Genomic DNA, 288,358 nt, shown 5'->3' on the forward strand with positions numbered 1-288,358 from the left:
TGATGACCCGAATATAGGACGAGACCCCCATTTTTGGGCCTTTTTTTTTGGCCCAAAAATCTCATCCTATATTCGAGTATATACAGTACTATTTGATGTACAGCATGTTTATTCACCTCTGTAGTTCGTTGGGATTTACAAGATTGGTCCTCCCCGTAACTCTTTCTCTGAGACTTGAAAAGGGAAAGTTCATGTATACGGCACTTCTCTCTGAAAACTGAATCAAAGACCATGCTTAAAAAATACCTTTGAAATATGAAAGGTGTTTGAAAATTACCCCATTAATCTAAAAATGTCATGGAAATCGGACCAGCAATCCATGGTGTAATGCTTGAATTTCAGGTAGAAAGAATGGTCTTGGATTGCTTCCATGCCTTAAATTCCTGTCTGAGTTTCTGTGTACAGGCAGTCCGAGAATTACAGACGCCCGACTTAAGTACGATTGGTACTTAAGAATGTGGTTGTGGCATAAATTTATTTTATCTAGAGAATAGGTGATGTGGAGCGCTTGCGGCAGCCACGTGAGAGCCTGTCTACAGGGTGCTGTCAGTGCGCCTGTCCTGGAGGGACCAAGTACCGGAGGTAGTTCAGTTTCCATGAAGGTTCAGTCTTTGATCTCTCTGCAGTGCTTGCCAGCAGATGTGCCATGTGAGATGGTGGTTTCAGTAACGTGAGTTTTTAGTCATAACTGAACTGAAGCCATTACATCATTTTATAATAGCTTTCACGATAGCAATGATTTTTCATTCATCAGTTACCTGAGAGCATTCAAGAGATGAAAGAGAAAATAGCTTTCATGATTACAGCAAAGGAGGGCGGGATAAATTCTGGTCCTGAGTGTCATAAACATATTTGGTTGTCAGGATATCCACCGTGAATTAATCAACTACAGCTGCATATAGTTTGTATAGGAGCCTGCTAATAATGGTCCAAGAAAACAGAACTCCTTGTGAGTTTCAAAGTCTTTTTTCCCCAAAATGTTCTCCCAGAAAAAATAAAATCTTTTCCAAAGAAGGTCTAAAATTGTTGGTTAATTATAATTCTCTAGCAATAGCAGGCATGTCAAGTCTCGTGTTTCAAGTGGAAGAACCGCACACTCATTCAGACTTCTTTTGACATATGCACACACGCTTGCATGAACTGCCAAACGTGGATCTAATTTCAGTTGCATCCACATAAAAAATCCTCACTGCTGAGTAGTTGACATAGTCCATTCAGCTGGTTGATGTGGAAAAGAGCCTTTGTGATGCGGGTTGCCCTGCTATAGCTTTCAGAACTCACTGGAGGGGCCGTGGGATTGGGGGGGGGCCCTGCTGGCAGGAGAGACAACCCTCCTGCCTATTGCAGTTTTTTTTTTGGGGGGGTTTGGGGGTTCCAGAAGACAGGAGTGGGCATCCCTTATGCTGGGGGACTTTGAGGAGGGGTTTAGGGATGGTGGCAGGAGGGAGTGGGCATCCCTCCTGCCACAGATATTCTCGGGGGGAGGGGGAGGGGGGGTCACTGCTGCTGATCGCGGCAGGAAGATTCCCTCGCTGTGATCAGCTCAGCGGCTGCATCTATTTGTAATTCATGCCAGCATTTTGCCAATTAATAAGCAGTTATTGGCAGTAATTAGAATTTACACAGACAACTTTCTAAGCATATTCCATAAAGTGGTGCATATAAAATTCTACGGCGTGGATCTCAAAATGGATCTGGCAAGGGGGAGGGTCAATGGCGGGCCTAAAAGTTAGATACACTATTGTAGAATATGCCTTATCCGCACACAATTTAGATAGTGACATTTATGTCTGCTTTTCATTGGCATAAATGGATGTGCATAAATATTAGTCACGCAGATGGGCGCTATGGTGTATTCTATAAATTGTGCCTAACTCTGGAGGTGCTTTCTAGAATAGTGCTAAGTGAAGATTTTTTTCAGAGCAGATTTTTTAGGCAACGTATAGAATTTGGTCTTTTATTTTTTTAAAGCACAGTTACTTACCGTAACAGGTGTTATCCAGGGACAGCAGGCAGATATTCTTTACGCATGGGTGACGTCACCGACGGAGCCCACGGTACGGACCTTTTTACTAGAAAGTTCTAGTTGGCCGCACCGCGCGTGCGCGAGTGCCTTCCCGCCCGACGGAGGAGTGCGTGGTCCCCAGTTAGTATAAGCCAGCTAAGAAGCCAACCCGGGGAGGAGGGTGGGACGTAAGAATATCTGCCTGCTGTCCCTGGATAACACCTGTTACGGTAAGTAACTGTGCTTTATCCCAGGACAAGCAGGCAGCATATTCTTTACGCATGGGTGACCTCCAAGCTAACAAAGAGGGAGGAGGGATGGTTGGCCATTAGGAAAATAAATTCTGAAGTACAGATTGGCCGAAGTGCCCATCCCGTCTGGAGAAAGCATCCAGACAGTAGTGAGTAGTGAATGTGTGAACTGAGGACCAGGTGGCCGCCTTGCAGATTTCCTCAATGGGTGTGGAACGGAGGAAAGCAACAGAAGCGGCCATAGCTCTTACCCTGTGGGCCGTGACAGCACCGTCTAGTGACAGACCGGCCCGAGCGTAACAGAACGCGATGCAAGCTGCAAGCCAGTTGGATAGCGTCCGTTTAGAGACCGGTCGACCCAAACGATTCGGGTCGAAGGTCAGGAAGAGCTGAGGGGACAAGCGGTGAGCCCTTGTACGATCGAGATAGTAAGCCAGGGCACGCTTGCAGTCAAGACTGTGCAATGCCTGTTCTCCGGGATGTGAATGAGGTTTCGGGAAGAACACAGGCAAAACAATGGACTGGTTGAGGTGAAAAGCTGAGACCACCTTTGGAAGGAATTTTGGATGGGTGCGCAGAACCACCTTGTCATGGTGAAAAATAGTGAACGGTGGATCGGCAACCAGTGCATGAAGCTCACTAACCCTCCTGGCAGAGGTGATGGCAATGAGGAAAAGAACCTTCCATGTCAGAAATTTGAGCGAAGTTGTGGCAAGTGGCTCAAAGGGAGGTTTCATGAGGGCAGACAAAACCACATTCAGGTCCCAGACGACCGGAGGAGGCTTCAGAGGTGGTTTGATGTTGAAGAGGCCCCTCATGAATCGGGAAACCAGAGGGTGAGCCGTGAGAGGTTTTCCTAGGACAGGCTCATGAAATGCCGTGATGGCACTGAGATGGACTCTGATTGAGGTAGACTTGAGGCCTGCGTTGGACAGGGAGAGTAAGTAGTCCAGAACAGTTTCCACCGCTAAGGAGGTGGGATTGTGATGATGGCGGAGGCACCAAGAGGAGAACCTGGTCCACTTCTGATGGTAACATTGGAGGGTGGCCGGTTTCCTGGAGGCGTCCAAAATGAGGCGGACAGGCTGAGACAGATTTCCTGAAGAGGTCAGCCCGAGAGAAACCAAGCTGTCAGGTGGAGGGAAGACAGATTGGGATGTAGTAGAGACTGATGTTGCTGTGTAAGTAGAGTAGGAAACACAGGCAGAGGAATGGGCTCCCTGGAGCTGAGTTGAAGTAGAAGGGAGAACCAGTGTTGACGAGGCCACCGGGGAGCTATGAGGATCATGGTGGCTCCGTCCCTGCGGAGTTTGGATAAAGTCCGCAACATCAGAGGTAGAGGAGGAAAAGCATAGAGGAACCGATCCGTCCAGTCGAGAAGGAATGCATCCGGGGCCAGACGATGAGGAGAGAAGAGTCTGGAGCAGAACTGGGGCAGCTGATGGTTGTGAGGAGCTGCGAATAGGTCCATCTGCGGAGTGCCCCAGCGAGCAAAGATGGAGTGGAGCGTGGGAGGATCCAAAGTCCACTCGTGAGGTTGAAGGACGCGGCTGAGATTGTCGGCCAGGGAGTTCTGTTCGCCCTGGATGTAGACCGCCTTGAGGAAGAGACTGCGGGCCGTGGCCCAGGTCCAGATACGAAGAGCCTCCTGACAAAGGAGGCGAGATCCTGTGCCGCCCTGTTTGTTTATGTAGTACATGGCGACTTGGTTGTCCGTGCACAGGAGCAGAACCTGAGGACAAAGAAGGTGCTGGAAGGCCTTGAGAGCATAGAACATGGCTCGTAGTTCTAGAAAATTGATGTGATGTCGACGCTCCTGTGGGGTCCAAAGACCCTGGGTGCGTAGGTCTCCCAGGTGAGCTCCCCATGCATAAGGGGAGGCATCCGTGGTGATGATCATGGAATGTGGGGGCAGATGCAACAGAAGGCCCCTGGAAAGGTTTGAGGAGTTCAACCACCATTGTAGAGATCGCTGAAGAGATGATGTCACAGAGATGGGATGAGAAAGAAGATTCGAGGTCTGTGACCACTGGTCGGCCAGAGTCCATTGAGGTGTCCTGAGGTGGAGTCGTGCTAAGGGAAGCACATGCACCGTTGATGCCATGTGTCCCAGGAGGACCATCATCTGTCGAGCTGGGATGGTGTGATGAAGAAGCACCTGATGACAGAGGTGGAGCAGAGTCCGTCGACGATCGGAGGGGAGGAATGCCCTCATTAGTGTGGTATCGAGAACTGCTCCGATGAACTGAAGGCGCTGTGTGGGAAGCAGATGCGACTTGGGGTAGTTGATCTCGAACCCCAGTAGATGGAGAAGAGAGATGGTATGTTGAGTGGCTTGTAGCACAAGAGGAGACGTAGGAGCTGTCACTAACCAATCGTCCAAGTAGGGAAACACTTGGAGGTTGTGAGACCTGAGGAAGGCCGCCGCCACAATGAGGCATTTGGTGAACACCCTGGGTGATGAAGCGAGGCCAAAAGGTAGCACCTTGTACTGATAATGGCGATGGTGCACCTGGAATCGCAGGTAGCGACGTGAAGTTGGATTGATTGGTATGTGAGTGTAGGCCTCTTTGAGGTCCAGGGAACATAGCCAGTCGTTGTGAGAGAGATGAGGGTAAAGCGTGGCAAGGGAGAGCATTCTGAACTTCTCCTTGACTAGACACTTGTTGAGGTCCCTGAGATCGAGAATGGGACGAAGGTCTCCTGTCTTTTTGGGTACCAGGAAGTAGCGGGAGTAGAATCCCTGACCCCTTTGATCTGGAGGTACTTCTTCGATGGCATTGAGAAGGAGGAGGGATTGAACCTCCCTCAGGAGGAGGGGGGTTTGAGTTGAGAGAGAAGCAGACTCGACGGGAGGATTGTCTGGCGGAAGAGTCTGGAAGTTGAGGGAGTAGCCGTGGCGGATGATGTTGAGGACCCACTGGTCCGATGTGATGACCTCCCAACGGCTGAAGAAAATGTGGAGCCTGCCTCCGATTGGCTGAGGAAGAGGCAATGAGGGTGGAAGACTGGCTAAGCCCTGGAGAGAGGAGTCAAAAGGGCTGAGAAGGTTTGGCAGGAGGAAGAGGCTTTGCAGGTTGATTAGGCTGGGCACGAGCCTGGGTGTGTTGGTGCTGGCGGGCCCGCCTAGGTTGCTGTGCAGGTGGGTTGAGCGGTCTGGCAGAGAACCGGCGTTGATATGATGTCTGCGGCCTATAAGGACGAGCAGGAGGAGTCTTTTTCTTTGGTTTAATGAGAGTATCCCATCTGGTCTCATGGGCGGAGAGCTTCTGAGTGGTGGTATCCAGGGACTCTCCGAATAGTTCATCTCCCAGACATGGGGCGTTGGCTAGACGGTCCTGATGGTTGACGTCTAGATCAGAGACCCTGAGCCAGGCCAGGCGGCGCATAGCCACAGCGATGGCAGATGCACGGGAGGAGAGCTCAAAGGAGTCATAGACAGAGCGCACCATGAACTTCCTCAGTTGAAGCAGGCTGGAGATGTGCTGCTGGAAAAGAGGGACCTTGTGCTCCGGCATGTATTTTTGCATGGAGGAGAGTTGCATTACCAGATGTTTCAGGTAGAAGGAAAAATGGAAGGAGTAGTTGTTTGCCCTATTGGCAAGCATGGCATTTTGGTAGAGCCGTTTGCCAAATTTGTCCATAGTTTTTCCTTCTCTGCCAGGAGGGGTGGAGGCATACACACTGGTGCCCTGAGTCTTTTTCAAGGTGGATTCTACCAGGAGAGACTCGTGGGGCAGTTGGGGTTTATCAAAACCTGGGATTGGTATGACCCTATAGAGACTGTCCAATTTACGGGGGGCCCCAGGGACAGTTAGCGGGTTCTCCCAATTTTTATAAAAAGTTTCCCGTAGGATATCGTGAACAGGTAACTTTAGGAACTCCTTGGGAGGTTGATCGAAATCCAGAGCCTCCAGGAAAGCTTGTGACTTTTTGGAGTCAGATTCCAATGGCAAAGACAAAGCCCCTGACAACTCCCTGAGAAATTTAGAGAAGGAAGATTGTTCAGGTTTGGAAGTGGTCTCGGGTGCGGAAGGCTCTTCGTCCGACGACGATGCATCCTCCTCGGTACCGGGGGGGGATTCTTCCCATAGGTCCGGGTCTCTGACATCGGTGGTTGCGTGTCGAGAGACCGGAGTGGACGGGTCGGCGTGGTGAGTCTTAGACAAAGACTTGCCTGAGCGTACCGAGACATTCCCTGGCGATGTAGACCTGTGTCTGTCCCGATCCCGGGAAGAACGGTGCCGGTCTGGGTCTTGGGAAGACCGGTGCCGGTCCGGGTCATGGGAAGACCGGTGTCCTGCTCGGTCCCGAGGAGGATCCGTCGTCGTTAAGGCGACTGGCTCGTGCGGTGCCGAGAGAATGGGCATGGAAGAGTCCATAGGTACCAATGGAGTGGATACCGGTTGGACGGTGCGGGGCTCGGGCCGGTCTGGTACCGAGAGCAGCGGTGCCAAGATAGATGGTAAGAGCTGCTGAAGTTGCTGGTGGAGTTGCTCTTGCAACTTGTCCTGGAGGATGGCCGCAATGCGGTCATCCAGGGGAGGCACCGGAACCACTTTTTTCTTTTTTGGTTCCTTGGGTGCCGCTCTACACTCCGGCGATGAGGGAGCCGATGACGAGGCACTCACCGATATCGGAGTGGAGCGTTTCTTGGCCCGGCGTGGAGCCGAGAGGACTGGTGCCGTCCCCGAGGTGGGAGGGCGCTCAAGGGTGGAAGGCTTCTTAGCCGGCTTACCTGGCGCCGGAGGCGCCGACGTCGTCTCAGGCGGCGTCGAAGTGGTCGGTGTCGATTTCGACGGTGCCGCAGATGAAGATGTCGAATCCATAGACGGGCCGGTGCCGAAAAGTAAATTCTGTTGGATTTGACGATTCTTCAACGTGCGCTTTTTAAGAGTGGCACAGCGGGTGCAGGAGTCCGCCCGATGCTCTGGTCCCAGACACTGCAAGCACCAATTGTGTGGGTCAGTGAGGGAGATCGGGCGTGCACACCGCTGGCACTTCTTAAAGCCTGGTTGCGGGGGCATGAATGGAAACACGGCCTCCGCAAAATCAAACCCCGAGGCCTGGATCGTGGCAATAGGCCCCGCCGGGGTAGGAACGAAAAAATAAAACAAAAGAAAGGTTTTTTTTTTTTTTTTTTTTGGAATTGGGAAGAAAAAAGTACCCGAAGGTGAAAAACCGAAAAAAATAACGCGAGCGGGAAGGCAAAAGGAGGATTTCAACTCTGTTGAAAAAACACACGTCTTCTTCGCTCCGCGGAAATGAAGAAACTGGGGACCACGCACTCCTCCGTCGGGCGGGAAGGCACTCGCGCACGCGCGGTGCGGCCAACTAGAACTTTCTAGTAAAAAGGTCCGTACCGTGGGCTCCGTCGGTGACGTCACCCATGCGTAAAGAATATGCTGCCTGCTTGTCCTGGGATAAAGAACCTATAGCCCAGTGCAATTTTAGAAGTGCCTATCTGAGCATGTAAAACATTTTGTCTACAAGGGTTTGCAAAGGAGATCAGACACCTTGTATGGACATTTGTGGTGGTGAATTAAACTTATTTGGACCTTGTTCTTGTGTCTGATCTGCTCCATGGCATGCCTATCAAGCAGATCGATTGCCTATCAAGTTTCAAGTTTTATTAAAATTTTGATGTATCGAAATATCATTAATTTAAAGTGATTTACAATTAAAACAGGGTCTTAATTATTAACTAAAACCAACACACACAGACATGTCATACCAATACATAAGGGAAGTATGGAGAATTACAATTAGGGCTCCTTTTACAAAGGCGTGCTAGCAGGGTTAACGCGCACGACTTTTCATCACGCGCTAACCCCCGCGCTGGCCAAAAACTACTGCCTGCTCAAGAGAAGCCGTTGGCTAGTGCGTCTGGCGGTTTAGCGCGCGTAAGCGCGTCTTTGTAAAAAGAGCCCTAAGTATAGTAAAGGACACACGAAAGGAAAATACAAAAGGAGGGTAAGAAATTTTAAAAGTATTGATAAAAATATAATAGAAAATTAAGGGTTTTAAAAAAAATTTTGAATTCAATTTCTCAGAGCCTAAGACAGAGGACATGTGAGTTTAAGCAATGAATGGGATCAAAATAGACTCTGATGATTAGGTCTCAAAAGCATCCTATCTGTTTTCTTGGACCATATTTAAACACTGTTTGTCCTATATGATCAATAGCTTATAAAATTACTCCCAAATTGTCAAAAAGGAATAGAATTGTATGGATTTTACGTCTGTATTATATCAGTGATTTTAAAACCACTGATCTCCAGTCAAATGTGGTTTTCTTATATAAGCGCAGTAAATAGAGACAATTGTAATTTTTGAATTTCCAAGGAAATCTCTCTCCATTAGAGCAAACGATTGCCTCTGTTCTTTATGCAGTAGAATTTAATTTGCTTTAAAAATGGTTATTTTATCTAGATATTAGAGGCTGTATCATAAAAGTTCACATATGCATTGTATAATCAAACCGATGTGGTGCAGGTACAGAAACTCCTCAAATGTGTTGTATACAATGAAACTGCTTAGAATAAGCTTTTGCTTCACTATCAACACATAGCCATCTTTTTTTTAAAAAAAAGCTAAAAGGCTAAGGGCTCCTTTTACAAAGGTGCATTAGGGCCTTAACGCGTGGAATGGCGCGCGCTAAAATGCCGCGCATGCTAGCCGCTACTGTCTCTTGAGCAGGCGGTAGTTTTTCAGGTAGTGTGCGCTATGGCTAGCGCTAATCAGGTACGTGCACTAAAAACGCTAGCGCACCTTTGTATAAGGAGCCCTAAGTCTTATCCTGGTGTTCCTTAATAACTAAGTCAAAACAAAATGATTCTAGACAAGTGTGACATGTCACTCAACATTCTGAGAGGTAATTCAGTTATCTGGTCGGTAAACATTTTCTAACTAGTAGGATGTTTATGTAACCAAAGCTGCATGCAAAGAGCTACACAAAATACTTCTATCTAATATAATAAAACGGTAAGCCACGCATGCGCAGTTCATATGCGTGCGTCCATTTTCTGTGAGCTGTAGCACACATAGGAAGTGCGCATGCGCGGCTTACGGTCTGGCCTCACGCGAGGCAAGACAAGTGGCATGCGCGCTCTTCCCTGCTCTCCACCGCTGCCGGCCGCTAGCACCCTCTGCCCTCTCCAAGCCGGGACCACAGCCAGCCAATGATCGCCTCCACAGCGCGCGAGGGGAGGAGGGAGAGGGCTGGGGGCTGTCCCACTGGCAGCATGGCCCCGATCCCCTTGTGCCGCAGCAGTGTCGACGATTCCCCCCTCCCGCACCAACCGCTGCCGCTCCTGTTTAAAGCGGCCTGATGAGGTTCGCGGCCGGCTGTAGCGAACCTCGCAAGCCGCTCTCCACATGAAGCACGTTCCCTCTGACGCGATCGCATCAGAAGGAACATGCTACCATATGGAGAGCGGCCTGCGAGGTTCGCTACAGCCGGCCGCGAACCTCATCAGGCCGCTTCAAACAGGAGCGGCAGCGGCGACAGGAACCACTTCACTGCTGAGCTACAGCTGATGCCAAAAACCCCATCACAGAAGAGGAGGCGAAAAAAAGTGATCTCCATCCCAAATGACGCCCTACCTCCCCCCTACCCTTCCCACGCGCTCTCTACCTCCCACTCCCTATCCCCCGGCTCCGCATTGACGGCTCGCACCAGGCTCCCATGCAAACCGACGCCGGCTCTCCCATTCGGAGCCTTCTCTTCCCCCCCCACTCCGCCCTTATGACTTCCGCGTTCCCCGCTGCCTCCCACAAGGAGGATCGAGCGCGGGTGTGGCGGGTGGGGAGCGGTACCACCGGCTTCTGGGAAGGATATTTCAGAGGAAAAGTCCCAAACTGACGACTGTGGGCTAGGGAGAGGAAGAAGGAGGTAGAGAGAGATGCCGGATCTGCAAGGTAGAAGGAAGGGAATAGGTGAAGGGAAGAAAATAGAGACTAGACTGGACAGACAGGGGAGGGCTGCAGGGAATGAGAAATCAAGTTTCAAGTATTTACAATGCATCCATCACATGAAGATGTACCATTCAGTGTCCCAGTGCTCCAAAGCAGGGGAGAAAAGGAAGGGAGGCCTACTGCAGGACAGGGTAGGTAAAAGGAAGGGAGAATAGACAGGGGGAGCAGGCAAGGGGTGGTGGTGGACAGCCATGGAAAAATAAAGACAGAAAGCGCAAAGGAGAGACAGAGAGAGAGAAAAAATTAAAGACAGACACACACACATATATTCTAGCACCCGTTAATGTAACGGGCTATAAGACTAGTGATATATAAACCCTGACTTTGAATTTGTACTGCAGTGTTAGTGTTACAATATCTTTTTAGGAAAAAAAAAAAAGTGTACCCAACAGGGCACTATGCATGCCAGTTTCCGTTCACATTGTTGTGTTAAATCTAATGTATACCTTTTATTTATCTTCTCAACAGTGTAATAAAATAATACAGTACTTGTAAACAAAGGTAAACGAGAGAAAAGAAGAAAAGGTCTTAGATGTCCATTTTCAAAGGATCTTCTTGACATGGTCCAGAGAGCAATGAAACATTATCTAGACCAATTTCGCCAACTCTGCTCTTTCCACGTTCTGCCTCAAAGACAAACTGCCACAAAAACAAAACACAAAAAGACCATTAGTTTTCACATTTAAAACTGAGCAAGGAAAACATGTACTGTATTTTATTGTCAATTTTGAGATCACATGGTAATTTGAAGACCTATATGAGTGAAAAAAGTAGGAGAGATTTCCATGAATATTCATTGTGGATATCCTGAAAATCTGGCTGACGGGGTGTGTCCCAAGGACTGGGTAGAGAATCCCTACTTTAGGGCCATGTATGTGTGATGCTTCAAAGTGTACAGTTGTAGCGCTATGGCATCCATTGTTCCTCTTCTGGTTCTCCAATATTTGGAATCCCTGAAGACACTTTTCCCTTCACCTCAACTCTTTGGGTTCTACTGTCTGATCATGCCAATAGGCATCAAAATTGTAATCGGCCATGAATTTCAGGCAGTTATAATATTTTGAGGAGCACACATGATTTGTTTTGAATGGCATCATTTATTTTTTCTAGATCCTTCAAATGTGTTTCCAAACTCAGTAAAAAAAATACTCACCTATTTGAAGCATTATTTGAAGCAGTATTTGAAGCATTGTAACTAAGATGCATGAACTTCCCACAGTACCCAGTGCTCTTCCAGCATCCATCTGTGTCTAACAACCCTGAATGCAAACAAGCTCCTAAAGGCACTGGATATTGTCATGAAGACACATAATGATTTATAGCTCCAGTGAGTACTTAATGTTTTTTCCCTCTGTTTCCACGAAATGGGTGATACATTTATTAGTGGTTGGTGATGAATTCACAATAAGAAGCACTGTTGAAAAGGCACAAGAGTTAAACTGAACTACCTACATAAAGAACATAAGAATTGCTATCTCTGGATCAGACCCTGGGTCCATCAAGTCTGGTGATCCGCACACGCGGAGGCCCCGCCATATGTACCCTGGCATAGTTTTAGTCCCCATATCACTTTATGCCACTCTTAAGGAGATGTGCATCTAGTTTACCCTTAAATCCTAGAACGGTGGATTCTGCAATTACCGTATTTTCACGCAAATAACGCGCACCCGTATAAAACGCGCACACGGGTATAGCGCGCAGAAATCACGATGATATGTACAAAAACTTTGGTATACCGCGCTCACGGGTATACCGCGCATGCTGCCCGACGCTCCTTTCGCCCGCCCTGACTTTCTGTGCGCTGTCCCGACTCTCCGTTTACCCCCCCTGACTTCCGTGCACTGTCCCCCCTTGAAGGTCTGTCCCCATCCTGAAAGCCTGATGCCCCCCCCCGACGTCCGATACATCCCTCCCCCCGAAGGACCGCCGACTCCCCAACAATATCGGGCCAGGAGGGAGCCCAAATCCTCCTGGCCACGGCGACCCCCTAACCCCACCCCGCACTACATTACGGGCAGGAGGGATCCCAGGCCCTCCTGCCCTCGACGCAAACCCCCCTCCCCCCACCGACCGCCCCCCCCAAGAACCTCCGACCGCCCCCCCAGCCGACCCATGACCCCCCTGGCGACCCCCACGACCCCCCCACCCCCCTTCCCCGTACCTTTGGTAGTTGGGCCAGAAGGGAGCCCAAACCCTCCTGGCCACGGTGACCCCCTAACCCCACCCCGCACTACATTACGGGCAGGAGGGATCCCAGGCCCTCCTGCCCTCGACGCAAACCCCCCTCCCCCCCAACGACCGCCCCCCCCAAGAACCTCCGACCGCCCCCCCAGCCGACCCGCGACCCCCCTGGCGACCCCCACGACCCCCCCACCCCCCTTCCCCGTACCTTTGGTAGTTGGCCGGACAGACGGGAGCCAAACCCGCCTGTCCGGCAGGCAGCCAACGAAGGAATGAGGCCGGATTGGCCCATCCATCCTAAAGCTCCGCCTACTGGTGGGGCCTAAGGCGCGTGGGCCAATCAGAATAGGCCCTGGAGCCTTAGGTCCCACCTGGGGGCGCGGCCTGAGGCACATGGTCGGGTTGGGCCCATGTGCCTCAGGCCGCGCCCCCAGGTGGGACCTAAGGCTCCAGGGCCTATTCTGATTGGCCCACGCGCCTTAGGCCCCACCAGTAGGCGGAGCTTTAGGATGGATGGGCCAATCCGGCCTCATTCCTTCGTTGGCTGCCTGCCGGACAGGCGGGTTTGGCTCCCGTCTGTCCGGCCAACTACCAAAGGTACGGGGAAGGGGGGTGGGGGGGTCGTGGGGGTCGCCAGGGGGATCGCGGGTCGGCTGGGGGGCGGTTGGAGGTTCTTGGGGGGGGCGGTCGTTGGGGGGAGGGGGGTTTGCGTCGAGGGCAGGAGGGCCTGGGATCCCTCCTGCCCGTAATGTAGTGCGGGGTGGGGTTAGGGGGTCGCCGTGGCCAGGAGGGTTTGGGCTCCCTTCTGGCCCGATATTGTCGGGAAGTCGGCGGTCCTTCGGGGTGGGGGTGCGAGTGGTCCTGCCGGGGGGGGGGGATGTATCGGACGTCGGGGAGTCGGCCGGGCAAGAGGGCTTGGGCTCCCTCTTGCTCCGATCGTGGATGCGGGTGCGGGTGGGAGCGCGTGCGAGCGGTCGTTCGGGGTGGGGGTGCGAGCGGTCCTGCTGGGGGGGTGAATCGGGCGTCGGGCGGGGTGGGAACTATGTTTTAAAACTTTTGTATACCGCGCTCACGCATATAACGCGCGAGGGGTATGCGCGGTAGGTAAAAACGCGTATAACGCGCGCGTTATATGCGTGAAAATACGGTACTTCCTCTGGGAGAGCATTCCAGGTGTCCACCACTCGCTGCGTGAAACAGAACTTCCTGATATTCGTCCTGGACCTGTCCCCCCTCAGCTTCAGTCTATGTCCTCTTGTCCGTGTCACATTGGACATTGTAAATAACTGCTTTCCCTGCTCTATTTTATCAAATCCTTTCAGTATTTTGAAAGTCTCGATCAGATCCCCTCGCAGTCTCCTCTTCTCAAGGGAGAACAACCCCAGTCTCCTAAGTCGTTCCTGGTAGTCCAGGTTCTCCATACCTTTCACTAGCTTCGTTGCTCGTCTCTGCGCCCTCTCTAGCAGTTTTATATCCTTCTTAGGTATGGAAACCAAATGCTGGACACAGTATTCCAGGTGCAGTCTGACCATGGCTCTGTAGAGCGGTATTATAACTTTCTCTGATTTACTCGTAATTCCCTTCTTTATCATGCCTAGCATTCTATTTGCTTTCTTCGCCACCGCCGCACATTGTGCCAACGGTTTCAGGGTCCTATCTATCAGTACACCCAGTTCTTTTTCCTGTTCGGTCTTTCCCAGAGTTACACCTGACATACTATACTTGTGATCTTTATTTTTCTGCCTAAATGCATCACTTAGCATTTTTCCACATTAAAATTCATCTGCCATTTATCTGCCCACTTCTCCAATTGATTCAAGTCGCTCTGGAGTTCCTCGCTGTCCTTCTGCGATCTGATTGCCCGGCATAGCTTTGTGTCGTCTGCAAACTTGATGATTTCACTGGATGTTCCTTCTTCCAGGTCATTTATGAAACTATTAAATAAGATGGGTCCAAGTACTGAGCCCTGGGGTACACCGCTAGTCACTTTTTCCCATTCTGAGAACTTCCCATTTATGCCCACCCTCTGTTTTCTGTTCTCTAGCCATTTGCCTATCCATCTTAGTATTTATCCCTCTATTCTCTCTAACTGTTTTAGGGAAATCTGTCTGTTTCTTTAATCAGTGAAATGAGGCAGAGTTTAATAAAACAATTCAGCATAACACACTGATCATTTCTGTCACAAATTGGTTTCACCAGGGAGCCAACTATATGAAATGCAGTCAGGGCCGGATTAAAGGATAGGCCCAGTAAGCACGTGCCTAGGGCCCGAAATTGTGAGGGGGTCCGCTGAAGGAGGGCAAACACTCACCGTAACCTTTCTAATTTTTTTTTTCCAAACGGCGACTGAGGGAGGGCCGGCTGGCCGACAGCAAGATCGGCCCCCCCCCCTACATAGACAGCAAGATTGGGCCCCCCACTGGCGTAGGCAGCAAGATTGGCAACGGCAACTGCAAGCGGTGCTCAGCCCAAAGCTTCCCTCTGATGCAAGGCGGAAACAGGAAGCTGTGTCAGAGGGAAGCTTTGGGCTGAGCACCGCCTGCAGTTGCCGTTGCCAATCTTGCTGTCTATGCCAGGGTCCTCCGATCTTGCTGGAAGGGAGGAAGGGAGCAGAGAGAGAGATGCCAGAGCAGTGGGGAAGGGGAGGAGACAGATACCAGACCTGGGAGGAGGCGGAAGGAGACAGATACCAGATCTGAGGGGAGGAAAGGAGGAGAGAGAGTGAGATGTTTGGGGCTTGCATAGAACTAAAACTGTACACTGGCACTGGTATGGTAATCTTTGTTGTTTGTTTTGAATTTTATAAGAAAAGAAAAAAATACAAGTGGAAATAAAGAAGTACATAAGAAAACAGGTAAATAGGGGCAGGGCTAGGGGGCCCAGTGTACTTGTGTGCCTAGGGGTCCTTGAAAAATTAATCCTGTCCTGAATGCAGTTATTGCTCTAAACAAGACAAAACAAAACTTGAATTCACTTGAAGGAGTAACAAATCTAAGGGTGTCCTTGTCATAACATGCTGAATAGTGAGGAAAGAGCAGAGGTATGAAATTTTAAATTATGAACATCATAGGGAGAGTAAATTTATAACAAGACAGCTAAGCCATTAACACACCTGGAGAAGGGTCATTTTCTGAAGGTTATTCCATGTATAAGCTGTTTTACATGCAAGCAAAGCCTTGTATAGAATTGAACATTGGTTTATGCATGTATCTATGTGGGAATTCCATTTTGGTTTTATTACTGACGGTGCGAATTTGTCTCCTGACTTTGTCATCATGTGCCAATTTGTCCATACCAATTTCTCCCATGATAAGAACTTAAGAATTGCCATACTGGGACAGACTGAAGGTCCATCAAGCCCAGCATCCTGTTTCCAACAGTGGCCAAGCCAGGTCCCAAATACCTAGCTAGGTCCCAAGTAGTAAAACAGATTTTATGTTGCTTACCCTAGGAATAAGCCTCTAAATCTTTAATGTGATGGGGCCCTTCCCTTTGGAATCATCTGCCAAATTATCTCTGTCTGGAGCTGTCCTACCAGATGTTTAAGAGGGAGCTTAAGATCTTCTTATTTAAAGATGCTTTTGAAACTTAATTCTGGCTTGGCAGAAGAAGGAGCTGGCGGGACAGATCACATGGCTTGGAACACATGGTAAAGATTTTGCTTTCTTTTCTGTACTACATATGAATTATACCTTTTATTATTTTATTCATGCATTTTTTAGTTATCTTCTTTTTTTTTTGACAAAACAGTTTATTAAATGATAAAGACCAAACAGATCAAGTACAATAACATTTTTCCAGCTACAGAAAACAGGAACAAAACAACAACAGCACACCACCCAACGGGCAGAGCTCAGTAGAGTCCAGGTTGGGTTCTTAAACCCAGACTCGGCCAAGTCCCACCCAACAAGAGAAGCCACCCCACCCCTCCCCCCTACCACTCCCCATCCCAAAACCCCCCACCCCATTAACCCACTGGCAATACAGGCACCACTGGCTTCCGCAACCGATTGAGAACTTGGCTTTTAATCAGAGGGGAAAGAGTGTCCAAATAAGGCGCCCAAACGGACAAAAAAAGCTTACTCCGAGGACGAGAAAACCGAGCTGACAAGGACTCCCAGACCATGAGCAGATGGAATTTATTGCGCCAATACCAAAAGGTGGAGCCAATGATTGAGAATACATTTCCTACCCACTATATAGCTCTTGCGAATAAGTAAAGAATCTCCAGCAGAGAGCCCACCCAGAAAACCCGAAGCCTAAAAGAGTACCCCCTCCACCTGAGAGGGAAGTGCATAGCCTACCAGGGACTGCAAATAACAACGAATCTCCAGCCAAAAGGCAGCAATAACCGCACAAGACCAAAGACCATGTGCCAAAGAGTTCTCAACCCGGCGGCACTTCAAACAGATAGAAGTAGAGACACACCCAAAGTGAAAGGCTTGCTTCTGAGAAACATAACCCCTATAAAGGACCCAAAATTGACATTCCTGGAGCTCAGCACTCTGCACCACCCGCGGTATCTGCTGCACCAACGGAGACAAGGATGCAACCCGAGGGTGGCAACCCAAGTCCCGAGTCCACAGAGACAAACCACCATGCTACTATGTCAAATGATATATCAAATTTAGAATGGAGCTTTTGAGGATGGGGGTAGAGACCTGGGGTACAAATCCAGCAACAGACACTACCTAGCGCCCAAGAAAAGGATCTGGGTGTCATTGTAGACAATATGATGAAACCTTCCGCCCAATGTGTGGTGGCGGCCAAAAAAGCAAACAGGATGCTGGGAATTATTAAAAAAGGGTATGGTTAACAAGTCTAAGAATATCATAATGCTCCTATATTGCTCCATAGTGTGACCTCACCTGGAGTATTGCATTCAATTCTGGTCTCCTTATCTCAAGAAAGATATAGTGGCGCTAGAAAAGGTTCAAAGAAGAGCGACCAAGATGATAAAGGGGATGGAACTCTTGTACAAAGAAAGACTAAAACGTTTCGGGCTCTTCAGCTTGGAAAAAAGATGGCTGAGGGGAGATATGATTGAAGTCTACAAAATCCTGAGTGGAGTAGAACGGGTACAAGTGGATTAATTTTTCACTCTGTCAAAAATTACAAAGACTAGGGGACATTCGATGAAACTACAGGGAAATGCTTTTAAAGCCAATAGGAAATATTTTTCCACTCAGAAAATAGTTAAGCTCTGGAGCGCATTGCCAGAGGATGTGGTGAGAGCGGATAATGTAGCTGGTTTTAAGAAAGGTTTAGACAAGTTCCTGGAGGAAAAGTCCATAGTCTGTTATTGAGAGAGACATGGGGGAAGCCACTACTTGGCCCTGTATTGGTAGCATGGAATATAGCTTCACTTTGGGTTTTGGCCAGGTACTAGTGATCTGGATTGGCCACCGTGAGAATGGGCTACTGGGCGTGATGGACCATTGATCTGACCCAGTAAGGCTATTCTTATGTTCTTATGTAATGTAGATAAAAGCATGCAATTTGGCATTTTCATGAGAAACCCAACTACACTTAGATGACGTTTAGTTAAGGTTTTTATTTTCTTGCATTAGAGTAAGGATTCTCAACCCATTCCTGAGGACACACCCAGCCCTCCAATGATTATGCATGAGACAGGTTTGCATATAATGAAGACAGTGCATAAAAATCTAGCTCATGCATATTCATTTGGAATATCCTGAAAACAAGACTGGCCTGGTACATCCTGAGGACTGGGTTGAGAACCCCCATATTAAAGTCTACAACTCTGATGCAAAAGGGGGAGGGAGTAATATTGAGCCATATAGGCCACTATTATTTTTAAAACTAGCTGCCATGGGTATAAAAAAAAATCTGGATATTCAATGGCAGTATTTGGATAGTGGCTGCTACTGAAGTCCCAGAGTCTGGGGTTGGTGCTTTGACTATCAGGACCCTGGTGATAATCACCTCCATCTGCATACCTTATTCCAGGGCCGCCATCAGGGCAGTACCACCAGTCCTGCATTCAGGGGCCCGGAGCTGACAGGGGGCCCGGGCTCCCCCAGAATCCTATGCCACAGTCTAGGAGGAGGGGCGGTCCGCCCCACGTGGACAGGAGAGAGCTGGACAGGGGACCCGCAGAGTTCAATACATCTCGAGCCGCGAGGCCCGTCTTCTGTTCCTGCCTGCCCTGCCGCTCACATATAGCCGATCGCAAGTGTTCCCCGATGTCAGTGCTGACGTCAGAGGGAGGGCTTAAGCAAAGCCTGCCCTCCAACGTCAGCGAATACTTCCGGTCGGCTATTTGTGCGCGGCAGGGCAGGCAGGAACAGAAGACGAGCCTCGCGGCTCGAGATGTATTGAACTCCGCGGGTCCCCCGTCCAGCTCTCTCCTGTCCATGTGGGGCAGACCGCCCCTCCCCCTAGACTGTGGCCTAGGACCCTGGGGGAGCCCGGGCCCCCTGTCAGCTCCGGGCAGGAAACAGAAGACAAGCCTCGCGGCTTGAGCTTCGTTTTGCTGAGAAAGTTGCAAAGATGGGCTGGGAGGCAAACGCGGAACACAAAAGGGGGGAGCGAGTGCGTTTTAGACACAAGGCATGAACTTGGGAGAGAGGAAGGGAGGGAAAGAGATGCTGAGGTGGGGGAGAGAATGGGTTTTTGGACACAGAAGGCATGAACTTGGGAGAGAGGAAGGGAGGGAAAGAGATGCTGAGGTGGGGGAGAGAATGGGTTTTTGGACACAGAAGGCATGGACTTGGGAGAGAGAAAGGGAGGGAAAGAGATGCTGAGGTGGGGGAGGGAATGGGTTTTTGGACACAGAAGGCATGGACTTGGGAGAGAGGAAGGGAGGGAAAGAGATACTGAGGTGGGGGTAGGAATGAGTTTTTGGACACAGAAGGCATGGACTTGGGAGAGAGGAAGGGAGGGAAAGAGATGGTTGTGTACACGGGGAATAGAAGAAAGGAGAATTTTTGGTCATAGGGAGGGAGTGAGGTACAGAAAGTGGCATACCAGGATGGGGGGGGCGGTCCGCCCTGCCCCGGGTTTACGTCCCAAGGGGGTGCACAGCTGGCCACCCTCCAGTGTTCTCCCTAGTCCGGCAAACTGCGGCTCTTTAGTCACTTGAGTGCCACCGCCGCCATCGGGAACAGGCCGGCGCCAAGTTCTCCCTGCTTTTCCCTGTGGGGCCGGCCAACTCTCGCCACTCGCGTCAATTCTGACGTCGGAGAGGACGTTCTGGGCCAGCCAATCGCTGCCTGGCTGGCCTAGAACGTCCTCTCCGACGTTAGAATTGACGTCGGGTGGCGAGAGTTGGTCGGCCCCGCGGGGAAGAGAAGCAGGGCGAACTCGGCGCTGGCCTGTTCCCGATGGCGGCAGTGGCAGCCTATTCCCCAGTGGCTGTGGCAGCATTTTCCCAATGGTGGTGGCATAGGGGAGGGCAGGGAGAAAGAAAGAAAGGGGGGACAGGAAGCCAGAAAGAAAGAAAGGGGGCAGGGTGAAACAAAGAAAAATGGGGCACGGAAAGAGAGAGAGAGAAAGACAGACATACAGAACGAAAGAGGGTGTGGAGAGAGAAAGAAGGGGACAGGGTGAGAGAGAAAAACAGACATACAGAAAGAAAGGGGGTATGGAGAGAGAAAAAGAAAGAAGGGGCAGGGTGAAACAAAGAAAAAGTTTGGGGAGGGAATGAGGTCTGGAGGAGAGGAAGCATACAGGAGGCTGAAAGAAGGGATGCACAGTCAGAAGAATAAAGTGCAACCAGAGACTGATGAAATTACCAAAGGTAGGAAAAATGGTTTTATTTTCAATTTAGTGATCAAAATGTGTCTGCTTTGAGAATTTATATATGCTGTCTATATTTTGCAGTATGGCCCCCTTTTACTAAACTGCAATAGCGTTTTTTAGCGCAGGGAGCCTATGAGCGTTGAGAGCAGCGTGGGGCATTCAACGCAGCTCCCTGCGCTAAAAAACGCTATCGCGTTGTAGTAAAAAGGGAGGAGGAATATTTGTCTATTTTTGTATAGTTGTTACTGAGGTGACATTGCATAAAGTCATCTGCCTTGACCTCTTTGAAAACCCGCGGAATATAAATGATAATTAACATTTTCTCTGCGTACAGCATGCTTTGTGTTTTTAAAATTTTATTGTTGGTAGATCATTTTGACTTGGCCACAAAGGTGAGGGGAACTGCTGAAAGACATCTAGTAATCCTTGAAGGCTTGACTGTGCAGGGAATTTAATCATGTTTTGTTATGTGACTGGCATTATTTAGACTTTAATTTCTATGAATGAATAGAATGAAAATGATATAAATTACATGCTTGTTTTTATGTGCTTGTGCTGAAGGAAAGTGGAGAGAGAGTGGGCTGAGGACGCTGAAGGGAAATGGGGAAGAGAGAATGGGGAGAAGACGCTGATTTATAAATTGACAATTGCACAGAATATTGTTTCTTTTTTATATTCATCCATAGCTGCATGTTAATGATGTGCTCATATGCACTTATTTATCATCATAACATATACATCATCATTAACATGCAGCTGTGGATGTGTAAGGACAGGCTGAGGAGGATTGATGGGAAGGAAGGAAGGTGCACATATCAACATATCGTAAATTTTTAACATGCATGATGCAGCTATAGGCAAGCAGAGGAGGATGGGATCATACAGATGTGTATGTTCAGATATGCGCTCAGATGTGTAGTTTTTTCTGATATATTTATTAAGCTTACAGTATTTATAAAAACACATTTAATACTTGTTACAAAAAATATTATGCAATTGTGATCTACTTCTGGCCTACAAAGGTCAAAAGAAATCCTTAACTGAGATTTTACATTCAAAAGTGAATTATAGCTACTAGCACTATTATTTATTAGTTATTTATTTTGCAGATGTTTGTTAGTTTGTTATTAGTTCAGTATTAGACATATGTTAGTTTAGAATAGATAGGTATAGATTAGTTTAGTTTAGGTTAGGTTAGGGCCCTGCTGAAAGAGTCTACCTTGACGTGGTTGCAGGCTTACAAATCTTTTGGTCAAAGAGTGCGGCGACAGAGAAAAGTATGTGTGTATTCGGCCCATGGAAGAAGGGGGGGTCGGGGGGGGAAGGGGTGCGTGGGGTGCCCAATAGGATTGCTCAGTAAGGGGCCCAGAAATTTCTGATGGCGGCCCTGCCTTATTCACATACACTTAGCAAAGTCTTTTTTCTGTCCTACGTTTATGTGGATACGTATCTGGATAGTGATGCTGAAAGTTGCTGTTATCAGAATAAGTACTTGTTCCTCCCCAGCTCTGACCACAGAGCTGGGGAAGCACTATTTAGTACAGTTTTACTATTTGGATAGTGCCGTGGGGGCCAGAGGAAATATTCAGCTGTACTATAGTACTGTTGCCTATTGAACACACCAGGCCTTATCCAGTCAGCAGGTCTTGCTAACCAGATGAGTCCTTTCAAATATGGGTCCTTTTGCTGTGCAAATAATTTGCATACCTACAATAATGTGAGAAAAAATTGCACATGGTCAACCTATTCTCTTAGCTATCCATGATTAGTGTATTGGCATTTTAAGGTTAAACTTCACAACTCACCAACCTTTCTCCTATGATAACAAAAGCACACGGGATCTCAAGAATGGATGTGCAAAACAAACTTTTATTGGAGACCTGACATGGGCTGTGCTTTAGTGTTATGTCTACATCAAGGGTTGTGGCTGTTGATGGTTCAACATGAATTGATTCCTCCATTCATAGCAAATGGAAAAGTCTACATATTGCAATAATGAGGGCCAGGCCAATCAGAGTCTTAGGCCCCTCCTCAATGCATTCCAGGATGCACTGGGAAGGTAGCCTAAGGCCCTATTTGTCCCAGATACCTAAGGCCCCTCCCATAGCAGCACCGGGAAAGGGAAGGCCCAGCCATTTTGAAGAGGCGGGCCTGCTGTCAAGAGGGAGTGGGCAACCCTTCTGTCGGCTTCTACAACAAGGTATGGGGGAGGGGCAGGGCTGTTCTGAGCTGATCCCCCCCCAGCCCACCAGGGCTGTTAATTGGGGTCTTGTTGTAGGATGGTGAGAGGGGGATTTTTATGTAGGGTGGGGGGAGTGTGGGGAAATGCCATGGGGAAAGTGTCGAAGGGGGGGGTTCAGGTGGCCCGAATGCACAACCAGGTTGTTGAGGCAGGAAGGAGTGGGCATCCCTCCTATCTCTCGGGGTGCATTGCTATCATGGGGGGCGGTCGTCATTGTCGGGTTTATATAACATAACATAACTTTATTTTTCTATACTGCCTTAATCCTGTGGTTGTTGTTGGGGTGGGGGTGGGGTGCGACAACTGTGGTCAGGAGGGGGGCCAACGCAACTTTTTAAAAAAATGGGAACAAATATTATGCGTGAGTAACATGCACAATATCTGTGTTTATAAAAAAAAATAAAAAGTTTCTTGTCCTGAACAGCGGAGTGGCTGGAGACTGCTTTGGAGCTTCCTCTGTCTCTATGCTGTTCGGGTTTCACCTGCTGACTCTGCGCTTGTGTTAGTCACTCTCACAGTGGGATTGGACGGGAATTACGATAAACCTCCACTGAAATCATTTGCAAGCAACTTGTTTGAGCATCAGTAGCTCTTTTGGAATCAGCCAAAAATCGGACTGCAGCGGACCCACGCGGTCTTACTGACCTTGTTTAGTGCATCTAGTGCACACTGTTTTATATGCACAATTGATTTGGATGTAATTTTTTCATTATTATAATGTATGAACTTTTCCATTTATACTGAGGAATCTATTAACTTTGAAGCACTGACAACCACAACCCCTGACACAGGCATAATGTCGAAACATGGCCTATGCCAGGTCTCCAATAACTTTGCTTTGCACATCCATTCTTAAGGTCCACTGCACTTTCATTGTGATGTTGTTTCCCTCTCTTGTTGTTCCTCTATCAACCTTACTCCTAACAACCTTCCCTATCCTCGTATCGCTTTCATTTTCCCTGCGCAAGCAGCATTAGGAACTTGCTGCCCGCCGCAGTGTTGCCTGTCTCTGACATTACTTCTGGGCCCTGTGCCCAGGAAGTGACTTCAGAGGGATAGCCGATACGACACGGGCAACAAGTTCATGAGGTTGCTTGCACCTAGAAAATTAAAAAGGTACTGGGGAAGGGCAAGGGGCTTTGGGAAGGTAGAGAAGAGGGCGGGGGAGGGGCACCACCGACCTCACTACGCCACTGAACATGTATAAAGGGATGCCACTTTTCTTGGTTCAGTATGCTATTTCTTCATTAATTTTTTCTTTATAAAGTCCATTATTATTTCTGTTGCAGAAGAAACTAGTTTATAACTAATAGACAACTGCTAGTCGTGCAAGAATGTGGCATGTCAGCACTGCCATGGCAGTGGCAGCTTGTGTTTGCACTTACATTCTTGGTTTCCTTAGAACTGGAAGCTGGCACTTTGATCTTTGCAGTCTCCCACTCTGCCTTGTTGCCTCTGTGTTCCCAGACAGGAATGCTGCTTTTGTCTATAAACACTCGGAGTCTCCCTACTCTCTCTCCAGCAAGCCGGTGAGAGAATATCAGACAGAAGTTGCTTGCTGGTCTGAGGTCAGTGAGGGAAAGCTTCAGGCGACCAACATCTCGCTTGTGTCCCACAAATGCAGGAACTGCCATGTAATATCCGACACCTGTTGAAAAGAAAAGAAAATGTTTGTTGAAGTTTACTATCAATATTTCACTGTTATGATTTTGATTTCTGGGTTCCTTTTCTTTATTGTCTTCATTTTTTTATTATGATTTATTTTTTGCCTTTTTGAAGAAATATATAGAAATAATAAACCTCGCATCAGCAATAGACAATTACAGCAGTAAACATATTCAAATAATACAGAACGTAAGTAACAGTGTCGGCACATTCAAACATCTTGATAGAACAGGGCCAGTCTGCTGAACAGGATATTCAGCTGGAGATTGTTGGCTATCTCCCACTGAATATAAGTTAGTTGGCTTAGAGGTACTTAGTCAGCCAGGAGCCATTCCCAGCTAGCTACTGTAAATACTACTACTTCTTATTTATCACTTCTATAGTGACTTCAGAGGGATAGCCGCATCCCTTTCCTGCTCCCCCTGTCCAGCAGCAGCCCTTCTCCCTTTGTTTTACCTCCCACGTGTCCAGCAGCACCCCTTCCTGCTTTTTTAGAGACCTGGTATTAACCCCGACCCTGATGAAAGTTTGAAACGCATCAGCAGGGACCGGAAAAGCACATAAAGCAGTAACAGTGCATAAAGCTAAGTCTATCAGTTTGTGCAAAAAAAGTCATAAAAAAAATAATGCAAGTAATAAGTATTAATATTTAACTTAAATACTATTAGTCACTGACAGTAAATGGATCAATGAGGAGTGCTGCCACTCCGTGCTAAGCTTCTCGGATGGAGTTCTGATGATCCTTAGTCTGGAGTGACTGTTTCAAGTGGTAATACAGCGCTGAGATAGGTTATTTATTTTGAATGTTATACTGTGCCTAAGATCTATGGTTGTGATATCTTTACTCTTATGGCACCCCAGCAATTGAACAAAACTCCCTATAGTGCTCCCATTAGAGAGCTAGTTTGAATTTCTATTTTTTTTAAGCTGGCCAGTGGACGACCGATTAGGCTAATATTCAGACTTAGCCGGCCATGAGTTAATGCATAAGTTAAAAGTTTTTATTAAAATTTGATTCTGTTGCTTATCCAACTTCTAAGCGAGATACAGATAAAATATAATGGGGAAAACAAATAAGAAATAGGACAGCTGTTTATGCAGTCCTATTTATGTGCTAAACCTGGCCAGTTTGGTCTGTATATTGGGACCTAACCCTTGACATAATTGGCTTTAAGTTCAGGACTTAACTGGTCAACCTTGTTGAAAATGACCGGAGAGCCGTGACCAAGGGCTCTTTTTACAAAGCTGTAGTAGTGTCTCTGGTGCGGCAAATGAGACAAAACCCATAGGAACTGAATGGGATTCACCGCATTTGCCACACAAGAATTGCTATCATTGCTGAAAAACGGAAAATTCCTCACCAACAAAGGCCACATAATAATAACCCCTATCCTAAAAAATAGCAAACAATCGTCAGCCCTAGTTTCCAACTACAGACCAATTGCTTCCATACCACTCTTTGTAAAGATCATGGAGGGGCTGGTACACTCCCAATTAATGGAATATCTAGACCAGTTCTCACTTCTTCATGAGACTCAATCCAGCTTTAGACCGCTTTTCAGCACAGAAACGGTAATTGCGGCCATCTTAGATTACTTGCACCTATTTTTAAGCAAAGGCCTCAGTGCCCTGATCATGCAATTCGACATGAGCTCTGCCTTTGACCTTGTAGACCATGCGAATTTGCTACAGTGTCAAGACGCTATTGGCATCAGAGACGAAGTGCTAAACTGGTTTCATGGTTTCCTTTCGTCCCGAACCTATCGGGTTCGCTTCAACAATGATCTCTCCAACACCTGGAGCAACCCATCCGGCGTTCTGCAAGGGTCCCCACTATCCCCTCTGCTTTTCAATATTTACATGACCTCACTGAGCGTTCAATTAACCCAGCTGGGGATAAAATTATTCAGTTACGCTGATGACTTCACAATTATTATCCCATTTGCCAACTCCATCTCGGAAACAATTCCAAAAGCATCAGAAGCCATAAACTTGATGGAACATTGGATGACAGACTTCAAACTCAAGCTCAATACTGAGAAGACAAAATTCTTTGTCGCTTCACCGCGCCCTCTTGACACCAAAACCCCACTAGACATCAACAAACATAACTACCCCATACAGCCCACCATTAAAATACTGGGTGTAACTCTGGACCAATGCCTCACCATGAAAGATCAGGTGGACTCCCTAATCAAAACGAGTTTTTTCACCCTCTGGAAACTTAAATCCATTAAAGCATACTTTGATAACTCTGCCTTCAGAATCTTGGTACAATCCCTCGTATTAAGTCAACTCGACTACTGTAACATCGCCTACTTAGCAATCCCCCAAAAGAATATGCGACGATTACAACTAATGCAAAACACTGCGGTCAGACTAATCTTCGGTCTAAAGAAGTTCGATCACGTGACACCATACTTCAAACAGCTACACTGGCTGCCGATGGAAGCTCATGTAAAGTTTAAGTTCGCCTGCCTCTGTTTTAAAGTTTTCTACGGTCTAACCCCTAAATACATCACTGACCTATTCTCCTTCTCAGCCAACAAACACAAGAGAAGCTCCCACTCGCACTTCGTTTCTCCCCCGGTTAGAGGATGCAAACTAAAAAAACACCATGAGCATCTTCTCTCACATCAGGCTGCTCTATGGGGTAAAAACCTAGAACAACTCCTATTGCCCACCACTTATGAGGTATTCAGGAAACGCCTCAAAACTCACCTATTCCTGAAATACCTAGACAGCTGACCCACTTCCCTCCTTCCCTTCTCTTGCCCTTTCTCCCCATTGTTCCCACATCCCTTAAGTTAACTCAACTTGTACGTCAACTCAACTTGTACCCCATTAATCTTCTGTAAACCGCATAGAACTTAACGGTATTGCGGTATATAAACTGTTATTATTATTATTATCATGACTTTGTAAAAGGAGCCATAAGTGAGTTAACTAATTGGCAGCTGTTTCAGGCCAGTTTTGACTATCAGCCAGATAGTGTTTAAGCTTGCTTTTTTGTAGTTCTATTTTTATTAATTGAAGGGAATGAAGGGTTTCAGATAAAAATCACCTTACAGGTCATGGACCTGATGGGCTGCCGCGGGAGCGGGCTGCTGGGCGCGATGGACCTCTGGTCTGACCCAGTGGAGGCAACTTCTTATGTTCTTATGAAGAGTTCTATTTTTTGGCTAACACTGAATATTTAGTAAAAGGGGCTTGTGTTTGCACTCACATGTTAGTAAGGCTATTTATGTGGACCCCCCCTAAATAGTTTAATTTGATAGCAGTTGAAATTGCTGCTATATGAATGCAAATAGATTCAAAGCAAAGTACTGTATAATGTCCGTTTTGTGCAGGATTATTCTGGGAAGGGTGATGATGGGGTGATCATGATTGTTTGAGTTTAATTTTCAAAATCTCTTGGTGGGGAAGAGGGATTATGGACGACAGTTAATTTTTTTTGTGTGTAGGAGCTGAAGCTTTGTCTAAAATGTCTGATATCCTTCCACCAGTCCTGGTCTTGATACAGTCACTAGGTTCAACTGGGGCATACTATACATAGTAGATCTCAAGGTCTTATCTCTCCCCCAAATATTATTTATAAGCTTAACAAAAGAAGGTGATTCAAAACTGGAACATCTTTTTCTATAGAAAGCTTTGTAGATTGTTTCTAGCCAAGCATCTGGCAACTTTGAGCTTGAGAGGTGGTATCAAAGTGGATTCTCAGCTGCCTAACTTACGAACATTATTAGGACCACTCAATCAGTAGACTATTCTTCTAGTATAATGCATTATTTCTCGCCTCCAGTGAATACCCACACCAATGCTGGCAAATAGAGTAGAATGGAATGTTTATGTTAAGAGCTACCATTATCTCGATTAGCAGAATTCCAGTCAAAATCATCTTCGGTATCCTGTTTCCAGTCACATGCCCCTTGGTCAAAACTGCAGTCAATGAGACCATCTGAGAAAAAAAAATGTTGTAAGCTTTATTGTCTAATATATATATATTTTTTTAAAATATACCTTAACCCTGTAGAACTGTCTCTGGAACAACAACAACAATTAAAAAAAAAAAAAAAAAGGATCATTACATATTCAAGAAATGTACATATTTTTTAGTAGTGTAAACAAACTCCACTTAAATGTAGCTGAGAGTCTGCTCAAATGGAAGAAAAAGCCTCATGTTTTATTGGCAGAGCTCAAGCTCAAACCAACACCTCCACAACATTGGCTAAAAAACTTCCATAGAGGGACAACTCGCTGTTGAGGTTTAAAATAATTGAGGACTGAGATATTTTGCAACTGCAACCACTGTGAGTGTTTAAAGCAGTCTGTTAAAATGCCAACGTTTCACAGCACTAAGCCGTTTCCTCAGGGCTAATATGACCTTGCTTGAATCTTCACAGAGTGACATTGTTGTGCTCACGATCTCACCAGTGTCTTCCACAGAGTGACAGTGTTGTGCTCACGATCTCACCAGTTGAGCAGACTCTCAGCTATCTTTAAGTGGAGTTTTTTTGCACTACTTTATTTATATTTTCCCATTTCACCTTTTGCAATATTGTAGTTATCTCATCATTTTTTTTAGTGACATTCTGCTATCTAGGTGCATATTGATGATGTCACAATGACATCAAGATAGTGCTTTAGACATGCCTACTTGCTCTGAACCATAGCTGTTGTGAGTAGGGATTCTCTTCTTATTTTCTTAAACTTTGGGAATGAGATTTAATATACTTTGCTTGAATAATGCATTATTAAACATATTTTTCTATTATTATTAAAGAGGAGTCCTCTTTACCCCCCAAAATAGAAGGTTTAGTATGCAATATATTTTTTTTCATGTGCTGTGCTTAAGTAATGCATTATTAAACATCTTTTGAACTTAATATCAAACTGGAGTCCTCTATACCCCCAAAAATAGAAGCCCCATTCACCTATATGCGGACGCCTCCAGCACTCCTAAGTGATGCCTAAGTCACGTCCACCTAACTCAAGCCTATCTAGCACTCAACTCATGGTCAAATGTAAACCTGCTTTTGCAAGGAGTCCTCTCCCACCAAAAAATAGAAGATTTATTATGTTATATATATATATATATATTTTTTTTTTTTTCATGTGCTTTGATTGAGAAACATAGAAGCCAAAAGCGGAACTGGACAAGTGTTGAAGGTACATGTTTGCTATTTATCCTAGAGAAATGACTGCTTGTAAATCAAGAGGATATAAGCTTGGTTTTGGAATTGACATGTGGTTTACTATCTGTGTGTGGTGCAGTGTTTAGAGCCACAGCCTTAGCACCCTGACGTTGTTGGTTCAAATACCCCACTGCTCCTTGTGACCCTGGGCAGAAGAGAAATATGATAAAGGAGCCAAATTTAAATACCTCATAAGATATAAGTGCTATATAAATAATTAAAAAATAAATAAAATATAATAGTGGTGCCAGCATTTTACTGCATACAATTTTAATGTAAAAGAACAGCATATAATCGGTGTTCTAATGATGACATAATGATAACATTATAGACGTTATTAGGTGCTTAGATTCACTCAGCATGATTTTCTATAGTGCATCTATGCATTATAGAATTGCACTCAGCAATCTGCCCCTGGACGTCTAAACAACGCCTAATATTTAAACGTCCTTTACAGAATCTGCCCCTTAGGGCTCCTTTTAAAAAGGTGCACTAGCTTTTTTAGCGCATGCACCAGATTGGCACGTGTTATAGTGCGCTCTACCCGAAAAACTACCGCCTGCTCAAGAGGAGGCGGTAGCGGCTAGCGCACGCTATTCCGTGCGTTAAGGCCCTAACGCACCTTCGTAAAAGGAGCCCTTAGTGTCCATTTATTTGGTGTCCAGCATTTAGTGACATGTATAGAATTGCCCCCTGTTTAGTGGAAAGGCAGGTGGAGTGAGGGCAGAGAAGCATTGTTTCAAAATTAATAGGTACTCTTATTTGAAAATATCTTTATTAATATCAAGCTTATGTAGCTAAAATGCCAATGTCAACAAGAATAACATCAGTGCCACCAGAATTTCTATACAAAAACTTGCAATGTAATCAGCACAAAATGCAAACTTTAAAAATTACCTAAGAAAACAATAGCCACAGAACTTTTATTTTCTGTGAGTAATTCATGCATAGCTTAGAAAATACAAATCTTCATCACTCCCACAGATTTCTAAAGCATATTATGTTTCTTCTTCTGTAAAGGATATTTCAGGAAGAGGGGTGGAGGAAATAGAGAATGACACGGGGGAACTCATGTTCCTGTCCCATCTCGGTGAGTTCTTTTCCTGTCCCTGCCTCATTGCTGCAGCTCTGTCCTCATCTGCACAAGCCTCAAACACTTTTAAATCATAAGTGTTCAAGGTTTGTGTGGTTAAGGCAGAGCTTACAGGAATGGGGCAGGGACAGAGACAAAATTCACGGGTATGGGACGGGAAAATTGAGTTCCTGTGAGGACGGGGAAAAATTTGTCCCCGGGTCATTCCCTAGGAGGAAGTAGTAGAGGTGGATCTAACTACTATGCTAGAAACATCTATTTTAGAGACTGAATTAAGATGTACTTTGATGACTTTTTTTATGTAGTGAAGATAGAGAGAAAGTTTTGATTAATTTTTTTAGGAAAAGAATGGTTCACTTTCATGGTTCTCCTATATATGTTTTTTCCTGATGTTTCTTGGAGAATGCAGGTGATCCATAGAGAGTTTCTTAGATTGAGACCCAAGGCTTTATCCTTGGGTATGACTTTTGTACTGAAATTTCCCAGAGTGTTTGGTGAACTTTCAGGGAAAAAATTATATTTTTCATGATCCTAAACATTTAAAATGTTAATTCAAACTCAGGAATCGGCAAAGTCTGCATCTTCTGGTGAGCTGAAGTAATGATTATACATTGGTGAATATCCTCCCCCTTTTAAGAAACCTTAGTGCGGTCTTTAGCGATGGCTGCGACAGGAACAGCTCCAATGCTCATATGAATTCTGTGAGCGTCAGAGCTGTTGCCACCGCGGTTGGTGCTAAAAACTGTGCTATGGTTTTGTAAAAGGAAGGGTATATAAGGCAAATTGTATATGTACACAGAGTTTTAGTTAGATGAGACCAATAATAGGGCCTTCTGTTATGATTTCTTAAGGTTTCCTTAGTGTGACAGACTTGGTTCTCCTCTCAATCACTTTAATGCTCCAATTATGGAGAGAGTCTGAGTTTGATATTCTTTAAAAATTATTTTTGGTTTTTCTTTGATTCAATCTGTGGAGATTATGTTTTGTATTATGATGATTGTAAACTTAACATTTCAATTTAAAAAAACTCCCAAACAAATCTATGATCATTGTTGGCAGTCCCTACCCTTGGCCTGCCCCAGGAACATCTCTGTTGAATGTGGGCAAAAGTGCATGTGTTCACATTCAGCCTCAAACACTGGACAGTTTTCAAACAGTCCTTTTAAACAGGTGTAATTGTCTTCCAAATGTGTACAGAGAAATGATATATTACCTTCATTCGGCTTTGATGCTGAAATGCTTTTTTGTGTCCCAAGAGGATGAGAGGCAACTTGTTCGTTCACCTGCAGAGCTAATTAAATATTTCTCAGTAATACTGCCAGAGAAATGGGAAAAAGCTTTTCTGTTCTACAGAAATAGGGGGGGGGGAGGGGGGGAGAGGACAACATCTGGAAAGCTATGTATTCTAATGATAAAGTCTAATGGAGGAACTTGACTTGGATTTAGTGGTGATCATGGAGATGTGGTTCACACAGAGCCATGACTGGGATATAGTTTTACCAGAATGTAATCTATTCTGGAAAACAGAGTAGAAAGAAAGAGAGGAGTAGTGCTATATGTTAAATATAATATTATAGCAGCAGAACTGCAGGACTTACGAGGTTAGGAGGAACCATTGTGGGTTAATCTGGAAAAGGGGACTGGAACATCTATTTACAGTGATATGAAGTACAGACTTCCTTCAAAGGCAGAATACAGTGACATAACAATACAGTAATACAATACAAGATGGCAGATAAAGGCCAAATGGCCCATCTAGTCTGCCCATCCGCAGCAACCATTATCTCTTTCTGCCTCCGAGAGATCCCACGTGCCTATCCCAGGCCCTTTTGAATTCAGACACAGTCTCTGTTTCCACCACCTCTTCTGGGAGACTGTTCCATGCATCAACAACTCTTTCTGTAAAAAAGTATTTCCTCAAATTACTCCGGAGCCTATCACCTCTTAACTTCATCCTGTGCCCTCTCATTGCAGAGTTTCCTTTCAAATTAAAGAGACTCGACTCATGCACATTTACATTATATAGGTATTTAAACATCTCTATCATATCTTCCCTCTCCCGCCTTTCCTCCAAAGTACACAGATTGAGGTCTTTATGTCTGTCCCCCATACACTTTATCATGAAGCCCTTCCTATGGACAGACTCCAACCTTTTTTATATCTTTTTGAAGGTGTGGCCTCCAGAATTGTACACAATGTTCTAAATGAGGTCTCACCAAAGTCTTATACAGGGCCATCAATACCTCCTTTTTCCTACTGGCCATACCTCTCCCTTTGCAACCTAGTGAAACCTGCTACTTCCTCAAAGTGTAATTCTCAACAATGTAGTCGTTTTGGTCAAGGGTTCAATTATGTTTTCTTTAAGGAAATAAAAGATTTACATTTTAAAATAAACTTCACCCAAATATACAAAAACACAGGTGAAATAAAATAAATATTAAAATAACAGTTTATCATCAATACTTGTTCCAAAGTTTTCCTCATTAATTTCCACAGACAGGATTTCTTCTAGAGCAAAACGGGTAAGTATCCAGCCCTTTTATTTCTCTGTTGGGATCCATTGGGTAACTTTCTTCCTTTTCTGGCCCGGAACAGCTTCTTCCACGATATCTACTCCCTAGCTAAAAAACCCCAAAGGAAGCAAAACCCTATGGGGGTAATAATAAAAAAAACAACAACATCTAAAAAGTGTCCTAAATGGCTACTTGGACGATCAAAAAGCCTGATCGTCCAAGTACCCATAACCAAAGCTGGTTTTTAGACGTATCTAAAACCAAATTAGGCCTTTCCCCTGCCTCTAAACGCACAGAGAGAAAAGAGGTGTGTTTAGAGGAGGGGAAAGGGCGGGCAGTGGGCGGGAGGTGGGCCGACCTACATCTAGCCGTACAACAGGTATAACCAATACAGTTTAGTCGGCACTTAGACCTTTTTCACTTAGACGAAATAAAACCAGGTTTAAGTGCCGAAAAACGGGCTGCTGAGCTGATGGCCGTTGGCGCCATCAGTTCAGCGGCCCGGCAACCTAACCATCGCGGCAGGAGAGATGCCTCGACCTGCGGCAGTTCTGGTAGAGGAGTGATGGCATCGCGGTAGGGGAGATGAGGTATCTCTCCTGCCGTGATGGATCATTCCCCCCCCCCACAAACATTGGGGCAAGAGGGAGGTCAAGTCCTCTTGCCCCGTTGAAGCTGCGACCCCCCCCCGACTCGATTGGGCCAGGAGGGAGCCCAACCCCTCCTGGCCCAGGCGACCCCCCTACACGTTCGGGCCAGGAGGGAGCCCAAGCCCTCCTGGCCCAGGCGACCCCCTTACCCCAACCCCCCACTACATTACAGGCAGGAGGGATCCCAGGCCCTCCTGCCCTCGATGAACCCCCCTCCCCCCAATGTCCGCCCCCCCAGAACCCCCGATCGGCCCCCCCAGCCAACCCACGACCCCCCCGGATGACCCCACAACCCCCCCACCCACACCCCCCTTCCCCGTACCTTTTCGTCGTTGGCCGGACAGATGGGTGCCAAACCCATCCGTCCGGCATGCAGGCCACCGAAGAATGGGGCCGTATTGGCCCAGCGGTACCAAAGCCCCGCCTACTGGTGGGGCCTAAGGCTCCTGGGCCTATTCTGATTGGGAGGGGGGTGTCGCGGTTTGCCATGGCAGGAGGGCTTGGCACCCTCCTGCCTGGATGGTTGTGGGGAGGGTGAGGATTCTGTAACCGGTGCTGTTTTTGACAGACACCGGTTACAGAATCCAGCTTTTAGGTGAAGGAGTGGCTCCTCCTTCGCCTAAAAGCCCTTCTGTTGGACATTTTTGGCTTAGGCGTTTTTTTGTTTCATTATGGCTTAAAAGTGTAGACGTGCTGTGGGGGTACTTTTGGTTTTTAAGTATACAGACTTCAAAATCACTGAAACTCACTTAAATCAGCATAACACAAATCCTTTATAAAAAAAACTTTGCTGATATATCTAATAAAATTTATTTTACTACAAATAAATTAATTTTACTACAAATAATTTATTCCACTAACAAAAACGCCAAATCACTACACTCGAGCTAACCTAAAGTAAATACCTCAGCTCTAATACCAATTTCCTAAACCAAATCAATTATTAAAATGAACCACCAGTTAATTCAAAAATTCCCGAGCATATAAAAGGAAGTCTAGAGGCACCTATATCACTAAAAGATTTACAAGCAGCATTGAAGTCCCTTAGAGTTGGATCCGCTCCAGGAGGGATGGTTTCATTGTAGAGTTTTATAAATCATTTCAAATTACCCTATTACCTCTTCTATTAAATTTATATCAGGCTCAACTGACTAAAGGTTGTATTACAGGTACTATGGCAGAATTAACTATTGTTTTACCAAAGCCAAATAAAGATTCCATATTGGTTTCAAACTACAATGTAGATGAGAAATTGTTGGCTAAGATATTGGCTTTAAAATTGGCAAAGGCTCTCCCTTATATTATTGGGATGCACCAAACGGGGTTTGTTGCTCAAAGACATTCTTCAAATAACACCAGATTGGCTTTTCACATGTTAAATTTAACATAAGCCATGGAAGATCCGGCCTTCTCTGTATCCTTTGATCGTGTAGAATGGACTTTTATGTATCAAACAATGGATTGGTTCAGTATTGGTTCTGGATTTATACAAATGATTCAAACCTTGTGTAGCTTCCCTTCTGCCAGATTGTATGTTAATAATAATTTTTCTTAACGTTTTTGTCTGGGGAGAGGAGTTAGACAAGGGTGTCCATTATCTCCTTTGCTTTTTGATATTGTATTGGAACTCTTGTTATTAGCTATTCAGCAAACAGAGGAGATTCAGGGTATTCCTTATACAGGTCGGGAATATAAAGTCTCTGCATATGCAAATTATATTTTGCTTAATTTGAGGAATCTTGAAACTACCATTCCATATTTAATGGAGTTGATTGATAAATTTGGGAAGTTTTCAGGGTATATAATAAATTAGAATAAATCTGAGATTCTTCTGATAAATGTCCATTGTCAAAAAGGTTTATTTTATTCATTTCCCTTTCTATGGGAGGGAGAGGGTATTAAATATTTAGGCATTTGGATTCATAAAACGTTGGAAAAGACAATGACGATAAATGAAAAGTATTTACTGACAAAGGTCACGGAATTGTGTGAGCAATGGAACCCTTAAGTCTATCTTGGTGAGGGAGAGTTCACACTGTTAAAATGATGATTTTGCTTGTGGTTTGCTACCAAATGGGTATGATACCAGTTTATTTTCTGGGGTCCTTTTACAAGAAATTAAATAGTATTCTTATAAAATTTATTTGGTTGGGGAAAACAGCAAGAATTGCTTTAGTAGCTTTACAAAAACCAATTGAGGCGAGTGGGGTAAATTTTCCAAATTTCTATAGGTATCATCAATCCTATATTATGCGTCAAGGTATGTATTGGATCTTCCCGGAGCTCATGGAAAGTCTTCCAGACTGGCTATGGTTAGAATGGCAACTCATGTTTCCTCTGAGATTATGGGCTCATTTTACAAAGCCGCACAAGGGCCTTAATGTGCGGAATAGAGCGCAGGCAGTAGATTTCCGGCTAGCGCACGCTAATCCGGTGCGTGCGATAAAACCACTAGCGCGGCTTTGTAAAAGGATCCCTATGTCACATTCTGAGTATCAAGCTACCTAGATTGTATAAGGAAAATAGAATTTTTGTAGATACTTGGCAGACACTAAAATGTGTGAATAATTTAACACCTATTTCAATTCATAAATCAACCTGTCAGTCCCTTTGGCTGAACTCCAAGATTCAAATTGCTTCCCATGTACTGACTAAACGTATCTTTATTGTAAACCATTTCTATCCCATGTACTGTCAAATGTATCTTTATTGTAAACTGCTTCGAACTTCACAGTATAGCGGTATATAAGAAATAAATTATTATTATTTGGAAGCAATGGCTGCAGGCAGGTATACGTACCTTGGATGATGTTATTTCAGGTAATCAGCTGCTTGATTTTTCACAATTGCAACACAAATGTGGTCTTAATAAGTCACAAAATTATAGATGGTTGCAATTGAAGCAGGCCATTCAGAAGGGGTTCCCTGAATGGAAAAATCTTGAAAATCAATATAGCCTGCTGGTCTTATGTTTTCAGGAGGACTTCCTGGGACATCAGGCCGCTCAGTAGTATAAATTATTATCTGGATTTTTGAATAGGAAACCAAAGAATGGTCTGTGTGACATTTGGAGCATTGAGATAAAGCATCAAATTACTGCATCTCAATGGCCACGTATTTGGGCTTGGAGGATGAGATGTACAGCGCCGGCATCTATGAGACAAACTTGTTTTTTCTTGTTACATAGAGCATATTGGACCCCAGTTCGTCTACAGAAGTTAGATAGCTCTAAGTCTAATAGATGCTGGCACTTTCATCTTGCAGCTGGGACACTAGATCATTTGCTATACTATTGTCCGTTGATACTCAGTTTTTGGAAATCCATTTGGGGCCAAGTAAATAATTTATTGGAAAACCCAGTGGCATTATCATATGACACTGTGTTATTTGGTACTTCAATGAGAGCTAAGAGTCAAATTTCTTCTAATAATAATAAACTTTTACTCAATATGACAGGGGTTGCCATACAGCATATCACAAAAAACTGGAAAAATTGGGACAGGCTGAGTTACAATTTTTGGTGGAATTCTTTGTCATATCTTTAAAATGGAGCGTGTAATAGCTCTTCAGCAAGGACACTTTAAGAAATTTAAGGATGTTTGGGAACCATTAGAAAAATACTGTAAAGAATGAATATTGTTTTTCCCTTTGATTATGCACGTCCAAGGTGGGGGAGGGGGAGGGGAGGGATATTTCTTGTTTGGGGTTTTTTAGATTGCAGATAATTGTGGGGTAGGATGGGGGAGGGGTATTGATCTGTTTGTATCTCCTCCTGGAGAGGAGAATATTAAGTGATGTTTAAAGTGTAAAATGTTTGTATCCTGTATTGCACTTATTGAAAGTTTTAAAAATGAATAAAGATTAAAAAAAACAATGAAAAAAAATTATTAAAATGAAAATGTATCTTTACAAACAAAATCTACAGAGACATCAATTAACCTGCACCTGTCTCTGCCAACAAAACCAACCTAACTGCCCACCTTGGCAGTTTTCGAACTCTCCCAAACACTGCTGACTTCTGCATGAGGTCATCAGACCTGTTGCAGACATGAGCAGTCTGGAATTCCAACAACCACTCATGCAAAAACAGCATTAAAGTAGCCAAAAATCAAAATAAAATAAAATCCAATAAACCATACTTGTAGATGTCTTCATAACTTTCTGAAACCTTAACTTTCTTTCTTTTCCTTCAGCCATGGCAACCTCTACGAGCTCCTGAGCATGAACCTGCTCGGGATCTGTTGCCATGGCTCCCCTCTGACGCTTTCCCTTGAGCCAGTGCCACCTAATACAGGTATGTGCTGGATTAAAAAAATAAAAAATGACCCGCAAAGAACTGCGATTCCCAATCTTCAGGAGAGGTCCTCCGGAGCCTCTCCACGGTCCGTCCGATTCTCTGACACCTCTTTGGTGCTTTCAGCACCTTAAAAATCTTCTTTGGGCCATTTAGACCCAAAGCTGGACTGGGGAGCAACCGTGCATCCACATCTGCTCACTGATGACATCACCACGCATACGTGGTAACATCACCAATGCACTCCGCCACTGCGAGTAATCCCTGATGGCAATGAGCAGTGCTGGCTGACTCCTGTGGCTCTCTGGGAGCTCTGACTTCAAGCAGGCCTGCTCCCTGCTCCCTGCCGACGCTCTGGGGGTCTCCGGGAGATGCGTACTTCAGGCAGGCTGACTCACGACTTGTCAGCACTGCCAGACAGTGGCTCCACCACGGCAACGAATATGGCCCTGAAAACAAAATTTGGGACTGACACAATCCTGCCCAGCCAATTGGGCCAAAATGCTCTGGACCCGGGTATTTAAATTTTATCTTTTATTTTAAACCTTGGTTACACTAGCATCCTTCTAGCTTTCGCTGTCACCTTCTCAACCTGTTTGGCCACCTTAAGATCATCACATACAATCGCACCCAAGTCCCGCTCTTCTGTCGTGCACATAAGTTCTTCACCCCCTAAACCAGTGGTCTCAAACTCAAAGCCTTTGCAGGGCCACATTTTGGATTTGTCGGTACTTGGAGGGCCTCAGAAAAAATAGTTAATGTTTTATTAAAGAAATAACAATTTTGCATAAGGTAAAACTCTTTATAGTTTATAAATCTTTCCTTTTGGCTAAGTCTTAATAATAATATTGTCATTTATAGCTAAAGAGACATATGATCAAGAAACTATTATTTTACTTTCGTGATTATGATAAACATACTGAGGGCCTCAAAATAGAGCCCGACGGGCCGCGAGTTTGAGACCACTGCCCTAAGCTATATCATTCCCTCGGATTTTTGAAGCCCAAATGCATGACCTTGCATTTCTTAGCATTAAATTTTAGCTGCCAAATTTCAGATCATTTTTCAGGTTATGCCAGGTCTTTCTTCATGTTATTCACACCGTGCTTCCTAATCCTTATATTTTTGGAAAGGATAAACAATCAAACCATTCCACTCCACTCAGTATGTTATAGACCTCTATCATATCTCCCCTCAGCTATCTTTTCTCCAAGCTGAAGAGTTCTAGCCTCTTTAGCCTTTGCTCATAAAGAAGTTGTCCCATCCCGTTTATCATTTTTGTTGTCCTTTTCTGTACTTTTTCTAATTCCGCTATATCTTTTTATTTATTTCTTCCATTTGTGCATTGCACATACCTATACAAGCTCTTGGCGACATTAAAGAGGAAGGAGTTAGAAGAGGGTAGGGAGGACAATGGAGGGCAGGAAGATACAGGAGGAGACGAGGATACAAGGGATTAGGTGTCAAATAGATGAGTTTTCATTTTCTTACGGGATTGATGTGGTTAGGTTCCGTCCTGGTCATTTCAGTAAGGTCATTCCAAGTTTTTACGCCTAGAAAGGTGAACATGGAGTGGAAAACACACTTGTATTGTAGATTTTTTGTGGAAAGGAGATTTAGAATTATTTTTAAGCCCTTATAGGTCCACCTGGCTTACTTCAACAAAATCAGATTACTATTCTATCATGTAAACAGGATCAGAAAGAATGGAATTCTAGATATAAGGTGAAACAGCAGGCAAATAAGATTGTAGGCTGAGAGCATTCTTTCCATTTCATCTAGGAACTGCAAAGGGCAGCATTTTAAGTGCTGTAAAACAACACCTGCATGCTTCTCTTCCAAAAGACACGTAATTCCATAAATCATTGAGGTAACGGCTGTCTCCATGCAAGTCCCTCTGCACCTTCCAGCCTGTCTCATTCTTGAGTAGAATGACATTTGGTCGATGTTCTCTAAGCCAGAGTTCAGTGGTGAGCCCAGACATTCGAAGAGTGAATAGGTTTTACAGAACTTTTACCCATCTGTATGCACTTGTTCTTAAGTTAAGAAACAGACCGCATGATATATAAAACAAGTTATTGCTTACTCTGGAGCAAGTTCATCATAGTAGATGTCTTTTTTTTCTGCTAAAAAAAAAAAAACAACCCACACTCTGTCATATGAGGAAAGACTAGAGGAGGTTAGGGCTCTTCAGCTAGGAAAGGAGATGACTAAGGGGAGATATGATAGAAGTCTACAAAATCCTCAGTGGTGGTGAACGGGTACAAGTGAATCGATTTTTTTTACTGCATCAAGATTTACAAAAACTAGGGAACACTTGATAAAGTTACAGAGTAATACTCTTAAAACCAATAAAAGGAAATATTTTTTCAGTCAAAGAATAGGTAATTTCTGGAACGCATTGCCAGAGGGTGTGGTAAGAGCAGCTAATGTAGCTGGTTTAAAAAAAAGGTTTGGACAAGTTCCCGGAGGAAACGTTTATAGTCTGCTGTTGAGACAAGCATGGGGGAAGCCACTGGATCAGTGGCATGGAATGCTGCTACTATTTGGGTTTTTGCCAGATACTTTTAACTTGGATTGGCCTCCATGAAGATGAGATACTAAGCTAGAAGGACCATTGGTCTGACCCAGTAATGCTATTCTTATGTTCTTAAAGTATTTATACAATGTTTTGGATGAAAATCAGTTAAGCACCAAGTTACTCTGAATGATGGTAAAGACTTCCTGTCCCTTGAAAATTTACCCAAGGTCATGCATAATGTACCAGAGAATTCTATGTGCTTCAAACTATAGTTCTCTACAGTTGCATTCAGGGTACACTTTTGATGTGCATAAGCTTGAAGGTTGGATCGTAGACTTTAACAGATCTCACATATGTAACAGAAGTATCTATAAGATGGAGCATTTAGAATTCTAATTATAGGAAGACTGAGACCTGCACAGGCTTTCATAGCCATAGTACATGTTGTCTGCCTAAAGACTAAGATCAACCATGATCTCTAAGGACAGTAAAAGGTTATGAAGAGAAAAAGGCCTCAAGATATTAGTATGACATATGTTTTGAGAACAAACATCAATGCTTAAAATGAATTTTAAGCTCCATACTTTTAGGACTCTCTTGAAATGCTTTCCACTGCCTTTCAGAAAACTGCAGGAATATGTTCAGGAAATTTACTGGATATCTGCTGATTTAACTATATATTAAGCCTTGGTTGGAAAGTTTGCAGTTTCCCTGGTATTTTACAAAAGGCTCTGCCAAACACAAAACGTTTTGTAAAATATGTATAAGGGCACCAGCAAATTCATGTGGTGCCAATTAAGCACCAGAACGTGATTTTATTATATTTTTCAGTGCTAAATAACCACAGGAGGCTATGCACAGTTACCCCCTCAATCATTGCTTCAAACCCTGGCCAAAAGGAGCACTTTGAAGAAATATATGCATGACTCGGAGATGGTGCAAAAGCTAAGAAGGAAATTCTTTTAAATATATGATTCCTGCTGTAAAATAGGACCTGCTTGTATATTATTTCAAGCTTCCTTATAAATCCTGGAATGCAGACATTTCATGTGGAAATGCCATCTTTCTGAAATTGCCATTTATATTTTGTATACAATCTGCACATGTAAATGCTGTTACTTCAACATGTGGATTTTCCTAAAATGACCTCCATTATAGATTTAATGGATCCTCGAGGACATAAAATGCTTGAAATGCTGACACACACACAAAGAATGCAAAGGCGATTACAGCACAATGAAGAACTGAACGATATACACCTATGTGCATCATCTGATGCGAGGAGACCCTCCAGCCACGACCCCGAGTTCAGTGTGTCGTGGCTTGGAAAAATTTGCGAGACACTCCCCTAAGGTGTCCCACTGCTCTGCTGGCATGTCTGTGTGGCTAGTGTAGTTTAAATGGTGGCTTCGCCTATGTCAAAAAGGCTTGGTTTTGGACGTTTTTAACTTGGATGTTTTTCTTTTTGAAAATGGCCAAAATGTTGGATATCCTAATGATTTAAACATCTAAATATATGATTTAAAAAAAAAAAAAATAAAAATAAACGTCTAGCGGTTTCAGAAATGGATGTATTCACCTCCTGATTTTTGGACCTATTTCTTAAGACATCCAAATCAGACATAGACACATTTTAAAAAATGACACTTCATGTATTTGTCCCATGCTTTCTTGAATTCAGAGATAATCCCCATCTCTACCGAGAGACCATGCCAAGAATCTACTTCACTTTCTATACAGAAATATTTCCTTAGATTAGTTCTGTCTACTATTCTTTCACCTTCATGCTATGCCCCCTCATTCTAGAGCTTCCTTTCACTTTAAAGAGGCCTGCTTCCTATATATTTGTACCATAGAAATATTTAAATGTCCTTTATTATATTTTCTCTCTCTCTTCTTTGTTCTCAAGTATACATGAAGGAGCATTTTTGATAGGACGTCTAAGTCATACTTATGACATTTCCCGCAAGATGTCCAAAGTTGAAGTTGGAGAAATGGCCATTTTTGAAACCAGCAACACAGCAAGCTGTCTCAATTTTTTTTTTTGAGGGGGAGGAGAAATCACCTATTTAGATGTTTTGGCTTCCAAAATCTGCAATAGAGTAGACATGAAGAAAGATCTGGCGAAGCATGTAGAATGGTTGTAAAAGTGACAGCAAAAGCTAGAAGGATGCTAGGTTGCATACGGAGAGGTATGGCTAGTAAGAAAAAGGAGGTATTGATGTCCCTGTATAAGACTTTGGTGAGCCCTCATTTAGAATATTGTGTACAATTTTGGAGGCCGCACCTTCAAAAAGATATAAAAAGGATGGAGTCGGTCCAGAGGAAGGCTACTAAATGGTATGTTGTCTTTATCATAACTCATATGGGGACAGACTTAAAGATCTCAATCTGTATACTTTGGAAGAAAGGCGGGAGAGGGGAGATATGATAGAGACATTTAAATACCTACGTAATGTAAATGCGCATGAGTCGAGTCTCTTTAATTTGAAAGGAAACTCTGCAATGAGAGGGCATAGGATGAAGTTAAGAGGTGATAGGCTCCGGAGTAATCAAAGGAAATAGTTTTTTTACAGAAAGGGTGGTAGATGCATGGAACAGTCTCCTAGAAGAGGTGGTGGAGACAGAGACTATGGGGTTCATAATCGAAAGAGAAATACGTCCAAAAACCGGCCTAAGTCGGCACTTGGACGAACATTTCGCAAAAACGTCCAAGTGCTGATAATAAAAACGGGTTTTGGACGTATTTCTAAATAACCTAGGCCTTCATAGTGCCGCTGAACGACCAAAGCTAAACGGGGAGTTTCAGGAGGAGTGTCAAGGGTGGGAGTTGGGCGGGACTTGGGCCAGCTTAGACTTAGTCGTACAGCATGTATAACCGAAAGTTATACAGCCCACGATCGACGAAACTTGAACGTTGTGACTTAGACCATGTAAAACATGGTCTAAGTCACAAAAAACCACCTAAAGTGACCAGATAAGCACTGCAAACACATAAAACACACTACCCCAGTGATCACCGACCCCTCCCACCCCATAAAAATATTAATCAGACCTTTAAAATTCAGCCTCTAGACCAGGGGTGCCCAATACGTCGATCGCGATCGACCAGTAGCTCAGGAAGGCAACGTGAGTCGATTGCGGAGCCCATCCCAGGCTCCGTGATAGACTCGTGTTGCCATCCTGATCTACGGGCCTATCAGCCTTCCTCTCCAGTGTTCTCCCTAGGGCCTTTTAGCTGGGCGATCCGCCCAGCTGTCATCTGCCGCTGCTGAACATTAAAAAACCCCCAAAAAACCGGCTTGGAGATTTCAGCCCGTAGCGAACTTATGCTCCGGGCTCTAACATGTGCGTGCCGGCTTCTCTTCTCTTCCCTCCGAAACCGGAAGTTATGTCCGGGGGGGGGGGGGGGAGGAGAAGGGAAGCCGGCACGCACATGTTGAGAGCCCTGAAGCAAGCGTTCACTACGGGCTAATGCGGGTCCTGCCTACTGTCAGCCTACTTTCTGTTTCCGCGAAGGCAGGACCCGGCAGCATTTCCCCCAATAGGTTGATCACAATCTTGGGCTGATCAGCCTTCCTCTTCCCGACGGCAGAATTGACGTCGGGGAGAGGAATGCTGGTTGGCCGAAGCAGGGAGAGCTTGGGGCCTGTTATTGGTGGCGTTTGGGTCCTGGTCCCCGATGGCAATGGCAGTGGCAGTGGCTTGGGGGAGGGCAGGGAGAAAGAAAGAAAAAGGGCAGGCAGGGAGACAGAAGGAAAGAAGAGAAACAGAAAAAAAGAAAGGGAGGCAGAGAGAAAGAAAGGGCAGGGAAGAGGAAGGAAAAGTTGGGGGGAAGGAATGAGGTCTGGAGGAGAGGAAGCATACAGGCTAAAAGAAGGAAAGAAAGATTGTATGCACAGTCAGAAGAAGAAAGTGCAACCAGAGACTCATGAAATCACCAGATAAGGTAGGAAAAATGATTTTATTTTAAATTTAGTGATCAAAATGTGTCTGAATTTATGTCTGCTGTCTATATTTTACACTAAGGTCCCCTTTTACTAAACTGCAATAGAGGTTTTTAGCGCAGGGAGCCTATGAGTGTCGAGAGCAGCGTTGGGCATTCAGCGCAGCTCCCTGCGCTAAAAATTGCTATCGTGGTTTAGTAAAAAGGGAGGGGGGTATATTTGTCTATTTTTGTATGGTTGTTACTGAGATGATAGTGCATAGAGTCATCTGCTTTGACCTCTTTGAAAAACCCTGGAATAGGAATGATAATTAACATTTTCTATGCGTACAGTGTGCTTTGTGTTTTTTTTTTAATTTTATTGTTGGTAGATCATTTTGACTTGGTCATTTAAAAAGTAGCTCGCAAGCCCAAAAAGTGTGGGCACCCCTGCTCTAGACCATCATCACCTGGCAGCCGGGCATAGGAAAGCCTAGTCGTCCAGCACAGAGGCAGCTTAAGTCATCTTGGGGGTGGGTTAGGGACCCATAGAGAGGAGGACCCATGCCCATAAGCCCCTGTAATCACTGCATTGATACTTAAACATCTGCACTCCCGTATATACTCCCAAAACCCTTTTTTACTGGCATTTAAGTGGCTCCTGCAGCTATAAGGGCTATTGGGATGGTAGATAAGTGGGTCTAGGGGATTCTGGAGGTGGTTTGGGGGCTCACCATAACCTATAAGGGAGCTGTAGTGAGAATAAGACATGGCGCCCTTTTTGTGAAATTCACAGCAGTGCCCTGTAAGGTACCCCACTATTTAGGTGGCATGGCTGGGTTTGCAGTCCATCACTTTGCAGACCCCTCCCACGTCCAACGGGGCTTGTTCTAAGCGTTTTGGACTTGGACGAAAATGTGGTATAAAGATGGACGATATAGCGGCTTGGACGATCAGATCGGCAGGACGTATAATTAGACGATTTTCAAAATGAAAAAAAAGTTGGCCGTATTTTTCGAAAATGTGTCTTAAGCTGTTTTTTTACTTTGGACGACTTGCGAGACGGACGTAAATGGACTTAGACGTCGCTTTCGATTATACCCCTCCACGTCTGAATTCAAAAGGGCCTGGGATAGGTACGTGGGATCTCTCAGAGAGAAAAAGAGATAATGGTTGCTGCGGACGGACAGACTACCGTAGATGGGCCATTTGGCCTTTATCTGCCATCATGTTTCTATGTTTCTAATTGCAGTTAAAATTTATGCCACTTTAGGCGCTACATGCAAAACACTCCCAAGATCTACCCACAATCCATCCATAACCTTATCCACTTTCAGGCAGGCGCCTCAGACTGGGCACCTACCAACCAATTAATTTTATTTAAAGCCAATTAAGCTTGCTGTCAATGCCGATTAAGCTTTTTAAATAATTAACTTCCCCCCCTCCCCCCGTTTTTACAAAACCATAGTGTGGTTTTTAGTGCTGGCTGCGGCGGTAACATCTCTGACACTCATAGTAATTCTATGAACATCAGAACTGTTACCGGCATGGCCGGCGCTAAAAAAACACGCTACGGTTTTGTAAAGGGGGGGGGGGAGTTAGGCATCTAGACTGACTAGGAACGCTACGGTTTTGTAAAGGGGGGAAGTTAGGCATCTAGACTGACTAGGTACGCTGATCTAAGCACCTAACTTTAGGCATCTTTTATAGAATCTGGGCCTAAAAGTCCATTCCTAATTAACATCAATTATTGATAGTGTCAATTATGGCCTAATTAATGGCATCATTTATATGAAACTGCTATTATTCTACAGTACAACCTCTGTGTGCAAAATCTTACACAGGATATGCAAATTAGCACAAAATATTACACAAGTGAGGCCTAGATTTCAAGATTGATTGTAATCTGATTTAGCACTGAAGCTAAATTTTATTACTGTAAGGCTCAGATTTGCTAGGTTGGTGTTGATGGGAAAGGATTTTTTTTCATTCTCCGTCATTATCAGTACTTTGCGTTTGATGTGCCATGCCTTATGCTGGATGTATATATCTCATTATATGACCCTCCTGACTAACACTAATTCCTTCAAGTCAACAGACTATGAGCTCCCAAGTCCCACAGAAAGGCGTTTCCTGTAGACAATGCTATCAATAATAATTTCTTTGCCAAAGCATAAACAATTGGAGATGCTGAAATCTGATGAAAATAATATTTTAGTACCAGTTTCTCATTCTCTCCAATACTGTACATTTTTCATTGTTGTTTCCATTAAAACCAGAGGAAGTAGCAATACATGCTACATGTTTTTGCTTATGATACTCTAGCTTTCTATCCAGTGCATATGAAACCTTTTTATTAACTTCTTATTTATGTGTATTGTCAGTCTTAACTAGGTTAGAACGGGTTAATCCTTAAAGAATCCACCTAGACTAAAGCAGCATGAACACATGTAATTGTCAGTATTCAATTCATTTACTACTACTACCCTGTTCCCCTGAAAATAAGATCTATCCTGAAAATAAGCCTTAGCATGATTTTTAAAGATGCTCCTAATATAAGCCCTACCCCAAAAATAAGCCCTAGTTAAGATCAACCTCTGAAGCTCTCCTCCCCAAATCTCCCTGACTCTATCCCTGACACTAGTGCTGCCTGAATCGGACTCGTCGATTCAGTAACTCCCACCCCTGCTGCTATAATAATAATAATAATAATAATAATAATTTATTTTTATAGGCGGTTCACATTAATCAATCATTATACATACAGTACAAATAGATATTTAAGAGACCTCAGAGTGGAGGTATGTCAGTCTCACGGTGGGAGGGTTGGTGGGGTTCTACTGCACAAGGGGATGGGTGAAAGGAATGATTCTGCACATGGTGGGGTGGGGAGAAAGGAAAAAGGAAGAATTGGGGTAGAGGAGAGGAAGAGAGAGATGATTGCTGTACATGAAAAAAATAAGACACCCCCAAAAATAAGCCTTAGCGCATTTTTTGGACCCAAAATTAATATATGTCACTGTCTTATTTTCAGGGAAACACGGTACTACTACTACTAATTATTTCTATAGCGCTGCATAGAGTATTCCAAACACATAGATGCATAAATGACCATAATTGGCTAATACTATTGTGTACTTCTGATGGTGTGACCAAAATAAGACAGTCATAACTTCATCTTTTGGGCTTCAAGTTAGAGAATGACACGGTGGCGGGTTACCTGCGGCTAGCCGCATTTAGCCGCGGGTATCCCGCCGAAACGGGGAAGAAAAAATAGTGGCCTCTGCGGGACGGGGACAAGGCCATTCACCGCCCCGTGGAGCAGTGAATGGACTTGTCCCCGCAGTGAGGCAATCAAGGATCGCGCGGTACCCGCCATCTCCCTCCCTCCTTACCGCCGGTTGAATTTCTGCCAGTCCGCGCAAAAAAAAAAAGCCTCCTTCCTTTTCCCCTGCTCTTACCGTCATGCTCATGCTGCAGCTACTAAAGCCGACAGGAAATCTTTCTGACGTCAATTCTGACATCGGAGAGGACGTTCTGGGCTAGCCAATCGCTGCCTGGCTGGCCCAGAACGTCCTCTCCAACTTCAGAATTGATTCGGAAAGACTTCCTGTCGGCTTTAGTAGCTGCAGCATGAGCATGGCGGTAAGAGCAGGGGAAAAGGAAGGAGGTTTATTTTTTGTTTGTTTTTTTTTGAGCGGCAGGGAGGCAGCAGGCTGGCTTTGGCTAGGGAGGGAAAAAGGTAGGCAGGCAGGATTCGGGGGGTGGGGGTGGGACAAAGTGTGGAAGGCAGTGAGAGGAACATAGGAAGGAGGCACTAGGGGCACTAAAGACAGGAAGGGGCACTAAGGACATGGGAAGGAGGCACTGGGGCACTAAAGACAGGAAGGGGCACTAAGGACATGGGAAGGAGGCACTGGAGCACTAAAGACATGGGAAGGAGGCACTGGGGCATTAAAGACAGGAAGGGGCACTAAGGACATGGGAATGAGGCACTGGGGCACTAAAGACAGAAAGGGGCACTAAAGACATGGGAAGGAGGCACTGGGGGCACTAAAGACAGGAAGGGGCACTAAGGACATGGGAAGGAGGCACTGGGGGCACTAAATACATGGGAAGGAGGCACTGGGGGCACTAAATGCAGAAAGGGGCACTAAAGACATGGGAAGGAGGCACTGGGGGCACTAAAGACAGGAAGGGGCACTAAGGACATGGGGAGGAGGCACTGGGGGCACTAAAGACATGGGGAGGAGGCACTGGGGGCACTAAAGACAGGAAGGAGGCACTAAGGACATAGGAAGGAGTCACTGGGGCACTAAAGACATGTGAAGGAGGCACTAGGGGCACTAAAGACAGGAAGGGGCACTAAGGACATGGGAAGGAGGCACTGGGGGCACTAAAGACAGGAAGGGGCACTAAGGACATGGGAAGGAGGCACCGGGGGCACTAAGGACATAGGAAGGAAAGAGGGAGGGAATAGAAAGGGACAATTCTTGGGCCTGAGTGCAGAAAGAAAGAAAGGATACACAGACAGAAGGAAACGCAACCAGAGACTCATGAAATCAATCACCAGACAGCAAAGGTAGGAAAAATGATTTTATTTTCAATGTAGTGATCAAAATGTGTCGGTTTTGAGAAGTTATATCTGCTGTCTATATTTTGCACTATATTTGTCTATTTTTCTATAGTTACTGAGGTGACCGAGCTTGCGGAGATGGGACGGAAACAGGGTTTAAAAATTTTAGTCCTAGTAGTTTGCCAGTCCACAAAATAATTCTTTTATTTCTGCCGGTTCACGGGTGTAAAAATGTTGAAAAACACTGATGTAGAGTATGTCGGCTTTCTTTTTCGCCCAGCCGCATGCGTTCAAAAAGCCACGCTTGTGCGGCTGCTTGAGTTGATCAATCTTCTCCTCTCTTACAACTTCCTGTTTCCGGTTGCGTCAGAGGAGAATATTGAACAAATGAGCACCCGCACGTGCGGCTGGGCGAAAAAGAAAGCCAGCATACTCTACATCTAAGGTGAGATGGAGGGAGAGAGATGGCAGAACACTGCATTCGGTCGGGTGTCTGCTGTTTTTGTATCACTGCCTGCCTGTGCTCATGTTCCAGATCCTCCTGCATTTTTAGTGTGTACAATTGACCTGATTCGAGCTATAGGTGAACATGGGGGACACATCATTGCAAGGGAGGACAAGTCAAATGATTTATTTTATGTTCTATTTTTACTACAGGGCAGAGGCACTGAAACAGATTCTCAGTGCAGTAGTAGTAGTGGCAGGACTCTCTTCTGTCTTCATGATGTTTCGCAGTATTGAGGCTTACATGGATGCTGCGGGGGCGGTGAATGGGATGGCAGTGGCGGTGACGGGGCGGTGAAAGGGATGGCGATGGCGGTGACGGGGCGGTGCAGAGGATGGTGGACCGGGGACGGTGCAGTGACGGGGACAGATTTTTTCCCTGTGTCATTCTCTACTTCAAGGGTCATACCGGGTCTGATCTCTTCCAGAATCAATTTGTTAGTTTTTCTAGTGGTCCACCGCATGCCTAAAATCCTTCTCCAGTAACAAAGCTCAAACGAGTCAATCTTCTTTCTGTAGTGTCCATCTTTCACATCTGTAACTGACCACTGAGAAAATAAGTACGTGGACAAGTCTGATCTTCGTTTGGAGCGTTACCTCCTTGCCATTGAATACTTTGTTCAGAGCCTTCATTGAAGAGTGACCAAGTGCTATTCTGCAGAGTATTTACTCCCTGCTAGTTGCTTCTTTGTTTACAAAAGAGCCCAGGAGATTAAAATCATTTACAACTTTTATTCTATTGCCTCTAGATTCAAATTCTTCATAATTTTCCATGTTCATGATCTTCGTCTTATGTTCAGTTTTAATCCCACATCATCAGAAGAGAGAGATCACTGGAGAAGGACAACGTGTTTGGGAAGATCGAAGGAACCAGGCGAAGAGGGAGACTTACAATCAGAAGGCTGGTCATGTTGAAATCAACCATGGGGATGATGCTTGAGGACCTTTCCGAACTAGAACAAAACCGATTTCTTTTTAGATCCTTAATTCATCAAGTTGTTAGAACTCGAACAAGAGTTGATGGTACCTAACAACAACAACAACATTGTATACTATTGGCATATACTTTTCAAGTGGACATTCATGTGAGTGGAATTTGGGTAGACCATGGATGGGGCACATACATACACATGTATGTAGGGCAGCTGGCAATCTAGCAGTATGGGTGCTTGCTTAGATTCTTAGAGCCTCTACTAAAACCAGTGTAATTGAATCCTTTGTCTGATATCAGTGGTTGCCAGGCAGAGCAATACTCTACACTTGGGTATTCTGATTTCTTTCAGTAAGAAGAATGAACCAGGAGTTAGAATATTGTTTGAAGTGGGAGTGTGTGGCGCAGGAGTTAGAGCTACAGCCTCAGCACCCTGAGGCTGTGGGTTCAAATCTGTCGCTGCTCCTTGTGGCCCTGGGCAAATCACTTAATCCCCTCATTGCCCCAGGTACACTAGATAGTTTGAGCCCACCGGGATGTAAACCACTTAGGATATAAGAGGTATATAAATAATAAAATAAATAAATAAGTGTCAGTATACAAATGCTAGAAGCCTAAAAAAATAAGATGGGAGAGTTGGAATATATAGCACTAAATGAAAAAGTAGATATAATAGCCATCCTTCCTGGTGGAAGGAAGATAACCAATTGGACACTGCCATATCAGGATATAATAATAATAATAATAATAACTTTATTTTTGTATACCGCATTACCATGGAAGTTCTGTGCGGTTAACAGATGAAGAGACTGTACATTTACAGTGAAGTTACATTTTTTTTTTTTTGGCATAGCAACATTTACATTTTCAGGGACGCTACATTTTCGGTGAAGTTATTTTTCAGCTAGGTTACAAATTGCAGAGAAGTTACATTTGCTGTAAGTTACATATATATAGCGGAGTTCATACAGTAGTGTTACATACGGTGGTGATACATACTGCGGTGTTCGATAAGGCAGAACAGAGGCATTTAGTATGGGAGGTAACGAAGAAGGGGTGATTAGTTGGATAGGGTGATCCATTTTGTTTAACCATTTGGTGGCTGCCAAGATTGGAGGATTCGAGAGTCTGAGGTAAGTCAAGGTCCGAGGAGGAGGCAAGGAAGAGGGGGGGGGAGAAGTTAGAGGAATTTATCAAAAAGGTAGGTTTTGATTGACTTCCTGAACATTTGGTAAGGGGGGGGGAATTGGAGATGAGTGCAGTGAGGCATTTGTTCCATTTGCCCGCTTGGAATGCTAGGGATCTGTCGAGGAATTCATATTCAGTGATAGGGTGGATTAAATTGGGGGAGGGGGGAATGGTAATATATGTTAAAGAAGGCCTTGAATCATAGACTAAGTGGCTGATATTCAACCAGCAGCGGACAGCTTGGTGATCGCCTGCCAGCAGCACTGATTCTGGATATTTAGTGGCAGTCTGTTTCTAGTGAACAGCATTGAATATCTTGTTTTTTTGAAAGGCGGCCAGCCAATAATCAGTGAGCTGATATTCAGCACTAACCAACCATTGACGAGCGCATAAAGAAAGTTCTGCTATTTATGCAGTCTTATTTATGTGCTAACCTTGCCTGGTCAGTGCTGAAAATCGGGGCATAACCTGGATCCGCCCCAAAATGCCTCTGGAACACCTCTGAGATAGCCGGCTTGTGGTTACATGCTAACCATGAATATTCAGTGGAACTCTGCAATATAATCGGTCAGCGGCCATCACCAACTGGTTAGATCATTTTGAATATCGGGGTGGGGGTAGGGGTAAAGGTTTTGCAAGAAACAAAATACACCTTGGAATCTTTATGGATAGAAACTCTGTTTGTAAAGGGAAAAAGATAATGATCCACCTGGCCAGAATGAACAGACAGATGCTGAAATGGTAATATAAATTAGGGAAGCCAACAAACTGGATAACACAATAATAATGATTTCATATTGCCCCAATATTGACTGAATAAATGTGACAGCCAGTGTGATAGGGAGGGAAGCTCTTAGATGAAATCAAGGACTGCTTTATGGAGCAGCTGGTTCAGAAACCAACAAGAGTGGGAGCAATTCTTAATCTAGTCAGGCAGGGCGTACCTAGGGTTCGGTTTTATATGTTTTTTGAATAGAAGGGTTTTTATTTCTTTTTTGAAGGTTTTGTAGTTTGTGGTCGAGGTCAATAGGTTGTAGAGTTGGGGGTCGAGTGTTAGGAGGTTGTCGAACAGTTTTTTTCTTTTGACGATTTTGGTTGGAGGGTGTGTGAATGGTGCGTGAGTTCTCCTATGTCTGGTTGAAGTGGATTTAATTATTTAGCTGAAGAAATTAGTAAACCCCCCCCCCCCCCAATCCACACACATTAATTCTCTTCCATTTTTGTTCCCATTCTAAAAAACACTGATAAGTTCCCAGAAAAAAAATACATTAAAATAAGAAGTGAAAACAAAGGCCCCTACAGATGAGAACATAACATAAGAATAGCCTAACTGGGTCAGACCAATGGTCCATCATGCCTAGTAGCCCATTCTCATAGTAACCAATCCAGGTCACTAGTACCTGGTCAAAACCCAAAGAGTAGCAACATTCCATGCCACCGATCCAGGGCAAGCAGACACTTCCCCCATGTCTTAATAACAGACTATGGACTTTTCCTCCAGGAATTTGTCCAAACCTTTCTTAAAATCAGCAATGCTATCTGCTTTTACCATAATTTCTGGCCACTTCATTGTTAAGCTTAGATCTTTCCTTCCAAACAGAGACCTTGCTAGATGTCAAATATAGAAAGAACAAGGTAACTTCACAAGGACTTAGCTGTGCAGGAAATGTGAATCTCCTCATACACCCAACATATAGTGCAAAAATGTACAAAGGTCTGGTTTTTTCTTTAGATCACTACATAGCCTAATGCCACACAAGCAGCGCTGTTACAAACATATTCTGAAGGTCAATGCTAAGGTTAACAAAGTTTCCTTCCTTGGACCACAAGGAGATACTGACAAACCACTGGAAGAGATCCCAAAACAACTACCCAGGCACAACACCCAAAGACCCACTCAGTGTGTGAACCAGTTGAGTGGAGTGGACTAACTGGGGGGTGGAAATGGGCCTGGAGTTTGCTCAGCAGAATTTCCCAGACCACCTCTTCCTCTCAACACATTGACACGCTGCCGCCACCACCACCACCACCATTAGGAACACCTCACCGGGTAGGCCAACAATGCTTATAAACTTTATAAAACACATTATTATATTTTCTTATAAAGCACATATTTTAACTGAACTCTCTGACATCCTCAGCCTTGCCATTAACAAAAATAGAAGGAAGAAAAGTTCCCGTTTCATGTCCTCGGCCTATACAATATTTTTCTTCTGCAGACCCTTCAAAAATCTGACCAAATCCTCGTTTCACTTGCATTATAAAGTACTGAGGATGCCATCTCTCTCCAATCCCAGGTCCTAAAGTCTAAGACAGTAGCGCAAACTAGTGCTGCCCAATTCAAGAAAAAAAAAATTTTTCGATTTGATTCAGCCTATTGAATTGGTTTTTCGATTCAACTTTCCTGCCCAATTGGGTGTTTGGGGTTTTTTTTTTTTTTTCAAACATCCTGGTGGGTTTATTTTATAGCTTTTTCACCCCCCTTTGGCTTCTCCTAACCACACTGGCGCTGTGGTGTAAATAAAATAAAGAAACAAAAAGGACTTTTCCTCTCTGTTAAATCCTAGCTCACGTTTGCGGTCTAACACCAGCTCTGGCAGGATACACATTTCAAATCTGACATATTGTAATCACAAAACAGAAAATAAAATTAGTTTTTCTACCTTTTGTTGTCTGGTTATTTTTCAAATCTTGTTGGTCCAAGGCTCTGGTTGTCTTCTGATAACTTGCTTGCCAGGGTCTCCTTCTTCCTTCTTTCTGCATGCTAACCATCCATCTGTCATCTCTGTCCTCCCCATTTCCCTTCCCTCCCCAGGAGGTCTGGCATCTATCCTTTTTTCGTCTCCCTCTACAGATCCATCTTTCTTAACTACCTTTTCATCCAGCATCTCTCCCTCCTTCCCCACCACCCCAGGGTCCACCATCTCTCCCTTTCTTTTCCCAACTATCCTCCTATCCAGTATCTCTATCCCCCCCCTCCACACCATTCCTTGTGTCCAACTTCTCTCCCTTTCTGTTCCTTCCCTCTTTAAAAACCATGGTCCATCATCTCTCTCCCTCTTCTCTATTTTCAGACCCATTATTTCTTTCCACCCAAAGTCCGGCATATGCGCGTCTCTTTGAACCCCCCCCGCCATTCCCTCCGTGTATTTCTACACCGGGGCCCCCCTCCCTGAAGGCCTGCATCCCACCCCTGAAGGCCTGCACTCCCCCCCGAAGGCCTGCACCCCCGAAGGCCTGCACCCCCCCTTGAAGGCCTGCCTGCCTGCCTGTCCCCCCCTTGAAGGCCTGCCTGTCTGATCCCCTTGAAGGCCTCTCTCCCCTTGAAGGCCTGTCCCCCCTTGAAAGCCTGCACCCCCCGAAGGCCTGTCCCCCCCTTGAAGGCCTGCCTGTCCCCCCCTTGAAAGCCTGTCCCTCCCTTTGAAGGCCTGCCTGCCTGTCTCCCCTTTGAAGGCCTGCCTGTCCCCCCCCCTTGAAGGCCTGCCTGCCTGCCTGTCACCCCCCTCCCCCTTGAAGGCCTGTCTGCCTGCCCGCCCCACCCCGAAGGACTGCTCGCCCCCCTGGCCTCCCTGCACCACCTATGAAGCAGCCCGCAGCGGGATCGCGATGTCAGCGATCCCTGAGCTGCTTCGGCGCTGTTTCCTGCGCCACGGTCCCTCCCCTCCTCTAACATCAGAGGAGGGGCGGGACCACGGCGCAGGACGCAGCGCCGAAGCAGCTCAGGGATCGCTGACATCGCGATCCCTCTGCGGGCTGCTTCATAGGTGGTCCAGGGAGGCCAGGGGGGCGAGCGGTCCTTCGGGGGTCGGGGGGACTGAACGGCAAGGTCGGGAGCACCCCCTCAGGGCTTGCACCCGGGGTGGACCGCCCCCCGCCGCCCCCTTAGTACGCTACTGTAGTCAGGAATCATCAAGAGTGGGAGCAATTCTGAATCTAGTCCTTAGTGGATCAAGTGATCTGATGCAAAAGGTAATGATGCTGAGGTCACTTGACAACAGTGATCATAACATGATCAAATTTAATTTAATAAAGAGTAAGTACAAACAGGAAATCCATAATAAATATTTATAAAAAAACAAAACCAACTCTGATTAAAATGTGAATAACAATCTTTGGCTTTCTGCCTTCCCAGACTTTGACTTTATAACTTAGGACAGCCCTAGGAGCACATTCAAATACTCAGGTTTTCAGGATATTCTCAATAAAAATATATGACATAGATTTGCATATGTCTTTTTCATATTCACTATGGATGTTCTGAAAATCTCACTGGCTGGGTGTACTTGAGGAATGAACATAAGAACTGCCAAACTGGGACAGACCAAAGGTTCATCAAGCCCATTATCCTGTTTCCAACAGTGGCTAACCCAGGCCCAAGAACCTGGGTTGAGAACCATTGTCTTAGGGCCTTCAAGCTTAAGGCTAGGAATTATGCAGACTGTATACCAGGGGTGCCCACACTTTTTGGGCTTGCGAGCTACTTTTAAAATAACCAAGTCAAAATGATCTAAAAATAATAAAATTTTTTAAAAAACACAAAGCTCACTGAAAGGCAGAGAAAATGTTAATTATCATTCATATTCTGGGTTTTTTTCAAAGAGTCAAGGCAGATGACTCAATGCAATGGTACCTCAGTAACAAGCATACAAAAATAGACAAATATACCCCCTCCCTTTTAACTAAACTGTGATAGCAGTTTTTAGCGCAGGGAGCTGCACTGAATGCCCCACGCTGCTCTCGACGCTCAGGCTCCCTGCACTAAAAACTGCTATTGCGGTTTAGTAAAAGGGAGCCATAGTACAAAATATAGACAGCAGATATAAATTCTCAAAACGGACACATTTTGATCATTAAATTGAAAATAAAATCATTTTTCCTATCTTTGTTGTCTGGTGATTTCATGAGTCTCTGGTTGCACTTTTTTCTTCTGACTGTGCATCCAATATTTCTTCCCTTCTTTCAGCGTCCTGTATGCTTCCTCTCCTCCAGGCCTCATTCTCTACCCCAACTTTTTCTTTCTTTCTCCCTGGCCTTTCTTTCTTTCTGTCTCCCTGCCTCCCTTTTTTCTTTCTCTCTCTCTCCATGCCCCCTTTCTTTCTATCTCCTTGTTCCCCCTTTCTTTCTGTTTTCCTTCTTTCTTTGTCTCCCTGCCCCCCTTCTTTCTGTCTCCCTGCCTGCCCCCTTTCTTTCTCCCTGCCCTTCCCCAAGCCACTAGGTTTACCGCTGTCATCATCGGGGGACAGGCCCCCAAGCAACTGCCGCCCCAAGCTCTCCCTGCAGAAGCGTCGCACTGACCAGCATTCAAGTTTCAAGTTTATTAGATGGCTTGATTAACCGCTTAAACCAAGTTTCTAAGCGGTGTACATTTTAAAAACTACATATGTTGGGTAACAAAACAGTCAATACAATTAATAAATAAGCTTAATGTGCTAAAAATTAACATTGTTAAACACAAGGTAAGAAGGGATGAAATTCTGACATCGGAGAGGAAGTTCCAGGCCAGCCAGGCAGCGATTGGCTGACCTGGAACTTCATCTCTGCAGGGAGAGCTTGGGGCGGCGGTGGGGGACATCGGGGAGAGGAAGGCTGATCGGCCTGGTAGATCGGGACGGCAACACGAGTCTATCACGGAGCACACTGAATTTACATACCACTTTGTGTGGAAATCTGATCTGTTTGAAGTTATACTGAGAGGACCATGATGAAAATTTGCCTTTAGACCAGGGATGTCAAACTCAATCACATTAAGGGGCCGAAATCCAAAACACAGGTTAAGTCGCAGGCCAGACCCCACCCAATCTCCTCCCCAGTCTCCACCCCATAATAATACTAATTATAACACCATTTTTCCATTCATTTTTCATATATACACACACAATATAATCTTATTAACACATAATGGTAATGGTTAACCACAAAATTAAACTACACAAAACACACTGTATGCTTCTCAACATTCATTCCTACCAGAACACAGATAACCCCTATGCAAATACGGGACCAAAAACTAAAAGAACTAATATATTTTTTAAAACACCCTAAGATTCAAGATTCTGCATGCAGTACAACCCCCAGAGAAAAAGAAACAAATGTATTTCTTCCTGAGCAGTGCAAAAGATAGACAGTAGATTAAAATGCTCAAAAGCCAATTCAAACACTAACTTGAAAATAAAACCATTCCCCCTACCTTTGTTGTCTCCCTCCCTCCATGCTGTGCCTCCCTCTGGCGGGTGTCTAATCTTCTGGCTGGCTCCTACTTGGCCGTTTTATGCGGCCCGCAGTCTGATGCCCCCTGGTGTCATCTTGTGGCCGGCTCCCTCCTCACAGCTGTAGTGTGCACGGAGCCGCGTGCAGCGGCTCCTCATGCGTCCTGCATCTGAACCGGAAGCCTTCTCTCTGATGTCACAACGTCAGAGGGAATACTTCTGGATGAGGTGTGGGATACGCGAGGAGCCTCAGCATGCGGCTCCATGCACACTACAGCTATAAGGAGGAGGGAGCCGGCCACTAGATAACACTGGAGGCATCGGACTGCGGGCCACATAAAACAACCAGGCGGGTCAGATTTGCCCCACAGGCCTTGAGTTTGACACTTGTGCCCTAGACCTTTTAACTCTGTAGACAGATTCACAAAGATAATCTAATGTCTAATCTACTGTAAATCACTTTTTTTTCCTTCCTTCCAATGAATTTCTAAAGTATACAACAGTGAAACCTGTTCTATTTGTGCTGCTGAATTCAGAGGCCTCTTTCCTTTACTTTATTTCCTAAAATTTGAGAAACATTTGAGAAGTGGTTAACTTTGGCTATTTTCCGTTAAGGCCTTTGGCAAATATTTATAGGAATATAAACATTTTGCATGGCATTTGCAATACTGTTGGTGAAATGGAAAATTGTATTTTTATTTCTTATCCATATCCAACAGGCACTACAAAATAGGTCAGAATTAATACTGGATACCCAAATAATGAGGGAAGTGTAAGGGATAATAATTGCCAACTTCAAAGGGTTAACAATTACTGAAATAATAACGAACTTCTTTGGCTGCTTATCATGAGTAAATAGGGTGCCACTTCGTTGTTGTTTCAGAATTAATATTGTACGTTGCTATATTCACTCATAACACAACTTTTTGGACAAATGTAAACTTATGCTTACCAAAAACGTCTCCTCTTAGTCTTTTCTCCTGATCAGTCTGGTTGTCCAGCAGGTCTATGTCCTTCACTTCTTCTTCTGCCTCTTTACCTTCATTCGCATCTTCTGTTTCTTTGTCCCCTTTGCCAACATAAACCCTATCTTTGTAGTCAAAAGGCTGTAAGTGAGCCCTGGGGGATGGCGTCACAGCAGGCTCTGGGATGAAGTTTCTTATGTCTTCATTTTTGCGTATACTGTTCTTATGCACAAGCAGTTTCTTGATTGTGTCTCTGGCAGTTCCAAACATCTTGGGGGTTTCTTTGACAGACTTATCAGGAACAGCTAAAGAAACACTTAATCACTTAATCACTTAATCACTTAATGGCTCAGATTTCAAAGCACAGATAAACATCATGAAAGTCTGCAAACCAACAATGAAGCCTGTTTTGTATATGTTTCTGGAAGCTTGAACTGATAAAATTTTCAAGCATTTGTTGGCAGGAGGAAGTTTTCATTACTCTCCTTAGTACAAAGTTGGTTGTACTGACTTTTCCAAAACTCTAGCTGGAAGACCCTCAATCAAGGTTGGTTTTCAAATATTCAATATTCAAATGTCTTCTAAGAGCAATTTTTGAAATGATGCAGGCAGGTACAAAATATTTGAGCGCTTTTCCCCATGGATTTGCACCATTTCAGCTCACAGCAGTCAGCAGTCTGCATTAGACCTAGTTATTCAATGCTAGGCCATGACCTCAGCAGACTTAGAGATTATGCACATGCTGGTTGATATTTAGTACTCATACTTGCATACATAATTGGGCAAAATTAGAATTGCTTTATGCGTGGTCCTATCTGGTGAGGTATGTGGACTTCGGCACTGAATATCATGGGGGCACACATATCTTCCAGGTCCATGCTGGCTCCACTCATGAGCTAGATCAGGGATCTCAAAGTCCCTCCTTGAGGGCCGCAATCCAGTCGGATTTTCAGGATTTCCCCAATGAATATGCATTGAAAGCAGTGCATGCACATAGATCTCATGCATATTCATTGGGGAAATCCTAAAAACCCGACTGGATTGCGGCCCTCAAGGAGGGACTTTGAGACCCCTGAGCTAGATAGTGTCACTGTGGTCACAGAGGATATTCAGCAGCACTGAATTAAGTACCGCTGCCAAAAATGGTAAGGGGTTTGCGCCAAAAGAAGTGTGAGAAAAGGCTAGAAGACCTCAACATGTATACTCTGGAGGAGAGGAGGGACAGGGATGATGTGATACAGACATATAAATATTTGAAAGGTATTAATATAGGACCAAATTTTTCCCAGATAAGGGAAATTGATAAAACTAGAGGACTTAAACTGAGGTTGAGGGGTGGTAGACTTAAGAATAATGTTCAGAAAATTTTTTTCATGGAGAGGGTGGTGGATGCCTGTAATGCCCTCTTGAGGGAGGTGGTAGAGAGGAAAATTGTGATGGACTTCAAAACAGTGTGGGATGAACACAGAGGATCGCTAATTAGAATAAAAATGGACTAACTTTCATGGTCTGAATTCCGCAAATGAGATGGTTTGGATAGGTTGGAGTGAGATTCAATGGCAACTCCAGTAGTTGGAAACTAAGGTCAATACCTGGTAGACTTCAAAGGTCAATGGCCCAGAAATAACAAAGAAAGAAGATAATTTTAATTTAATCATGAAATTGTGATTACAGGGCAGACTGGATGGACCATTCAGGTCTTTATCTGCCATCATTTACTAAGTTACTATGATCCCTTCCTGGCCCACCAATCAGAATTGAAGAGGGTAAAAGCCTCTCCTGCCTTCTTAAACCTTTTGTGAATGTCTTCCACTTGGTAAATATGTAGGTAGTGAAAAAAAAAAGAGTATTGAAATCTGAGACAAAAAATGGGAGATGAAGGCGTACGACTATTAAAGGGGGAGAGTACAGGCCAATTACAAAATGTAGAAAAGGGCTGAGGAGGGATAAATAAAATATTGTAATGGGACAGCATGAGAGTGGGCGACTGGAGAAGATGGGAAAATGAAAGAGGGAAAGGAAATAGTTGGAGGACGTGAGGAATAGTTAGAAAGAGTCAGAGGGAGAATGCTTTGGGTATGCTTAGACTTGGACGTCCTGCACCTATAATCGAACCTTTCCCAAGACGTCCTGGACAGAATTTAGACGTTCTGAGCTAGACCTGTTTTAAAAGCGTCTAAGTGCCAAAAAGGTACCTAAACTGACCAGATGACCACTGGAGGGATTATGTAATGACCCCTACACACTCCTTCAGTGATTACTAACCCCCTCCCACCCCTATCCCCAAATATGAATTAAACAGTACATACCTGTCTCTAGGACAGTTGCGTTTGCTATAGGAAAGGTTAGTAGAACAGTAGCCCGGTGGATGGGCTAATGAGCCATAGAGAAGAGGACCCAGGCTCATAAGCCCTTCTAACCAGTACATTTATAGTGGAAAGTGTGAGCCCACCAAAATCCTACTATACTGCCATATAGGTGCCATCAAAATCCTACTATACTGGCATATAGGTGCCACCTGAAGCCTTAAGGTAGACAGGTGGGTATAGTAGGCTTTGGGAGAGTTTTGGAGGGCTCACCATAAATTATAAGGGGGTTATGGTGAGATGTACCCGACATCCTTTATGTAAAGTTTACAGAAGTGCCCTCTAAGGTGCCCCACTGCTCTATTAGCATGTCTATGTGGCCAGTCTATTACAGTGCTGGCCCTTCCCCACGTCCAAATGATCTAGATTTGGATTTTTCAACTTGGACATTTCTGTGTTCAAAAATGGGGAATACAGTTAGGTGTCCTAAGATTGGATGTTTTGGCGGCCAAAACATCAAGTAGAAGATTAAAAAAAAATAAAAAAATTGTACGGCCAGTGGTTTCATAAATGGATGTTTCTCCACCCCCGACTTTAGATGGCCTGTCCAAGTCAGACTTAGATGTCCTTTTCGAAAATGGCCCTCCTGTGCTTTCTAGAACTCCACTTACATGCAGTAAACTACTTTTCTTTGTGGTAAGTCATGGGAACATACTGAGACTCCCTCCCCACTCTCCCCCCCCCCTCCACACATCAATAATGCATAGACTTTGCAGTTATTGTGTATTGTACCTCTGTGCTAAGGTACAGTGAGGCTATGGCAGTGTATCTCAAACTGTGTACCGAGACACACTAGTGTGCCTTCTGAGATTCCAAGTGTGCCATGGCACACTGAGGAGGAAGAGAGGTGCCTGCTAGCTGACTTCCCTATGCGGTACAGTGGCAGCACTGCCCAATTCACCGGAAGCCTACATGTTTCCCCCCTGGCCTCCCGGTCTCACTTTTAAAGCTAATTACAGCAGCCTGCAAAGGATCGCCAGTAGGTAAAATGATTTTATTTTCAATAAATGATTGGAATGTGCCAGTTTTGAGAATTTATATCTGCTATGTATATTATGTGTATATGAAAAATAAATGGAAAAAATTGCATTACAATTAGTAAAGGGGATGGAATCTGGGGCAGAGCTTGGGTGAGCGGTGGGCCTAGGGAGGTCTGTGGTTGGGGTACTCGGTTGATATTTGTTAGACTTAGGGGGTACTTAGCTTGAAGTGGATGAGAAACACTGCTGTAGGCAATCAGCTGGCGCCAGTGCCTCTCCTTCTCTCTGGCCCTCTTCCTGCTGGCACCCCCTACTGGCATCTCAGGGGCCATCTGGAGGGCCTCTGCACATGCACGGACGTCGATGTAATGATGTCACACATATGTGTGATGTCATCACGGCAACGTCCATGCACGTTTGGGTGCCTCAAGCCATGGCCATTACCTTTAGTATGCCCCAGCTTGAGAAAGTTTGAGAGAAATTGGGCTATGGAGTTCTTCCCACTTCCTGAGTGATAGTGTCATATTCCCTTTATCCATCTCAAAGTTTTTAGGAATCTGGATATGGATCATACTACTACTACTACTACTTATCACTTATATAGTGCTGAAAGGCATACACTTGACATTTATAGACGGTCCCTGCTCAGAAGAGCTTACAGTCAGGGAGGAAGTTCCGGGCCAGCCAATCGCTGCCTGGCTGGCTTGGAACTTCCTCTCCGACGTTAGAATTGACGTCGGGTGGCGAGAATTGGTTGGCCCCGCACTGGGGAAGATAAGCAGGGAGAGTTAAGACCTTGGCGCTGGCCTGTTCCCCGATTGCGGCGGTGGCGGCCTGTTCCCCAATGGTGATGGCTTGGGGGAGGGCAGGGAGAAATAAAGAAAGAAAGGGGGGGGGACAGGGAGACAGAAAGAAAGAAGGGAGATGGGACACAGACAGAAAGGGGCATGGAGAAAGAAAGACAGAAAGAAAGGGGCATGGAGAAAGAAGAAAAGAAAAAAGGGGGCACGGAGAGAGAGAGAAAGACAGACATATAGAAAGAAAGGGGGCATGGAGAGAGAGAGAAAGAAAGAAGGGGGCAGGGTGAAAGAAATAAAAAGTTGGGGGAGGGAAGGAGACAGATGCCAGACCAGGGGAAAGGAAGGAGGGAGGGAGAGAAAGGAAAGAAAGAGATGTCAAACCATGGAAAAGGGACTGAAGAAGAGAGAGATAGAAGGGAAGGTAAGACATGGAAATGTAGATTTTGAAAAGAAAGCAGAAAAATTTAATATTAAGCTAATGCCAAAGATGGATGCAACTCCGTGTCTAACAAAAAACAGGGATAATATGCTTTTATAGAACGACAGTAAAGTCTAATTATGATAGAAACAAACTGACTATAATGAACACCAATTCCAAGAGAGTGAAATTACTTTGAAGTACGCTCAGAGAAGTGAAACTCTGAAGAGAGAGACAATCCCCTCTTGGGACAAGAGTTTACCATCCAGTCATTGCATATTTGATAAATCACTCTCTGAGAAATGGTAAACGCTGGTTTATATCTATTTTTCAAAATTTTAAGTTCAAAAAACGTTTCTTTTCTTGTTTTGCACCTTTGTTTGAAACATGTGTCACTGGAGTACTGTTACAATCTCACTTATCTTATGAGGAAAAAGTCCTGTAGGACGCAAGGCAGAAAGTGAAGGCGGAGAGATGGATGCAAGGCAGAAAGTGAAGACAGAGAGAAAAACAGTCAAAGGACAAGAAGGCCCTGGAAACATAGTTAAAAGCACAGAAAAATAAAGTCACCAGCCAACAAAGGTAGGGAAAATTATTTTATTTTCAATATAGTGATTGAAATGTGTCAGTTTTGAGAAAGGAAAGATATTAAACTTTAAATGTGAGGGCTGCATAAAAAATAGGGTACTTGGAGGGCTGCAGAAAAAATAGTTAATGACAATTTTGCATAAGGTAAAACTCTTTATAGTTTATAAATCTTTCCTTTAACTGTTAAAGGAAAGATTTATAAACTATAAAGAGTTTTACCTCATGCAAAGTTGTCATTTCTTTAATAAGACATTAACACAAGAAGCATCAAAAAGAATGTCACCGTGAGGTTCGGAAAGCCAAAAGAGAGTATGAAGAGAGGCTAGCCAGGGAAGCAAGAAATTTCAAACCATTCTTCAGATATGTTAAAGGGAAGCAGCCGGCTAGAGAGGAAGTGGGACCGCTGGATGACGGAGACAGGAAGGGAGTGGTGAAGGAGGAGAAGGTAGTGGCAGAAAGGCTTAACATGTTCTTCTCGTCTGTATTTACAAACGAAAACACGTCCAACATACCGGAACCTGAGCAATTCTTCAACGGAAGTCAGGCAGAAAAATTAACATCCATAGAAGTGAGCCTTGAGGACGTTCGTAGGCAGATAGAAAAACTAAAAACTGACAAATCCCCGGGTCCAGATGGCATACATCCAAGGGTTCTGAAGGAATTAAAGGAGGAGATAGCGGAACTACTGCAGCAAATTTGCAACTTATCCCTGAAAACAGGCGAGATCCCGGAAGATTGGAAGATAGCCAACGTTACGCCCATCTTTAAAAAGGGATCAAGAGGTGACCTGGGAAACTACAGGCCGGTGAGCCTGACTTCGGTTCCGGGGAAAATGGCAGAAGCACTGATAAAAGAAAACATCGATCAACATTTTGAAAAAAATGAACTTCTGATAACCAGCCAGCATGGTTTCTGCAAGGGAAGATCGTGCCTAACGAACTTATTGCACTTCTTCGAAGGGATCAACAAACGGATGGACAAAGGAGACCCCATAGACATCATATATCTAGATTTCCAAAAAGCCTTTGACAAGGTGCCCCATGAACGTCTACTCCGGAAACTGAAGAACCATGGGGTGGAAGGAGACGTACATAGATGGATCAGAAACTGGTTGGAGGGTAGAAAACAAAGGGTAGGAGTGAAGGGTCACTACTCCGACTGGAGGAGGGTCACGAGTGGTGTCCCGCAGGGCTCGGTGCTCGGGCCGCTGCTATTTAATATCTTCATAAATGATCTAGAAACAGGAATGAAGTGCGAGATAATAAAATTTGCGGACGACACCAAACTATTTAATGGAGCTCGGACTACAGAGGACTGCGAAAAGTTGCAAAGGGACTTGAACAAATTAGAAGAATGGGCGGCGAAATGGCAGATGAAGTTCAACATTGAAAAATGTAAAGTATTACATGTGGGGAGCAGAAACTCAAGGTACAACTATACAATGGGAGGGATGTTATTGAATAAGAGTACCCAGGAAAGGGACTTGGGGGTAATGGTGGACATGACAATGAAGCCGTCGGCACAGTGTGCAGCGGCCGCTAAGAGAGCGAATAGAATGCTTGGTATAATCAAAAAGGGTATTACAGCCAGAACGAAAGAAGTTATCCTGCCGTTGTATCGGGCGATGGTGCGCCCGCATTTGGAGTACTGCGTCCAATATTGGTCGCCGTATCTTAAGAAGGATATGGCATTAGTCGAGAGGGTTCAAAGGAGAGCAACACGTCTGATAATAGGTATGGAAAACCTGTCATATTCTGAGAGATTGGAGAAGCTGGGTCTCTTTTCCCTGGAGAAGAGGAGACTTAGAGGGGATATGATAGCGACTTACAAGATCATGAAGGGCATAGAGAGAGTAGAGAGGGACAGATTCTTTGAACTTTCGAAAAATAAGAGAACAAGAGGGCATTCGGAAAAGTTGAAAGGGGACAGATTCAAAACAAATGCTAGGAAGTTCTTCTTTACCCAACGTGTGGTGGACACCTGGAATGCGCTTCCAGAGGACGTTATAAGGCAGAGTACGGTACTGGGGTTCAAGAAAGGATTGGACAAATTCCTACTGGAAATGGGGATAGAGGGGTATAGATAGAAGATTACTGCACAGGTCCTGGACCTGTTGGGCCGCCGTGTGAGCGGACTGCTGGGCACGATGGACCTCGGGTCTGACCCAGCAGAGGCATTTCTTATGTTCTTATGTTCTTATAACTATTTTTTCTGCAGCCCTCCAAGTACCTACAAATCCAAAATGTGGCCCCACTAAGGATTTGAGTTTGAGACCACTGCAATAGTCTAAGTGCGAGGTGATGTGGATAGGTGTTTTGGTAGTATGCTCAGAGAGGAAGGGTCAGATTTTGGTAATATTATAGAGGAAGAAGTGGCAGCTTTTAACGATATGTTGTATCTGGGTGGTGAAGGAGAGAGAGGAGTCAAAAATGACCCCAAGATTACAAACAGACAAAACAGGAAGGATGAGAGTGTTGTCCACAGAGATGGAGAACAAGGGAAATGGAGAGGTGGGTTTAGGCGAGAAAATGAGCAGCTCTGTTATAGCCATATTCAATTTTAGATGGCAGTGAAACATTCAGGTGGCAATGTAGGACAGGTAGGCTGATAATCTGGTCTGGGTTTCAGTAGAGATATTTGGTGCAGAGAGGTAGATCTGGGAGTCGTCAGCATAGAGGTGATATTGGAAGCCGTGGGAAATCAGTGTTCCAAGTAAGCAAGTGTAGATTGAGAAAAGGAGTGGTCCTAGTTCAGAGCCTTGAGGTACACCAATCGATAGTGGGAAGGCTGTGGAGGAGGAACCACCATTGTATACACTAAAGGTACGATGGGAGAGAGGAAGAAAGCTAGGAGAGGGCAGAATCCTGGAATCCCAACAAGGACAGCATATCAAGGAATAGGAGATGATCAACAGTATGAAAGGCGGCAGTTACGAGAAGGATGAGGATAGAGGCCTTTGGATCTGGCCAAGAACAGGTCACTAGAAACTTTAGTAAGAGCAGTTTCCATGGAATGCAGCTGGGGAAAGCCTGACTGAAATGAATCCAGAATATCATGGGATGAGAGGAAGTCCAGGCAACGGTGGTGAACAGCACTTTCACTTGGATAAAAAGGTGATGAGGGAAATGGGGCGATAGTTGGAGGGACATGTGGGGTCCAGTGAGGGTTTCTTGAGGAGGGGTGTGACAACTTTCCTTTAATATACTATTTGGAAGAAGCAAAGTATATGATAATCTAATTTTACAAACACACCATATGCTAACTTTCTAGTCTCTAAGAAGATCTCTAAAATAAAGTTATTCAAGAAATTGTTGTACAATTAGTCATGAAAGACTTTAATAATATTGTGACCTTTTTTTTTTTTTTTCTAATGTGGCATTCTGCCTTGTACAACCCATAAGTTGAAAAGGGGGAATGTAAATATTTAAATTAAAAACAACTTCATAAGCTTGGATTGCTCAGACGCACCCTGGAAAAAGTGACTGTGATGGTGTCTTCCTACAGCGTAGAAGTCAACATTATATTGTGTATCTCTCCAGGAATTCTGGTGGTACTCCTGTTGGTGAGAGTGTTGCGCAGTGGTTAAAGCTACAGCTTCAGCACCCTGAGGTTGTGAGTTCAAACCCATGCTGCTCCTTTTGACCCTGGGCAAGTCACTTAATCCCCCATTGCCCCAGGTACATTAGATAGATTGTGAGCCCACCAGGAAAGACAGGGAAAAATGCTTGAGCAGCCGAACTGTTTGTGGTATTGCGGTATATAAAAATAAAGTTATTATTATTAAATTCATGTAAACCATTCTGAGCTCCCTTGGGAGAACTGTATAGAAAATTGAATAAATAAACAAATGTTAGGATGGAAAAACACGGTGAGGACTCAAACCAAAAGCAGTATTAGCTACTTGAAGCAATATTTTAAGAGGAAGTGAGTCTGGGCCGAGGGCTTTTAGTGGCATTCTATAGCATCAACCATTTTTGGTTCTTGAGTGGCATCTTGGGTGTGTAGTACTTTTAAAGGAAAGACATTAAGGCCCCATTCAAATAAACTGAATTATAAATTCCTTCTAGGGCTGACTCAAGGGAGTTGGCACCCCAAGCCATCTTTTGCATTAGTGTCCCCCCACCCATGATCCAATAGCTCTCCCTCTATCTCATGTCTTTCCTCCAATGCTGATGATAAAGTGGAAGGAAGAGAGAGGGAGAGATGTTGGACTGCGATTTTGGTGCCCTTTATCACCTGCGTCCTGGGCCAGGACCTCACCTGGTCCATAGGTTGAGTTGGTCCTGATTCCTTCTTTTCCCTGCAGAAAATATTTTTGGGACGCTTTGCCAGAAATCTATATGTCTAAATTGTGTATCCTACTCTTTAAACTGTTTTCATCCTGGAATGGGTGCTCTGTCTGACTTAACTGCTGCGGTTCATTGAATCTCTTCTCCCCAGATGGTAAGAAAAAAAATGACAGGAAAAGCTCTTTCCAAGACAATTTCCTTTCTATCAGTAACGCAAAACCTCAGGCATTAAACAAATAGGTGGCGGAGGTTTAAAAGCCGAGATCATGAACACAGCAAAGCTTGAGCATCTGTTTTCAGTTTCAGTTTTGAAATTTTCCTACTGTAATGTCAATTTTTACCACATATCATTATGAACTTATGTGAAGATCTGGAATAACCTCTACTAGACCTATGGAAGGCAGTTTTCAAAGGGATTAACCGGAGTAACTTGGAAGTTATCCAGATAAAACCTTGGGATGGTTCTTTTTTTTTTTTTTTTGAAATATCTTTTTTATTGAGGTTAACCAAAGGGCATACAACTTCTATAGAAGGTAATTTTATGACAAGGCACCTATGTGAATAAACAGGAATGCAGCTATTTCAAGCCAATTTTATACAGATATATAGGTGTCTACATGTTTATAAAATACTAGCACAATTCTGCAGAAACTGTGCTTAGATTGAGAATGTGGATATTGTGCTTGTGAATGCGAGATAAAGAATATACATAGTAACATAGTAGATGACGGAAGATAAAGACCCGAATGGTCCATCCAGTCTGCCCAATATAGCTGGACTTTGCTTTTTTTCAACTGTTGTGGTTATGAGTTGTGAATGATATGGCATTGTGTCTATCAAAACTATGCTTAAAGACACATTTTTGCAATTTTTATGAAGACTGTGATAGAGTGGTATATTTAAAGTATAATTTTTTGACCAATGACTGGAGGAGCTCCTATATATAAAATATATTCAGTCTCATGAAGTTGGGACTTGTTGGAGCAAGATATCTGAGGTCTTTTTTCTCCACTATTTGAAACTTGTCAGCCTGTATTGATATAATTGCTAATGTGCTTAGCCTGCTTACTCTCGATATTTTTTAGGCTTTGCTAGTAAGATTGCATAGTTTATTCCTCTTTATAACTTTAGTGGTACTATAAAATGTGCCAGTTTGCACTGAGTATTTTTAGGTATGATCTATGACAGAATGCTGAAAAGTTCTCAGCCCAGCCAACCAATATTCTAAATTCTGAGCCTTATTTTGCCACTATAGCTGAAAAGAGTGTTATCTTATTTCATTAAGTGCCAATTTGCAGAAACAAAATTCTGTCTTTTGACATTGTTTCAGATCATTGATTGAACCTTATCCACGTCACTCTCTTCTTGGTTGGGCCTGAGAACTTTTTAGCACCCCCCTCGTAATTGTGACCCGGTGAGTTAAAAGGTACCAAAAGTTGGCTATGTGACTTATACCACAAGACAGAGAGATACCAACTACACAATCTTGCCAAATATCAGCCTCAGGTATGGATTAATTATGTCTTTAAAAATGACAAAACGTTTATCAGTTAACCTCAGAAATCACATACCCCACTTTAGGTAACTGCAGTTTTTAGGCTGTAAGAACATGAAAAATATCAAAAGTTGTGGAAAAAAATTGCATAGCCCCTTTCTACTGACCCTATAGTACACAAAAATGTAAAAAAATTTTATAACCTTTAACTCTGTTATTTGTAATCCCATTTTTGATACTTTTATGGGTGCAGCAGGTCACAATTTAATAAGAGCCTATTTACGGTACAATTCAATAAGTGAGCACCTCCTTTTATGTTTATATCTAATAGGTACTTAATATACCACCTTTCAATAAACATATAGGGCCCGATTCTTGAAAAATGCACATCTCAATGGCAGACGTCCTACCGTCATTGGGCAGCCAATAAGGATGCATGTTTGTTTGTTTTTTTTAATCTCCCCAAGGCAGGACACCCACATTAGAGAATGACACGGGGAAAAAATTTGTCCCCGTCAATGCCCCGTCCCCGGCCCACCGTCCCCTTCACCGCCCCGTCACCATCACTGCCATCCCATTCACCGCCCTGTCACCGTCCCCGCAGCATCCATATAAGCCTTAGTACTGCAATATTTAGCTTATTCTTTCCTTATAAATCAAAGTTCTGGTTGTTGAACTAGAGAAAGAGATGTTCAGCTGGCAGGGCTTTGTTTATAAATTTTTATCAACTCAACTAATATACTACTTTATCCTAAAGCAAAAAATAAATAAATAAATAAATAGAATTTTTTTTTTTACCTTTGTTGCCTGGTTTCTGCTTTCCACATCTTCTCATTCAATTCCTTCCATCCACTGTGTGTCTTCTCACTGCGATCCTTGATTGCCTCACTGCTCCACGGGGCAGTGAATGGCCTTGTCCCCGTCCCCGCAGCGACTACTATTTTTCTTTTCCCGTTTCGGCAGGTTACCTGCGGCTACTCGCGGCTAGCTGCGGGTAACAACCACCGTGTCATTCTCTAACCCACATATTAGGCCTCTGGAGCGAGTCTACTGAGATGCATATCAACGCTTAAGCCTGCCCAAGGTGGGGTGTGGAAGTAGCTTTGCCTGGAAATGTCTGGGAGTGAAGGCACGATTCTGCATAGGATGCCAGTGTGTGATTTACACGTGATTGGTGGCCACTTCTTAAGTGGCTGCCGATACCGGCATCCTATACAGAATCATGCCCAAAGGGCCTAATTCTCTAAATGGTGCCTAAGTTAGGTGCCCCTAGGTGTATAGATTGCGGACACCTAGCCGAGTTCCATGAGGAAGTCAAAATGGATTAATAAGCTTAATTGGCATGGTAATTGACCACGCTATTAAAAACTCATTGGAAAAAAAACAAAAACAATTAAGAGTTACGTCAGGAACTTGGAGTGGTGCCTAGTGACATCTATGTTGAAGCGCCTAGCAGTACCTACCGGCGCTTATCTACAAAGTAGATTTGGTTAGGGGGCAGAGAATAGGTGTGGTTTGACTTAGGCGTTACTAGGCATTTGTGTTAGGCGCTGGTAAATTAGGCCAGGGAAACCCTGGTCTAATATACTGGCACCTAATATTAGGATGCCTAGTGAGGCCTAGGTTGAGTTAGACGCGACTGTATAAACGATGCCTAGCGATTGATTGACAACTGACTCCAAATGGTGTCTAGGAGTTAAGTGCCACTAGGTGTTGTTTATAGAATCTGACCCAAAAGGCCCGATTCTATATACAGTATAGCATCCAAATTGACACAGACTAGAATGGCACTTGGTACACTTCTCCAAGGTGTGTGTACTTTTTACAGAATTGTGCTGTGGCAGTGCATCACATAACTTTTAGGTGCACCCACTTAGGCCAATTAAAACCAAGCTTAAGGTCTGGATTCTGAAAGTGGTGCAGGCACCTGGAAAAAACGACACCAGTCGCATGTCATTCTGATTACAGCGCAGTTTTCAAAATTGCTGCCTGCGTTGAATGTAGACACCAGAAATGTAGACCAGGGTTTTACAGGCCTATATTTCTGGCTCCTACCTTCAACACAGATCACGCTTAGTGGCACCGAATGTCAACCCCGCCCATAACCATATATCTTTTGACATTTGGAGCTGTGAAGCATCTGTGTAGATGTGATTCCAGTGCCGTGTTATGTAGGCACCTTGTGGCGTCTACTTTTTTTCTTTAAATTGGTTTTTAACAGCACATTCAATTACCACATCATTAATAGCTGGCCTTCCACATTGCTAGGTACCCATAGGCGCCAGGGAGCAAGGCACCGGTTAAATAGGCTGCATAGCAGGGACTTAAACCCAATTAAACCAATTAAGTTAGGTGGCAGTAGGGCGAGTACCGTCACCTATCTTACAGCACCACATTGAGAATCTGGTCCCTTGTCTAGGTCAGGGATTTTCAGCTCATTAGTTGGGACATACTTTGTCAGTCAGTTTTCAAGTTATGCATAACAAAATTATTTATTTAGTTATTGGGCTTTATGAAGAAATTTACCCAAGGTGGTATAGAGCAAGTATGCATATTTGCATATAAAGAAAGCAGTGCAGAAAATCTATCCCATAAATATCCATTGTGGATATTCAGAAAACCTGAATGGCTGGATAAGACCCAGGAATTGAGTTGAGAAATGGTCTAGTTGAAAGATTTTAATGGGCCTATAAAGATTTTCTCTTATTGTGTTTCTGTGTTTGTGTTTTGCAATGTTGAGTTTGCAGGCATTTTATTGGCCTCCTGTTAAAAATAAACCATACTTGTGCCTCTGGTTTCTGTTTGCAATTACAACTTGGATTATAAATTTCAATGAAATACTTTTTAAATTGGAAACAGACCTATTGGAGAAGCTCAAATCACTCCCACTCGGGTAACACAGTTCTTGTTATTAATTGCTACTTACTGGAGCATTCGAATCCACTGCCTCTGTAACCCTGTTTACATTTGCATTTAAAGGAGCCTTGAGTATTGAGGCATTCTGCATGGAGGCTGCATTTGTGGGTGTTCACAGCACATTCATTTGTATCTGAAACGATAAAGAGACATTTAACCAAGACTCATACTTTCACTTGGTTCATAGACAGTAACGCGGAAGACAAAGGCACACGCCGACAACTGAGCGCAAGATGGAGGCGCACGCCGAAGAAAAAGACTGTTTTTAGGGGCTGCGACGGGGTTTTTGTTGGGGAGGCCCCCCCACTTTACTTAATACATATCGCGGCGGCGTTGTGGGGGTTTGGGGGGTTGTAACCCCCCACATTTTAGTGAAAACGTAACTTTTTCCCTAAAAACATTACACAACGCCACAACGTGGCGCAATCTGTATTAAGTAAAGTGGATGGGTTCCCCCCCACACACCCCCGTCGTAGCCCCTAAAAACAGTCTTTTTCTTCGGCGCGCACCTCCACGCTGTGCTCAGTTGTCTGCTTGCGCCTTTGTCCCGGCGCGCTTTTGACCTGACACCCTTTCACTTTGTCCATTATTTTCCTCTGGGTGTCTTAGGTCAGAAAAACCCATCCATTGTTCTCCTCCCACCAATCTATAACAGGGAAGTTATGGCACCTATGTTACAGCTATTCTGTGCTTAAAAGTAGGTGTCTACTTTTCTTTACAGAATACTTGTACAGGTGGCAGAGAAAGTAGACACCAGAGTTATCTGGTGGAGGATAACATTAGCTGAGCCGGTCACCAGAAATAGTTGGTAGGAGTGGTAGGGTAAGGGAAGTAAAAATATATATAGGGGGTGGAAGGTGGTTGCAGCTATAAAAAAAAAATGAATGGACGTCAAAAGTGTTTTGGTCCAGTTGTGATTTGGAATTATGCAGTTAATAAATAAGGAAATGTAAACCTCATAGGTGACACCACTGCTAGGGGAAGCATCGCTTGGCATTACCGTGGGTCATGTTTGGAGCCTGTTATTGTGGTTAAGAAACTAATGGGGAGCTAGTTTGATCACTGAATAGCTCTTCTGGGGTAGGAAATGGCACTGTTGGATTTGATGGAATGTGATATGGATTTGCACTGAGATTTTGAGAAGTTGTGTAGTAATAAAGCTGTGGTCAAACTGATTGTTCCACAAATATTGTCGGTGTGTTTATTTGGTTTAGGTGAGTCATGATGTGGTGAAGGTGATGGAGAATAGTTAAGCTTGGAATGCATTGCCAGAAGTTGTGGTAAGAGCGGATAGCGTAGCTGGTTTTAAGAAAGGTTTGGACAATTTCCTGGAGGAAAAGTCCATAGTATGTTATTAAGAAAGACATGGGGATAGCCACTGCTTACCTTGGATCGGTAGCATGAAATACTGCTACTCCTTGGGTTTTGGCCAGGTACTAGTGACCTGGATTGGCCACCGTGAGAATAGGCTACTGGGCGTGATGGACCATTGGTCTGACCCAGTAAGGCTATTCTTATGGTCTTATCACTGTGAATGCTAATGTTATGTACATATGAGGTTGGTTTGAAAAGTTTGGTAACATAAAAGCAAGTTAAAAGTAGTCTCCATTGAGGGATATACACTAAGTAGTCCTTTTACTAAGGTGTGGAGGCCGATTTAGCTAACGTGCATGAACACGTCCATAGGATATAATGGATGCGTTTGCATGTGTTAGCATTTAGTGCACGCTAAAATGGCTAGCGCGCCTTAGTAAAAGGACCCCTTAGTCCAGCGGGATCCCAGGTTTTTTTCGTATTGTAGGAAAAATAGTTTGCAAAAAAACTTGAAACTCGCTGAACTAAGTGTAAAGCCCTCAATGGAGACTACATTGTTTTTATACCAACCTTTTCAAACCACCCTCGTACATCTAAGTGTGACCACTTACATAGTCCTATAAATGGTGTAAATACCCATGCTTAGATCAGCATGCATAAATAATGTATGCATGTAAATTATAGCATGCTATATACATTCTGTCCATGACCATCATTTAGGTACGTGCAGTCAAAGCATGGTGCCTATTTTTTGCTTGTCAGAATTCTACAAGAGGTGATTTAAGTGTGTAAATGATTAGAATACCACCATTTGCACAATAACCCAAAATTGCATGCCGAAATTTGTCACGTATTCCCATAATTGAGCATGCAGCTTAACTGACAAATGAGCAATTAATTGGCAACAATTTGGATTTGCACGCAAATCGTACTAAGCGCTATTCTATAAAGATGCAGGTGTAAATCTTATGGTGTGCAAATGAAAAGAAGGTGTGGCCACGGGAGGAGGATGCACTATTATAGAATTTGGGGGATCTGCACCTAATTTACATATGAGGATTTATGCCAGGTTTCAGATGGTATAAACCCTTGTGCATAAAATTAGGTGCGGATCCTGCGCTAAAGAGTATTCATAAATGGCACCCAAACGTGGGTGCCATTTAGCCCTCCTTTTATCAAACTGTGGTAGAGTATTTTAGCGCAGGCTGGCAAGGTAAACGCTCCGCCGTCCCACGCTAAAACGCTCTACCACAGCTTGATAAAAGGGGGCCTTATAAAATTTAGTCCATGGTGGCTCCTTATAGAATTATCCACTTCATTTTGCTTTCAGAATGTCTCCTGAAATTACAGGTAAAAGTGGTCATGTTGAAAAACAATGCACCTATTCTTACTGACATTTACTGTTCTCTCTTTCTGAAAATACTAGGACTAGGGGTCATGCGATGAAGCTACTAAGTAGTAGATTTAAAGCAAACTGAAGAAAATTTTTCTTCAAACAATGTGTAATTAAACTCTGGAATTCATTGCTGGAGAATGGGTGACATCAGTTAGCTTAGCAGAGTTTAAAAAAAGGTTTGGATCATTTCCTAAAAGAGAAGTCCATAGGCCATTATTGAGATGACTTGGGGAAATCCACTGCTTATTCCTAGGATAAACAGCAAAACATCTGTTTTACTACTTGGGATCTAGCTAGGTACTTGGGACCTGAGTTGACCACTGTTGGAAGCAGGATTGTGGGCTTGATGGACCTTCGGTCTGTCCCAGTAGGGCAATTCTTATGTTCTTATGTTCTAACAGTTTTCCTTCTAAGGAATGAGTTGATGTGAGCAAAATATTTTCTCTGCAAGCAAAGGACTGAGTTCAAGTGAACAAAACTTTTTTTTGCTACATTACTCTGTGAGCTCTTATAGATACAAACAAACACATAAATACTTGCACGAAGGTTGGAAAGAATTCCATGAGCCATACTTTGCATGCTTCCCCTAGTTGCTTGCCTGTAGTTTAACTATGTTTATAACTACTGTGAATTTTACTCAATGTTGCTCCCTCCCTCCTGTGCAAGCACCACAGTAGGGAACAGTAGGGCCACTGTTGAATACAGCAGGGAAGGACCCCTTCACTGTCTACAAGCTGCCTTCCCCGATACCTCTGTAACTGATGTGATTGGGCATACCGTATATACTCCAGGGGATTTAACAAACAAACAAAAAAAATCAAAATAATAAATTGCATAATAATACAACAGAATAGCATTTGTAGTATTCTGGAAATATATGCAGGTACTTTAACACTTTGTTCTCAGTCAGCCCTAGCTCCCCTAGCTCTTTCTCTTGGCCAAATAAACAGTGATGTTCAGCAGCATTGTTAAGTGTGCCCATGCAATGGATTTAAATTGTTTTGCCGCCACTGCTGCTGGTGGCAGGAAGGAGGTAGGAAAAGTTTTAGTGGCACTGCTGCATGGCAGCTTAGGGGAAACATTGGAGGACAAGTAATTTACAAAAGATCAATTTATCAGGGTAAAAAGCATTTTGTCTGCAGAAACTGAATTTCAAAATTGTCCCCCTGAATAATAATAATCCCCCCTCATGGATCACCACCTTGATCTGATGAGGGGCCTTGTGAGTAATGCTAGCATAGCTCACTGAGACCAAGAGCTATGCTGGTATTATTGTTGCTAGCATGAGGGTTTCCCATATCGACTGGGCTTGAGCAAGGGGCCAAACTAAGAAACTGTCCAAGCCTAACCCATTCTCGATGGTGAATATGAGGCAAACAAAATCCATACTGGATTGGTTATCACCAGGGGCAACAAGGGCTGTGTTTCATGCTACGGCTTCTGGGTATCAACTGATAAGTGGGCTATGGGGCTGAGCTGTGTCTTCTAGGCCAGTGGTTCCCAACCCTGTCCTGGAGGACCACCAGGCCAATCAGGTTTTCAGGATTGCCCTAATGAATATGCATGGAGCAGATTTGCATATTTGTCACTTCCATTATATGCAAATCTCTCTCATGCATATTCATTAGGGCTAGCCTGAAAACCCAATTGGCCTGGTGGTCCTCCAGGACAGGGTTGGGAACCACTGTTCTAGGCAATCAGGGTGGTTAGTGTTGAAACAACTGAAAGAACCAGCAAAGCAGGAGAAATGGACAATCGAAGAAATTGTACAATTATGAAATGCTACTTTGAGTCAAACCTTAAGGTCAAGGGTTTTGAAAGGCAAATATATGGAATCTGGAAAAACAAATTTCTGAACTCAGAATCAGTGAGCTATGGCTAATGGATTAATGACAATTTATCTCATGAGCCATGATTTCACTGCTGTTCAACTTCAAGAAATGGAACTGCAATCAACACCTGCCACTATATCCATTACCCAAGCAGAAAGACCTCAATGGAATTTAGCTAAGGATGCCGTTTGATTTGGAAAGCAATGAAGATGTGATGAGTGCCAGCTCACTGAAAGACAAGTAAAATTAAAAGGAAAGATTACAAAATTCATAGAAAACTGCCACCCATGAAAAACATAAATAGAAAAGAACCATTGAAGATCTTAAGAACATAAGAATAGCCTCCAGCAAGCCCAGTAGCCTGTTTACACGGTAGCCAATCCAGGTCCCTAGTACCTGGCCAAAACCCAAGGAGTAGCAACATTTCGTGCTACTGATCCAGGGCAAGCAGTGGCTTCCCCCCATGTCGTTCTCAATAACAGACTAAGGATTTTTCCTCCAGGAAATTGACCAAACCTTTCTTACAACCAGCTATGTTAACTGCTCTTACCACAGCCACTGGCAATGCGTTCCAGAGCTTTTTTTCTGAGTGAAAAAAAAATTTCCTCCTATTGGTTTTAAATGTATTTCCCTGTATCTTCATTGAGTGTTCCCTAGTCTTTTTAATTTGTGACGGAGTGAAAATGCCAACATGACAATAGCAATAATTGTAACGACAACAGCAATTGAAATAACCCAGTTAATTTGCAGAATTGAGGCTTTTCTTGCAAAACTAAATTGGTGAAATCAAGCCCCCGAATGGAAAGTTTGACTTGTAAGAAAGGAGACCATAAATTGGCCATTGAAAGAACATATCTTTAGTATTTGTAGCTGATGTTACAAAAATTTTTTTGAGTCAGTCCTGTATAACTGTACATATCCCCGGAAGAAGTCGATACAAGTTTGGCAAAACGGGCACCGTCGGGAATGAACTGATGTAAAACTCTGAGATAAGTTTGGAGGCTCTTCATTCTTTTGTCAGTTGTTATTAGTCAATATGCATCTGATCATATTCCAGAAAAACTTAATTCACTAGATTTAAAAGGGTTTAATGAATGCACAGTTGTATCTGAAGATAGTTATGTTGGAAATTATTTATTTAAAAATCATTGGAAATTTTGAACACAAATTATTTATACACAAAAAAGAGGGTCTTTGAGAATATGAGAGGGTTTTTTTTACAGGATCAGTGATTGAACTGAAAAGTCTCAGACTCAAATCCTTTAGTATATCATCAGCTTCTGAGCAGGTTTCTCAGATCCTTTTTCCTCTCATATATAACTAAACATATTTTATTTGTTAATAGAAGCCATATTTTTATTTCAGCTTGACCAAGTGTAGTACCACAGCTTCCCTTGCACCTTTTTTGACCACATTGGCAGCACAAAGCTAGTTACCACCCTGGGAATGACGAGCTGATTATCAACTAAATAATATGGAAACATTTCAGGAGATGATGAGCAATTCTACAAATAGCCTAGATAGACTACTCACTCCCTCATACCCCGATACTTCAGTACTTGAGAATGTTTGCAATTACATAACATAACATCCAGAATATGCTGCAAAAAGCCATGAAACAATGGACAACTTTGTTCATAACTGGACAAGAATTGGGAAATGTGAACACCAGAAAGGGGATATTCCAAGGGAATTCACTATCACTTTTGCAATTCAGCATTGCATTGACCCCCCTTAACTTGTATCTTGAATAAAACAAAACTAGGTTATGAAGCATTGAAATAGAGTGGAAAGAAATCTCTCACTTATTGTATATGGATGATCTAAAGCTTAATGGAAATTCAAGAGCTGAAATTTAATGACTGCTATGCACAATAAGAGTTTATAGTAAAAACGTAAGGAAGGATTTTGGGTTTGGCAAATGTGCAACGATCAGTATAAAGAAGTGCAAAATTGAGGAAACAGAAGGGGTACAATTTGAAAACAGGACAGTTACAGACAACAGTTACAAATACCTATGAATTTTAGAATTGCATAGTATCTTACATAAATCAGTTAAAAATAAAACAAAATTGGAATACATATTACTATTCAATGTATTGTAAACTGCTTTGAAGTCCATGGAGGAAAGGCAGCATATCAAAAAAATAACCATAACCATAAACGACTCGCTGAATGAAAAGTTACCTTAATAGGGGTTACAAATAATAAAGGCTACAGAAGTTTGGATGAGTACATTTGGGCAACTTTCATTTGTGGAAGTTTTGTGTATTATAGGGTCAGTAGAATGGGACTATGCATTTTTTTCATGACTTTGATGTTTATCATGGGCCCTAACAATTATCAGTGCTAATTGGCAACAGCTAGATTTTATGTGCGTATCTTGCAAGATGTATTCTTCAAAGATGCACTTGTAAATTCTAGTTTAGTCAATCATAGAATTCCTGAAATGCTATTAAGGCCATAAATATCTAGGTTATTCCAGTAGTCAGATACACAGCTGAAATTGTAGACTAGACCCAGCTTGAAAGTTGATGACAATGCACCATGTTTTGTACCTCAAAGTGACCTCAACTGGCTATATTAATCACAAAAATATTGAAGAGTTAAAATGAGGACTGAATAATTACTTCATGATCAGCGATGAGAAAATATTAATCAAAGTGTGCAGGGAGAACATCATCAATGTGACAGAGAAGAAAAATGAGTACAGAACTTAACAACTGGAAATCTAATAGGCTAGCTAGAAATACGAGAGTTTACACTGATAATAACAAAAACAAAAACTGTGGATACAAATGTTCTGGAGATAATTTATTAAACACTGACATATAAAACCATGAAAATTCAATTAGAAAAGTACAATGCTAAAAATGCTACTTCAGCTTGTCTGCGGTGTTCTTTGCTCACACGTTTAAAGACAATAGACTATTTTCAGTCCAATTCTTTATATGTGAGTTTGCAAACCATTGGACCCCTGAGGAAGGCGTGTTCGCCAAAACACGGACCGTGTAGGGTCCGGGTAGATTTTTATCACCATATTTTTTAGCATTGTACTTTTTAAATTGAATTTTCATGCTTTTATATGTCAGTGTTTAATAAATTATCTCCAGAACATTTGTATCCACAGTTTTTGTTTTCATCAGTGGATTGTTTTCACTGTGGATCATCGGGTCTCCCCATTTTTCTTTGTTGTGTTTACACTGATAATACCTTAGAGAAACTGAGAATAACATGGACAGCACCAGAAATTGGCAATGGCTGGGGCTGGATATCCTCCAGAAGGAGATGGAAGATTAATTTTTGGAACTCAGGAGCAAGCTTTACAGACTAAGGGCTCCTTTTATCAAGCAGTGGTAGAGCCTTTTACCACGGGTTGGTGAGGAATTGGATGAGCTTCGGAGCAAACAGTATACCTCTCTGGCTCACAGTAAAACACTCTACCGCTGCTTTATAAAAGGATCCCTAACTGCATGAATGCAAATGTTCAACATATTATCACTTATAGCAAATGGAGATTATGTAATGAAAAATATTAAACCACTGATCACTTGCTTAGGGATATAGTAAAATTACTCAGAGTGACTTTAAACAATGTCATGACAGGAGTCATGATGATTCACTAGAGCTTGTGCAAGAAATATGAGAGTTCAGAATACTGGTATATTAGGGTGGTCCATGGTAGTATACAAAAAAAAAAAATCGACCTTGTCTCCAAAAGGCTTATTTTTGTCCACTTGGTGTCTTACTCATGTGTCAAATTTCAGCTTGATTAGAAATATTTAGAGGCCACCCCAGCATGCACTGTTTTCTTGTTTGTTGTGTATATAGGTGATTGCACATAGTTTGTGTGGCATCATCTAGTTTGCAATCTGCGCCCCAAAACTGAGTCCTTGGGAAGTCAGTCTGTCAACTGTCAATTGCTAGACTGCCTTGTGGAACAGATGTTCTTCGACTGGTCAATTTTCATCACTATGACGAGTGGACTGATGATTCAATTTTCAAGGCATCCAAACTGACTGTTGTTAATGATGCAGCAGAATGAGGGATAAGCCTCATTGAAAAATACAACAATACATTGGCAAAAGATAAAGAATGGAAACAATTTGGCTAGTGGCCAGCCACTGAAAGAAGTTTCTTCTGCATCAAAGGCAGCTCTTATGTCATAGACCATTGATTATTTGTCGAGTGCACAAGAATGACAATCCACTGTTAACCTTAGCAGTAGTTTTTAAAAACAGTGAGGTGGGGTGACCCCTTACCTTTGTTTGTTTTAAGTCAAATTTTGTGTGTTTTTTTATTTTTATATAGGAATAATATTAGCCTTGTGCAACTAGAAAATGAAAAAAAAAAATAAATTCTGGATTTTATGAGATTTTCAAATTTGAATGGACTGACTTTTGGAATATAACATACCTGATGTCACAGGTAATTGAAAATAATATTGTGGTTTTCAACAACATTATCGTACCAAGAGACAGAAGAATTAAAGACAAAGACTTGGAAAAATTAATGAAGTATTGAGACATGACAACAGAAATGGCAAGGCTCTGGAACAAGCCACGCTGGGCTATCCCTATTGTTGTAGGGTGACTCTTTACAGTGTTGCATACGTCTGGTAGTGTTCTAGAAATAATTAATAGTAGTAATAGTAGCCTTAGCAGTATTACGCCAAGGTTAGACACATTTCTACAAAACCCTAAAATTTCAGATTTGACAGCAGTAAACTTACAAAACAGCAATCTTGCTGGATACTTGGATAATTCCTAAGCTTCTGAATGAAGCTTGAATTCTCCAGTGATAATATTCCTATTACTTCTATTTATAAATTCTATAGCGCTGAAAGATGTACGCAGTGCTGTACATTTAACATGCAATAGACCTCCCTCCATTCTCTATTTTTGTGGACAACACTGCCCTCCTACCTGTCTTGTCAGCTTGCTCTGACTCCTCTCTCTCGCTCTCTGCTCAGATCCAACATTCCGCTATAATATTACCAAATCTGACCTCTCCTTTCTGAACACACTACCAAAAAACCTTATCCACACTCTCATCACCTCTTGCTTAGATTACTTCAGCTTGCTTCTCTCAGGTTTTCAACTCAACTATCTCTCTCCCCTTCATAATTCTGCCGCTGTACTCATATTATCTACTCAAGTAACTTCATTGGCTCCCAATCCATTTCCAAATACAGTTCAAACTCCTCTGATTGACTTACAAGTACATTCACTCTGCAGCCCCTCAATATCTCTCCTCACTTATCTCCCCCCCCTATGCTCCCCTCAGTGAACTCTGTTCATCAGGTAAGTCCCTTCTATCCATACCCTTCTCCTCCACTGCCAACTCCAGACTCCATTCCTTCTGTCTTGCTGCACCATATGTCTGGAACAGATTGCCTGAGTCATTATGTCAGGCTCCATCTCTAACAGTATTCAAATCCAAGCTAAAAGCCCACTTTTTCGAGGCTGCTTTCAACTCCTAACTCATACTCACCATAAGATACCTATGTCCATCTTACCATTCTCTCTGCAAGAAACTCCCCAATCCCTTTATGTCCTGTCTGTCTGTCCAAGTTAGACTCTAAACTCTTCTGAGCGCCCTCCCACCATTCTTTACTTCTGTGGACAACACTGTCCCCCTTCCATTCTTGTCAGCTCTTGTCGGCTCACTTTGACTCCTCCTCTCAAATCTTTGCCTATAAATAATAATACAGTCAAACCTTGGTTTGCGAGCATAATTCGTGCCAGAAGCATGCTTGTAATCCAAAGCACTCGTATATCAAAGCGAATTTCCCCATAGGAAATAATGGAAACTCAGACAACTCTTTCCACAACCCCAAAACTTTAATACAAAATACTATATGTACTCATATTGCAAGACCTCGCTCATTTAGAACAGTCACTACACTCTTGCAGCGTCAGAGAGAAAAGAACCATCGGCTCAGTTGTGATGAACGTGCATACTGTGTGTATTTGAATTGCAAGACATTGCTTGTATATCAAGTAAAATTTAATAAAATGTTTTGCTTGTCTTGCAAAACACTTGCAAACCCACAATCCAAGGTTTTACTGTACTTACATTAGTGCATATTCACAAATCAATCTCAATAAACTATAGTGGAAGAGTACTGGCTGCAAACTGGGCTTCATATATCTGCCCACATTAACCAGTTTATAATTGTCTAAAGTTTTGACCTCTCTATTGATGCTCAATAAGCAAATATTTAGGGAGGAACAGCACTGCAATAAATAAGCTTACCTATGCAGTCATATCTTCCATTAACATATTTTAGTTCATAGCCAATCTGACACTTGCAGTAGTAGCTCCCAAATGTATTAACACATCGGCGGTTGAAAGGACAAATGGCTTTTCCAACAGAGCATTCATCAATATCTGGATCAAAACACATAAGGTTAGCAATGTTACAATTACAGGGGTAACCTTTTTTTAAACACTGCAGTTTCTGGGTGCATTATAAGGTTCTGGTTTGAAACAATGGTACAAATTCCTTATAATTCAGATAAACTTTCTGCAACACCTGGCTGAGAAAAATCTACTTTCCTCACAAGCAAAATCTTGTACATAAAGAACAGTGTGACTTTGTCCAAAAGGTTATATTTAGAGGATGAGAGAAAATCCAATAATTTTTTCATGCACAATTTTTTTTTTCAGAATTCTGTAGAAATGGATCAGACCACAGCAACACCTTCTTTTAATTTCATTTCCAACAAGTATTGAAGTTTGAAGTTTGGCACGATGATTGTATGCTGATGCTAATATTAGAAATGGCCATAAAAAATATAGGAGAAAAATTGTCTCTTTTATGGCTGCACTAGAAAAGGGCATGGAGGGGCATAATAATAATAAAAAAAATCTAAGTCCTCTTTTGGCCTAAGGCCCTAAGTGCTCAGGGTAGCCAGCAGGGAAATGTCCATTCTTGAAAAAAACGTCCAAAATATGTTTGTTTGTTTTTTATAATGGCCTACCTGTATGTTAGGAGTTTAATCACCCAGACCACCATTTCATCTACCTTTAAGCACTATTCTCTAAAAAAAGATTGCCCAAGTCCCAAACGCCCAAAACAAGACCTTTTAGGCGTGAAAGGGACCAGTCCTTCATCTAAAACCATGAATCTCTAACCGGCGTTTGTCATACGCGCCAGTTAGAGAATTGTGGAACCGTCCCTCCCACCCCCCGCGCAATGATTGTGGCAGAAGGGATGCCCAGTCCCTCCTGCCCAGCACTTGCCATGACCATCCCCCTGGCAATGACCTTGGCAGGAGAGATGCCCAATATCTCATGTCGCAATCCCCCAAACCCTCCTGCAATCTTCCCCAGCAGGAGGGATTGCGGCAGGCGGGATTGGGCATCCCTCTTGCCGCTGATGCTTGTGGGAGTGTTCGAGGGATCACAGCAGGAGGGATGCCCAATACCTCCTGCCGCAATCTCTCACACCCTCCAACAATCTTCCCCGGCAGGAGGGATACCCAATCCTTCCTGCTGCGATCCCCTGAACCCTCTTGCAAGCAACGGCGGCAGGAGGGATACCCAATCCCTCCTGCAGTGATCCCCTGAACCATTCCACAATTCAGATGTTCTAATGCGTGCTTTCCCCTGAACCCTTCTGCAATCTTTCCCAGCATTCTGGGAGTGGCCTAAGATTTCAATTGGCCAGATCTCTTAGGCCACCCCCATAGGACATATTTTTGATTATGTACCGCATAGTGTATGGGAAAGATCCATATAAGGATGTGCTAAGCCCACTTACTAGCACAGTTTAGCAAAAGGGCCTCTTAGGTACCTTAATTTCTGACTAAAAATCTGCAAAAATCTAGGTTTCCAAAACTTGGAATCCTAAATTTTAACCTGCAATTCAAATTTCCAGATTTGATCAATAATAATTAGATGCCTTGTGCTGAAAATAAACCTATTTCCCCCATCCACTCAGTACATCAGTTTTCAAAGATGCCAATCTAGGCACCTGACTACCTAATCCCCCTCCTTTTACAAAACTGTGTATGTTTTGAGATTTGACCTTGAAGTCTAGAGGCAGTAGAACAGTGTTACCTAGTGAACAGCTGAATTTAAAGCACTTTTGCACTGCTTTAGGAAAACTCTTTAAAAATGTCTGGTAATGTCAGATGTCACACTGCAGAAGGTGGTGAAGGCAACATGGGCACCGCCTGATGAAATCATGTTTTATTTACTTATTTATTGGGATTTACTAATTGCTAGGTGGTGTACAGCTGGTACAGTTTAACATAAAACTTAGAATTTTGTTAACAGTTGCCCTGCAGTTCTCTAGAACTACCCCTAAACCTGATCCTAGAAGCAGGTAGGTTAGGGAAACTGCAGAATTTATCCCAAGTGAAAGGCAGCCCAGAATTGACCTAATTATACTTGCCTAGTTCTAGTGTAGGGAATGCTAAAAACAAAGAACTACAAGTACCAGAAGGCACCAGGCTGGGGATAGCAAAACCCACAATGGGATTAGCTCTGCTATCTAGACTCATTAGCAAAGAAACAGGAAAACACAGGTGAAGCTAGAGACAATCAGCACAGGATTAGAGAAAAGGGTAAGGTCTCTAGGCAATGGAGGGAGCCACAAACCTTTAACCTGCCTGAACCCTTGGAAAGAGGCATACCAGTGCAATCCAGGGGACAGAAGCCAGAAACCAGCATTTTCCACAGGAAACAGGGAGAAAATTTCAGGACTGAAACTTGTAAGCGCTCTTCTGAAGGTAATACTTTTAATGTAGAAATGTATACAATTAATTATGAAATGGAACCTGAGAACTTCTGTTTGCCTGAAGACATGCTTATAGAGTAAAGGCTTGGGGAAAACAATATGCTGTTTTGATAAGGTGGAATTGCCTCACTACTTCTGATTAAATTAGAGAGACAGAAGACTGGGAAGCACTACTTCTGATATTGTACAAACCACAGGAGTACTGTGAGAGATCTTCAAGTCCATGCATAGCAATTAGGTGCCCTGATTACGTGTTGTTAGCGAAAACTAGTATAATCCTATATCAGCCCTCCTAACATTTACGAGATGCCAACATTTACATCAGCCATAGTCCCAGTTCCTGGACTTTGATATTGAAAGTTTGGTTTTTGTTTTGTGAAATAAAGACTGGCAGAGCAGAACTTGCTGAAAGCACATGTTTTTGTGGAAAATTGCCAGATTGTGGAACTTTAAAACTGTTGAAGCCTTTTTGGGCTAACAGGCTGTTTAGCCACCAGAGCAAGTTTGTGTTTTATTTTTCATTTCTGGTAGTTGCAGCTGTAATTAAGTATAATAGTTTAGTATTTAGGTCATTATATTATTTTGATAAAAAGTTTTTGAATAAGATAGTTAGAGAAAGATTAGTAATGATTACTATGTGTGATTATTGTTTTGTAGTATCCCTTCCTGATGAAGGCCATGAAACTCGAGTCGTGGGGTTGACTATATATTTGGCTTTAGGAGCTTTTTTACTTCACAATTGTGTTAACAATTGCAATTGCTGCCTGTATATGAGACCAGCTGACCGCCAAGGAATTGCAGATAAGTCTTGCTTTAGATGTCTTTTTTTCAGCTATTTCTGATCAATGTTATGGCGGTCAGGACAGTAAATGCTATGATGGTCCCAGCAGCAACTTTGGTTTGTTTTTTTACACTGAATCTATAAGGTTGCGGGTCTGAGCACTTCACAAAAATTTTTTTGTATATTTATTATTTAGTGTTGTACACTGTGATTTAAGAAACATTAACTTATGTTTTAGAACCACAGTTAGAGGCAATTGGCTTCTTACATACCTACACAAGTCCTTCCATTTGGTCCCAGATGAAGTCCTGGTGAAGGACATAAGCATCGCACCTCACCCATCACCTCTTCACAACCATACTGGCAGTTCACCATGGCACATGTCCTGGAATCTTAAAGCCAACAATAGAACAGGACTGTAATCACATTAGCAATTTCAATATATCACTGCTCTCTCAGCAAAGCAGGAGAAAAGCTCCGAGTGTGTCTTTACTCCATTGTGTGGTACTATTACAGGGAAAATATTTGTTTTTACAAAATTCAAACCATTCACCTTTAATTCACCAGGTCTTTCATCACAAAGATTACCCATTGCTGGGTTTGTGATTTGATTCATTCTTTTTGGCCTCAGTTCTCCAAAATATCTCAGCCAGGTACAAGGCTGAATTGGTAGAGGTATTCTGTCTGCAGTTTATTTATCTAGCATTGTATTCTCTGTCTTAATTCTTACAAATGGGCCAGATTTTCAGTTAGCAGTGACCATATTAATCTATGTGTCAGCACTTAAATCAATGCATATATACAGAAAGTGTAATATTCAGTCGCAATCTAGATGACTTCTAAGTAAAATGCACCTCTGGCCATATCTAAACATGTGGAGGGGCATAATCGAAAGGGACGTCTAAGTTCGTTTGTGTCCAACTCGCAAGTTGTCCAAAGTAAAAAAACAGCCTAAGACACATTTTCGAAAAATACGTACAAAATTTTTTTTTTGTTTCGAAAATCGTCTAATTATATGTCCTGCCGATCTGATCGTCCAAGTCGCTAAAGCATCCATCTTTATACCACATTTCCATCAAACTTTTCATCCAAGTCAAAAATGCCTAGAACAAGCCCTGTTGGACATGGGAGGGGTCTGTAAAATGATGGACTGAACACCCAGACATGGCACCTGAATAGTGGGGTACCTTTACAGGGCACTGCTGTGAACTTCACAAAAAGGGTGCCATGTCTTCATCTCACTACAGCTCCCTTATAGATAATGGTGAGCCCCCAAACCACCTCTAAAATCCCCTATAACCACCTATCTATCACCCCAATAGCCCTTATGGCTGCTGGAGCCACTTTTATGCCAGTAAAAAAGGGTTTGGGGGGTATATAGGGGAGTGCACATGTTTAAGTATCAATGCAGTGATTAAAGGGGCTTATGGGCATGGGTCCTCCTCTCTGAGTCCCTAACCCACCCCCAAGATGACTTAAGTTGCCTCTGTGCTGGACGACTAGGCTTTCCTATGCCAGGTGGCCAAGTTATGATGGTCTGGAGGATGAATTTTAAAGGTGTGATTAATATTTTTATGGGGGGTCAGTGATCAATGGGGTAGTGTGTGGGGGTATGTTTTATGTGTTTGCTTATCTGGTGACTTTAGGTGGGTTTTTGTGACTTAGACCATGTTTTACATGGTCTAAGTCACAACGTCCACGTTCTGTCGATCGTGGGCTGTATAACTTTTGGTTATACATGCTGTATGACTAAATCTAAGCCGGCCCACGTCCCGCCCTCGACACTCCTCCCGAAATGCCCCGTTTAGCTTTGGTCGTTCAGCGGCACTATGAAGACCTAGGTCGTTTAGAAATATGTCCAAAACCCATTTTTATTATCGGCACTTGGACGTATTTGGGAAATGTTCGTCCAAGTGCCGACTTAGGCCAGTTTTTGGACGTTTTTCTCTTTCGATTATGAGCCCCATGGGTTCTCCAGATAGTTGCTGAATATTATCACTATCTACATAATTTTGCATCTCACTCTAAGTCCATCCTTAATCCAACCCCATAATGTATGAAAAGTATGGGCCAATGAGTCTGATTTTCAGCCTGATAATATTTGTACAAGGCTTTGAAGTACATGTTTAGAAAAGTTATACATTCACCTGCCAGCAATTATCCATAGTAAAGTTCCTTTAGCAGTGGCAAAGGAATAGGATAAAGAAAAGCAGACAAAACACAAAGTTATCAATGGCATTTGATCTACAGTAGTTATACTCAGAGGACTCCAGATTATTAGGGACAAGCTGGTCCAGGTGGAGACTTTTTTTTTTTAAATTCTGATTTTCTCATTGATTTTCCTGTGAAAAGTAGAACTACAAGTCCATGCATGCAAGGAGCATAGCAATTAGGTGCCCTGATTAGTCGTTAGAGAAAACTAGTGTAACCCTATATCAGCCCTCCTAACATTTACAAGACGCCAACATTTACATTAGCCATAGTCCCAGTCACCTAATGCAGGTGGGCACACATAACTAAAATTGTCACTCCACAGAGGTTTTTTTTTTGTTTGTTTTCTCTGGATTTTCTTCTCTGTGGATATCTTGGGGTCAATTCCTTTTGGTTTTCACACATAACTTACAGCATTTTGTAAGTTATGCATATTACTGGGAGCCCCACCCATGCTACAAGCATATTTTCTCTGGCTTCCCTAAGGTTTTACTTAAAGCTCCAGGCTGTTCAGAATAACTCCATCTGGCTGCTCACCCACGCACACTGGTATGATCATATTTCTCCTCTTCTGACTAAACATCAGAGGCTGCCTATCTCTTTTCGCATTCACCTTTAAGATCCTTACCTTAGCACATAAAGTTATCCACATTGTCCCCCTTTCTATCTAGAGTGGAAAGGGTAGATGTGAATCGCTTGATTACTCTTTCCAAAAATACTAGGATTAGTTACTAAGTAGTAAATTTAAAACAAAACAGAGAAAATATTTCTTCACATAGCATGTAATTAAACTCTGGAATTTGTTGCTGGAGAATATGATGAAATCGGTTAGCTTAGCAGGATTTTAAAAAGTTTTGGATCATTTTCTAAAAGAAAAGTCCATAGGCTATTATTGAGATGGCTTGGGGAAATCCACTGCTTATTCCTAGGATAAGCAGCATATAATCTGTTTTACTATTTAGGATCAAGCTAGGTATTTGGGACCTGGGTTGGCCACTGTTGGAAACAGGATACTGGGCTTGATGGACCTTCCCAGTATGGCAATTCTTATGTTCTTTTATTCTTAATGAATAAATTCAGGTCAAATATTTATATCCCTTGAACTCTTGTGTTTGTTTTTTTTTTTTTAAATCTGACCTCGCTTCACTTTTCCTTATGTGTGTAAATGTGACATTTATGTGTTTTTTCAAACAAAAAGGGCATATAACAACAAGAATTGTTCTTTCAATGGGGCTCAGCTTGTTCCTACTGACCTGGAGTTATCTGGTAATCTTATCTAAAGTACAAAAGAGTTTGTGCATTTGCTGTAACTTGGACCAGTTGTAATGTCAGTAACTGTTGTAATGTCAGTAACTTACTTGCACATGTGCCGTCTGGCATCAGCACGTACCCATTGAGGCAGTAGCACTTGTAACTGCCATGTGTGTTCATGCATCTGTGTTCACAGGGACGTGGTTTCAGCCCACATTCATTCAGATCTGCAGAAAACGGTTCAAGGAAACGTGATATCATTTAAGTAGCTATTCCCAAGAAGAAAGAACTTGAGCCACTGACTTGTAAATCAGCTCAGTGGCAGTGCACCTGGCTCAGCAACTCCTGTGGAATCCAGTGTGCCAAAGGGCTTGTAACTGTACAGTACATGCAATACAATTACAAGCCAAAGGGAGAGGGGATTCTGAGCCTGCTAAATTCAGCAAGAATTCCAGATTGGTATTGAACCTTGTTACAGAGGAGATATTTATTTATTTGGATTTAGATCCCACTTTTTTCAGTGGTAGTTCAAGGTGAATTATATTTGGGTACAGTAGATATTTCCCTATCCAGGAATTACAATCTAAGGGGCCCTTTTTCTAAAATGTGTTAAAATCTGATTTTTCCACAAGCTAAACCCAGATTTAATGCCAGTTTTTTAAAGGGTTTTAATATATTTCCATTTCCAGGTTGTTATGCCCCCAGGTTATGTGGGCATTTGCTCAGTTAATGTTTGTTTAAATGTGTAATAGTTATGGGTACTCTATGGACTCAACTTCCCAGAGAGCTTTGCTTCCAGTAGTCTAGGCCAGTGTTCTTCAACCTTTTTACGGGAAAACATGTTGTGATTGATATGATTCGTACATTGTTTTACACTGAACTTCATTTATGTAAGCTCTAAGAAGTCTACTACTGTGGCCATCATCCAGATGTTTTCTAAAACCTACAAGTAACAGGCATTATTGGTACTGGTTTCAAGAGGGGCAACATATCTTTGTGCTTTGATTTGGTCTATTGTTCAATGGCAAGGTGCCAGACCACCATCAGTAAGCAGCTTCATGGTGAGATATCGGGACAATTAAATCATGTTTTTCTAATAGCGCACAAGAGAATACTTTGGAACAAATATGTCTTAATTTTCCAGTCTGTGTTTAATAACTTTACTGGTATGATTGGCTGCTAAAAATTAAAACCATCAACTGATGCAGAAAAGGATGTGAACTGGAAAGGTCTAACAAACTACAAAACATTTGATTTTGCCTTCTCTGTGGACTCTCTGAGATACAGAACCACTCCAGATACTAGGCTTCTCTTTCGACGCTCCTACCTTCAAGCTTTGAAGTAACACAACTCCATGGTGTCTGGCAGTGTCATAGTAAGGGTGAGTGGCACTCCTCCCCTGCCCTCTTCCCCGAACTCATGCCCTGCGTGCACCCCCTTCCCTTTCCCCGTACCTTTTTTTTTTTTTAACTTCTCCGGCATGAGCAGCATGCCCACGTCGGTGTCGGCTCACCCTTTGGCGTCACTTCTTATGCAAGGGTTCTGAAAGTGACGTCAGAGAGAGAGAGAGCCAATGCTGACGCAGGCAGCAACCTTGTGCCGGGGAAGTAAAAAAAGGTAACGTAAGAACATAAGAATTGCCACTGCTGAGTCAGACCGGTGGCCCTCTGGTCTAAGACCAGCACCCTAACTGAGACTAGCCCTACCAGCGCACGTTCTTGTCAGCAGGAACTTGTCTAACTTTGTCTTGAATCCTTGGAGGGTGTTTTCCCCTATAACAGCCTCTGGAAGAGCGTTCCAGCTTTCTACCACTCTCTGGGTGAAGAAGAACCTCCTTATGTTTGTACAGAATCTATCCCCTTTCAACTTTAGAGAGTGCCCTCTTGTTCGGGGGAAGGCAAGGGGTGCACGCGTATGACAAAGGGAGGAGGAGAGCTGTCAAGCCCTTAGCAAGACAGTACCCATAGCGGGCTGCCTCACCCCCCCCCCATTATTATGCCACTGCCTCAAGCATAGCCCTCCCTTCTAAGAACCCCAGTAAGAAAGGTATGGGGAAGGCAAGGGGTGTGTGGCAAGGAGAGGAGCAGGCAGAGAGGAGGAGGATGTAAAGATAGCGACTGGGGCAGTCCGGCCCTCCCTTTTACTACACCACTGGTCTCTGGGCTTGTTTGATATTGGAAGTTTGCATTTGTAATGTGCAGAATATGTGAAGTTCCATTTTTGTCTGGGATATCTAGGTAGGAACTTGGGTATCCAAGTCAGGACATTCACACATCCCTGAGTATTTTACAAGAGTCTTTGCAGAATGCTAAGCCTTTTGTAAAATATGTATAAGGATGCTGGCAAATACCTGAATTTATGGCAGCACATAAAGCAACAGCATGAATTTCACAAATATAAATTACTAAAAATAAGAGTGGTATCTTTAATAACTCTGACATGAATTCATATTTTAAGTGAAAGTACTCAGCATCAGGGAAACATTGCAAAATCTACTAAAACCCGCTGCCTTTATAAAAAAACATCAGCAATTGATAAAGCCAAGTGGAGAAGAGCAGAGGCGTAGGCTAGTGTTTAAAGCAGTAGGCTGATGAAGCTAGGGCTCAAATCTCATTGATATTCCTTGTGGCCTTGAGCAAGTCACTTAGGGCCAGATTCACTAACCTACCCGATCGGGCCCGATCCGGGCAGGTCCGACAAATTCAGTAAACTCCAATATGCAGATGGGGCGATCGGAGGAACGCCCCCATCTGCCGGCACAGAAAGCTCAGTCTATAGCGATCCCCGCGCATGCGCTGGACCTCCAGCCCCGGCACTTTTTAAATTTATTTTTTCTTTTTTTACAGCCTGTGGTTTTAACCCACAGGCTTACACTGTGGGGAAGGGTGAGAGAGTCAGGGCAGGCAGGTGATCAGGGCAGCGTTGGGGCTGACAGGGCTGAGAGCAGGGTGGCAGAAGGCAGTCGGAAAAGGCTTCAGCGACTGGTCCTCAGCAGTCGCTTTTTGGGTTGATCGGCTAGCACAGTCGAATCGACAAATTTATTTAGTGAATTGTGTCCCTGCCTACTTTGCATGCTTTTCCCCTCATTTGCATGCGCGAATCGGAATCGGATTGCAAAACATGTCAGTGAACACTGCAGGAGGGAAATCGGGTTGCACAGGGCTCGCAAACCGATTGGTACATGATCGGTTTGCTTAGTGAATCTAGCCCTTAAACCTTCTTTGTCTTAGGTATAAACTTAGGGGCCCTTTTTACTTACCTGCAATAAAATTGCTGATTTTCCATTATTTGAATTAATGGCCATGTGTTAATATTGCCATTAAAAAATATTAGCATGTAGGCAGTAAGGGCTCATATGCTAAGTAGTTAGTGTGTGGTAATGTAGATGTACCCATTTTCTGCCTCTCCAGACACATCCCTTCTACGTGTGGTTTCTGCACACAGATTGGGATCTTACCACAGGACAACTGAGTGCATCCTGCAGTAAGTGCTTTTAACCTGGAGGAAGTACACAGAAGCCATTACCACAACTTAATAAAAGGGCATTAGTATAGCAGGCCATGGCAGCCATTTTGAGGAGCTGGTGCTAGGGGTAGGAGTGAGGGGCCTGTACTCTTGCCCCCATCGACTTCCACTGAGCCACCAGGCACAAAGGGGTTTGGGGGAGTTGGGTTAGAGTTACCAAGACATCCAGATTTTCCCAGGCATAACCTCCAGACATGGTCCCGAAGAGACAGGGTTTGTGTGAGACTGGGGTTGGGGGAGGAATGGGGCAGGGCTTTGGGCCGAATGGGGTGGGGCCACACATCCTCTTTTTTTTTTTTTTTTTTTTTTTAAGTACAAAATCTCTGGCAAATCTAAGTTGGGGGGCCATCTAGGGGGGGATCACAGCATGGAGTGGAGGGTAGAGGGGCATGTTTGTGGGGTCAGGAGAGGAGAGAATGAGGGTATCATTTAAAAAAAAAAAAAAAATTTTTATTTAAAAAGAAATGTTACGTAGGTGTTGGCCCGATATTCAATGCCAGCACCTGTAGAGCAAAGCGGCTAGATTTAGATCTGCTTTTGAGTTGTCCTAAATCTGGTCACTTTGCTATGTGGGTACTGACACTGAATATGTTGGTGCCTACATAACCTGGGGCTCCTCCCCAGTGCCGCCCCTGACCGGCCCACTTTCTGCTGGGACAGTCTGAGGGTAATCCAGTGGCACTCTCCAGTTAAGTACAACTGAATATCTCCTCTTAGATGGTGGCAAGCTATTTAAGCAGGCAGGAGAGCATTCTGCCTGTTTAAATCGCTCTGAATATCGACCCCCAACTGTACCCATCTGTGAATCACCCTAATAGCTCTTATGCCTGCAGGTGTCACCTATATGTTGGTACAGTGGGTTTTGGAGGGCTCGTACTTTCCACCACAAGTGTACTAATTAGAGTGGGATATGGGCCTGGGTCCCCTTCTCTGCAGTCCACTGCACTGACTGCTAAGCTACTCCAGAGGCCTTCTTGCTGCTCTAATAGGACTGACCATAACATCTGCAGTTGTCAGACACATCTTTGGAGGGTGGGATGGGGGCCAGTGACCATTGGGAGTGTAAGGGTGCCATGCCTTTATGCCTCCAGCGGTTATCTGGTCAGTTTAGTCAGCTTTTTTGCACATACTGTACATAGTAACATAGTAAATGACAGCAGATAAAGACCTGAACGGTCTACTCAGTAGTCACACTCATTATATATACATGGTTAAATAGTTTTCTTTAATAATTCTAGGCAATAGACCATAGAAATCCACCTGGTACTGTCCTTAGGTTTCCACTACTGGAGTTGCCGTTGAAGCCCACTCCAGTCTATTCTAACCATTGAAATGGGTCTAGCCTCAAACATCCAAGTTTTGCCCTCCATGTTTTCTGCGATGTCCCATTATTACAGAAAAGCCTCCAAATTGTAAGTCCACCTTAATCCTGCCTAAAACAAGCTCCCAACATGCCTCCTTGAGATATAGACAAACAGCGTAGAAAACCACCTTAAAATGTGTTTCAAAACTGTCAATTTGGACATTTTAGCAAACAACATGTCCAAATGCCACTTTTTGCCATTATTTAGACTTTTTCCTCTTGTGAAAATCAGCCGCATGGTGAACTAGGTTCGGTACCTATTAGTGAGCACAGACTTATTTCATGGGAGAGGACCGTGCCAGCTATCAGACAGGCAAGTGTGTCCGATGACGGTAATCAGGGCAGAACATTAGAAACAAACACTGATTTATAGCAGAAGGCTGATGTTCACGAACCTTGGTTGCAGATTTTTCCAGTAAATCCAGGGAAGCACTTGCATTTGTTTGGCCCAACGCATTCACCATATTTGCATCCGTGCGCACAGATGGCTGAAAATTAGGAAAGGAAATACAATTAGTTTGCTGTGAACTGTCCACTTAGCATATATTCGAATCGGCTGATGTATACATTATAGAGCAGGGATTCCCAAAGTCCCTGCTTAAGGGCCGAATCCAGTCGGGTTTTCAGGATTTCCCCAATGAATATGCATTGAAAGCAGTGCATGCACATAGATCTCATGCATATTCATTGGGGAAATCCTGAAAACCTGACTGGATTTGGCCCTCAAGGAGGGACTTTGGGGACCCCTGTAATATAGAGTTTAACACCAGCGTGTTCCCATTATCAGAACGGGGCATTACCAGGCTGACTGTTCCCAGTACTACCCAAAACAGAATACACTGGAGATCAGAGAATTAAGTACAATCTCATTCTTTATGCTCCTTATAGAAACTACTGTATTTGGACAAGAATATAATACATTATTATATTCTTTGGAGCTATTTCATAGGAGCCACTGTTTTCCAGAAAATGATTTATCAGTCTGCCTGTATAAAGCTAGGGGTCCTCTCGTAAGACAGATTCAAATACATTACTAATTCTTTCTATAAATACCATATACCTGTCCTGGGAAGCCCCCAGCCAGTTGGGTTTTCATGATATCCCTAATGAATATGCATGAGGCAAATTTGAATATAAGAGAGGTAACAGGCATGCAAATCTGCCTCATGCATATTCATTAGGGATATTTTGAAAACCTGACTAGCTGGGGACAGGTTTAAGAAACACTGCCATACATAATATGTACATGGAAGAAAAGTGGGGTTGTAATACTAAAGATGACAGATATAGATGGGCATTTTTGATATGACGTCCAAATTCAAGTTTAGATGTTTTGTGGAAGACACACAAAAATCCAGTGGTGAACATGACCTATTTCAAAACTACAAAATATCTATCTTGTTTTTTTTAAAAATGGCCGTTTTTCAGATGTGTATCTCTTTTTTGAACATCACAATAAATATAGAAAGCAGCACAGCTATAAAGAAAGAACAGCTGCTAAAGATTTATATAAAATTAGTGGAGAAAAAGAGACCTCATGACATTTAATCCCATTAACGCAGTTCAACAGTCCCGTCAAGAGATACAGCACAATCACAAGTCTCTCAAAAAAACTCCACACAAAAATAAACTGAACAGTTTCAGTATATAACAAATGCAGCAATGTACTTATTTTAGTATCTGTGACCTGGGATTCCTTAAAATTGTAATCAAAAACTAGTCACACACATCAAAGAGGCACAAAACACAGTTCCATTTCTTAAACTCTGATATTCACTCAGTCTTCTCCCAAGCCCGACAACGGCCCTGTTTCGCAAAATGCTATCTCAAGGGCTAGGAAGAAAGGCTGAAGGCAGGCCTTTTTAAGTTGCTGACAGCTGCGGGCAGAACTCAGTCTGAATATCAGTCTCAGCTCTGAATATGTAGTCACCTGGAAGGCAACCAGACACTGGCTGAAATTCAGAGTGGTGCCTAGTTAACCTGGTTGATAGGACATAAGAACATAAGAATTGCCATACTTGGACAGACCAAAGGTCCATAAAGTCTAGTATCATGTTTCCAACAGTGGCCAACCCAGGTCCTGAGTACCTAGCTAGATCCCAAGTAATAAAACAGATTTTATGCTGCCTATCCTAGGAATAAGCAGTGGATTTCCCCAAGCCACCTCAATAATGGCCTATGGACTTCTCTGGTGGATATAACAATGAAGTCAATGGCACAGTGCGCAGCAGCCTCAAAGAAAGCAAACAGAATGTTGGGCATTATTAAGAAGGGTATTACAACTAGAACAAAGGAAGTCATCATGCCGCTGTATCGTGCGATGATTCGCCCGCATCTGGAGTACTGTGTCCAATATTGGTCACCATACCTTAAGAAGGACATGGCGATACTTGAGAGGGTTCAGAGAAGAGCAACGAAAATGATAAAGATATGGAAAACCTTTCATACGCAGACAGGTTAGAAAGGCTGGGGCTCTTCTCCCTGGAAAAGCGGAGACTCAGAGGAGACATGATAGAGACTTACAAGATCATAAAGGGCATAGAGAAGGTGGAGAGGGGCAGATTCTTCAACCTATCGGGAACCACAAGAACAAGGGGGCACTCAGAGAAATTGAAAGGGGACAGGTTTAGAACCAATGCTAGGAAATTCTTTTTCACTCGGAGGGTGGTGGGCACCTGGAATGCGCTTCCGGAGGCTGTGATAGGACAGAGTAGATTACGAGGTTTCAAAGGATTGGATACATTCCTGATGGATGTGGGGATTGAGGGATACAGACAGAGGTATAGATAGGATTATGTAAGGGTATAGACAGAGGGATAAAGGGGATTGAAGGTTTTTAGGCAAAGGATCACCTTACAGGTCATGGACCTGATGGGCCGCCGCGGGAGCAGACTGCTGGGCACGATGGACCTATGGTCTGACCCAGCAGAGGCAACTTCTTATGTTATCCAAACCTTTTCTAAACTCAGCTAAGCTAACTGATTTCACCACATTCTTCAGCAACGAATTCCAGAATTTTCCATGACTCCCTGAAATATAGTGCTGCTCTGCTCTGAAAGTATAACAAAATGTTGAACATTGCAATGGAACAATCCAAACTTTGGAAAAGCCGTGTGTGATCGGGCCGGGCAGTCATCACCGTCACTCCATCACCTCCAGGCACTTTTGGTCTTCTTTCTTCTCTTTCAACTCCTAACTCTATCCTCTTACTTAGCCAGTTAGTAGACTCAATATTGCAGGTAACTGGTTAAGTAGTACCAGCTCTGCCCAAACTTTGCCAATGGACCACCCCTGGAGATGATTGGTGCTGATATCCAGTGGCATTGCCCAGTTAAATAACTTTGAATATTGACTCCATAATTATGTTATAAAGTTAACCCCCCCTTCTCCCCATGTCAGTGGTTCCCAACCAGCCAATCAGGTTTTTAGGATAGCCCTAATGCAGGGGTGCCCAACGCGTCGATCGCGATCGACCAGTAGCTCAGGAAGGCAACTCGAGTCGATCGCACTCGTGTTGCCGTCCTGATCTACGGGCCGATCAGCCTTCCTCTCCAGTGTTCTCCCTAGGGCCTTTTAGCTGGGCGGTCCACCCAGCTGTCATCTGCCGCTGCTGAACATTAAACCCCCCCCCCCCAAAAAAAAAAAACCGGCTTGGAGATTTCAGCCCCTAGCGAACTTATGCTCCGGGCTCTAACGTGTGCGTGCCGGCTTCTCTTCTCTTCCCTCCGAAACCGGAAGTTATGTCCGGGGGGGGGGGGGAGAGAAGGGAAGCCGGCACGCACATGTTGAGAGCCCTGAAGCAAGCGTTCGCTACGGGCTAATGCGGGAGACAGGTTAGTGAAGCATTTGTTCTTGTTCCTGCCGGGTCCTGCCTACTTTCTGTTTCCGCGAAGGCAGGACCCGGCAGCATTTCCCCCAATAGGTTGATCACGATCTTGGGCTGATCAGCCTTCCTCTTCCCGACGGCAGAATTGACGTCGGGGAGATGAATGCTAGTTGGCCGAAGCAGGGAGAGCTTGGGGCCTGTTATTGGTGGTGTTTGGGTCCTGGTCCCCGATGGTAATGGCAGTGGCAGTGGCTTGGGGGAGGGCAGGGAGAAAGAAAGAAAAAGGGCAGGCAGGGATACAGAAGGAAAGAAGAGAAACAGAAAAAAATGAAAGGGAGGCAGAGAGAAAGAAAGGGCAGGGAAGAGGAAGGAAAAGTGGGGGGGGGGGGAAGGAATGAGGTCTGGAGGAGAAGAAGCATACAGGCTAAAAGAAGGGAAGAAAGATTGTATGCACAGTCAGAAGAAGAAAGTGCAACCAGAGACTCATGAAATCACCAGACAAGGTAGGGAAAATGATTTTATTTTAAATTTAGTGATCAAAATGTGTCTGAATTTATATCTGCTGTCTATATTTTACACTAAGGTCCCCTTTTACTAAACCGCAATAGAGGTTTTTAGCGCAGGGAGCCTATGAGTGTCGAGAGCAGCGCTGGGCATTCAGCGCAGCTCCCTGCACTAAAAACTGCTATCGTGGTTTAGTAAAAAGGGAGGGGGTATATTTGTCTATTTTTGTATGGTTGTTACTGAGGTGATAGTGCTTAGTCATCTGCTTTGACCTCTTTGAAAAACCCTGGAATAGGAATGATGATTAACATTTTCTATGCATACAGTGTGCTTTGTGTTTTTTTTAAAATTTTATTGTTGGTAGATCATTTTGACTTGGTCATTTAAAAAGTAGCTCGCAAGCCCAAAAAGTGTGGGCACCCCTGCCCTAATGAATATGCATGGAGCAGAGATGCACACCTGTCACCTCCATTATATGCAAATCTCTCTCATGCATATTCATTAGGGTTATCCCAAAAACCCGACTGGCTGGTGGTCCTCCAAGATAGGGTTGGGAACCACTGCCCTATATTATTGCTGTCAACTCTGCATAAATGTAGTATATGACAGTACCTACCTCTAAGTGTAAAACTTTCTCTTTCCAGGAAATGGCATTTGTCCTGCTGTGACTCCCATATGGCATGTCTTCTTAAAGCCCATGTCAGCCCCACCAGGACAGCGCATTGTAAAACCTGAGAACATAACCTGTGAAAATATGGAACTTGAAGCTGGCTCTTTGGTTACCTTCGCAGTTGCCTTTGTTGTTCCTTCTCCATCCATAGCAACATTCCAGGTTAGATCCGTAGTGGCAAACTCCGTGATGGTTTGTTGGTATTAATTGCTTGAAACTTCTGGAACTACAAAGACAAGTACATGACATGATGGACTGCAGTAACAGCATGTAATATACCTCATTGTACTGACAGGTTCCCTAAAAGGCATTAATGAAACATGATCCTCCTTATATGTGTGTTCTTAATACTCTTTCTCTAAGATAATGTTTTGTGATCAACTTCTGCAATGCCTGGCTCAGACACCAAAACAGACGCTTTTTATCACTGTTTCTAAAATCTATGGGCATAGTCCATACCTGCCTGCCAGATGGGTGCACACAGATGTTTAAACTTGAGGTCATTCCCATTTGGAGCTATTTCATCTTTCTTTTTCCATACCAGGTTATTAGGGATCACAACAAATAGTGTAAACCAATTCCATCTGCATTCAAGTTTGAACTTTGGGATGTATTTCTGCATAAAGTAGTTAAAACTCTATTCCTTAGGGTTTAAACTTGGCCCTTAATTCCATAATCTCGCACTCGGAGAATAGTTAAGCTCTGGAATGCATTGCCAGAGGTTGTGGTAAAAGCAGATAGCGTAACTGATTTTAAGAAAGGTTTGGACAAATTCCTGGTGGAAAAGTCCATAGTCTGCTATTAAGACATGGGGGGAAGCCTCTGCTTGCCCTGGATCGGTAGCACAGAATGTTGCTACTCTTTGGGTTTTGGCCAGGTATTAGTGACCTGGATTGGCCACAGTGAGAACGGGCTGCTGGGCTTGATGGACCATTGGTCTGACACAGTAACGATGTTCTTATGTTACACTTAGGGCTCCTTTTACTAAGCTGCGCTAGCGGTTTTAGCTTGCGCTTAGCGCTTGCTGCATCACTTTGTGCGCTAGATGCTAACGCCGTCATTGAGCTGGCGCTTAGTGTGGGGTTAGTGCATGCAGCAATATAGCACGCACTAAAAACCTTAGTAAAAGGAGCTCTTATAGTGGAACGCTGTGCACACAAGTTATAGAATTGTGTCATTAGTGTGTAACATACTGTAAATGCTTAATAAGCTGCTCATTAGCATTAACAACCAATAATAGCCTATTATCAGTGTTAATTGGCCCTAATTTGCTCTTGGTTGGAATTTTGCTAATTGTATTTACATAAAATCACAAAACATGTAACTGCAAGGGGGTGTGGCCCAGGGAGGTCCACCTGGGTGGTTCTTGGGCATGCCTAGCACTTATGTGTGTGGGTTACAAAATCCTAGAAGTTATGCATTTAACTAACAATATTTAGGTGGAAGGGAATGGGAGCTTGTATTTAGGCACAGACATTTACACCAGCTTTTTAACTTACGCCTAAAGTTAGGTGTGTAACTGCAATCGTAAACTAGTATTCTATAATGGCGATTATATATGTATCTGCAGATATAGAATTCACGCTTAGAGGACAGCATCTTGGTGCCTAACTTCAGGCTACCTATAGAGAATTGCCCTCACAAAGTATATATTGTTGCATTCCTTAAAGGTTAACTAAATGGTAAATGTGAAAGGCTTACAAATGAGCCCATAAACACTGCATATAAAAAAAATACCCAACTTATAAAGATCATTATTACTGGTGAATAGATTTTGCTGGTTGATAAAATGAACAGTTAAATAAACAGCTGTTCATGAAAGGACTCGCGGGTCAGATATTTGTACTTTTCACAGCCTTATTTGTCAACTCATCCTTAGTTTAGAGCAGGAGTGTCCAACCTCGGCCCTCGAAAGGTCGGGTTTTCAGGATTTCCCCAATGAATATGCATGAGATCTATTTGCATACAATGGAAGCAGTGCATGCAAATAGATATCATGCAAATACACTGGGGGCCATTTTCAATCCCGACTTTTCACCTTCTGGCTGGTTACTTGAGAGCACTTCTATTCACAGCTGGTTCCTGAGGAAGGGGGGTTTTCCCTCGAAATGGAGCCCCGTTGGACAGGTTCATTTCAAGCTGGTTATCCTGTACTCTGGATCTTCACGGAGGAGCTAAGTACTTTCTATCATTTTTGTCTTGCTCGTGATTGAGCCAGCCCGGCTGATTTTGGACGCCACTCGACCCCTGGTTGGGAGACAGAGACAGCTGAACCAATTCACTATATATTTTGTGTGATATTATTGATATATATTTATCTCACTTTTCACTTTTAGCACATTTGTGCACTAGTTCAATTTTAATTGGGCAGCCCAGGGATATTTTGGGTGTATGACTGTGACAGCTGGTGCATTAGGGACGTGTTCCCACTGCAAGCTGTGAGACTGAGGGCTTCCCATTCACATTTAATAATTTGTGGTAGGTTGGCATTGGTTCAGCGGCCTCTGCCCTTCACCCGATTTTTTTGGGTCAGGGGAGACTTCTTGTTTCTGCCTTTTGTAGTACTCCCCTTTTGGGTTTTTTGCATTGTTCATCGGAACAGTGTTGGAGCATTTAGCGTTCTGGGCCATGGTAAAAACCTCTATCGTGGCTAAAAGCGTGTGTATGTGTGGGGGGAGTTAGGAAAGACTTTTTGCTGTCTTAACATTATCTACTTACTTAACTGATAAGAGGACTGAATATTGCTGCTGACAAGTTAATCAGTGACTCTGCTCAAATTCCGCCCAGGGACTACCCCTTGGCTATCCTGGCTTGTAAATGGCTGGTTAGAGCCAATATTTAGCAGCAGTATCTGGCTAAGAACTTCTGAATATCAGCAGCGACCAGCCCAGCAGGGATAACCCCCATTCAAAATTAGGTCCATAAATTTTTTAATGGAGACCTAAATAGAGAGAAACATAGAAACACGAAGGCAGATAAAGGCCAAATGGCTCCTCCAGTCTGGCCATCCGCAGCAACCATTATCTCTTCCTCTCTCTAAGAGATCCCATGTGCCTATCCCACATTTTCTTGAATTCAGACCACCACCTCTTCTGGGAAACTGTTCCACGCATCTACCACCCTTTCTGTAAAAAAAGTATTTCCTTAGATTACTCCTGAGCCTATCACCTTTTAATTTCATCCTATATCTTCTCATTCCAGAGCATCCTTTCAAATGAAAGACTCGACTCATGCGTATTTACGCCACATAGGTATTTAAACATCTCTATCGTATCTCCCCTCTCCTGCCTTTTCTCTAAGGTATACATATTGAGATCTTTAAGTCTGTCCCCATATGCAGCTGTTTCTAGCATCTCACTCTGGCAGGGTGTTCTTGTGATGCTACAATTGATCAAAAGAAAGCTTCATAATCCCATAGTCCCCTTGAAAATCGAAGAACACTTCCACAAAGAGCCTATTGTGACAGAGTGAAATATGGTAAGTAATGAATTGCATGTTTTACTTAAAACAGTGTACAGGTAACAGGCTTGACTGAGCAGATGCTTGTGGGTAAAGTTTCCCTAATGGCATTAAGCCCTCTAATATGGTAAAGTAGTCTCTTTCATGGGATAATTATAGCAGCAACAACAAGTTGGTGTTATATGAAATGGAGCCAAGATCACCTTGAATGTGAAAGCCACAGCCCTCACAGGAAGGAAATGGTAACCTAACCCATCTTGTAAAAGGTGGTATAGCTTTTGAATCTGGGGCTATTTTGCAAACAATAAGCTGTACTGTATGAAATGCCAAAAAAACACAAGTGTGTGAAACTATACCATATGCTTAAAAAATGTTAATGTATATCACTTTGCTCACAGTATACACAGGGAAAGATTATGCAAAAAGTCAGCCAAAGTGTGTATAATAGCCAAAATAAGAACTGACTGTACTGAAAACTAGTGGGTCTCCTGAAGCAGACCACGAAACGGGGCCACGTTGAGACCTGAGACCCCTATAATAAGTGTATCTTTATAAGATAAGTACATCATCAAAAATCCAATGAGATTTATTATATTTCATATCTCAAAAATTTTTTGAACCTGGACTGTGTTTAGAAATTACAAGATTTAAAATTAGCTTTTATTACCTTTACTAGTTCTCAGAGAGTGATTTTTTGAATCAATTATGCAATGACTGGATGGTAAACTCTTACCCCAAGAGAGGGTTGTCACTCTCTCTTCAGAGTTTCACTTTTCTGAGCATATTCTTTATAAATCCTTTCCACTCTCTGTGCACTAGTTTTCAGTACAGTCAGTTCTTATTTTGGCTATAATGTATATCACTTGGCAAATCAGTCACTTTATTAAAACTAGAAAACTCAGTGGACAGCAAATCTGGCAAGTGACCATCCACATCATGAATAAGAATGAGAGAAAATGTTAAACCTTATGCAGTAAGCAAACTTAAAAGTCCCACCAGTTTCTCACTCTTAAAAATGGTTCACTTCAGATATTATTTAACTAGATCCCATTCACGCTGGGTAAACCTGGTTTCGGTTGGTCTTGCAATATTGAAGTAGGAACACTTTCACATGTGATCTATTTATGCATACAATTAAAAAAATTATCGGGACAAGGTATGGAAAACAATATCTTTAATTTTAGAAATTCAAGAGTCTACAATTTAAGATACTCATTTTGGGGCATTTGGGCCTTAACAACCCTATATCAAATCACAAATCAGATTATTTAGTATTCTTCTATTTTTAGCTATCAAGAACGTTCTATACTGTTGAAAAGATTTACCAAACACTGAGTTTAATACTTGGTGGAACACTATGGGGCTCAGGGGAATGTGTAGCGCAGTGGTTAAAAGCTTCAGTCTCAGCACCCTGAGGTTGTGGGTTTAAACCCATTCTGCTCGTTGTGACCCAGGGCAAGTCACTTAGAGCTCCTTTTACAAAGCCGCGCTAGATTAGCGTGCGCTAGCCGGAAATCTACCGCCTGCTCCAACGGAGGCGGTAGTGGCTAGCGCGTGCAGCAACTTAGCGTGCGCTATTCCGCGTGTTAAGGCCCTAGCGCGGCTTTGTAAAAGGAGCCCTTAATCCCCCCCATTGCCCAACATACATTAGATAGATTGTGAGCCCGCCGGGACAGACAGGGAAAAACGCTTGAGTACCTGAATAAACTCATGTAAACCGTTTTGAGCTCTCTTGGGAGAACAGTATAGAAAAATTGAATAAATAAATAATCCAAAAATTAAAAACATCCAAAAACCATCATAAGTTGGCACTTGAATGTCCTAATCGCTGGGACATACGAGTGCCGATTTTCAAAGCTATTTTTCTGGATGTCTAGTGTTGCGTTTTGCCTCCTGTGTGTCGAGAGTTCCAGGGGGCTTGTTGGGAGGTATGTTAGGGGGGCATGATTGTGGTGGACTTAACTTGGACATCTCGCGGTGATAATCGAACCTTTCCCAAGATGTCCTGAATGGAACTTAGATGTTCGGAGTTAGAACAGTTTTAGAAGCATCTAAGTGCCACAAAGTACCCAAACTGACTAGATGACCACTGGATACATGAAGGTACCAGCCCCCCAGCCCTCCTCCATTGGTCACTGACCCCCTCCCACCTCCAAAAATCTCAATGAAAGAGTACATAGAAACATTTAAATACATCACGGGCCGCATTGAGGTGGAGGAAGAAATCTCTTTTTTCTTACGGATCCCATGGCGACAAGAGGGCATCCGCTAAAACTCGGGGGGGGGGGGGGGGAGATTTCATGGGGACACCAGGAAATATTTCTTCACCGAAAGGGTAATTGATCGATGGAATGGTCTTCCGTGTCAGGTAGTCGAGGCCAGTAACACGCTTGACTTCAAGGGACGATGGGATAGACAGGTGGGGTCGCTCCAGAGGGATTCTCAAGGGAGGGAGGGTTCTTGAGTAGGCAGACTTGTTGGGCCGTCTGCCCTTTTCTGCCGTCATACTCTGTTTCTCTGTTTCTATACCTATCTCTAGAAGAGCAGCACTTGGTATGGGAAAGCTTAGTAGAGCATCACACAGATGTCATAAGCAACCTGGACCTCTAACCACTACATTTCTGGTGGAAAGTGTGAGGCCACCAAAACCCTACTATACTGCTATATAGGTGCCAACTAGGTGATTAAAAAAAATTGGATGTCTAGCAGTTTGGCTTTGAAAAACGGGAAACATCCAAGTCGGACTTTTACATCCTTTTTGAAAATGGCTCTCCACACGTTTATCTGTTAAATATGAGTCATTTCCGAAAAGTATAAAACTGTTGGGTCTGATATTAATATCTGGAGCCCTTTGAAAAGCTTTTGAGTTTCACATCCTTAATAATCCAAAGTCATTAGATTATATACATGTAATCTAGCATTATACAATTGATTGACTATTTTATGTTATAATCAATCCAATATCATATTACTGTTTGTAAAGTAAATACATACTGTCATATCTGGCTACTTTCTCTCTGTATCGATACTTTGCCTGTGTAGATAATTCCTCATGGTTATTATTATTCTCAAAATGGTTTTATTGTACTGTATGTTATACACATAAAATCTTAATAAAGATTCCTCTGAAAAATCACCCCCAAAATACAGGATATGTACACATTAAAACATAAAGGTCCTTTTACGAAGGTGCATTAGGGCCTTAACACGCGAAATAGCGTACGCTAAATTGCCGTATGCTAGCTGCTACCGCCTCTTTTTAAGCAGGTGGTAGATTTTTGGCTAGCGCGCTCTAATCTGATGCATGCGTTAAAACCGCTAGCGTACCTTCGTAAAAGGAGCCCAAAGATTGCTTAGGACTCAATTCTATAAATGGCGCTAAAAAATCAGTGCTGCTAAAATTTCACGCTAAGTGCTCTTCTATAAATGGTGTTCAGAGATGGCCGCCGTTTATAGACTAACATTTGGCACTAGGATCTGCGCCCAATTTTAGGCAACAGGATTTACAACAAGTAAAACCTGGTGCAAATTCATGCACCTAAATTACATAATTCTATAAAACTAAGTGTGATTTCTAGGGACCCCTGATCTGCCGATGCCCCACCTATGGCTGCACCCCCTTTTTAGAACCATGTGTAAATTTTATGAGTGGATCCCAGTACCTGAAAATGTGCATATAAATTTTAATTAATGCCAATAAGTGCCTATAATTATTAGCACCCAATTTATTATTTATTTATTTTTAGTATTTATATACCACTTATAGCCTATTAACTAAGGGCTCCTTTTACTAAGCTGGATTAGCGGTTTTAGCGCGCGCTGAATTGCCCTGCACGCTAGACCTTAATGCCAGCATTGAGCTGGTGTTAGTACCAGCTGCCTAGCGCAGGTTTAGCGCACGCTAAAATCCTGCGTGCGCTACATACTCTATCGCAGCTTAGTAAAAGGAGCCCTAAGTGGTTTTATATTCGGATACTCGAGCATTTTTCCCTATCTGTCCCGGTGGGCTCACACTCTACCTAATGTACCTGGGGCAATGGGGCGATTAAGTGACTGGCTCAGGGTCACAAGGAGCAGCGTGGAATTTGAACCCACAATCTCAGGGGGCTGAAGCTGTAGCTCTAACCACTGTGCCACTGGGTCATTATGCAATTAAATTGTAGGTGGAAATTGGGCATATGCCCAAATTTCTGCATGCAATTTTTAGTGCCATATATAGAATTAGAGAATATTACGGACAGAATTAAAGTAGCCACATGCTAATCCTATAATAGTGATCATAATTAACAGCATCTGTTATGTGGAATGTGGCAGAGCTGCCTATTTGTGTTCTTGCTCCTTAGTATTGAACTTCTGCTTAAGAAAATAATTGAGTGCCCTGGAATTACACAGGTCAACGTACAACTGAGATGGCCAGTGTTTATTTAAGTACTGGCTGCCACGGCTGAATACAATTTGGTTATTCAGCACTAATGTTTGGATAACTTCTGTCACTAAATATTCAGATTCCACACTGACTGCTGCTGCTATCTGGTTAGTGGTGATAGTCATCGGCTAGTATAGTGTCTCTAAAACTTTTTTTAGCTCTGGCACACTATCGGCCTCTTTTACAAAGCTACGCTCGCAGCTGCGCTGCGTTAACGGCCCCGAAGTCCATAGAGATTTAAAGGGGTTCCGGGCTGTTGCTGCGTGGCTGTGTAAAAGAGGCCGTAAATGGAGCAAATGGTTTTTTTTTACGGCATATTAACTGAAATTATAAGATTGCAAAATCAACAAAAAATTAAATTTGAGAGTTATTTATTGAAATTTCTTTAAGCTATGTATGGGTAATTGTAACAAAGGTAAAACTAAAGTAGATAGAATAGATTTGCTAATCAACGCGATAGATGTGCTTGTTTTTGAATGCAAATTAACTCAAAATGTGACTTGATAGTCGACAAGCAGACTTGTATTTCATCATCCGCCATCTGCAGTCATTCTCTTTTTTTTCCCCCCGATTTTAATCTGTCTGAGCTGAAAATCCAAAATTGCAAAGATAAGAAGATCCAAACGGTAACACAGCCTTGATTGCTTTGTTTCTCAATAAACAAAAAAGAACTAGTTAGTTTTCAAGGACCAATCATGTCAAAGAATGATGCTTGTCTGGGCAGTCGTATCCTTACTCACACAGACGCTCATAACACTGACAGACTCTTACATATACGACGTACATGTCATCTAGTCTAGTGTATACTTATGAAGGCAATTTAAAAAAATAAAATTCTTTAATCTCTCTTGGCATACCTGGAAATCTCTTTGAGGCATACCACTGTGCTGTGGCACACAGTTCGAGAGACACTGGGCTAGTAGAACAGTTCTAAATTTATTCAAACAGTTTTCCAATAGCATTCTATCAACTCCTACCCAGATCCAGCCCCAGACAACCCTGGTGCTATTAAAATAGTACCACTGAATATCGGCAGATAGGCCTGGCTAAGGCTTTTATTTGGATAATGGTCTTCTGGTGGTCCCTTATTTGCTGCAGCTGGTGGTGCTGTCCACATGCTGCTAACATGATGGCTTTTTCCCTGTCGCACATGCTTGGTTTCCACGCATCTATGAAAACTGAGTACACATAGGGGAGAGGGGGTTATGAAGGTCAGCATGGCAGCAATGAATGAACAGTGCCGCCAGCTTCAGAAAGAAGGGGATTAACCTGTTCTAGTCACTAGAGGACCTCTTCGGCTGGCAGGGCTTGGGGATTCTGGTCAACCCTAACAAGTGTGCTAGAATTTTGGGTAGGCCCAGGCCTACCTGTGGCTACATTATTGGCTGGGATTTTGGAGGATGTATCCTGATGATGTAATTTTGAATATATAGTCTTGTTAGAGGAGGGGTAAATGTACATTGTCTGCATCTTTTCTGAGCTCTTGGGCTCGATGAGCAACTCCTTTGACTAGTAGCTTGGGTCATATAAGACAGTGTGTCCACTGTGAAGAAAGCGATACTCCTAAAGTGAAAGAGAATGAAGTAAAACTGGTTATGCACAACGGCAGCCCTTTTTTAAGGCTAAAGGGAGAGTGCCTATTAACTAAGTGTTTTACATTTGAGTATTCAAGCATTTTTCCCTATCTGTCCCGGTGGGCTCACACTCTACCTAATGTACCTGGGGCAATGGGAGGATTAAGTGACTTGCCCAGGGTCACAAGGAGCAGCATGGGATTTGAACCCACAACCTCAGGGTGCTGAGGCTGTAACTCTAACCACTGTGCCACCGGGTCATTATTCAAGTAAATTGCAGGTGGAAATTGGGCACATGCTCGTGGTCTATGAAGGAACACGTATCCTGTCTGTGCCAATCTGATATCAACTGGAACCTGCTACCATAATTATTATTTTTTTTATTCTTATGGAATGAATCTGCATCATATTTTTATTTTACTAAGTGCACTGTTGTTTACACAGCTAAGCTCTCTTTTAATTTAGTGGGCTAGAGAGTGCTGGAAACTGTAAGAGAGACAAGAAATTCTCAGTAGAAAGGCCTTGAAGCTTGTCTCCCCCCCCCCCCCCCCCCATACACACACACACACACACACTTTGCCCAACTCATGGAGAATGGAGTGCAAGCCCTTACTCAGTGAAACAGAAAGACACTAGGGTTGCATGTATTTAGGGGTCAGCATCCCAGGAGCGCTAGCCAAACAATATCATCTATTATCATTAAATATATTTTATTGAGCAAATACAATCAAAATCTAGAACAAAGAACAATAAAATAGCTCAAAATTGTATACAAAAACCATCAAACCCATCCCTACCAACCCCACCCATCCCCCCACCCCACCACCCCCACCCATCCTCCCCCTTTCACTGATGCTAAACATAATGAGGTAAATAAAAAATTAACACCCTAACAGTTCAAAAGGCGGCTACGAGCCACCGGAGATAATGTAGACCAAAAAGGTTCCCAAATCCGTTGAAAAGCCCGTCCAGGCAAGGAAGAAATATCTTGAACACCTCTCCGCTCCCAAGAAAGCAATGTAATCATTTGACTACGCCAAAGGAAATAATCAGGAGCCTCCGCTTCCATCCACTTAACCCTTTCAGGACCATAAGGACCGTAGGCCAATTTTTGTGGTTTTGATGACATTTTTATGGTAAAAAGGGCTTGCAGATGCCAAAAAATTGATTTTTTTTTGTGAAATATCATTATTTTTTTTTTTTTAAATCACACTTCTGGCTTATGGACAGTGTGGCAAGTGAATCTTCTTGTCAATCTGGCAACGACGCTAATGAATGAATGTTGGAACCAGTTTGTTTACATAAAGGCAGTATCATATGGAATCCGTACATATCAAATTTAGAACTGTAGACTATCCCAATCAACATTTATAGGATTTTAAAGTTATGGGACAAATATGTCCCTTGGTCCTGAAAGGGTTAATCAAGATGCACTTAATAGCCACCACAGCCATCCAGCGAAGAAATGCAGAGGCCCCAAATATCATCTATTATACGTACCATAAGAACATAAGAAGTTGCCTCTGCTGGGTCAGACCAGGGGTCCATTGCGCCCATCAGTCCGCTCCCGCGGCGGTCCCTCAGGTCCATGACCTGTAAGTGATCCTTTGTCTAAAACCCTTTAATCCCCATTTTTCTTCTATCTATACCCTTTCATGGTCATATCTCTACCTCTATCTATATCCCTCAATCCCCCGTATCTTTCAGGAACTTGTCCAATCCCTCTTTGAATCCCCTTAATGTACCAGATCCCTTGAAGGACTCCTCAACTTTAGGAAAGCAATGAAAACATACCTCTTCACTTAACTCCATCGCTCATGACTGATGGATCACAAAGAAATATATATTGGTTCTAGATCCTCAGTATGTATTGCGTTAGGATAAAAACTTGTATCAAAAGAAACTATGGCAAATTGTAACCTGTTAACTGTATATTAAGTATGTTAACCTGTAACCCGTTCTGAGCTCTTTGGGGATAGAAAATGAATGAAATGAATAAATAAACCAGAAGTCCATAAAAAGGTGGCCCCATTTTCCAATATCCCTGATGAGGAGAATCCACCTAGCATGGTCATCCTGTCCTTTTTGCTCTACATCCTGCAGATGTTGCATTGGTAAATGGTGAGAGAGTTATGGGGGAGTCAAAAGTGCCATCCTGAACTTCATTTGGAAAGGATAAACTTCAGATTGATTTAAAAGGCAGATGCTACATAGAGAGGAAGGTGACTTTGCAGGCTCTGATTTTAGGAAGTATAACATAGCTTGTCTCTTAGACATTCAAAAGAATGGTTAGCAAATACAAATGTACCGTATTCATGTTCTTAGATGTGGAAAAGATTATGATGAGACATCTGTTAATTTAAACTATGTGCTCCCAAGTCATATCTTCAGAATGAAATAAAGAGAACGGTTCTATTTGGTTCTGTCATCTACACATGTATAGCAACATGAAGTGTTTTAGGACCGTCCCCATATAACTCTGGGTTTTTGTCACACCACATGGAAGTGCTGACTTTTTGTTAGGTTTTCAATATAAAATCCTTTTTTTTTTTTTGTGTAAATCTTTATTAATTTTAAAATATAAATAGTGCAATATAATGAATTTAAACATAAACAAATCAAGAAACACACTTTAAATATGCATATAATTTGAAAAACATTCATTTTCTCCCCCCTTAACTAATAAAAGTAGATATACATTTATAATTTCCATACAATAAATAAAATAGGAATAACAAACAATAATACATTTCCCACCACCCTCCCTCCCACCCTGGATGTGTAAGGAGGTCAGATAAAAAGAAAAGGTACATGACATCTATTGTGACTCAATAAACGATGCCAGTGGGCTCCACACCATATTAAATACTTTACTATAACCTAAAATTTCAGCATTCATTCTTTCATATTTATAACTAGAACACAAGTTTGCCCACCAGAAAGTATAATTAAGACGATCATAACATTTCCAATTGCGTGTTATCATTAAATATTTGACAAGTGAAAAGAATGTACTCCAATTACATTTCAGTGGCTGAAATCTAATTTCCAGTTTGGACAATAATTTTATGTTTTTCTAAAAGTAAACAAAGAAATATGTGATCTCGGTCAGAGCTAGAGCTCAATGACCTATCCCAGTTCCTGAAAGTAAGGCATTGATTTTGCTATTGAACAAAATAAAGATATTCTTCTGAATACCCTTTCTGATGAGATAGACGGATCTGATGAACTGAGCTTATCCGTATCTGCTTCTACAGAAATGCTGCAGGCATGAAATCATTAAAAGCATTGTCTACTCTCTTGGCTAAAGGGCGCCCCATATGGGATTATGAGGTTTCAACAGTGCACCTGTAAAGATTTGTCCCCTTCAAAGAGCTACAGTTTAAGATTCTTTGTAGAATCTCTATTCATCCGGCACAGACATAAAAAGCAGACATCGCATACTAATATGTGCGCCTGAAAGGTACTACTGTACCCTGCAAAGTTTGTTTTATTCATTGCAAATAATTCTGCTAGGTGAAGGTTTAAATTATGGGAGCTATAAACAATGGGATTGGGGTGAGGGCCAGATATCACTAGAGAGGCTTCCCCTCCAATTACCCTGTTCAGTATTCCTCATGTCAGGCACGACAGCAGGTTGGGGGTTGCCGCTCGCGCCAGAAACATTACAGATGATAAAAAGATCATCTACATAGGAAAAAGTGTGGACTTGGTGGAAAGGAGAATCACCTGCTCAAGGCATTCATGTATAATGAAGGTGAAAAGAGGGGAGCCTTGTGGAACCCCAAAGAAGGCTTTCCAGGTTTAGGACTTTCTGTGGTCCTTCCTCACTTAATATATTCTCTTCCCCAAGAATTCTGTGAACCACATAAAATCCCTTTTAAATCTTAGAGGTCCTTTTACTAAGGTATGCTAACAGATTTAGTGTGTGCACTGAAGATTAATATGTGCTAAATGCTGTGCAGCCCATTGTATACCTATGGGTTGCATAACACTTAAGATACACTAAGGGGCTCATAATCGAAACAGAAAACGTCTAAACACTGGCCTAAATCGGCACTTGGATGATCAGTAACAAGTCGTCCAAGTGCCGATAATTGGACCCAGTTTTAGATGTATTTTTTTTTTTTTTTTTTTTTTAATATAATAATATTTCTTTATTGAGCAAAATCAGCAATAGACAGAACAAGAAAAAGCAAACATACAGCCGCATCTCCCATTAAGGTGCCAAAATAAATCAACCGTGGAACTTAGTAACAATACAACAGGAGAGCGCCCAGGCAAGAATGCCAGAGAGTGCCCAATACAGGATGTTACCATAATAATAATAATGATGCCCGACCCCCCCCAACAGCATCAACCCCCCAACCCCCCCCTTCCCCAAACCCAGACCCGTGTGAGTAGATGGGAAAAACAAAAGAAAACGGAGCAGAAAGAAAGAAAGAAAGAGAGAGGGAAGGGTGGCACAAAACAACGAGAAAAGAAGGAGTAGAGCAGACAACAGAGTAAGGAAAGCAGCACCCAACTTCTGCCAAAGATACCACCGCTGACAAGGCTAGCAGTTCAGCAACAAACTCCGCTCCCGGTGTGAAAGAGACAACCAATACCCCTCCCACACTTCCTGAAATTTGGTCCAACTGCCCTCATTCTGTCTCCCCACCATCCTACGCTCCAGCAGCGCTAAGTCATATAGGGATAAATACCACTGGGAAAAAGAAGGAGCATGGGGAGTCCGCCACGAGATTAGAATGGCCTTCTTGGCCAAAAGGAGAGCCTTAAACACTAACATCCGCTGTCCAGCCGAGCAGTGAGAGAGAGTCGCTCCATCATAAAAAAGAACTATAGGAGGGGTGCATGCGGGCAACGATGGAGAGATAGAGGACAAAAAGGTCCACACTTGCAGCCAGAAAGCCCGTATCCTGGGACAATCCCAGAACATATGTCCCAGGGTAGCAGAGCGCACATGGCACTTGGGACAACAGGCGTGAGTGGCGAAGCCGGCTCGATAGGCCCTCTGTGGAGAGACATACGCTCTGTGAAGGAATTTATATTCCTGCTCCCTATGGAGCATATTGCAGGACAGAGCACGCAGGAAGACAAAACAATAAGAAATCAAGGAGGGCAAAATAGCGCATCCCAGTTCAGCACTCCACGCCCCAGCCAACAGATCCGCTCTCTCGGTCGACAACGGGGACTGCAATGCGGCGACAAAGTAGCGCAGACGCGGAGCCGGATCCTCCCACAAACCCAAACTCAAACCAAGACTCCGCGCCACCGAGGGACGCCTGGACGACTCCCTGAGACTACGGACATAATGTCCAAGCTGTAGATAACCAAATGTGTCCACTCGATCCAAACCATAGAGGGACGCCAACTCTGCATGAGAAAGGAGAGTCCCCCTCTCCGTGAGCACATCCCCCACTCTACATATCCCATGTGTATGCCAAAGCCGGAAGACTCGACTGTCACTACCGGGACAAAATTGCACGTTGCCCACTAAGGGCAACATGGGGGTTTCGCTAAAATTAACCCCCAAGCGTTTGCAAAGCTGTTTCCAGATACATCTCATATAGGACCACACCACATGGCCCCTCTGGAAGGAGTCCAACCGTGCCGAAGGAGCATGCAACAAGAACAATCCCGAGACAGGAGACAGGAAGTCCCTGTCCACAGAAAAGGTCAGAGAGGAGGAACTCTCCAGGCACCAATCCCGAATCTGGCGCAATCCACAAGCCAAGTTGTAAGCTCGAAGATCTAGAAGACCGAACCCCCCCTGCCCCTCCGGCAGCATCAATACGCGAAGGGGTACGCGAGGGCGCCGTCCCCGCCACAGAAAAAACCGCAGAGCACGGTACAGCTCCTCCAAATCCCCATGCCTCAACCAAATCGGTAAAGTCTGCAACAAGTAGAGCCACCGCGGCACAATCATCATATTATATAAAAAGACGCGACCCGCAAGGGACACCGGCAGAGCACCCCACAAGCGCAGACTCTCAACAGAAGACCGAAGCAGGGGTCGAACATTAATCTCATAAAGGCGCTTCAAAGTGGAGGGAATAAGAACCCCCAAGTATTTCACCTGAGCCGGGGCCTCCTTCAGAGGAAAGTCCGACCACAGGTGAGAAATACGCAGATGGAGAGGGAGCGCTTCTGACTTAGATACATTGAGTTTGAGGCCCGAAAGCTCCCCAAACTGCCGAAACAACTCCAGCAGTAAGGAAAGGTGCGAAACAGGGTCGGTCAAAAGAATCATGATATCATCTGCAAAGGCCAAACTACGCAGGGAGGAATCTCCCACCTCCACCCCCTCAAGCAACGGATGCGTGCGGATACAAAGCAATAACGGTTCCAAGAATAAAATATAAAGCAAAGGAGACAGGGGGCAACCCTGCCGAGTACCCCGCCGCAGAGAGAAAACCGGGGACGCTATCCCATTGACAAGCACAGCAGCCTCGGGATTAGAGTATAGAGCACGGAGAGCGTTCAGATAAAAGCCATTCACCCCATAACGAAGGAGCAACGGAAAAAGGAAGGCCCACTCAACCCGGTCAAAGGCCTTCTCAGAGTCAAAGCTAATGGCCAATGTGGGCTGTCGCCGAGAGTCACAACGGGCCAAAGCCAGTAAAAGCTTCCGAACATTATGGCCTGCCTGACGACCCTTCACAAAGCCCACCTGGTCCAGTCCCACCAGGGAAGGGACAAGGGGAGCCAACCGATTAGCCAATACCGGGCTAGAATTTTAAGGTCTACGTTGATAAGCGAAATGGGCCTATAAGACCCCACCAAGAGAGGGTCCTTACCCGGTTTGGGCAGTACCGTTATCAGCGCCCGATTCGAGCCAGGCGGAAATGAACCTCCCTCCACCGCCCGCTCATAATACCGCCTCAGCGGATCGGCCACAAACCCCTTCGAGAGACGATAAAATTCCCCGCCAAAGCCATCCGGACCCGGGGATTTACAGAGAGGCAAGGTTTTAATAACCCCCAAGACCTCCTCCCCAGATATGGGGGAGACCAAGCTCGCACTATCAGCCTCCGAAAGCCGAGGCAAGGGCAGCGAGTCCAAGTACGCCTGAATCGAAGAGTCCCGGTCCACCACCTCCGCTGAGTAAAGAGAGCTGTAAAAAGAGACAAAGAGCTGTTCAAGTTGAGGCTGGGCTGTAACCAGCTGCCCCCCAGCTCCTGTAAGTGAGGTGATGGAGGAGGACCCCCTCCGCGCTCTAGTCAGCCGTGCCAGCATTCTACCCGGGCGATTACCAAACCTATGGAGGCGATATTTAAAATAAAATAGCGACTTGTAGGCTCGTTCATGTAAGAGGGCATGGAGCGCTGTCTGGGCCGCCCGAAACTCATGTTTGTGGGATAGAGTAGGGGAATGTAACACTAAGAGCCTGCTCTGCCGTACTTTACGCTCGAGAGCCAAAATCTTGGTCGCCAACAGTTTCTTCCGTCGGGCACAGTATGCTATTACCGCCCCACGGAGCACCACCTTGGCTGCTTCCCAAAAAAGAGCTCCGTTATCCGCATGCACCCCATTGAACTCAACATACTCCTTCCACTGCATCTCCAAATACTGTTTAAAATCAGGATCAGAATAGAGCGCTACCGGAAAACGCCAGCGCCCACCCCCAACGGGGGGCCCATCAGCAAAGCTAATATCCATCCAAACCATAGTATGATCAGAAATAGCCAGTACCCCAATCTCAGCCTGATGTACTGCATAGAAGGAGGAACGGGAGAGAAAAACATAGTCAATTCTAGAGGAGGAATCATGCACTTGGGAAGTATGAGTAAAATCCCTCTCATCAGGATGAAGGGTTCTCCACACATCCACCACATCCAAAGCCTGCATCCAAGCACACAGCCCATTATCCGATCTCCCCGAGGACCCAGAAATCCCCCTAGAAGAGTCCAGAACAGGATCCAGAATAGAGTTGAAATCCCCCAGGAAAATCATATGGGTCCCAGGCAACAAGGTCACCGACAGAATTACCCCCAAAAGTTTCTTATAAAAGGACCGTTGAGCAGTATTGGGAGCATACACTGACATCAAGAGAACCGGACGCTGGCACAGCGCACCCTGTACCAGTACATAGTGACCCTCCGGATCGGAAAGGACCCGAGATTGAACAAAAGGAATGGATTTATGCAGCAGGAGAGCCACCCCAGCCTTGGCCTTAGAAGAAGAAGCTGAGTAACACTGTCCCACCCAGGACTGCCTCAGCTTTCCATGCTCGTTCTCGGAAAGCTTAGTCTCCTGCAGGCCCACTATATCTGCCCTATGTCTGGCCAAATGCTGCAAAATCTTGGTTCTCTTTATCGGAGAGTTGATACCCGATACATTCCATGTCACACAACGCACTCCCCGCTTAGGCGGCATTTAGAGGGAAACTAGCAGAATCTACCAAACAAAGGAGAAGAGAACTCCTGCCGAGAGTCCCAGCCCTCCTCCCGGCAGCCACCCGTCCATCACACACACACAAACCACCCACCAATAACCACACAGGTCCTATCCCCCCACCCCACCAGCCACTATCCCTCTTCAACCCCAACTCCCCCCTCCCAGACCCCCCCCGCCCTCCTCCCCAATCCCCACCCCCAAACCCAACAACCCCCTCCCAGTCCCCCTCTGAAACCCCATTCCACCACTCCAGGAGAGGGTATGCCAAGGGCCCAAAGACCCTCCCCCCCCTCAGCCTCCCATACAAAAACCAAGCAATAACAAAGCAAGATGGAAGAAAGGCAAGAGCCCGGAGTCCAGTACCATCAGCAAGAGCAGGACCCCAAAGGGAGAGGACAGCGAAGAAAGGTAGAAAACACATAGTCCCGCCTCGGCAGGACTCAACAACAACAATCCGGCTCACAAGGCCAGAAACCAGTATCCAATACTAACAAAAGTGACCCCCGCTCAGGGGCCACAAAACGAAGGTAGCCAGCATAATATGCTGCATCATATCTCAAGGGGAACACCTCCGGTGTCTCAAGGGTGTCCCCCCCCACATAGCAGAAAGGAACCTCAAGTCACTGTCAGGGTCCATCAAGTGCTCAGCTCCAGGTCAGGATACCACAGAAGAACCTGAGCCCGGGCGGCCTCGCTGGTGTCAAAGAGAAAGGGTTGGCCCCCATGAAGCACTCGAAGCTTGTTTTAGATGTATTTAAAAACGACTTAGGCCTTCACAGTGCTGCGGAACGACCAGAGCTAAAAGAGGCATTTTAGGAGGAGTGGTAAGAGCAGGATTTGGGTGGGACGTGAGCCATCCTAGACTTAGTCGTACTGCATGTATAACCAAAAGTTTTACAACACTGCCTAGACGGAACTTGGACGTTATGATTTAGGCCATCTAAAACCAGGTCTAAGTCCACAAAAGGTATCCAAAGTGACCAGATAAGCACTGCAGACACAAAGTACAGACCCACACACACTGCCCCAGTGATCACTGACACCCCCCCCCCATAAAAATCTGCACAGAGGTGGCTTGAAGTGGTCTTAGGGGTGGGTTAGTGAACCATGGAGAAAATGACCCAGGCCCATAAGCCACTCTAATCACTGCATTCATGGTGAAAAATGTGCACCCCCCTAAAACTCCCAAAACCCTTTTGTACTGCCATTTAAGTGGCTCCTGCAGCCATAAAGGCTATTGGGGTGGTAGATAGGTGGGTGTAGTAGGTTCTGGGGGGTGTTTTGGGGGGGGGCTCACCATAAGGGAACTGTAGTGAGATGTTTCTGTGGCACCCTTTTTGTGAAGTTCACAGGAATGCCCTGTAAGGTATTCCACCACTCTGGTGCCATGTCTGGGTGCCCAGTCCATCACTGTTCTGGCCCCTCCTGTGCCCAAAAGGTCTTTTTCTAGGCGTTTATGTCTTGGACAAATTTTTGGAAGAAAATGGGGTATAAAGATGGATGACTTAGCAGTCTGGACGATCCGACGGCTGGACGTACAGTTGAACGATTTAAAAAAACAAAAATGCTGAACGTATTTTTCGAAAATGGACCTTTTCCCGTGTCTGACTTTGGGCGACTTGCGACTTAGGCCAAAATGGACTTAGACGTTTCTTTTGATTATGCCCCTCTACATTGTTAGCGTGCATTAAATCCATTAGCGCACCTTAGTAAAAAGAACTCCTAGGTCATTGACAATCTAGTGAAAATAGACATCCAATTTGATATTATTAGGGAAATTTGGAATGGAAAGCTCATTTTCAGAGAGAAACTCTGGATGGGGTTTGCCTTGGGAGAGTGTGGCATAGTGGTTAGAGCTACAGCCTCAGCCCCCTCAGGTTGTGGGCTCAAACCTTGCACTGTTCCCTGTGACCCTGGACAATTCACTTATACATGTTTTGACATTGTACATTGCCTAGAATTGTAGAACAGTGTGGTTTATACATTTTTTTAAAATAAATAAGTCCTAAGAATGTTTCACTGGCATGATCCCTTAGATTCTATATAGGTTACTCAAAAGTTCAGCATCCTATTTGGGTGCCCAGAGCAAATGCATACACTAATTAGTTAACAAGATGCCAGCAATCAATAATTATTATAATTGGAGTTAATTGGATTTGCCCTACTTACTATTTGATAACATCCATGCCATAGTGCAGCCAGAGGCACAAGTGTGACCCTGAACAAAGGGACAGAGAGCAGCAGCCAGGTGAAGGGGTGCAAAAGAGAGCCCAATAGGAAAAGAGCTTAGCACCAGGTAGCAGAAGAAAGGTCATACCTTACTGACCTTGTCAGGGTCAAAGGTATAAAAATGACCAGGAAGGGAGAAGTGAGACAAAGGATTCAAGTTTAGATGAGAAAAGAAAGAGAGGTGGTCTTAGGAGGAAAACCACTGGCAGAGAAGCTTTTACAAGCAAACAGGAGTGGTTGCAGCAAGTGTAAGACTACATTGCCCACAATGCAATGCTTAGCCACATATCCTGGAAAGAAGTAGCTACAGCAATAATGTTCTGTGAAGTTACTGAATCACATGAAGCATAACTTGAGTCCTGTGATAACCAGGGTAAGGCTGCTGGGGGCATAACACCTAAGAATGTTTCACTGACACAATCCCTTAGATTCTATATAGGTTATTCCTATTTGGGTGCCCAGAGCAAATGCGCACACTAATTAGTTAACAAGATGCCAGCAATCAATAATTGGAGTCCATTTGATAACATCCATGCAATAGTGTGTAACTCAAGAGGCATGGCTGTTGGAGGAGCATAGGTGGATTGGGGGCATTCCCAGAAGTTAGGTAAGATGTTATAGAATAACGTCATTGTCATACCTAAATTGGGTGCTGGCATTACATCAGCTTTTAGCAGATGTGAAATCACTATTCCCTCTAAGCCAGGGGTGTCAAAGTCCCTCCTTGAGGGCCGCAATCCAGTCGGGTTTTCAGGATTTCCCCAATGAATATGTATAAGAGCTATTAGCATACAATGAAAGTAGTGCATGCAAATAGATCTCATGCATATTCATTGGGGAAATCCTGAAAACCTGACTGGATTGCGGCCTTCGAGGTGGGACTTTGACACCCCTGCTCTAAGCTGAGCAGGATCCTCCACCTATAGTCCTGCCAGTGGGTGGTGATGTTTCCCTATCACATTTTTAATAGTGAGGGACAGGCAAGCCCTGCATGACTCCAGGGAACTTGCCTGTCTCTAGCCATTGAAAATACAATATTGAAGCACCACCTCCCATCGGCAGCAATGCATTTGGAGGACTCCTGCTGAGATCAACAGTGTAAATCAAGTGCCAATGTTAGTTGTAAGATCAACACTATGTGGATAGAATAGCTGGTTTTAAGAAAGGTTTGGACAATTTCCTGGAGAAAAAGTCCATAGTCTGTTTTTGAGACAGACATGGGGGAAGCCACTGCTTGCCCTGGATCGGTAGCATGGAATGTTGCTACTCTTTCGTTTTGACCAGGTACTAGTGACCTGGATTGGCCACCGTGAGAACGGGCTACTGGGCTTGATGGACCATTGGTCTGACCCAGTAAGGCTATTCTTATGTTATGTTATAAAGCGCAGAATACTAGTTTAGTACACCATTTACTGAACCCAGCCCCCTTTGTATACTGCCTTTGAAAACTGGCAGCTGGAGGAATTGTATATACCAGCTGCCTGTAAATGTATAACTCCTTGTGAATACTGATCCCCATAACTTTTACCTAATGTGGGACCATTTTCTATTTTCATGTTGGCTGATTTAGCTAGTCCTTTATGAACAACTAACTGGATAACTTTTTCCTTTTGGCTCAGTGACAGACTTTCACATTATGAGACCCAAGCAGAAACACTGGTCACAACACATCTGATGCTTGTATATTTCAGCATGTCTTTGCTGTAGCTCTGTGTTAGTACTGCATCAGTTCACAGTTAATTGTATATCCATATGTCAGGGGTGTCCAATGTCGGTCCTCGAGGGCCGCAGTCCAGTCGGATTTTCAGGATTTCCCCAATGAATATACATGAGGTCTATTTGCATGCACTGCTTTCATTGTATGCTAATAGATCTCATGCATATTCATTGGGGAAATCCTGGAAACCCGACTGGATTGCGGCCCTCGAGGACTGACATTGGACACCCCTGCCATATGTAATGATAAGCCTAGGGCAGGGGTAGGCAATTCCGGTCCTCGAGAGCCGGAGCCAGGTCAGGTTTTCAGGAAATCCACAATGAATATGTACGAGATGGATTTGCATGCACTGCCTCCTTGAGATGCAAATCTATCTCGTGCATATTTATTGTGGTTATCCTGAAAACCTGACCTGGCTCCGGCTCTCGTGGACCGGAATTGCCTACCCCTGGCCTAGGGCAATTAGGGTAACCAGGTTACCCATTCCAGAAGGGAGACTTTTTGGCCAGTCCTTGTTTAAAAATTACATCCCAAAGCAGTGTAGTACAGTATTTGTAGCCCATGATTCTATCCATTGAAATCAAGGCACCAGGATGAGGTTGGAAGAAATCTAGTACTGGCCAAAAAGTCTCTCTTCTGGAATGGGTAACCTGGTCATCCTGAAGGCAATCCCTAAGGAATATAGAAGCATAGAAACATGACAGCAGATAAAGGTCAAATGGCCCATCTAGTCTGCCCATCTGCAGTAACCATTATCTCTTTCTCTCTCTCTGAGAGATCCCACTTGCCTATCCCAGACCCTCTTGAATTCAGACACAGTCTTTGTTTCCACTACCTCTTCCGGGAGACTTTTCCATGCATCTACCACACTTTCTGTAAAAAAGTATTTCCTCAGATTACTCTGGAGCCTATCACCTCTTAACTTCATCCCATGCCCTCTCATTGCAGAGTTTCCTTTCAAATTAAAGAGACTCGACTGATGTGCATTTACATTACATAGGTATTTAAACGTCTCTATCATATCTCCCCTCTCCCGCCTTTCCTCCAAAGTACACAGATTGAGATCTTCAAGTCTGTCCCCATAAGCCTTATGATGAAGACCACCCACCATTTAGTAACCTCCTTCTGGACTGACTCCATCCTTTTTATATCTGTTTGAAGGTGCGGCCTCCAGAATTGTACACAATATTCTAAATGAGGTCTCACCAGAGTCTTCTATATGGGCATCAATACCTCTTTTTTCCTACTGGTCATACCTCTCTTCCTATGCAACTTAGCAACCTTCTAGCTTTTGCCGTCACCTTTTCAACCTGTTTGGCCACTTTAAGATCATGAGATACATTTGCATACACTAGAGGCCCCTTGAATACAAATCCATCTCAAGTATTAATTTGTGAAGGATCTGAAAACCTAATTGTCAGGGTCAGCAGTAGGGGTCTGGGAACCATTGTTTATTACAATTACATTCCAGCACATACAGGCCTGGTTTTCTGAGTAACCAAGCTATGCAGATGCACTTATCTCTTAAATTAAATATCTCTCAAGACAATTCATGGTGATTCCCATTAATACCAGATCTGCTTGCGGATCAGAGTTGCGCATACCTATTTTAACTTAATTAAAATTAATTCAGCTATGCTACAATTCCTGCTTTATTATTGTACTCTCAAAATATTATAAATATGGTTGTGGAGATACATAGAACTTCCTAAAAGTAAACATTGATAAATGCCGGTATTAAAGGAAGTGGTTAGTTCTGACCATATTATAAATCTCTTTTTGGTATGAGCTGGTGACTACTTCCGCAGGAGCAGCACCCTATCTTACTTTTAACCTGACCACTGCACTGCTGATAAGAGAGATATGATGCTGAGACCTTTCAGTGCAGATTGGTAAACCGGGAGCACGCCTCAGCGTGGAAAACTGTCAAGCCACAGCATCTCGGATTCCTCTCCACTTTTAGCAAACATGACATTTTTTCTGTCCTCGCATTCCATCTGTTTGCACTCTGCAGCCAAAAGTAAACCGAATTCCAATTTAAATGCAAATGAACAGTGCCAATATTCCCAGAAGGCAATAATCATACTGGAGATAATATTTTCTTCCTATGCACTGAAGGCTCTGATCTGAACATAGGCATTTCAAAAGGTAAAAATAAGATTATAGGGCTCGTGCTCCTAAAAGTTCATCCCATTCTATGCCTTTGGCAAAATTCTTTTGGAAAATAATCCCTACGAGTGTAAAGGGTTTGCATTCCTTTGCTCACAATTATTGTTTTCTCATCTGTGACATTTACCCCTCTCAGAACTTCTGCCCCGGAGTCCTGAAGATTAAGAAGAACGAGTAGGAGAGAAATCGCTTTAAATCTCACTACTCACTAGTGTTTCCTGCCCCTGGTACAGTAGTGCATGGAAGGCAAGTCTGGAACTAAAACATTTTTTGCTATAGAATTAGCTTTTAGGTGTAAAATGTTTAAAATTGTGGACATTTTCAGTGCCATTCAAGTGTATCACCTTCTGCCCAGTTCTCTCAAATGGAAAAAAAAAAATGCAGTCACAAAGACAGATGTTAGTGCTAAAGCAAAGGAGAGCTTTAGGATACAAAACTAATAGTATGATTAATGTTTCTGTCATTAGCTTGTGTAGTCAACATTGACCAAACCATAGTTTTAGTGCTGAGGCACCTAATGAAAGAAAAACATGAGGTAACCGAGTTTAATATTACCAACATTTCACTACAAAGAAAAACAACTCAAAGCATATCATAAAAATATTTTTATAGCAAATATTTAGAATGTCACAGCTATTGTGCAGGCTGTTTGCTTTTAATAAAAAAAATCAGACTTTCAAAAACCCAGAAAATACTGTTTTCCCCATCCTAAAACAACACAGAATGCCAATCATAATATCAAATACAACTAGAGCACTTCCAAGTCAGTTACTGTCTTTCAGAGAACAAATGTTTCCAATTAGGCACTAACCTGAGTGCATCAGATAATTTACCTGCAGCAAACTGCAGGAAGACGCCCAGTAAAGTCGAAATGACCAGCACCATTTCTCTCCTCTGAACAACCAACTTTCTGCACCAGGGAACCCCTGAATGTGGATTTGTTTTAGCTAGGTTTGGAATGTCAGCAATGATTTCCCCCCCTCTTCTTGGGGCAGCCAGGGGAGGGGGGATCTGTCAGGATTTCAATCCATTTGTCTTGCAGCTTTGCCTGCAAACTGTGGAATTGGTCTTTCAGATTGTTTTAGCAGGTCTCTGCTCTCTGGTTTGCCTTTGTTTCTTCCCCTCCCTTCTTTCCTGCCTGCTGGCAGCTGCTGCCTGAACTGGGCTGGAATTCTTCACTGAGGCTGGCCATGTAGTCATTCATAGTGTTGGTGGGGAGGGGGGGGGGGGGAGGAGGTCTGCGGCTCGGGGCTGACTTTGAGAGAGGGGATATGTTGCATGGGAAGCTGTAGGAAGTTTGATAGTTCAAGCTACAATTTATGCTTAAAAGCATGTCAGGGTCGAACAGCTTACCTTGTTCAAGAGACCCGGTGTCATCTGCAGGTTCCTTAGTCACTTATTTCAAAGTGAAATACCTTTCTGTTCTAGTTTACCTGAATTTTTACAGATACATATAACCGAGGTTTAAGAAAAGAAATGAAATAAGGAAAGTACAAGCATCCCACATTCAGGTATTGATTTTTAGATGAATGCTATGGAGAGAGCGGTAAAATGCATCACAGCTACAGCATCTGCAAGCACTTCCTGGAATGCATAATCTAAGAGTTGTGAACAAAATTATTCACTTAGGGCTGTGATAGCGTTTTTAGCGTGCGCAGAATAGCCGCACGCGCTAAACCCGCGCTACATGGCTAGAACTAACGCCAGCTCAATGCTGGCATTAGCATCTAGCGTGTACGGAAATTTAGCACGCACTAAGCACGTGCTAAAACCGCTATCGCAGCTTAGTAAAAGGAGCCCTTAGAAGCAGAGAATGTGGGCTTGTAGTAAGTTTTTTGGACTGAAATTTAGTTACAAAAAGCCACAAAGCAATTAATGATTACCATACATTTTACAATTTTTTTTAAAGGTCGCGTCAGGATAAAAACTTGTATTAAAAAAATTATGCACTGTTAACTATAGCAAATTGTAACCTGTATATTATGGGGCTTATAATCGAAAGAGAAAAACATCCAAAAACCTGCCTAAGTCGGCACTTGGACGATCATAAACGAAAGACGTCCAATCAATCCGGGTTTTGGACGTTTTTCTAAATGATCTAGGCCTTCATAGTGCCACTGAATGACAATAGCTAAACAGGGCGTTTCAGGAGGAGTGTCGAAGGCGGGATTTGTGCGGGATGTGGGCAGGCTTAGACTTAGTCGTACAGCATGTATAACCGAAGGTTTTACAACAGAGCCTAGACGGAACTTGGACGTTGTGACTTAGACCATTTAAAACATGGTCTAAGTCACAAAAACCCACCTAAAGTCACCAGATAAGCACTGCAAACACATAAAACAGACCCGCAAACACTATCCCAGTGATCACCGACCCCCCCCCAACCCCATGAAAATCTTAATCACACCTGTAAAATTCGGTTCATAGTCAAAAGCATGCGCCGACAAAGGCATGCAGACAACTGAGTGCAAGGCAGAAGCACGCTGAAGAAAAACAGTATTTTAAGGGGCTCCGTGGGGCTGTGTTGGTGTGGAACCCCCCCTTTACTTAATAGAGATTGTGCCAGAGTTGTGGGGGGTTGTAACCCCCCTCATTTACTGGAAACTTAACTTTTTACCTCTTTTTTAGGGAAAAAGTGAAGTTTTCAGTATAATGTGGGGGTTTACAACCCCCCACAACGCCGGCGCAATCTCTGTTAAGTAAAGTGGGGGGTCACACACCCCTGTCAGAGCCCTTTAAAATACTGTTTTTCTTAAGCGCGCTTCCGCCTTGTGCTGGGTTGTCGCGCCTTTGTCGTCGCGTGCTTTTGACCTGTCACCGTAAAATTCAGCCTCCAGAACATCATCACCTGGCAGCCGGGCTTAGGAAACCCTAGTCGTCCTGCACAGAGGCAGCTTAAGTCATCTTGGGGGTGGGTTAGGGACCCATAGAGAGGAAGCCCCCATGCCCATAAGCCCCTATAAACATTGCATTGATACTGAAACATGTGCACTCCCCTATACACCCCAAAACGCTTTTGTACTGGCATATAAGTGGCTCCTGCAGCCATAAGGGCTATTAGGGCAGTAGATAAGTGGGTCTAGGGCAGGGGTGCCCACACTCTTTGGGCTTGTGAGCTATTTTTAAAATGACCAAGTCAAAATGATCCACCAACAATAAAATTTTAAAAAAACACAAAGCACACTGTACACTGGGAAAATGCTAATTATTATTCCTTTTCCGGGTTTTTTTTCAAAGAGGTCAAGGCAGATGACTCTATGCACTGTCACCTCAGTAACAAGCATACAAAAATAGACAAATATACCCTCCTCCCTTTTTTACTAAACCACAATAGCAGTTTTTAGCGCAGGGAGCTATGCTGAATGCCCAGCGCTGCTCTCGACGCTCATAGGCTCCCTGCGCTAAAAACCGCTATTGTGTAGTAAAAGGGGAGCCATAGTGCAAAATATAGACAGCAGATATAAATTCAGACACATTTTGATCACTAAATTGAAAATAAAATCATTTTTCCTACCTTTTGTTGTCTGGTGATTTCATGAGTCTCTGGTTGCACTTTCTTCTTCTGATTGTGCATCCAATCTTTTTTCCCTTCTTTCAGCCTGTATGCTTTCTCTCCTCCAGACCTTATTCCCTCCCCCAACTATTTCTTCCTCTCTCCCTGCCCTTTCTTTCTTCCTGCTTCCCTTTCTTTTTTTCTCTCTTCATGCCCCCTTTCTTTTTTTCTGTTACCCTTCTTTCCTTCTGTCTCCCTGCCTGCCCCCTTTCTTTCTTTCTCCCTGCCCTCCACCAAGCCACTGCTACCACCATCGGGGAACAGGCCCCAAAGCCGCCGCCAACGCCCCAAGCTCTCTCTGCTTCCCTGGGTCGGGCCGACCAGCATTCCTCTCCTCGACATCAATTCTGCCGTCGGAGAGGAAGTTCTGCCCAGCCAGGCAGTGATTGGCTGGCCCGAACTTCCTCTCCGACAACAGAATTGATGTCGGGGAGAGGAAGGCTGATCGGCCCGGTAGATCGCCAAGGCAAAGTGAGTCGATCACGAAGCCCGGGATGGGCTCCGCAACTCACTTTGCCCTGGTGATCTACCGGCTGATCGCGATCGACCTGTTGGTCACCCCTGGTCTAGGGGATTCTGGAGGTGGTTTGGGGGGCTCACCATGACCTATAAGGGAGCTGTAGTGAGATGATGACTTGGCACCCTTTTTGTGAAGTTCACAGCAGTGCCCTGTAAGGTACCCCACTATTCAGGTGGCATGTCTGGGTGTTCAGTCCATCACTTTGCAGACCCCCTCCCATGTCCAACAGGGCTTGTTCTAGGCGTTTTGGATTTGGACGGAAAGTTGGACGAAAATGTGGTATAAAGATGGACGATTTAGCAACTTGGACGATCAGATCGGCAGGACGTATAATTAGACGGTTTTCGAAATGGAAAAAATTTGGATGTATTTTTAAAAAATGTGTCCTAAGCTTAGACGTTCCTTTCAATTATGCCTCTCTCTCTCTCTCTATCTATCTATCTCTCTATCTCTCTATCTCTCTCTCTATCTCTCTATCTCTCTCTCTCTCTATCTATCTATCTCTCTATCTCTCTCTCTATCTCTCTATCTCTCTATCTCTCTATCTATATTGGTATTAGACCCCCTAGAACCTGTCGAGTTAGGATAGAAACTTGTATTGAAATAACTTGTACTGTAACTATGGCAAATTTTAACTGTATATTATGTTGCTGCTCTTGACAATCCAAAATAAAGTGAGTTTTTAAAAATACGAGTATCGTACAAGTGTTGTATAATCACTATTAGTATTAATTTTTAATGCTTAGTACCAGGTCTGAACAAGCAGGTCAAGGCAGTTTATAAAATTACTGTATTAGTATGTATAAGGTTGAAATCTTTTGGCAGCTTTCAGCTTTTTCGTATTCACATTGTGGTCCTTTACATGAAAAAGGTTGGAGACCACAGGTTTATTGTACAGTATATGAATTTAGTTATTACTATATTACTTTGGGGTCCTTTTATTAAGGTGCGCTAAACCAGTGTTCTTCAACCACCGGTCCATGGACCAGTGCCGGTCCACAAAAATTTCCTGCTGGTCCACGGGCCAGCACGTGCATCAGGCCCAAAAACAGTGTTCTTCGACCACCGGTCCACGGTGCGATCGATGCGGCGTTATCTTCCTAACTGATTCAGTGCACAAAGCCACGGACAGTGGCTCCTACGGGCATTCTGCGCCTGAACCAGAAGCCATGCAATGTCAGAGGGAAGGCTTCCAGATGAGGCACGGGACGTGCAAGGTGCAATTAGTACTATTATAGGGGTGGGGTCTGGGGTGGAGATTGGGTAGAGATGGGCGGGGTATGGCCTACGACTTAGCCCCATGTTCTTCAACCGCCAGTCCACGGACCAATGCCAGTCCACAAAATAATTCTTTTATTTCTGCCGGTCCATAGGTGTAAAAAGGTTGAAAAACACTGCGCTAAACGATTTAGCATGTGCTAAATGCTAAGGCGCCCATAGAGTATAATGGATGCCTTAGCATTTAGCAAGCACTAATCTTTAGAGCGCATTAAGGGCTCCTTTTACTAAGGTGTGTTAGGGTCTTAACGTGCAGAATAGCGTGCGCTAGACCTTAATGCCAGCCAGCATCGAGCTGGCGTTATTCTAGAAGCGTACTGTGCGGTTTAGCGCATGCTAATTTTGTGCGTGCGCTAAAAACTAGCTAGCGAACCTTAGTAAAAGGAGCCCTAAATCAGCACGCTTTAATAAAATGATCCCTTTGTTATGTCATTTTTTTATGTTTCATTTTGAACTAATTATGTTATTGTTACTTTTATTGCAAATCACTTTGACTATTTTGTGTAATAAAAGCAGTATAGCAAATTTTAATAAGAAACAAACATTCCACAGCTCAGAATTGGGCATGTAGGAGATCCTTCTTCATTCTAGATATATTTGTATCCAATTCTAATCAGTCATCTGAACAGCTTCTGGTCCAGTCTTACTGAATAGTTGTTGGGGTTTTTTTTGTTGTTTTTTACCTCAGCCTCAGTTGACTGAAGGAAACTTTCAAATGGAATCTGACCAGCTAAATCAGAAGGTGAAAGGCTACATCAGGGATGCAAGAGTTCAAGCCTCAAGTGCTGCAAACAGGTCAGGTTTTCAGGATATCTCTAATGAATATGTATTCCATATATCCACAACCAAAACAGAACTGCAGGACAATGTACAAGATGCAGGAATTTATTATACAAAAAAATCTAAAAAACATATACAGTACAACATTGATAAAAATATCAAAAACTGGTCCTGATGTACAAATGGACCAGACCCAACACGGTCTGTGTTTTGAAGAAACACTCCTTCCTCAGGGGTCCCTGCTGATGGCACGTGGTGTATCAGAGAACCAGATTGGATAAAATAAACACAAGAAAAAACAGGCTTAAGGTATCCTATCTAAATTGCTGTGGCTTAACAACAAGGCAAATTTTGCACAAAAAGGTTTTTGAACAATGAATGAATGAACTTTTTCTGAGGGGATTGAAAGGGAAAGGAGAGTTTCATTGATAAATGTTGGATGATTGATACAATGTATTTGTATTGTGTTAATATTATAAAAAAAAGGATATATTAAATTAACAAATGTTTGAAAATTAATTTATTGGCGTTTTAGTAAAAGCGGGTGTTGAATGGGTATATGGTATATATAGATAACGCTATTTATATATTATAATTAGCTCCATTCTCAGGTGATTGGTGTATAATGAATATGTATGAGATAGATTTGCATACAATGGAGGCAGTATCCATGAAGATCTAACAACTTATGCATATCAAATTCTGCTATTACAAGCTTTTATGTAGCACTACAAGACAGATGCAGCACTGTATAGACCCTATACAGACACCGTAGAGTCGACATACTAGGATGTTGAGAACAGGGACAAATAGAACAAAGATCTCCAAACTTTTGATGACTGGGAGCCACATAGAGTTTTTCAAATCACTGAGAGATCTGATGGATGGACCCATCTTCAGAGAGAAAACGGAGATGGGAAGTACTGCCTTGGTGATCTGCAATAGTGGGAAAGGGGGGGGGGGAAGCTAGAGGTCACCCTCAGTCTACACCCAACCCCCTTAAATCCCACCTCTACCCTTCTTTCTCCATTCTAATCTTCTGCCTAAATTTCTGTATAGTCTACTCTCAACCTATATTCAAATAACTTGTATCTAAACTAAACTACTTATATTTAAACTTAATTTGCTGTATACTCCCTATATTTAAACCGCTGCACAGTCTCATATGTCTAAGTATTTAAATCTACTGTATAATCTTGTATGTCCAATTCACTCCATTGTGAATGTTTTCTTGTAAACCAAGAAAACATTCACAATGGAATGAATTGGACATACAAGATTGGACATACAGACATTCTGAGCTACTGGGAGGACGGGATAAAAATCTAAATAAATAAAAATTCTCTGAGGCTGACCAGAAAAAAAAAAACAACCTTTATGGGACAAACCCAATACTTTAAATTGTATGCAAAAGTAACAGGGTAGCCAGTGTGCTTCTTTTAGGAGAGAAAAGATCCTATCTAACCCTCCCCCTCCCTTTTACTAAATCGCGATAATGGTTTTTAGCGCCGGTTGGCACGTTGAATGCTCCATGCTGCTCCGATGCTCATAGAGTTCCCAAGTGCTCGTCTCCCATAACAATCCTGATAGCTGCAATTTGTATGGATTGAAGCCTTTTGATGATGTACTGTAGTAGGCAGTTATAAAAGGAATTGCCTAATGTTTAGTGTAGCAGACTGCAATCGTGGAGAATTGGATTCAAGTCCCACCGTAGTTCCTTGTAATCCTGGGCAAGTCATTTAACCCTCCATTGTCCCAGGTACAAAAAAAATGTAGATTGCGAGCCTACTAGAGATAGAAAAATGAGTTGTCCTGCAGGGATAATTGAATGTTTTACTAGACTTCCTGGATGGAACTTATACATTGTGAGTTAGACGATGTAAAAAAAGGTATAAGTGCCCAAAAAGGTATCCAAAGTGACCAGATAATTTCTACAGAGACAAAGTAAAGACCCACACACACTCCCCCAGTGTTCACTGACCCCCTTCACCCCCCCCCACAAAGATCAGAATAAAAACGTACATACCTGTCTCCAGAACATCAGTACCTAGTATAGGAAAGCCTAGTAGAGCTGCACACATAAGAACATAAGAACATAAGACTTGCCTCTGTCGGGTCAGACCGGAGGTCCATCGTGCCCGGCAGTCCGCTCACGCGGCGGCCCCTCAGGTCCAGGACCTGATAGTGCTCCTACCCTAAAACTCACATATGCTTTTCGCTTTTGTCCTGTAGTGTAACCTTCTATCTATACCCTGTAATCCCCTTCTCTTTCAGGAAGTCATCCAGTCCCTTTTTGAAACCCAGTATTGTACTCTGTCCTATTACCTCCTTTGGAAGCGTGTTCCAGGTGTCCACCACCCTCTGAGTGAAGAAAAACTTCCTTGCATTCGTTTTGAATCTGTCCCCTCTCAGTTTTTCTGAGTGACCTCTTGTTTTTGTTGTCCCCGCTAGTCTGAAGAATCTGTCCCTATCCACCCTCTCTATGCCTTTCATGATTTTATATGTCTCTTAAATAGCCTGGGGGGAGGGGGTTAGTGAACCATAAAGAGGAGGACCCAGGCCCATAAGCCACTCTAACCACTACATGTGGGTGGAACATGTGCACCCACCAAAGCCCCCTCAAAACCCTACTGTACTGCCATATAGGTGGCACCTGCAACAATAAGGGCTACTGGGGTTGTAGACAGGTGGGTATAGTGGGTTTTGGGGGGCTCACCACAACCTATAAGTGAGTTCTGGTGAGATGTTTATGTGGCACCCTTGTTGTGAAGTTCATAGCAGTGCCCTGTAAGGTACCCCACTGCTCTGTTGCCATGTTTGGGTGGTCATTCAGTCACAATGCTAGCCCCTCCCATGCCCAAAAGGTCTTGTTCTGGGTGTTTGGGATGTGGACAAAATTTTGGTTGGGAATGTGGCATAAAGATAGATGACCTGGCAGTCTGGACAAACAATAGCCTAGAAGTCCACATAGACGATTTAAAAAAAAAAATTTAGACGTATTTTTCGAGAATTTTCCCACTGCCAACTTTGGGCGTCTAGTGCCATACATTTGAATCAGACTTAGACATATCTTTTGATTATGTCCCTCTATATATTCAATGCACAAATCATCTTTATTCAAAGCCTTTACAAATTGTTTCATCAGGCCTAGTTTTATAGGAAAGGAAGTAGATCAATAGTTGTGAAACAAAGGTCATTATAAACATCAAAAAAGTGGGTAATTTAAATACATAAATTTCCTATTCAAAAAATAAAGTTTATTATGACATCCCGATTCTGCAGAAGAGATCTTTTTAAATAGAAGTAAAAAAAATAATTAATAAATTGAACTTTATCTAAGAAACTAGAGCTGATGTGGTCTATCCAATGCAATTTTCTGAATCAGCATCCCAAAAAACCTCAGGAACAGGTCAAAAATCCCAAGACACTAAGAAAATTTTTTTGGGGGGGTTGGCCGGTGTTATCAAAACATGTACTAATTTATGCGTAGACACTATCCAAAATACTGTAGATCTATAGGATATGATTGATTATAATGCCCCAAAACAGCTATAAGATATTGAAAAAAAATTGTCTCAAAGTTAAATGGATTTTTATAATAATATTTGTTTTCTATCCCGTTCTCCCCAATGAGCTCAGATATTACTCAAAACAAAAGTTTTTGTTTTGAGTAATATCAAAGGCTGGTATATTGAGCTGATAAACAGCGCAAACTTTTTTTTTCTTTTTTGACTTGTTTTAAGATCAATAGCAATAAGGCTAGATATGTAGGTGGCATTATTTAACTTTATAATAACAGGACTCAGACTCCTGAAGAAGGCCATTTTGGCCGAAACACGTGTCTTAATCGACATAATAAAGAAATTGAGTACCTTAATTTGCCTTTGCTGTTTTTTCTTTCCTCTCTACCTTGGAAAGGTAGTATCTCCTGTTCTGACTTGGTATGGTGGGATATGGGCCTGGGTACCCTTCTCTGCAGTCTACTCTACTGACCACCGGGCTACTTGAGACACCTGCTTACTCTTCTCTAAGACTAAAAAGGTTAGGGCTCTTCAGCTTGGCAAAGAGTTGGCTGAGGGGAGATATGATTGAAGTCTACAAAATCCTGAGTGGTATTCTCTGGCTGTTGTATTTTTCTACGCTTTTCTTACTCCTGGTTGTATGTTCCCTTTGCAATTGCTAATAAAGATAATAAAAAAAAAAAAAAAAAAAAAAGAACAGGTACAAGCAGATCAATTTTTTTACTCCATCAAAAATTACAAAGACTAGGGGGACACACTATGAAGTTACAGGGAAATACTTTTAAAACTAGTAGGAGGAAATATTTTTTTACTCAGAAAATAATTAAGATATGGAATGTGTTGTCAGAGATTGTGGTAAGAGCTGTTAATGTAGCTGGTTTTAAGAAAGGTTTGGACAAGTTTCTGGAGGAAAAGTCCATAGTTATTGAGATAGACATGGGGGAAGAAATTGCTTGCCCTGGATCGGTGGCATGGAATGCTGCTACTATTTGGGTTTTTGCCATACTAGTGACCTGGATTGGCCACTGTGAGGATGGGCTAATAGGCCGCTAGATGGACCATTGGTCTGAACCAGTAAGGCTATTCTTATGTTCTTATTACATTTGTTGCTGTCATAGAGACAGAAATGTACTGTTTTGTTCATATCTTTGGAGGTTGGAGAGGGTCATGTCTTTGTGTTTCCAGTGGTCATCTGATCAATTTGGGCACCTTTTTAGCCTTTATTAATTTCTAAAACAGGTCTAGCCCCAAATAACAAAATTGAACTCTGAATGTTTTGTGAAACATCCAAGTCCTAAGCCCATCATATTCCTGTCATAAACATGCCTCTAACATGCCCCCTTGAAATTTAGAAGCACTGGAGATGAACAGCCTAGAATAGGGGTGGGCAACTCCGGTCCTCGAGGGCCGGAATCCAGTTGGGTTTTCAGGATTTCTTGTTTGTGTTTTAAAAATGAACCATATAGACAAAAAAGCAAATTAAAATGTTTTTAATGCTTCTTTAAACTTAGCAAAATATGTCTCTTCATGTATGGGATGCATTAATTGCCTCATTTCCCTATACATGAGTTTCTTCTCTTTTTTTGATATGCAAAGATAGGCTGGTGTGTTTTTCAATAGAAAGTAAAGAAACCCGCCCCCCCCCAAAAAACAAACAAACAAACAAACAATTTTTCCTCTTGTAAGGAAGAATGAGAACTATACAAGGAAAAGGAGCAGCAGCAAATCTATACAGAGAAGATCCCTTGGGGGAGGCAAATGAAAGATCCATATTCATCTGTGTGTTGAGGGAGGGGAGGGAAGAACTGATTCACCATTACTCGTCCCAAATATGAAGTGCAGCCAAAGAACAGAGAGTATAGACAAACTCTGCCTGTAGTGCTATCTTTATTATTGCTTGAAAATTGCCTGAGGAATAGATAGTTGGAAAAATCTGCTATTTGCCAAAAGAAGCCCAGACCTCCAGAAGCGAACTGCCCTCAGAACAATTGTTATGAGTTATAAAATGTGGTGTTCGAACTTTAAAGAGAAGACAGTATGTTTGTTAAGATTTGGGATCACAAAATGAAGTTACGAGGAATCTCACAACACAATATAACACCTATTGAATATTATCCTTTGCATGTTATACCACAACCAGGCTTCTCTCAGGGGGAATGTGCATCGGTCAAAGTTGCCCTATCCATCACAAAAGTTCACTCCTGACCCCGATTGTTGCTTTATGATCTCATCACGAAACAATTAGAGGGCTGGGACCAACTCCCATTCACAGGGCGGAAATAAAACTTCATTGAGTATGTGTTAGCTCCTCCACCCATTTCCTCTTCATGTCTCGCTCATTCCATATTCCATGTGGTTGCTGCTCAGGTCAGTGTACTATTGCCAATCACCCTTCACACAGAGCCAGATTCACGAACCTGCCCGATCCGGGCAGTTCCGATGATTTGTCCAACCCTCAGTATGCAGATGGGGGTGATCGGAGGAGCGCCCCCATCTGCCGGCAAGGATCGCAGGTCTGCAATCCTGACGCATGTGCAGACCATCTGTAGATGATGTGCGCAGGCGTGTAGACCCGTCCAGCCGCAACTTTTTTAAAAATTGTTTAACTTTACTTCATGCGCGCTGACTCTCCTGCTTTCCCCTTCCAGCTCTTGTCGCCCAGACTCTCCTGCTCTCTGCCACCTTCCCTGCAGGGTGAGCTCGAGGGTGTAAAGCGGGGTTGTACTGCGGCGTGCAGCCCCGCAATAAACCTGTGGGCTTGCACTGCAGGGAAGGTGGCAGAGATCCAGGGCTCCAAGCAGACATGGGGGAGAAAGCAGGGCAGGGAAAAAACCTCTGGGGGCAGAGTGCAGGGCGGCAGTGGAAGATCGGGGCAGAGTGCAGGGTGGCAATGGAGCAGGAGAGTCGACAGAGATGTGTGCGACTGGTCCACAGCAGTCGCTTCTATTCTTGATCAGCCAGCCCAATCGGTGTCCCAAATAAGTTTGGTGAATCGCGTTCCTGCCTACTTTGCATGCGTTTCCCCTCATTTGCATGCACGATTCGAAGTGGATCACAGGAGAGGTTAGTGAATAGTGCAGGAGGGAAATCTGGTCGCAAAGGGGTTGCACACCAATCGGTACACGATCGGTTTGCTTTGTGAATCTATCCCATAGTCTTTGAGCAGAAATTGCACCTTTAATGATGGGAAGACAATTACATGTGCTCAAGAGTGGGCTCCAGCAATGTTCCCTCTAAGGATTGATGAGGTGTGTGCAAAAAAAAATATGCATGAGCGACAAGTTACATACTCCACAAATTTATGAGCATGCGCGGAGGACGAGTGCCCATGAGACTGTGGGAGGGTTAAATACTCAAAACTTAGAAGAATAACAATTTACTTAAAGTTTTTGCTTCGCCAGCTTTCTAGTATCTTTACATACAGTGGCGTACCTAGCATATGTAACACCCGGGGCCCATCATTTTTTGGCACCCCCCCCATCTGTACGAAAAACATGAATTTTAGTAACAAGCCACACGTCACACATGAGTATCTAGGAAAAGGCAGCATCTTACATATTGCAGTGAGCAGTACATCAATACACCCATTGTAAAACTAAACAAGCCAGACCAGCACAGATCAATCCTACACCGTCAATCCTAACAGAAAACAACACACAGAACATAGAAAACACCTTCGCCTAGTATGGAATAAGTCAGCACAAACTAACCCCTCCCCCTTTTACAAAACTGTAGTGTGGATTTTAACTACGGTGGTAACAGCTCTGACGCTCATAGAATTCTGAGCATCAGAGCTGCTACCACCACAGCTGGCACTAAAAAACGCTCCACAGTTTTGTAAAAGGGGGGATAAAATAGAAATACACAACTTCAACGCTCTAGCTCAGGGGTGCCCAAACTTTTTGGGCTTGCGAGCTACTTTAAAATGACTAAGTCAAAATGATCTACCAACAATAAAATTAAAAAACACAAAGCACACTATACGCTGAGAAAATATTAATTATCACTCCTATTCTGGGTTTTTTTCAAAGAGGTCAAGGCAGATGACTCTGCATTGTCACCTCAGTAACAACCATACAAAAATAGACAAATATACCCCCTTCCTTTTATTAAACCACAATAGCAGTTTTTAGCGCATAGGCTCATAGGCTCCCTGTACTAAAAAACACTATTGCGGTTTAGTAAAAGGGGGCCATAGTGCAAAATATAGACAGCATATATAAATTCAGACACATTTTGATCACTAAACTTAAAATAAAATCATTTTTCCTACCTTGTTTGATGATTTCATGAGTCTCTGGTTGCACTTTCATCTTCTGACTGTGCATCCAATCTTTCTTCCCTTCTTTTAGCCTGTATGCTTCCTCTCCTCCAGACCTCATTCCCTCCCCTAACTTTTTCTTCCTCTCTCCCTGCCCTTTCTTTCTTTTTTCTCTCTTGATGCCCCCTTTCTTTTTTTCTGTTTCCCTTCTGTCTCCCTGCCTGCCCCCTTTCTTTCTTTCTTTCTTTCTTTCTTTCTTTCTTTCTTTCTTTCTTTCTTTCTTTCTTTCTTTCTTTCTTTCTTTCTTTCTTTCTTTCTTTCTTTCTTTCTTTCTTTCTTTCTCCCTCCCTCCCTCCCTACCCTCCACAAAGCCACTGCTGCCACCATCGGAGGAAACAGGCCCCAAAGCCACCGCCGCGGCTGCCCCAAGCTCTCTCTGCTTCCAACCAGCATTCCCCCGATGTCAATTCTGCCGTCGGAGAGGAAGTTCCGCCCAGCCCGACGGCAGCCTTAGGGGGGGTGTACAGCCGGCCAGATCCAGACCTGGCCGGCTGTGCACCCCCCCTAAGGCTGCACCCGGTGCGGATCTCCCCCCCCCTTGGTATGCCACTGAAGACGTGGCAGCGGCTCCTCTCACGATCCCCACCTGCGTCGGAAGTGCGTCAGGGATCTTACTATGCAGTCCTCAGTTTCCCACTGTGTATTTTAGTGAGCGACACGAGAAAAATTATGAGCGACGCGAATGAAAATAGTGAGCGATCGCTTATGCGCTCAGCTTAGAGGGAACAGGTATAAATGCACCAAAGCCCATATGAATGGAATGGGCTTTGGCACATTTACTGCTGCAGCATCGCTACTGCAGCTTTGTAAAAAGAGACCTAAAGGGGCTAAGGCTAGGATCTCGACGACTCTTTGGCAATTCTTATGTAACTCTTATAACATCTCTTATGCTATTCCTGTAAACCTTTATGTAATCTCTGAAAACTTTTATGCAATCCGCCTTGAACCGCAAGGTATTGGCGGAATAGAAATCACTAATGTAATGTAATATGATTGAAGTCTACAAAATCCTGAATGGTATAGATCAGGTACAAAGAAGGGCTGTGTCTCACTGGTTGAGCTGCTGCCTCTGCACCCAGAGGTTGTGAGATCAAATGCTGGTGCTGCTCCTTGTGACCCTGGGCAAGTTGCTTAATCTTCTAGTGCCCACTGCTTTGAATTCCAGCTTTCAAATGCCAAAGTCCCCCATACCTTCCATCAAAAACTACAAAGACTAAGGGCTCCTTTTACTAAGCTGTGATAACGGCTTTAGCATGCGCTCAGCGCATGCAGAATTGCTGCGCACACTAGATGCTAATACCAGCATTGAGCTGGCGTTAGTTCTAGCCGTGTAGCATGGGTTTAGCGCGTGCGGCAATTCTGTGCGTGCTAAAAATGCTATTGCAGCTTAGTAAAAGGAACCCTAAGGGACACTCAAGGGTCGTGTTTCGGCACTTAGAAGCCTCCATCAGAGGTGTTGATAACACACCCACAAAAGTTTGTGACTGTTTGGTGTTTCCAAGGTTGTGTGCTCTTACTTAATATTTACATGACTGTGCATTTACCATAGGATTACAACTCCTGATGCAGGCTTCTAAGTGCTGAAACACAGCATCGTGTTGAGTCATAGGTTTGTGATGGCCATTGAGAGCTCTTCTATTTAATAAAATTGTTGTTTGGACCTCTTTAGGCTTCTTTCCCATTTTTTAGAAGACTATTTATCTGGACCTACTTTTCTTGACTTATTTACCACTGTGGGATCTGTTGCTTTCCCTTTATTTGTTTTGGATTTCTTATACAATTATCCTCATGAATGATAAGACGACATGATCAAATCTGAGCTGATAACTGGAGTGACATCGCTAAAGAAATCTAATTTAGCGGCATTTAATTTTCGCAAAGGCAACTACGATAAAATGAGGAAAATGGTTAAAAAGAAGCTAAAAGGGTCGTGGCAAAGGCCAGAAGAGTAAACCAGGCAAAATGTATTCCAAGTATTAACAAAGGTTGCAAGAACAGAAAATGAGAGCCGGCGTAGTTTAAAGGCGAAGTGAAAGAGGCTATTACATCCAAGAAAACATCCTTTAAAGCAGGGCTGCCCATGTCCAGTCCTTGTGATCTACTGGCAGGCTAGGTTTTCAGGATATCCACAATGAACATAAAGAAGGCTGCCCAAGTCCAGTCCTTGTGATCTACTGGCAGGCTAGGTTTTCAGGATATCCACAATGAACATGCATGCGAGATATTTGCATACCAAGAAGGCAGTGCAGGCAAATCTCTCACATGCATATTCATTGTGGATAGCCTGAAAACCTGGCCTGCCAGTAGATCTCGAGGACCGGACTTGGGCAGCCCTGCTTTAAAGAATGGAAAAAGGATCCTGATGAAGAGATATAAGCACTGGCAAGTTATATGCAAAGCACTGATAAAGAGGCAAAAACTCATAGTAAATTTTTTTAGGTACATCAAAAGCAGAAAACCTTTGGGGAATCTGTGAGACCTTTGGATGATCCATGAGTAAAAGGTGTGCTCAGAGAAGATAAATCAATAGTGGAGAAATTGAATGAATTCTTTGCTTCGGTCTTTATGGAAGAAGTTGTAAGAAATCTACCTGAACCAGAAATGGTTTTCAAGGGTGATGAGGCAGAGGAATTGAAAGAAATCTCTGTGAAACTGGAAGACGTACTAAGCCAAATTGACAAGTTAAAGAGTTATAAATCACCTGGACCGGATGGTATATATCCCAGAGCACTAAAAGAAATCAAAGATGAAATTGATGATCTGTTGTTAGTGATCTGTAACCTGTTAAAATCGTCTGTAGTACCTGAAGATTGGAGGGTGGCCAATCTTTCGCCGATTTTTAGAAAGGGTTCCAGGGGAGATTTGGGAAATTATAGACCGGTAAGCCTGACCTCAGTGCCAGGCAAAATAGTGGAAACAATTATAAAAAATAAAATTGTGGAACATGTAGTCAAACATGATTTAATGAGACAGAGTCAGCATGGGTTCAGCCTAGGGAGGTCTTGCCTCACCAATTTGCTTGACTTCTTTGAAGGTGTGAATAAACATGTGGATAAAGGTGAGCTGGTTGATGTAGTGTATCTAGATTTCCAGAAGTCTTTTGACAAAGTTCCTCATGAGAGGCTCCTGAGAAAATTAAAGTGTCATGGATAATTGTGGATTAAGAACTGGTTATCGGATAGAAAACAGATGGTAGGGGTAAATGGTCATTTTTGTCAATTGAGGAGAGTAAACAGTGGAGTGCCGCAGGGGTCTGTACTAGGACCGGTGCTATTTGACTTATTTATAAATGGTCTAGAAATTGGAACTACAATGAGCGAGATGATTAAATTTGCAGATGACACTAAACTTTTCAAAGTTGTTAAAATGCATATGGACTGTGAAAAACTGCAGGAAGACTGTAGAAAATTGGAAGACTGGGTGTCCAAATGGCAGCTGAAATTTAATATGGCCAAATGCAAAGTGATGCACATTGGGAAGAATAATACAAATCGTAGTTAAAGGAGGCTAGGGACCACCTTGGGGGTCAGCGCTCAAGAAAAGGATCTGGGTGTCATCGTAGCTAATACGCTGAAGCCTTGTGCCCAATGTGCAGCGGCAGCCAAGAAGGCAAACAGGATGCTAGGAATTATTAGAAAAGGGATGGTTAACAAGACTAAGAATGTTATAATGCCTCTATACAGCTCAATGGTGTGACCTCACCTTGAGTATTGCGTTCAGTTCTGGTCTCCTTATCTCAAAAAAGATATAGTGGCACTGGAAAAAGTTCGAAGAAGAATGACCAAGATGATAAAGAAAATGGAACACCTCTTGTATGAGGAAAGATTAGAGAGGTTAGGGCTCTTCAGCTTAGGAAAAAAAGACAGCTGAGGGGAGATATGATTGAAGTCTACAAAATCCTGAGTGGTGTAGAATGGGTACAAGTGGATCATTTTTTTACTGCATCAAGATTTACAAAGACTAGGGTTCACTCAATGAAGTTACAGAGTAATTATTTTAAAACCAATTTTTGGCCCTTCATTCTGTAATTGGTGAGAGATTTCTGTGGTCCATGTGTGAGGGATTCTGCTATCATATATGTAGTTTCTATGTGGGGATATATAGCAGTCTGATTTGCTTGGCTTTTCCAGGAGGAGGTGTATTAATGTTCTATATCTGAAGTACTGCCTTTTTAAAGGTATGCTTCTTGCTGTTTCTGTCCTAAGAGTTGGTGCTTTTATGGTACAGGAGATTCACTACACAAGATCTAGAATTTATTTGCAGAGTTTTGTATTACTTCACAAAGGATCCCTTTTACAAAGCTGCAGTAAGCGCTAATATGTGCTAACTCCAGAAAAAAAAGGTGTCTCACAGGGTTTGCTGAGGCTTCCTGAGGTAATTTTGTCATATGTGTGTGCTACTCATGCATACTGGGCCTATTGGTTAATCCTGCCCTGCTGAGAACCACTGGTGCCCAATGCTATAATGGCATTATTCCCTAATCACACTGAAGATTACCTTAACAAAACAATGACTGGAAGAATTTTTTAATAACTCCTAAGAGGCCAATATTTTTCTGTTTTGTGGTTAAAGGCAGCAGTGTGTGTTTGCTCTATAAAACTTTCCTCTATCCTGAACTTCTGTAAGTTGCACTCACAGTCTTTAGTAAGCTAATGTTCTAATCTCTTTGGCTCTTCTCCTTAAAAAGGAAATTGAGTATCCAATACATAAAGCTGAAAGATTTGAGAAGGAAATTTTATAATGAGTTTTCCAAACATAAAGCTGGTCTTACTGGCATAAAATGCCTTTTATACAATTGTGCAGCTATTTATACTTGTACCAATGGTGTAGTAAGGGGTGAAGGGATGGGCATCTTTCCTCCCTTCTAGTATGGGGGGAAGTCTCTTAAATGCATTCTCCCCTCCCTTGGTCTTTTTCTAGTTGTCACAGGCAGAGAGCAGGATCTCCCCCCTCACCGTTCTTGTCAGCCTTAGCCTTAGCACTCCCTCTGATGTCACTTCCTGTTCACAGGACCAGGAAGTGACATCTGAGGACAGACAGCTGGCAGAGCTAGAAGAGATATGGGATGGGGTGAGTGGGGAGGAGAATGAATTTAAGAGAGCTTCTACTGCTTGGGGGGGGGGGGGGGAAGGAGGATTATGGGGTCCCTCTGCATCACCACCCCTCTCTACACAACTGACATGTGTGTGTATATATATATATATATATATATATATATATACACACACATGTGAATATACAGTGGTATATATATATATGGTATATATATATATATATATATACACACACATGTGAATATACAGTGGTATATACAGTGGTATGTGTGATCTTATATACATATATATATACAGTGGTATATATATATATATATATATATATACACACACATGTGAATATACAGTGGTATATACAGTGGTATATACAGTGGTATGTGTGATCTTATATATGTATATGTATATAAGATCACACATACCACTGTATATTCACTTTGAGCCATATTCTGTAAACAGCAAGTTAGGAAGCGGTAGGTGCTCCACCACCCACTATCTTAATTGATATAATTGACTTTAATCAGCACAGTAATTGACAGCACCATTAATAGCCAAATAAAAAGTCATTAAAAAAACAACAAACCAAGGTAGGTGTTGCAAGTGTATCTACAGCAAACTGCCAAATGGTGCCTAAGGTCAAAGTAGGCGTGGTTAGGGGCAGAGTTGGCCTTAGGCACCGCTAGGCATGATTCTCGAAAGAACTTAGGCATCTACAATGTAGGCTAGTAAAACTGTGGCCTCCATTGCAGATGCCTAAGTTTTATGACGGGCATTGTTAGCTGAGATTCTTTAAATGGCAACTAAGCGTGATAGACATGCGGTTGACACCGTTTTTGTAGACGGCTGCCAGATTTGGCGCCGTTTACAGAATCTGGCCCTTTATGCCTATGTTCCCTTTATGAAATATTCTTTGAAAAGATCTTTTCAGATTTCTTACATTAACCCCTGAATTCTATAAATGTGGTTTGACTCAATTCCCTTTAACTCCTCCCTCCTCCAATTCGATCCACTCTTATCATTGCAATATCATTTATTTCCTGTTAACACTGTCCCAATGATTGTCTTCCTTATGCCAGGTCTCTGAGATGCCTATTATTCCAATGAGTCCTCATTGGACACTAGCTGCCAGATAAGTTTTGAAATCACTAGACGCATAACACAAGCACTGTGCATTTTCAAATTGAAATTAAAGTCTTTAACAGTTATGTTTCAAATGGGCGCAATATAAAACAGAACTTTTTATGGACAGACACTGAGAGAGCAGATAAATTTGAACACTTTAAGAGTAGTAAGCTGGTGTTAGATTAACAAGAGAGAGTACTTGTGATGTAACCGGAGCATTAGCGACGGGGGGATTTCTCCCGCATGCAGCTATTTTGAGCAGTATAAACAGCCAAAGTTACCGAAGCTTCTCTCTTTTATTAAATATTTCCATTACTTTTTATTTTATTCAGTGCCCATTATATATATATATTTTTTAGAAAGATAGGAGTTTAGAGTGTGATTTAGTTTTTTACTCCTATAAGGAATTTTTTTTTTGGGGGGGTTTGATGTGATAAATCTAAGCCTGTCACGATAAGCTGAGCAGTTTGAGGCAGGCTAGAAATGTTGACAAACACGCACAGCTCTTACTCCACTGACCACCCTCCCACCCAGAAACAGAAAACATGTCATCGAATGAACCTTTCATTCCAAACTTTCAAAGACTTGAAATAATTAGTTGCTGGTGAGTGATATTTGCTTGAACATGCTGACACCGTGATGATGTTTGATTAGTAGATCCCAATACATATAGTACATGTGGTCCAGAAACATAACAGTGAGAAGCACCAGGGTATTTTAATAAAATCTGTAATAGCATCCAGTGTTAAAACCCAGCATGGACATGCTTCTCTCACAGGCTGCTTCAGGGGTTGTAAATGAAAAAAACGCAAACAAATGTATTGATCGGTTTCAATTCAAGAAACAGCTAAAAACCCAATTGTTTGTCACTGCATTCGTATGACTTAACAGTTCTTTGGAAAAGAAAAGATAGTTCTCCCCTGTTGAATTTAAGATTTTAGCTTGTCATAATTATCATGTTTGGTTCTTACGCGGTATAGAAAAATTTTAAATTAAAAAAAAAAAATGAATACGTATCTCAATGGCTAAACATTTTAGACCCTATGAAATCTAAAATCTTCCAAATGACCAACTTCATATCTAAAAGGTTACTCCATCGCACAATCTTATCAATGATTAAAATGTATAAAAAGATATACTTCTGCTGAAAGGAGGAATGAGTGGCCTAGTGGTTACAGCTACAGTCTTAGGACCCTGAGGTTATGGGTTCAAACCCCAAGTCACTCAATCCTCCATTGCCCACCGGAACAGATAGGGAAAATGCTTGAGTATCTGATTATAAACCACTTAAGGCCTCTTCTATTAAACTATGGTAGCAGTTTTTTAGCGCAATGAGCCCGCTGAATGGCCCGCGCTGCTCCCGATGCTCATAGAGTTCCTATGAGGGTTGGGCCGGACATCCATTCAGCGCGTCCCTCTGCGCTACAAATTGCTAGCGCAGTTTAGTAGAAGAGGGGGTTAGTTAACCTTGATAGGCAGTGTATAAATACTTGAAAGAAAAAAAGAAAAAGAAATATGTAATGTGAAAGCTCCCATCTAGATTACTTAAACTTACTATATATTAGGACAAATTGGCATCTACTGCTCATTCAAAATAATCAAGCCAAAAAATGATGCACTGCTTCAAAGCAATGAAGATCCTGCATGCAAAAATCCATCGTTTTGTGGCTCAGTTGGAGTGTTTTGATTCATTGGTCCTCTATTGATAAAGACAATATTACAGCCACATTCCAGTATATGTGAACTGTTAACATGTCCCTGAAGCAGACTGATGAAACAACAGGCTCAAAGTAATTGGAACATTGCTAGATTAGCTGTGTGTGGCTGTTATCCCGCTGGGCTGTACGTAGGACTTTTAATTATTTATTTGTTAATATTATTTTAAAAATTTGTTAATCTTCACTAGGCAGAAATTCCTCCATTCCTTTCCGCCGGCATTTGGTCATGTGATTGATCTTCACCTTTTGGTTTGTGTCAACCGCAGAAAAAAAGCAGTGGGACTACTGTGGATGCTTTTTCCCCTTGGGACCTGACGCAAAGTCTGAAGGTAGAAGCCCCTGCAGATTTTTCATTTACCTGTGAATATTTGAAATCTGTTCCCACCAAGCGTTACATTAGTGATGCTTCTCTTTTCCTCTGTTAAAGACAACAATGAGAAGCACTATAAAATCCATGCCTACGTGTGATTTTTGAGTCCCTTGTTCATACATCTTTCATTTTTGATGGCTCAAGTAGAAGTTCTTGGCTCACCTCCATATTGGTCAGGGTACCTAGGCATTTTGTTAATGAATTATTATTTTTGGCTGCCTTGCCTGTGTTCCCTTTCTTATCGTTGCCATCTGCATTTAAGCACAGGAAAGAGAAACGATTAACTCATAAAGGTTTAAAACAGGGCTGATGGAGATAAGATGCCAAACAAAATAGGTGACAAGAGGAGAGGGGAAATATGATTGAGATGTTTAAATACCTCCATGGCATAAATGCACGGGAGCAAGTCTCTTTCAATGGAAAGGAAACTCTGGAATAAAGGGGCATAAGATGAAGGTGAACGAGACCAGACTTAGGAGTAACCTGAGGAAAGACTTTTTTTATAGAAATGTTTGTGAAATCATGACATGGTCTCCTGATGGAAGGGAGTGGAGACGAAAACTGTATCCAAATTAAAGAAAACTTGGAACTAGTACATAGGATCTCTAAGGAAGAGGAAGCGATAGTAGGTGGCATGGTTGGGTAGACTTGGATAGGCCATATGGTCTTTATCTGCCTTCATTTTTTCTATTTCTATTACAAGAGGCAGTCCACTCAGGGAGAGATTTTGAGCCCTGCAGCATCTGGTGAAATGAATCTCTTCATTCAGCTTGTAGTGAGGCAGGCACACAGTTGTTGAAACACCATTGACATAGGTTTGTGAATCCATTGTCTAAGGCACATTTACATACATATTGATTTTTAAAATATTTAGGGCCTAATAATTTACAGCACTTATCTAGATGGTATCATCTGCTATTTGGATAAGTGCTGCCAGCCACATCTATCCAGCAATTTTCAGTGGCGCTATCCGAATGGTGCTGCTGAAATCATTATGGACTGCTCCAGCACTATCTGGATTGTACCACTGAAAATTGCTGGATAGATGTGGCTGGCAGCCCTTATCAAAACAGCAGATGCTGCCATCTAGATACTTATCCAAATCTCACCTCTGAAAATTGCTGTTATCCAGATAAGAGCCAGCTCATTCCCACCTCTGCTCATGGACCACCCAACACTAGTACCACCGCAGTCAGAGGAGATATTCATCGATATTATCCAGATACTGCTAAATATTGAGTTCACCAAGTTTATCCAGTTAGCAGGACCTGCTAACAAGATCGGCCATTTTGAATATCAACCCTACTGTGCTTGTGCATGAGGCACAATGGGCCTCATTCTATATATGTAGGGCTACCAGACGTCAGGATTTTCCCCAACATTTCCTCCTTTTGAGGACATGTCCGGGGGTCCAGATGGCTTTTCAAAACCCGGCACTTTGTCCGGGTTTGAAAAGCTTTTCTTTGGGCAGGAAGGAATCCGTGCATGCATGGATATAACGCAATGACATCACACATGCGTGCAGGTGACATCATTGCGTCGCATCCGTGCATGCGTGGATGTCTTGCCCGATGAGAGCAGGCAGTGGGAGGAGGGATTGGAGTCAGGGCTGGGGCATGCATGGGGGCAAGATCGAGGGCGTGATGGGGGCAGGGATGGGTGGCACTGGGCGGGCCTGGGGCGGGTCTAGGGGTCCAGATTTCCAGACGGATAATCTTCTCTCTATCTCTCTATATATAACACCTAAATCGGTAGGCGCCTAGAGAAACAGTGCCTACCGCATGTCAATCAAATTTAAGCACCATTTGTAGAATCACGTCTACCAGTGCCTAAATTGAGTTAGGCACCAGTAGACGTCTATAACTTAGACGCCAGTATATTAGGCCAGGGATTTTCTAGCCTAAAATACTGGCACCTAATGTAGATGCCTATTGGCACCTAATGCTTTCTATGTCTACATTTTTCTGTAGGCACCACAATGATTTCCACACAGAACTTAAATTAATCATTTTTAAATTGTCTTTTAATGGTGTTTTCAATTATCATGCCAATTAAAATATTTTAAATTCCGCATTGGCTAGACACCATCAATTTAGGCACCTTTTATAAAATCAGGGCCAATGTGCCTCATTTTTATATTTTAGGTCCTAATTGGCATCGGGGCTTTTGATTGTTTGTCTTTCCTGCAATCCCAGCCTCGCCTCTAGTCCCTCATAGGAAGTGACATCAGAGGGAGAGCTGACAGGGTTGTGATGAGCACATGGTTAACTTCCACGAGCAACAACTTCAACTAGAGGTGCGGGGAAGGGGGGGGGGGGGGGGGGGGCGCAGCAACCAATATTAGAGGTTAGTAAAGTGCATCCAGGCTAAAGATGATTAGGTAATGGCACCCATATTTTGGGCTCCCAAAAAAAGTGTGCTTTCATTGCTATTCTAGAAATGGTGTTCAAAGTTGTGCACCATTTATAGCATCACACTTGGCACCAGGATCCATGTCCAGTTTTGAGTACGAGGATTTACACCAAATGAACCATGGTATATGCCCATGCTTAAATTACATTCCCATCCCCATGCCTAAATTACATATAACATAGTAAATGACGGCAGATAAAGACCCGAACGGTCCATCCAGTCTGCCCATAAGTCATACTTATTAAAAAATACATGATTAGATTAACTTGTCTCTTCTTTGATATTTCTGGGCCGTAGACTGTAAAGTCTAGTATTGTCCTAGGTTCTAAATGCTGAAGTTGTCGTCCAAGCTCACTCCAGCCTATCCAACCATCCTGTTGTTTCTAGGACATCTGCTGTAAAGTCTGGCCAGTAACATCCTCCTGTTCCATATTAGTGGAGTTCAATTAATGCCCACCCCAGCCCATCCTACACTGAATCACCATATATGTAACACGTGGAGGGGCATAATAAAAAAAAAACCCTTTTGGCCTAAGGCCTTAAACGTTGAAAGCAGAAGCAGTGAAAATGTCCATAACCAAAAAAAAACGTCCAAAAGGAGGTTTGTTTTGATAATGGCCTGCCTCTACATTCAGCTGTTTAAATGCCCAGACCACCACGACGTCTACACTTATACCCCATAATGAACCAAAAAAATGCCTAATCCCCAAACGTCCAACACAAGGGCTTTTAGGCGAAGGAGGAGCCTATTCTGGTTGGCCCAGGCGCCTTAGGCCCCACCTATGGGTGGGGTTTCAGATGCATGGGCCAATACGGCCCCATTCTCCAGCCGGCTGGCCTGCCAGATGGATGGGTTTGGCACCCGTCTGTCCGGCCAACATTTTACACATATGGGGGATGGGATTGTGGGTGGAGGGGGTCGTGGGGTCAGCGGGGGGTTGCGGGTCGGCGGGGGGGTCGTTCTGGGGTTCAGGGGGTGGTCGTTGGGGGGGGTTGTGTCGAGGGCAGGAGGGGTTGGGCTTCCTCCTGCCCGATTGTGTAGGGGTTGGGGGATAGGGGGCGAGAGGTCAGGAGGGCTTGGGCTCCCTCCTGGCCTGATCGTAAACGGGGGATGCCGCAGGTGCCGCGGGGCAAGAGGGCTTGGGTTCCCTCTTGCCCCGATGCTGTCGGGGAGTCGGCGGGGCAAGAGGGCTTGGGCTCCCTCTTTCCCCGATGTTGTGTGTGTGGGGGGGGGGGGTGATGTATCGCGGCAGGAGAGATGCCTCATCTCCCCTACTGCGATGCCATCACTCCTCTACCCGAACTGCCGTGACCCGCGGCAGGAGAAATAGGATATCTCTTCTGCCGCGGGTCGCGGCAGTTCGGGTAGAGGAGTGATGGCATCGCAGTAGGGGAGATGAGGCATCTTTCCTGCCGCAATCATTGCTGTAGGGGGTAGGCAGGTTGCTGGGGCCGCTGAGTTGATTGCAGTAGCCACCATCAGCTCAGCGGCCCCTTTTTTGGCACTTAGACCTGTTTTGACTTCGTCTAAGTCAAAACGTATAAGTGCCGACTAGGCAACCTGCCCAAGGTTTTGGTTATACATACTGCACACCTAGGTGTAGGTTGGCCCACCTTCCGCCCACCACCCGCCCTTTCCCCTCCTGTAAACACGCCTCTTTTCTCTCTGTGCGTTTAGTGGCAGGGGAAAGGCCTAAGCTGGTTTTAGATACGTCTAAAACCAGCTTTGGTTATGGGTACTTGGACGATCAGGCTTTTTGATCGTCCAAGTAGCCATTTAGGACAATTTTTAGACGTTGTTTTTTTTTTTAAATTATGAACCCCATACCGTGCAGGTCTGTCCAATACCAGCCTTAATTCTTTAATTTACATCTTTCATGTTCTAATTAGAGAGCCTCTATTTTTATCCCACGCTTTTTTGAATTAGGTGCTGATACCCCACATTCTATAACACTGCACAAAACCTAGAAATGTCCCTGACCCGTCCATGCCTTTCACAAGCCAACACCCCTTTTTTGGATCTAAGTGCAAAAATTTACATGTACAACTTTATAGAATGGCGACTTGCAAAAGGCTCTTCAAATGCACTCTGGAGCAGTGGTCCTTCTCTTCCTGACTCAGACACTCTAGCGGCATACTACCTTTAACGCTAGGTACAAATGGTTAAACTGGAGAGAAATCGTCAAAGAGTTCTCATGAATAAACTCTGTAAATCCTCTTTTCTGAAAGAAGAGCCCTTACTCTTTCATCAAGCGAGCTCATTATTTATTTAACCACAAATTCTTGAGCTGTAGACAGCATTCACTTGCTTCTTCAATTTAGGAAAACAAATTATCTTTTCTGATTGCTTTTATTGGACCCGTGCACAGTCTCTGTTGTATAAATCTTAGCAGTAATACAAAGGGTCCTTCCTCAGATGTGGTAATTTCTCAGACAACAGACAGCTTAAAAAACATTTGTGGTTTGCATAGTTCAGTCGTATAAGCCAGAAGTGTATTTAAACTGCATTGAAGAAGTTGATACTGTATGCTTCAAGAAATATCTAATTATTGCTATATCGGTTTTCAGATCTTTAAGGTATTAGTCTAACATAAGATATAAAACAGCCTAGTTCACTTCTGTTTGATCCAGGCCATATTCAGGCACTAATTCAAGATACCCCTGCTAAATCCTGTCTTTCTATAAAGTTCACGAAGGTGACATTTTCCATAGAATGAGCAACCCAAGGATAAGGGATTATGACATAAAATTTGAGGTAGTGGAAGCCCAGAGGAAATATAAGGAAATACTTCTTCACTGACGTGATGAAGGATTCGTGCAACTGTTTTCCAACAGAGGTAAGGTTGGACATACGAATGTTTATAAAATATAAGTGAACAGTTACACAAATTCAAGACCTGATTAACCGTGCCAGCCCACACCAAAAACCTCTAGCGCAGCTTGATAAAAGGGGCCCAAAGTTCTCTAGCAATCCTTTTAACTAAGCTGCAATAAAAAGTGACCTTACCATGCCCTTAAGTGGGGGTTTTCCCACATGCTAAGGCCATTTTTCATGCAGTTGTAAAGAGGCAGATTTTCTATTTTTGTATTAATATTGTCATTAGAGCATGGTCATTTAAAAAAAAACAAAAAACCATAAAAGAGCACTTACTGCCATCCATTTTGTAGGTGACAAGTAGAGAATGATACGGTGACAAAATTCACTGTTCCTGTCCCCACGGATTATCGCGGGAAATCATCTTCATGTTATTCTTTAAGGAGAGAGGGAAGAATTGGAGTATGAATGGCCACAACCAATGACCCTCAAGCTTTGCTTTGAAGAATGCTGGAGTAGAACAACCTGAGGTTGAAATAGACACTTAAAAAATGACATGGGATTATTTCCCGCGGTTATCCGCGGGGACGGGGACAGTGATGAATTTTGTCACTGTGTCTTTCTCTAGTGACAAGGGCTCACACGGTATTCTTGCACTAACCATTTAATACATGAAGTGTAGATGTGCTAACTTATTAACGCAGGAACACTTTACCTCCACAATGCCCCTCAAACAAGAAAAATGAGTGTGTGCACATTTGGCAGTTACTGCAGGACGCCTGAGCACAATCCGTGATATGCCATTTTAAGCTGCGCTAGGTGCTTGTTAGCAATGAAGGCAGCTTAGTAAATGGATCCGTTAATGAAGTGACATAGAGGGGCATTTTCAATAAGACATCTAAATCTAAGTTTAGATGTTTTCAGAAGTGCGTCCAAAAATCGAGTAGAGAAAGTAGCCATTTTCAAAACAGCAAAATGTCTATCTTTTTTCCCCCCCCAAAAAATGACCATTTCTAGATGTTTGCCCTTAGTGCCTCTATCTTTTTTTGACCATTTTTGGACCCCCCATCAAAAAAAATGTCCAAATGAAAAACACAAAGAACAAGCCATTGGGATGTAGGAGGGGCCAGTGTTTCTAGTAGGCTTGTCACACAGACAACCCAGCAGAGAAGTGGGGCACCTTAGGCGGCACTGCAGTGAATCTCACTTAAAAAGTCCCAGATTCACATTTCACCATAACCCCCTTATAGTGTATGATGAGCCCTCCAAAACCCACCCAAAACCTACTGAAGCCAACTGTACACCATAACAATAGCCGTTATGTCTGCAGAGGGCGAGTGTGGCGCAGTGGTTAAAGCTACAGCCTCAGCACCCTGGGGTTGTGGGTTCAAACCCACACTACTCCTTGTGACCCTGGGCAAGTCACTTAATCCCCCCATTGCCCCAGGTACATTTAGATAGATTGTGAGCCCACTGGGACAGACAGGGAAAAATGCTTGAGTATCTGAATAAATTCATGTAAACCGTTCTGAGCTCCCTGGGAGAACGGTATAGAAAAATAAATAAATAAGGTGTTCTCTCTCTCTCTCTATCTATATCTATATAGTGGGTTTTGGAGGGCTCATACTTTCCACCACAAGTTTAGTAGCTAGATTAGGATGTGGGCCTGGGTCTCTTTCTCTGGTGTCCACTGCACTGACCACCAGGCTACTCCAGAGACATTATATTAGAGATTTCTATTCTGCCATTACCTTGCGGTTCAAGGCAGATTACAAAAGAATTAAAGTAGGAGTGTCACAAAAGGAGATCAGTGGTCATGACTAGTGAGGTAAAGAGCAGATCAGGTAGAGACTTGCTTGCTACTCAAATAGGACTGCCTATACCACCTGAAACTATCATATAGGGGTGAGAGGGGCTCAATGACCAATAGAGGATTATGAGGAGATCATCTTTACATGAGGTAACAGATTAATGGGTTTCTCTCCCCCATACAAATATTATATCTCTGGGCAACAGAGATCCCAGCATGCACTGGGCTATGGAGCTCAGTGTTGAGGCACAGGGGCGGGACTCACAGGAGAGGTATTTCTACCTAGGCTGGGTTCATTCTAGAGAGGAACTGTTAAGTTTTTCCTAGACATAAGTGGAGGAAGGTCTTGGGAAAACAGACTGATGCCTGCAGCAGTTTGGATGAGGTAAGCCAAATTCATTCTACTTTGTGTGAGGCAAACGATAACAAATAAAAATTATCTTTATATGCAATTTTGTCTTGGCTGTATTTGTGCTGACCTCTCTGGGCAAGCTAGGCTAGCCAGTCAAACCAGGCTAGTATACCACACATGGTCATCTGGTAAGTGTGGGCACTTATTGGTTATTAAAACAGGTCTAGCACCAAACTTCCAAATTGTACCTTGGACATACAGTATTTTTAAATGTTTGATTCTGGCAGAAACACCTCCAAGTCATAAGCCCGCCCTAGTCCAGCCCACACCACGCCCCCTTTTAAGACGTACTGCAGATGAACAGCATAGAAATCTGTCTAGAAAATAGGTTTCGAAATACCAAATTGGAAGGGTTTGGGGAGAAAACCATTTATCTGCCCCTTCATGCTGCTTTTCGGACATTTTCCTCTTTTGAAAATGAGCCCCAAAGTGTTAGCTAGAACTGCAGGGCATGTTGCAATCAGAATTTCAGCAAGGTTTCCTTAACACTGTTCTGCATAGAAGACTGGTAAACCTGTCTGGAGAGTATTGGGAGTAGGCCAGAAAGTTTAAAACTGAGTGACAGAATTAGTTGTATAGTGAGATCTTCAAGCAACAAGGGACTGTTGAAGATCACACTGGTGATCAGGGGTAGAGAATGACACGGGGACAATTTTTTCCCATCCCTGCGGGAACTCATTTTCCTGTCCCGCCCTGGCAAGTTATTTTCCTGTCCCTGCCCATTCTTGCAAGCTCTGTCCTTATATGCACAAGCCTCAAACACTTTAAAAACATAAAGTGTTCGAGGCTTGCGTGGTTAAGGTAGAGCTTACAGGAATGGGGGCAGGGACAGCAACAAAACTCACAGGGACTGGACGGGGAAATTGAGTTCCTGCGGGGACAGGGAAAGATTTGTCCCCATGTCATTCTGTAATCAGGGGGGTCATGCAAGGCATTGGTAGCAGGATTGGGCCTTTTCAATAACTTTATTAACAACCTAAGGGAAGTACATGCACAATTTTGAACCTGGAAACTCTCATTATTTGCGCTGTAGGCCAGCCTGCATATTCCCAACTTGTTTCTTTCACATCTGGGACCTCATTATTTTGATTTGGATACATTAATTTGTTTTTTGCTTTCAAAATGGGACATTTTCATGAATGTCTGCAGTACAAAACAGAATTACATGCCATGTACTATTTGTCCAATGCTTTGCTGTAGAATAGAAACAAAAAATTTTCAGTTGATTATTTGTGTGTGTGTTAGAAGGGGGAAGGGGAGGAATGAAAGCCAAGAGGTGGAGGATTTTAACTTATGTTTTCTGATCACCTTCCTTTCCTGAAGTAATATGTCCCCACTGAATTTTGACCTTCAGTGTGTCTGGAACGTTACTCTAAACTGGGTGGGAGCTTTCCAAATATCTTTAACAGAAGTCTTTTGTCAAACAAGACAGTCCCCTGTAGCTTGGAGTTTTTGGGATACCTCATAAGAAAAAGTTAGTATCTAGCTCTAAATGTGTGCCTGTAGTCTTGGTCCGAACTGTTCAGAGCAGGTTAGCAAAAATTATATATTTTGGCTGATAGTCAAAGTAATTTAAGTGGACAGGAGAGATTGGGGCCCACTTGGGATCTAAATTTCATAGGAATAGCCACCAGAGCCTAACATTCAGTGCCGGTGCCTGGACATGGCCTGGTATTGAATGATGAGGACTAATCTAGTGGGTGACAGCATTTTAAAAAACACTTGACCATCACTGGCTGAATATCAGTTGGATTGTTCTGTATTCCTACAATTTCTTTTTTTATAATCTTTATCATTTTTAAAACTTTCAGTAAGTGTAACATAAGATACAGTCATTTTATACTTTAACATCACTTAATATACCATCAAATTCTAACTCACATCAAATATCCCCCCTCCCTTATACCCAACAATTGTTCATAAGCATAAGAAATCATAAAATATTTCCATCCCCCCTCCCCATCCTGGATGTGTATGAACAAAAAGAAAAAAAAAAAAAATATTTATTCAGTGCAGTATTTTGTTAATGGCTCTCAAACATCCCTAAATTTCTTAAAATGCCCCTGCTGTATTGCTATTGCCCGCTCCATGTTAAAAATTTGGCATAACGAATTCCACCAAAAATTATAATTCAGTCAATCCCAATTTTTCCAGTTTTTCATAATTTATTGTATGGCAACCCCTGTCATGATGAGCAAAAGTTTATTATTATTATTAGAAAAGATTTGACTCAGCTCTCATGGAAGTACTAAATAACACAGTGTTATATGATAATGCCACTGGATTTTCCAATAGATCATTCATTTGACCCCCAAATGGATTTCCAAAATCTAAGTATCAATGGAGAATAGAATAGTAAATGATCTAATGTCCCAGCTTCGAGATGACAATGCCAGCATCTATTAGACTTAGAGCTATCTAATTTCTGTAAACGAACCGGGGTCTAAACTGCTCTATGTAAGAAGAAAAACCAAGTTTGCCTCATAGATGCCGATGCCGTACATCTCATCCTCCAAGCCCAAATTCGTGACCATACAATTTCTTGCCTTTACAATACTGCTTTTCCTGGTTTTTTTTCTTTCTTTTTAATAATTTCTTTTAGAAGGGGGGGGGGGGGTATCATCATTTATGGGGTCAGTTAGAGATCAAATGAAAGCAGGACTTGTCTATGTTCTAAGAGTGAACTTCCTTGAAAAGAACACAGCACCTATGAGACATCAGATGGCGTTCAAACTAATTTAGGCTCAAAAGAGTGAAGAAACTTTAGCTTCATGGGCTAATCAGCAGCGCTGTTGCTGTTGGTTTATGAGCCTGATGATCGGGTGCGGTCAATGTATTGGCTGTCAGTAAATCATTTCAGAAGAATGCATAGTTTAGTAGTTAGAATAACAGCAGTCAGCAGAGCACATACACATCAACTTATGAAGCCACCTTAGGTCCACTGGTATATTAAGGGTAGGGGCAGGGAGAAGAACACCCTGGGTGCCATCTTCGCAGGGGGCGCCAGCACTCCTCCTCCTGTCTGCCCTCACCGTGTACCTCTTTAAATGTTCGCCGGTGAAAGCAGCATCTTCCACTTGTTGCTCGTGCCAGCCTTGACTCTCTTCTGATTAGAGAATGACACGGGGACAAATTTTTCCCCCGTCCCAGCGGGAACTCATTTTCCCTTTCCACCCGGCCAGTTCTTTTTCTGTCCCTGTTCCATTCCAGCAAGCTCTGTCCTCATCTGCACAAGCCCCAAACACTTTAAAATCATAAGTGTTCGAGGCCTGTGTGATTAAGACAGAGCTTACAGGAATGGGACAGGGACAGCAACATAACTCAAAAGGATGGAACGGGGGGAAATTGAGTTCCTGCAGGGACGGGGAAAAATTTGCTCCCGTGTCATTCTCTACTTCTGATGTCACTTCCTGGTCGCAGGGCCAGGACGTGATGTCAGAAGGGAGCCGAGGCCAGTGTGAGCAACAGGTAGAAGAGGCTGCTTGCACCAGCAAACATTTAAACAGGTACACAAGAGATAGGGAAGAGTGTCTGGGGGCACATCGCCAACCTCCCTTGCTCCACCACTGCATAGGTCTCTTTGCCTCAGTATATCCAAATGTGCTTGACCGTAGATCTAACATTATTCTTTATCCTCTTACTACATCAGAAGCTTTTATGAAGCCTTCGCATCAGGAAAGGCTGCCTGTATATATATCTGATGTAGCACAAAATAACATAGGGAGGATACTGTCCTCTTGATATTCACTGGCAATGGTGAACATTTTGCTGACTGCCACCAGCATTATTCCCAAATATTCTATTCTGGATTATAACATTGAATATCCAAAATTTTTTTATTATGAGCTGGTTAACATATAGCCACTTAAATCAATATTCATCCCTTGAATGCAAAAGCCACACCACTTAAATAGAGGACTGCTACTTTCCGTTCAAGATTGTATTTCCTCCCCTTTTCCCATTCATTCCAGTTTGCCTTAGTCCAGTGGTCTCAAACTCAAACCCTTTGCAGGGCCACATTTTGGATTTGTAGGTACTTAGAGGGCCTCAGAAAAAATAGTTATTAAAGAAATGACAATTTTGCATGAGGTAAAACTCTTTATAGTTTATAAATCTTTCCTTTTGGCTAAGTCTTAATAATAATAATATTGTAATTTATAGCTAAAGAGACATATGGTCAAGAAACTTTTATTTTACTTTTGTGATTATGATAAACATTCTGAGGGCCTCAAAATAGTACCTGGCGGGCCGCATGTGGCCCCTGGGCCACAAGTTTGAGACCACTGCTTTAGTCTGTCTGTCTGCCAAACTAACTATCCCAGTAAGGTGTTTTTATTAATTTAGGCTGTCTATATGTATTTTATGTAATATCTGATTTTAATAATTTAGTCTTATTTTATGTTCTTTATATAATGCTCTTTTATTAATGTACACCGCCTAGAAGCCTGATTAGGTGGTTTATAAAATTTTTTAATAAACTTGGATTATTTGTTGCCCTTTATTTACTATTTCATATTTCTCATATGACTTAAACTTTGCTGCTAGATCAGCTGATTGCAGGTAGGGTTACCCTATTTTGAGCCTTAAAAACCTGGACACATGGCCCACCCTCCCCCATTCTGCCCCTATTCCAACCAGTTACCAATCTTTTCAAATCACCCTCGTATATGGCAAGATAGATCAAGATGGGCGGGAGACGGGTTTCAAAAGTAGCTCTAATAGTTGGAATGTAAAGACAGTGTTGTGGGGACTTCTGTGGCCTGTGTCCTAAAAATGACAAAGAAAGTTCAGGGTCAAGTATAGTATATGCATTTTGTACTACATTCATCGTTGGTTTGATGTTGAATGATAACGAATGTGACTGTTGGGTAGACTGGATGGACCATTCAGGTCTTTATCTGCCATCATCTACTATGCTGCTATGTAAGAGCTCATACCTCAAATGTAAGGGTATTTTCAGACATTTGTACTGGTATTCTATAAAGAAAAATCATTGCCTACTGTTTTTTTAAATAATCTTTATTAAATTTTCCCAACTACAATTGTGCATACAAATAATTTATGTACTGTACATATAATATTACAAGAAAAGCACAATAAACTTACATATAGTAATAAGCAATTATTTTCCCCCACCCTCCCACCTATTAATCAAGAAAATAAATACCCACAAGAAATTATCTAAAAATTCCCCAAAACAATTCCAGTACAAACCACTCCCCCCCTCCCACCCTGTTTTGTTTGTTGTTTTTTAAAAAAAATAGAATAGGCTTGAAATAGGTGCCAGAACAAGATGCCCTGTTATACAGTAGAATTACCTTCATAAAATTGGACTTGTTGAAACTCATTTCACCAGTAACATACTTTTCAATGTAAAATGTTATTAATATCTTTTATGATTAATGATTTAAAAAAATAAGAAAACACTTCTGTTTGCTACAAAGTGTACCAGCAATTGTAGTTCTTCCCCATACATTTTATCAGAGTTTTTACTTAGATTTTGATGTTATTTAGTATTTTTATCAACCGATTGCTTATTCCTCATAACACTTGTCGCTCTCTTCGTTCGACGACCCAAAAGCTCCTTACAGTCCCTTCACTAAAAATCATTGGCACTAGAAGGCACGATATGTTCTCTGTAATGGTTCCCTAATTGTGGAATGCCATTACATCAGAGAAGAAAAAGACCTCAGTCAATTTAAGAAACTTTTAAAAAGCCGTCTTTTTAAAGACGCATTTAATCTTTAACCTCCTTCTTTAGATACAAATATTAGGGCTCGGATTTTTTACCCCTTTCCATTGTCTTATCCCTTATTTTCTCTCTCTCCTTAAGCCATGAAAATTTAACTTTACCTCTTTATCCTCACGTTCCATGTACGTCTTAAAATTGTTAGTCCCAAGACTTGTGTTTGTTGTTTATTTATTGTAATCCGCTTTTATGAAGTTGTTAATCGCTTAGTAAATCGAATAAGCGATCCATCAAATATAAATAAAAACCTGAAAACCTGAAACCTGAATCCCATGTTCTTATGTGTTTTTATGTAATTTAATATTGTAAACCGCTTAGAAACCTGAATAAGCGGTTTTTAAAAAATCTTTTAATAAACTTGAACTTGAAACATACTGCACAGTTTGATGTGGATAACCCCATCTCTGAAAAAAAAAATTGCAGTTTGGCATGCCTTACCATTTCTTTCATGACTGTAAAGGAAAAAAGGTTGCAGCAGGTTTGGCAGAGATAATATTTTGCTAGGGATTACAAATAGATATTGTTTGATCTCAGGTTTCTAAAGTCATTTTTTCCCTGACTCTTGTCTTGTGCTATATTCGTTTTTTGATGCATTGACTTGTGTCTCTTTCTGCATTCTATTGTTCTGCATATCTCATTATCTTCTGCAATCCAATTCGAACAACAACAGAAGTGTCAAAATCTATGGGTCTTGCTCTGAGTAAATTTGTATGTCCAGGCTTGTGGGAAAAGCACTATTACTCACATGCCATTGCAGAACACAGATGTTCCCCTTTGAAAAAAAAAATACTTGAGGGTAGGGTTTTTGGTGGTGGTGTGTTGTTTTTCTGCTTCTGTTATGTTTCAATGGCAAAAAATGGATTAACAGCGGGATCTGGACATGTCCGCTGTTGCCTATAACCCAACTTCTTGACTCCCCCCCCCCCTTTCCCCCATACCCCATGTATTACTCCAATAACACTCAGACAACACTTGTTGGGTAATTAACCGCAGCTCAATTTATTAAACATAACAATTAGCATAATATAATTGCCTAATATACATAATAACATTATAACATTATAACATAGTTCACCTAAACTCCCAGAGCTCCTCCCCCGAGAGCTACCCATAAACTTTAGTACCCTCGACCCTGCCACCACAGCATAGGGTCAGAGGGGGTGGCATGGCCCTCATGCCCCCATTGTCAGGTCACCTGACCCACCAGGCACGGCACCCCGCCGGCCCCAGCGCTCATCACCGGATGAGCCCCAATGACCCAGTAGCTCGGGAGATCGCCCCCGAGCTACTCGCCACTATCGGAAAAATTATGGGGTGGGTGGGAGGGAAATTCGGCTCAGGAGGACCCACGACGGTTGAGTCCTCCCCACCTTTCCCTTTTATAAGGTCACTCTACCCCCCCCCACCGCGCGCTCCCCGTTTCCACCAATCCCTTTGAATCCCCTGCACTATACCCTTCCAATCCTATGCCCCTCCACTATCACCGCCCTCCTACCGCCCCGGCCGATGGGCAACACGCAGGCCAGCCGCCCCGTGTTATTCTATCGCCCATCCGACACGGGGGTCTCGGGCTACTCTTAACAGCGGGATCTGGAACATGTCCGCTGTTGCCCTATAACCCCAACTCCTTGACTCCCCCCCCCCTTTCCCCCATACCCCATGTATTACTCCAATAACACTCAGACAACACTTGTTGGTAATTAACCGCAGCTCAATTTATTAATCATAACAATTAGCATAATATAATTGCCAATATACATAATAACATTATAACATTATAACATAGTTCACCTAAACTCCCAGAGCTCCTCCCGAGCTACCCATAAACTTTAGTACCCTCGACCCTGCCACCACAGCAAGGGTCCAGAGGAGTGGCCATGGCCCTCATGCCCCATTGTCAGGGTCACCTGAACCCACCAGGCACGGCACCCCGCCGGCCCACCGCTCATCACCGGATGAGCCCCAATGACCCAGTAGCTCGGGAGATCCGCCACAGGCCTGTGATCCCACAGGCCACCCCCCAAGAAACCAAGCTACGGCTAACATAAACCCAGCACACTCTCGCAACACACTGCAAAGTCATCTAAAAGCAAGTCCCACCCCACATCAGACAAATGCACCTTATCCTTATGAAAGAGCCCCGCACAACCGACCTCGACCCACCCGTGCAAAATCTGCTGACCTCCCCTGGACACAACCACTTGCCTATCTGCCGATTAATTTGGCCAAACCTCGCGTCCAGCGTCGAGACGGCCAAACACCGAGGCCGCGGAATAACATCCGACCAAATAACCCGCGTACTCGGGAACCAGTCAAAAAGAACCCGCAAGTCATCCTTAATGATGTTGAGCAACTGCCTAGCCGGCAATGTATCAACATCATTACCCCCTAAATGGAGGATCATCACGTCCGGACGACGAGGACAGGACCGCAAACGCGACAAAAACGGCAAAAGCTGATGCCACCGCATACCCCTTTGCCCCCACCAGGATACCCGGATGCCCAAATGTCCCAGCCCAAGATGTCGTCCTCCCGGGCGCAACAAGGCCCTCTCGCCGGCCCAGTGGATGAAGGAATGGCCAATGATCCACACCGCCGTACTTTTTCGCTCGGCATCTGCAAAGTAAACAACAAAATTCAACAGACCAAAAAAAAAAAAAAAAAAGAAAAACAGAACAATCCCCAAATTACTAATTCTCCCTTCTCCCCCTCTGCCCTCCGTCCAACTCAGTCGGTCTAATGTAAGAACGAAAGGCTCCTGAGGCCCAACGCCCCAACTGCCGGATACCGGCTTCCGGCATCCCAGCCGCACTAGCATTAGTGGCCGCACCTATCCGAAAAGAATGCGTGCCATAGAAACTAGGATCCTCCCCGCAACGGGCTAGCGCTAGGCGCAAGACCGCCAGAAACTGAAACCGGGACAGAGGCGCCCCATCCGCATGAACGAACAAAATCGGGGACCCCACCGTCCGCATCAACAAAAACTCTCGCAAACAAGACACCGGGCAAGAAATACAACCCTCAATCCCATGGAGAACCAACCACTGACCGCGTCCCGCCTGATCTGTCTTGGAGCTAACCACATGAATCTCCACCTTGCTGTCATCTAACCGCACATGTTGCACACACAAACCGCGCCCCCTGGCCCTGTCAGCTGCACTCACCAACAACTCCCCCACTCTCAACGCACCGAAGAAAGCAAGGGAAAAAGTCGCCCGAAACATGCTAGCTTCGTAAGGGGAGTGGGCCAATTCCGGCAAGACTGCCAACAGCCGTACCAACAGGGCATGCCGAATAGGTAAACGAGAATCCGGTCTACAAGGCACCACTCTCCCCAAGGCTCGAAGCAGGCGACGTACCAGGAAACCCGATGCAGGACAGGACCAACCCAAAGCCCGACAGAAAAAGGCAAACCCTGCCAAACGCCCTTGAACCACCCGCCGTGACAGCTGGGACCTGTAGGAATCCAACACGAAATCCTCTAGCAAGGATTCGGCCACATCCCCAGGTGCCCAGCCCTGCTGAACAGAAAATTAGCCACCACAACGGAATCCTGCTAAATAATGAGACCAAGTAGCCGGCGCTACCGACAGGCGGAGCATGTCCCACACTCCTTCTCGACCAGGCTCCACAAATGCGCCGGCATCGGAAGCACCTTCTTCGTGAGCCCCGGGCGCCAGCCGACGAAACTGCGAGAAATGGAAACGAGGAAAGAGCGTCAGCAATGCCATTGTGCAAGCCAGGGACATGTCGTGCTCTAAGGAACAAATTAAGACGCAAACAACGTAAAACCAAGGCCCGCACCAACCCATTCACCGCTAGACAACGCGCCACCTGTCTATTAACCACCTCCACCACTCCCAGGTTATCGCACCAGAACACTACCCTCCTATCCCGCAATCTATCCGCCCATAAGTCACAGGCCACAATGAAAGGAAACAATTCCAGGAGTGTAATATTTCTCGTAATACCCCTCTCCACCCAGGCTTGTGGCCAGCGCTCCGCACACCATGCCCCCTGACAGTACAGTCCAAAGCCAACACCACCAGCCGCATCCGAGAACAGCTCTAAGTCGCAGTTAGACACCTCGGGAGCCTGCATAGGTAAGTAGCCATTAAAATCGCGTAAAAAACAAGCCCACATACGCAGATCCGCTCGGACTCCCGCTGACAGCCGCAAAAAATGTCTCTTATCTTTAACCCCCGCCGTGGAAGCCGCTAATCTACGCGAAAAGGCCCGCCCCATGGGCAAAACCCGACAGGCAAAATTAAGAGAGCCCATCAAGGACTGAACTACCTGCAAAGTAGATTTACGCGCCGACAAAACCCGCTCGATCAGATCGAGCAGCTGTCTGACCTTGCCTACCGGGAGACGAGTTACCAAATTCACAGTATCCAACTCAATTCCTAGGAAAACCAAAGACGACACCGGACCCTCAGACTTGTCCTGAGCCAAAGGTATCCCAAACTCCGCAGCCATGGACTCAAAGGCACCCTTCAGACGCGAACAGTCATCTGAATCAGCCGGTCCGATGAACAGAAAATCATCGAGATAGTGAACGACCGCGTCCAACCCAGCCCGCTGAACCACCACCCAGTGGAGAAAGGAGCTAAACATCTCAAAATAAGAACAGGAGATAGAACATCCCATAGGCAAACAACGGTCGTAGAAATAAGCACCGTCAAAGCGAAAACCTAACAACGGATAAGACTGCGGATGAACTGGCAACAGGCGGAAAGCAGATTCAATATCCACTTTGGCTAACAAAGCACCGCGGCCCGCCTTAAGAATGAGCCTCAAGGCACAATCAACGGAGGAATAACGAACCGTGCAAAGATCCCTCGGAATCCCATCGTTCACAGAAGACCCGACAGGCCGGGACAAATTGTGGATGAGCCGGAACTTACCGGGTTCTTTTTTAGGAATCACCGCCAGAGGAGACACCATCATAACCGGAAAAGGCCGCTCCCGAAAAGGACCCGCAATCCGGCCCAGACGCAATTCCTCCTCCAATTTGTGACGGACCACATCACTCAAATGAGTAACAGAGGATGAATTACGCGCCCGAACCCCCAACAACTCCCCCCGAAATGGAATCTCAAATCCCACAGAAAACCCCCGCTCCAATATAAGAGCAACACGAACCGGCCTATAACCGCGAAGCCAAGGGAGCAACATGCTCACAAGAACCGGAGTAGGTACCGCACTCGACCCACCTCTACCCGACCCACCTCTACTTGCCAACCCCCGGAGGACCCCCCGCTGGCTTCTTAGGGCACTTAAGGAGGGGATGCGGCTGCCCACAGTGCGAGCACGCATGTCGAAATCTACAGTCCGTGAAGGAACAGCTAGACTTGTTGAATCTCCAACACACGTCACTGAGTCCCCCTCCGCCACTCCCCCCTCCCATCCCGGGCCGAAAGGGCCGCCCACCGCCCGGAGTAACTGCCGACGCACGACCCAAACCCAAAGGGGGCCCCCCAGCTTTTGAGGACATATGGGTGAGCCACAGATTAACATCCTGCGTGCTCCACGACATATGCGTGTTCTCTTCCATTTTATCCCTGAAAGCCTCGTCGTAGTTCAACCACGTCCAGCCCCCAAATCGCTGATACGCATCCAGCACCGACTCGGTGTACGCTAACAATAAACCATAATCCTCGGGACGGTACCTCCCCCAAACACTGGCCAGCCGCATGAAGGCCCGTATCCAGTTAAGGATGGACCGCGGGACTGGCAAAGGTTTAACTGCACTCCCCGCTCGTTTTGATTTTTTCCTACTACGCCGATGTGCCCTGCCTTCCAAGAGACGAAAAATGTCAATACAGTCACGGTGCCGAATCTTGCACCGTAATCGCGCGGTACTCGCTCCCATAATTCCGTCAAAGCAACCAACGCAGGCACCCCTCTACCATCCCCTTGGTGCACCCCTCCCCCCGTTCCCTCCGGACCTCCCTCCCTAACCGGTCTAGCCCGAGGGGAAGAAGACGCCGATGAGGAAGACGAGGACGAAGAGGAAGACCGACTCGAAGAGGACGAATCCCTTCTGCGCCGCCGCTTCCCCTTACCCTTCCTCCCCCCGGGTTTTACCCCAGAGTCCCCAGCAGGCGCAACAGTACCTGACGTGGAAGGTCCAGCCTCAGCCAAGGAGAGGCCACTAGCAGCAGCCTCAGCAGACGCCACCGAACGTTGCTCCTCAACAGTGACGCCACGGCCAGCAACCACCACTCCCGACACGGGACCAGCGACGCCTCCGTCAACAGCCGCTGCCTCCGATGCTGATGACACCGATGCTCCCACGCCACGCTGTCGATCAGGGACGCCATCCATGCTGCCAAGAAAGGGACCCGGAGCAGCTCCCGCCGCACTCCACTGGTGTTCCGGAACCATTGGTGGACTCTGCGAAAAGAAACCACAGCCAGAAACAGAGCCCGGAACGCCACCCCCCGGCATACCCCAACCCGGACCTCCCACTCCAAAAGGTAATGAGCCACCCAACCAACCAGGATTCACACCACCCCCCCAGGACGGGGGGAAAACACCTGAACCCCAACCCTGCTGCCCGGAACACCAAGGAATCATGCCATAGGGAGACCCCCAAGGACCCAAGTGACCCCCACCCCAACCACCAGACCAACTAGAAGAAGGCTGAGGAGAGGGTTGAGACTGTCCCCTGTCCCCCTGGGATAACCTATCCGCCCCCAGCCCTGGTGTAGCATGCAATATCCCTGTGCTAGGCTCAGAAGCTGCTCCCAGCAACCCCGGCTGCACCAACCCGGTGGGAGGGGCTGGCCCTGCACCGCGTGCCTCCTCCACCGACTCCTGAGCAAAGCCAGGAGCCGCCCCGCTGCGGTCCACAGGCCGAGCAGACGCCTGCCTGCCCGACTTTGTCTTCCCCGAGCACTTTTTGGGCCCACCCCCCTTCGCCGTCGCAACGCGCTCCGGCCTCTCTGTCCCAGAAGCCCGCCCACTCACCCCGCCCGCCGAGCAGGCCAAAGCAATCACCGAAAGCGCAGCAGATTTCGAGCGTCGCTTCGGCCTGCTCCGGTCTTGCCCCCCCACGACACCCACCTGTTCCGCCGGGTCCTCCACCAGAGAGTCCCCCGCCCGAAACGAAATTTCGGCCTCGTCGCGCTCCCGCTCCTCCGCCACCGCCGATCGGTCCGCCATCACACAAGCCAGAAAAGGGGCACCGGAACGCAACGCAACACGAAATTCGGCTCAGGAGGACCCACGACGGTTGAGTCCTCCCCACCTTCCCCTTTTATAAGGTCACTCACCCCCCCCCCACCGCGCGCTCCCGTTTCCACCAATCTCTTTGAATCCCCTGCACTAACCCCTCCAATCCTACTGCCCCTCCACTATCACCGCCCCTCCTACCGCCCCGGCCGATGGGCAACACGCAGGCCAGCCAGCCCCGTGTTATTCTACGCCCATCGACACGGGGGTCTCGGGCTACTCTATAAAATGGGAGCACCCAGCATGGAACTAGACAGACATCCTGCTGAAGGTCATCTAAAGGTCAGTACCACCAACAATGTGAATAAAGAAGAGGGGGAGAAACTGAGGGAAGCTGTGACTTTCAATTCATTCATGAGGTTAAGGGTATAACTTAAGAAGCTGGAACAAACTTTCACATATCAGGCTACATTGATCCAGAATGCTTAATTATGCATAATATCCCCCCACGAAATCGTGGTTTGTGAATTGCGGACTTGCTCATTCGCTGTCTGCTGCGACCGCCTCTTCCAGTAGTAAAGTCGGGCTATACCAATCAGGAGCTGCATGTCAAAGCAGCTCTTGATTGATGTAGCCCGACTTTACTACAGGAAGAGGTGGTCGGAGCAGACAGCGTGTGATTTTTTTCACCCGCCGGTGCTCCAGCTGCCCTCTCCTGCCTCCCTCCTGCCTTTTGACAGGCAAAAAACCGCATTTGCGGTTTTTCAAAATTCACGGGGGTTCCTAGAACGGAACCCCTGCAGATTTCAGGGGAGTACTGTATATTTTTTCATAAAACTAATGATGTATCTCTTTGAAGATCTGTTTTTGTTCAATATTTCATTTTGTTGAATGTTTTATTATGATTGTGGTTTTATACGTTGATTGTGGTGTCTTCATTATATGATGAGTTATTCTTTTGTAATTTTGTATGAGGAAAGACTAAAAAGGTTAGAGCTCGTCAGCTTGGAAAAGAGATGGCTGAGGGGAGATATGATTGAAGTCTACAAAATCCTGAGTGGAGTAGAACGGGTGCAAGTGGATCGATTTTTCACTCCATCAAAAATTACAAAGACTTGGGGGACAACAGATGAAGTTACAGGGAAATACTTTTAAAACCAATAGGAGGAATTTTTTTTTCACTCGGAGAATAGTTAAAATCTGAAACGCATTGCCAGAGGTTGTGGTAAGAGCGATTAGCGTAGCTGGTTTTAAGAAAGGTTTGGACAATTTCCTGGAGGAAATGTCCATAGTCTGTTATTGAGAAAGACATGGGGGAAGCCACTGCTTGCCCTGGATCCGAAGAATGGAATGTTGTTACTCCTTGGGGTTTGGCCAGGGACCTGGATTTGCCACTGTGAAACAGACTACTGGGCTTGATGGACCATTGGTCTGACCCAGTAAAGCTATTCTTATGTTATGTTCTTATCTTATGTTAACAAGTAACCTAACAGGTATCATACTGTAGCAGGATTTGCTTGTCCACTCCTAGTCTAGCTGAGATCATATTAAGAGGTTATTTTACTATGGTGCACTAGTGGATATAGTATGCATTATGCGCCATGAAGGTCATAGGTATACAGTGGGCTATGTGGTATTTAGCATGCGCTGATCATTAATGCATGCTTAATTTTTGTTAGGGAAAGGGAGTGGGACTTGTATACCGCCTTTTTATAGTTTAAAACCACACTCAAAGCAGCTTGCATACAGGTATTTCAAGCATGTTCCCTGTCTGTCCCGGTGGACTCACATTCTATCTACACTTCTCCCTCCGTATTCGTGAATTCCGTATCTACGGATTCGCTTATTCACGGTTTTAAACCCAAAAAAATGCATTTTAATTTTTCGAGCAATTTTAAGCCCTGAAACCCCCCCCCCCCCCTTAAGCCTTACCTGGTGGTCTAGCGGGTTTTCAGGGCAGGAACGATCTTCCCAGACTCCTGCTCTGTGCAGATTGCTCACAGGAAATAGCTCGCGAGACTACAGGAGCTCAAGGCAGCCATTTCCTGTGAGCGATCTGCAAGGGGCAGAAGCGTGAGAATATTGCTCCTGCCTGAAAACCCGCTAGACCACCAGGTAAGGCTTAAGGGGGGGGGGAGGTTTCGGCCTTAAAATAGCTGGGGGGAAGCGGGGGTTAGGGGCAGAACCGACCCGAATATTATTTGCAGTTTTTTTAATATTTGCGGGCTGGCTCTGCCCCTAACCCCCGCGAATAAGGAGGAGGAAGTGTAATGTATCTGGGCCAGTAGAGGTTTAAGGGCTCCTTTTACGAAGGTGCGCTAGGGCCTTAACGCGCGGAATAGCACGCGCTAAATTGCCGTGCCCGCTAGCCGCTACCGCCTCCTTTTGAGCAGGCGGTAGATTTTCAGCTAGCGCGCGCTAATCCGGTGCGTGCCCTAAAAACGCTAGCGCACCTTTGTAAAAGGAGCCCTAAGTGACTTCCCAGGGTCATAGAGAGCTGTGCAGGGTTTGAACAAATAACTAAACTAACTAAACTAAACTAAACCTTAAGTTTATATACTGCATCATCTCCACAGAAGTGGAGCTCGACATGGTTTACAGGAATTAATAAAGAAAGGAACTCCAATGGAAAGAAGAAGGGTTTGGTAAACAGGAAGGAAAGAGGGGACTTAGAATAATGGAGAGGGAGGGAGTAGTTACATTTTGGAGAAAAGCCAAGTAGCTCTAACCACTACACCACATTCTCCTCACCTTAGTAAAAAGACACCCAAGTAATCCCCTTATTTTCTAAGCCCTGTTGCTCTATGTTTTTTGCCAGTATGCTCCACCTTCACTTGCACCCTATTTGGTCTATTAAGGTGTTTTTTTTTGTGTGTGTATTGTGTTAACATTGTAAAGTAAGTATGCCAGAAGGTGTATGTTCTTTGAATATTTTTTTCTACCAAAATAGCCTATTGCCTAAGCCCTATATCAAGATTGTTTTTGCTTTACACCACTTTGGGTGAATTTTCTTCATAAAGACTGTAAATTAATCCTAATAAATAATAAATAAAACTAACCCCTCCCTCCTTTTACAAAGCCCTGTTAGGCTTTTTATCGTCAGTCGCAGCGGTATTAGCTCCGACGCTCATAGGATTCCTATGAGCATCAGAGCTAATACCGCCATGGCTGGTGATAAAAAAAAGCCTAACTCGGCTTCATAAAGGGGGAGGGGGAGGAAATGATGGCTCAAAAGAATTAGAAAATGATATTCAAAGAATTCAGCCAGCCTGTGAATATTCAGATAATGATTGAACCATGGTTATTTTACCCATCTCTATGAGAATGACTTAAAAGCAGATATAACCTTATCTGAACCATGTGATTCATTCTGATGTTGTGAGACTCAGAAAGCTGCTTTTCAGGGTGAATGGCAATGATGACAAATAACTGGCAGAGTAAAAGCAGGCAAACATAACTGAAGTCTGATCAAAGAGCCTGTTGATGGCACCCAAAGGAAAACAGCCACAGATATAGGAAATCCTATGCCAAGTGTGAATAATCCTTCTCTGGAGGCAGTGAGCACGGTGTTCTCCAATTTCTCACACTGAATGCCTCTTGTTGATTTATTAAGGCTATAACCTCAGTTGGAGCGCCTGGTTAATTGAATACTGGCAGTGAGTTCTTGGTGAGAGAAGGATTGGCCACATGAATGATCTCTCAATCTATAATTCTTCACAGTCTTCCTGTACTGCCCTTGGGAATTTTTATTTTGCCAGGCTAAAATAGTGCTAGTTGGAACTCTTTATTTTACACAGTGAAAGAGCTTTCATTAAACCAGAGAGCAATTTTGTATATGAAATTATAACTATTCACGACAAGATAAATCATGTTAATGCAATATTTATAACCAGGCAATTTCAGTTTCATTGTTAGCTATTTTCAATCTTTATTTATCTTGTAGTTATTTCAAAAACATGTCTTTGTGGGGTTTTTTGCTCTCTTTCTAATTTTGAGGTGTGAGGACATTTGCTATTTGCCAGGGGTATCATAAACCACATTTATCAAGCAGTCCTGCAACCCGACATATCTTGCTGTCATCACATGTTCAAACAAACAGGATACTAGAAGGTTGTTTTCAATTGTTCTGTGATAAGAGAAAAAATGACAAAACCACAGCATGCATGTAAGAGGAAATGGATATAGGCCACTCTTCATAAACATAAAAGTAACTGATATTCTTGGATGTGGAACACAAAGCAACAGCGATGGAGATACAGAAATTGGATGGCAAGAGTCACATTTAATCTAATATAATCTACTCTAATCCTTTGGTTTGTATACCGTATCATCTCCACGTTCGTAGAACTTGACGCGGTTTACAGTAGGAGAAATAGGAAGGAACTACAACAGAGGGTTAGAGCTAGAAGTGTGAAGAAAATTTACAGGACTTGGGATGCCGAGATATAAGAGTTTCCTTGATTCCTAAGTTGGAGGGAGACTTACATTTTTTGAGAAAAGCCAGGTTTTCAGATGTTTGCGGAAAACTTGGAGAGAGCTCAAGTTCCGAAGAGGGGAGGTAAGGTTGTTCCAGAGCTCAGTGATTTTGAAGTGGAGGGAGGTCCCTAGCTTTTCTGTGTGGGAAATGCCTTTTAGCGAGGGGAAGGATAGTTTTAATTTGTGGGAGGATCTGGTGGTATTAGGTTTTGAGGAATTCCAAGAAAGAGGGATAAAAACCTTTATTCCAGAAACCAACGGATGACATCAAAAGGACTGAACACAAATTGTGTTTCGGCCCCTGAAAGCCTGCATCAGAAGTCTAAATGCTGTGCTGGTTTCTCAAATCGATGTTGTGTCAGAACATAAAATGCTTTGATTAACAGCTGGAAATGTGGATTCGTAATGAATCAAAATACCGATACATACACAACAAACACTCAGTAGTGGCTAGCTGTTGCATTGTGTTGGACCTTTGTTTGCAGTGGATTTTGGTCTGTTTTTGTGTCTGGATTCTTAGTTGTGGAACATAAGTAAACCTGGCCATGTCCTCTTTTTAGAGGACTGTCCAGGTGCCCAGAGGAATTTCCAAAACCTGTCAGTTTGTCTGGGTTTTGGAAGACCCTGAGCTTGAAGCCGCGTCTGGAGGTCCTCTACATATGCGCGGACATCGCATGCATGTGAAGTCATCATGTCGATGTCCTCCAGACCTCAGGGAAGGAGACAGCAGGTTCAGTTTGGGGTAGGGCTGGGGGGGCAGAATGGGGTGGGGCCAGGTGTCCTCTTTTTTAAAAATCTGGCAACATCCAATATGAATAAGAAAAAAATGTTAAAGTTTATGGGGACCAGGCCAGATTTTCACTTGTCAGGGTTTACTCCCATTTGCCGCAACCCCGTTTTTACCAGGGTTGCAGACTCCCATCTATAATACTTGGACTGAGTTAGGGCTGACAAAATGGAGACAACTCTTTGATGAAGCCAGACCTGTGAGACTTTTATTTTGGGATTTTCAGTTGCAACAGATGCATAGATAGGCTTACATGCAGCTCACACACTTATTGCAGGACAAACCCATAAAGATGTGCTTGACTGTGGAACCTTCCTTCTTAAAAGAGATTTGTGAACATTTCTTATTTACTAAGCCTTTGGTGAGTGTCCTTATGGCTATCTCAGAGACCTTACATTAGTGGAGAACATGGAGGCAGCCTTGGATAAAAGTTGCTGTAGCTTCTAACATCAAGGAAAACAATATTAAAATTATGTATCACTGGTATCTAGCACCTGACTATCTAAGCCACTGGTTCCCATAAGTAGACCCAACTTGTTGGCATCAGTGTAGCTCATGTGGTACAATGGGGCAAATTTGGAGGCATTTTTCAAAGGCAAAAGCCATCTGGAAGAGTGTGTGTTTCCAGATAAAACGAGTTACTGATTTGTTGGTTCCCTAGGACCCTGAAATTTTTTTATTCAATAGAGACATTCAAGGATATTGCAAAACACAGACAACTTTGGTTAGACACCTGTTAAGCACAGCTAAACTGACTATGGCCTCCTCTTGTCTCTTCTGTGCTTAAATAGTGAATTAAGTTATGACATATCTACAGAACGGAAAAGCTTACACATGATATGCCAAATTGGACAGAGGTAGAAAAAGGTTTGAAGGGGGGGAGGGGTCTGCAAACAATAGGAGAAAATATTTTTTCACTCAATGAATTGTTAAGCTCTGGAACTTATTGCCGGAGGATGTTGTAACAGCGGTTAGCATAGCTGGGTTTATAAAATATTTGGACAAGTTTCTGGAGGAAAAGTCTATAATCTGCTATTGAGATAGACATGGGGGAAGCCACTCCTTGCTCTGGGATCGGTAGCATGGAATTTTGCTACTGATTAGATTTCTGCCAAGAATGTGTGGCCTAGATTTGCCAGTGTTGGAAGCAAGATGGACCATTGGTCAGACCCAGTATGGCTGTTCTTAAATATACATTTCTTCTAAGGACTGCTTATTGCTCTCTTGGTTATTATCCTCTCTTCTTTTTCCATTTTCTTCTTCGGTGTTGTTTGATTTGTTGGGGGTGGGATTTCCTTTGTTTTGTAAAATTGTAGAAAAATGAGGGGTAAGTATTGTTAGAATGTGTACTAAAGTTCTTTGTTGACTGACGACTTCACAGTCTGTCAACTACAAGTTGCTTTATTTACCATTTTCTTCAAATTTGCAAACTTAAGAAAAATTGTTCATTATATGAAGAAACCATAGTTCAATACTTATACTCAGTATGGACTTTAGGAATTTTGGTTAGAGCTTGGAAAGTGCCAAATCAGGGTCTCCTAATCCAATTCTCATATATACGTCAATGAGGAAACAGCCAGTGCTAGTTTAATCTCACGGAATGCAGAAAGACCCAGTTCTGTTTTTCTTAAATCAATTATGGAATCACCTCTCTGTGTCCGTAATGGGGAAAAATCAGGACGGGCTCCATGTACCCCTCTTAACATGGAGTATTTATTATGTGATAGTGTTAAACCTAAAGTAATACAACCCTGTGGTATATTATATGAATACAAAAAATAGTAACAAAATACCACTCTATCGGACCATACACATCAGTATTGCAAAATTTTTCTACATACAGGCATCCTATACGGCCTCAGAAATGGAGCCTACGCATAGCAACACAGTCATAAACTGGAAAAATCTGCGTAGTTCAGCTGCTCCTGCTCCAATCATTGGCCTTTAGAACTAATTTTTAAGGTATTCTTTTTTAGTTGCTAATGTTTAATTCAATAAACCCCACACCATTCAGTGCTGGAAAAATACTTTCAATTTTACTGCTAAGACTCCGACAGTGAAAAATACTCAACTAATGAGATAAGTTTTTGGTCGAGTTTTTCAAATTTGGATACTGCACACAGCATTTGATACAGAGCACTTGAAATAGTACTAGTATATTTGAAAGTATTTTTCCAGCACTGAATGGTGTGGGGTTTATTGAATTAAACATTAGCAACTAAAAAAGAATACCTTAAAAATTAGTTCTAAAGGCCAATGATTGGAGCAGGAGCAGCTGAACTACGCAGATTTTTCCAGTTTATGACTGTGTTGTTATGCGTAGGCTCCATTTCTGAGGCCGTATAGGATGCCTGTATGTAGAAAAATTTTGCAATACTGATGTGTATGGTCCGATAGAGTGGTATTTTGTTACTATTTTTTGTATTTATTATGTGAGCCTGGCCAAGTTTATTCTTGCCCTACCATGTCCAAATGATAATCAATGAGGAAGTAAATAAACTGTGATATCCTGTAGGTGGTAATGCTGTCTGACTTGCCCCTGAGGTCAGCTAGGAATCAATACCAACATTTTGAGACCCAGAGCCAGCAGAGTGAAGAGTGACCTGAGGAGGTCAAGGTGTGTGAAGGGGGTTGAGTTTGGAAATGTGAGTGTAATCTTTCATCTTTCATCTAGTCCTAGTCCCGAATCCACTGTTCAGAGGCAGTGACATTGTACAGCTGAACAACAAGCCAAACAGACAGGTGTGGCTTGTTAAAAGGTATGCTATATAAAAATAGGCTTATTACAATATAAAATTGGTTGTCCTTCTGTAAGTATTTGAGGAGGGGTGTGTGTATTTGAGAGAGAAAAGAGTGTGGCTAAGAGAGAATACTATCTTTCCAGTATCTTCCTCCATTATAATTTGGTTTTGATCTGATGTCTTCCTGATTACCAAGGAAATGTGAATTCTTTTGAAGGCCTGACTCTCGGAGCCAAGCTGTCTGGGCCCTTTTGTGTTGCTTGAGCACAGGTCCTAAGATATGTAAACTATGCCCCAAAATGCAGGCAAGAAAAAAAAATACACTGACCTCACCAAGGATCAGGCTATTGATATCTTTTTACTATCTCCAAGAGGCCTTTGGCTACACTCTGGGTAGGCCTGAAGTCTCAGGCTAACTTTCAGGTGAGACCTGAAACATTTGGAAGAAGGACAAGATATAGGGGGATTGGAATGGGGACAGGAGGTTGAGCGATTGGGGGAATTGGAATGACATATCCCCTTATGCGGGTCCTAGCCAGTATTCAACTAGGACCCGCATAAGTGCCTTATTATACTCCTGGGTAAATAGCAAGGACATGCACAACTTCTGGTGGAAAACTCCTGTACTAGCCTTACACCAGTTAGGTACCCAGAAACTACCCTGTTGAGCTGGTTAGGGCTGATCACTATGTCCCTGCAGGCCAGGACCAGGAATATGAAGATCAGGCTGAGCCCCGACAGAACTCTAGTCACAGCATAGGAAAATCGGGTTTGGCCCCTTTAAGTTTTCAAGTTTTATTAGTTCATTTGATTAATCGCCTATTAAAATTACTAAGCGATGTACAAAATCCAATAAAGAATAATAAAAAGAGATTAACATTTAACAATATAGTTACATATAATACAAACATGAGTCGGGAGGAAGAAAGTTAAAAGTTACAATCTTAAATTTTTGGTAGAAAAACAAAAAGTGTCCATGTTGAAATTGCTGGCCAAACAGGCTGAGAGGCAGCCAGAGTTGAAGAGAGCCCATTCCCTGTGCAGGGCTGGGTGTAGCTCCACAGCTCTGCAGCATTTAGAGAGCTGGCTGTCACAGAGAAGGAGGCAGCCCAGGGAAGCTCCTATGTTGGAGGAGCCTCTACAATCTCAACCATTAGAGCAGTGGTTCCCAACCCTGTCCTGGAGGAACTCCAGGCCAATTGGGTTTTCAGGCTAGCCCTAATGAATATGCATGAAGCAAATTTGCATGCCTTTCACTTCCATCATATGCAAATCTCTCTCATGCATATTCATTAGGGCTAGCCTGAAAACCCGATTGGCCTGGTGTTCCTCCAGGATAGGGTTGGGAATCACTGCATTAGAGGATGTAGAAATGCAGACCCCAGAAGCAGAAGAGGATTTCCAGGAGAACAATGAACCTGAAGCCATGGAGTGGAATGCCATGCCTGAGCTTCCATTGACAGAGGCAATGGAAGTAAGTTAAATTGGCTGTTTGATTGTTTTGCCAAAGGTTTTTTTTTGCATGAGTTTTGTTGCTTTACTGTTGGGGTACTACTTGTCTTCAGGGAAGTTTTATGGCTGGAAGTGCCATTGTTTGGTGGTGAATTGACTGAGACTGCTGAAAAGAAAAACTGCTAGTGAATTGTGATTTTTTTTTTTTGTTACAAGATGTCTGCCGCTGCAAACAGGGGCTCAGCTGCAGTTAGGCAGAGCTGAGCCTGAGGTTATCTGGACAGGTGGTTTTGTCCTTACTGGAGCTCAAGAAGACCTTAAGGTTGGGGGCAGGATTTGCCCATCATCTTCGTGGAGGGTTTTGTGGGTTTCTTTTTGCGCTTTATATTGGCAAAGTGCTGATTTGGTGAATCCACCAACTTTGTGCTCCTTAGCACCTTGGAGGGAGCGAAGATCTTCAATATTGGAGATGACATGTTTTTTCGTTGTGCTAAAGGACTGAATAATGCTGAGCTTATGATCTATGCTGTTGTTGCGGCTGACAAAGTAACAGGACTTACCTGGGACATAAACTGAACACTCGGGAGTTTACCAGACCAGGCTGGTGAGTGGAGATTTGTTTTCTTTTTTGTTCCATTGCTGGTGGTATTTCAGGACCCTTTTTGTTTTGCATTGTCTGCTAAACCTGAATGATAAATAAATTCTGTTTGATTTCTTTGAAAGCTTACCTATGGAGTACCATTCTGACAATTACACACTCAGTAAGCTCACCACAACAGGGACTTCCTCCCTTTTGGGGCAGCACGTCGAGGCTATATTGTGGTTGTGTGCCAGTCCCTGCTATGCTCTAAGGCACTGGTTCCCAACCTTGTCCTGGAGGACCACCAGGCCAATCGGGTTTTCAGGCTAGCCCTAATGAATATGGATGAGAGAGATTTGCATATAATGGAAGTGAGAGGGTTGGGAACCACTGCTCTAAGGGACGGCCACGCTACAATATTCAATGCTGGTGTCCAGATATGGCCCGACATTGCATATCTGTAGGATTACCAGATGGCTCCAGAAAAAGGAGGATGGCTTGAGACATCCAGGTTTTGCTTCCATTGCTTTCAATGGAAATAAAACCCAGATGCCTCATCTGCCCTCCTTACTTCCTTTACTTTCAATAGAAGTAAAACCCAGATATGTCAATTCATCCTCCTTTTTTTGGAGCAATATGGTAACCCTAATTATCTGGGTCTAATTTAGCCAGCAGCAATCAGTGCTTTAAAAACAAAACAAAACACTGACTACTACTGGCTTAATATTGGGGGGATTATAATTTATTGGTCTGATAAATATGGCTTGAAAAGTCTGTGGTAATATTCATATCGGCATTTTTATTACATAAATATAATAACAATTAGCAATTAATACGATAGGTCAGGGGTGCACAACTCTGGTCCTCAAGGGCTGAATCCAGTCGGATTTTCAGGATTTCCCCAGTGAAGTTGCTTGAGATCTATTTGCCAACACTGCTTCCATTGTATGCATATTAATTTGGGAAATCCTGAAAACCTGGCTTGGCGAGGGCCAAAGTTGTGCACCCCTGCTATAGGTATATTCTTAGTAGCACAACTAAGGATTTTTTTTCCCTAGTAAAATATTAATTTCCTTTTGAAGCAAAAGCAATAAAAGTGCAGATCAGGCTAAACTAGTCTCTGGTTCTTTCTCTATCACATATTCAATATTTAAAAGTAATTGAAAACATAATATTGATATACCACCACCCACTGGCAACAATACAGTTGGAGAACTCCTGCTCAGCTTAGAAGGAAGTGTTTAGTAGGGTTTAAAAAAGGTTTGGATAATCTTGTGACATGATGAACATATCCACGGATGTAACTCAAAATGCGATTGCTTGGGGGGGGGGGGAGTTCTGACCCAGGAAGTAGGTGACTGTGGACTCTTGCAGTTCAGTCTGAAGAGGGAGAGAGAAGGCATGTATTTCTCTAATTACAGCAAGAACCGTGTAGAAAATTTTGCTCCTGTAGCTCCCTCTACTGGTAAACATCTGGACTGTCTTTCCAATGAGGAAATGATAGAAGGATATACACTTCTCCCTCCGTATTCGCGGTGGATACGTTCCGGCTGTAGGCACGAATATGAAAAAAACGCAAATAACTTTTCAATATGTTGTTTGTGGTTTTAGGAATCTGCCACCATTTTTACTAATTAAACCGCGAATAACATATTGAAAAGTTATTTGCGGCTTTTAAGTTATGCTGCCACTATTACTACAGTTCTATTGAAATAAGCTGCCACTATTACTACTTTTGAAATTATCAATTTTTTATTACTGTACAACTATACAGTCATATTGCCTGGGCAAACAAAAGTTCAAATACAGTACTGAGAGTTAAATAAAGTTCAGTACTGGAATACTCAGGCAGTGTCTTCATCCTCATCGTGCTGTACAAGTATTGCAGGAGGAGGAGACGAAGAGAATAAGTTACAGGGGGAAACCGCCTCTTCAAAATGGCTGGGCCTTCCCTTTCCCGGTGCTCCTATGGGAGGGGCCTTAAGTATCTGGGCCAATTACGGTCTTAGGCTACCTTCCCAGTGCATCCTGGAATGCATTGGGGAGGGGCCTAAGACTCTGATTGGCCTGGCCCTCATTATTGCAATATGTAGACTTTTCCATTTGCTATGAATGGAGGAATCAATTCATGTTGAACCATCAACAGCTACAACCCTTGATATAGACATAACACTAAAGCACAGCCCATACCTGTCTCCAATAAAAGTTTGTTTTGCACATCCATTCTTGAGGTCCCGTGTGCTTTTGTTATCATAGGAGAAAGGTTGGTGAGTTGTGACGTTTAACCTTAAAATGCCAATACACTAATCATGGATAGCTAAGAGAATAGGTTGACCATGTGCAATTTTTTCTCACATTATTGTAGGTATGCAAATTATTTGGATGGAATTATTTTATGTGAATGGGTTGAGAATCCTTACTCTAATGCAAGAAAATAAAAACCTTAACTAAACGTCATCTAAGTGTAGTTGGGTTTCTCATGAAAATGCCAAATTGCATGCTTTTATCTACATTACATAAGAACATAAGTATAGCCTTACTAGGTCAGACCAATGGTCCATCAAGCCCAGTAGCCCATTCTCACGGTGGCCAATCCAGATCACTAGTACCTAGCCACCCAAAGTGTAGCAATATTCCATGCTACCAATACAGGGCAAGCAGTGGCTTCCCCCATGTCTCTTTCAATAACAGATTATGGACTTTTCCTCCAGGAACTTGTCCAAACCTTTCTTAAAACCAGCTACGCTATCCGCTCTTACCACATCCTCTGGCAACACGTTCCAGAGCTTAACTATTCTCTGAGTGGAAAAATATTTCCTCCTATTGGTTTTAAAAGCATTTCCCTGTAGTTTCATCGAGTGTCCCCTAGTCTTTGTAATTTTTGACAGAGTGAAAAATCAATCCACTTGTACCCGTTCTACTCCACTCAGGATTTTGTAGACTTCAATCATATCTCCCCTCAGCCGTCTCTTTTCCAAGCTGAAGAGCCCTAAACGTTTTAGTCTTTCTTTGTACAAGAGGAGTTCCATCCCCTTTACCATCTTGGTCGCTCTTCTTTGAACCTTTTCTAGCGCCACTATATCTTTCTTGAGATAAGGAGACCAGAATTAAATGCAATACTCCAGGTGAGGTCACACCATGGAGCGATATAGGGGCATTATGATATTCTTCGACTTGTTAACCATACCCTTTTTTAATAATTCCCAGCATCCTGTTTGCTTTTTTGCCCACCACCACACATTGGGCGGAAGGTTTCATCGTATTGTCTACAATAACACCCAGATCCTTTTCTTGGGTGCTAGGTAGGTGTCTATTGCTGGATTTGTACCCCAGGTCTCTATCCCCATCCTCAAAAGCTCCATTCTAAATTTGATATATCATTTGGCATACTAGCATGGTGGTTTAAAAATGCATTAATAAAATAATAAAAGGTATAATTCATATGTAGTATTGAAAAGAAAGCAAAATCTTTACCATGTGTTCCAAGCCATGTGATCTGTCCCGCCAGCTCCTTCTTCTGCCAAGCCAGAATTAAGTTTCAAAAGCATCTTTAAATAAGAAGATCTTAAGCTCCCTCTTAAACATCTGGTAGGACAGCTCCAGACAGAGATAATTTGGCAGATGATTCCAAAGGGAAGGGCCCATGTGAATAGAGAAGACACCCATGCAAACACAGAAGAAAACGAAGACGAGGTAGGAGACAACCGCACACCAGGAGGAATAGTGAGAGCACAGGAAGATGTCCCCCCGCTCAAAGAACAGGAAACAATTTCAAGAGTATCATTGGAGGAAGATGACTGGCCCTACTCCAAGGACGTGGACCTACGCCCCCCAAGGAACTCCCGAATAAAGAAGATGGGGATCATCATAGGCGACTCCATTATACGACACATGGACAGCCACACCGCAGGAGGAAGAGAGGACAGAGTCGTCACCTGTCTGCCTGGAGCAAGAGTAAAGGATGTGACCAACAGGATCTCCAGGATCATAGATGGAGCAGGGGGAGTGGACACCGCTGTGCTTATCCACGTGGGAACAAATGATGTAAGCGGGCGGAAGTATGACAGGGAAGAGATGAAGGGCCAGCTCCGCTCACTCGGAAGACAACTGAAGATCAGGGAGGTGAAGGTGGCCTTCTCTGAAATCCTTCCTGTACCAAGAGCTGATGGAAAGAGACAAGGGGAATTGCAAGCGATCAACGCCTGGATGAGACGATGGTGCGAAGACGAAGGCTTCGACTTCGTGCGAAACTGGACGGCGTTCTGGGGAAAAAGCAAGTACTACAGAAGGGATGGACTACACCTCAACAAGGAAGGAGCAAGAGTTTTGGCAGGCAACATGAAGAAAGCAATAGAGAAGGCTTTAAACTGAAGGACAGGGGAAAGCCGACAGTCGACCACCGGTCGATGGTACGGACAACAGGATGCCCCGACGTAGGAACAAAGGACTACTACTCATACACAAGAGAGGTCAACCTCACAGCCAACAAAGGAGAACAAGCAGGAAGGGACAACTCAGACACAGGAGGGGATGACCACACAGCAAATATGGGAGATAACACAGGAGCAGTAAAGGATACCGTAAATGAAACTGTAAGGACAGCCAAGAGTAGAAGGTCCAAAAAGGTAACACGAAGGGAACTTAGATGCATGTATACAAATGCTAGAAGTCTAGGAAAGAAAATGGGAGAACTAGAGACGATAGCAAGACATGAGAACATGGATATCATTGGCATAACAGAAACATGGTGGAATGAAGAAAACAAATGGGACACAGTACTACAGGGATACAAACTATATAGAAGGGATCGAGAAGGGCAGAAAGGTGGAGGTATTGCCCTATATGTTAAGGAAGGAATAGATTCTGTTGGAATGATTACAACAGACAGGAAAGAGAAGCTGGAGTCCCTCTGGATCAAAATTCCTGGTCAAAATGGCGCAGATACAAAAATTGGCCTTTACTATCGTCCCCCAGGACAGGCGGAAGACACTGACTCAGAAATGATGGAGGAAATCAAACAAGTATGCAAGACAGGCAATGTAGTTATATTGGGAGACTTCAATCTCCCAGGAATAGACTGGAAACTAGGAGCCTCCAACTGCGGCAAGGAGGCAAAGTTCCTGGAGGTGCTAGGGGATTGCTTCCTGGAGCAAATGGTAAAAGAGCCGACAAGAGGCGACGCCACCTTGGACTTGGTCCTAAATGGTCTCACGGGACCGATAACAGAAGTAGAAGTCATGGCTCCACTGGGAACGAGTGATCACAATGTAATCAACTTTAAACTGGACATCGGGAAAGGGAAACATGCCAAAACCTTAACCACCACCTTAAACTTTAAAAAGGGTAAATACGATTGCATGAGAGCCATGGTAACAAAACGACTCGAGAAGATGGTGGACAAACTTGAAACAGTAGATCAGGCATGGTGCCTATTGAAAAATACTATTGCAGAAGCGCAAGATCTCTACATTCCGAGGATTTCTAAAGATCGGAGAACTAAAGGCAAAGGAAAACCGGCATGGCTTACCATACAGGTGAAGGAAGCCATAAAAGAAAAGAAGGACTCTTTCAAAAAATGGAAATGCACAAAGACAACCGAAGCCTGGAACAAACATAAAGATGAACAGAAGAAATGTCACAAGGCGGTGAGGGATGCAAAACAGGACTATGAGGAAAAAATAGCCCGGGAGGCCAAAAACTTCAAGCCCTTCTTTAGATACGTGAAGGGGAAAAAACCTGCAAAAGAGGCAGTGGGACCCCTGGACGACAAGGGAAGAAAAGGGTACATCAAGGAAGATAAACAGATCGCAGACAAACTAAATTCCTTCTTTGCATCCGTCTTTACGAAGGAGGACACCTCAACAATACCTGAAGCGGAGAAACTGTTTACAGGAGAAATAGAGGACAGCCTCACCACAGTTGAAGTGAACTTAGATCAGATATACTACCAGATCGACAAACTTAAAAGTGACAAATCCCCTGGACCGGATGAAATTCACCCAAGAGTCTTGAAGGAATTGAAGGTTGAAATCGGAGAGTTATTGCAAAAACTTGCAAACCTGTCAATCAGAACTGGTCAGATACCAGACGACTGGAAGAAAGCGAACGTCACGCCAATTTTCAAAAAAGGATCGAGAGGAGAACCGGGCAATTATAGACCTGTGAGTCTTACGTCTGTCCCAGGCAAGATGATTGAATCACTGATCAAGGATAGCATAGTTCAGCACTTGGACACACACGACTTGATGAAACCCAGTCAACATGGATTCAGGAAAGGGAAATCGTGTTTGACGAATTTACTCCAATTCTTTGAGACCGTGAACGAGCAAATTGATAGTGGAAAGCCGGTGGACATAATATACTTGGACTTCCAGAAAGCGTTCGACAAAGTTCCACACGAAAGACTTCTCAGGAAACTACAAAGCCATGGCATAGAGGGAGATATACAAAGATGGATAGGCAAATGGCTGGATAACAGGAAGCAGAGAGTGGGCATTAATGGGAAGTTCTCCGACTGGGAGATAGTGACTAGTGGTGTACCCCAGGGCTCAGTACTTGGACCGATCCTTTTTAATATTTATATAAATGACTTGGAAAACGGAACATCCAGTGAGATCATCAAGTTTGCAGATGACACAAAACTCTGCCGGGCAATCAGATCGCAGGAGGATAGTGAGGAACTCCAGAGCGATTTGTGTCGGTTAGAAAAATGGGCGGAGAAATGGCAGATGAAGTTCAACGTGGAGAAATGCAAGGTAATGCATTTAGGCAGTAAGAATAAGGAATATGAGTACAGAATGTCAGGTGCAAGTCTGGGAAAAAGTGTACAAGAAAGGGATCTGGGTGTACTGATAGATAGGACCCTGAAGCCGTCAGCACAATGCGCGGCAGCGGCAAAGAAGGCAAATAGAATGTTGGGCATGATAAAGAAAGGAATCTCGAGTAGATCGGAGAAAGTTATAATGCCGCTTTATAGGGCAATGGTCAGACCCCACTTGGAATACTGCGTCCAACATTGGTCTCCCTACCTAAAGAAGGATATAAAACTGCTGGAGAGGGTGCAGAGACGAGCAACCAAACTAGTGAAGGGTATGGAGAAACTAGTATATGAGGATCGACTTAAAACACTGGGATTGTTCTCCCTTGAGAAAAGGAGACTGCGGGGGGATATGATCGAGACCTTCAAAATACTGAAAGGAATCGACAAAATAGAGCAGAGAAGATTATTTACATTGTCCAATTTGACACGGACAAGAGGACATGAAATGAAGCTAAGGGGGGACAAGTTCAGGACTAATGTCAGAAAGTTCTGCTTCACACAGAGAGTGGTTGGCATCTGGAATACTCTCCCAGGGGAGATTATTGCAGAATCGACAGTCCTAGGCTTCAAAAGCAAACTAGATGCATATCTCCTTGAGAGAGGCATATAAAGTATGGTTGGCTATAAAATAAACCAGGTGTATACCTGGCAGGGCCTCCGCGTGTGCGGATCACCGGACTTGATGGACCGAAGGTCTGATCCGGAGATGGCGCTTCTTATGTTCTTATGTTCTTATGTTCTTATGCCCCATCACATTAAAGATTTAGAGGCTTATTCCTAGGGTAAGCAACATAAAATCTGTTTTACTACTTGGGACCTAGCTAGGTATTTGGGACCTGGGTTGGCCACTGTTGGAAACAGGATGCTGGGCTTGATGGACCTTCAGTCTGTCCCAGTATGGCAATTCTTAAGTTCTTATCATGGGAGAAATTGGTATGGACAAATTGGCACATGATGACAAAGTCAGGAGACAAATTCGCACCATCAGTAATAAAACCAAAATGGGATCCCTACATAGGTACATGCACAGCGGAATACTTAGCATATGTGACACCCGGGACCCATCATTTTTTTGACACCCCCTATCTATATGAAAAACATGATTTTTAGTAACAAGCCACATGTCACACATGAATACCTAGGAAAAGGCAGCATCTTACATACTGCAGTGAGCAGTACATCAATAAACCCACTGTAAAACTAAACAAGCCATACTAGTACAGATCAATCCTACACAGTCAATCCTAACAGAAAACCATGTCTTTTTGAACACAGAAAACACCTTTGCCTAGTATATAATCACAAACTAACACCTCCCCCTTTTACAAAACCGTAGTGTGGTTTTTAGCCACGGTGGTAACAGCTCAGATGCCAACGCTAAAAAACGCTCTACAGTTTTGTAAATGGGGAGATAGAATAAAAATACGTAGACAAAGGTTAAACTGAAGCACCAAGAAGCTGGACTCTGCATACAATGCAACATCACAGAAACAGCGATGCATCTCACCTAAAGCAAAAAATAAATAAATAAATATAATTTTTTTCTACCTTGTCTTCTCTGGTTTCTGCTTTTCTCATCTTTTTGTCACTCTCTTCCTTTCATCCACTATCTACCCTCTCTCTGCCCCTTCTATATGGCATCTTCTCTCTTTCTATTCCCGTTCTAGAAACTTTATGCATCCCCCTTCCATTTCTCCCTTCACCCCCATTAGTCTGGCATCCATCTTCCTCCCTTCCCTCCTCCAATGGTCTGGCATCTCTCCTCTTCTCTTCTTCCCTTTCCTCTCCCACACCCACATGGTCTGGCATTTCACTCTCTTCTCTCCCTTCCCCCCACTTCCATCAGCATCTGCCCCTTTCTCTCCTTCCACCACGCTTTGTGACAAACCCAGCACCAGCTCTAGTTTTGCCTCTGGTAAGATCCGGTGCAGAAGAGCTGACCAGGTTGATTCTGGCGGTCAACTTGAGGCTGACCCCTCTTGCCCCTATATTCAGAGCAATAATGGTATGGAACAGAGGCAGGCAGACTGGCAACAGCAGCCTCCGGGCTATAGGGCAGCTAGAGAAGCCAGAAGGAATGTAGCTGCACTGAGTAAACCCAGGCAGAGAAAGGCTGCTTTAGAACCAAAGCCCATCCCCCGCTACAGGCTGAAGGGGATTGGCTCTGAGCTGCTTAAGAGCAGACTGATGCAAGCAGCAGGAGGAGGAGGGGTGAGTGACCAGGGTGAGTCACTCCCACACAGTGGCATACCTAGCATATGTGACACCCGGGGCCCATCATTTTTTGGCACCCCCCCCCATCTGTACGAAAAACATAATTTTTAGTAACAAGCCACATGTCGCACATGAGTACCTAGGAAAAGGCAGCATCTTACATACTGCAGTGAGCAGTACAACAGCAATACACCCATTGTAAAACTAAACAAGCCAGACTAGTACAGATCAATCCTAACAGAAAACCATGTCTTTCGAACACACAGAACACAGAAAACACCTTCGTCTAGTATGGAATATGTCATCACAAACTAACCCCTCCCCCTTTTACAAAACTGTAGTGTGGATTTTAGCCACGGTGGTAACAGCTCTGACCCTCATAGAATTCTGAGCATCAGAGCTGCTACCACCACGGCTGGCGCTAAAAAGTGCTCCACAGTTTTGTAAAAGGGGGGATAAAATAGAAATACTAGACAAAGATTAAATTGAACCAGCAAGAAGCTGGACTCTGCATACAATGCAACACCACAGAAACAGTGACACATGTCTCCTAAAGCAATAAATAAATAGAAAATTTTTGTTCTACCTTTGTCTTCTCTGGTTTCTGCTTTCCTCATCTTCTTGTTACTCTCTTCCTTCCATCCACTGTCTCTCTTCTCTCTACATCTCCCATTTGCTCTGTTACTGTGCCTCTCCCTTTCTCCCTCCTTCCAAATTGGTCTGGCACCCATCTTCTTCTCTCCGCTCCTCCCATAATCTGGCATCTCTGTCTTCTTCCCTGCCAGCGTCTTCTCCCAACTCTTTCTTTCCCATTTCCCTTCAGCGTCTTCTCCCCACTCTCTCTTCCCCATTTTCCTGCAGCATCTTCTCCCCACTCTCTGTTCCTCATTTCCCTTCAGTATCTTTTCGCCACTCTCTGTTCCCCATTTCCATTCAGCATCTTCTTCCCACTCTGTCTTCCCCATGTGCTTTCAGTGTCCTTCTCCCCCCTCTGTCTTCCCCATGTGCTTTCAGCATCCTTCTCCCCCTCTGTTTTACCCTGTTTCCTCTCCACCCCACATTTTCTCCCTTTCTCCCTCCCTGCCCCTTACCTTCATGGTGCTTTCTCCCCTCCCCCCCGGCCCGGACAACAGGCCCGGTCCGACAAACTTCCCTGCCCTGTGGCCGGCGATGTCTAAACTGCCTTCTTACAGCAGCCGGAGCATTGTAGTTGCATATGACTACTGTAAAGGTCGTCTTTGATGCAACTTCTGGTTTCGTAAGAGATGACCTTTAAGGCAGAAACACGCAGCTTCAACGCTCTAGCTCAGGGGTGCCCACACTTTTTGGGCTTGCGAGCTACTTTTAAAATGACCAAGTGAAAATGATCTATCAACAATAAAATTTTAAAAAAACACAAAGCACACTTTACACTGAAAAAATGTTAATTATCATTCCTATTCTGGGTTTTTTTCAAAGAGGTCAAGGCAGATGACTCTATGCACTGTCACCTCAGTAACAACCATATAAAAATAGACAAACACCCCCCTCCCTTTTTACTAAAGCACAATAGCAGTTTTTAGCGCAGGGAGCTGCACTGAATGCCCAGGTCTGCTCTCGATGCTCATAGGCTCCCTGCGCTAAAAACCACCATTGCGTATTGCGGTTTAATAAAAGGGGGCCATAGTGCAAAATATAGACAGCAGATATAAATTCAGACACATTTTGATCACTAAATTTAAAATAAAATCATTTTTTCTACCTTGTCTGGTGATTTCATGAGTCTCAGGTTGCACTTTCTTCTTCTGACTGTGCATCCAATCTTTCTTCCCTTCTTTCAGCCTGTATGCTTCCTCTCCTCCAGACCTTATTCCCTCCCCCGACTTTTTCTTCCTTTCTCCCTGCCCTTTCTTTCTCCCTGCCTCCCTTTCTTTTTTCTCTCCTCATGCCCCCTTTTTTTTCTCTGTTTCCCTTCTTTCCTTCTGTCTCCCTGCCTGCCCCCTTTCTTTCTTTCTCCCTGCCCTCCCCCAAGCCATTGCTGCCACCATCGGGGAACAGCCCCCCAAATCACCGCCATCGGGTAACATGCCCCAAAGCCGCTGCCACCCCAAGCTCTCCTTCCCTGCATCTTCCCTGCGTCGGGCCGACCAGTATTCCTCTCCCCGACGTCAATTCTGCTGTCGGAGAGGAAGATCCGCCCAGCCAGGCAGCGATTGGCTGGCCCAAACTTCCTCTCCGACGGCAGAATTGATGTCGGGGAGAGGCAGGCTGATCGGCCCGGTAGAATTTTCCGGACCTGGCCGGCTGTGCACCCCCCCTAAGGCTGCACCCGGGGAGGACCGCCCCCCCCGGCCCCCCTTGGTACGCCACTGGGTGGACGGGAGGGATTATAAGACAGAAGGTTTATTCTAATCAATATTTTTTATATATAAGTGCTTCTATGAGATTAGTTTATTGTATTTGATTGCACTTTCTGTATGTATATTTTTCAAATTTAAAAAAAAGAACTTTAAAAAAAAAAAATCTTTGTCCCCGTGTAACTCTCTAAGAGGCACCTGAAATTCAGGCCACTCTTGAAACAATGAATAAGCTATATCTAAACTGAGCAGCCATAAACTTGGGAATGACTCACTTTAGTGCCTGACTCAATCTAGCCTGCTGATGGAACAGGAGTTTTCAGAAGGCAGCCAGATTGGTCAGGTACACGATTCCTGCCACTTCAGTTGTATTACCTTCTTAAGCTAGAAAACAAATGGAATAATAAAGAAAATTGTTTCCCTCTAATCTTCTCTCCTACCCCCAGATATGTTGTTGTCTAATGGAGCTCTGAAAATAGTTTAATTATGTCTATTTATAGTCTCTTTTGCATTGTTAAGCATGTGGGAAGGGCCTCTCCTGCTGAGGATTCTATAATTAGTTCTGAATTCTTGGAAAGCAGGTTCCGTTCTACTGCCACATGACATCATCCACTTATGTGCCTGATCAGTCCTGCTATTTATTACTATCTTGATATACTATCTGGATGAGCGAGCAGGTCATGGCATTTAACAAAACTAAAATGCAGTATAAAATAATGAAAGGAACTCCAAAAATGTAAAGGAAAGATAACAAACACACCGAAAAAAATACTTATTTATTTTTTAGTATTTATATACTGCTTATAGCATAAGCAGTTTACATTTAGGTAGTCAAGCATTTTCCCTATCTGTCCTGGCGGGCTACAGTCTGTCTGATGTACTTGGGGCAATGGAGGATTAAGTGACTTGCCCAGGGTCACACTGATAATGTGGTGACCGCTGGGTGCCTAATATCCTGCCTATTCACCCTATGCATATTTTTTAAAACCCTGTATTTTCAGGAAAAATTTAATCCCCCTTTTACAAAGCCACGTTATTGACTGCTGTGTGGCAAAAGCCCCACAGCCCTTTAAATCTCTATGGGCTTTGAGGGAGGGGGGAGATAAATTTTAAAAATAATGTTTCACCATGGCTTGAGTGTGAAAACAACTTGGAGCCAGAAAAAAAAAAAAAAAAAGCAGACGGCTGCTGCACGCCAACAGCCCTGAAGCCCTTTAAATCTCTATGGGCTTCGGGGCTGTTAGCACAGCACAGCGCAGCCGCTAGCGCGGCTATGTAAAAGAGGAGAGAGTATCATGTCCATGGCTGTTACAGGTGAGAAACAATGCAACAGAAATTAGGCTTTTGCCAGATCTCTTCATACATGCCATACATGGAAAAATACACCAGAAAAAAATGTACACAATAACTACTTTCTACGTTGACAATGTAACAATCAGAGTCATCCACTAGATGGCAGCAAAGAGAACATAACTATTGTATACTACCGTAACATCCAATAATTTTATTAACATGCAAAATAGATGTAGCTGCAGAGACATTAAGATCATTTTCCATATGAATCCATCTGCTTTTTATAACAATACACTTGAACTAATAAAATCTTACCGTTTGTATACATAATACATATCATGCAATGGATGTGAACTTTGTATGATACTGGGTACATATTTTTGCTTTGCAGTGAAAAACAAAATAGATAAACATGAAGTAGGGATTGAAAAGGTCAAAGAATGATTTTTTAAAAAAATCAAAGAACTAAGTAACAATGATAACATTGTAAGCAAAAGGTCTGTGCATAGCTGCAACCTGTGTGATTCACATACGGAGATAGAATTGATTCTTTGGTTAGTACAGGAGATGAATCATCAGCCTACTGTGATTTGCTAATTAGCCACAGAATTGCTTAAAAATACAGTTCAGCACAGAGATAAGAGATAAACATGTCAAATGGGTTTGAGTAAAGAAAAGGGATCATGTTTCAGACTGGAGAGAAGGAACAGAGGAGGAAATATAAGCTCAATCAGCAGTATATAGTTGAAATATTTTATTGTTTAAAAGGTGCTTTCACTAACCCATATTATAGCAATAGGAATTAACAAACAGTAAACACTGTTACAGGTTACCTCTGCCTAAAGCAGTTAATTTCATCATAACTCATACAAATCTGCCCCAACACAGATTTTTTTTAAAAAAATGACATATGTTGAATGCAAATATATACAGAGCAGTTCTTCATTATGCTGTATGAATAATGCACATTGCATTAAACTTCGCAAGCTGCATTATTCATAGAAAGTTACCATCTCCTGGCCTGATGCTCTTTTAAAGGTGCTGGTGATCACTTAACCCCTTGCGATTTCCTTGATCCCTTTTCAAACGCCTTCATTCTCCCACCCCTATCCCCGACATTGATCCAGCACCTAATGGGGATCTTCCTGGTGAGCAGTGGGTAGCAAGGGGGGGAGAAACCCTGGACCTTCCTGCAGTCAGATCCTATGTGTAAAGATGGCAGTCTCACCCTCTATTGGTAGTCTTGAGATACTAATGGTATGGGGATCAGGCTACCAAATACATGTATAGGTCATGGATAGAGAGATATTTTAAAGGGATCAGGGTAGGGGATTTTGAAAAGGAATTGGGAGTGGGTGGCAAGTATTGAAAAGAGATTGTGGGGAGGAGTTAGCAAGTAGTGGTGCAGTTCTTTTAAAAACAGCAGGCTTCACTTTTGTTTTGCATAACATTCCTGGCCTAGCATACAATAAGAAGCCTACCACAAGTGTGGCTTACAATGGGGCACACTCAGGAGTCCTGTGGTAATTTTGTGATTGGCGCATGTTAGGGTGGTCCATGGTAGTATGCCAAAAAATCAACTTTGTCAAATCCACAAGGCTTATTTTTGTCCACTTAGCATATCTTACTCAGTATCAAGTTTCAGCTTGATTAGACAATATTTAGAGGTCACCCCAGCATGCACTGTTTGCTTGTGTTTTGTGTATGTATGTATGTGATTGAGCATAATTAGTTTGTGTAATGTCGTCTTGTTTGTGATCTAAACCTGAAAACTGGTGATATGGGATTGAACCAGGATACTGATACAACACATACTGTAGACTCTTGCATTAGGAAGTTGAAGAAACTACACGAAGAGTATTTTTCCCTAAAGAAACACAGAACTCATCAACGAGAAAGTTAGACAGAATGAAGAAATCTTTAAAAGTGAACTCAACCAGTTGTTTGATATTTTTTTTTAAAAAACAAGTTATAACTGAACATAAAAATGAAGAGCAAGAATTCCTACAGAAGCAAAGCCAGAATGTGTTCTCGTTGTATGAGTGGAGTTGACCTTCAAACAACTGCAAAAGAATGCAGAAAGGGCCATTTCCAATAACTGTGTCTGTCCAAGCACTTAACAGCACTTGCCTTTTTTAATGACAGAATCGCACCAGAAACAAATCTATGAATGGTACAAAACTTTATAGTATCCACCATTGCCAGACATCCCATGATGTCTCATGCATGAAACAGAACCTGTGACATCTGAAAGTCTTGTAACATAGAGAACACAGTCATTTTTGATCTCTTGATTGAAGGAGGATCAACAAAGCAAAAATGTTCCTGACGAAACACAGAGTGAACTGACGATCCAGTTTTCAAGGAACTTTGGAATAGGGCATCCAAACTGACTGTTGTTAATGATGCAGCAGAATAAGGAATAAGCCTCGTTGAAAAATATGATATTTTGACAAAAGATGAACAGAAGCAATTTGTTCTTTGGCTAGTGGCCAGCTACTGAAAGAAGTTTCCTTCTGCATTAAAGGTGGCTCTTATATCATAGACCACTGATTATTTATTGAGTGAACAAGAATTACAATGTACTGTTAAGCTTGGTGGTCATTTAAAAAAAAAAACCAAAAACAGCGAGGTGTGGTGACCTCTAAACTTTGTTTGTTTTAAGTAAAATTTGTGTGTGTTTCATTTTTATATAAAGGAATATAATTAGCTCTGTGTACAAACAGTGTGTTAATTTTTTTGGACCACTCTAGCACTTTTCCCACATGCTACAAAATAGATTTTATTTTTTAACATTGGGGTGGGCAGGGGTGGAGAGTTGGTGTATTTTGTTCTAATCGGTTTGCTAATTACCATGTGCTGATTAGCGCGTGGATCCTTCCCGCCTACAAAATAGGTAGTGGTAAGGGCTCTAGATATAGAGGTATAGATAGAGGATTACTGCACAGGTCCTGGACCTATTGGGCTGCCGCGTGAGCGGACTGCTGGGCACGATGGACCTCAGGTCTGACCCAGCAGAGGCATTGCTTATTTCTTATGTACTAATAGCAGAAAATTAGTGCATGGTCATTAATTCAATAAATAGAAAAAGCGGCCATTTTACTCATGCAGGGAGTCTAAGAAGGCTGACAGGAGAAAACAGGAAAGGTCAGGCTCTGTTTCAGCCTAGGGCTGCGTTGAAAGAGAACTGCCAACATCATTGCATACATGCCTGAAGACATTGTTTGCAGTAGGTCCGTACGTCTTATGCTTTTAATACTCGGATTGTCTTCCAGTATCCCCTGTTTTTATTTGTTTTTATAATGATATATGTTTTTATGTAACACTACATTGTAAACCGCTTAGATATTTGATTAAGCGGTCTAAAAAATTATTTTAATAAACCTGAAACTTGAAACAAATGCATGCCAATTTCATCATAAAGATTCTTCTTTATCTTTAAATAATCAAATTAACAATTTATCTAAAAAAAGTGCTATTTTAGTTTATGGATGTTGAGGAGAGTTCGAGGTTTTGTTTTTTTTTTTCATCAAAATCATTGAGGTTTTGGTTCTAGCGATTATTTTGGCACATCTGGATTATGCAAATTCCCATATATCGGATTAACCAAATTTAATCTGAAGAGGCTACAACTCATTCAGAACACTGCGGCTAAATTAATTTTTGGAATATGATCATGCCTCTCCATTGTTGAGGTTACTTCATTGGCTTCCTCTTTACTGGCGAATTCAATTTAAGTGTGCTAATGTAATTTTCAAAATTTTACATGGAATTTTTTCACCTTTATTACTTCTATCATTTAACTCTCTTCGGTTTCACACTACCAGGAATACACATACATTTAAATTGCTCTTCCCTTCTGTTAAAGGGATTAAAACCCTAGGTAAATTCGCACATTCCTTATCCTATTCCTTAGTAAAAGTTTGGAACGATTTTCCCTCGATTATCAGAACGTCATTATCTCTATCACTTTTTAGGAAAAATCTGAAAATTTAACTCTTTCAAAGATTCTTAACTGAGGACTGATCTAATTTATTAAAAAATTTTCTATTACCTTCATTATTGTTTTATATTATAGTCTTTTAAATATTGGTTAACCGGCTCGAGTCCTTGCTGGAATGATCCGGTATATAAAATGGAAATTAGATTAGATCATTGACATTGCTTACTTGTAAAAATGGTGCAGTTGGGGCTGAATGGCTCTGGGAAGTTTCCAGAATTATTAGGATCCCTAAGCCACCAATTAAATTAAATTTTAGGTGCTGGTAAAACCAGTTTGGGCTCAGGAAAGGTCCTGAACTTATGGGCCAATTTTGTCCTGAATTGTGTAATTGCACAATCTTGCATGAGTGGGAAAGCCTATGTTTGCCTTTAGAATAAGCCCCAAAGCTTCCCAGGAAATAAGGTGGGCTAAAAAGTCCATTTTTCATCCAGTTTTGGAGTGATTTTCTGTTCATGCCCAGTAGGAAAAAGGAGACTGGCATAGAGACCAGCTCCTACAATAAAGTAAGAAACACATTTTTTTTGGCTTTTAAAATGTTTAACCGGGCTAGTAAAGATGCTAAGAGGTTGTTGATATGTGCTGTGTAAGTGCAGCACTGCAGAGAAGCTATTAAAGCTTGCAATTTATGATAATTTTCACCTCTTTTATAAAAACGCAGCACGGTTATTAGCACCAAGTGCGGAGGTAAGAGATCTGACGCTCAAAGAATTCCAATGAGCAGTGGAGCTGTTACTACGGTTGGCGCTAAAAAACGTGCTACGGTTTTGTCAAAGGGGTAGTTTTGTTAGAGACAAATATAAAATTTATCAGTTTAAAAAGTGGAATTTGTTGGACAAAAGTCAAGTTTAAGGTTGCACACTTGAATCTTGTTATATTAGATTTACAGCTAATTAATACTAGTGAGTTTCAATGTGAATGTTTAGCATGATATGATTAATTTTGCTGGATCTAACAATTATAAAAATATTGCCTGAATTAAAAATGTATTTCCTAACCAGACCTCTGAAAAACTCAAGGTATCTGTCTGAAAGTCTGGAACACGAGAAGTTAAGTACCCATTCGGGCCTGGATACACAAAACTCACCGTGCGTTTAACGATCGTCACTAAACCAGTTGTAACTGGTTTAGTGTCGAAGTATTTCAGCTATGGACGCACAAAATGGCAAATTACGGTCTTTTCCGTGGTTTGTAGTAGCCTTCGATAATCGTATGTAAATATATTACAATGAGCTCATCAGTATTAAAATGAGCACTCCAATCAATGCCTATATGATGCACAAAATGAAGCGCCGGTTTTTAACGCACCAAAATGTATCACCAGGTCTGGAGGTGCCAGTAGCGTTAAAGGCAGTTTTTTCTTTTATTTAATGGGCAGAAATATGTGCATGTGTTAAACATACACAATATTTGTCCCCATTAAAAATAAAGTCAAGTCCCCCCCCTCGCCGATGCTACCCTCCTGAAGATGAGCCCCGAACTTAAAAAAAAAAATCAGGAGGGAAGCCTACTCCCTCCAGCCCTCGAGGCCCCCCCACAAATGTCTGACACCCACACCTTTAAAGAGTAGCAGGAGAGATGCCCATTCCATCCTGCCACCGGGGCCCTGTGAACCCCTGATACCTTCCAAAAAAAGACTGATGTTAGACCCAAAAATTCATACACTTAATTAAAATTGAATATATTTGGTGAAATAGGATCTCAAGCGCTCGCAGTAACAAGCTAACAGAACTGGTCTTGGCTTGTGACTATTTCGCAAGCTATCATTGGTCCTTATATCTTTTTCATTCAATTTAAAGTGTATGGCTTATTTCATTATTTAAATTGGTTTTTTCCTGATTTTCAATTTTATAATGTAGATATAATAATACTTAGCTCAGGTGCATATTTTCATACCCGGCCCTCTGACCAGATCTCCGTTTCGCTCTCACATAAGGGAGCTTCATCAGGACCAGAATAGTAAATAAATTAACACTATTCTGCTCGCCCTTTGTGAGATATTGTAATATCGGCTTTCTCAAGAACTCGTAGGAGAATTTTTCGATGCGGTTTTCAAAGCATCTTACGTCACTTCCGGACTAATTCTGCCTATTCAATTTTAATTAAGTGTATGAATTTTTGGGTTTAACATCAGTCTTTTTTTGGAAGGGGTTTGTGGGTTTCACAAGTGGTTTTGAAGTGACAGTTTGAACCCCTGAGACCTGACACCCCCCAAATAGCTGACACCTCACCCCAACATCACCAACACCCCCCGAACCCCTGACACTCCACCCTAACACTCTCCACAATCCTATACCTTAAATGACAATCCAGCAGGAAGGATGCCTATTCCCTCCTGCTGGCAGGCCCACCTCTTTAAAATGACAGGGCTTCCCTTCCCAGTGGATTCTGGGATGCACTGGGAGGGGCCTTAGGCACCTGGGCCATTTAGGGCTTTAGGCCCTTTCCCAGTGCATCCTGGGATGCACTGGGTAGGGCCTAAGACTCTGATTGGTTCAAATTAGATTTGTACTGAAAAGACTCCTTTTACTAAGCTGCGGTAAGCATTAACTTGTGCTTACTGCAGCTTTAAAAGGCTTACTGTGGGATGCGCTGATGCATCCCATGGTAAGTTCCAAAAGTGCGTGTGGTAAAAAATATTTTTTAATTTTTCTGTGAGGGGGCATGTCTGGGGGTGGAGAGTGGGCTGTTCTGTGCTAATCAATTAGCACATCTACATTAGCAAGTAAGCTCTTACCACCTACAAAATAAGTGGTGGTAAAGGCTCACGTGCTAACTTTTATAATAGCTGCATTCTAATGGCAACATGAGTGCAGGGCTATTAATTCAAAAAATGGAAAATTGGCCATTATCTGGCTATGGTAAATATGGCCATAGTGCACTGGAAAGAATCATGTATGGGCGTGCTAAGGCCCCTTTTCACTGCAGCTTTTAAAAAGGACCCTATAGTGTTTGATGTTTCCTGACTAATTTTAAAGGTTGTTTTGCTATTCGATTTGAGGATGTTCATCTTGTATTATTTTATCCTTGAGATTTTATATTCTATGGTTTGGCAACTCTGCTTTAGCTATAGTGCAAAGGCAGTATATAAAAGTAAGTCATTTTATTATTACTATTTCAGTTTGTAACTCTCCTTTAATTCAGCCTCTACAAAGCTAAAATAGAGGCATCAAGTGAGGTATTGGTTTTAAACAACTGTTTTGGAACCCTTGGAACACTCCCCATTGATATTCAAATCAAGTGAATTCCTGAGCGGAAATTCATGGGGGTGGTATTTGCTAATGCTTTCTTACTATACTGCTTTAGAAAGGCCTGGTTAAAAGCAGACAAAAATACCAGAAACCAGTTTCTGGAAAGGATTAAGGAAGAAATAGCAGAGCAGATTGCGACTGCAATCTGTTGCCGTCTATAAAACTGAAAACTAAGGTGAAAATGGAATATGGGTTCGGACGTTCATTAGTCCTCCCTGTTACCTAATTACTGTCTAAAAATCACTGGGTTCTGTGAATGAGGTCAAGAGCAACAGCTGGTCAGCTGGTCCTTCTGCTTGAGGCAGCTCAGCCTTTACATCCGTGGCCAAAAACAAAAAAAATCTGACAAGAATAATGGAGTATGTCTAAAGGGGAGGGCAGTTCAGAAACAACAGGAGAATGGTATATTCTTTGAACCTCTGCCCTTTGCCGTTACAGGCTTCAGCCGTCACTTGCTTTTCCCAGTCTAGGGTGACTTCGAATTAGATGGTTGATAGCCAAATGTTTTAATGTATTTTCTGCATTTACAAAACAGTAAGCAACTTGTTGAAGGCCTTGGAAGGCCTGTAATGTAACATCTCTGGCAATATATACTACACATTACTGTAGGCTAAAAGAAAGGATAGAAATATTGGGTCGAGGTTGAGCTATAGAGGATGGATTTGGAAGGGAGAAAGTTTGTGGGAGGTAAGTTTGATCATAAATATAGACAATCCCTTAATGTGGGTAGCTACACCTGTGATGTTTGACAGACTACTAATCCCTCATTGCCCAACCAGAACCCTTCGATCAGGCAATCGGCATCTTCTAGTGACCTCTTCCTCACACCATATATTTTATGACACCACCAGGAAAAAATCTTTTCAGTTACAGCCCCTATAGCCTCGAACTCCCTGCCCTCACATCTCCAGGAAGAGATCCCGTTAGATAAATTTAAATCCAACTTAAAAACTTTCCTTTATAAAGACACCTATGATCAGTAATAATTGGATCGCAAGTCAAAGGAAGAGCATTCCCCTCCTTCATGTGCTTTGCTGATCTTTTTATGGTCTCCTTTCCTTTAACAAATTGTATTTCACCGTTAATCCTTTTGTCTCCTGTATGTCAATTTAGTCTAATTAGTCAATGTTTTCCCCTTGATTTTAAATTATAAATCTATGAACCACTTAGACAGTTTTTTAAGTGGTATATCAAATCTTGAATAAAACTTGAAAAGTTGAAAAACTTGATATCTCCTCCAAAATCCCCTCTCTAAGTATTCAGAACAGGTATGAATGGTCCTATGTGACTGGCTATAGACTCTATGGACAGGTAAAGGTTAGAATACAATTATCCAGTTATTGGGCTCTCCTCAGGCACACAAAATATACAAAAACAGAGTATATAGGACATATAGGACATATAGGTCAATAAAGATAATGTAAATTGAAAGCTGTAATTATAGTTTTTGATCTCCTCTATGGTGTGCTTTGTCCTCTACTCCAGTGTTTCTCAACTCAGTCCTGGAGTACCCCCTTGCTAGTCAGGTTTTCAGGATATCCACATTTAATTTTCATAAACTTGATTTGCATACACTGTCTCTATTATATGCAAATGTATTTCATGCATTTTCATTGTGGATACCCTGAAAACCTGACTGGCAAGGGGGTACTCCAGGACCAAGTTGAGAAACACTACTCTACTCTCCTGATTCTCATGTATTCTTTCACTAGTGGATAGGTTTGGAGCCCTTTCTGCTCCTTTGCAAGTGCATCTCTTGACATGCAGGACCCTTTAAGTCCCAATTCCCTCCTTCCAGATACTCTCAGGTAAAGTATTCTTTTTGGCATATTGAATATACCATGGTCTCCTATTTCTTATTCCTCTTCTTTTCTTCTACTCACAGAGAGAGTAATTCTATAAAGTAGGTGAAAAACATTTTAAATCTGGAACAATAAGGACCCCCACCCTGCCAACTTTTCTCTATGTCATCATTAGTGTGCACAATTGATGACATTAGAAACATAGAAAAAAGCAGCAGAAAAGGGCTATAGCCCACCAAGTCTGCCCATTCCAAGTATCCCCTCCCCTGAATTTACTCCCTTAAAGATCCCACGTGAGTATCCCATTTTCTCTTAAAATCCATCACGCTGCTGGCCTTTATCACCTGGAGTGGGAGTCTGTTCCAATGATCCACCACTCTTTCGGTGAAGAAGTACTTCCTGGAGTCGCCATGAAACTTCCCTCCCCTGATCTTCAGCGGATGCCCTCTGGTGGTCGAGGGTCCCATGAGCCAGAAGATATCATCTTCTGACTCGATGCGTCCCGTGATGTACTTATATGTTTCAATCATATCTCCCCGTTCTCTTCTTTCCTCAAGTGAGTACAGCTGCAATTTTTTAAATCTTTCTTCATACGTGAGATCCTTGAGCCCCAAGACCATCCTGGTGGCCGTTCGCTGAACCGACTCGATCCTCAGCACGTCCTTTCGGTAGTGTGGTCTCCAAAACTGAACACAGTACTCCAAGTGAGGCCTCACCATGGCTCTGTACAACGGCATCATAACTTCAGGTCTCCTGCTGACGAAACCTCTGCGGATACACCCCATCATTTGTCTTGCCCTGGAGGAAGCCTTCTTCACTTGATTGGCAACCTTCATGTCCTCACTAATGATCACCCCTAGGTCATGTTCCGCCGTGGTCCTAACCAAGGTCTCACCATTTAGTACATATGTTCTACGCGGGTTTCTCTTACCCAGGTGCATTATCTTGCATTTTTTAGCATTGAAACCTAGCTGCCAAGTAGTTGACCATTGTTCCAGCAACAGTAGGTCATGTGTCATATTATCAGGTAATAAGCTTTTGCCTACTATGTTGCAAAGTTTGGCGTCGTCGGCGAACAGTGATACCCTTCCTCTAAGTCCTTGCGTCATATCTCTTATGAATAAGTTAAATAGAATCGGGCCCAGGACCGAGCCCTGCGGCACTCCACTGATCACGTCCGATGCTTCGGATGGGGTATCGTTCACCACCACCTTCTGAAGTCTACCGCTCAGCCAATCCCCAACCCATGTAGTTAGAGTGTCTCCTAATCCTATCGATTTCAGCTTGTTCAGTAATCTTCGATGAGGGACACTATCAAATGCTTCTCAAAATGTGGGAAAATGTATAAAACACAAAATCCCATCCCAAGTTAATGACACAGGAAACAAAAGAGAACAAGAATTTGTGGGCTGCACACCCATACTATTTGATACTGTTGCTTGTAGTCTTGGGAGAGAGGGCAATGACTGTGCAGGTCTGGAGAATGAATTACTCTTTCATTCTAGAGTAGGATGGAGCTCCATTGTCAGGAAATCTTACATTGCCATTGACCATTGCTACTTCAATGGATCGTTGTACACAATTACTTCAAGTTTCAAGTTTATTAAAACTTTTTTATACCGCCTAATCAGACTTCTAGGCGATGCACAAAATTATAAGAACATATTTTGGCTAAAGTACAGGTTTAAAATGACAAAACATCTCTAAAGAAGATGACAACATTCAGAGACATTTAAACCATGACAAACGGGAACAGAAGGTAAAAAGGCAAGAACTACAATATTCATGGTAAAAGATAACATTAGGGGAAAAACAATAGGGGGAGATTCTGAGGGTAAAATCATTCTAGGTTGCTCTTACAAGGGCAGTTAGGTCTCAAAGGTGTCAGAAATAGAAAAGTCTTAAGCTTTGTCTTAAATTGATTAAGGATAGATTCATCGTGCAAATAAGCTGGATACTATTCCATAAAGAGGGAGCATTCATGGAAAAAATGGAAGATCTCATTGTGTTAATGTATTTTAGTGATGGAATAGAAAGGAGATTCTGAGCAGATGATTGGAGAGTCTTAGAAGGACTGTATGGAATAAGAAGATTATTAATGAATTCTGGCTGATTATTTTTGTCGGGTTTTCAATGTTAACAGAAGAATTGTATAGGTGATCCTATGTTCTACTGGTAGCCTGTGTGCTTTGTATAAGAGGGGAATGACGTGATCATATTTTTTTGCATTAAATATAATTTTTACTGCGGTATTCTGTACTATCTGGAGTCTTCTTATTTCTTTTTTGTTATGCCCTTGTAGAGGGCATTGCAGTAATCTATACAGGAAATCACGAGGGAATGGATCAGGATGTTCAAAGAGGCAGGTTCTGGCAATGTTGGATAGAGATCTAATCATAAGCAGCCGATAAAAGCAACGCTGGACCACTGTACTAATATGAAGATGATAGTTGAATTTGCTGCCAAAAGTGACTCCAAGTAATTATAATGAAGGTACAACTTTGATGGGGAGAGATTTGAGCTTGAGTGGCATCTGTAAGGACAGTCCTTCCTTAATGGGAAAGATCATTACTTTGGACTTTTCTATGTTCAAGGAAAGCATATTAGAATCGAGTCAAGAGTTAATTTTTTTCTAATTTTTAGTTTATAGTTCTTACTTTGTTTTGGTTATTTTAGTCTATTGGATGAACTAGTTGGACATCATCCGCATAAGCGAACATCATAAAACCAATAGATTGCCTAATGTTAGTAGGGGAGCCAAGAAGATATTAAAAAGTAGAGGTGATAAAACTGAACCCTGTGGGATGCTGTATTCAGTCGAGAGTCTGAGGATGCTGCATTAAAGACTACCTTGGATGTCCGTTCTGTAAAGAAGGATGAGAACCAGTCCATGACCTGGTCTATGATTCCAATTTCACTAAGATGCAACAGAAGGAGTTTGTGATCTATCGTGTCAAATGCTGAGGAGACGTCTAGGGAGATGAGCAAAACTGACTGATGGTGATCGAGATGATAAAGTATTTTTGTGGTTAATCCAATAAGTGAAAGTTCAGTAGAGTGGTGTTGACTGAATCCTGTCTGGATTGGGTGCAAAAATTTAGTTTGCTCGGTAAAATCTGAAATTTGGCAAAAGACAATTTTCTCCATAAGCTTTGCCAAGAAAGGAATATTAGCTATTGGACAGTAATAGAAACCTCTTGTATGCCAATTTTGTGGTCCTTGATTATTGGATGGACGGTCGCCCCTTTCCATGTTTTTAGTAGTGTTCCTGAAGATAGGCTTGTACAGACCAGGTTTATGGATGTCAGGACCAAAGATAGAAAAAAAAGCATTTCAGAAGAAATGATGGAATAATTTCTGATGTGAGAAGAAATGGTGGAATAATTTTTGATGTGAGAAGAAATGTACTGTCAATCTGGTACATTTTGTGAGCACTAAAGTGATTAGTAAAAGAATTTTAAATGAAAAAAGCACTTAAGGAAAAGCCGTGTCTTTGAACAACATGTTTTCTGTTTTGCTTCCCTTCACAGGAATATATAGAGGTTTGGTTTGAGGTTAGGTAATGATTACTTACTATTGTTAGACATTATTCACTTTTTTTTAAAATAAAGCTGGTGTCAGAGAACCTAAATCCTAAATGTCAGTGCACAAATATGCAATTCAGAGACTCCCCAAATACTCAGTATGATGCATTGCCTAGCAATTATATGCAAGAAAGAGCAACAGATATTCAGCTGAATTGCAAGTAAATGGCAGAGCCCAGTGCTTAATGAGGTAAATTTTAGCTCATGCCCCACATGTGTGTGAGGCCACAGCAAAATTAAATACTTCCCCAGAGATACAGTCAGAAAGACTTTACAACTTGCCCAGATGTGCTTTATTGTACTTAGACAGTTACCGGATAAAAATCAACTCGATGGCTGTTTTTTTAGGCATGTTTCTGAAACAAACTGGAATGCGTCTATTGTGGATTTCAGTCCATTTACTCAATTGGCTTGTTTGCACTTGCACAAACAGATGTATATGGAGTTAACAAACATGATGGAAAAAGCAGTGAGCTGCTGCTTGGCAGTAGTCAGGCCCTGACAACTAAAGATGACATGGGGACCTAATGCCAGATAGACAAGTAGAGAAATGAACTGCATCGGCTGTATCACGAGTGAGGTGGGGACTCAATCTCTGCTGGCACCAGAAGAGGAGAGATATGGTGCTGAAATCATTGAGGTGCAGGCATGAAGTTTATTTATTTAAACTTACTATGCCGCTTTAGCTGCTGAGTAAGACGTGGACATGCATTTTCAAAACATACGTCTAACTCCAATTTGGACGTATGGCGTTAGACATCCAAAGTCGGCAGTAAGAAAATGTCTATTTTCGAAAGGCAAACCACCGTACATCTAGAATTTTTTTTCTTGTGGTTGAAAATCCTCTATATGGGCGTCCAGGTCATTGGGACATCCAGACTGTCGGGATGTCTATCTTTATACCACATTGTCGAACAAAATTTTGTCCAAGTCCCAAATGCCCAGAACAAGACCCTTTGGATGTGGGAGGGGCCAGTCCTGTAATGGATTGGCCACCCAGACATGGCAACAGAGCAGTGGGGTACTTTAGAAGGCAGTGCTGTGTACTTCACAAAAAGGGTGCCAGATAAACATCTCACCAGAAATACCTTATAGGTTATGGTGAACCCCGAAAAACATCCCCAAAATCCACTATACTCACCTGTCTACAAACCCATTAGCCCCTATGGCTACAGGTGGCATCTATATGGCAATAGAGGAGGGTTTGGGGGGCTCACATTTTCCACCATAAATGTAGTGGATAGAGTGGCTTATGGTTTAATGATTTTGTGGTTGCTCTGTGCTTTAGTATTCAGGAAATCTGGACTTGATTGCCAAGCATGTGTTCTTTTCTTTGGATCAAGGGGGGATGAGGATGCTTTAGAGTAGTGTCTCTCAAACTGTGTGCCACAGAACAGTGGTATGCCACAAACAGATTCTGGGTGTACCACAAGAGATTCCAGAGTTTTATTTTATTTTTAAAAATTCCCTTCATAAGTATACACTAGAATAGATTTCTATTGCAATTTTTCAATAAAAATTATTTTTTTAAAAAAAGAATAGAATGACATGTATGTCACGTACGCAAAAGTCTGTCTCTCGCCACCCAGACTGATCTTTACTGCCTTCCCTGCAGTGCGAGCCTGTGGGTTTAAAGCTTTAAACCCACGGGCTTGCACTGCAGGGAAGGCAGCTTCTTTTCCCATTCTCCAGCGCCGCCCTGCTCCCTGCTGCCCCAATCTCACTGTTTCAGGGGCTGCAGAAGCCCTGGAGCCAGGGACGCAACTTTAAAATTCCTCTCGTCGCCCAGACTGATCTCTGTTGCCTTCCCTGCAGTGCAGCCCCGCTTGAAACCCGCGGGGTTGCACTGCAGGGAAGGCGGCAGAGAGCAGGAGAGTCTGGGCAGCAAGACTGGCTGAAGGGGAGAACAGGAAAGCCAGCCCGCACGAAGGAAAAAGTTAAAAAAAAAAAATGTCGCAGCTGGTCTGCACGTACATGGGGATTGCACAACAGTGATCCGTGCCGGCAGAAGGGGGGGCGTTCCTCCAATCGCCCCCATCTGCATATTTTTCTTTTCTGAATTTGTCTGATCAGGCCTGATCGGGCAGGTTCGTGAATCCAGCCCCAAGTTAGGTAATTAACATCCAACTGAGTGCGATTTATATCAATTACAAGGTGTTAACTGTTGGTGCTGATTAAGTCTATTAAACAATTACTGTAGTTAGGCGCCTCCGTTGGCTAGGCGAGTGGATGTAGGCGCCTGACTTTAGGCGCCATTTATAGAATTTCCCTGAAAGTGTCCATGTATCAATGCAGTGGCTGGGTAGGGAGAAAGAATAGGGTTAAAAACTGAGAGAAGACTAGGCGGCCGCAAGCAAAGTGCTCTTGGCAATGTAAGCCTTTTAGGGGCTGGTTCTGGCTGACTTGAAAGTCCAAAGGAGAAAAGTAATCAAAAATGTGACCCTTAATACTCCATTGGTCAGATTGTGAGCCTACCGGGCCTGATAGGTAGAAATACTTGAGTACCTGAATGTAAACTACTTAGGTTATGAGCGGTGTATAAATACTAAAATAAATAAATAAATTGTTAAGTCCATTTGTTAAACTAGACATGCTGCTGAAGCCATTTTATATCTTCATCATTACTATGTAGGCTGTAGCCAACAGTAGCAAAAACTTTAAAAATTGAATTGGTTCGTGAGTTTTCTGCTATCTTGAAGTATTACCGGTAACTTATGTCATGGTTGTTGATATTGTAGCCAGAATTGATAGCATCCAAGCAGTCCTCACTAGTCTAACACAGTGTCTGTTGGAGAAGTACAGCGTTACACTGAAGCCCAACAGTCCATCCCTACACATTAGCAAGTGAACATTGCTAGCTGAAGACTTGTGCAAAGTGGAAGTGCTCCAAATTAAATTCTGGCAAACCATGGCTCCATCTATACCAACCCCTTCCACACACACACACACACTCCTGGGCCCCCACACCACACTCATGCCCTCTCTTTCCACTCTCGTATCTCTCTTTAAATCTTAGCCAGTGCGAGCAGCTTCTCCGGCCAGTTCCTCGTGCTGGCATTGGCTTTCCCTCTGACATCACTTCCTGGTCCTGCGACCCAGAAGTGATTTCAGAGGGAGCCAAACCGGAGTGAGCAGAAGGCTACAGTAGTTTCTTGCGCTGGCCAAGATTTTAAGGAGGTATAGGGGGCGGGGAAGGGTGGGCGCGAGCACAGTGTGTGGAGAGGTGCCAGCGCCTCCACCAAGATGGCATCTTGGGCAGTATGCCCTTTTACTATGCCACCTTTGACAAATGACTGCAATAAGCAATCTACAGTGGAGGAAATAAGACAATAACAGCTCTGCTGGTTTTAGCAATGTGCAGAATAAAGGCATTATGATTACCAAGACTGTTGTACAAAGTGCTCTAAGAAAGTCTTGGCACAGGCAACGCAAGGGTAAAGCAAAAAGGTTGCACTTCTGCATGGATGTTTTTACTGCAGCTGCTCAGTACTGATTATATTGAATGAGACTCATTAATGACACCCTTCCCATAGCCACTACAGCACCTGTAGGACTGCTCTACTGTCCTACTGGTTCTAGCATGTTGACTTGAGAGCCTGCATGCTCACAACTACTATGTCATCCCCCCATGAGATAACTATTCAGTCAGTTAAATGCTACTTATAGTAAATGACTTTTTGTGCTTATAATGGTTCAACTGTATTTTCCCCTACCTCCTACATCTGTTTCAGACCCTGACATATCACAAAAAAAAACAGCACTCAAGTCCAAAGCTGTAATTATGGGTTCATTAATTAGAATGAAAGACCACTAAATATTCATAGGCTTTAATTTTAGAATTCTCAAAGAGCGACTAAAGTACACATTTGGTTATTAATGAATGCCTTTTACTGATGCATTAACACGGTGAACTAATTAAAAATTTAAGCGGATAGCACTTTATGGGAATGGTGCACAGTTAATGGAAGATATTGGATGGTCATTAGCAAACTCCTGGGCTAAAGGCTCAAAGTATTTTTGGACACAGTAAATCTTTTTCTGCATTCTAACAACTGGAAGATAATTAAAACAACAGCACCAGAACAAATGTGTTTGAATAATTCAGTTAGCAATCTCAGCAAACAGAACTGAAATTATTATTATTTTTTTTAATCAGTCTGATATATTTCATTTTAAAAAGTTTGACAGCACTCTGTATTTCAGAGGTAGGGAACTTCGGTCCTCGAGAGCCGTATTCCAGTCGGGTTTGCAGGATTGCCCCAATGAATCTGCATGAGATCTATTTGCATGCACTGCTTTCAATACATATTCATTGGGGAAATCATGAAAACATGACTGGAATACGACTCTCGAGGACCGGAGTTCCCTACCCCTGCTGTATTTCATTGCTACCAGCCACTTATGATCTGGAATACGCTTGTACTGATCATTGCGCGGATCCCACCCAGCTATCCCATTCCTGCACAGAACGTAGAAGTCCGTCACGAACAGACAAAAATTAACAGGGAAGAAGTGGTTATAGAAAAGAAGCCTTTTCCTAAAAGTGTGTGAAAATATGTTATATTAAGAAGACCTTCAGTTGTATAAGAGAAAAAGCACTAAGAACTGGAAAATCTTTTGTCATGGGCTCCTCAGCCCCATAATTTGACATCCTTTTGAGCTTTCATTATATCCCATATGGTATTCAATGACATCCTCCCACAATTATATGGAAACAGACGGATAACATTGTTTTTCATTTAGAAACAAAACACATAAGATGATTTCAACGTCGGTAATTATAGACATCTTGTGGCAACCCTCATTCATTAGAAGGGTTAGAAGATCATGTTCTAAAAGCAATCGAAAGGGGGGCAGATGGCTGAAAATTAGATCTGTGAATCGCAAGAGTGGATAATGCTCTTTCCCATTGTGGCTCACACTGAAATACCACAGAAATTACCTCTGTGTGTTCATCACTGCAGTATTTTGACCACTTAGGGGATTATGGATTGGTTGGCTCGATCACAGCTTGCTGCAGTGGGTCAGGCTGAAATGCCCTCTAGCTAGAAAAATGAGGAATCGAACAGTATTGTTGAAACTGGCCCCTCTTTCCTCGTCAGTGGAGTTTTCATATTTTGGTGACAACACATGCAAAACTATCTCATGCCTAGTCATACGGGATGGCCTGAAAGCCTGATTACAGGAGGCCCAAAGAATGGTTTGAACACCATACTAATAGGAAATGTATTAAAGTAAAGGGGAAACCCGCTGGCTCTACTTGTTCCCAATAGGCTGAGCTATTTGTGGTTTTAGCACATACCATCTACAGTTTTCAGTTTATTTAAAATTTGATATAGAATAACTGTCACAGCGGTTTACAGTTGGTAATCTAACCCCCCCCCCCCCCCCCCCCACACACACACACACATCAGATACTAGAGAAATGAGAAGAAAAAGCATGGAAGAAAAAAAGAAAGAGAAAAGGAAAGTGTTTAGTCATAAAATAAAATCAGGACAATAATCACACATCCCAGTTCTCTGGCTGGCCTTTATCAGACTCACTCACCTCCTGTTCTTACAGATAGTTAAAAACATCTCTAAACAAGTGGGATTTAAGGTATTTCCATATTTTCAGATAGGATGGATCCATTCTTAAATATGTTTGCAAGTTGTTCCATAGAGAGGCACCAACAATGCAAAAAATAATTTTATGGAGAGAGCCCAAACCTATGTATTGAAAAGATTGGAAGTGACAAAAATTTCTGTGAGAAGGTGAGAGTATAGTATAAAATATAGAGATAAGGAGATTGGTTGACTGGATTGCTTGATTTTTAAGGGTTAGTATTTTAAAAACTATCCTATGTGAAACTGGGAATCAATGTTCTGCTTTCAATAGAGAGATAGTATGATTCCATTTTTTGACCCCTGAGATCAGTTTCACTGCTGTATTTTAGAGCAACTGAAGATGGTGAAAATCAATTGAATGGAGTCCTTTAAGTAGTAACTTGCGGTAATCAAGATTACTGATCACTGTAGAGAAAATCTAATCCCTAGTGCCTTACCAGAAAACAAAGGCCTTATTGAGTGAATTAGATGTAATTTATAGAGATATTTCATTAGATGAATGATACATGTTTAAAAGAGAGTTTATCGTCTAAAATTACCCCCATGATTTTCAGGCATGAAACCCATGTTATTAAAAACCCAGACATCTATGAACTTGTAGGAGGGTTGTGCACTGAATAACTTTTTGGCTTACTTTGTGCTTTTTATATTTTCCCATTTTGTTTGAAACTCTCTAGCTCCCCCTAGCTGCTGCCACCACCACTGAATTCATTTAATAGTCCTCCCTGGCCCCTGTTGAGAAATTTCTGAAACTTACAGGTGCAATAAGGTGTCACAGATAAATGGAAGCCCCTGGATACCCCCACTCTTCATCCTGTCTATAATTTTCTTAGGGGAGGGTTGATCCATCTTTTCTCCTATGACATAGATAGTAGGGTGACGAGACAAACGCGCGCCGACAATTGAGAGCGGACAACTGAGAGCAAGTCTTCAGCACACCGCTCTAAAAGCTTCTTTTAATGGGCTCCGACAAGGGGTATTCACGCTGCCGTGTTGAGGGGGGTGTAACTCCCCATATTATACAGAAAATGTAACTTTTTACCTATTTTTTTTATTTTTTAAAGTTATGTTTTCAGTATAATGGGTGGGTTACAACCCCCCAAAACCACCTCCAATGGCAGCACCAACACTATTAAGTAAACTGGGGGGATCCCCCCAAACCCCCCTCGGAGCCCGTTAAAAGAAGCTTTTAGAGTGGCGCGCTGAAGTTTTGCGCTCAGTTGTCTGCTCTCAAATGTCGGTGCGCGTTTGTCTTGCGTGCTTATGACTGTGAACCAGATAGCAGCATGGAATCCATATAGATAGAAATTCCATATGTGAAGGGAAATAGTATACAGGTAGGGCTGTGCTATTGATCCCCAGGACAGAATGAGCAGACAGATGAAGAAATGTTTATAGAGATTAGGAAAGCTGGCAAACTGGGCAGCAGTAGAATGGGTGATTTCAAATGCCTAATTCCAATCTAAGTTATTATTACTGTTGTAATTACCAAACACAGGTGTGAATAAACATGTGGATAAAAGTGAGCTGGTTGATGTAGTGTATCTAGATTTTCAGAAAGCTTTTAACAAAGTTCCTCATGAGAGACTTGTGAGAAAATTGAAAAGTCATGGGTTTAGGAATTATTAATGGACAGAAGAGAGTTGGGTTAAATGGAGGAGGGTAATTAATGGAGTCCTGCAGGGATTTGTACTGGGATCAGTGCCATTTAACACACAGTATTTATAAATTATCTGGAAAATGGAATGATAAGTGAGGTAACTAATTCTGCAAATGACATAAAACTATTCAAAGCTGTCAAAACACAGGACGACTGTGAGAAATTGTAGAAAGACCTTAGGAAATTGGAAGACTTAGCATGCAAAAGATAGAGGAAATTTGTTCTGGACAAATGCAAAATGCTGAATATCAAGAAGAATAATCCAAATCATAGTTATCAAATGCTAGGATTCACCTTAGGAGACAGCACTCAATTCTCTCCTCCTCCTCCCTCCCTCCCTGAAGCACCAGCATGGCAGCAGACTTGAGCCGCCACAGCCACACTCCCTACCTCAAGCCTCAAAGTGGCAGAAACAGGTGGCAGTCCTGAGTGTGAACTAACTCGCTCCCTCCTTTTTTCTTTTCCTTACCCAAAGCACAGCGGTCAGCAGGTGACAACCTCATAACAGGCTGCTCGCAGCCAGCTCTGACAGGGTCTTTCCTCTGATGCATTGGAAGTGACACGTCAGAGGAAAAGTCCTGCTGGGACTGCCATGAGCAGCCTGTTCCTCCTGCTGACTGCAGTGCTTTGGGTAAGGAAGAGAGAGAGAGAGAGAGAGAAAGGGAGGGAGGGAGGGAGGAGGGCTTTGCGGCTCAGGACCACTGCCGCTCTGGTGCTTCGGTGCAGGAGGGAGGGGGTTTTGTAATTGCTTCAGGGCTTGGGGGCTTGAAGGTGGGAGGGAGAATTTGCGGCTCAGGACTGCCGCTAGTGCTTCAGGGACCATTTTTTTCCACCAGTGATTATTTTGCCGGTTGTGTGAGAGTCACGGTTAACTGAGACCCAGTTAACTGAAATTCTACTGTATTTAGGAATAGCAAAATGTAAAGTTAAAACATTAGAGTTAATTCAAAATGCAGCAGCTTTTAGTAATTTTAGTAAGTGGCAACCTTTTGATGTATAAGCCACCAATTCTGAAGCAATTGCATTGGTTGCCAGGGAAATGTAGGGTTCAATATAAGGTTTTAATGATAATTCAACAGACTTTGTATGGACAGACAGAGTATTTAAAAACAGCATTAGTAGTGTATATGCAAAAGAGATCATTAAGGTCAGAGACAGCAATGCAACTATTGGTGGACTCAGCACATGTGTCAATAAGGGGTCCTTTATTAAGGTGCACTAACCAATTTAGCACACGCTAAATGCTAAGGCACCCTTAGAATATAATGGATGCTTTAGCATTTATCGTGCACTAATCCTTAGCGTGCACTAAATTAGCTAGTGTGCCTTAAGAAAAGGACCCCTAAGTCAGGAATCTTTCTAAATAGAAGGAACCAGATTGTGGAATTTATTGCCAGGACAAGTATGTTTATGTACGAATGTTGAACAATTTAGGTGACTACTCGACTCATTGTTTGCGAAGGAGTTGTGTTGCTAAACTAGATTATTTATGTCCTTGTAAAAAAATGTGGCTCGTTTTGGACAATTTTTAAAATAAATTTTTAAGCTGGGAGGGAAGTTTTATTGATGAGTTTGCGACAAAAGAAGATTAATTTTATTTGTTAATGTGTATAGCTGTAATTGTTGTCTTCTATGTAAATGCACTGTGTATGTATAATTGTGACCTGCCTAGGTGTTAGGCGGACAAGGAATTTTTGAATTAAAAAATAAATAAATATCATATTTCCCCTCCTGCCTTTCTTCCAAAGTATACATACTGAGATCTTTAATCTGTCCCCATACACCTTATGCCAGCATTTTAGTAGCCTTTCTCTGGACCAACTCCATCCTGTTTATATCTTTTTGAAAGTGCAGTCCTCAGAATTGTACACAGAACAACGACTACGACACTAAACTTCCAAAAAGGGAATTACGAAGGGATGAGACTCATGGTGGGGAAGAAGATTAAGAAAAGGATAAGCACTGTAAAAACACTAGAGCAAACTTGGTCCCTTTTTAAGGACACAGTCACCGAGGCTCAAAATCTATATATACCACATATCAACAAGGGATCCAAGAGGATAAAGAACAAGGAACCGGCGAGGCTCACTGTAGAGGTGAAGAAAGCGATCAGAGACAAGAAAACTTAGTTTAAGGAATGGAAAAGGTCAAGAATTGGTGAAAACTGGAATAAGCACAAACGACATCAATGCAGGTGCCATAAGGCGGTAAAAGGGACCAAAAGAAACTACGAGGAAAAAATAGCCAAGGAGGCAAAAAACTTCAAGCTGTTCTTTCAATATATTAAGGGGAATCAACCTGCGAAGGAAGCGGTGGGACCATTGGATGACCATGGAATAAAGGGAGTGCTAAAGAAGGACAAAGCAATCGCCGACAAACTGAACACATTTTTTGCGACTGTATTTACCAAAGAGGATATATATACAGCATACTGGAACCCATCAGGCTATATGCTGGAAATGAAGACGGGAAACTGACAGGGTTGATGGTCAGTCTAGAAGAGGTATGCAGGCAGATCGATAGGCTTAAGAGCGATAAATCCCCGGGACCGGATAGCATCCATTCGAGGATCATCAAGGAACTGAAGGGGACTATAGCTGAACTTCTTCAACTAATAGCCAATCTGTCAATTAAATCAGGAAAGATTCCAGAAGACTGGAAGGTGGCGAATGTTACACCGATCTTCAAAAAAGGTTCAAGGGGAGATCTGGGAAACTACAGACCGGTGAGTCTGACCTCGGTACGGGGAAAGATAGTAGAGGCACTGATAAAGGACCGTATCATTGATCACCTTGATGGACACGGTCTGATGAGGACCAGCCAGCATGGTTTCAGCAAAGGCAGATCTTGTTTAACGAACTTGCTGCACTTCTTCGATGGAGTAAATAGGCAGATAGACAAGCATGACCCAGTCGACATTGTATATCTGGATTTTCAGAAGGCATTCAACAAGGTTCCACATGAATGACTACTTTGGAAAATTGCGAGCCATGGAATCAAGGGTGAAATACTTACGTGGATTAAAAACTGGCTGGAGCATAGGAAACAGAGTGGGAGTAAATGGACAATACTCGGACTGGAAGAGCGTCACCAGTGGGGTGTCGCAGGGCTTGGTGCTTGGACCCATGCTCTTCAACATCTATATAAATGATCTGGACACTGGTATGTTGAGTGAGGTGATTAAATTTGCGGACGATACAAAATTATTCAGAGTAGTGAAGACACAGGGGGATTGCGAAGATCTGCAACGTGACATAATCAAGCTCGAGAAATGGGAATCGAAATGGCAAATGAGGTTCAATGTGGATAAATGTACAGTGATGCATGTCGGTAACAAAAATCTCATGCACGAATACAGGATATTTGGGCAGTACTTGGAGAGACCTCCCAGGAAAGAGACTTGGGAGTTCTGATTGACAAGTCGATGAAGCCGTCTGTGCAATATGCGACGGTGGCGAAAAGGGCGAACAGAATGCTAGGAATGATAAAGAAGGGGATCACGAACAGATCGGAGAAGGTTATCATGCCGCTGTACCGGGTCATGGTGTGCCCTCACCTGGAGTACTGTGTCGAGCACTGGTCGCCATACATAAAGAAGGACACGATACTACTTGAAAGGGTCCAGAGAAGAGCGACTAAAATGGTTAAGGGGCTGGAGGAGTTGCCGTACAGTGAGAGACTGGAGAAACTGGGCCTCTTCTCCCTTGAAAAGAGGAGACTGAGAGGGGACATGATCGAAACATTTAAAATACTGAAGAGAATAGACTTAGCAGATAAAGACAGACTGTTCACCCTCTCCATGGTAGGGAGAACGAGAGGGCACTCTGAAGTTAAAAGGGGATAGATTCCGTATAACGTAAGGAAGTTCTTCTTTACCCAGAGAGTAGTGGAAAACTGGAACGCTTCTTCTGTTATAGGGGAAAACACCCTCTAGGGATTCAAGACAAAGTTAGACAAGTTCCTGCTATACCGGAATGTACGCAGGTAGGGCTGGTCTCAGTTAGGGCACTGGTCTTTGAGTTAGGGGCCGCCGCAGGAGCGGATTGCTGGGCACGATGGACCACTGGTCTGAACCAGCAGCGGCAATTCTTATGTTCTTTTCAGAATCTTAAACAGGGGCATTAATGCCTCCTTTTTCTTACTGGCCATTCCTCTCCCTATGCACCCTAGCATCCTTCTAGCTTTCACCGTTGCCTTTTCAACATTGGAGGAAAGGCGGGACAGGGGAGATATGATAGAGACATTTAAATCCCTAAGTGATGTAAGTGCGCATGAGTTGAGTCTCTTGCATTTGAAAGGAAGCTCTGGAATGAGAGGGCATAGGATGAAATTAAGAGGGATAGGCTCTGGAGTAATCTAAGGAAATACTTTTTTACAGAAAGGGTGGTAGATGCGTGGAATAGTTTCCCGGTAGAGGTGGTGGAGACATAGACTATGTCTGAATTCAAGAAAGCCTGGGATAGGCACATGGGATCTCTTAGAGAGAGTGGAAGAGATAATAGTTACTGCTGATGGGCAGACTGGATGGGCCATTTGGCCTTTATCTGCCATCATGTTTGTATGTTTGTATGTTTGTAACCTGTTTGGCCACATACTATCACACCCAAGTCTTGCTCCTCTTTTATGCACAAAAGTTCTTCACCTCCTAAACTGTACCATTGTCTCAGGTTTTGCATCCCAAATGCATGACCTTGAATTTCTTAGCATAGAATAAGAAAAAGAGAAATATCTGAATACTGGCTGCTGCCCTAACCCTGGCAGAGAAAACAGATGAGTAGTGTGGATATTAAAAGACTTCACTAGTGAACATCTTACATTCATGCCAAAAGAGATCATCACTCATTTATTGACCATCAAACACTGGTATTAAATTGATTTAGTCTATGTCAATGCAATCTAGACTGTATTCTCTATGTATCAATTGGATTTTGCCCAAGGTTTTGCTGCAATTATTCTCAGAAAAAGTTACAACTTCTCTCTCATTATCACATTGAGTCACAAATGAGCTGTGAGGTATAATTGGAAGGAAGCAAAGGGTCACCTTTTCAATAAATCCACAGCACTCATCAAAAGAACTGGCAGTGTTATACAATGAAAGTCTTTGCAGGATAAGACTGAGCCTCATGCATGACTAAAACTTGAGCCTTTATCAGTGACATGAGTCATTCACTAAAAAAATCCTTAGAAATAAAATTACTGAGAGAGGCCAATTTGCAGTAGCTGGCAAGCCACATAGTACTATATACATTAGAGAAAGATTTTGGATTTAGCTCATGCCTTTTTCTTTTTTCATTTTTAGCTCGAGGTGAGTTGCATTCACTCACAACAGGTCCCCAGAGGTCTGTATCTCTCCTAATATTTTTAAAAGAATATAATTTAGGTTTATGTTATTCTTATGTTTGTGTAGTCTGTATAACATATAATGGTTTCAAAATGATTATTAATTCAAAAGATACATATTGTATGGCTGAATTATTTTTTTAATTGTTTTATCTTTTTAAATGAATATGATTTAAGTTTGTTATTTTCATGTTTATGTAGTTCATATGATATTTACTGGTATATGAATGATTGAGTTAATCTATGCGATTTAACACATTGATTCTGGGTTAATTATTCTTTAAGATTATTCTTTTAATTAAGATATGATTAGATAGTGGTCCAATGGGGGGCTTAATATGCAATAATGTTCCACATATGACTACCTCATATGTCAATGGAATTGATGACTCCAGTATGATATTAATCTATCCTCATACTGACTTCCAAAAGTTGAGTATCAAAGGACAATAGAACAACAGATGATCCAGTGTCCCAATGTCTAGATGACAGTGCCAGATTTAGAACTGTCTCACTTTTATAACCTAACAGGGGTCCAAAAAGATCTATGTTACAAGAAAAACCTGGTTTGTCTCAGATGCTGACGCTGTACATCTCATCCTCAAGTCCAAATTTGTGGCCATTGAGATGCAGAAATATGCTGCTTTATCTCAATGCTCCAAATGTCTCTAAGACTAGTTTTTGGTATTTTTAATTCAAGAATTCAGATATTAATTTATACCACCAGGTAGCCTGATGTCCTAGCAAATCTGTCCGGAAGCATAGAACCTGCAAGCTATAATTATTTTTTTTAGATTTCGCCAATCAGAGAACCTCTTCTGAATGGCTTGCTTCAACTGCAACCACTTATAATTTTAAAACTTTGAAATACCGAATGATTGTTGCAGTTGTGAAAAATCAAACATTTTCCCATTTGATAAAACATCATCTAATGTACGTATACTTGCCTGCATCCATTGCTTCCAGAAGATCCCAGACTTGTCAATTTGAATCTTGGAGTTTAGCCATAAGGATTGATAAGCGGATTTCTCTATTGAAACATCTGTTAATTTGTTAATAAATTTCAAGGTTTTCCAGGTGTCAAATAAAATACTATTGTCCTTAACATATCTGGGTAACTTGATACTCAACACATGAAACAATCGTAATGGGGACATAAGTTGCCACTCTAAATACAACCAATCAGGGAGATGTTCCATGAGCTCAGGAAGGATCCAGTACATACCGCCATGGACCGCTATATATGCTGGCTTTTCCTAATTATGACTGGGATAGCCATGCAAATGGTAGCTTGTAATTGGAAAAATTATGATCGCCTCAATTTTCCTTTTTGGTGGGCGAATTTATGCTCAAGCTATAGGTATGAGAAAATGAATGCTGACATGTTGGAGCATAGCAATTTATTTAAACTGGTTTGGGGCCCGTTGACGTCTTTTATCACTTCATTATAGTTGTCTTTAATTTTTGTTTATTTCCACACACATCCATGGAAGGGTGAGAGGGTAGGGGGCTGGGGGAGGTTATTTCTTTGCTTTGTCTTAATCCTTGATGAAATGTAATGGAAGGAAAGGGGGAATTTATTCTTTATGCAGTGTTATTGATTATGATTATAAGTGTTTAACTTGCTGATTAATGTAAATATACGGTTATTGCACTTTTGTTGGTCTTAAAAATCAATAAAGATTTATATTAAAAAAGATATGATTAAATATGTTAATACATTGTTTCTATGTTACTGTATATTGTTCCATTAGACCCCTGATGCAGACTTCATGCCGAAACATGGAAACATGTCAGGTCACATCAGTTAAAGTCATCTTTCATCCCTTTTCTTCTGACTGGTTGTGCTATTTTGTTTGTTTGTTGAAGTGCTATTTATTAGGTCAGCATCATTAGGCACAGGAAGGTACCTTGACTTACGTGTCACTAGGCACTGCATTGATATCCGTGTGCAACCTAAATTGATCATTAAAGTAATGTTTTTTCATTAGTTTAATGGCATGGTCAATTGCCATGCCATTTAAACCAATTAAAAACAAGTTGCACGTGGAACTAAGCCCCCCCTTTTACAATTTGGGAAATGACAAGTGAGTGAATCAGGATTTGGAGGAGTATATCCTGTATATCAGATAATATAGTTCAAGAAGATTATCACTTACAGTCATTCCTAAAGGTGCTGAGGGACTCAGGGATTCTGAAGCTCCAAAACAGAGTTTGAAGCTCCAAAACAGCACTGCAGCAGGTTGTGAGATGGTCACCATGAGTCTTGTAGCTGTAGGCAGTTCTTGCTTCTTCTGCCTCTGGAGATGTTTCAGGATCTTGAATAGTTGATTCAGTAGATGGCCATAGTTGCCCTGCTGCAAATATACAACTATGCCCAGCTTCTCCTGTATACTTTAGTTTTAAGACTGGGTGTAGCAGGTTCCCTGTTAAGAACATAAGAATAGCCTTACTGGGTCAGACCAATCGTCCATCTAGCCCAGTATCCCATCTTCATGGTGGCCAATCCAAGTCACAAGTACCTAGCAAAAACCCAAATAGTAACAACATTCCATGCTTCCCCCATGTCTGTCTCAATAACAGACTATGGACTTTTCTTCCTGGAACTTGTCCAAAACATTTTTAAAACCAGCTACATTAACTGCTCTTACCACATCCTCAGGCAATACGTTCCAGAGCTTAACTATTCTCTGAGTGAAAAAATATTCCTTCCTATTGGTTTCAAATGTATCTCCCAGTAACTTCATTGAGTGTCCATTAGTCTTTGTAATTTTTGATGAAGTAAAAAATCTATCCACTTGTACCTGCTTTACAGTACTTAGGATTTTGTAGACTTAAATCATAATAATAATAATAATAACTTTATTCTTCTATACCGCCACAATCTTGCGACTTCTAGGCGGTTTACAATCAAGAGAGCTGGACATTCAGCGAGTTACAATGTGCAGATAGTCAGAGGAAATACAGAGTGCAGAAACATTAAGGAAGCAAAATTATAGATATACAATTTGCTGAGCGAGAGTATAAGGTATACAGATTGGAAGAAATTTCCAAGTGGGCCTGTTAGTAGAAGGCCGTGCAATTCAAAAAGTACAGTGAAAATTACGATAATAACAATTTATATATATCACAGAACCAAGAGTTCTATGCGGACTTAAGAGGGGAAGAGAGGAAAAGGGTAAGAGGTTGGGAGGACCGTTATTGAGGAGAGAGGGAAGAGCAGGTCAGTTGTTTAGGTATTTCAGGAACAGGTGTGTTTTTAGGTGCTTCCTAAATTCCTCGTAGGTAGTGGGCGAAAGCAGTTGATCTAGGTCTTTACCCCATAAGGCTGCTTGGTGTGAGAGAAGGTGATCATGGTGTTTTTTCAGTTTGCAACCTTTAATTGGAGGGGAAACGAAGTTTGAATGTGTGCTTCTCATATGTTTGTTAGTGGAAAAGGAGAAAAGGTCAGTTATATATTTGGGGGCTAGTCCATATAATACTTTGAAGCAGAGGCAGGCGAATTTAAACTTTACACGTGCTTCCGTCAGCAGCCAGTGCAATTGTCAGTAATAAGGTGTCACGTGATCGAATTTCCTCTTCAGCCCGAAGATAAGTCTAACCGCAGCATTTTGCATCATTTGAAGACGTCGTATATTTTTTGGGGAGATTGCTAAATAGGCTATGTTGCAGTAGTCAAGTTGATTTAGGACGAGGGATTGCACTAGGATTCTGAATGTTGACGTATCGAAATAAGATTTAATGAATCTGAGTTTCCAGAGAGTGAAAAAGCCCTTTCTGATTACGGAGTCCACCTGGTCTTTCATGGTTAGGCATTGATCCAGGGTTACCCCTAGTATCTTTAAGGTGGGCTGAATAGGGAGTTTGTTGATGCATATTGAGGTTTTGTTGTCAAGCGAGTGAGCAGAGGCAACAAAGAATTTTGTTTTTTCTGGATTAAGTTTGAGCTTGAAATCTGCCATCTCATTTATGGCATCGGATGCCTTGGGAGTGGTTTCCGAGATAGAGTTGGTGAATGGGATGATGATCGTAAAATCATCTGCGTAACTGAATAATTTTATCCCCAGTTGGGTTAGTCATATCTCACCTCTGCTGTCTCTTTACCAAGCTTTCTACCTAAGAGCCTAAATTTAGCTTCTAGAATCTCCCTCTCACATTTTCCTATGTCATGGATACCTACATGTACCAAGACAGCCGGCTCCTCTCCAGCACTATCTAAAATCCAATTTGACGCGTGGCAGGCACGTAACCTGACGATTCGCACACCCACCACCTACTCAGCTATCTACATGCCTAATGATCGAATCACCAACTACAAAGTGGGAGTGTATGGTGCAGTGGTTAAAGCTACAGCCTCAGCTCCCTGAGGTTGTGGGTTCGAATCCCGCACTGCTCCTTGTGACTCTGGGCAAGTCACTTAATCCCCATTGCCCCAGGTACATTAAAGAGAGTGGGAGCCCACTGGGACAGTTAGGAAAAAAATGCTTGAGTACCTGAATAATTTGTAATCCGCATAGAATTGTAGGATCTGCGGAATATAAATTATTAAAAAAAACAAAAACTATCCTAACCCTTCTCTCCTGATCAGAAGCCCCTGGAGACACATCTTCAGTGTGAGAGGTGGGACTTCTCTACAATGACCCTGTAGGTCTCCTCTATGTACCTCTCTGTTTCTATCAGCTTCTCCAAGTCTGCAACTCTAGCCTTAAGGGAACAGACTCATTATTTTAGAGCTAGGAGTTCTTTGCAGCGAGAACCACACTTCTCCCCAAGTGGGATATAATCACACATGTGACACTCAGTGCAAAAGACTGGATAGCACCCCTCTTATTGTTGGACTACTGTCTGCATTTTATTGTTGAGTTGATTAATTAAACCCTATTAAGGTCCTAGGAATATAAGACTAATATAGAGAGCCTTAGGATTATATTGTATGCTTTATTTAGTGTTTAATTATTAGCAAGTAATGAAATGTAATAAAAATATGTAATAAACAGTTCTCCTGTTGTCCTAATTAGAATAATTGACTATAAATTAAAATAATAAGTAAAGAAATGAGCTAAGGATGGGCAGGAATGCCCAAGAGTCTCTACAGAAACGTACCCCTATTATTAGTAAATATAATTCATTGTATAAAATAGGATTCATGGTACATAACATACAGTATATACAGTAAATGCCTATAAACACATGCTAATATATAACGCTGTTTTGTAAGTCTAGCCTTAAATTTGATGTTCTTCATCTTTACTCATGTCCCTGTTTCAAATTAGTGCAGAATTCACAGATTTTTAAGAATCTGACAAAGGACTTTAACATTAAATGCTCTTGGTGTGGTCCCTAGAACTGGATGGAGCCCATCCACTCATTTATTACAAGCCATCTTTAAGATTCTTGAAACCTGACGGATTTGAACCAGAACCACTGAGTGCTTTACATAAGCAAATAGCAAATTCCATTTTCTTCCGCTTAAATCCTGAAAAAGCGACAAGTATTTAGCTACTGTTCTTGGGGGATTTGTTATAAACCCCACATGAGCATATACTTATCATGAGTCATGAATCATGTTGAGAATAGAAGCATATTAATTATGCATTAATGGAGCTCACTGTGCCTTGAGAGACTGCTGACAAGAAAATAGCTTTTAGCTCAGAGCGTATTTATCGATTAGTCATTTTCCATGAAGATTCATCAAACTGAAATGCATTTTGCTTGATTTTATGAACAATTGTTGACAGAGTCACTACAAGGCTGTTCCCCAAATGAAAGTACTAGGCTTCAAGCTCACCAGTCATTCTGTAATTATATTGGCCAGGAGTACAGTCCTTCAGAGCTTTGTCCCTGAAATCACAAGAAGTAACTCAACAGTCCCGGTTGGACCTACTTCCTCTATGAGTCTTGTTGTAGTTCCTCTTCAAGATAGAACAACCAGCACTGTGCCCAGCAGGCAATAGAACTCTGAAACGAACCATTGTTTCTAAAATAGCAGGTCAAAGGTTTATACTAATAAGTTATATTTTCATTTTGAAATTAATTTTCAAGCTATATTTTTGTTTCCATCACCACCAATAAACCACAGAGATATCATGTTCTACTGAATGACATCTTAGCACCTTGGGTCTTATTATATGTTTGTTTTCAAGCACACATATACCAAGTGCAGACTATAGACATGCAAGAAATTCTAGACAAGAATTTACAATGAATAAGGTAATTATCTCTCCTTTGTAAGAGTCAATGTGGATCTGAAGTCTACAAAATCCTGAGTGGTACAGAACAGGTACAAGTGAATTGATTTTTCACACCATCAAAACTGACAAAGACTAGAGGACACTTGACAAAGTTACAGAGAAATACTTTTAAAACCAATAGGAGGAAAAAAAATTTTGCACTCAGAGAATGGTTAAGATCTGGACCATGTTGCCAGAGGACATGGTAACAACGGTTAAAGTAGCTGGTTTTAGAAAAAGGTTTGGGGAGGCTCCTGGAGGAAAAGTCCATAGTTTGCTAATGAGACAGATGTGGGGGAAGCCATTGCATGCCCTTGGATCGGTAGCATGGAATGTTGCTACTATTTGGTTTTCTGCCAGATATTGTCACCTGGATTAGTCGCCGCTGTAAACAGGAAACTGGGCTAGATGGACTATTGGTCTAACCCAGTATAGATATTCTTATGTTCCTATGATTTAGCTCACACTTTTTTCCACTTGTAGCTCAAAGTGAGTTAGTTTCAGGCACACTAGGTCCTCAGAGGGCTTACAATTTAAGGGATAATTTTACTAAACTGTGTTAAACACTAAAGCATGCTTAATGAAGCAAAATAGCCTAACATGGGATGTCCTAAAGCATTCCACATTAGTTTCAGCATGTTCATGCGCTACACAAGTAGGTACATAAGGCCTGATTCTATAAGAGGTGCCTAGGTTAGGCTCTGCTAGGTACCTACACTATGGATGTTAAAGCCCTGATTCCATAAAGTCCGTCTAACCTGCTGATATTGGTGCCTAACTCAATAGAAACATAGAAATAGACGGCAGATAAGGGCCACGGCCCATCCAGTCTGCCCACCCTAATGACCCTCCCCTACCTTTGCTTTGTGAATAGATCCCATGTGTCGATCCCATTTGGCCTTAAAATCAGGCACGCTGCTGACCTCAATCACCTCTAGTGGAAGACTATTCCAGCGATCAACCACCCTTTCAGTGAAAAAGAATTTCTTGGTGTCACCTAGTAGTTTCCCTTCTTCCACCTCGATGTGGCCCGTGAGATACTTGAACGTCTCGATCATATCCCCCCTCTCTCTGCGCTCCTCGAGCGAGTATAGCTGTAATTTGTCTAACCGTTCTTCGTACGGGAGATCCTTGAGTCCCGAGACCATCCAGGTGGCCATTCTCTGAACCGACTCCAGTCTCAGCACATCCTTGCGATAATGCGGCCTCCAGAATTGCACACAGTATTCCAGGTGGGGCTCACCATGGATCTATACAATGGCATAATGACTTCCGGTATAGGGCTGACGAAACCCCTGCGTATGCAACTATTGATCTGTCTTGCCTTGGATGAAGCCTGCTCCACCTGACTGGCAGCCTTCATGTCCTCACTGACGATCACCCCCAAGTCTCGTTCTGCTACCATTCTAGTTAGGATCTCACCATTAAGGGTATAAGTCTTGCATGGATTTTGGCTGCCTAGGTGCATAACTTTGCATTTTTTGGCATTGAAGCTGAGATGCCAGGTCCTAGACCAGCGCTCTAGTAGGAGTAGGTCGTGCATCATGTTGTCGGGCATTGAATCTTCGTCCGTTGTGCATTTGCCCACTACATTACTTAGTTTGGCTTCATCGGCAAATAATGTTATTTTACCGCGAAGCCCTTCTGCCAAGTCTCTTATAAAGATGTTGAATAGGATCGGGTCCAAGACCGAGCCCTGTGGCACTCCACTGATCACTTCCGTCATTTCGGAAGGGGTGCCGTTCACCACTACTCTTTGAAGCCTACCTCCAAGCCAGTTCCCAATCCATTTCGTCAATGTATCACCTAATCCTATAGAACTCATCTTGCTCAATAGCTTAATTAGTGGCAATATTGGCACTCAATACCTCACAATCAGCTTTAATTGGACTTAATTGACAGTTAGGCACCTAACTAAAAAAAATCCTCAATTCTATAAAAAGTAGGCACCTAGGCCAAAACGCCTACACTAAAAGTGAGTGTGGTTATGGGGCAGATTATGGGTGTGTTTTTGAATTAGGCACCTCTTTGTGAATCAGGTGCCTAATATCAGTGCCTAACTTTAGGCATAAAAAGCCCTCGCATGTTATGATGCTGAGAACTGCCTAAGCATGCTTAGGTGATGCTAAGTGTGATTCTATAATCAGTATTGGTGCCTAACTTTAGGTGGACTTTATAGAATCAGAGCCTAAGGGGCTCATAATCGAAAGAGAAAAACGTCCAAAAACCGGCCTAAGTCAGCATTTGGACGAACATTTCCCAAATACGTCCAAGTACCGATACTAAAAACGGGTTTTGGACATATTTCTAAATGGCCTAGGCCTTCATAGTGCCGCTGAATGACCAAAGTTAAACGGGGCATTTTGGGAGGAGTGCCGAGGGCGAGAGTTGGGCGGGACGTGGGTCGGATTAGACTTAGTCGTACAGCATGTATAACCGAAAGTTATACAGCCCACGATCGACAGAACTTGGACGTTGTGACTTAGACCATGTAAAACGTGGTCTAAGTCACTAAAAAACACCTTAAGTCACAAAAACCCACCTAAAGTCACCAGATAAGCACTGCAAATACATAAAACAGACCCCCCCACACTACCCCAGTGATCACCGACTCCCCCACCCCCATAAAAATATTAATCACACCTTTAAAATTCAGCCTCCAGACCATCATCACCTGGCCGCCTGGCATAGGAAAGCCTAGTAGTCCAGCACAGAGGCGGCTTAAGCCGTCTTAGGGGTGGTTAGGGACTCATGCAGAGGAGGACCCATGCCCATAAGCCCCTGTAATCACTGCATTGATACTTAAACATGTGTACTTCCCTATACACCCCCCAAACCCTTTTGTACTGGCATATAAGTGGCTCCTGCAGCCATAAGGGCTATTGGGGTGGTAGATAAGTGGGTCTAGGGGATTCTGGAGGTGGTTTGGGGGGCTCACTGTGACCTATAAGGGAGCTGTAGTGAAGAGAAGACATGGCACCCTTTTTGTGAAGTTCACAGCAGTGCCCTGTAAGGTACCCCACTATTTAGGTGGCATGTCTGGGTGTTCAGTCCATCACTTTGCAGACCCGTCCCACGCCCAACAGGGCTTGTTCTAGGCGTTTTTGACTTGAACAAAAAGTTGGATGGAAATGTGATATAAAGATGGACGATTTAGCGGCTTGGATGATCAGATCGGCAGGACATATAATTAGGCGATTTTCGAAACAAAAAAAATTTTGGTCGTATTTTTTGAAAATGTGTCCTAGGCTGTTTTAAACTTTGGACGACTTGCGACTTAGACGCAAACGGACTTAGACGTCCCTTTCGATTATGCCCCTCCACGTGTGCAGTAATTTTTTAAATTTTTTTTGAGAGGGATGTGTCGGAAGCAGCGAGTGGTCTTTCCTGTGTTAACCTAAGAGCGTAAGACTCACTACTGGATCATAATTATTACACATGTCTGAGAAGTAGATTGATAGCTCCAGGAGAGGACATGGCCATTCTTTCAAAAATGCCCCTCCACAAGTTAGAATTGGGACATCCTGCTCATAAAGTCCCCCCAAAATGTCAATCTTACAGCCATTTCAAACAAGAAAAATGTTGTGATAACCTGTTTGAAAATGTATGAGGATATTCTTGCACTGAAAACATCCAAAATGAACAGCCATTTTCCAAAACGAAATGTTCAAAATATGGACACAAAAAAAGCAGGTACAAAAACGTCTGTCTGCCATATGTACAGAAATGGCTCTCTCAGGGCATATGGGGAGGGGATTCAAGATGGCGGACACTACTTTGCTGAGCACAGAAGCGTAGCGTTTTTTTCTAATCTTTTCAATAATTGGAAGTAACTATGTACTTTAAAGATATGCCACATACCAAGAGGAAGGGGAATGTGAGAGCGGGACAGCTACCACTACTCACATCGTCTCCAGCCCAGTCGACGATTCAGCGTTTTCTACAACCGCTGAGCCCAGCTGACACCTGGATAACCCCACAGCGGCAGACTTCCGTGTTGGGCTCGAGTGAGGGAGCACTCGAGTCCCTAGATTTGATGACATCGTTGATGCTGCCACTTCTCTCTGCGCTTCCATGTCCAGCAGGACCACAGAGTGAGGAGTTTGGCCCTGAGGGAGAGGAGCAGGAGACCCAGGAGCAGCCATTGGGAGGAGTTACTGCCCCAGCTGGAACTCTGGGTCGGAAGAACCCTGAAGGAGTAGGAGGAACAACAACTACCCCAGTAGTGACACTAGAGACACTTTTTGAGGCTATCAAGAAAATAGATGTGAAAGTGGAGAAGACGGCCTCAGATATGCAGGTACTGGTTAAGAAAATGGATACTTTTACAGATAGTTTGGCTAAAGTTAAGCTTGAATGTATGGATAAAATACTAACTGAGACAGCCTCCTTGAAGAGTTCAATTACTACTATCATTAAAGAACAAAACTTTACAGCTCGTAAAATAGAAATGATAGAGAATTTTAATAGAAGATTGAACTTGAGGGTCCTAAATTGTCCAAGAATTCCGGTAATGTCACCAATAGAGATTTTCAAAAAATTTCTTAAAGAATCCTTGAATTTTCCACAAGACCAGATTCCGCCCATAAATAAAGCATATTTTTTACCTGTTTCAAAAAGATCTTCTGACATATCGAGGGGTGAGAATTTGGTTCCTGATAAAGATCTGCAAAATCTTACCGCAATATTAGAGGAGTCATCCACGGACGTCAAAGAAAGAGCAACGTTAATTGTTAATTTTATCTTCAAACAAGACCTTAATTTTGTGATGAGGCTATTCTTTAAAAAAACTGAAATATCTTTTTGTGGTCAACGTCTTTGGTTATATCATGATGTAACTAGAATAACTCAAGATAGGCGGAAAATGTTTTTAGCAATGAGAGAGGAGACAAGGAAGCTAGGTGCTACCTTTCTATTAGCATATCCATGCAAATGTGTTGTTAAGTGTATGGGTTTAAAATATGTGTTCTTCACACCAGACCATTTACGATCCTTTTTAGATCTCAAAGGTTTTTCTAGTGGAGGGAGTGTAACTCAAGAATAATGCTGGGTTGTAGCATATAAGCCTTTTCTTTGTATTTTCAGCAATTTGCTCCCTGTATTTCTTTATTCCCCTCTTCTTTTTGATTGAGGTCTAAGGAAGAGTTAAGTTTCACAATAATTTTTGCTTTATGTTAAAATGGCAAATGTCCTTTTTCTTTTTGGAACATGACTCTGTATTCTGTACCAAGTAGTTTATACTTGTAAAGCATGTTAAATTGAATAAAAATAATTTAAAAAAAAAATAAAAAATGGTTATATAGATGTCCCTATAGAGCACATATTTGTACAGAAATAAAAATGTTAATATAGGAGTTACACCTGGGTCTCGCTGTTTAAAGTCCACTGCATCAATCACTAGGTTACTCCTTACACTGGCTTGCTGCTCTATTAAGAATGGTCATAACGCCTAAAGCCACTGTCACTTTCACTTCATAGGTGAGTGTGTGTATGTGTGTGTGGGGTGGGGTGGGAGGAGGGTCAATAACAACTGGGAGATGAAGGAGGGGTCATGCCTTCATCCCTCCAATGGTCAGCTGTTAAGTCAGAGCACCTTTTTATACCCTGGATGTGTTTGGTATAGGTCTAGATAAAAATATCCTTCTTTTTTCACCTTGGATGTTTATTCCTATTCCATTATCACTGAAAGATGTCCTAATTTTGGGCTTGCTCTACTGTTGCCCAAAACACACCTCTAACTTGCCTCCTTTGCTATCTGGATGAACTGCAGTGGAAAACATTCAATTCTGCCTTTCAAAAATTATGCTTTGGACATTTTCAACAGATGGACTTTATAAGATGTCCATCTGCTTTGAAAATGAGTGCCATAGGCAAGTATTATGAGGAAAAAACTAATTCAATATGTAAAAAAGTAATAAAATACATCAAAAAAATAAAATGTATTTTATTTTGAAGTAATAAAATACAAGCTGATGCACAAATGCGTGTACATTTTAGCATTTGTAGCTAATGTTTTACTGATTTTGTGGAATGGTCACGCAGTGCTGATGGTAGAAACAGAAACAGTGAAGAATGGGTTAAGTGCAGAGGATCTGTAGCCATGAAGAAGTGAGATAAACTGGATTCTATGGTAGAGTGCTAAGATCCAAAATGGGCAGACTAGAGGGGCCTAATTGTCCTTATTCTGTTTCCTCTAACATGTTTTTATTTCATTTGAATTCCAATAGCTTAAACTTGCTTCAACTTCATTATATTTTTTTTCCACCCAAAATTTAAGTACAGTACTAGTAGTCAGTGGTATATGATCTTCAAGCAGTTTGGGTTGTATCCACAGAAAGGCGGTATATCAAATCCATGATCCTTTAATATCCATTAAACAGCCACTAATATTCTTTGTTTTATAAGACTTTCCCAAATAGGTGAAGTCTGACTTCCTTTGCAGTTAAGTTTACATTATCCCATGCTTGGATAAATACTGTTTGTTGAGACCCATTATTGCAAGGGTCCAAAAATGCTGGTGTTCCCAGTGCAGTCAAATGATTTTATATAGGTTCTCTGTCTCAGTCAAAAAACCTAGACAGTACTATTCTCAACTTGTATGAACTCCTGTTACTGACTAACAAGTGTACTCCCTTCACCTCTTCGAAGGAGCTCTGCTCATCTAGTAAGTCACTCTTACCTGTAATCTTATCCTCTGAAACCAACTTCAGACTCCATTGTTTTCATTTTGCTGTGTCTTAAACACTTCCATGAATCCCATGGACAGCTAGGATCACCAACAAAGATGTTCTTGATCATACAAACCTAAAGTTGTCCCTGGAAGCCAAGATTACCAGACAGAAACTGACCTATTATGGACATGTGATGAGGGCAATTCACTAGAAAAGAAGGTGCTACTTGGAATGGTCAGTGGTAATAGGAAGCAGGGGAGACCAAAGGCCCGTTGGCTGAATACCATCAAGAATGACATGGGAATGAATATCAAGCAATTGAAAGAAAATGTGGAAAACAGGAAAGCATGGTGAGGACTGGCCTACAGAGTATCCAAGGGTCGGACATGACTGAACAGATAGTAGTAGTGTCTTAAATCTGGAACAGACTTGCTGAGTCGGTATATCATGCTCTGTTTTTGGCCCAATCCAAATTCAGACCAACAACCTACTTTTTTGAGGCTGCTTTTCACTCATTCTTTTATTCATCTGTTCTGTACTCGTATTGTTTTCGTCTTGCCTCTTTTTCAGGATTCTGCAGGTATTTGTAACCTGAACTGGTCACTGTTGGGGAAACAAGGGGGAATTGATCAATCTAAGACCCAGATTCTATAAAGTCTGCCTATTGAATCTATAAAACTTAGGTGCCCATTATAGAATCACACTTAGCGTTGCCTAAATGTGCTTAGGCAGCATTTAGCGTGCTAACATTTAGGTGTCCCTAATTTATGCTAGGGGTTTTCTGCACCTTAAGTTAGCTACCAATATCGGAGCCTAACAGCACATAATTCACAAAGAGGTACTTAACTCCAAAACATACCCATGATCCACCTCCCTAATCACACCCATTTTTAGTGGAGGCACTTTGGGCTAGGCCCCTACTTTTTATAGAATCAAGTTTTTCAATTAAGTCCAGTTGAAACAGATTCTGAGGTGTCGTCACCAATTAAGCCTATTGATCAATTGTTAGGTGTCGATATTGGCACCTAACTTTAGATGGACTTTATAAAATCAGGCCTAAGTGATTTAGCGGGCTCTGTGTTAGTGTAAGCAAAATGCTAAAACGCCCATAGGAATATAACGGGCACCTTAGCGTTTAGTGCGTGCTAATTAGTGTATGCTAATTGTAGTTAGCATGTGCTAAATTGCTTAGCACCCATTGATGAATTCCTCCCTAAGCTAGATGGACCCTTTATCAGACCTAATGAGGCAACTCTTATGTTCTTAATCATTCCCATAATAAATGTAACTCTCTAATCCTTAATTTGTCCTGTTTATCTGTCTTGAACAGATTTTAAGCTCAATCAAGTAGGGACTGTCTCTTATGTGTTTGTGTACATTGTTGTGTACAGCTAGTAGTAGTACTCTACAGAAATAAATACCGTAGTAGTAGATGACTTTAGCCAAAAAATCAGTTTGTTACAGCACCTACAATATACTGTAGTGTACATCAGTGGTTCCCAACCCTGTCCTGGAGGACCACCAGGCCAATCAGGTTTTCAGGCTACCCCTAATGAATATGCATGGAGCAGATTTGCATGCCTCTCACTTCTATTATATGCAAATCTCTCTCATGCATATTCATTAGGGGTAGCCTGCAAACCTGATTGGCCTGGTGGTCCTCCAGGACAGGGTTAGGAACCACTAGTATACATGACTCCACATAGCAGTTCTGAGAATACATAGTCACAATCCAGGAGGATGGATGGCCCAGTGGCTTAGCAGCTAATGCCTTGCACTGCTATAGGGAAGACTAGTATACAGTACAATTTCCAGGTCACATCTTCCATTCCTCAGTTCAACCAAGGCTAAGAATTTTGCAAAGGCAGGATTTGCAACCTCTTGAGGGTCAGGAGGGAGTGACTGAGGGTCTTTGATGGTAGGGTTTCAGATAGAGCACTAGTACATGGACCTCAGCCAAGGACTATTGCTGCAGTGACTGGGCTAAGTAAAATGGATGGGGGATGTAAAACACAAGGAAGAAAAGAACACAAGGTAGGTGCAAATTAAGGCTTCTGCCATGACCCAGGACAGACCAGTTTCAACTGAGCTAGAAAAGCCATCAAGGAGCAGGAAGAAACTACTGGTCCATTTGTTTAAAAAAATTGGAGATAAGAAGAGATAGATGAAACACATAATTTTCATTGGCAGAGGATAGCTGATCTCTCAGTACAGAATGTACCTGAACACACTGACAGAAATGTATAATTAATAATGACTATGAGTCATGCTCTTCCAAGGTCCCCCTGCCTTCTGCATTTCAATTCTATTGTCCCAAAGCTCTGCAACTCAGAGGTAGAAAACACTTGCCTTCTCATTCTACAACTTTATTGCCTAAATATAAGCGCTATAAAATGATAAGAATACTAGCTGTGAGGGTGAATGTATGTGCGTGTATATGGTAGCTGAGCGCCCAGTGCTTTTCTAGTCTTTAATTTGCTTAGTGCATAAAACAAGGGACCATACATGTGGGTGAGGCATAGGCGGGATCCCACTTATGTAGCTTACTGAATACTGTAGGTTACACGATACAGTGCCGCATTTAGTCATGTACATTTACGCCTGCTATTGACATAACATAAGTGGATGTGTCTAATTGTAGGCAGATAGATGCTGAGTTACACGAGTATTCAGTATTGTAATCTTGGCATCCAAATGCTGCGAAAGAATTAGCACTGAGTGAGCTGCATCTAGGCCCCTGTCTTTGGTGCCATTTATAGAATTGCTACAAACCTTAAACAGTAGGGAACTTCATAATAGGGGGATTGGAGCTTATAGATAAGTGTGGGGCACTGTTATTTCAATGTTAAGGGTGCAGAATTATTAACAATTGGGACATTTAATTTATTGTATCATGAAATTTATTATGTGGTATGAATAACTGCAAAAAGTATATTTAGGAGAAAATTTTTTCAGCCTGTGATTGAGATTGGTCAGCAAGACAGGTGGTATGAGTATCTCTTTATAAGACATTTCCTACCCTTATTAAATGATCAAACAGATCCCTGCTGCATAGGGATTGCAGGAGTACTAACAGTTGCTTCAGAGTATTCCACATTTTATGCATCTTTAAGTGCTCTTACAGTTATAAAATTGGCCACTTTGGGCCAGATTATATAAATGGTGCCTAGGTTAGGCATTGCTAGACACCCCGTTTGGTGACACCTAGCTGAGTTCTACGCAGAACTCAAAATTGATTAATGATCCTGCAAGAGGGATGCCCAGTCACTCCAGCCTGCAGGCCTGCCTCTTCTCGGTGCATCCTGGGATGCACTGTGAAGGGCCTAAAGCCCTGATTGGCTCAGGTGCCTATGGCCCCTCCCAGGAGGAGGAGCCTTAGCTGCCCAAGCCAATCAGGACCTTAGGCCCCTTCTTGGTCCATCACTGGGAGGGGCCTAAGCCCTGATTGGCTCAGGTGCCTAAGGCTCCTCCCAGGAGGAGGTGCCTTAGGCCTATGAGCCAATGACGGTCTTAGGCCCTTCCTAGTGCATCCCAGGATCTTTCTGTCCTTTCTTTTTTTTATTGGATTAAAAGTTTTGATGGAACATTTCTTGCTCTTTTCATACCTAAATTTAGTCATGAGTCCTAGTGCTAAGCACTATTCTATATACCACACTTAACTTTAGGTGCAGTTGATAGAATAGTGCTAAGCATTTTTTCTGCGCCAAGTTTTTGGGTGACATATTTAGAATTTCCCCCATGTTGACCATTTTTGGACTCTTTTGCACTAGACTGCACTATGTGTTCTCTCCTAAGCTAGTCAGTACAGTATATCTGGCCACAGCTGTGTTGGGTGGTAGAAAATTTCCCTTTTAGAGTATACAAGAAATTGTAGGTCACTTCCTTCATGGGCGAGAATACTAAATGATGGGAGAATGAGGCTCCCTTGACTGATTTATTGAGCTGCTATGTCCTCACTAGTATTAGAAATGTAGTGTCATTTCCTCATACTGATTAATGGAAGTGACAAGGTATTTTTAAGTTGACCCAAACTTCCTGCTTCTCTACACCATATTCAATCAGGATTTCTATCATTTCTTCTAATTGCAATTGCATATCAACAAGCTACCAGGAAGGGGACATGCTTAATGAGGCGTGAGACCATGAAATTATTAAAAAACTTTGGGCCCATAGGCCAAGCCTCTTTCACTGCTATAATTTTAAAAACAGATGCATTTTTAAGTCTGTCAGGGAGTGGAATTTAAAGCACCAGTGAAGAGCTTTTGCTTCTTTTAAATGTTTTGCTAATATTTTTATCTATTTATTTTATATTCCTAGTCTGTCCTACTTTGTTTTGTGGTCCGTAGGTTTTTGCTTCTATTTTCTGTATGATGTAGCGATGGTTTAAGTGGCTAGGGCTCTTCAGCCAGAAGAAAAGACTGCTCAGAGGTGATATGAGAGAGGTCTATAAAATACTGAGTGAAGTGAAGCAAGTAGATGTGAGTCACTTGTTTACTCTTTCCAAAAATACTAGGAATAGGGGGTATGTATTGAAGCTATTAAGTAGTAGACTTAAAACAAATAGGAGAAAGTATTTATTTATCAACATGTAATTAAACTCTGGAATTTGTTGCTGGAGAATGTGGTAAAAGCATTTAGCTTAGCGGGGTATGAAAAATAGTTTGGATAACTTTTTAAAAGAGAAGTCCAAAAGTCATTATTAAGATGGATATGGAGAAATCTATTGTTTATTCATAGGATAAGTGGTATCAAATATGTTTTACTCTTTGGGATCTTGCCAGGTACTTGTGACCTGGGTTGGTGACTGTTAGAAACAGGATACTGGGTTTGATGGGGCTGTGGTCTGTTCCAGTATGGCAGCTGTTATGTTCTTATGTAATCTTGAGATTTATGCATATTAATTTGTTCTCAAGTACTTAGTCTACACACGGAACTATGATCTGTACCCAAACTTGCATACTCAAATTTGGCATCCGTGGTGAGGTGTTATCATGGTTTTTTCCTATCTGTTGGGACGATCCTTCAGTGTTCGTAAGGGTCAATTGGCTTCTGAAAGTAAGATAGTGAAGAAAAGGTTTACCCCAAGGATCTGTGCTGAGCTGTTATTTAACATCTATATGGCTACATTAGGAAAAAGATTTCAATCCTTGGGTGTTGATTACAGGTTGTATGCAGATGACATTAAGGGTTTTTTTTCCTGTGAAGAAAAATTTCCAGGAAGCTGAGTTGAATTTGAACAGATATATGAGTGAAGTGAATGTTTGGATGGATGAACGTGGAATTGAATGTTGGTAAGGCTGAGATAATAGTTGTGAATGATGGAGATTACGAGAGACTTCCTGAGAAATTCTCAGTTATGGGAACACAATTGACAGTGAGGAGAGAGATGACAGTCTTGGGTGTTTGCTTGGATTATGCACTTGCAATGGGGAAGCAGATTCTTAAGGTTATCCAGGGAGGATATGCACTATTGCATATTCTATATAGATTGAAATCAATGCTTGTCTTATAGAATAGCACACAGCCCGATGCACATTCATATTTTAATGAGTGCCATTTAATAGTATATGATGGCAGATAAAGATCTGAATGGTCCATCCAGTTTGCCCAATATTCACATGCATTATCAATCTGTGGTTAAACCAACAATGAATTTGGTATAAAATACTTGACCCTGCTCTTTCTTTGCCATTTATGGGACATAGACTACAGAAATCCGCCAGCACTCTCTTCAAATTCCAGCTTCTGGAGTTGCTGTCAAAGCTCTCTCCAGCCCATCCTAAACTGTCTTGTCTAGGGTTACCAGATTCGTTCTGCTCCCCAGCCCTGCCCCATTCCACCTATTTCTAGGAGATGATTCAGTGTATAAGACTAAGGGCTAGATTCACAAAGCAAACCGATCGTGTACCGATCGGTTTACGACCCCTTTACCAACAAATTTCCCTCCGGCCTGATTCACTTACCTCTCCTGCGATCCGCTTCGAATCCATGCATGCAAATGAGGTGAAACGCATGCAAAGTAGGCAGGGATGCGATTCACAACACAATCAATCCGATCCGTCTGGGTTGGCTGATTAACTGAAGAAGCGACTGCTGGGGACCAGTCGAAAGCATCTTAAGTGCCACTGAAAATGACTGGGTAGCCATGAACAATTACCTAATAAACATAAAAATAAATTTAACGTAGCTAGTTGTGTATGTGTTGAATTAATAACGGTAAATATGTTAACTTGAAAGAGAAATTCACTAAGAATACTCAGCAATCTATAGAAATTCAGATTCTGAAGATAGGCATCCATTATGTACAAATGTCCTTATATTTGTAACAAAATTATTGATATAGCAAATATATTCCACAACCACTCATATTTTTTTTTTTTTAGAAACAGCAGAATACTCTAGCTCTTGACTTTGATTTGTGTGATGGTATACCTTTAATCTTTGTTCTGGAGAAATTTGCTGAGCGCACAGGGAATGACCTTTGGCCTCTACTTTGAAGCCCCCATGAAGGCATCTGTGACTTCAGCCGCACTCAGTGAGACATCAGCCCATTTCCAGGGTATGGAGAAAAGCAATTTAAAACCTTATTGAAAGCTCAAGGTCTCTATGCAGAGCAGTTATCCGAAGGCATGCATGATGCAAGCAAATACAACAGTGCCCCGTCTTAATGGGCCAGATGACAAACATTCATCTTTATGAAGATAATGTGTCCAGTTATTGTCTGTTGAATATACGTACATGACATGAATTTCACTAGAGCACAGTATGGGCAGAATCCTCCCCAGTCCATCTTATCAGTTGGTCTGTCTGTCTGCCTGGTTAAAACAGAAATACTAACAATTTTTTTTTTTTTGTTCTCAGTAGTTCAGTTGGCAAGGAAAAGAAACACAATACCATCTGATTATTATTATTCCATTCCTGAGGAAAATTAAAGGGCAGTATTTTTGCTTACTTAATGGCTTCCCATCATCACTACCACTGATAACCACTATTATTAGTCATTTAGGGGCTTGCTTTATAAACGGTGCCTAAATCATCCGGCGCCTAAAAGAAAGGCACCAGCCGCTTGTCAGTCACGCTTAGGTGCTGTTTACAAAATTGCGACCCGCAATGCCTGTGTAAAAACTTAGGTGTCTGACATGTAGGCGAGGGTTTTAAAGGCCTGCTTTTCAGGTGTCTTAAGGGCTCCTCTTACTAAGCTGCCATAGCGTTTTTAGCGCGTGCAGAATTTTAGCGTGCGCTAAACTCATGGTACGTGGCTAGAACTAACGCCAGCTCAATGCTGGCGTTGGTGTCTAGCGTGCGCAGCAATTCTGCACGCACTATGCGCGCGCTACAACCGCTATTGCAGCTTAGTAAAAGGAGCCCTAAGTTTTTGGAGAATCGTGCTTAGCGGCGCCTAACTCAAGCTCCACCCATAGAAACGCCCCCTTAGACATTAGGCGCTGCTAAATGCATTGCGATAGGCGCCCATCGCCTGATTAAATTTTTAAACCAATTATTGAGGCTATTAAGGGTATTTTGCCAATTTCCCCCCCCCCCTTTTTTTACAAAACTGTAGTGTGGTTTTTAGTGCCGGCTGGGTGGCAACAGCTGTGACGCTCATAGAATTCCTATGAGCACTGGAGCTGTTACCGCCACGGCCAGTGTTAAAAACCATGCTAGAATTTTGTACAAGGGGGAGGGGTAAGTTAGATGCCTAAGAGGCACCTTAAGGCACCCTTTATAGCAGGGGTAGGCAATTCCGGTCCTCGAGAGCTGGAGCCAGGTCAGGTTTTCAGGATCTCCACAATAAATATGCATGAGATAGATTTGCATCTCAAGGAGGCAGTGCATGCAAATCCATCTCATACATATTCATGATGGAGATCCTGAAAACCTGACCTGGCTCCGGCTCTCAAAGACCGGAATTGCCTACCCCTGCTTTATAGAATCAGCTCCTTACCACAAGATATACTACTGTTGTTTTTGAAAATTTAGAACTGAAAAATAGACTATCTAGTGTGGAAACAAAAGTGGATGGTCATGAGACCAGAATAAAATCTGTGGAGTCCCAGGCCTCGGTGTGGGTTAGGGACAGTGGAAATCTTAATTTTAAAGTTGAAATGCTGGAAAACATGACCAGTGGATGTAATCTTCGGATTATAAATTTTCCAAAATTATCAACTATTTCCCCGATATGTTTAAGAAATACCTGAAAGAGATTTTGAAACTGCCCGAAACCTCTTATCCACCCCTCACTAAAATATATTATTTACCAACTAGGTCACTTGTTCAAGAACCAGGCCAGCAGAATTTGTCTGCTGATAGTTTGGACCTAACAAATTTTCTCGAGAGGTCGGATAATGAGTTACCAGCAACTGCGACGCTGCCAGTACAGTTTGCTATAGACTCTGACAGAGAATGGATGCTTAAGATGTTTTTCAAGTTTAAGGACATACCTTTTATGACAAAAACTGTGAGAATGTATCCTGATGTGTCAAGGTTGACTCAAAAGAGAAGAAAACAGTTTCTCATTTTGAGACCGAGGGTCTTACAGTTGGGTGCTACGTTCGTACTCAGATACCCCTGTAAATGTGTGATGGTCTATCAGGGGAATAGACATGTTTATTTTGAACCTCAGCAGTTGATAAAATTTATTTCTGCAAAAGAGCAAACTTAATATTCTTGAGAGAATTGTTGTTACAACCTGCTTAGTTTAATTAGGTTCCTTGCCTCTACTCAATACCATCTGTATTTTCTTAGTAACGTTTGATTGAAAATTCAGCAAATGTAGCTTTCTCCCCCCCTTATTGAGGTCTAATTTTTTTCCAATCCAGTATACTTAGAATTTTAAAGGAAAAATTTTTTTTTTCCTATTGTACTGTACTATTGTTTTGTCTAATTTTTCCATTTAAATTTTATCATTTTGATTATTTTGTTAACAATGGTTGAGACTGGTATTGGAATATTTCTTTGAATTGACTGTTTATTATGTCAAACTATAAAATTAAATAAAGAAAAAAAAAAAAAAAAAGAATCAGCTCCTTACTGTATATAGTACTGCCAGATATATACCAGGGATGTGCAATTGTTTGAAATGACATGAGAAATGGCTGTTTTTTTAAAGGAAATGACAGCCCAACATTTTGCTGCTTTGTTTTTTTTTTTTTTTACTGTGTAATCAATGCTACATCTTATTGTAAAAATAAGGGATTTGATACAATTACAATTATAACTTGCAAATCATTTATATTCCGCTATTGCCAACAAATAGTTCATAGTGGATTATATACAAAGAAATAGGTCAATTAAACTAAGATATACTTAAGTAACAAACCCCATCCTTTACTAACGCGTAGTGTGGGTTTTAGCACTGGCAGTGGCGGTAACTGCTCCGCTCATAGGAATTCTATGAGCGTCAAAGCTGTTGCCACCCCAGCCGGCACTACATGTTAGTACAGGAAGGGAAAAGACATTATTCCTTTATTAACTATTTAACTATTAAGTATTAAAATTATTTTTTCTATATATCTATATTGCTTTTCCAAACTATCAACAGTGCATTTACAATAATAAATATAATAAATCCAGATAAAACACTTTCAACTTTCAATAAACCATAAGCAATCATTTTTACTCCTCCCGTCCTCTCACCCAAATAACAAACTATAGATTCCATCAATAACCTTCCTCAGTTGTTTTCTGGAAAAGTCAAAGAAACCCCCCTCCCTCCCACCCCTTGGATGTGTAAGTTATAATCGTTCAGTTATTATTGATAAAGTTAGTCAAGTATTAAAATTAAATTTCTGAAACAACAAAGTTTTAAGCACTTTTTTTTTTTAATGGTAAAAGTTACTATAGGAATGCACAAAAGGGAGAAAGAAAATCCAACGTAGTCTGCAGTAAACAACAACAAACAGAAAACAACAAACAGACTGCAGACAATGTACAAGATGCAGGCGTTGTTTATTAGTAAATGCAGTAACATATACAACCTTATAGCCAACCAAGGGACCCGACACGGTCCGTGTTTCGGATGACACGCCTTCCTCAGGGGTCCATGGTGGTTAAGGTATAAAGCAAACTGCGTAAAAGATAACAAACACACGCCAATCACGATCAAATGGGGTCAAGCAAGTCTTACACCATGGACCCCTGAGGAAGGCGTGTCATCCGAAACACGGACCGTGTCGGGTCCCTTGGTTGGCTATAAGGTTGTATATGTTACTGCATTTACTAATAAACAACGCCTGCATCTTGTACATTGTCTGCAGTCTGTTTGTTGTTTTTTAAAAGTTACTATAGATCATATTTGAATTGGCAGGATTGACGCTACAGAGGCAGCCAGATAAGGTAAGGAGCTATTAAACAAACTTTTATATATAACTAGCTGATGCCCCGGCGTTGCACGGGTATTTAATTATAGCAATAACACTGTAAATGGATTCAAATAAAGATACTTTATAGTGGTGAATGAAATTATTTTTTTACAGCTTAATAAAAAGTACAATATTCAAATTATAATGTGAAATATTTGACAAAATGAATACAATACAACTAACGCAAAACGTGATTATAAACAACAATTTTAGTTTCACCTCCTGGAGCAAGAACATATAAATTCTTGGGTGAACCCACCCTTGAGCAAGCAACATAGAGTTGTTGGCCGCGAGACCCCCAGAACATATCAACTCAGGTAGTGAGGGATCAGCATACCAAGTTTCGTTCAAATCGGTGAAGCCGTTTTTGAATTAATGTGAGAATGGCAGCTTTTTACATTTTTTCCATTGACATGAATGGGTGAAATCTGATTTTCTGTTTGTAGCTCCGCCTACGTGTGCAGGTGGGCCGCGAGACCCCCAGAACATATCACCCCAGGTAGTGAGGGATCTGCATACCAAGTTTCGTTCAAATCGGTCAAGCCGTTTTTGAATTACTGTGAGAATGGCAGCTTTTTATATTTTTTCCATTGACATGAATGGGTGAAATCTGATTTTCTGTTTGTAGCTCCGCCCATGTGTGCAGGTGGGCCGCGAGACCCCCAGAACATATCACCCCAGGTAGTGAGGGATCTGCATACCAAGTTTCGTTCAAATCGGTCAAGCCGTTTTTGAATTACTGTGAGAATGGCAGCTTTTTATATTTTTTCCATTGACATGAATGGGTGAAATCTGATTTTCTGTTTGTAGCTCCGCCCACGTGTGCAGGTGGGCCGCGAGACCCCCAGAACATATCACCCCAGGTAGTGAGGGATCTGCATACCAAGTTTCGTTCAAATCGGTCAAGCCGTTTTTGCGTGATCGCGGCACATACACACATACATACCTCCAATTTTATATATATAGATTCCTTTTAAACTTGGAAATTGTAATGTTAAAATATTATGAACATTATAGTACTGTCCTATCAAAGTATCAATAAGCCAATAAACAATACATTACACATCATATACAACAATGAAAACATCTTAAAAAGCAATCTTAGGCACCTGGGCCAATCAGGAGCATCCTGCGGGGTGTCCTCAGACAGGAGCAAATGGGCATCTCTCCTGCTGAGTGGCAGGGTGGGGGTCTTCTGCCTGCCACTGGTCCTGCTTTCCCTGCCATCTGAGCTGATCACAGGGGAATCCCTGAATAGCTGAACCCCTAATTATGCCTACTTGTCGGTAGGTGCCTCAGTGTAGATGGCTACACTGAAGTGGTACATGCCTACTGGCAAATTAAGGGGTCCTTTTACTACTACTACTACTACTACTACTACTACTACTATTACTTTTATTTTTATATACCGCCTAACCAGCAGTTCATAGCAGTTTACACAATTAGATACTCAGCATACAATATAATAATAACATCATACATAATAGAATTCTAAATAACTAATACAAGCATTAAAACTAATGAATAAGGAAAACACAATATAAACTAAAATAAGTATAGATTAAAAGATTAAAAGTATAACTACATGATAATATAAAAATCAATAATGTATATTGTTTAAATAAGTGGGTTTTAAGATCTTTTCGAAATTGATAGTATGAAATGGAGATACTAAGGCACGCTAGCCGATTTAGGAGGGGGTACTTCTCTCGGCAACCTGTGCCTGACCGGCTGCCGAGAGGTTGCCGAGAGAAGTGCCCCCTCCTGATGAAGAGCCGGGGGGTCATGGAGTTTTACCAGAGCTGACACAGTAGTAGAAAAGCACTTTAATACACAGTTTACACATTTGCACGTTTGCACGATAATACTGCGGTGAATAGAGTACCCAACCTGCTGATATACAGATAAGTGACTATTTTTTTTTTTAGAATAAAGTGAATATAATTAAAGTTAAAGGTTGGGTCAGGGACAGTAAAAATGCTATGATGGTCCCGATTCTACCCGCAGTTTGGTGTCATCACTAAACATAGGGTTAGATGATCTGAGCACTTTTACTAATTTATAAATATACTAGCTGATGCTCCGGCGTTGCACGGGTATTTAATTATAGCAATAACACTGTAAATTGATTCAAATAAAGATACTTTATAGTGGTGAATGAAATTATTTTTTTACAGCTTAATAAAAAGTACAATATTCAAATTATAATGTTAAATATTTGACAAAATGAATACAATACAACTAACGCAAAACGTGATTATAAACAACAATTTTAGTTTCACCTCCTGGAGCAAGAACATATAAATTCTTGGGTGAACCCACCCTTGAGCAAGCAACATAGAGTTGTGGGCCGCGAGACCCCCAGAAAATATCACCCCAGGTAGTGAGGGATCTGCATACCAAGTTTCGTTCAAATCGGTCAAGCCGTTTTTGAATTACTGTGAGAATGGCAGCTTTTTACATTTTTTCCATTGACATGAATGGGTGAAATCTGATTTTCTGTTTGTAGCTCCGCCCATGTGTGCAGGTGGGCCGCGAGACCCCCAGAACATATCATCCCAGGTAGTGAGGGATCTGCATACCAAGTTTCGTTCAAATCGGTCAAGCCGTTTTTGCGTGATCGCGGCACATACACACATACATACCTCCGATTTTATATATACAGTGGTGCCTCGCATAACGGACGCCTCGCACAGCGAACGCTGCGCATAACGAACTTTTTGTCTTGCTCCCTATAACGAACTTCGTTTCACACAACGAAGTCGCCCGAGGGGCCCGGGGGGGGGGGCGGAACTACTCTCGCCGCTTCCTAATGTGAGCCGGGAACAGCAGCACCCTCCTGTCTGAATGCAGTGTTCCATCATCTCCCTCCGCCTTACCTTAGATGCCGAGTTTTCCGGCTTTCTTTTTCGGCCAGCCACACACTTTCAAAGAGCAGCACATGCGCGCATGCTCTGTTGTTCAATCTTCTCCTCTGACGCAACCGGAAACCGGAAGTTGCAGGAGAGGAGAACATTGATCAACTTCAGCAGCTGCGCGTGCACAGCTTTTTGAAAGCGTGCGGCTGGGTGAAAAAGAAAGCTGGCAAACTCTGCATATAAGGTGAGGTGGAGGGAGGGAAATGTAGGGCTGCAGAACGAATTATTTTGTTTTACATGTATTCTTATGGGAAAACGCGTTTCACACAACGAACGTTTCACATAACAAACTTGCTCCTGGAACGGATTAAGTTCGTTGTGTGAGGCACCACTGTATATAGATATCCTTACAAGAGCTGTGATTGTTTAAGAGATTGAAGAATTTCATCACAGAGCTAAGTAAGCTTTCCCCATTTGGTTGTAGCATGTGCTAATATTGCCATGAGCACACAGCCATAAAAAAAAAATACTTTGAAGCGGTAAAAGCTCATGTGGTATTCCTTCGTGTGGTATTCCTGCACCAACCAGTTAGCATCTTCAACAATTGAACCCCACCCTCATCTTCAACAAAACATTTCTAAATAAATGTAACTATATCCACTTACCTTACTCCTCAACAGATACCTCTTTATCAATCAGTAATATTTCAAGCTGGGTAACATCAAAGTAAATATATCTCATAGAATTCAATGTTATTTCACATTTTCAAGGAAGGTTCATTTTATCTGATTAAAAAAGTCCCCTTCTTTCTAAAAAAACAAAACCAAAACCCTGTATGAGGTAGACAGAAATGGAACAGGAAGATGGTATCTTAAGAGACTGTGGTAATGGCATGACAATTAGCACGTATTAATTCACACTGAGTTCCAAACTGAAAGTACACACACATTTTCACTTATAGATTCTGTACCCAGAATCTCTGGCCAGCAACGGGAGTGGAAGGACTGACCAAGGAATCTAACATGACCCTTCTGCATGGCAATGTACAGTATTGCCACTAAGGCACTGCTCTGGGCGCCTCAGCCAATCAGGGCCTTAGGCTCCTCCCTGCGCATCAGATGATGCATTGGGGGGTGGCCTAAGGCCGCACTTGTCGGTGGAGGAGGCCTTAAAGTACGGGGAGGGGGGGTGGGCCTTGCCCGGTCATCCTGCCGGCCTCGGAGGAGGCCTGTAGCAGGAGGGAATGAGCACCTCTCTTGCTCCCGAAGATGGAGCTGAGGCGGCCTTAAGAGCAGGAGGGACCAGGCACCCCTCCTGCTCCCAACAATTAGTAAGGTATGCCGGGCAGGTGCGTCGGGTCGGGCACACCGCCTGGCCCGACCTGGTGTGGGCCGGTCGTGGGTGAGGCGGTGGGGCCGATGAGCTGATCCGGTTGATTTGGGGGGGGGGTGTTGGGCCTGGCAGGGGTTTTGGACTACTGCAGACTCTCCTGCCTCCCCTGCTCGGCCCCTACTCTCCTGCTCTCTGCCGCCATTTCCTGCAGTGCAGGCCTGCTTTAAAACCTCGGGCTTGCACTGCGGAGAAGGGCAGCAGAGAGCAGGAGAGTTGGGAGCGAACAAGCAGGAGAGATCGTGGCAGGGCAGGCAGGAGAGATCAGGGCAGAGTCCTAACAGCAGTGACAGGAGGCTGCTTCTCCTGTCACTTCTGTCAGGGTCTGCGCATGAGCGGTGATCGGACATTTGCGATCCCTGCTCGCAAATGGGGCGTTCCTCCGATTGCCCCCATTTGAATATTCTTCCTTTGTGAATCCATCGTACCTGCCTGAATCAGAAATGGATTGGTCCGATTCGGGCAGGTTAGTGAATCTGGCCCATGGTGTTCTAAGTTGTGCACGTGGCCGATTTGCGTGTGCAACTGAATTGTTTAACAAGCTAATTGGTGCCAATAATTGGCAATTCACACTTAATAACTGATGCAAATTGCCACTCATTAGAAGTTACACACACAACTTTGTAGGCACATTCTATATAGTGCTGCATGCCACTTCTAGCGCATGAATCTGAAAAAGGGTGTGCGATCTGCGCTGATTTTTTTTAGGTGCCATATATTTCAGTAGACACAATATCCAAGTATGTCACAGAACATTTGTAGCCTACTATAAGCATATCCCTATTTCATTTTCACTTTTATTGAACCTCATTCAAGCTCAAGCTTTATCATTGCTTCAAGCTTCACGTGCCAAATCGTCATAGGTTCTCCTTTCACAAATACAGTATCTCTATAGTGGAGTACTATTTAAATCAGGGGTGTCCAACCTGCGGCCCAAGGGCCGCATGCGGCCCCGTGAAGTATTTTGTGCGTCCCAGTTGAGGGCGATGCAGTGTTTTCCTCTGCTGGCCCCGGGTGTTTACCGTCTTGCCGGCTCCCTCCTCTGTCTTGCTGCAGCGTTTGCGCGTTTGTGTGGCCCCAGAAACATTTCTTTCGGCCAATGCAGCCCAGGGAAGCCAAAAGGTTGGACACCCCTGATTTAAATCTTATTTATATTAAATCTTATTTAAATTTTAGTTTAAAGTTACTTAGCTTAACTCTTGTGGTTTCAATGTCGGGGATAGATTATAGCTGACATGTTTCACCTATGCTTTTTCACGGCTTTTCCCCTGTTTGTTGAACCACCATCCTCTGTGTAGAATTCTTTAAATCGAAAATAGTCAAATTAATAAAGAAGGACTGTTTAAAACTACAAAGCTACATAAATTTTACATAACATTGTCAAATACTGTACCTATGTGAATACTAAGGGCTCCTTTTACTAAGGCGCGTTAGGGCCTTAACTCGCAGAATAGTGTGCGCTAAATTGCAGTGCACGCTAGACCTTAATGCCAGCATTGAGCTGGCGTTATTCTAGAAGCATACCACGTGGTTTAGTGCGCGGTAATTTCGTGCACACCTTAGTTAAAGGAGCCCTAAGTGAAGTTTTCGGCCTGAGGAATCTACCCAGCTAACAAGCTACCGGGGCAACTTCCTTTGAAAACTGTCCTAATAACTGCCGTCACTCTGTCTTGAAGTTTCAATAAACTGCCTCACATTTCAAAACCCTTTTCTGCACCCATCTTTGGGCACTGCTTATTATATTAGGAACCCCTGTCAAAAGGCAGTCCAGTGGTGTTAAGGAGTACAAATCAAAATTTGGGAAAAGGAAGGAAAGGTCTTAAGCATATTACACACTTTGCCTGGATTTCATGCACTTGGTCAGTTGTGTTAAATACCAACCATGGAGTCAACTTGAAGCTAAACCCAGTTAACTATTTTATTTCTGAACAGAAACTCCCTGAAGCAACTTTGAACATCTTTATCTCAAATCAGAGATAAGCTCTAAATATATATATATACTGGTTCCTGTTTCAGAATAAGGATTTAGAAGAGAGTCTGCTTGTGTGCTCCACTGGATTGTATTTCGACGACGAAAGAAACCAACCTAGTAATGGTGCGGGGCCTCTGTCAGCAGGGGGCACTGTTGTAATACTGTGCAGCTGCAACTGGAGAGGGATTTTGAAGTTTGATACTGACTGTGCAGCTGAATAGAAATTTCAGCAATGAACAGTCCAGGCATGGCATGGGGGGATGTTTGCTAAAGGGATACACCATTCAGACATTTACACACAGGAAGCTCCACCCCGTTCTGCTTATGAGAGAGTATTCTTGTCTTAGTTGAATCTACAGAAAGCTGATTTCATCACATCGACACTAACCTATCACAATATGAGTGCTACAGAGTGGACCCTTTTTGTGCTTTTTAAAGGAACATAGTCATAGTGGCACCTTTGGCTAATGCCCCATTTAGTCCAAACCGGAACCAAACTGTTACAAAATTTTTTTGCCCTTAACTGGAATGAAATCATGTCTACTTTAAAGGCTTGATGACTTGTTTCTAATATCTACATATTAAGCATTTTTATGGGCACTATTTGCAAACACATTAGCATTACTGGTGGTTTCTGTATGCTAGTATTAATAAACAGTATTGTTTATTATGGTAGCACTCAATGTATATTATATATATATATACTGTATATCCAAGCTATATTGTACAACCTATTCACATAAATATATATTTTGTTCAGTTGAATTTTCAGAGATAATACAGTAAACTCCGTTCTTAACTTTTAGAGAAACTGCGATCCAGTCATCATTGATCCAGCTGTTTATATTTCAAATACTCATTTCACAGGTTTCCCTATTAATCTTATATATCATTTTATAGTAAACTTAAGTATTTATCTTTCATTTGAAGTGATTGTTGGTTGGACAGCCTTGAAACAGTCTAACGGTGAAACATGTTGGCATGAGTCCCCAGCTACTATTTGGGCTTCTGCCAGGTACTATGACCTGGATTGGCCACCACTGGAAATGGGGAAACTGGAGCCCCAATTCTCAAAAACTTGCCATGCAAGTAAGACTAGTTTAGTCTGTCTTACTTGCAAGTTAGCTCAGCCTCCAAAGCACAAAAGAGTTATTGGGGAGGGGTGTGCTTTTACCAATCACCATAGCAACCACCGATAATCCTATGCATTAGGATTGAAATGAGCACTCTGTGTAATGCACAGCAGAGAACACCCACCCTTCAGCGCTCGAAATTTATCAGAAGGTCTGGCACTGTCCCTAGCTTGACTAGGAGCCATTTGAGCATGCTTTATGTACATGGGTGACCCACACCTAATAGCTGTGTCTTGACCATAGGCATAAGACCAAGGTTACCATATGGCTCCAGGTGATCAGTCACATGGGCAAAGTTCGAGCAGGGTGCATGAATGATTAGAATACCTGCATTTACGTACACTCTTGCCACCTAAGACTAGGTAGCTCCTTAAAGAATTACCCCCCAACTTGACTATTGAATCCTGCCATAAGTACAAAGTGCAAATTTTTCCTTTACCAGATCTGATCTGATATAATAGAAATGTTGCATCAGAAAAGGGGAAAAATTATACTAAACAATCTATTGACGATCCTGTTGCATTTTTCATTACTTATATCCTTTGTTATGCTAAACCACTTAGACTCAAAAAATGTGCTACGCTGTAATTTTATCAGTGCAATTTATTTTAAATGCACCTCCTGCTTATGTAAGGACAATCCATGTTTTACTTTCCTTCAATAAAAGCAGCATTTTCACAATTCCATTAAGAGGCAAGGTCAACCATAATGATGCCTATAACTCCTCTGAAAAAAAAAAAGGAGAAAAATTATCTTTATTTTTTTTTTACATTTTCCCTTCCTTAACCTTATTGTACTTCCCATATATCTCTCTCTCTTTTCTATAAACTAATTGTAGTTCTACCCCTGCTGCCCTTATATACCAGTTAGTATACATATTCATATTGTCTAAAATAGTTTAGTGAGAATAACTTTTAAGTTCTATGACTCTTTCCCCCTCTTTTATGAAATTGCGATAGCAGTTTCTAACGCGGGGAGCCGCGCTGAATGGCCCGCGCTGCTCCTGACGCTCATAGGAACTCAATGAGCGTCGGGAGCAGCGCGGACCATTCAGCGCGGCTCCCCGCGCTAGAAACTGCTATTGCAGTTTCGGAAAAGGAGGCCTTTGTTTTTATAAAAACAATTTTTATCTTGTACTTCGCTTTGTGCTAAGCGATCAAATCAAATTTTAATACAACTTGAAACGTGAAACTTATATTGGGTATACTGTCTTTACTGGAACCCGAAAGCTGGGTTTTCTTGGGATTTAAATATTAAATACCGTTTTTCATAAATCAGTCTGAGGTAGGGCTGCGTAATGTACTAGTTTCTCAGATCCAGCCCGGAGAACTAAATATTTAATCAGACACAAAAATATAGTCAAACACATACAAATCTACTAGCCAACAAGGAACATAACAGGAGGAGTAGCCTGGTGCAGTAGTTCCAGAACCTGGCTGTGAAAGCACCCCAGCCACTCAGGGTTTTCAGGATATCCACAATGAGTATTCATGAGAGAAATTTGCATGCATTGCCTCTGTAAACCTAACTGGTTGGGGTGCCTCCACAACCACGTTTGGCAACCACTGGCCTAGTGGTTAGAGCACTGGGCCAGGAGTGCCTGGTTCAAATCCTACTGCTGCTGCTTCTGATCTTGGGCAAATTACGGAACCCACCACTGTCTCAGGTACAAAGTTATATTATAAGTCCTCCGGGAACAGGGAAATAGTGTCTAAAAGACCTCCCCCTGAACATTGACTACCCCTGGTCCCCTGCCCTTGTAATTTTAATAATTAGTGAATCTAAAATTGGGGGTTAGGCTTTTGGCTGTTTATATCTGCATAGCCTTGTTCTATATTTTGGTGTGGACAGGCTGTGTATGTGATGCTCTTGTGTCGACACGATGTGTTTCAATACAGTTTGCATCATCAGAAGAATGCATGGAAGAGTGAACATAAGAATAGCCATACTGGGTCAGTCTTGCCCAGTATCCTGTTTCCAACAGTGGTCAATCCAGGTCACAAGTAACTAGCAGTAACCCAAATAGAAGCAACATTCCATGCTACCAATTCCAGGGCAAACAGTGGCTTCCGCATGCCCATCTTAGAAGTAGACTATGGACTTTTCCTCCACGAATTTGTGAAATCTTTTTTAAAGCTGTCTTTTTAACCTTTCTTACCACATCCTCTGGTAATGAGTTCCAGAGCTTAACTATTGAAAAAATATTTCCTCCTTTTGGTTTTAAAAGTATTTCCCTGTAACTTCATTGAGTGTCCCCTATTCTTTGTAATTTTTGATGGAGTAAAAAAAAAAATCGATCTACTCGTACCTGTTCTATGTCACTCAGATTTTGAAGACTTCTCCTCAGCTATCTCTTTTCCAAGCTGAAGAGCCTAACTTCTTTATTTCCACCCCCCCCCCTTTTTATAAAACTGCAAAAGTGTTTTTTTAGCGCCAGTAGGCGCGCTGATTAGTCTTTTCTCATACAAGAGGAGTTCCATCCCCTTGAACCTACATTAAAAAAAGCCCAAACCCAACAATTATATAAAGGAATGTGCTTCTGAAATTAAGAAGAGTGAAGAATTCTCACTTCTCTGATTTGCCTCACACCAGATCAGTCTTACAGTGCTGAAACAGATGTATCCAATCAGACCCTATTTGTCATGGTGGAAGAATGTTTTAGTTTCTTTGGGCAGCCAGTCACTGCCCAAGTCCTCCACATTGCTTAAGCCAAACATATCCTAGAGCAGAGGTCTCCAAACTTTTGCCATGAGAGCCACATTGGGTACTTCAGCACTTTTTAGTGGGCCATAGTAAAAAAAAAAAAAAATAGATAAATCACTCTAGATATGAGTTTTATTGAAAGCAGCAACATTACAATCAAATGGATTTTGAAACAATCTAATTTCCCTAGAATTGGCATCCAAATCAGCAAATTGCTTCTGAAATTGTTGTTTAAGATCTGAAATTTGTGAACTAAATTTACTTCACCCTTTTTATGCAATTCTGCACAGTATGGTATATATGCTAACTACAACACTGTCGACTGAGGCCGAACAAGTACGAAGAATTACCACGAAGTATACAATTACGATTCAGTATTAAATAAAGTTGTGAATAACATTAATATTAACATAATATGGAATATCAATATATTTTGAACACAATTTTAATTAATGCATTTGAAACCTCGTGGTTTTATTTTTTTTGCGGATTCTCATTGGAAAATTACTGCATATTCTCAAATAAAAGTTGATCCGAATATGTCGAGACCTCCATTTTTCCCCCCAACAAAGAGGAAAAATGATTGACTTGTATATAAGTCAGGTGGCTTAATATTCAAGTGCTCTGCCCTACCAGGAACTGCACCCAGCCTCCCCCCCTGCCATGCACTGCATACAGCCCCCTTCCCTCCCTCCCAGGCTCTCCACTGTGTTCCCCCTCCCTGCCCTGTCCATCGTATCTCCTCTGCCGCTGGAATCCCTGGTGGTAGGAGCTATTCAGGAAACTGCTCAGCACTGAGCAGCAGTGCCAAAGCGCGCTCCTGCATGGCACTGCTCAGTGGCTGAAGCTGTAACTCGCAGCAGTGACCGACCAGGTTAGCAGCAGGGCAGGAGCATGGAAAGCTCGCTCCTGCCCACTACACCTCTAGACCATCAGTGGCAGAGGAGGGAGGAGGGACAGGGTGCAGAACCTGGTGGCCCGGCGGAGGCCTGCAATAGGTCTGAGAGGGGGGCAGGTTGGGCGCTGGCATTTCTGCGCAATTCTTCCGCGGGCCAGATAAAATCATATCGTGGGCCAGATGTGGCCCATGGGCTGTACTTTGGAGACTCCTGTTCTAGAGGATGAAACAGTCAAGCAGACATGCATTCCTTCTCATGAGACAAAGATTATATTTGATTGACTTGATTAGATCAGCAATATGACACTGTTTTAGTTACAGTACGCAGTCCTCTGCATTGATTTTCCCTAAGTTAATATGATAAGAATAGATAAGAATTTAACAAAACTCAATTATGCCAGTGAGGGGCAGAGTGAAAAGCTGCTAAGGTGTCACAAAGGTCTATAGAAAATAGATATACTGTTTTTCATCAGAAATTTCTCTTCCACCCCCCCCCCCCCCCCCCCAGCATTTGGAATGTAATTAAAATGGGAAAAAAGCATTTCTAAAGTACTGTCCAGGAGAACAAACTGCTGTATATGTAATTAAAATTCAAGGAAGGATCTAATTATTTTCAAGATATTTCTGCACACGGTGGTATGGATTCTTAAAAGTAGTCCTTTGCTCTAATGCTTCTCGTATGTATTTGTTTCTTTGGTTGTAAGATGCTCAGCTTCTTTTTTTATTTTCAGAGCCAAAGGTACAAATAATTCAGTCACATACTCTGCTTTGTAAACATTCCATCCATGAGTCCTTTCTTCGGTGTCAGGTCAAAAGCGCGCCGGGACAAAGGTGCGCGCAGACAACTGAGCGCAGCGCGGAGGCACGCGCAGACAACTGAGCGCAGCGTGGAGGCGCGCGCTGAAGAAAATGACTGTTTTAAAGGGCTCCGACGGGGGATGTGAGGGGGAACCCCCCCACTTTACTTTATACAGATCGCACCGCATTGTGGGGGCGTGACAACTGAGCGAAGCACGGAGGCGCGCGCAGAAGAAAATGACTGTTTTAAAGGGCTCCAACGGGGGGTGTTGGGGGATCCCCCCCACTTTACTTTATACAGATTGCGCCGCGTTGATGGGGCGTTGGGGGGGTTTGGGGGGTTGTAACCCCCTACATTTTACTGAAAACTTCACTTTTTCCCTAAAAAACAGGGAAACAGTTAAGTTTACAGTATAATGAGGGCGGTTACAACCCCCCAAACCCCCCACAATGCCGACGCGATCTGTATTAAGTAAAGTGGGGGGGTTCCCCAACAAAACCCCCGTTGGAGCCCCTAAAAACACTCTTTTTCTTCGGCGTGCGCTTCCATCTTGCGCTCAGTTGTCGGCGCGCGCCTTTATCTTCGGTTTTGTCTATGAACCCTTTCTTCAGCTGCTCATGCTCTGTTTCTCAAGTAAATATAGTACCATACTGTAAATATATCAGTAGAATACTCAGGTGAGATCTGCAGTGAATCAATTCAGAGTGCCCTGACTTTCTATGAGTCCTAATGGTGGAAGAGGAGTTACATAGGAAAGAGCTTAAAAACTCATTAAACATTTAATATCTTCTTAGCAAGCTGAAAAATAATCAAAAGAAGGAAAAAGCTTAATGACTCCTCTGCACTCTATATGTGGTGGCCCGATTTGGGCATTGATCTAAGACGTGCGTGTGCAACTTAATTGGATAATGAAAGCCATTAACAAGCAACAATCGGAGGCTAGCAACCGATTCTTGATGTTAATTGGCAGCAATTAGGAATTGTATGCACGCTATTCTATAACGCTAGACACCCAAATCCCATGGGTGATTTAGTGCAACCCAAGAGGGGGTTTGGCCATGGGAGGGGAATGGGCGGACCAGAGGCATTCTGAAACGTCAGGTGCAGTGTCGTACTGTAGAATATGGGGGATCCACACCCAGCGTGCCAAGATTTATGCTGTCATTCAGCTGTAAATCTGGCATCTCGAACTGAGTGTGGGGAATCTGCTTTAAGAGTGGAGGAGCAGCCTAGTGCAGGGGTAGGGAACTCCGGTCCTCGAGAGCCGTATTCCAGTCAGATTTTTCAGGATTTCCCCAATGAATATGCATTGAAAGCAGGGCATGCAAATAGATCTCCTGCATATTCATTGGGGAAATCCTGAAAACCCGACTGGAATACGGCTCTCGAGGACCGGAGTTCCCTACCCCTGGCCTAGTAGATAGGGCCGCAGCCTTGGCCACCCTGAGGTTGCAGGCTATAAATTAAGAAATATGGGTAAGGGTAAATTAGATGCACATCTCCCTTGAGAAGCATACAGCGATATGGGGACTAAAACTAGGCCAGGATACACCTGGCAGGGCCTCCCCATGTGCAGATCACCAGACTTGATGGACCCAGGGTCTGATCCGGAGATGGCAATTCTTATGTTCTAAATAAATAAATAAATTACATAGAGGGCATGCACACTGTATAGAATTGTACTTAGCTCCAATTTTTCCTGATGCCAAATTATGAGCACCCTTTATAGAAAATCCCCCCTATGTGTGTGTCTTTGAGCTCTCAGCTGGCTTACCCAAAAATGATTTTTCTCATAAACAGCTAAAATGCTCTGGAGTAGTGGTTTTTAAATCTGTCCTGGGGGACCCCCAGCCAGTCTGGTTTCCAAGATATCCCTAATGAATATGCATGAGAGAAATTTGCCTATAAAGTAGGTGGTAGGCATGCAAATTTCTCTCATGCATATTCATTAGGCATATCTCGAAAACCCGACTGGTTGGGGGGGTCCTCAAGTACAGATTTAAGAACCACTGCTCTGGAGAGTTTGTACCCTTGACAGCTATGGTATAAAAGGTGACTTCACAGTTGTGAAGCATTAGAGCAGGGGTCTCCAAAGTACGGCTTGCAGGCCACATCTGACCCGTGATATGATTTTATCCGACCTGCGGAAGAATTGTGTGGAAATGCACCAATTCTACTAATTTTCTAATGAGAATCCCCAAAAAAACAAAACCAACAACACAATGTTGAGTATCATTAAGAAGGGTATCACGACCAAGACGAAGGAAGTCATCCTGCCACTGTATCGTGTTATGGTGCGTCCGCACCTGGAGTACTGTGTTCAATTCTGGTCACCGTACCTCAAGAAGGACATGGAGGTACTTGAGAGAGTCCAAAGAAGAGCAACTAAGCTAATAAAGGGCATGGAGGACCTCTCATATACTGATAGACTGAAAAAGCTAGGGCTTTTCTCCCTGGAAAAGTGGAGACATGATAGAAACCTTCAAGATCATGAAGGGCATAGAAAAAATAGACAGGGACAGATTTTTCAAATTATGGGGATCAACAAGTACAAGGGAGCACTCAGAGAAATTGAAAGGGGAGAGATTTAGAACAAACGCCAGGAAGTTCTTTTTCACACAGAGGGTGGTGGATACATGGAACGCGCTACCAGAGGATGTGATAAACAGGAGCACGCTACAGGGGTTCAAAGAAGCTTTGGATAGGTACTTGGAAGACAAAGGGATTGAGGGGTACAGATAAGAGTAGAGGTAGATTATAGGGATGGGATTAGAGGTAAGTTATAAAATTAATCAGGGACCACTGTTCAGGCACTAGGCCTGATGGGCCGCCGCGGGAGCGGACTGCTGAGCAAGATGGACCTCTGGTCTGACTCAGCGGGGGCAACTTGTTATGTTCTTATGTTCTTAACACGGAGTGTTGATAGATTTCAAATGGATTAGTTAAAATGTGTTCACAATGTATTGATATTCCATATTATGTTAATATTAATATTATTTACAACTTTGTTTAATACTGAATCGTAATTGTATACTTTGTGGAATTTTTTTGTACTTGTTCCGTCTCGATCAACAGTGTCAATTCACGGCATTGTAGGTAGCTCTGGCGCTGTGACTAATCTTCAAATTGAATCTGGAAGTTCATTACTAGTCGTTACGGTTAATAAGAATACTTGCAGTGGTGCAGTGTAATACTCAAATTGTAATTTAATCTCACATACTCTGTAATTAGTTAATACAATTTTCTGCTTTCAATAAAACTCATATATCTAGAGTTATTTATCTATCTTTCTTTTTTTAAACTATGGCCCGCTGAAAAGTGCTGAAGTATCCAATGTGGTCCTTGTGGTGAAAAGTTTGGAGACCCCTGCATTAGAGGATAAAGCTTCTCATGATAAGAAGCATGTTAAGAAGGAAAAGAGACATGTAGAATGTGGTAAACAGTCCTACCAGACAGGACAGGCTATGGATAGCTTTGTAAATTGATAGTAAAATCAATATGTTGTCTGCCTTGAAACAAATGTAACAAGCAATGCACAGGAGTAATATGGCCTCAAGTCTTCAAACAGCATCGACAGCACAGGCAGTTGGATTGAGAATCAAATGGATGCATTTTATTGTGCAATTTTGAAGGCCAACAAATTAGTTACAGGAGGCAATTCAAAGATAAGCTTAAGGAGGGTGAGCTTGTGATTTAGTGGAAGTGCTGGGTTTTCCCCGCTTTCATAGTCAGCAGAATGGGGTGGGCCACTGGGGCCATGGCCCAACAATTATTTTGCATCCAGACATTGATTTATTTTGGCTTTGCAACCAAAAAGGTGTACTGCTGTCCTTGCCCTAAGTTTGCACTTTCACTTCCCTGTCTACTCGAGCCATAGCACAGAGTCCTGGGATGAGTCTGGTGTAGAAATGACTGTGGAGGGCACCAGTGGCGCAATCTACGGGTGGTGGTGGGTTCCAGCAGGAGGGGTTGGGCATCCCTCCTGCTGCAATCTACCAGCGGGGGGGGGGGGGAGGGGGGGTGGGTTCCAGTAGGAGCGAATGGCATCCCTCCTGCCACTTTCATTCGGAGGGGGGAGGGTTCCAAGCAGGATGGACTGGGCATCCTTCCTGCTGCGTTCATTCGGGGGGGGGGGGGGGGGGGGGTTTGGGCATCTGCTAAACTTATCACGGCAGGGAGATCCCTTTCCGTGATAAGCTCAGTGGCCACGTCTACTTACAATGTAGGCCAGCATTATATACATCTCCCACTGGCCTAGGGAGATGCATATGGCCGCCTAGGTCTGCCTAAGACTACTTACGGGCCAACCCACACCCGCGCCTAGTCTTAGGTGAGCTTAGGCGGGCTTGGGCACCTCCTTAGGCTCTCAGAGGTGCTGCCAATGTAGGCGGCTTGCTTCGGGAGCTTTTTTTTTTTAAAAAAAACAACAAAAAACGTGCATCCCGATTGACTGGTTAGACAGTGGTAGGACGCCTACTGCTGCCTACAATTGAGACGCCGTTTATAGAATCCGGGCCTAACTATGCAGTAATCTCAGTTTGTTTTAAATCTGTATGAAAGAAAATCTAATGGACGCATTAGCATTTAGTGCATGCTAATACATAGAATGCGCTAAATTGGCTAGCGTGCCTTAGTAAAAAGACCCCTAACTATTTTTTTCTGCGGCCCTCCAAGTACCTACATATCCACAATGTGGCCTGCAAAGGGTTTGAGTTTGATACCACTTGATTAGAGGTTGTAGGCATCCTTCAATAGAAAAGTCTTTAGTTTAGATTTAAATTTTTCTAGAGTTTTCTATTTGGAGAGCCAATGGGAGGGCATTCGCTCCCTGTAGTTCCCTCCACCTCCACTCCTGAGGTCCAGCATCTCTCTCTAAGTCCCAGCATCTTTTCCATTCGTTTCCCTCCCCATTCTCATGGGTCCAGCAATTGTCCCTTTCTTTTCTCCCTCCTGTCCCTCCCCTGCACAGGTCCAGTGCTTTACTCCCTCCTTCCTCCACAAATCCTAATTCTTCTTTTTCCTTCCCTCCCCTCCACCCCATAGGTCCTGCATATCTTTTTCTCTATATCTCTCTGACTCCTTCTCCTACAAATCTCAACATCTTTCTCCTCTCCCGTTCCCCAGTTCATATTTATTTACTCAGTCCATACCACCCAATATACATGTACTCAGCCATGACTGGGGGAGGGGAAGGAGATGGAAAGGGAGAGAGAAAGAGATGTCAGACTGTGGGGGTGGGGGTGGGGCTATGCATCTATAGTTGTACCAGCCATAGACCTGGTGTTTCTACAGGTGACTAATGCAGTAAAGGCATGTGTAATAGTATTCTGTATGTTACGTGCATAAGTGGGAGCCACGCAGGCAACCAGTTATAGAACTAGGAGGATAGTGTCAGTATTAGGCAATTAAAGTTAACTGGTTAAAGCCTGAAATGGTTAACTTTAACCAGGTTATTTAAAACTAGTGACTTAACCAGTTACCTTTTTGAATATGACCATTAAGGGCTCTAGTATCTGTGACAGAAATTTTAAAGAAATTAAATATAAAGTTATGAGAGAATAGAGACACACAGACATATGACATTATCTCTCTAAACTTTGGTGAAGTCCTAAGTAGTGCAAAAATATATGTTTGTGAATGAGAGGGAGGAACGGGGGAGACGAGAAAAATGGATATCTAATGATTCTGTGTAACAGTCTAGTAGAAATATAACAAGTTGCTAGCATTCTTGCTTTAAGAGTTTTCAAGGTTATGTTGCATGATTAGAATTATTGTATTCTGTCCTGATGTGAAATAAATGCTTTGCTCTATTGAAAGATTTCTTTGTTTCTGCCCTGTAATGTGAGCAGATAAACTTAGATTGTTAGAGAGACAAATTACTTTTAGAGTGTATTTTACATTCTGTTCTTCAAAGCATTCCATTCATTTTCTTTTGTTTAGCATGCTAATTTAACAAATTATGGGTGCAATTGAAAGCCATGCAACTATCAAGTATTTATATAGTGATTAGAGGACATTATTCACTTATCAGGACTGATGCATTAAGAGAACACTACAAGCAATTTAGGCCCTTGTCCATTCTAATAGACATGACATAGGGATGTGCATGGAAACGTTTATGGTTCAGTTGCAGGTCACCTTTGGACTCTTTTTTTTTTAACTGCTTTTTGGACATTTTTTCTATTCTTTCATTATTTCTTGATGTGCAATTTTCTATACTGTTCTCCCAGGGGAACTCAGAATTGTTTACATGAATTTATTCAGGTACTTGAGCATTTTCTCTTGTCCGTCCCAGTGGGCTAACAATCTATCTAATGTACTGGGGACAATGGGGGGATGAAGTAACTTGCCCAGGGTCACAAGGACCCTGGGTTTGAATCTACAACCTCAGGTTGCTAGGCTGTAGCTTTTACCACTGCGCCACACTCTCCCCTTATACACTAGAATGTCACTAATTAATTTGTAGGTTAATTGGTGCTAAATCAATTGTGTTCACTAATTTTGTAAGGTACACTAATGAACTGAATGTGTGCTAATGAATGGAAATCTCTCTGTAAGATCTTTTCAGGCATAGATGTACATTATATTATAGACGCTTTGCAGATGGTACTCTTCTCCCTCTGTATTCGCGGGGGATGCGGGCAGAACATAGCTGTGAATACCGAAAAACCACAAATAACTTTTTCATGTTATTTGCCGTTTTTCAGTAAAATAGACCTGAAAAGATAATAAACCGTGAATAACCCAACCTGCGATTAGCTCCATACAACGCAGGGAGCAGAGATTTCCTCCAGGAACCACCGGGAGCAGCGATTTCCAATGTGAAACGCTGGGTTCAGTGATGAAAATTAGGGGGCGGAGTCAGCAGCCAAAAAATCGCGAATAAGCGAATTTGTGGATACGGAGGGAGAAGAGTATACAGTTCTTCATCCTGTTGAGGAGTCCTGGGATACTGCATTATGCCTTCTAGAAAACAGTTTACTGGCCTCAATCCTCAACACATCTGATGAAGAATCAAGATTAGAGAGTTGCGCGGGGACAGAAATCCCACCCATCCCCGCCCGGATCCTCTCCGTCCCCACCCGTCCCCGCCAGTAACCTCTCCATCCCTACCCGTCCCCGTCAGGATCCTCTCCGTCACCACCCATCCCCGGAAGGAATTACATCCATCCCCGCCCGTCCCCATAATAAGCAGTAATTACTTCTGACAGGATCATCAATTCCACAGTTTCTTTTGTGTTTGCGCTGCTGTTTTCCTTGTGGAATCTCTTTGCTGGAACCCTTTTTTTGTTTTCTGTTCAGGTAATTAACTTATAAACCCCCTCTTTTACTAAAGCTGACGTGTCCATTATATTATATGGACGAACCCTGCTTCCAAAACCTTCCATCCCCGTAGGAGTCCCGTTGGCTAGATGGGGGTCCCCATGGGAGTCCCATGGGCCAGAGGGGTGTCCCCGTGGGAGTCCCGTGGATTAGGGGGGATTCCCGCGATCCCCGTTCCCATGCAGACCTCTAATCAAGATGCTGTAAAGGGCAACCAAATAAATCATCAATTGTCAGTCAATACCTATCACAACCAAAATCCTGTTCAACTGAGAGACCAGATATGCTCATTAGCTGGGACATGAGATAGTCTGCTTTACTATGTTATGTAAGTGCTAGTAAGGCGAGTCCCTTACTAATGCTTGTCCCTGGTCTATATAGATGCAGAGATCAATTTAGTATTTGATGGTTTGAGGTCAAAGATATTCTATATGGGGTATCGCTTATCCTGATAACCTGTGATGCAAAAAGGTGGAATTGTGTAGGTAGATGGCATGTCTTACTTGGAGAGCCATGTGAGGGAATAGTAAGATAAATGATGTCCTTTATCAGCAAAAAAAGAAAAAAAAAATCCTCTATTGAAGGAGGGCTTCTTGTCTTTTTGTTTCTTTTCTGCAAAGCATCCAAAAGGGTCAGGGCTTGAGGAGGATGAGTGCCTGAATTCAGAGGAACTGGATCCATAAATACCAATGAGCAATATTTTCTCTAATATTTGCCGGACCATGTGTGCATGAAAAACATTTTGTGCAAAACTTTTCAGCCTTGGCTCGGTGTGTGCGGTATAGCTAACGTGACCATTTATTTTTTTCATCAAAACGGGACATCTATTAATATTCAGTCCTGCCCTCAATTCTGCCCTAGCCCCACCCCAATCCCACCCCAGCCCCGCCCCAATTTCTTCCATTCATTTTTCATGTACACACAATATTTTATTAATTCATAATGGTAAACATAAAATTTTTTTAAAAACCCACAAAATACACTGTACACAGAGAAAATGTTAATTATTTACAAGTTTCGGGTTTTTTTCAAAGATGTCAAGGCAGATGACTTTAAAATATGCAATGTCACCTCAGTAACTATAGAAAAATAGACAAATATAGTGCAAACTATAGACAGCAGATATAAATTTTCAAAACTGACACATTTTGATCATAAATTGAAAATAAAATAATTTCTTACCTTTGTTGTCCATCTCTCTCCTTCCTTTTCTCCCTTTTTGTGGTTTATCTCCTCTTCTCTGCTTCTCTTTCCTCCTCCTATTGTCTACCATGGTCTGGCATTTCTGTCCTCCCCTTTTCTGCCCCAGAGGTTTGGTATCTTTCTTTTTTCCATCTCCATCCTCTTGGTCCAGGATTTCTCTATTGCCCCCCCCCCCCAAGCTCTCCCCCATTCCCCCATGCCCAAACTGGAACTTTTTAATTAATCCCCCCCAGCCCTGTTTAGTACTTCTTTTTTTTAACTCAGTTAGTTCAGGCCCAGAATGTGCTCACTTCTTTCCTGTCCGGTCTGATGTCCCTTTACCTTCCATCAAGCTGAAAACACTGCCGGCCTCGGCAGTGATTCAGCGACGTTGCCCATGGCTCCCCTTCCTGCTTTCCGTTTGCTGTGGTCTACCCGGGCGGAAACAGGAAGTTGCGTAATCGGTAGATACGGAAAGCAGGATGGGGAGCTGCAGGCAACGTAGCTGAATCACTGCTGTGGCCGGCAGTGTTTTCAGCTTGACGGAAGGTAAAGGGACATCAGACAGGACAGGAGAGAAGGGCTGTGAGAAGGGGAAGTTCCCGGATCATGACTCCAAGGCCGGGAACACCCCCCTCATGGCTGCCCTTCCTGCCCTTGGTACACTGGTGGGGGGGGGGGGGGGAATGCTGGATAAGTAGCATAAAATCTGTTTTACTACTTGGGACTTGGGTTGGCCACTATTGAAAACAGGATATTGGGCTTGATGGACTTTCGGTCTGTCCCAATATGGCAATATGTGGAGGATAGGGATTGGGAGTGAAAGAGAACAGATGTTGCAATGTGATTTATTAATCACAATATGAAAAAGTTATTAATCAATTGCAGAGTTAATTGTTATTAACTTGTAGCCCAACTTTAATCCTCTCACACCATTATTTTCTATCCTTTTTTTACACTCATTTTAGGGTCAGGCCCACCCAATCAGCAACGCCCCTACTATTCTAGCCCTGAAGTCTGAAAAAATGAAGTACTAGGAAAATCGGCTCCAACATTTTTCAAAATAATTAGGGATGTCAAAACACGATGCAAAGCCAGGGAAGGAGCTTTCTCAGTATTTGGAGTGCTCAGTAGCCACAGAGCTGGATCCTATGGGTAGAACTGCACTGGGATTCCTCTCCACAAATTAAGTTCTGTTTATGTACCCAACCCATATGTAACATCTGGCGTTTATGCGGCATTTCAGAGAGAAACGCCGATCCTATCCAACCTGGAATGTGACTGAGGAAGTGGGGTGAAGGTTTCGCTAACTCCCTTGGGCTTCTCAAGAGGGGGGAATGGGCTCCCATCGCTTCTGCCTGAAGTCCAGCGCAAGTACTGCAAGCACCTTTTGGACTGCGCAATCCTCCCCGTCACTCCATCCAGCGAGCACAGGCGGCACGAGCATGCCGCAACTACAACAACTACAACATCTTGTTGTAGTTGTGTCATGAATGAGATGGATTGAGTGATACTCTAAGAAATAGTACCGTTCTGTGTCCCCGACCCTGAGGAAGAACTTTGAAACGCATCGGTAGGGACTTTGACAGAACTGGTCTAAGATGTGCGCAGAATTGAATCAGTTCAGCGGACGGCCACCAGGATGATCTTGGGGCTCAAAGGTCTCTCGTACGAAGAGAGACTGAACAAATTGCAGCTCTACACTCTCGAGGAACGTAGGGAGAGGGGAGACATGATAGAAACATTTAAGTACCTCACGGGACGTGTCGAAGTGGAAGATGATATTTTCTTTCTCAAGGGACCCTCTGCTACAAGAGGGCACTCGCTCAAACTCAGGGGCGGAAAATTTCATGGCGACACCAGAAAGAATTTCTTCACAGAGAGAGTGGTTGATCATTGGAACAAGCTTCCAGTGCAGGTGATCGAGGCAGACAGCGTGCCAGACTTTAAGAATAAATGGGATACCCATGTGGGATCCCTACGAGGGTCAAGATAAGGAAATTGGGTCATTAGGGCATAGACAGGGGGTGGGTAAGCAGAGTGGGCAGACTTGATGGGCTGTAGCCCTTTTCTGCCGTCATCTTCTATGTTTCTATGTTAAGTAGCAATTTTATATGAATATTATGAAGCCATAAAGATTGATTTACTTATTTATTATTAAGCACTGGCACTTTATTACAATTTCAAAAAAATATATATACACATGAAGAGTAGTTCCGTGAGTGAACCTTCACCATACATTGGTTCCTATGAGGATGGAAACCACACTAAGTAATTAAGTATCGAATATACTCGGTGTGGCTTTCTGGGGAACATGGTGTGGGCATTATCTGGATATATTTAAGGTAGAAATTAAAGTAACATTAAGTGATTTGTTGGGAATGGACATTTTACTTAGCCAACTTTGGGCAACTAACGACTTAGGCCAAAAACGGACTTAGACATTTCTTTTGATTATACCCCTCTATGGGTATTTACACATATAAATGTCACGTAAGACTTCTAGGTCAGTCTGAGATAGGCCTTTAAGAATACTGAAGTACTTGACAGTATTTTAATAGAAAAAAAAAAGATTTTGAGCTTTTTTGAAAGAAAAATAACATTTCCGTTGCCTGAAACTATAAATAAAGCTAAAATTCTACAGCAATAAGCTGGCTCTGTGCCAGAAAATAGATTTTGCAGCAAATTCATAGAAACTAGTAATCTAGTTATGAAGGTTCTACTCTTATGGTATATTCTTATATACATAGTATTTTCTCCAACTGAGAAGTGTGGAATATGAACTTTTAAACTAGGAACCTACCAGAGACCTAAAGTGCAGCTGCTTTAACTATGCTAATAGGAGAATCCAAACTACTTTAACCTGGTTGCTCATATTTATGTTCTCATTATTCCCTCCTGTCATGCTTGACCACTGTTTATTGCTTTCATATTCTACTTTTAGTGAAAATCAATATTACAAGCGTCATTTGTTAGCCTTGGCTCTAAGAACACAACAAAACTGATTCTTTCAAATATAATTTTGTATGAATAATGTGAAGAGATATGATCCAATGCAAATAATGTGAGAAGGGATGCTGCACTATATAAATAAGCCAAAATTGAGGACACATATCGGTCTTCCTAGAAATACCATAAATGATTACATAAAAATGCAGAATGGCAGCTCAGTAGACAAACATTTCTCAAAGGAAGATCAATTTCTTAACAGCCTTACAATAAAGATACTTGAAGGAAACCTCTAGAGCAGTGGTCCCCAACTCTGTCCTGGAGGACCACCAGGCCAATTGGGTTTAAAGGCTAGCCCTAATGAATATGCATGAAGCAGATTTGATGCCTGTCACTTCCATTATATGCAAATCTTTCTCATGCATATTCATTAGGGCTAGCCTGAAAATCCGATTGGTCTGGTGGTCTTCCAGGACAGGGTTGGGGACCACTGCTCTAGAGCAGTGTTTTTCAACCTTTTTTGGGCAAAGGCACACTTGTTTCATGAAAAAAATCACGAGGCACACCACCATTAGAAAATGTTAAAAAATTTAACTCTGTGCCTATATTGACTATATATAAAGTAATTCTCTTGAATAGGAATCAAATAAACACAAAGAAAGTATTTTATAATTACTTTATTATGAAATATTAAGTAAACAGAATAGTGAAAAATTATAAAATACTTTATTCAGTGCGAAACCTGGGCCTGTTTGGCTGAACACAAAGCTGATATTCTGGCTGGAATCGAAGAAAGACACACACGTAGCTCTTCGTCAACAGCTCTCAGTCTCTCTCTGTATTTGGTTTTTTTTTTTTTTTTTTTTTTAACTTTATTTATTGGATTATTCATTACAATATCTCTGTAATAAACATACATGAATGAACACAAATAATAATACAAAGTACAAAAATGTGAATTCCAAAAAGGAATTAACATAATATAAGAAAACTAATTCAACCATTTCCTAGTCCACATTAAAGCTGATCGCCAGTACAAATGAAACATCAAAGTAAAACTTCAATCTACTTTCTAGGAACAGGCTAATGGCTATTATATATATTATACATCATCCTCCAAAAGTAAACAAAAATAAGGAATTAAACTTTCAACAAAGGTTTCTCTTTAATAAAATCTTCCACCTGGGCTGGATCAAAAAACACATACTTATCATTTCCATATGATATTAGGCATTTACAAGGAAATTTTAAGAAGAAAGTGGCTCCGACTGCCAAAACCTTAGGCTTTAGCTGAAGGAACTGTTTCCTCTTAAACTGAGTTTGTCTAGAGACATCTGGAAAAATTATCACCCGTTGACCACAAAACATCTCTTGCTTTTTCAAGAAATATAATTTCAAGATATCTTGTTTCTCAAGTTCTGTCTTGAAGGTCACGAGAAGCGTTGCTCGTTTCTCAATTATGTCTTTAGAAGACTCCAAAAACTGTGATACATTCAAACTTTCTGGTGATACTATTCTATCCATTCCACCTTCCTCTACCTTTTCTTTGGAATCTCTTGAGATGTAATATAAATTATCGACCTCAAGGGTCTCCACTTTGTTATAGTGTAATATCTCCCTCAAATACATTTTCAAAAGTTCCAATGCAGAAAGGTAGTGTGTGGTAGGAAAATTTAACAAGCGAAGATTTTTAACTCTAATAGCATTTTCCATTTTCTCTAACTTAGCATGTAACATCATACTATCCTTAATATTAGAAACAGCGCTAGCTTGTAAATTACCTACTACCTGATCTAACTTTTCAACCTTTACAGCTGTTTCTCCAATTTTATTATTTTGTTCTTTAATTTTCACAGTTACATCAGATGAAAATTGACATAAGTTCGAAACGGTTTTTTGTAAAGATGACTCTATTCTATTTATACTAAGCCAAACATCATTTAGAGTGATCACTTTATCCTTGGGGAGAACATCCGAGCTTTGCCCAGTACTCATCTGTACTGGGGTTAGTTCTTTAGCTTGCCCCAGGGAGTGTCCTGAAACCTCCAGATCAGATACTGACAATGATTGCAGGGAAGAAGAAATTATTCCTTCCTTGAAAGGGGAAGGAGATTCTTCTAACCTTAAGGAATATGATGGTTGAGGAGGTGGTGTTGGTTCCCCAGAGGATAAGGAGACAGCTTGAATATTAAAAGTTACCTGTTCCTCAACAGGAGGCAAGATGGGAACCACAAGATGACGATCCATCGGGCCTGTTGTTGCAGCAGATGGTATTGCCTTAGCTTTCCTCTTACCCATGCTGAAGAGATGGTAATCCTGCTCCTTACTCCTCTTAGGCTCCGAAGGGGCTCAAAAGGGGCGAGCCCCTTTAGCCACGCCCCTTCAGCTCGCGACCCGAGGCTCACGACCGCGGGCCGCGTACCGCGGCTGCACCGTAATTTCAAGGCTCCCTCAGGACCCTCTCAGCTGGCTGGATCGGGCTGCTGCGGGACTGCCTGTCCCGATGAAGTCAGTGCTAAACAGCACTAGCGACAGGCTTCCCTCGGCGGCTGCACCGTAATTTCAAGGCTCCCTCAGGACCCTCTCAGCTGGCTGGGTCGGGCTGCTGCGGGACTGCCTGTCCCGATGAAGTCAGTGCTAAACAGCACTAGCGACAGGCTTCCCTCGGCGGCTGCACCGTAATTTCAAGGCTCCCTCAGGACCCTCTCAGCTGGCTGGGTCGGGCTGCTGCGGGACTGCCTGTCCCGATGAAGTCAGTGCTAAACAGCACTAGCGACAGGCTTCCCTCGGCGGCTGCACCGTAATTTCAAGGCTCCCTCAGGACCCTCTCAGCTGGCTGGGTCGGGCTGCTGCGGGACTGCCTGTCCCGATGAAGTCAGTGCTAAACAGCACTAGCGACAGGCTTCCCTCGGCGGCTGCACCGTAATTTCAAGGCTCCCTCAGGACCCTCTCAGCTGGCTGGGTCGGGCTGCTGCGGGACTGCCTGTCCCGATGAAGTCAGTGCTAAACAGCACTAGCGACAGGCTTCCCTCGGCGGCTGCACCGTAATTTCAAGGCTCCCTCAGGACCCTCTCAGCTGGCTGGGTCGGGCTGCTGCGGGACTGCCTGTCCCGATGAAGTCAGTGCTAAACAGCACTAGCGACAGGCTCTCTGTATTTGGTTTTATGCTTCGCTCCCATCTCCTCACACAAAGCTGCAAATATGCGACTTTTCACGGGTCGTGACTTTACAAAGTTTACCATGCACACAACATCATCCAACACATGAACTAGGACTGCTGGTAAAGTCTTGGCTACGAGGGCCTCACGGTGTAAAAAACAATGCGTAACAATCACATCTGGATTTCTTTCCTTCACTCTGCTTACAAAGCCTTTGGTGCGCCCGACCATGGCTGCAGCTCCATCGGTGCAGACACTTGTGCAGTTTTCCCACTTAAGTCCTCCTTTTTCAAGGTATTCTGATGTGACCCGAAAAATTTCTTCTCCTGTTGTTTTTTCTGGCAATGCCTTGCAAAAAAAGAAGTTTTCTCTAATTGCATCACCATCAACAAAACGCACATTGGCCAAGAGTTGACCATGTCCACTGATATCAGTAGACTCGTCAAGTTGCAATGCAAATTTCTCACTGATACGGATCTTTTCCAAAACCACACTTTCGATGTCTGCAGACATGTCATTAATACGTCTGGAAATTGTGTTGTCTGAGAGAGGGACTTTGGCTATTTCCTTAGCTGCTTCAGGTCCGAGCATCTCCTCTACAATAGCTTTGCAGGCAGGAAGTATTAATGTCTCTGCCACAGTGTGCGACTTTTTTGACTTGGCTATAAGTTCAGCAACTTGATAGCTAGCTTTAAGAACTCTTTCATTTACCTTTGTGGTTTTTCTCATGAAAGTTGCCTGTTTCTCCGTGTTGTCACGCAGGCGAACAAAATAGTCCGCATTCTTGTTTTGAAGCGAAAGGTGTTTCGTTTGGAGATGGTGTTTAAGTTTGCTTGGGACCATAGCACTGTTAGCTAGCTTTTCACCACACACCACGCACAGTGGAGTTGGTTTATTTGCATCTCCAGTGAAAGTAAATCCAACTGAAATATAGCTTTCGCTATATTGCCTTGCGCCAGAGAATTTGCTTGCGCTAACCATCTTTGCTTTCTTTTGACCCCCACTCATACTTGGGCTCTCATCTGGCTCCAAATTTTGTTCAGAGTCTAGTTCTTTCCTTTTCAAAAACTTGTCCATCACTGCAGTATCTCACTGTCACTCAGGACTTACTGCGCTTGTCTCCTCCAGATAGCTGCTGTTCGTCACACTCAGCACTCTTCTGATCGATCCCCGATGAGCCGGCGGATGACAGCTCCAGATGACAGCTCTGTAAAACTAAACAAGCCAGACCAGCACAGATCAATCCTACACCGTCAATCCTAACAGAAAACCATGTCTTTCAAACACACAGAACACAGAAAACACCTTCGCCTAGTATGGAATATGTCATCACAAACTAACCCCTCACCCTTTTACAAAACTGTAGTGTGGATTTTAGCCACAGTGGTAACAGCCCTGACACTCATAGAATTCTGAGCATCAGAGCTGCTACCACCACGGCTGGCGCTAAAAAACGCTCCACAGTTTTGTAAAAGGGGGGATAAAATAGAAATACACAGTTTCAACGCTGTAGCTCAGAGGTGCCCAAACTTTTTGAGCTTGTGAGCTACTTTAAAATGACCAAGTCAAAATGATCTACCAATAATAAAATTAAAAAACACAAAGCACACTATACGCTGAGAAAATGTTAATTATCATTCCTATTCTGGGTTTTTTTCAAAGAGGTCAAGGCAGATGACTCTATGCATTGTCACCTCAGTAACAACCATACAAAAATAGACAAATATACCCTCCATCCTTTTTATTAAACCACGATAGCAGTTTTTAGCGCAGGGAGCTGCGCTGAATGCCCAGCGCTGCTCTTGACGCTCATAGGCTCCCTGCGCTAAAAACCACTATTGCGGTTTAGTAAAAGGTGACCATATTGTAAAATATAGACAGCAGATATAAATTCAGAACTGTGCATAGTAAGTGAAGGGAAGTTTTCATCTCTGGGAATTTACCCAGTTAACTATTAAGTTATTTGGGCAAATTCCTTTGAAAACTGTGGTAATACTGCCTCCACTTTGCTAAATTTAAAATAAAATCATTTTTCCTACCTTGTCTGGTGATTTCTGGTTGCACTTTCTTCTTCTAACTGTGCATCCAATCTTTCTTCCCTTCTATCAGCCTGTATGCTTTCTCTCCTCCACACCTCATTCCCTCCCCCAACTTTTTCTTCCTCTCTCCTTGACCTTTCTTTCTTTTTTTCTGTTTCTCTTCTTTCCTTCTGTTTCCCTGCCTGCCCCCTTTCTTTCTTTCTCCCTGCCGTTCCCCAAGCCACTGCCACTGCCGCTGCCATCGGGGAACAGGACCCACCAATGGATAACAGGCCCCAAAGCCGACGCCGACGCATGCTCTCCCTGACGTCAATTCTGCAATCGGAGAGGAAGTTCCGCCCAGCCAGGCAGCGATTGGCTGGCCCGAACTTCCTCTCCGACTGCAGAATTGACGTCGGGGAGAAGAAGACTTATCAGCTCGATAGATTAGATCGCCAAGACAAAGTGAGTCCTGGGTGATCGACTCACTTTGCCTTGGCGAGCTACTGGCGCCCCTGCCTTAGAACACTGCCTAGGACCCTGGGGGAGCCCGGGCCCCCTGTCAGCTCCGGGCCCCTGAATGCAGGACTGGTAGTACTTCCCTGATGGCGGCCCTGCGGCACACCAGGCAACATCACGCGGCACACTAGTGTGCCGCGGAACAGCGGTTGAAAAACACTGCTCTAGAGCATACAGAAATATAATCTTTTGAAATTAGAATAATCATATTAACATAAAAAGACTCAATAAAAATGAGTATTTTTTAACCCATTTATAGATGTGGGCTTTGAATTGAATAATGCTAGTGTCACATCACCACTGTTTATGCCTCATTCCCTTTCATTGAACTTGAATGTCAGCAGGGTAGTAGTCACGGGTGGGTCTGATAGGGCCTAGACCAGGGGTCTCCAAAGTATGACCTGTAGGCCACATAAGACCCGCCATATGATTTTATTTGGCCTGTGGAAGAATTGTGCAGAAATGCGCCAACTGGACTAATTTTCCCATGAGAATCTGAAAAAAAAGAAAACCCAACACGGGGTGTTGATAGATTTCAAATGCATTAATTAAAATTGTGTTCAAAATATATTGATATTTCATGTTATATTAATATTATTCACAACTTCATGTAATACTCAATCATAATTGAAATACTTTGCAGTATTTCTTCGTACGTGTCAATTTGTGGCATTGTAGGTAGCTCTGGCGCTGTGACTAATCTTTAAATTGAATCTGGAAGTTCATTACTAGTCGTTACGATTAATTGTCCATTAGAATACTTGCAGTGTTGCAGTATAATACTCAATTTGTAATTACATAAATTTATATTTAAAGGTGCGTATTCACTTATTCACATATTTGCTTGTATGGAGTTCTCGTGATTTCCTGAATGAAATATATCAAGTCAAAATATAGGGCAAATTTGTCTGATGAACATTTGAAGTCTCTACTTGTAATTAGCGTTTCAAAATTTGAATCTCAGTTTAATAAGATTTTAAAAACACAAAAACAGTTCCATCATTCATATTAATGGTTTTATTATAATTTGTGATGAAAATATGAGAATTTGCCTGTAGTGTTCGTCATCATTAATATACGATAATTTAATCTCACGTACTCTAATTAGTTTATAAAATTTTCTGCTTTCAATAAAACTCATATCTAGAGATATTTATCTTTTTTTTTTCCTACGGCCTGCTGAAAAGTGCTGAAGTACCCAATGTGGGCCTCAGGGCAAAAAGTTTGGAGACCCCTGGCCTAGACCCATCCATTTGTACTTAGTCCCACCCAAAAGCAGCATGCCTTTACCGCTGAAGACTAAGCAGCCTACCAACCCTCTGTATTGCAGGCATGCTCACTTCTTGTGCATGATCTCATGTGTGAGAACTTAGAATGCATTGGGTGTCAGCATTGGTGGATCAGAGCTCTGCTTCTGACTGGTGTGGTCTTCAATTAATGGGAAGGGGACCCTTGCCAGCTAAAGTATTTAAGTTTAGGAGTGGAAGGGGGAAGTTGGGACAAGAAATGTCTACCCAAATTTTTCCTTCTGGCTATGCCAATGAATGAGAGCCTGAAACCTAAATGAATTTTTGTATACTGTTTTAAATCCCAGGCAACCGCATTGTTTCTGACCCAATGAAGAGAGGATACCTCTTGAAAGTTTATTAAATATACATTATTAATCCAAAAAAAGGTATCACTTTCAACTTGGTTGATGACCCATATCTCCACATTGGGTTAACCTGTAGTTTTTTTGTTTTGTATACTAGGCTAAATTTCATTTTTTTTAATCAGCTGTAAGAATCACCTAGCAACTGCTATAGCCTTTTCTAAGGTTATCCTCCTAATCCCAGAAGGTCACATGGGGTCAGACATGTAGAAACAGGAAGATGTGAAGATCTGGAACACTCCTCATTTTCTCTCTGCGTGGCAAGTAGACAGGCGGCTTGCTTTTTTGATTTAGCCCCCCCCCCCCTTTTTACAAAACCGCAATAGCGGTTTTTAGTGCAGGCCGGTGCGCTGAATGCTCTCTCCGACGCTCATAGGAACTCTATGAGCATCAGGTGCAGCGCAGAGCATTCAGCCCGCCAGTTTGCGCTAAAAACCGCTATTGCGGTTTTGTTAAAGGGGGGGGGGGAGTAATGGATTATACTAACTCTTTTTATGAAGAAATTCACCCAAGGCATTGTACAGCAGATAAGGCTTGACATAAAATTTACAATTTTGTTAATAGCAAAACAAAATTAAAACGACCAAATATAGGCAAAAATACAATTAATGAGTTAAATCTAGAAATGGCAAGCTGAATTCTGGTAATAGGTAATAGGTAATACAGTATCAAAAATATTCATATTTAATAAAACTGCAAAACAATCAAGTAACAGAAATGTGATTGAAGGCTCCTTTTCAGACATAAGGTATTTGCTGATTTTAAGTCAACAGAATGTAATTTTATTAAAAAGAGAATGTAGAATACATTCTATCTGTGGTAAAAAGTGGCCTTAGCATGCCGTTAATATATCCTCAAAAAATGCACAATAAGATTGACATAGCAAACGAATTCTGTGGCAGGAGAGGAAATGATATGGTAATCCCTGTGCCTATAGATTTGTGGGAAATAAGAGGCCTCAGCTATGAACCTCATAATAATAGACTGTGGTTAATAGAACAGTTTGCTACTGTAAATGAGCAGATCTCTTGTATACCTTTATAATTTCAATAGTATACTATCTGAAAGAGGTGGAGAAATAGCCTAACTGTTAGAGCAGCAGGCAGGGACTGGAAAATCCAGGTTCACGTCCAACAGCAGCTTCTTGTAGCCTTGGACAAATCACTTAGGGCTAGATTCACAAAGGGCATGGTACAGATGGTCTGCGCATGCTTAAGAGTAGCAACCTTTTTTTTTACTTTTATTTTTTTGTTTTTAATCTTCGTGAGCCCGTGGTTTTAACCCGCTTTAAACCCACAGGTTAAAACCATGAGCTTGTAGTGCGAGAAAGGGCAGGAAAGTTGGGGCGAAGGAGAGATTCAGGGCGAGAGCAGGGCTGCCAGTTGGGGCATCAGGAGAGATTTGGGGCAGGCAGGAGAGCAGATTCACTAGGCAGGAGAGCAGATTCACTAGAAAGGAGAGCAGAGTCGGGAGCAGGAGAGCAGATTCGGGGGCAGAGAGTCGGGAGCAGGAGAACAGATTTGGGGAGTTGGGGCAAAGAGCAGGAGAGCAGATTCAGGGGCAGAGAGTTGGGAGCAGGAGAGCAGATTCAGGGGCAGAGAGTTGGGAGCAGGAGAGCAGATTTGGGGAGTTGGGGCAAGGAGCAGGAGAGCAGATTCAGGGGCAGAGAGTTGGGAGCAGGAGAGAAGATTCGGGGGCAGAGAGTCGGGGGCAGGAGAGGAGATTCGGGAAGTTGTGGCAAGGAGCAGGAGAGCAGATTCAGGGGCAGAGAGTCGGGAGTAGGAGAGCAGATTCGGGGAGTTGGGGCAAGGAGCAGGAGAGCTGATTCAGGGGCAGAGAGTTGGGAGCAGGAGAGCAGATTTGGGGGCAGAGAGTCGGGAGCAGGAGAGCAGATTCAGGGAGTTGGGGCAAGGAGCAGGAGAGTAGATTCAGGGGCAGAGAGTTGGGCGCAGGAGAGCAGATTCAGGGACAGAGAGTTGGGGGCGGAGAGTTGGGAGCAGGAGAGTAGAATCAGGGGCAGAGAGTTGGGGGCAGGAGAGCAGATTCGGGGGCAGAGAGTCGGGAGCAGGAGAGCAGATTCGGGGAGTTGAGGCAAGGAGCAGGAGAGCAGATTCAAGGGCAGAGAGTTGGGCACAGGAGAGCAGATTCAGGGACAGAGAGTTAGGGGCAGAGAGTCGGGAGCTGGAGAGCAGAATCGGGGCAGAGAGTTGGGAACAGGAGAGCAGATTCGGGGGTAGAGAGTCAGGAGCAGAAGAGCAGATTCGGGGGCAGAGAGTCGGGAGCAGGAGAGCAAATTCGGTGAGTTGGGGCAAGAAGCAGGAGAGCAGATTCGGAGCAGAGCAGGGCGGCAGAGAGTTAGGGCAGAGAGAGCAGGAGAGTCAGGGGCAGACAGCTGGAAAAACAGCAGCCAGAGCAGGAGATGGCAGTCAGAAAGCTGTGAACGACTGGTCCCCCACAGTCGCTTGTTTGTAATTGGCCAGCCTAGTCGGTGTTGTAGGGTTTTTGTTTGTGAATCGCTGCCTGCCATCATATCAGTGCCGTTCCCCCTCATTTACGGATCGGAGGATGATCAGGACAGAGGTTAGTGAATCGGGTCGGAGGGAAATCGGTTCGCAAAGGGGTCGCAAACCGATCGGTACACAATCGGTTTGCTTAGTGAATCTAGCCCTTAACCTTCCATTGTCTTAAGATAGCTGGGGATGACCAGCTATGGAAACCATCATACATGTGGCCACCCCTGAGTTTGGTGTTTGTGTTTAGATGAACTACCATACTATGAAAAACACTCCGTTTTAATAAACAATTTAGGAGAAAACAAGTCTTTGAATTAGAGACTGACATGAGGACAAATTTTTCCCCGTCCCCGCAGGAACTCATTTTCCCATTCTGTCCCAGCAAGTTCTTTTCCTGCTCCTGCCCCATTTCTGCAAGATCTGTCTTCATCTGCACAAGCCTCAAACACTTTAAACTCATAAGTGTTTGAGGCTTGTGCAGTTAAGGCAGAGCTTACAGGAATGAGGCAAGAACAGTGACAAAATTTGTCCCCGTTCTATTCTCTACTTTGAATTACTTTCTCTAAATACACCAAAGGTGCAAAACGTTAAACTGGCTATCTGTACAGGAATGAGAGTGCGAGGGGGATAACGTGGCATGCTGAGTACATATATAGTGGGTGGTATGGATAAAGCAGAAACCACAGTATTAGAGACCATTGCAATGTCTTCTTGAATCCAATGAAAATTTACTGGCATAGATCTTCATGCAATGTTGTTTTTCACAAGACCTGACCTCATCTTCCAAAGTGTTGTGCTAGGCTTCTCTTTTGAGTCCTCCCCCTGCTGCCTCCCCCACCCCCAGCTGCCTCTCTGCCATCTGATGCATTGCTCTTTAGGGGGGGCAATGTTACCAAAGGGGGTTTATTTTGCACACACCATAATAAGAAGGGGTGTAGCCACAACTCAATTTTGGGGGAGGGCCCAGGGGTAGACTGGGGATGGGGCATTTCCTGTCAGTCCTCCTCCCCTGATTGGAGAGCAATCCCCCCCCCCCAACATTGAATCTTACCTTTGCTGGAAGAGATCTCAAGAGATTCTCTGCCAGAGCTGCACCCATACCGATGAAGTAGCAAGAAAGCTGGCAGGATGCTCAGTTCAGTGCATAAGCTGGGCATGCATGGAAGTGTCCGCACGCAGCTGGATCACCCTGCTGGTTTCCTTGCTGCTTCAGCAGAACAAGTGCTGTTCCAGCAGACAATCTATTTGGGTGGCAGAGTTTGGGCATTCCCAGGGCCACCAGCCATGCATCAGGTGTGACAATTTCTGAAGGGGGGTCCTGAGCTCAAAGTGGGGTCCAGGACTCCAAGGCAAGTATGCTGAATATGATCTCAGCCTCTCAAATTAACTGCTGGTATTTTTTCCTTTATTGTGTGAGCTAGACAATATGGACTGTAGTCTTTTCAATCCCACATAGGGGAGCCTATATTTCACTTAAATGCTTGTCTATGACAAGATAGGATTAAAAATTGTTCCTCTCGTTCACTAATGGACATATGAGAATAGAACAATGACTGGAAATGATGCTGTTTCACTGGGTCGAAAGAAATGAGCACATAGGGCTACTATAGTAGCCATATTCTGAGCACTATCACTATCACTATATTACAATATAATTTCTTTATGAGTGTAAAGATTGGAGTTGTAAATTCTATGTAGATTTTTTAAAATTAGGCAATATTTTCAGGCTTGAACAACTGGAAAAATTAACCTGTGAATAAATAATAAATGAGCCTCCCCCCTTTAAAAAAAATTTTGTAATTGATTTTCTAAACTTCAAAAGTGCAATACACAAATATATATCATATAATAAGTTAATAAAAGCATATTCAACTTACAAATATGCATAACCAACCATCTTCTTCCCCCCACCTAATGATTATTCAATAAAACACAGAAACATAGACTATCCCAATAACCTTACCTTATTCAGATTAAAAATATCCTCCCACCCCAGGTGGACATACTCAAAAGTCAAATTAGGACAGAAATAGCCCCCCCCCCCCCCTTTCCTGGATGTGTATGAAAATAAACCAAAACTGACTCATAATCAAAGACCTACTATAGTGAGGTAATATATGATGTCAACGGCTCCCAAACCAGCTTAAATAAATTACTGTGCCCCAAACTATCGGCATTCATTTTTTCATATCTATAGCTGGAGCACAAATTTGCCCAACAGAAAGGAAAATTTAGGCGGTCATAGTTCTTCCAATTTCGGGTTACCATCTGCATGGCTATCCCGGTCATGACAAGAAAAAGGCGGCACTTATAATGATCCATCCTCTTCCCCTTTTTTTTTATGTCAAAAATATTAATTAATCAGGCCACATCAACTGAATGCCTGTTCAAAATAAATCTAATCTCTGGCCCTGGATTCCTGATGTTGAGTACTGGCCCACTCTTTTCTCTAGTGGCACTGTGTATTAGCTCTTTGCATGCCCTTAAAGTTTTACTGATCACGTCTTTATCTAACTTGACTATGCTACAAGTTTCTAAACACCCGGCAGTCAGATAGTTAAGTGTGTAGTGCCAAAGATCCTGTCAAAAGTATTCTTTTCCTAGAGTTCCTAACTGCCTCTGAATTCAACAGGAGGATTTCATTAAAATGAAATAGGTAGAGAAGGTTAAAGTGTGTGTGTGTGTGGATATTTGGAAGATTCTGTTTTATTATGGCTCTGTACTGGTCTATTTAAAATACCCAAATTCATTTTTGCTTTTAAAATATGCGTGCCTCATGCTTAAACAATTCTGTTGAAAAAGGAAATTAATGAGAGATCTCACACAGTGCTCAGCTATTCAGAGTCAAACTGGATGTTTGGCAGTAGGAACTGTTTGCTTCCTGTTAACTAATTTCCAACAGATTTTCATCTTCGCAAAAATGGATTTACCAGTATACTAAAATAGCTCAGGACTGTATAGTGATGTTTGCATGAGCAAGCCATTGCAAGATAAGGGTGCCACTGGAAAGTATTTTGGTTGGGCTTTGTTTTTCATTTTGTTTCCCATTTATTATATTCTTTTATTTATTTTATTTCTTCCATTTGTGCGTCGCACATACCTATACAAGCTCTTGGCGACATTACAGAGGAAGGGGTTAGAAGAGGATAGAGAGGACTATGGAGGGCAGGAAGGAGTGGAGAGGAGAGAAACATGTAGAATATTTCATAGAAATTCCTAACTTTACAGATAGGAGCATAATCTATGTAAATGATATCTAAATGAATAAAAATAATATGTAAAAAGGAATAGAAGGGAGGAACCGTTAAACAATAGAATTCAGGGAAATTCAATTAATAAAATAAAAAGAACAGGGGTAAAAACAATGGAATAACATTTAAAATAATTCATAAACTGGAAAAACTATTCATTTTTTGCTCATTTTGTTTTTAGAAAACACTATTTTTTTCACATCTCTTTTCAAGAATAGTATACTCTAGTGCACCTAGATCAGGGTGTCAAACTCAATCACATAAGGTGCCAAAATCTAAAACACAGGTTAAGCCACAGGCCAAAATTTTATTAAGATACGTGGTCTTAGTAAAAGGATTCTGGGTTAGATGGACCATTGTTCTGACCCATTATGGCTCTTCTTAAGTTCTCAAGTTCCTCAGAGCGATCTCCATTGACCACTACTCTCTGTCATCTTCCACTCAACCAGATCCTAACTCAGTCTGTCATTTTGGGGCCCATCCCAAGGGCACTCAGTTTCTCCTAGGACAAGCAGGATGAGTCAGCCACATATGGGTGTTGTCCCAACAGCTCCCAATTTGCGGATAAGCTCTCCAATAGCACAGAGAGATTTTTTTTTTTCTCTCTCTCTGAGCACATGCAGTGCCCGAGCCCCACTGGGCATGCCCGAGCCCTATCCATTTCCCCCTGCTTCCCCCTAATCCCCAGTCTTTAGTTTCCGCCCGTTCCCATTGGTCGGATTACAACTCCATTACAACTTTTCTACTCATCACCTTGAAGATGCCTGAATCATCTAAAGAAATGATTGGGATGCAGGAGAAGGATGAATGCACTGGATCCTCATGAATTGTGCGCCTATTGATTGGATCCGGCGCACGAGGTTTCCGTGTTGCTTGCATTGTGCGCACATGTCTCCACGTGCACGCAAGCTAAGGAAGAGGGCACTGATAGACTTCATGAAGAGAAGTGAGGCCCGAGAATCTTCCTCCAGCAGCCATCCTCATCGGAATGCAGCAGCGGGGGATCCACAAGCTACAGCGGCAAGAAGCCTCCTGGATGCCCTGGCTCAGCTAATCCCCCCGCCTGCACTCGGCCCGGCAGAGAAATCTCTCCCAGAGTCTCTGCATGCTGCCGCGTACAGCCAGCCCCTGCAGGGCAGCCGATAGGGGTTTCGCCAGACCAAGAGATCTCTCCCGGAGTCACTGCATGCTGCTGCGTAAAGCCAGCCTCTGCAGACAGCAGATCGAGGTTTTCGCAATACAGACTGAGAGATCTCCCCCGGAGTCCCTGCATGTTGCCGCGTATAGCCAGCCTCTGCAGACAGCCAATCGGGGTTCCCCCTCCAGCCCCAAAGGTAAGTCCTATCTGCTTGTTTTTGGGAAAACCTCTGATAATCTTTTGCAGCCCCGAGGGCTCTGCCTCACCCTCCCATTCCCTCGGAGGGACCTGCAGACCTCTCCCACCGGCAGGAGACATGCTACCCCATGTCTTGTACAGGGAGTGGGTGTCCCTCCTCCCTGCAATCTCCCCACATTCTGAAAATAAATAAATAAATAAACTCGATGCTTCTTTCCCTCTTGGGGTCCTGCAGAGTCTGCTGTTCAGACCTCTCCCCCTCTCCCCCCCTCATGTCGGGAACGAGAAGTCTGCCTTTCACATTAGCCTTGAGCTCAGACTGGGCGGGGTCTCAGCAACCAGCCATGATGGAAACAGCTGGCAACCAATTGCAACACAGGTTTTTCCTTCCTCCCTGGCAACAGGGGCAGTTCCGGGGAACTCTTCACAAAGAATGGTGCTGATGTCATCAGTGATGCGGCATGTCAGACCACGCCTCCCCAAAGGTGGGGGTTTGAAACTCCTCAGCCTAAAGAGCTGTTCACTGCACTTTTCCACAGCTCACAGCCAGCAGGAGGGACTCTGCTACTATTTATTATTTCTATAGCACCTAAAGGCATATGCAGCACTGTACAGTTTTATATACAATAGGCAGTACAGCAGGAGAAGCCCACACAGGAGGCATCATCACTCCTCTTTCTCTGCCTCTAGGCACAGTGGGAAACGCAGCCAGCAGCACTGGCACAGATGAAGGGGTGCATCCTGCCCCCTCTCTGCAGGCTCTCCCCCCCTTTCAAGAAGGACAGAGAAGGTCGGCGGAGTACATGGAGCCACCCAACCAGTCAGGGGAGCAGCATATGAACCTGCAAACCACCAGGGGTGGGGCCAGCAGCAACAGTTAATCCTCCTGCTGACCCAACTCCTCTCTCAGCGGGCAACACTCCCCCCAATACCCTAAAAAGAACCCAAACCCCCCCCCCACAAACGAGGACTCACCCCAAGTTCCTCCAGAAACTCACAGCCTTTCTCAAGATCCACGTGGGTGGACCACCAGTACCCAAGACAGAGTACTACAATGCCTGAACTACCAGTACCCAAGACAGAGTACTACAATGCCTGAACTACCAGTACCCAAGATAGAGTACTACAATGCCCGAACTACTTCAGGCAGGCGGTGGCGATTCCAGTCCACAAGAACCTCCTGGACTGCAGAGACGAGATTTGGCAGACTCCCTGTTCAGGGCAACCAACATCAAGGAGACTGGGACTGAAGTACCAGATCTTTCTGGCCCGGGGATTCGACAACCCACAGCAGCCATACATGGACATTGCAGTAGCCTTGGCGCTTAAGAGAAACAGGGCAGCAAGACCCCCCCCCCTCCAACGCCCCATCAGGGAAGGACCTGAAAAACTCTGGACACGGGGAAAAAGACCTTCGAAGGCACAATGCTGAGCGCAGTTCCAGATGCGGCTTTATCAGGAGGCCATTGAGAAAAAATAAATAAATAAAATAAAACAGGGACTCCAGCTCACCACCGAGCCAGTCCACACTGGCAGCAGTCTGTGCCCCAGCGCTCGCAACAGTAACATAACTGCTACGCAAACAAGCACCGCCCGAGGGGCAGTGGCATTCAAGGGCAGCCCTCTCCCCAAAACAAAAATAGAACCTTGACCACCCTCCGGCCCAGCAGGATCAGATTGTCTGGGAAGGCTTGGCCCAGGATCACCATCGACCAGTGGGCCCTCAGCATCATCAAGCAGGGATTTCGAATTCATCTCCACTCCCTCCCCCCCAGAGTGGGCGGGGCACCCTCCATCTGACGACCCAATTTTCCTGCAGCAAGGAGAGGACCTGCTTCGGCAGAATCAATAGAGGTGATGCCGAACAGAGGAGATCACCAAGGGGTTTTTACTCCAGGAACCCCCACGATCCCATGGACAAGGACAACGCTCGATCCTGGATCTCTGCAAGCTCAACAGGTGCATACACAAGGAACAATTCCAGAAGCACTCTCTGGGTACAGTCTTGGCTCTGTTACAGCCCGAGTATTGGCTAGTATCCCTGGACTTAAATGATGCATACACTCACGTGCCCAGCCCACAGGTGCACACATGCACCCAGCCCACAGGAGGCATCGTCGCTTCTAAAGCCAAGACAGACACCTCCAGTACAAGGTCCTACCCCTTGGACTCTCAACGGCTCCAAGAGTGTTCACAAAGTGCGTGGCAGTTGCACATCCTCGCCTTCAAGGGGTGTGCGTCCTATCTTATCTCGACAGCTGGCAGCCCCAACAACCACCATAACCCTCCTCCAAAAACTGGGGTTCCTCATCAACTACCCACACAGGGGATATCGTTCATCGGGGCAGTCATCGATACCACACAGACCAAGGCCATCCTACTGGACTACCAGATCGACGCCATGACTTCCCTGGCCTATTGCATCCCGGCCAGCAGCTCATCGTCAGCATGCCCCCTCCTGTGTCTCGGCTGCGGTCTTTGTTGTCCAGCACACCAGACTACACATGAGATCCCTGAAAGGGCACCTCAGATGTCACTGGGACCAGTATACCCAACCTCTGACCACCCAGATACCCATTCGCGAGCCCATACACAAGACGCTTCACTGGTGAACGGCCCAAGATAACTTAGCGAAAGAGAAACCAGACCACCACCTCACCAGCTGGTGGCCACCATGGATGCCTCCAAACATGGAGGGGGACACACCTTCTCCATCTTCGCACAGGGGACATATGGTCGGCCCAGGCATCCTCACTCCATATCTACCTACTGGAGTTCAGGGCCATAGGGAATGTCCTCGAAACCTTCAAACAATGGGTGACAGGCAGGGCAGTCCTCACCCAAACAGAAAACCAGGTGGCCATGTACTACATCAACAAGCAGGGAGGGACAGGGTCAGCCTCGCTATGCAAGGAAGCTTGCCGCATGTGGGAGTTCACCAACTCCATTCAATGCCCCATCCAGGAAACTTACCTCCCGGAGGAGCAGAACAACCTGGCAGAAAGCCTCAGCCGCCAGCTGGATCCCTATGAGTGGTGTCTCAACCCAGCGGCGACGAAGAAGATCTTCAGCACCTGGGGCACACTGAGCATCGACCTGCTTCAGCACCTGGGGCACCCCCCCGACACACTCCTCCATGAGAACAGGGTAGCACCCAGAACCGACACACTCCTCCATGAGAACAGGGTGGTACCCAGAACCCACCCCCGATTCTTGCCGAAGATGGCTTCAGCGTGCCTCCCGGCACTCTACATCCTCCCACAGGGAGGCACACAGCCACCTCAGCGACACCTCCTGGACTGTGTGCGGGCCCTGACTATGCAACAGACCAGACAAGCCTCAATTGTTCGTCTCCTACGACCAAAACAGACCAGGACTGCCGGCCACCAAACGCAGGCTCTCGCTCTGGATATCCAAGTGCATCCCCTTCACCTATAGAAGAGCGCAGCGTCAACCGCAGATGGGAGCCCACGCCCACCAGCGCAGGGCCATAGCCACTACAACGGCTCATCTGCACCACACACCAATAGGGGACATCTGCGATGCAACCATTTGGTCCTCCATGCACACCTTCACCAAGCACTACTGCCTCGACATAGCATTCCACGCTCCAAATGCATTCGGCCGAGCAGTCTTGGAAGTGGCTCTTCCCTCCCGGGAGGGACAGCAACCACTACCACAGCCTTGACAAACACTGATCAAGTAGGGTGTTATAAATATCGACAAACACTGATCAAGTAAGGTGTTATAGATATTGATTAAGTAGGTCTTCCAGCACTACCTGTCTAGACTGAATGTTGAATATGCAAGTATGAATTGTCACATGCAAGTACGATTTGTCACTGTTGACCAGTTGGTTTCTCACTGGTCATTGATTGTTATTGACCAGTTTCACTGTTCTGTGAGTATTATTGCTCAGTTAACACAGCGCTTTATCAAAAACCTTGTTTCCACAACTTCACCTGCTTCGCCTGATTACCCTGCCCGGCTCGGCCTCCACAGCCAAGCGAAGGATGCACAGAGCGCTAAGGCGCAGGTCCAGTCAGTACATCGCTCGGCTAGGGAGTCATCCATATGTGGCTGAGTCATCCTGCTTGTCCTAGGAGAAAGTGTAGTTACTTACCTGTAACGTAGGTTCTCCGTGGACAGCAGGATAGTCAGCCACACAACCCACCCGCCTCCCCATACAGCCGACCCGGCCACAGCTAGGAACATGCTGGGGATTAGGGGGAAGCAGGGGGAAATGGGTAGGGCTCGGGCATGCCCAGTGGGGCCCGGGCACTGCACGTGCTCAGAGAGAGAGAGAGAGAGAGAGAGAAAAAATCTCTCTGAGCTATTGGAGAGCTTATCCGCAAATTGGGAGCTGTTGGGACAACACCCATATGTGGCTGACTATCCTGCTGTCCACGGAGAACCTACGTTACAGGTAAGTAACTACACTTTATTTACTAGACATCTCTGTGGAACACTATCAAAGGTTTTGCTAAAATCTAAATCTAAATACACCACATCTAGCGCATGCAGTACAACCCCAGAGAAATGGAAACAAATGAATTTCTTCCTGAACAGTGCAAAGTATAGACTGCAGATGTAAATTTTCAAAACTAACATTTTTCAACCACTGAATTGAAAATAAAATCATTTTCCTGCCTTTGTTGTCTGGTGATTTTAATTTTTTAATCATCTTTTCCCAGTCTCTGGCTGCACTTTCTTTTGTCTGTGCTCTTAACTCTTATCCATTTGTTGATTTTTCTCTCCTTCACTTTCTGCCCTACATCCATCTTTGGCATTAATCTTCAACATTCAACTTTCTTCCATTTTTCTGCTTCCTTCTCAATCTATTTTTCCATGTCTTCCCCATGTCTTCTCCAGCCCTGCTTGTTCGACCCCCAGCCCCATGTCTTTCCCATGTGCATCATCTCCTCCTTCCTTTTCTCCTATTCCTATCAATCCTAAATAGCATTTCTTCCATCTCTTTTTCCCTTGCCCACTCCTCTCATCCCTGTGCACCATCTCCTCTCTCTCTCTTCCCCTCCTGTGTTCTGACATCCTGTTTTCTCCCTTCCTATATAGGCTGGCATAATTTTTTTCTCCTTCCCACAGTTTGGCATCTCTATCCCTTCTTTCCGTTCCCTCCTTCCCCCTACTGTGGTCTGGCATCTCTCTCTCCTCCTTCCCTCCCCCTTCTTGTGGTCTGATATCTCTTTCCTTCCATTCCCCCTTCCCCTGATCTGATATCACTCTATTCTTCCCGCAGTCTGGCATATCTCACCTTCTTCCCTTCCCCCCTTCTCTCCCCCTTTCTGTGGTCTGCTATCTCTCTCCTCTCCTCGCAGTCTATCATATCTCTCTCTCCCCTCCTTCCCTTCCATCCCTGCTCTACACCATTGCCCACTATCTTTCTCTGCTTCTGTCATCATAAGTTCTTCCCCTTCCCCTCTCCCACTCAGCCACTCCCATTCTACTTAAGAAGCTGGTCCGGGGACTTCCTGGCCTGGCATTTTCCCCACTTTCTATCCAAGCCAGTCCGACGTCATCCTCACCTTCAGTCCTGCAGACACATCCATTTTTGTTGCAGGGACTGCCAGCCTCGGCAGCAATTCTCAACTGCCGCAAGCGGTCCCTTTCTGTGCTTTCCTTCTGCCGTGGTCAGTCCCCAATGATACAACTTACTGTTTCTGCCTGGATGAAATGTGAAGAATATCTGGTCCTGCCCCATTCCGCCCCAACCCCGCTTGTTCCACCCCCAGCTCCGCCCTCAACAAAACCTCTTGTATCCTTCCCTGAGGCTTCAATGCATGTGTGGACGTCAACACAATGATTTCACATGTGTGTATGATGTCATTGCATTGATATCCATGTATGCACAGAGGGCTTCCAGATGCGGCCCCGAGCTCGGGGATTTCCAAAACTCAGACAAACTCCCTTAAAAAGAGAACATGTCTGGGTTTTCCAGGACATCTGGTAACCCTACCAGTAGTATCACATGATCTGATTCTAGAAAGAGGAGTGGCCTAATGATTAGAATTGCTGGCTCTGCACCCTAAAGTTGCAGGTTCAATCTCAGCAACACTCCCTGTAGCCCTGGGCAAGTCACCCAGCCCTCCATTGCCCTAGATACCATAGCTAGATTGCAAGCCTGCCAGGACAGATAGGGAAAATACCTAGAGTACCTAATTAGATTGTGAACTAGAGAATGACACGATGACAAAATTCATCACCGTTCCCGTCCCTGCGGATAACCGCGAGAAACCATCTTCATGTCATTCTTTAAGGAAAGAGGGAAAAATCAGAGTATGAATGGCCACAACGTCTGACCCGCAAGCTTTGCTTTGAATAATGCTGGTGTAGAAGGACAGAGGATTAAATAGACACTAGAAAATGACATGGGTTTATTTCCCGCGGTTATCCACGGGAACGGTGATGAACCACCCAGATGGCTGTGTCAATGGGCAGTATATACAGTAAAATAAACTCAGGCATCTAGGTAGCTTTCATAAAGTAGACTTAAAATAGGAACCTTTTTGATTTCACCCTTAATTTTCATGTTATAAAATGACTCTCCACATGTGGAAATGGGTTGTTTGAAAATTGTTCATTCTTGATAAGCCATAAAACTAAGAATGTTATTGTGCTCTGGAAGGCAGTTCTCTCCCCTCTGGAAGGCTGCAAACAGTCCATGCCCTTCTCTCCTCCATCGGAGAAGCAATCATGGCTCATTGGGGCCCCAATCAGTTTGCTTTTCTTCTTGTTCGTGCTACTACCCCCCCCAAAAAAAAATTTGGTGCTTGAGACACTCAATTGCCTAATTATCCTAGTGCTCAGGCTGTCCCTCCTGGTTTTGAATGCTATGTAATTACTGACTTAATTAATTTAAGCAAGCTGTAACACAGTCTGTAATAAAGTAAGCTATCTTTTAACCACTGTGCATGCTGAAAGACCATTTAATTCTGCTGGTAGCGCTCTCACTATTGAAACCAATTTATTGCCAGATATATAGTGTGCCCACACTTTGAAGGTAACTTTCCTCCTTGTACTTTAAACCTACTGCTAATGATTAATAGCAAGGATGAAATTTTTGACTTAGGAAAAGATGATCACTGCTATCATCTGGGAATATATCATCGTTGAATCCAAGGATAAATGTGGAGAATTTAATTTAAGAATCTGAACAACATTAGGGCTGGTTGTCAAATTTCATTTCAAAGTAGGACCTTGTTATGTGTAAACGCAGCATGATGTGCTCTTAAGGTCATTAAACACTGTTGGGGAACTATAGCATTTACAACAACAATACGGACCTAGATGTCCTATGCTGGGATATGAACTGCAGCTGTGCTACACAGATTGTCAGGGATGACCCCTTACTCCATGTTTTCTCATAATATCTTACCACATTCTCTGTACCAAGTACAGAACATTTCTTCTCTGGGTTTTCCTTTGCTCTATCCCCCTCACTACCCAGGAAAAGGATCTAGGTGTCATTGTGGAGGATGTGTTGAAACCTTCAGCTCAGCGTGTGGTGACGGCAGCGGCTAAGAAAGCAAATAGAAAGGAAAGGAATGGAAAACAGAGATGAGAATGTTATAATATCCTTGTATTGCTCCATGGGGTGGCTGCACCTCTAATATTGTGTGTAATTCTGGTCACCACATCTGAAATAAAGCTATATTGAAATTAGAAAAGGTATAGAGAAGGGTGACAAAAATGATAAAAGGGATGGGATAATTTCTTTAAGAGGAAAAGCTAAAGCAGCTAGAGCTCTTTAGCTTGGAGAAGAAATGGCTCAAGGGAGATATGATAGAGGTCTATAAAATACTAAGTGGAGTGGAGCGGATAGATGTGGATCACTTTTTAACTCTTTCTAAAAATACTAGGACTAGGGGGCAAGCGATGAAGCTATAAAGTAGTAGATTGAAAACAAACCAGAGAAAATATTTCTTCACTTAATGTGTAATTAAATTCTGGGATTCATTGCAGAGAATTTAGTGAATGCAATTAGCTTAGCAGGGTTTAAAAAAGGTTTGGCTAATTTTCTAAAAGAGAAGTCCATAAGCCATTCTTGAGATGGCTTGAGGAAATCCACTGCTTATTCCTAGGATAAGCAGCATAAAATCTGTTTTATTCTTTGGGATCTTGTCAGGTACTTCTGACCTGGGTTGGCCACTGTTGGGAAACAGGATACTGGGCTTGATAGACCTTCTGTCTATCCCAGTATGGCAGCTCATGTTCTTATCCTTTAACCTGATCAACAGAGTGGCTGTTTTTTTGTCAGACTCAGTACAACCAAAACAAAAATCCAAACTGATACCAACAATTCCTAGTAGCATTGACCCCTCATTTAATACAGTGTTGCCAAGGCCAGGTTAACATTATATTGGGCCCTAGGCAAACATATGTTTGTGGGACCCCACTACCAGGGACTCCATCCCCCACCATCTCATTACCTCTCAAGAAATAGTAAGGAAACATGCACAGCCTAACTAGGGGTATGATAGCATTAATAGTTTTTATTATGCAAGCACATACACACCGTGAAACAAGAGAGATTGATGCACGAGTTGGAGAAGGCAGTATTAGAATCTGAGGAGCCTGGAAGTGCAGCTAAGTAGTTGTTATTCAGCCTGAATATTTCAGCCACAGTGATTTTTTTTGAATTTTGGTTGGAGTGAGGATTCTGCGGACATGAACATCCATGAGTGGAATTATTTAAGACCCATGAAGCGTTAAGTGAGGTATTTTTTTTTCTCCACTTTTTTTGTGCGTGAACAGTTCTAGTTGTTATTCTTCGGTCCAGGGTGGCAGTTTCCTTCCCCTCCACAGTGTCTTAGCACAATTACTCTATACTATGGGCTCCTTTTACTAAGCTGCGATAGTTTTTAGCTCACGCAGAATTGCTGCGTGTGCTAAACCCGTGCTACGCGGCTAGAACTAACGCCAGCGTCTAGCGCTAAAACTGCTATTGCAGCTTAGTAAAAGGAGCCCTATATGGTCTTTGATATTGTGCTTCTCATTTGAAAAGTAATTTAAATCACCAATTATTAAACTGTTACTCAATTTGCCAGCTTTCCTAATCTCTGAAAACATTTCTTCATCTATCTGCTCATTCTGTCCCACAGGGGATGATAGTGTAACCTTACCTTTGTATTCCTTCCCTTCACACATGGAATGTCTATCCATATGGATTCCATACTGCTATCTATGTCATGCAAAATGTTTATTTTATTTGAATCAATTTCCTCTTTAACATATAACTTAACCCCCCCCACCTCCAATTTGATGTACTCTATCCTTGCGATATAATTTGTACCCAGGCAATGCAATGTCCCATTGATTGTCCTTCTTCCATCTGGTCTTTGAAATGTCTATATCTACTTCAGCTTTCATTGCTATATACTCTAACTCTCCTATTTTATTTTTTAGGCTTCTAGCATTTGTATACAGACACTTCAAATTGTGTTTTTTTTACCTTGTACTGTATCAACAGGTTGCTGAGAAGATGACAGAGATAATTTCACATCTTTAGCTCTGCTTCCCTCTTAAGTACTCTTGGTTTTCTTTCCACTATTTTTGAAACCTCTCTATTGGGACTCCCAAATGTTCTGATTCAACAGTATCCTTCAAGGATATTCCACACTGAACCATCTTGTAAAGAAATACAGGATACATCTTACTTTTGATTTTACTGAAGTAATAATTTTGCCAATTTGTACGACTTTTACCTAGTTACATTTGATGCTTGCTGCTAAAAGTAAGAAGTAAAAGTGGAAGGGAGATGTGAATGACAATTCCTTGGTAAATCAAATGAAGCAGCAAAACCAACGTTTTGCTATTGCAAAGTTCGTTGTGCAAACAGTGGATCATTTCATCTTAAATTTTGCTGTTTGGTGAATATATCCTGTAGGAGCAGTGGAGCTGCCTGTGTTTGAACTGGTAAGATGAGTTGCGTTTCTTTAAAGTGGAGATGAAGCTGATAGCAATTCTTGATGAACAGACATTGTCGTTGTGGTACTTTTACTTTTTACTCAAAGAGTATTATTTTAGGCCCACCCCCAACAAAGACAGCCAAAAGAGGAAGGGAACGATGAAGATAGAGAAAAGCAGGGGGATGGGACCCAGAGTCAGCAGCCACCCTAGCGTCGGTAATCGTCAGCTCACAACCTCGGGGTAATCAATGACTAGTCGTTCTCCTTCTCCTTACATATCCAACAGACTTTCAAAACTTGTTTCTTTTTCTGTAATATTTTAAAAATCCATCTTTTCCTTTCTGAGCATGCTGCCAGGCCCTCATTCATGCTCTCGTCATCTCTTGTCTACATTACTGCAATGTGCTTCTCGTGGGTCTTCTACTAAGCCATATATCTCTCCCCTTCAATCTGTTCAAAACTGTGCTGCACACCTCGTATTCCACCAGGGTTGTTATACCCACATTACTCCTCTCCTCAAGTCGCTTCATTGGGTCCCTGTCCATCTCCGCATACAATTCAAACTCCTCTTACTGACATTCAAGTGTACTCACTCTGAAGCTCCTCAATATGTTTCTTCTCTTTTCCTCTCTATACTCCCCCTTCCCTGGGAACTCCATTCATAAGACAAGTCCCTCCTTTTGATACCCTTCTTCTCTACTGCCAACTCCCATCTCCGTCTCTTCTACCTTACTGCGCTGCATGCCTGGAACAACCTACCCAGCTCGGTATATCAGGCTCCATCTCTGGCGGTATTCAAATCCAGACTGATAGCCCACTTATTTGAAGCTGCATTTAAATCCTAACACTACCAACATATTTGTCTGTCATCCCTTAAATAGTCCCCTACCACCTCTTCAGCCCCCTCTAATTTCCTTCATGAACACTAAGTTCAGACTCCCTTTTGTCCTATGTGATTCCACCTCATCAGCCCCTCTCTAATTCTCTACATGAACACTATGTTCTGACTCCCATTTTGTCCTATGTGTCTCTCATTAGATTATAAGCTCTTCTGAGCAGGGACCATCTCTTGCATGTACAATGTGTAGTGCTGTGCGCATCTTGTAGCGCTATAGAAATAATAAATTGTTGTTGGGTGCAGGAAGAAGTCAAATGGGGTGCTGAGAAGGGTCTTGAAATCTGAGGCAATTTATTGAAACTTTCTAGACAGCGTGAAGGCTGTTATTAGGACTGTTGCTGGTAGTATAATTGTACTCTAGTGTAATTATAGCGACACATTAGCAGTCTGTGTTTCTGACCCCCCCCTTCCATCCCAAGAGGTAAATGATAGCAGATAACAGTGACATAATTAACTGTCAGTACTCACTAATGGACCTGTGGTTTAGGAAGTTAGAATGAGGATTTAATTTATCAGTTAAAGGGGTATGGGAACCAAAAAAGGTTAAGAGCCCCTGTTTTACCTTTATATATAAAAAAAGAATCAGAACTCATGAGAACCAATCAGAACCCATTAGGATTCTTTAGAGTACATCCGTAGTCCATTCCCTCAAATCTCAGCACAGCTGAAGAAGGATCAGAAGTGTATGCACTACTTAGATTAGGTCATTGTACAAGCATTCTGCTTTTAACATTTACTAAATTAAGAACAGAAAAATAGCAGGAATTCTTCAACATATGCCAAAAGAAATGTGATTCTAGTGTTGACGTCAAGGCTTACTGCTTTGACAGTAATTGCTCAGAGTCATAAAACTTTATAAGGCAAGAAAAGTGAAATCCAGTCATTCAGATTTGTCGGAAAAGCATTCCATGTGAATCCTAAATATATTTGAGTAAATGATTTTGAAAACTGAAGTGACAAATATTTAAAACTCACTTTAAAAATTCTTTTAGTATTTAAATGTTCAGAAATTATACTTTAGAAAGCAAAATAATAAAAGCCGTGATCTAGATTGTGTGAAGAAAGCAAATTATAAACTGATATTTATTTAGGGTCCCTTTAACAAAGCTGTGGCAAGCATTAATGTGTGTCTACCACTGCCTAAAATGGTGTACCATGGGGGCATGCTGAGGTGTTCCACAGTAATTTTTACATATGAATGTGGAAATTGAGCAATTAAAAAAAAAATCTGTCCCCAGACACACCCCCTCTGTGAAAAACCTGTCACCAGACACAGAGGGGGTGTGTCTGGGGACAGATTGGGACTGTCTATGCAAATCAGTTAGCATATCAGAATTGCCTTACACTAACCGATTAGTACAGGTTTAGCGCATGAGACCCTACCATCTACAAAATAGGTAGTGATAGGGATTCACATACTATTGGCCATGCACTACTGAGAAGACTAGGTGAGCCCATTAATGGAAAAATCTGAAATTCAACCATTTTACCCCACAATAAAAATGGCCTTAGCTTGTGGGAAAGACCCACATAAGGGCATGCTAAGGTCATTTTTTACCTCAATTTGGTAAAAGGACCCCTTAATCCAGGGGAGCCCAAAAGGTTGATCACGATCGACCAGTAGATCGCGAAGGCAATCGTGTCGATCGTGTTGCCTTCGTGATCTACCTGCTTCCCAATGCAGAAGTGCTGAGCCGACCAGCCTTCCCCAGCCAACGTCAATTCTGATGTCAGAGAGGAAGTTCCAGGCTAGCCAATCGCTGCCCGGCTGGCCCGGAACTTCCTCTCTGACGTCAGAATTGACGTAGGGGGTGAAGGCTGGTTGGCCCGGTGCTTCTGCCTTGGGAAGCAGGGAGAGCTTGGGGCAGCAGTGGTTTGCGGGCCTGTTCCCCGATGGTGGCAGTAGTGGCTTGGGGGAGGGCAGGGAGAAAGAAAGAAAGGGGGCAGGCAGAGAGACAGAAAGAAGATGGGGCAGGGAGATAGAAAGAAAGAAGGGAAACAGAAATAAAGAAACAAAGGGGGCATGGAGAGAGAAAGACAGAAAGAAAAAGAGGCAGGACAGACAGAAAGAAAAAAGGGCAGGGAGACTGAAAGACAGACAGACGGAAAGAAAGAAGGGGGCAGGTAGAAAGAAAGGGAAGTGGGCAGGGAGAGAGGAAGAAAAAGTTGGTG

The 288,358-nt window shown here is 43.1% G+C and overlaps 2 protein-coding genes across 5 annotated transcripts; one reads left to right on the forward strand and one right to left on the reverse strand.

The window, feature by feature from the left end:
* Positions 1–10,662: 10,662 nt before the first annotated feature.
* Positions 10,663–125,037, reverse strand: EGFL6 (EGF like domain multiple 6). 3 transcript variants are annotated; one of them, XM_033949672.1, is made up of 12 exons: positions 124,706–125,037; positions 100,034–100,146; positions 95,316–95,408; positions 90,140–90,259; positions 86,843–86,962; positions 83,299–83,433; positions 72,509–72,631; positions 58,634–58,951; positions 31,587–31,664; positions 27,948–28,043; positions 23,806–24,068; positions 10,663–10,872 (listed from the first exon to the last, which is right to left on the reverse strand). In XM_033949672.1, the coding sequence occupies exons 1-12, from the start codon at positions 124,777–124,779 to the stop codon at positions 10,762–10,764; spliced, it is 1,644 nt and encodes a 547-aa protein (XP_033805563.1). In that variant the 5' UTR covers positions 124,780–125,037; the 3' UTR covers positions 10,663–10,761. The 3 variants fall into 3 exon arrangements, with proteins under 3 accessions (XP_033805563.1, XP_033805565.1, XP_033805564.1); XM_033949674.1 differs by lacking the exon at positions 90,140–90,259; XM_033949673.1 differs by lacking the exon at positions 31,587–31,664.
* Positions 85,567–236,276, forward strand: LOC117362761. Of its 2 annotated transcripts, XM_033949675.1 has the most exons (5): positions 85,567–85,781; positions 86,447–86,687; positions 99,895–100,082; positions 129,934–130,040; positions 235,615–236,276. In XM_033949675.1, the coding sequence occupies exons 3-5, from the start codon at positions 99,948–99,950 to the stop codon at positions 236,009–236,011; spliced, it is 639 nt and encodes a 212-aa protein (XP_033805566.1). In that variant the 5' UTR covers positions 85,567–85,781; positions 86,447–86,687; positions 99,895–99,947; the 3' UTR covers positions 236,012–236,276. The 2 variants fall into 2 exon arrangements, with proteins under 2 accessions (XP_033805566.1, XP_033805567.1); XM_033949676.1 differs by lacking the exon at positions 86,447–86,687 and having other exon boundaries at positions 85,567–85,763.
* Positions 236,277–288,358: the final 52,082 nt, after the last annotated feature.

The sequence above is a fragment of the Geotrypetes seraphini genome, chromosome 6 (genome assembly GCF_902459505.1).
Source record: "Geotrypetes seraphini chromosome 6, aGeoSer1.1, whole genome shotgun sequence".
Classification (NCBI taxonomy): Eukaryota; Metazoa; Chordata; class Amphibia; order Gymnophiona; family Dermophiidae; genus Geotrypetes; species Geotrypetes seraphini.

What these genes read in the sequence shown, in the direction of transcription:
- LOC117362761 (XM_033949675.1), top strand. Translation starts at nt 99,948, where the DNA reads ATGTCAGCCCCACCAGGACAGCGCATTGTAAAACCTGAGAACATAACC. An exon ending in CATCCATAGCAACATTCCAG is followed by an intron (nt 100,083 to 129,933) that starts GTTAGATCCGTA and finishes TTTTTACCTCAG; the next exon opens with CCTCAGTTGACTGAAGGAAA. An exon ending in GCCTCAAGTGCTGCAAACAG is followed by an intron (nt 130,041 to 235,614) that starts GTCAGGTTTTCA and finishes TTTACCAACTAG; the next exon opens with GTCACTTGTTCAAGAACCAG.
- EGFL6 (XM_033949672.1), bottom strand. Translation starts at nt 124,779, where the DNA reads ATGGTGCTGGTCATTTCGACTTTACTGGGCGTCTTCCTGCAGTTTGCT. An exon ending in AAATTATCTGATGCACTCAG is followed by an intron (nt 100,147 to 124,705) that starts GTTAGTGCCTAA and finishes TTGTCTTTGTAG; the next exon opens with TTCCAGAAGTTTCAAGCAAT. An exon ending in AAATGGAAGGACTTGTGTAG is followed by an intron (nt 83,434 to 86,842) that starts GTATGTAAGAAG and finishes GTTTTGATCCAG; the next exon opens with ATATTGATGAATGCTCTGTT.